Here is a 288,358-nt window from a genome sequence, read left to right as displayed (position 1 = left end):
AACTTCAGCAATGTACTGAATTCCTAAATTTCACGAATAATCTGATGTTCAAGTGTGGCTAAGGCACAGAGAAAGTAAAATTTCTCAAATTTTATGCACGTATTGTAATCTATACTCTTTAAAAACATTCAAAGAGTGAGAAAAAGATTTACATGACAAAATATAATCATTAATTAAAAATAATAAGTTCCGCTTCTATGGCTAAAGAATTCTTGATAATGTGTAATCACATTTGTTGCTTGTTCCACATAAACTTATGTTGCATAAGGAAAAATAATAACAAACACCATGAAGAAAGCAAGTGATGTAACCGAAAAAACCGGAGCATTTGAATATTATGATAGGAGAATGAGTGAGAAAATGACAAACCTATTTTAGAAAAAGTAGACCAGGTACGCAAAACATGAGACCAAAGCGATTCATTAAATATCAAGAAGAGTAGGTTTTGTTTCCTTGGCACACTTGATAACAGATTGAATCAGCTTGACAAAGCCGGTATCCTTAGGTTTTTCAAGTCCACGTAGAAGACGATTCTTCATGACTGCCACAAATTCTCTATTAGATAGCTGACCATCCACTGTGAAATAAAGAGAGGACCCAAATTAAAACAGATCAATCACAAAATACAAAAACACAATGAATTACATTAGGAATGTATTCCAATGCTATTTCATATTTCTTTAGGAACATACATAAATCTATGGTATACAATGAACGTAGGATTAAAATTGATACATACATAAAAAACTCAAACAACATTATAAAGGCTTCATGGAAAGTGATCAAAGATAATACAAAATCCTCCTGTGGAACCCTGACCCCCTCCCCGATCTTCTTTAATGGCACTCCTTGCTCTGATCCATCAATCACTGCAGATAGCTTCAATAAACAATTCTGTTACTCACCCTCAACCCTGAATTCCACAATTGATTTCAAAGTAGTCAACCCCGAACAGAGTATTTTTCTCTTCCCAAGCACGCAAACTGAAATTATTCACATTATTCACTCCTTCAAAAATAGTTGGTCAGCAGGTACTGATGGTATACCCATGCCTATAATTAAGCATGTTGCCAAAGTCATTGCTGGTCCCCTTTCTGACATATTTAATACCTCCATATGCTCTGGAGTCTTCCCAGACCTTTTCAAATATGCTTCAATTACCCCAATTCATAAGAAGGGCCCTCTAAATGACTCGGCAAACTACAGACCTATATCTGTACTGTCTGCCTTCTCAAAGATATTCGAAAAACTCTTTTACCATCGTGTAATGAGTTATCTCAAAACCTTTAAAATACTGAAAAATGCCCAACACGGTTTCTGTAAATCCAAATCCACAAGTACAGCCATCTTTCAGTTATTAAACCAACTATGCACAGCTTTTCAGGAACGCAAATTAGCAGCTGGTGTTTTCTTTGATCTAAGCAAAGCCTTTGATCGAATTAATCATGAAATTCTCCTCTCTAAACTGCAGTCAGTGGGCATCTTGGGGAAAGCTCTCTCCTGGTTGTCATCATACCTAACTGACCGTCAGCAATTTGTCAAATATACCTCCAGAACAGCAAAAAGCATTACAGTAGTTAAGTCAAATCCCCTTACTGTGAAAGCAGGAGTACCACAGGGTTCTATACTAGGGCCATTGCTATTCCTAATTTTCATTAATGACTTGCCAGACAAACCCCTCCTCCAAAATGCCATTCTATATGCAGATGACACCTCAATCATTTCAAGTGAGGTAAATAGGAGCGACCTAGTTAATACCACACAAAGCAGTATCAACAGCATGTCAGAATGGTGTCATGATAACGCCCTTCAAGTCAACATTGACAAAACAGTTTTTCTTCAGTTCCATGGCAACCGGTCTCCATGTACCTCAAGTATGATCTTAAATGTTGGTCCTCATGTGATTTCCCGGGCACATTCAACAAAATTATTAGGTGTTATCCTCACTGACAACCTTGACTGGTCATCACATATTGATTATATAATGAATAAACTATCCACTGGCATATTTATTATAAGAAAGCTGGCTGAAGTAACTACCATTGATACTCTGAAGATGATATATTATGCCAAAATATATCCTCACCTAACTTATGGCATCATCTTTTGGGGTAATGCTAGCTGCTGCCACAAAGTTTTCTCTATGCAGAAACGTGCAGTGAAAGCCATGGCCAGAGTTTCTATGCGAGCACCTGGCTTACCTCTTTACAATGATCTGAAAATACTAACATTCCCATCACTGTACATACTCAACTGTGCCTCTTTTGTTAAGAATAACCCTGAATACTTTCCAAAAAATAGTTCTCTCCATAATCACGCTACCAGAACCACCAATGACATTCACCTCAAAGACTACCATAGCACTTTCTGCCAAAAAGGACCCCTTTTCTCCCTATCAAAAATATACAACAGGCTACCGTATGATATTAAATGTCTTCCACCTACACCATTCAAGAATGCTTTGAAGAAATATTTAATAGAAAATAACTATTATAGCCTGAAGGATTTTATGTTGGGCTCGGAGTAATCTTTGCCCATCAACCACTAAAATTTTAACTTTTTTTCTTTTATCTGTAAAAATTGTAAATGTTATATCACTTCATTTATTTGTAACTATTACTTTAATTATTTACTTTATTTTGACGACTTCCAATGTCACCGGAACATGTGATCTCAAGGAACAATAAAAATTATTATTATTATTATTACATAACAAATAATTTTTATATCCTTGAAAAATTGTGCTTATAGCTTACTTAGAAACGACTATGGGAACAATAGCCACAATTCAAGATGTCAACTACTATTGTAATTAATTTACAAACTTTACCATGCTGGTAACTTAGTCTTTCATCAACTGCTTGCCTTCAATTATCTAACAAATATTTTTTCCTGTATTCAAATGATACACATTTTTAGCTTAGCTGTATAGACAAGAAAATTTTAGCTGTATGTACTGATCTAGAGGGGGAGGGTGGTATTTCTGAAAAAAGTACATACTTATATCCAAAATGAATTGCATAATTATGTGCTTTCAAGTATTACATATGTATTGCCCATGGGAGTCTCCCACAAATTGAATTCCTCAGGCCTTCATGAAAATGCAATATCACTCTATTATTGCATATGAGTGCCTTCTAGTCTAAGCATGTATGCATATGCATGTATTTTTATTTATTTCAATTACCCCCGAAAACAGCACAATGAGGCCTTTACATTGGGAGTTTTAAAAATCAACAACAGACAATCACACACCCATGTCCTGGAAGGCACAACCTATCCAGGCAGGACTTGAACCCATGACCTTCGCTATGGTAGGACAGGACTTATCCCCGTCGCCAACGAGGCTGACTATAGTTGACCCACCAAATGTCTGGATATGACCACTAACTATAATTGACTAATTTATACTCTTCCAATAATCACTTACGCCAGGTTAATTACCAAATACGATAATAACTACACCAAACACTTTACATAGATTGACCCCTCTTAATAATTAATAATTCACAGAAAAACACAGTCATTACACTGGAGTGTAAAGCCTTCTAGTGCAGAAATGTGGACACAGAGAAACGACAAGATGAGGCATAAGGTGTTGAGATGTAGGCATGTAGGTGAGAGAAAAAGGAGAAATAGACGGAAAAAAAGAAAACCAAAGACATTATATAGATATGGAAAGGGAGGAAAGAGAAGTTCAGGAGGATATTAGGAGGAGTCAGAGAGTGTGGTTGGGGAACATTCTTACGGGTGAGGTGATGCTTAAAATCATAATAAAGTGAGTTGAAAGTTGAGTGGAAAAGAGGGATGAGGAAAGAGAACAAATCTTGAGGATAGAATAAAAAAAATAGGTAGCCCTTATGTCACAAACACAAAGAAAATGCAAGGTGGGAATATGCAATGAGGACTGGAAAGAGTTACCCATAAAATGTTCCACACAAACCAACCTTGACTGGTATAATACCCATGACAGCAATAATGGTTAATTAGATGCACCAAAATTTTAAAACTTATTTCAAAATTCTATCTTTCTCCTCAAAAATTCAATATGATTCAAATGTGATTTCAACCTTTCCTTTCTACTCTTTTCTTCACAAAGTAAACCATTTCTCCTCCTCAAAATTCCACTTTTAATGCTTCCACATCAAGTGGTGCAATTTATTTTCTAAAGGGGAAGTAACTTCCTTTGTTTCCCAGTCCATTAAGACACTTACGATTTTAATTCATTCCATAGCCACAAAATTATTTGGCGTACATAAAAAAAAGGTAAAATTTTAAGTAAACAATGATAAAAATAATGAAATCGCTAACAAATTCTACTCACTGTTTTCATCAAAGATGGTGAACACTACATCAATGACATGATCACTAAGATCCACATGAGCCACAGTTTTTGCGACATGCTTCAATGTTCCTGAAATTAGAAACGAGGATAAAAAGTATAAAAATCAAGTTTCATAAAATTTTTCACTGGGAAAGTAATATCTCGGTCAGTTTGTGGACAACAATTTCCAAAAAAATATACTATGAGGTTAGTTTAGAACTCTTATTTCTGCAGATGACGACAGGGTAGGCAAATAAAAGATTATAGAAAAATTCCAATGAAGCTTACAGCTTTGGGGGAATAGGAGGAGCTATAAAAAAGGTAAAATAGGTCAATTTTTAAGCAGAAATTTTTATTCATACAATAAGCTTAGAGCTTTTCTTACTGATCACAAGCAAAATCAATTAATTTTCCTTAAAATGAAACAAACAATTCTTTAACTCCATTTTTTTCTTTCATTTTTTTTCTTTGATCGTACATGACTCTTCCAAGAAAGAAAATAATATTACATTTACCTTGATCTATTGAAGCACCAGCAATGTGGTAGAAAGTTAAGGCAGTATCCACATCATTAATATTATTGAGAAAGTGGAAAAACTTCAGGTAGTCATCTCGACTGATGCCAATGGGATTATCTTTAAACCTGAAAAAAGTCCAGAACAAATACATGGATATAGAAGTACATATACAAAAACTGAGTAGCTGCCTAAAAAGTAAAAATGTACAAGCAAGTTTACTTAACACCCAGTCAAGTTCCTTTTCTATTGGTTGAATTACCCAACATTATTTTTCCCTCCAACTCCCAGGAATATATAGCTATGAACACACAGAATCACCAATAGATACGATTCAACAGGAAAAGGAATAACTTGCCTCTACATAGAAAGGCGCAACTCAATTTCTTTTTAAAATTAAACTCCTTAACATCCAGAAACGCAGCACCTTGTTCCATGAGTATGATGAATATTTCATATATTAATGGTTTACACAGTGAACCAGAAAGCTAATGATTAATGGTAAAATCCACAGTAGATGCCAGTTTTATTTTTTTTTACTATTCCGTAACTTGTCTTTTGTGTAGTTGTTTTCAAATTATACCTGTAATCACTTTTAATATCACAAGCAACAGCACCTCAAGTAGAGAGGGAGGAAGGATAAAAAGGAAAGTTGATTGCACTAGGCTGCCATTTAAACCAAACAAGGGATCATAATTGATTCAGTAAACCACATCCACTCAAATCTTCCTCCTACCTTTTGCAATTCCCTCCCTACAAATGGTAAGTATCACACCTTTAGACTCTCAGAAGAATCATTCATTGTAATTTAGTGAGTCATAAGACTTCATTTTATCATTATTTCAGCACATTGAAAAAGTCCCATGAATGTTCAATGGACATAAGTCACTGTCACCCATGAACAAAGTAAATGATAGATAAATCATAACAGAGTTACACCTAAAGTGACTGATTATCTGATGTTTCCCTCACTTCAGTGATACTATCTTTGACCTTGAATTCCTACAATGAGAATGAACCAACTGGAGAACAACATCCCAGGTTATAACTCACTCTCATTATCTGGCAATCTTTCTTCTGCTCAAAATTAAAAAGGAAAAATGAATACATTCCCAGGCAATTGGCTACAAGAATTTTAAGGTATACTTCAACATAGAAAGCATCATTTGATTTTAAGCAGTTGATCTTATAACATCATGGCTGTACCTCAGTAAATATCATGGGATAAAATTTTATTTCGGCCATTAAGTAGAAAAACTGCCAATGAACGACAGATGATGTGAGTGCCAGAGATAACACCAGATGTTACCGTACAAAAATAAATCTTTCAGGGCCTAATGCATGCATAAAGTTAAACCCCAGTCAGTTAAAACCAATAACCATGAAAATAGTTGCCTCTGAAAATGGTAGAAACTACTTATGAGGACAAAGAATGGATAACAAGATGGGGAAATGGAGCTATTCATTCATCTAGACACAGCAGAGTGAAAGGAAGAAATAACACGCTGGGGCTAATGTCAGCATGACCTCAATGTATCAATTTTTTATGAATGACTTATATAAGCTAAATAAATTGTTGATGAATAAATTAATAAATAACATTTTTACCATGAAATTTCTTGAATGAAAGGAGTACGGGTGCAGAAAGGGAAAAATGAAGGTCATCGAAACCATGTAATTAGGGGAACATATTAGATAAAGTACACAAGGGAAACTCAAGTTCCAAACTTCTTTTCACCTCAATTAACACTCTACTCACTATGCTATTTGGTGATACTAACAATAAGTACTGTATAAATAACTCGAGTACAAACAAGGTAGCTAGATTTTAATGCCTAAAGGTTAAATGTTCATTCTCGGACAAATTATTCTATCAAAAAATAAGATGATAGGTAGTTATTAAAATCAAAGCCCTTACTGCTTCTTCACCCTCTTCAGCATTTTAGCCTTCTTTTTGGTTGGATAGCCACCATACGCAAGGAGCAACTCAGTGAAGTCTGCCTCCGAAATGTTACCTCTCTCATCTGGATCTTTTCTCAGGAACTGAGGAGAGGGCATGATAGATAAGGTAAACAACAAGCACTGATGGATATAATGACAGTAACATTTGATACAAAAAAATCAATTGGCTAGAAGGGCTAAACTGAGAGGTAATCTCGTAACTCAATAATTACAATTTTTCTTGAGTCCTTCTGCCAAAAACTACAAGCAAAAGAGAAGAAGGCCACTCATTCCACAAAAATGTCGACAGAAAAAAATCAGGCACAAGAGGAACTTTAAAAACTATCACTTTTAAAAATTTATATTAATAGATGATGCATGATGAATGGCCAAATTGTAATAATGAACTTAAACAATTAATAGTTGAGATAAAAGATGTTAAATCATAGACTCCACTGGAATAATATTTACAGCAATCATGTTTTACTATGATATTTTCATGCAGCTCACTACATGCTAGTTCTGCCACCATGTGGAAAGCACACACATATGTAGGATTTTATAAACATGCTTTAGATATTCAACAATGTCATCTTTGAATACTACATCAATTTGAAGTTAGAAGAGCTTGTAAATGTTCATAATGCATTACATTCTGAATCAATGCAATTAATACTTCAATTTAGATTCAATTTCCACACATTTACAGCAATTTCCATTAGTTTTAATACAGACCAATTAAATACTAATGAGGATGATGATAATACTGGATTAATAATCCCATCCATCTTACATAACTATGCATCATTACTCAAAACAATCACCTTAAACATCCCAGCTGACAATTACAAGATTTCCGGACCGAAGTCCAAGAAAAAAATGGTTCATGCTTTCCCACTATTGATCATCAAGTTGCATAAAGTTATACCACTGTGACAAAAAAACAGGTAACTCACCTCCAGGCTTAATATTTCTCGTTGCAGCTGCTGCTGAAATTCGAGGAACTTTTCAATTGTGAGCTTCTTTTCCAAATTTGAGCCAAAGAAGTACGTTGTTAGTGCTGAGTTTACTCCCTGAAAAACGGAATGAAAAAATTTTTAGGAGATCTCAGGCTTATTTCATTTAATTTATAATCAATACCATAAGGAAATGGGGAATGGGGATTTTGATAAAATATTGATAAGAATATGTAAAGTAGATAACTTTGATGCTACATTTGTCTGATATACAAAATACTATTCCATAAAAAATTGTGTCAATATAAGGCTAGCTTAAGTGAGTATCTCAATGATCAATAACTTTCAGGAAACAGAACAAAGATATGTGTGGAGGATTTGTACATGAAGTCACAAAATTTCTTGAGGAGTTTTTCGACAATAATTGCACAAAGTTTAAGCACCCGCGATGCAAGTTAAGACACAGACTAAGAAGAGTTGTCAACTGAGACAAAATTATTACCGTGATTCAAACATCAGTAATTTGATAATTTTCATTCCATTTTTTACAGACTCAATCCCAATAAGTCTTAAAGGAAACCTCATTTGAGGCTGTTCTCACTGCTGCAAACTCATTGCCGTCCAAATCACTTGTACATTCGTAACCCATTCATCCCACTCTTAAACTGCCCATTTTGGTGATCAGAATTTAAGATATTTTAATTTAATGCTACAGTATCACTGGTTCCTCTTACTGATGGCAGCTCACAGCAGGGATCATTGCCCAACCCTTCCTGGCCCCCCTTAAATTTCTTGATGAACTTTGTTACTCACATATAGAATGTAATATACCTCCAAAAGAATTGCTCAGGCAATTTGTAGATTCAGGTAAATTTTGAGACAACATCTGCAGAATGTTGCAGCCTATAGCTGTTCAACAAAATCTACCATTACTCATAGCCACATGGTATCCAAAAGAGGTTTCATAAATCAGCCATCCTGATTTCACTACGTACAGTGAAGAATGGCATTGAAAGCACTGCACAGCAAGGGGCCCCCCACCAATGCCAACTGATTGAAATGCACTGCAACCAGTAGGGGCTGACCAAAAATTATATTTACGGGTTGCATTAGGGATACAACATGTATTTCATATCAACAAAAAAATATTCCTCAGTTTGATACTGACTTACAAGTACAATACTTCAATTCTGATAGTTCTAAATATTTAGGTAACTTCAAAGGCTCAATGAACACAAAGAGAGAGATTCAATGATTTTCAGGAAGAGAGACGTTAAAAAAGCTTTTGAGCACTTACAAAGTAATTTTTCAATGTCCACATACACCTATAATTTTCTAAAGAGAATATTTAACAACATTGCCTGAAATCTGTAATAATGAACGATAATGGACATAATAAAAGATGATAGTGCTATTACAATTGACTAATATGTATACTAGTTATAAAGCAAGCCCAACTTAAGCAATGAGGACATAAGTAATAATTTTACTAGGCACAAAAAAATAGAAACATTGCAAAGATGAGATTAAATGAATGTTTCAAGAGGCCTACATGAATACAATTCCTCATTACACAAATATAAATTTTTTGCCTACTTAGGACAAGTATTTTTAGTGAATTATGGCAACCATAATTTACCACTAAGTTCCAAAAATAGAATTGACTTATTCCAACACTCACTTCATAATAATCCATTATGGTTTACTAACCTTAAAGGTATTTCCTGTATTTGCATGATCTCTATGCCTTACTCCAATTGATGTTTGGCTTCGAATTAATGTTGCCACTTTTTCAAATTCTTCTGAGTCCACATCCCCATCACCATTCAGGTCAAACATTCGGAATGCAATTTCAAAATGCCTCCTGGAAGCTGAAAAATAAAATTATGTCACATATTTATACTTGACAACAGCAAACAAGGAGGAAAAAATGAAAATTTTAGTGCGTCACAGTTTCAAACCCCAGTTCACTGAAATATTTAGATATCTTAATAATTAATTAACAATGGTCCCATATCGATAAAAGAACACACATAGTCATTTTCACAAAATTAATTTTACAATTGAACAATTTCTCAGATGACAGTAATAACACAAATTTTCATAAACAACCGTAAGCAATAGCCGACAGTTTAATTTCTCTGCTCTTATTTTGCATCACTATGTAGCTTTGTGCTGATGATATATTCGCAGATTATGACTCATTTGTTTTTTCTACCTGGCAGGCAGCAGTGAATATAGAACCAAATATCAGAGGAGAGAGGGGGAACAATATAAGCAAATATGCTTTAATGACCTGAGATTTATAAGCCGAGTATGGTCTTTGAATAAACGAAGATATAGAAGAGGCTGAAAATAACATTAGTTATCAAGCTTCAAAGGATTTGATAAGTTTACTTCAAAAGCAAACAAAAAAAAAATCCTTGGTGTATGAAATATATGGTCCATCATAATCATTTTAATACCATTCTCAAAATGTCATAATCACCCATATTTCGGGCATATAAAACGGCATTGGGTAAATACCCATGGAAATAGCATGGTCTAGATTACGAGGATCCGGTGCGCGGGACATCATGGCGAAGAAAGCTTCCCCTAGGGGGAGATAAAGAATATACTGGCAATGTCCACTAAACTCAAAGGCTAAATGCGGATTTGAACCAAGGTCCCTTTATCTTGTATTATGGGAGGCACGATGTGTTCGACGTTCTTAATATTAGTAAAATTGGACAATGGACAAACTCAGCAGAAATATTGCAATGCCCTATTTTACTTATAACAAGCTCCCTTTGATCAGCAGGCAAGCGTCCTACACTAGAAGGGTAAAAACACAGTAAAAAAAACACGATCAACTCCCCGATACAAGATGGAAAAATTGCTCGGCCACCATTACTATGTATCTCATAGTCCAACCGCAAAAACGAAAAGGATGAGAGTAAAACTATTATTTTAGACTGAAGCTTCCGTGGACCGTTGGTTACAAAAACACTTCTCCCTGTATTTTATCAATCTGACCGAAATGCCAGTAAAGTGGTAAAAATGAGCAGAATTTACAATAAAAAAGTATATTCTTCTGGACGTAAACCCTCAAGTCGGCAACACACCAGTCAATCTGCAAAACGGTAATGGAGAGGCCCAGTAAAAAATTCTTGGTACAATGCACTCGGCTAAAGCCTGCATCACACGATCATTTTTTCCATCCCTTCCGAGGGACAGCTCCAGCGATCGCTCCAATGATAGCGGACAAATTTACATTTACACGCTATCACTTTCCGCGATAGCTTGAGGGATGGAAACCCCATCCCTTTCTCCATCTCTCGCACGTCCCTTCATCCGTCGTTGAAACTGTCGATGGCACTGTCCTTCATCCAATCAGAATGCACGGACGCTAACAGTACGAATCTCGAGAATCCAGACATGAAATACGCTAACTATTCGGCCGAATTCAGAAGTAGAGCTCTGAGGATACCAAGGACTAACTTATGGGAATCACGTTGACAAATCATTGGGATTTTTAGGTATTTTATGATTTTTCTAATTATATTTTTGGTAATAAGCTATCATAACTTCGTAATTAATATGTTATATGCATTCATAATAATGTATAATGCCTTTCAGTCGCCATTCATTGCAAAAATTCATCATATACTGTGACAGTGGTTTGAAGGTTTATAACAATTACGGTAGCCAATGTATTATGACTTTTTTTTCTACCTTCTAATGAAAGAGTTTTTTTATCAGCGTCACGCAATTATGGCCATTAGAACGTCCTTCAGTAATCGCCGTGAGGTATCATAAGCTATTTCAGCTATATTTATTATTCCTGAATATTTTCTGCAATTTGTGGTTGCTTCTAGGTATCGAAATAACTCCTCAAAACCAAGAAAAAACTTCCTTGATATTTTAACTTTAATATTCGCAATGGCTCGACGATTCATCCTATTATGGCTATGTTATCATCACAACACTATCCTCAATGCGTTGGACATATTGGAAAATTACGTCACTGCCTTCAGCGCCGCCATCGGTGATTCGCGGCGGTTTCGCGCCGAAATTTCATCGCACGACGGTTTTAACTACAGAAAGTGACGGCACATGCGACGGAAAAAGGGACGGTGAGAATGACTGTGCGATTCAGAAAATGATGGGTCGAGCGAATACTCTTTTGGTCCCTCAAAACCTGTCATTGAAGCCTGAATCGCACGATCATTTTTTTCGTCATTTTCGAGTGATCACTCGGAAATGATCGTCGCGCGCAATTGTTTTTCGCGATCACTCCCGCAATGATGAGGATTCCCATCACTTTTTTCATCAATCGTCCGGTCACTTTTTCCGTCACTGAAACCGTCACAGAAACCCCACGTCAGCCAATAAGAACGCATGCTCGTAAGGAGCGATTGAAGCGCAACGTTTGACAATCGCGGGAACGACATTGAGCAGTATCGCAGATATGATGCGAGAAGCGACGGCGGGAGGGACCGTGTGATTCAGAAAAATGATCACTTGAGCGATAGCTTTTCCGGTTCCGAAAAGCGGTCGCTCGAGTGATCACTCGAAAGAAATGATGGTGTGATTCAGGCTGAACACGTTGCGTGTGGCAGTATTTAAATCCCTCGTACCCCTCTGTTCTGTCAGGTATTCAACCCTGAACACCTTAATATGCACTTTCCTATTTAAGGTGCTATTATTTCTAGCTTTTTCATAATTTTAAATGCATTTTTAGCACTTACTAAGGTACTATGTTAGTAACCCTAACTAGTGCGATGTGATTGCGTGAAAGTAGCAACTTCGTAAACATGACTTTATTTTAACAGAAATATATGCAGACACCCTAAGAGAGTACAACTTAAGCAATATTAAATTATTAATAATAGTTGCCCGTTACATGTGAACAACACTTTAAAAATTAAATTAAATTGGCAAAATAAAAAGAGGCAGCAGTGAAAACGAAGATTCTTGCTATCCGTCCTCAACGTAATAATAATATTATTAAAGGATTCTACCGATTAAAATAGGTTTGCATGGAGAATATTAAGAAGTACTGAGTCATTCTCCCATCCTCTAATGGCCTTCCCTCTTCGATTCACATTTAGAACTACTCACTTTAATTCTTTCCAACAATCCTATTTTCTTCCCTCCTCTCCCTCGTTTACCCAACATTCAACCCTCTAAAGGCCGTTTTACACGGTACACGGAATTGCGCAGGTTAGAGCTGCATTAATTTCTAAAATGGCGTGGAATTGCGCGAATGCATGAACGAAATTAGAACGGGCTATTTTGCCGTCTCGCATCCACGCATTCTCGCATGTGTTCAAGCAATTCACCGCTTTACACGACGCAATTTTGATTGCGCCTTCACACGTACGTCAGACTGCGCAATTCCGTGTACCGTGTAAAACGGCCTTAACATCTGCTACCCGCTTAGTACTCGCTCCATCCATAACTTCTGTCCCTTCCGTATCTTATCTAGTAACTGTCTCCCATGATGTCCAGTACTTCGTCATTATTCCTCCTTTCCGTCCACTTCACCTCCTCCATTCTTCTCCAGACCCACATCTCAAACGCATCCAGTATTTCCTTCTCCAGTATCCACGTTTCCGCACCGTAAAGCACTTCACTTCACTAACCTTTTTTCAAGTCTTATATAACGATTCCCAGATAAGCTCCTTCCTGATCATTGACGTCTTCTTTGCTAATGCAACTCTTTTCTAGATATTTCTACAACTATATCCGTTTTCCTCTATGAGTTAGCCAAGTAGCTGACTTGCTCAACCTGCTCCAGTTTTTCCCTAATAACTTTTTTACCTTTGGTCTCACACGTGAGATGGAAATGTTGAACAAGTACATAACATAAAACACTTGTTAATAGATGTTAATATGACCGTGATGCCACTGGCGTAGACATGAGGAGCGGAGGTTTCCAGGTCCACCCCCCGTCCCCTTGAGCCTTTATTACTTCATTTTTCATGAATTATATACTTTATTTTAATAAATACTCGTACAAAAATACTGTTTTTGAGTCCTATCACGTTCTCTCTTCATCATCTCTTTTCAACATCAAAAATCCCAAAATTATCCGGGGGAGGACTCCCTAATTCTTCTTTGCCCGGGGGTGTTTTCCATACACCCCGGAAGCAGTGGCGTGGCCAGTTGCAGGGACCGCGGGGGTCCCCCCCCCCAAATATGAAAACACAATCATTTTCCTTCATAAGAAAAAATAAAACGAAATATTGAAAAATCATTAATTTACATAATAATTATTTAACAAATGACGTTTTTTCGATCATTAAACGAGTTATAATTAGTTTAAATACCATTACTTAGTACCCTGTTTTTCAAACATTTTCCCCCCTGGTTATGGACCCCCTCGAACTAAAGTCTTGGCTGCGCCACTGCCCAAAGGGGTCCCGAAATCCCCGGTGACCCCCCCCCCATTTAAAAATCCTGGCAACGCTACTGCCTGATGGTTCTCCTTATTCTTATTACATTTTATGGTAATTTAATTTTATCTCCATTCTTCTCCAGAACCACATCTCAAACGCCTCCAGTCTTCCCTTAACGCATGGTTATGGAAAAAGAAGATAAACATGAGCCGTGCGCAACGTTTTAACACTTGTTGGTCCGATACCTTTTGCATTTGACTAGCCCTGGAGGGCGGCCATTTTTTTAATTTTTACGCAGAAGCTACAAGTATACCATTAAACTCACACAATTCGAGAACTAATGCATATTTGTTGCAAGAGCATACACGCGTTTTATAATGAACATATATATTTAATGCATGTGTGCTTATTTATTCTTTGCAAGAACAATAACTTGGTCAAACAGTCCAAAACAATTCCGTAGATGGAAGTGACAAATAATAATACAAAAACAGGTAAAAATACGTGACCGGACTAGGGGCGCAGCCAGGAATTAAGGGTGGGGGGTGGAGGTAAATTTGCAACTAATGCCGCGGCGTGTGGAGGTATGGAATACCCACCAGGATAAGCGGTATGTGTGAGATTAATAAATTGCGGAATTTGTACATAAATGGTTCAAAATGGTGAATTTTACGGCTTTCTGAGGGATGTTTTATTAATCCTTACACTATTCCATTGGTAATATCAATCCGATTCAGTAAAATGGATTAAACTTAAAGAGCTCTGGGGGGAGGGGGTTTATCCCCCAAACCCCCCCCCCTCGCTGCGCCACTGGACCGGACCACTACCGCTGGATGCGGAAACACGTAATTTTACGTGAACGAACCACAATGTGTTAAGACGCGGATTCCTGGCGCGGGACTTAGCAGCGAAGAAAGGGAGGGGAGAGAGAGCGTACAGTCGGTCTCATCTGAGGACAATACGTACGCGAGAGGCGGCGCGGCGGATAGGATGAGCTCAAGAGGGGGAAGGGGGAGAGAGGGGGGAAAGGAGTAGGGGAGGAGGAGGAGGAAGATGGGCGGACAGATGAGCCGAAGAGAGCCCCTCCGCCTCACAGTTGGTCGCCTCCGGTTGAGAAGAGCACGCGGGAGTTCCTCGACGGGGCGCCCGGATAAAAGCCTGCGGACGAAGAGACCGGCGTCGCCGCATCGCGGGGCCGGCTAATTGCCGAGGATATTAAGTCATCTCGGGAGAATAAAAACAAAACGGTGAGACTCCCGCCAGATGTGACAAGAACGCAGCGTGCGGCGGCGGCGCGTTCCCTGCGTCGGGGGAGTTTTCAAAAAAAGGGGGAAGTGTGAGAAAAAAATAAGACGAACGGGATGCGATACGCAACCCAGTTTTCGGCTCTGCGGGAGTCCAACGATTGACGTCCCAGGGCACGCATTGCAAGCAACTGACGCCGGACTGGAGGAGACAAGTGCTTTCGTCGGAGAAATGAATCTGGTGTTTTTAACTTGCCCAATTAATGATAAATTCCCAAAGAAGGGCCTTTAATAGCCTTGGTTCTAGTGCAGTGAGTGCCAATTATTAGTGTTTTTCTTTTAAATACAAAGGGGTGCCTTTTAAAAAGTGTTTTCGCAAAGGAGGAAGGTGAGAGTGGTTTTCCTCGTTCTTGTTCATAAAGAAATCTTCGACCTTCGAGCGACACCGGGGAAAGAAGAGGGAATATACTGAAGCACCAGCCCTACGGTCGAGGGGAGACAGAGTCACTATTACGAAGGTTTGTTTCAGTCTCTCGAAGACAGACAAGAATTGCGTCCTATTTTAAATGGTTTCCAAATAGATTCAATGTCTTGGTCTACAAAAATAATTATCAATAAATCCATCATTCCCGTGGCAAAGTTCATATTTATACATTCGTCACCATTCACTAGGAAATAGCACAATTATTTGGTCTTAATAATGTCAAAACAATCATCATTACATCTATAACTCCTGAGAAAAATAGCGCATTAACTGGGCAATTTAATTAGAAGTTATCGATTAGGAACTTCCAGCGTACGACACAAGAAATTATTTTGAGATAGATTGGAGCATTCTTACATTTAAGCTCTTCGGATTTTTCCCATTTATTCTACAAAGACACCAAATGAATTGGTGATTTGACTTTCTAGTTTCAAAACAGAAATATTGAGGTGCAGCAATATTCATTTATGTACGCGCGATTATGGTTGAAATAGCTTCACTTTTCATTTCGGCGCTTCGAACCTGATTGGTTGATCGCTGAAAAGAAAATAAGAAACTCTTGACACACATTCGCCGTGGACCTGGGCCAGTTGGGGGGGCGCGGCGAAAAACTTTCGCGGAAATATCCGCCTTCCGGCGAAAGTTTCCTCCGGGCGGTCTTGTATTTGCAGATACTCCGTAAGAAAGGTTTCGCTTTCAACAACCACTATTTTCCAAACCGATCTGCTTTTAATCAGGCATAATTCATCTTATCTCTCAAACGTAATTTGGGCCCGGTAGCAACACCAATATCAGTAAGACATTAATGCTCTTGAGGTGATAAACAATTAAATAATCAAATTAAAATTGGAAAAATAAATGGATTCAACCGTAAAAACGACGATTGTCGTGATCCTTACGCAACGTGTTAATACCCGGATTCCGGATAAACAATAAATTATAATTACTTGCCTAACTTTTCTCGAAGTTATTTACAGCTACGCAGGTATGCGATGTTTGCTATACATACTTGCACATCTACACGTTAAATTCAATTAAAACAAAAACGCTAATGTCATTTTGACTTGTAATAAAATACGCAGCGTCACGACGTAGAAATAATTATGACAGTGAATCACAGTGGACCTATCATAAATAATCCTTAATCCCAATGGAAAATAAATTTGCAATTTTCACTGAAAAATCTAACTTTACTTTAATAATCGCGATGATTCTGTGAGAGCTTGACTGAAACCGGCGAGGAAAACTAAAATTATTGTGGAAAAATGCAGTTTATTTTTTGATCGATGATATGGACTTCCACTAATTGTAAGTGACAGCCGAAATTGACAGAATGGTGTGCTTCTTTCCCTAGGAATGATTAGTGTGGCGACGACAAGTTTCGACAAATCAGTCATTTTCAAGTTAATTCTGTAAGTACCTGGTCTTCAAAAGTAACCATAAATAAATCCATCATTCCCGTAACAAAGTGCAAATGTATACATTATAATCAATAGAAAATGGCACAGCTGTCGACAAAAGTCATCATTGCATCCATAATTCCTGTTGAACATTGCTCATTCATTAGAAAATTTAATAAGGAAATATCACTTACGAACTTCCAGAATACGACGCAGGAAATTATTTTGAGATAATTCGCAGCATTTTTAGATTTAAGATCTTTGGACTTACCCCGTTTATTCAGTATAGAAAACATGCACGCGTACTTTGACTTCCTAGTTCAAAAAATATAAATATTGAGATGTAGCAATATCCATTGAAACATGCGCATTTACATCACTAGTGAGAATTCCATTTTCCCTAACCTCTCGTCTTATGAGCATTACTTTCAATTTCGAAACTAAGAGACAGCTAGCTCTTCGGGCTTCAATCACGCAGGAGCGTTTAAAAAAACATTAACAGCCATCACCGCCTCGGGTGCTGACTAAAGGAGGAAAACGTAGGAACGAATCTTCTTTCGCGGTCACTTTGAGCAAGGTCAGGGACGTTGGCGTAAAGGTCATCAGCATAGAGACAGAGACACAACAGGTTTCGTGGTAACTCACGGCCGCCACGTGGGGCCGAGGCCCGTCCAATCACTCGGAAATTGTAAATGGCGTGGGTCGAAATGCGCACCTCAAAAAGGCCATCTCACCTCACGGAAATTATAACAAGAAATAATTATAGGTATACTTTCGACAAATTTCACAAAAAAACTCACCACTTTCCAAACTGTACATATTTTTATGCATTCTAAGATTGCTATTATTAAAATATTTGGCGTTTCCTCTTCATGATTTTCGAAAATCCATAATTTTGAAAAGGCACTCTGCAACGCTTTTATAACATGAAGTCATTTTTAGGCCCACCAAATAGTATACGCTTATTAAATATTACCTAACATTAAATAATACCTTCCACTCCCTCGTTAACCTAACACTCAACCGTCTAACACCGTTTTCAACATCCCCTTCCCGCTAAGCACTCCCTCGATCCAAATCTTCAGTACGGAGGAGACAGAAGGTTTGGATGGAGGAAGTACTTAGCGGGGAGGGGATGTTGAAAACGGTGTTAGAGGGTAGAATGTTAGGTAAACGAGGGAGGGGAAGAAAGAGAATAGGAGTTTTAAATGGAATGAAAGGGAGTAGGCCTTACAGTGAATTGAAGAGGGAAGCGCATGATGGAAGGGGAGGCTCCCGAAATTCTTCTTAAGCACTCCATGGAAACCTACCTTAATAGGTAGAATACTAAAATAATTATAATAATCAAATAGTAAACATTAGTCAATATGTAGTCTCACGTTTAGTAGTTGGTACAGTTTTATAATTTAGTTCAATTTTTGAATGGAATCTATACATATGAGTCTCCATAAAAATAGTTCTCGTGCACCTAAACACAGTTTTTTTATTTTTTAAACAAAAATGACGTGAATGAGAATAAAATAGCGTTTACAAAATGTGACTGCACCTAAAGTGGAATTAAACGGCTATAAAAGTTGTTCGTTCAAATTTATATTTTGTTTGACGGCGAAGAGGAGGAGTAAGCTTCTTTGACTACGAACCACTTGGAACCAATTCCGATCAATTGACTCCTACGTCACCTGGCGATCTCTTTCAAAAGGAACGCCACCGATAGGGTGAGTGCTGCACCCAGGCCAAGCTAAGTAAACTTCGACGAACGTCAATCCCCTTACAAGACGCACGAAACGCAAAATTCACAGAGAAAGAATGATTTCAACTGACCGGATCATCTGATCACAAATGCAGAGAGGCAAAGTAAGGCACCCAAAGATACTATCATTATATCAAGCCTCAAAAAGGCCATCTCACCTCAAGGAAATTCTAACAAGAAATAATAATAAGTGCATTTTAGACAAATTTCACAAAAAAACTCGCCACTTTACTAATTGTACATATTTTTTATGTATTCTGAGATTGCTATTTAAAAATAATTTGGCTTCTCTCTTCAGGATTTTTGGAAATCCATAATTTTGAAAAGGCACTTCGCACCGATTTTATAACATGAAGTCATTTTTAGGCCCACCAAATTGTGGGGATAGGGTAACCATTAAGATAAATATTTTCAATGATACGTTTGAATTAACTATACTCAGCATTTTTCACATCCTGTTATATCTAAAGAGTACTCCACCTGTTTTAATACCAATAGCCTTAGAGAATGTTTCTCACATTTGATTGGGATGCGCCAAATGATCAAAATAGGAAAATATATAGTGAATGGACGACGAACCGACATTAAGTACGCCAATTGCAGTTGTGCTCGGGGAAATTCTCTATAAATTACTAGAATGACGGAACGTACGGAAGCGTAAGAGAAGAATAATTTGTTTACGACTCCTGCCGAACTCGTAAGTAAACCGTAATTACACACTCTTCTTCAACAAGATTTATAGTGACAATTAACGGCAACCTCGACCTATAAAGTCATTTGTGAAACCATAAATTAAAAAAAACGACATGATGCTTACACGCTGGTGTCAGCACAGATGTAGTGGAAGCATTCCCCAAGGAGCAGTTCCTCGATATCGACGCGGAGGAAGCGAGTTACGCTTCTAGAACATATCCGCAGAAACCTCTAGCCCCTACCCTCACATTTGAGCATTCGTAAATTATCAGCACTCTACTGGATCAATATAATTTAATAATTATCTCAAATGATATGATAATATAATGACTGATTCAATTGATGAAGAAGCAATACCATGATTTAAATAAACACAAGTCAAAGTTAAACGAATTTTGAAAAAGAACAATTTTTATCGATATATCCTTGTATCACGTCTACACGTATATACAGTAAAACCATAAAAATACATCTACGGTTAATTTGACACATTTCACGGCAGTTTTGTACATCTACTTCTACGACCGAGATCATGTCAACCAATGGGCTAATTTATTACGAGAATTCGCAGACATGAGTCAGGGATATCGGTCCTACGAGGCATACTTCTCGTGGAATAATTCGAAGATAGCGGATGCGTACAGATATTAACCGCAAGTGTATTCACCGCATATTTTTTTCTTCCTAAATCATTTTGAAATGTTAATTGGATGGATTTGATTATAGAATGAAATTTAGATTAATATGCACAGTCGTTGAGGTGGTTAATGAAATTTAAGGAAACAGCTCATCCTTGCCAGCAGATAGGGTTTCTAAGTAAATTTCTGGCAACCTTATGAAAAACATTCCGTCAATATTATTTTTTATGATCTCAATTATCGCTAATATCTACATTCATTTGCAACTACACCAAAAGGCATAGTCACCACCTTTGTCACTGCGCAATAGATGGATATATTACTAAATATTGTCTTTGTTTCAGGAGATGGATCATTGAAGGGATACTAGTATGAACAAAAATGCGACAAAGTATCCCACGTCAGCGCATACGTAAGTGTATATAACCATAGTGTAAGTATATACTTACTCTATGATAGAACCTAGTATGTGGGCATTTGAACCATGGCCATCACATTAAAAATAAAAATTTGTAGGTCATACTTCTTTCCTCTTTCACTTTGCAACACGTTCAGGAACGAAGTCTACGACCACGCATTGAATTACACAAATTTTGAAAGCGGCCCATGAAAGATCTATCACTTGTTGAGAGCAAACGGAAGTACAATTATCCGAGCTGGCCATAGTAGACACGCATGTTGACAGTAAGAATTAGATGGCGCCGGCATCCGGGGGTATCTTTTGAGGCGCGTGCTGGTGTCCATGCCGGTGGCCTCAATGGTGCGAAATGACCATCAACGATTAAAAACCGAGTGCCAGGGATTTTAAAGAGAAAAACTTATCCCGCAACACGTTGTTAGTGTTGTGAGTGCCTCACACAAAGGTTGGCTATAAGCTGTGTTTCAACTATTGGTCAACAGCGCCCGCAGAAGTGAGCCGTGAGCAGTTATGTCAGCAAGGCAGTATGTTGTAAGACACATTGTAATGTACGTCTTAAGAGTCAATAAATTTTACGTCATTGAAAGTCTGATATTAATTTAAAGGTTATTAGATTAAATCACAACAGTAAGTATAAGTCTTATATTAAACCAAAAAACTTTTTTCAATTATTAAGGACAAGAAACCTATTCTCAGAAGGAGTTATTGTCAGAAGGAGGAAGCCATAGGACAAACTCGTAGAAGAGTGACTCGACGAGGCAGTGTGTATGCAGTTGGGGTACTTTGATAGAAATCCCAAACACCTGCAATAAGTGCCCTTAGTGCCCTTAAGCCAAGTGCCCTTATTAGTGCCCTTAAGCCAAGACTTGTAAATTTTTACCAGATGGAAAAGAAAACCATTCTTTTTTTAAGAGGGAGTTGGTGAGCGTTTCGGACATCATCCGAACTTTTTAATCTATTTCGTACAAAAGCTTGTATTGTTTTCAATCGAACTAAAGCATCAAATAAAAGTTTAAAATGTGTTGGCCATACTCCTTTCCTCTAAACCTTTGCGACAAGTTTGAAGTATTAGACCGCGTGGTGAATTTAATAGATTTTTAACGCAGCCTATCAATCATCTGTTGAGAGCGAACGAAAGTAGAATTTACGGCGGCATTATGACGGGAGAACTTAAGATTGAATTATGAGTATACATCCTAAAAAATTATATTCTGAAAGGTTCACTCTCTTGTGTTTAGTAGACTCGGGGTTGGCCCTATGATGTGGACTAGTTTTCGGAGACAGAGGCGCCAGCCTTAACAGCAGGGTTTTATTGCGGTTCCATTGAGAAGGCCCTCAGAATCCACGAGATCCGCAAAGCTGTACTAACCCGGAAAAGTGCTCATGTGCAATTGCACACGAGGACAAAATTCGGGTTCCACCGTCCAAGTCTTTTTGCGACCACTGCTCACCAGCCGCGTCCTCACCCGCTACTTTTTCTTTCCTTCTCTTCGGATTCAGTGACGCAGTGCGCAGGAAACCCATACCTTTTTCCACGCCGGTGCAGCTTCAACGGCAAAAAATACACCGCGGGTCAAGACGGATTCTCGTCCAAAAAAGGCAATATATCAGGGGCCCAGAAGCACATGCCCGAGGCTACCTTAATAACGGGCATAAAAGACAAACTACCGTGGACCATAAAAACCTCCAATGATGGAATTGAGTTAAGGCAGATTTACGAACACGAGGATCAGCTATATACAAGGGAAGGCCCGTTTACTTACCCGGAGCTTAAAAGATATGAGCGCTCAATTTCCTAATCTTCCTTTTGAATAGTATATAATGTTAGCCACGACACTTACCCATTTAAAGTTAAACAGAGAGTGAAAGACATGCATTAATCATGCAATAAACCTGCATAATAAAATTAATAAAATTGTAGATTAGCATTAGATGGATGCAATTACGTCACAGATTTAGCAAGCGGAGAGCGATGGAAAAGGAATGTTTTTTTATGGTGCTCGGATTTATAGAAAATAAAATCTTCATTCGAATATATATGAATATTCCTAAGAATCATTCCATCAATTACTATTCATTTAGGATCTCAATCATCGTTGATACATACATTTCTAACGTCATCGAAAGCTATAATCACCACAATTGTCACAGAGCCGTAATCCGATAAAATACTAAATATTGGCATTAAATCAGGAGATGGGTTACAGAAGGGATAGAAGCTTGAACAAAAATGCGACAAAATATCAAAGTGAAGAGCATACCTAACTGTAGAGAACCTATAAACTACGTTTTACAACTATAGCCATCAAATCAAAGTTAAAAATTTGTAGGCCATACCGATGAATATACACATCTTCCAAAATAACCCAACTGAATGCACCTTAAAAATTAGGGATAGAAGAAAACGAATTGCTACTCATCTCCAGAGATGTAGAAAGAATTTTACGGCTGTCGTTATATATAAATAACCCAACTGAATGCACCTTAAAAATTAGGGATAGAGGAAAACGAATTGCTACTCATCTCCAGAGATGTAGAAAGAATTTTACGGCTGTCGTTGCAAAGAAACAACATCTAGACATGCAGGGTAATTTTTCCGCCAAACTCATGATGTTCCTTAACTGAGTCATGCCTGCTTCGAGAAGCTCTTTTGAAGTGACGTCGAGGAATGCATAAGAAAACTGCACTTGCGAGTCAGCCCGACGAGTGAGACATTGACTGCGATGGAAAGAAAAATAATAAAAGGCGAATGAAAGCTTGAAAGAAGAATTTCAGCCTTGGATATTTGGAAGACTGCCGTAGTGAGACAAAAAACAATCGCAAAGTTAATTTCTTTCGAAAATCCGATTTGAAGTTCCCAGAAAATGCACAAGGAAGGCATGGAAGTAAGGAAAAAAGCAAAGATATGACTTGAATAAACACATTGAGCTCTGTCCCCAAAGACAACTTTGAAATAACTGGGAACGGCGGGCATCACTTTAACGAGATTAATTTACCGGAGACGTAAGCTATTTTTAAAAACTCCTTTGGAATCACAACATCATTTACAATCCCACACTAAACATGAAATTATTCCTTGGAAGGGAACTACGACGGTTCATAACTAACTTGAGTACCTACTTGAAGCTCCCTTAAATGTAACGCTTTCGCAAAAAGGTAAAGTCACTTCACATATTTCATGAGAGGACCTTGCTGATAATCTCTCTCATATTTCTATGCACAAAGGGTGCCTCAGGTAGCTGGTTTCAGTTTCCAACAATGCATGCGCAAACGAGTTGCATGAATATAAACAAGGAAGCATCCAAATTATGATTTCCCTAGCGTTAATTCATGGTCAGAATTCGACAAAACAATCCAGATTACTCTAAGAAAACTATCCTCTCCTACGTGTTGTATTAGCAATGAAAACTATGCAATTATCGCACATCACATCATTTCCGGGAAACAGGAATGAGAATTCATCCCTTTATCAGATATTAATTTAAAATCCGCACGGCGTAAACTCATGTGAAAAAAATCACTCAATTACGTACTTCACAATTAAGAAAATTTATTCCGTAAAAAAAAACAACACGTTCCTCTGAGGAGACCAAAATACCGACAAATTCTTTGGGTGTCAAGAACTCAACCATTAAGTGAAAGTTAACATTTCGTATATAAGGGTATGTAATCCTTGTTTACTGTATTAATTTTACAGAATTAAAATAAATGTATTTTTAAAATAAAATTTAACCAAATTTAAAAAATAGACGTAAAAAACTGAAAATTGCTGTAAATTACAGTGAAATCATTTCGGGGGACATTTAAAATTAAATTCCCAAACGAAATAACATCTTCAGACATCTTATTCATTGAGCTAACAAAAAAGTATTTCCTAAAGGCTCATACACAATAATTCCCCTCACCTGTCGGAAGTCTTCTTCGAGGATGGACCCAGACACCTGACGGAAAAAATAAGTAATGGGTGCTGTCAACATTTGACTTTCATGTGAGTGCTGAAGGATGATTTTTTTCCTCTGAACGGAAAGCCAGGAGCCACGAAAAAAGGTCTTTGCTACTCAAACCGGACACGGCGTGCTATTAAGCGAACGAAAATACCATAAAGACTCACAACACTATTTTTCCTCTTTTACTTCTGGAATTACCTTGACACGACGACAGCCCTTTTCACTATCCGGCAATATCTCTATAAATTCAGAAATACTTCACCATTCAAAAAATTTAATATGCCCTAAAACAATGTTAAGCTACAACTCATTGATTTATATTCGTTATTTTAAATATGAACTTGCACTCTTCTCATGTTATAACAAACACCACTATAAATCGGCATCACAGCGACATCAGACCATTCGTTAAATTAAATAACTGAAACTTAAAGAGGACAAAGCCGCTATGTATTACCCAAAATAAAAATGTAAAACAAAAAATACTCATAATGATTCGAATCAACAAAAACCATTACCGTCAAACATGGCCTGTAACGACAACTCTTCACTAGCAGTTATATGCATTAGGTGCGGCAATATATCAACCGCGAGAAACACGGAAGTTCCCAAAGGGCGCCCATTCTCCAGACTTTAATTGACTAGGACAATTCACAGGTGTTGGCCAAGTTAGTTCTAAGTCTTCACTGGGCGAGGGATTGAGGATGCCGAACTCGGCCAGGATTTTGAGCAGTTTAATTCCTCGGTGGGTTGATAACGAAATTATTGAATGACCTCTAGAGACTGGCAGCCAACAGTCCGCGGCTTAACACCACTTTGAATATACGAGAATCAGCAGCAGCATGAGAAAATACAGAATCATTATTTAGAATCTACGTAATTTTTATGAATATATCATCTCTACGGCACTCATTTCATTCTTACAGATCCCATTACGCATTGCAATCATCTGGAGCGCAATGACTATGATTAATCACGGTAAATTTGAGTCTTTAGACCATTAAAACTTTTAGTTCAGGCCACAAAACGTTCATTAGGGAACATAAAATTATTTCATTGCGGCCTTTTTCAAGCAAACGCGCATCGCATAGCCTTAGAAAAATGTGATATTTATTTTTATTTAAAATGTTATTTTTATGCGCAAGATACACTAACAAATAAAACTAAAGTTTAGATATTAAGGTTCACACTAAAATGCTCAAGCATTAGTGGTTGACTTTGGGTGTGGGTATAAAATAAATACCACAGAAATAAGCTATTGGCATTAAAAACAAAATCCCACAAAAGAAATGTTACGCGTCGGTCAAACCAAATACGGCGACGGTAAATTTCTACCCACATATATGACCCAAAACGGCGGATGCAATAAATTTACTACAAGTTTTTGAGTGTATACGGAGTCATTTATGATGGCTAATTATCATAAGAACCAATACTTAAATTACACTCCTGAAAATATACAATGATGTCGTTAAATACACCCGTAATGCAATAAAACTACCAATATGGCGCGAGATAAAGATGGTGGAAATTTTTTTGGAAATTAATTGGAGCACCGAGGGCTATACTATACGCTTGTATTTGTTTTTGCGACCAATATTATCGTTTTTATGTTTTCGCACACGATAATTTTGCAAGATTTTGCATACTTGAAAAATGAGGAATCCTCTAGCACATGAAGAGAAATGCTGGATAATGGGAAAATATTATGATGAATTCATTAATGGACGCAGTATGGATGGAGGGTACAATTTAATACCTTACTAAAAAATTAATTAAAAAGTTGCCTATGAGAAACTTACAAATTTTCCATTTTAAATTACGAGTTATAGAGGAAAATAAATATGCGTATGATTACAAAATCTATTTAAATTATTAAACCACGAATATAATTACGCGTGATACGTATCTCTCGTACCTTAAACCTTGATTATAAAAACTGACAAACGCGTGGATGCAGTATTATCTGCATGATGAAGAAATTACACCTATGCCTATTACCGCGCCAAAGCGAAGTTTCCGACATATGCCACCGTCATGCGTACGCGAAGAGAACGGAAGGACGGGGCATATACAGTGGAGAAAGGGTCGTGGAGCGAGGCCAGAGTAAATCACTCACAAGAGGCCGCGAAGTTTAGATTCCAGGAACGGCGGCTGACTCTTAGTTTTCTAATCAAAGCAACCGAGTGCACTCGCTTCGAGATATCCGAGAATACCACCCGTTGGAATCTCGTACTGTAAACACAATTCAAAAGAGACATATCTTCATTCGATAACGCCTGCACTTCCTGAGAAAGAAAGCCCGAAGCAGTTTCAGGATAGAAGAGTCCCAAAAGATAACTCCCTGCACTTTCTGCGAAATATCTAAAACTGATTCACAGGACACTTCATAAACCTCGAAGCCCTGAATGCTAGCATTGAAAACTATTCAGACAACTTTCATAGAGTTGTTCACAATCTCGAGTGTGAATGAATAGGAATATAAATAATTGCTAGTAACCTAAGGTCAACTAATGCCGTTAGTGAAATGTTCTCGGGATCGCCACCGGATCAGGAACTGCATAGCTGCCGACGTTTCCTGAGGATGATGGCCGAGACGGACATCGAAACGTCGGCAGTTATGCATTTCCTGAACCGGTGGCGATCCCGAGAATATTTCACGAAGTCTATTCGTCGGGAAAACACTAAATCTTTCTTCGTCGACTAATACCATTGGCATATGACAATACCATATGGTATTGACATACATAACGAATAAAATTGTCGAATTACCATTTTGAATTGACGTTCATATATTAATTGTATAACACCAGTGTAGCGGGGAACTTGCGATTAAGGACTGAATGCGATATCACTGGGTCGTTTAGGCGGATATGCATGATAAAGGGTTGCAGTCGCTCACTTTAGGATATTCACGGGGAAGAAAACAAGTGTCTGAGAAAGGCAACGTAAGCACTTTAGGGCTACTAAATGTAAGACTGGTAGGCATAGCAAGAAACTAGAGCCACCTAAAATACGAATTTAAGTTTTTCAAAGAGTACCTAATAGTAACAGTAGGTACTTGTTACTATTTTACTGCCAAGACTAAAACTGAAAACCACATGAAATTTTTACCGTGGAAAATAAATAGTTATGTAATAGCAGGAATATTTATAATGCATTACACTTATTCACACATAAACACATACATCCCCTATGCTTGTTGATACCTAATTAATAACGAAGAGGAGAATTGACAAACAAAAAACGGATTCCCTTCATCACCGACCACAAACTTGAATGGGGCGTAATTATATAGCCGCCCATAATCACAACAATACTATTAAGTTCAAATCCAATTTGCGCTCAAAAATGTATGAAAAGGTTTTTAAGTCAACATATTCAGTAAGGTACATTATTTTTCTATAACTACCTATTAACTGGAGACTTAGGTAATCATTTCATTCTACACCCGTACCTTCTAAAGACGACGACTGATTGTTTACCGCGAACTTGAAAAATGCTCTCGAAAGAAGAGCTAGAGAATCATCTGTGAAGTCTCCCCTTTCTAAGCAAGGTGCAAAGCAGCCTTAGTAGCGATCCATGCTAAATAATGAGTCTTATCGGGTTAAACGTAAGGAAAACAAGTCGCTTACACAACGCGCAAGGCGGTGGGAAGGCCAAGGCTAGACAATGGGAGCTCAATGCGAAGTGCAGCTGCCCCCTACCCACGTCGAACTCATCCGAGAGATATTGAGGCACCTTGGAGGATAAGACGCGAGCACTGCCCGCTGTCGGATAATATCCCGGCTTTCCTGGTAAGATTCCCCGACTCACTCGTTTTCCAGGCACTTCCACACAATGCGATCGCCAACCACTACGCGTCCGGAGACTTATTGGTGACCAGCTCAGAAAGGATTCCCGGGTTGTCCACCGGGTTTTCACTCTGAGCATGGTGCAAGAAAGACTTAGTAGAGAGCCATGCTATAAAGAATGAGTCTAATCGGGATAAACGCAAGGCAAATTCATTTCATGTTGAAATTGTTGTGATTACGGCAAAGTGAAACATGCCAAAAATTTAGCAATCTCGATTAATAAGCATAGAAATAATGAGTACATATGGACAATCATGGGGAAGCTACAAGGATTTGATTAGGGTCTGGCCTTAGGCAATTTACCATGGAAGGGGTGTACGTATACCAGACCAATTTGAGAGGCGGCATTCAGGCGGCTCCCTGAGAATGAAGAGCTAGCCGTTTATCAAAACGTAGGGAGACATGGAGCCGATTACTCAATGGAAAATCCGAGAATCCTTTCTGAACTTCATACGCCTGGAAAATCTAAGATCTTATTGGCGACCAGACCTCTCCGCGAAGCGTTAATCTACAACTGCAGGCGAAGAATATCAAGGGTAGCGCAGGGTAATGCGGATTCCTTGAACTTGGAAAAATTATAACCCTTTATGAATCCGTGTATTTTTAAATTAGTTAAAAATTTAAAACGAAGAGGTAAAAGATAAATGGTAGAGCATAAGCGATATAGAGTACAGCTACTTCAAACTTTAACGAAAGGTATACAAAGTTCATTGCTGACACGGAACTATAGGAAATTGTAGCAAGAATACAGAACACCAGCCCATATCCCCCGGTTAATGATATCACTCAACCAAAGAATTTGGTACATTTACGTTAGAGTAGTCGAAATATATTATTGATTGAAAACGAGAAATCATTAATTGGCGACCATATCATTACGTTCTGTATTTATCCTCAAATATCTATAATCCAGAAGGGCATTTTCTCCGCAAAAATTCAGCCGTACAATTTGGGCAGATTATTTCTTGATATCAACCACCACGAACTGCGCCATGATATTTTAGCTATTTTTTTCAAATTTCATGATTATTTTGACATTTTTATGGTTAAGTTAAAAATCGGAAAAACTTTAGCAATCTAGATCATTACGTACCTATAGAAATAACAAGAACCTTATCATGGAGAAGCTACAAGGATTTCGGGTCTGACCCTAGACAATTCACTACGACACAAAACTATAAAAAACAGAATCTTCTGAACCTATCTCTATCAACAACTGCAAGACAAATAAATGTTTATTTCGAATATCTCTACAAAAATACCGCCTTTGTATAACATAAAGATATCAACTCATATGACAATATGAGGCAACACAATGTTACTCTGAACTTTTTAAGTGAACAAAATATTTAAGGGAAATTGCCAAGGGTCAAACCACTGAAGTTAAACAGCAGAGTTATCTGTCGAAAATACGCCACAGACCTTCGCTCGAAGTAAATAACAATACAAGAATCCCTCAAGCATTTCTCAGCTTAACATTCTCTCAAGAAATTAGCTATAAGGATTTCTCAAATGAACATCTTCGCTCATGGCATTCATTTTTTATGATCCGATAGTAGATGAATCAAGAGAAGAACACGTGACGGAACCGAATCAGTGATGCGGCTCGTAAACGACCCAATTTATAAGAGCTCGAGAAAAAAATTCATCCACATGCATGCTGAGTATGGAGGCAACCGCGGTCAACGAATCCTTTGACCCGGAAGAACCTCTTGGACTTATGGATACCCACTCAAGTACTCTTTACGTCCACGAAAAACACCGCGCCGCCTATAATAAACATTCGTCCCGGCCGAAGACACACTGGCGAGGGGGTTATGACATGACGAGAGGGGCCACTCCCGTCCGATTAAGAGCAGATCTGAACAATTGACGCGCGCGCCGGCGTGCATGATTTCAAACGAATGAAGACAATTGAAAGAAACATTCCTTGCGATGCGGGAGGGAGTGAAGGAGGGGCGGTAAGAAGTTGCCCATAGATGAAGGCAATCTCTTACGTCACCGGCTGCGAGAGGCGACGTAAAAATAACGCCAGCGGCCAGTAGTACCACCACCACCTGCGAAGGAGGAAGTCATGCTCCTTCGGGAATGAACCGACTTGACGCCGTGGGCGACTACATTCATTCGTGACGTGCTGGCCAGCTCCGTGAAGTCGTCCTTTCTCCACTGTGCTGTGACCTCAGAGTAAGAACAGGATAGAGCGATTCCTGGCTACTGCACGATGTGGCGTAGCCAGGAATTTCGTTGGGGGGCGGGTCCAAAACCAGGGGTAAAATTTTTTTAAAAACAGGGCTCTAAGTAGAGGGTTTTAAACTAATTTTAACACTTTTCATAATCGAAATAACCACTCTTGTTACAGAAAGATATTATAAATTCATGATTTTTCAATATTTTGTTTTCTTTTATGAAGGAAAATAATTGCGTTTTTATATTTCGGTGGGGATTCGGACCCTCAGCCCCTCCCTGGCTAAGTCACTGACTGCACAAGCGACCACGATTGGGATGGCAAAATCCCAGATAACGTGCTGGATTACATTGACTGACTACGACGTTAGCGTTTGCTTTAGTGCTGCTTATTTAGACTGGAAATTGTATTTCCATTACATTTAGTGCCAACGAATAAGGAGAATCATAGTAATAATAATAACACGTGACCCCCCAGACACTAAAAAATACACGAGATTTTTATATGCGGTCATCATTACGTTTGTTTAGTTTTTTGTATTACGCACCCTCATTAATTTAATTCCATATTAATAGATTAATTTTACATTAAAATAAAGAGAATATTTCGTACATTAGTTACTGTTTGTTATTTTTAATCTAAAAAGTGAGAAGACCATTTGCCTGTCAGACCCTTGTCAGATCCCCAAAAAAAAATTCTGGATCCGCCCTTGTTCCGAGGGACGGAAAAATTATAGTGTGATTCATGCTTAAACGTTTGGCAGCTTCCGAAACGCGGAGGCCAAGAGCATACTGGCAGCTTCGACGTCAGAGAAAGGGCGTGGGTGCGGTCTGGAGGATTTTCTTGACATAAGACGAGGAATGATACGGGAGGGGGGAAGAGGCTGATTCGCGGAGGAGGTGGGAGGAGGGGGAAAACGCATTTCCTGGCGATTATGAAAGACGTCACGTCGCGGACGCCGCAAAACGTGTCGTCATTCATATCGGGAAAGGGCGGCAAAAGAGCCCAGCCAATCGGCGCTGGCGGAAAATCGAAGCACGTGACCTCCTAAAGTGTAAGGCGGGGATCTTAACCGAATGCCAATGAGCGGGGCGCGTGAGCTTTAAAGACCCGAAGAGGCGCCACCGTGCGTGGAGAACATGAATGTAGGAGGGTGCGGTTAGGGGGGAGCGGTGGAAGGAAAAGGGATGTAACGGGTGTCGAAGGCTCCCGTCTGCGCGAGCGAAACTGACACCTATTTAGGCAACAAAAGCAACGCGTGTATCCCTTCCCTGACCTAAGAAATCCCTACCTATGCTGACGTAAGAAAGCATTAATCACACGATCATTTTTTCCACCTCTTCCGAGGGACAGCTTCAGCGATCGCTCCAATGATGGCGGAAAAAACGAGCGTTTCAATGTAAATCCCTTGAGCCATCGCGTAAAAAATAATTAAGTACTGATGTCAAGAGCAGAAAATACGTACCCTATGTATCAGAAAGGAAAGACAATGGCAGGTTCCACAATGCATTTAATACTGTGACCGGTTTCAATACATAGTATCATCATCGGGAACTTGTAATAGAATTATTTCCACAGGTATAGTAGGTAGTCAAGAGGGATGAAGGGGTGGAGAAGAGGTTGGAGGAATGGCTAACAGCATCAAGGATTGGGATAACCTCACCACCCCTACCACCCAATCCCTGACGTTGTTAGCCATTCCCCCCAACCTCTCCTCCGCCCATTCATCCCTCTTGACTACTATATATGTGGAAATAATTCTTTTACAAGTGCCTGAGGATGATACTATGTATTGTAACCGGTCGCAGTATTTAATAAATTGCGGAACCTGCGATTGTTTTTCCTTTCTGATATATCATGAAGGAGTTCCATCAAGTTTCGCCTGACACCATTGAATTTACGTTCCCTATCCCACATATTTTTAGGAAAAACGAGTAAAATGTTGGCATGCCCTACTGATTTTGGAATCGCTACATCATTTCCTCAACTCTGATCCTTTTAAGCACTTCATCGAAATTATATCGGAATAATCATCGAAAAACTAAGTAATGTAATTTCCTTTGTCAAGGTATAGCTATCTAGAGAAATTCGTCTCGAAACTAAGCGTTTCACACCATAACACACAATAACCTACAATCATAACATACCATCTACCGATGAAGTATTTGGTGCTTTTCCAGCGAAAGTTGCTGATGAACTCTTCTCGGGAAATCAGCCGGGACAGGATGAACATTGCTGGCAAGGTTTCGATAGCATTCTTCATTCGCCCTGATGACGATGGCAGGGAAGGCTATCGAAACGTTGGCAGCAATGACCATCCTGACCCGACTAATTTCCCGAGAAGATTTCATTATACTATTTACCGGCTAAGTCTGAATCACAAGGTTATTTTTTTCACCCCTTTCGACGGACACCTCCAGCGATCGCTCAAATGAAGGCGGATGAATACTGTCACAGTAATCAACATTATTCCAATGCTTGGAGAACGTTGATTAGTATATAGGGATATAGGTCTTAAAGACATAAAATACAAATTTTTGAAAACGTTTCGGCAAATTTATATACCTTAATCACGACTATGAATGAATATGTAAATTTGATACATAGGGGCATAAAAGGTAATCACAATGTTTTTTTACAATGATAAAATAAAAATAAAATTAATGCAGTTGTAAATTCATTTAAAGACGCTAATCAACCGTAAAGATAGAGGTCAACAAAAATAAAAAAACTCAGTTTGTGCTTAGAGAAGTACTGCCATAATAGCCTGTGCAAAAATTCGGATTTTTTAAATCAAATATCAAGGAAATATAACATGGAAAACATTATCTTTAGGAGTTGGGTCATTAAGTACACCTAGAAAATTATTACCTGAAATTTTCATGATAGTGAGATAAACTTCGCATCTCGCAACAACCTCCTTAACTCGCCATGACCTTTTTGTCCGCCGCCACCAAAGTAGGGAATTGAGCCGCATAAAGAAGAATGACAGTCGATGGTGGGAGAGATGTGATGCAAGTTGCGTTCGTCTTGGTCAGCGGCACGAGACCTCAATAGGCGGGGGCGGAAGGGGACCCGCCGAGGCACTGGGCCCAAGGCCTCCCACACCCCCGGGGGCTTCGTTTTTACGCGAGCACACTGCCAAATCTATTCTCTAACACGCGAACGAGGCAATGGAGCAAAAATAGAAGCTTCATCAAACCGAGTGAATAACAACATATTCGTCCAAAACATAAACCCCCCTCTCACGTATTTAGCAAAAGCCACCTTCACTGAGTCCACACAGATCCGTGGCAATGGCGTAGCGAGAGAAGAGGATTCGGGGGGTCTGGACCCCCCATAAATATTTAAAAAAATTATTTTGCTTCATCATAAAAGAAAACAAACTATTGAAAAATCATGAATTTACAAAAGATTTATTTACAAAATGAAGTTTTTTTTGTTGGGAAGTGTTAAAGTTAGTTTCAAACTTTCTACTAAGTACCCCGTTTTTCAGAAATTTTCCCCTGGAACCCCCAGGGAGTTTTTTCCACCCGCCTCTCCCACCCGGACGAAATTCCTGGCTCCGCCACAGGTCAGGGGGTAAATGGGCCTGAACAGCGGAGATAACCCAGGTTCGGATCCTGATCAGGGGATGTAAATCGCCATTATTCCTGAGTGAACCTTAATTTGAGAAATAAACCCTTAAACACGCGAAAGAGGCAATGAAGAAAATGTAGAAGCCTAAACAAACCGAGCTAAAAACAGTATTTTTCCTACTTCAACATAATGCCCTACAATGTAGGGCTCTCTTTAAGCAATTACAAGAACCACCTCCAATGAACCCGAAAAGTGAGAGGTTAACAAGCTCCGATAACCGAGAGGTCTCATATTTGAATCCTGCAACACGATTGACACATTGAATATACTGGATTTTACGCTATTTTAGATACGAATTCTTTGCACCCGAACACAGCATTGGATATAAATAGAAGCTTCATCAAACCGATTGAATAACAACATTTTCCTTTCCTGCACAACATTACGTCCCAACAAGGAGCCCTCTTTTACGTAATAACTGCTCTAGGTTCGTTGATGGGAGTGCGTTGAGGAGAATAACCAAGCAATGGTACTCGTGCATGAGCGACACACCTGCGCCAAGATATCTCAATCCTCCCGGAATGTTAATCAGTCAGCACCTAAATGAAAATGTCTGGTGCTACAGTACAGTCGCCGCAACCTTGAATGCCTTAAGAGGATTATCGTGATGGCGCTTAAGTTGAAATCCCTGAATTATTAACATACGATTAATACACCTTCAATATTTACAATAAAACTGTTAGGAATCGCTGTAATTAATGGTTTACACTTCACAACTAAGGGACAGCAATGGCAGCGACCTGAGGGCAAAAAGTAGTTGAAAAGTATCACAATCGAATCAAAAATATATGGATACCAAGAAACCAGGGTTGACTTTATGCTATCAATTGTAATCCAATCCAATTAGAAAATCATATAATATTCGAGAAAATCTGCGCTGCCGTTCGTGCAAGATAGGAATGAACACTTATCCTACAATGCATTGTCATGGATACTTTAATAGAGACAATTTAGCTTTTAGGTACTCGAAAAGATAGTTACGAAACAAAAAGTTGCCATGTGTTTGCCTTTACAAACACGTGGTTCCAATAAATTTTGCCACTAACGTTAAAATGAGAATGAATTTTCAAAGAGCGTCTGAAACCGCGTTTTCCCATCCTTTCTTGGAAGACAGTTTCATCAAAACAACGCCAACAAAACCTTCATCCGAGGAAACATGGACAAAGTTAATGCGAAACCTTGAATATCTTCTCCTTTTCGTTCACAGACCCGAGCTAGGGGACTCCATAGAGGTGGTCTAATTCCATCCCATTAAAGGCTGATTTCTGTTGCCACTTCGGTCGCATTTTAATCGGTTATTATCAAAAATGTCCGCGGTGCGGTGATGAGTGCAATGCGATCCACTTTTTTCCAATTTTGTACAGTATATTTTTTTTATTAGAGGAATAGCATTGAAAAGTAAGGAATATTAATAAGACCACTAATCTGCACCAAATCCCATGATTCAAACCACTCAAAGACCCATTCGAATTGCTTGAGCCCTAATAGAAACTCTTTCCCATGGCTTGAATCCCACATATGTAAAAATAGGAAAACTCAAATAGAAAGGACACTATATCTCGATTCACAGGATTTTAGTCGAATCTCCCGCAGACTTCATTCCGTGGGTCACCAAATTGACGCCGCGCCGGTTCCTTTCACCTCTGAAAATAAAAAGCCGAAGGATTTTCGATGGATTGGTTAGTCGCATTTTAACAACCCTTATTTACGAATGCAGGATTTTACTGACATTGCAGCGAATGATACTCTTTTGTAGAGCCATAATTATTTTGTGTAATTCTACGAAAGACCCTGTTCTAAAGGCCGATATGTGCAGTTTACAAGGAATAAAAAAATAAGCTTCTTTTTTTTAGACAAAATAACTATTCAAATTAAACAGGACACATTTTGGAATAATTTTCTTTCCTAAATGGAACAATGCTCCTCAGAGCAAAATGCAAACAAATTATCAACAAACGATATATTCTACATAGGGGATAAATAGTTAACTCAAATATTGGGCCTGCACCAGTCAATGTTATCTAGAGGTTCAACATTTTTCGATGAATAATTATGGTAGTTTACGGTTCGAGATTTGATACTTTCGTCACTCTAAAAGGAATAAGAACAAAAGTACTTGAGGGGAGGAGTGAAACTTTAATGCAACCTTTACAAACTATTTAAAAATTAAAGGAAATTTAAAAGTCTCTTTTGCATCAGATGGCTAACAAATGAGGATCTCACAAAACTCTTCAATTCGGGAGTCAACTGTTTTCCATCGCCTCCTCTGTCAACGTGTGGAGCAAGATTTGATGAAAATCAGGGGTAAAATTTTAGGTTTTCCCGGCGTAAACATCGCCGCACTTACACGGGACGAAAGATAAAGGCTTCCTCCAACTGAGCAATGCCTGGAATGCCATAATTAATCGCTACATCCGCACACAACAATAACGGCAACCAGGGATATGAATAAATAAATAAATACCGTAAAAAAGTACCATTAAAAGTAAACCCCTGAAGACGATGGGAGAGACAGCCATTGAAACGTTGGGAGAATTAACCCAATACCACACCCGGTGGGAATCCCGAGAAATTTTTCATCAAAATCAGAGGTGTTAAGGATTTGCGTAGAGAATCGAGCGTGGAGGAGCAAACAGTGGAAGTGACGGCACCACACGGCGACCACAGAAGAAATGGCCTCATTCACTTGTTTTCGAACACTCTGACGCCACACTCGAAGCGTCACCGCGTTCTTCGAGAAAGATACCGATCCATTGAGGAAGATCTACCACTCCTTTTCTATGAAGACCGTATATCTCATCGCCACTATTTACAATTACCATTCACGCACGCGGTCTGATAACTACTTTAAGAGGAACTCCTCCCTTTCCCTAAAAACACAATTGTTCAACTGTGTTTCGTCGCACTAATTTGCGAAACCCTCATTCTCATCAGGTAACAAACACCCAAAACGAACTTTCCCAGTAGTCAGGTGGTTAATAAGGCCCAATACCAAAGGGCCTCAGGGTATAATCCCGAGTAGTTCACGGCATTCGTGATAACTGTAGAGTCAAAGTCTTTTAAAAAAATGCATTAACTTAATGATAAACTTTTACAGCTTTCAAAACGGATTCATTATCAGAAGGAATTCAGTCAGTAACGATTATCTGATAAGTATATAACTCTTACACTAAACAATATCTGAGAATTCATTTAAGAAATTTCATCGATTTCTTTTATTTTCTAAATATTTTCAGTCGGTGAGTTTAGGGTATATAAAATAGCTTGATAGATTGACCTTAGTGTAAATCCGTGTAGGTTTAAAAAAATCAAACCTAATAACACCCAAGACAATGTCACTTCCACGTTCACGATCACGCAAAAACAAATGGAATCAACACAAAAACAGAGACTAATGATACTGAAATTCTTTGCTTCACTTTTTTTCCATGAAAAAAGCATTTTGCAAAGCAAAGAATTTTGGCTACTCCCTCTGCTTCAATTTTCAACTAATGAGAATTCCAAGTTTTCCAACCTGTAGTAGATACACCTTGAGTCAAGAAAAACTAGCTGTATTCCAGCACTCTAAGGAGAAAATATAATACGGCGTGCATGTAATGTGCTGGACACCAAGCTACTTCCTCAAATACATCCAGGTGAAATGAACTTTAAGGGGAAAAACCTAGTAGCGTTTCGGGAGCTTTGGCTACCTCACATACCCCGCGGGAGCGCCACAGAAATCGCCCCTCTTAAATAGGCACTCCACGTATGTGAGGGAGGAGGGGGTTGGGGGCGAAAAGGATTCAAGATGGGAGAGGGGGTGGGGGGAGACAGGAGGAAGGCGACTTATCCCCCCCCCCCCATCCCGGCCCGCACGCATCCTTGTCTCGCGTATTTCGAGAGAGCCACAATCAGACGCGTCGTCGTCCTCGACCGCAAGACGCCACCATCCCCAAAGCGGGCAACGCTCCAACAATGCTTCCCCGCGTGCAGATGGCGGGCGAAATTTAAATAAAAAATAATAAGCAACCGATCTCAAGAGCAGCAAATATGTTCCCTATCCGATATTCAGGGGGGATCGGGCTGGCGTGGTGGCTAGAGTGTTGGCTTACCACCCGGTGGGCTCGGGTTCAAATCCCGGCGGTGGCAGTGAATATTCAGACACTGGCCGATCCCTGCTTGAATGGTGTGAGGAGGACGCAACAAGCGCAACACTCCGTCCGTCGGATGGGTAGTTAAGCCGTTATCCTAAGGGCGCCTTTCGTTAAAAGTAGGCTAATGCCGACGACGGGTATTACACCCTTTCTACCACACCCTTCCTTCATGGAGCAAATCACCTCAGGATGTTTCAAGAGGAATCCGCAGGAAACTTCATGAGGCGGTAGGGGAGGCAATTTTAAGCCATATTTTTCCTGTACACATTAAGTCACAATTCCTTAGTTACCGAGCTATGGCAACGCATGCGTTTTTTGGATGCATTTGCTGTTACCGTAAGTACGGTTTTTTTTGTTATCCAGCCTTTTCTATGTTTATTTTAATATACTGGATTTTTTAGGACTTAAAATGAATAAGGTTGAACGTTAATGAGCGATTATAAATGTCTGAAACAATCTCAAAATGAGTGAGATTGCGCAATCACATAGATTATACTCGGTCAAAACACTCTTTTCATTAAGCTCTAAGATTAATTCTTTCAGTTAATAATAACCGCACATTTTTGTCCAACCATAATTATTTAATGCCCTTAAAATCCAGATTATTAAATATAATGTCTAAAAGGCTGGATACACAAGAAAAACCGTTTCGATGGTAACCGTAAAGTGTATACAAAAAATGTTTGCGTTGCCTTAGCTCAGAATCAGTAGCTAACGAGTTGCGACCCCATATTTAAAGCCTGAATCACACGATCATTTTTTTTCGTCGCGAAAGTGATCACTATCGCGATCACTGCGCAAAATGATCGTCGCCAGCAATTGTTTTCCGCGATCACGATCGCGATGAGGATTCCCATCGCTATTTTTCATCACTCGTCCGGTCGCTTTTTCCGTCGCTAAAACCGTCACTAAAACCCCATATCAGCCAATCGGAACGCATTCCCCTGTGGAGCGATTGCAGCGCAACGTTTGACAATTGTGGGAATGACATAAATAAACAAACACGCTATATATTTACGTGATGTGGGTCCTATGACAACGAGCTGTGATATTGGAAATGATGCGAAAAGCGACGACGGGAGTGACCGTGTGATTCAGAAAAATGATCACAAGAGCGATTGATTTTCGCGACGGGAAAAGTGATCTCGATAGTGATCACTTTCGCGACGAAAACAAATGATCGTGTGATTCAGGCTTAAGGACAAAAAATGTTTGAAATTGTCTCCCCTGTCACCTCCTAAAGTATTGAAGATTCCTCTTAAACACACTGTTAATTTATAGGACAAATAAGTAAAAATTTTGGCATGCACTACGATGGTGGAATCGTAGACTACCTCATCTTATCAATTCTGATCTTTTTTTAGCACTAGAGTATTCATCGAAAAACTAAGAAATGTCATTTCCTCTGTCAAGATATAGCTATCTAGATAAATTTATCACAAAAATTTGCGTTTTAATAACGTACAATATACCAGTGAAGTCTGAATAACGAGATTATCTCCGTCCCTTCCTAATGATAGCTCCAGCGATAGCTTAAATGATGGCAGGAAAGTGACCATGTCACCTAATCATTTTCCTCGGCGGCTCCAGGGATGGAAATCCCATCCTTTTCCATCCCTCGGCACGTCCCTTTTTCCGTCGCTGAAACCATCGCTGATACCATCTTTCAGCCAATCAGAACGCATGGCCCCAAACAGCGATTTTAACGCCTCCATTGACTTTTAAGGAGAGTAATACAACAGTACTCTGCGACAGAAAAAATTGCATACAAGCTTTATACCGAAGTGGAGAGGGATATTCAACGGGCGATTGTGGCGAGTTTTGTATTCCTAGTGAACAGCCGTGTAACTATGGGGGGGGGATGAGGGGATAGATCCCCCCCGCCAAAGCCTCGGGGAAAGAAAAAAAATATTTCAAACTATTGTCTAGTTTTGAAATTAAATAAATTCACCTGCTTAAAGCAAAATTTTTAGTGCCAAAATGATATTAAATGCAGATCCAGGCATGTCATTTTCCACAAATTTTCCCGGACCCCCGTTGCTTGGGGTGGGGTTCGCCACCCCAGGTCATCTCATCCCCCACTCCACCCCTCCAAAGCATATTCCTAGTTACGCCACTGCTAGTGAGACTACATCACCTGGTAGAGTACTGCTGGTAATAATTGCTAACTTGTCAATGTATCCATTAAAAACCTGCATGTGGCTGCCTTGGCTATTATCTCACAAAATCAAAGAAGAGTCTACTAATGACTATCGCCGAAAGCACGATTAGACCATTGGAGCTCGTAAAATACGTGCCCAGGCAGATTGACGGAATGGGAAGATCCGAGGGCCGGACAGGTCAACCATAGGTCAGAATGATTGGACGAAGGGTAGAGCAAGAGAGAGAGAGAGAGCAGAAATGGCAGAGGGAAGAAGCGTGAAAGCAACCACTGCCTCTTCCAAGGATACGCACATATAATTACCCTGGAGGAGGCATTAGTAATGCTGCCGTGTCTTTGATCGCATACTTCAAAGATGTTGGCAACATACCGCGACCCAAAATCAGTGTTTCAAGAAAATTTCCTAATCAATACTTTGGCAATTGAATTGTGCCTGAATTACGTCCACACATTTGAATCCTGTATATACGATTTTGCATTAATGTACACTACTTGACTCGACTTTCATACTAAAGTGAGAAAGAAAATACCGTCGAATATAACTACTGAGAGCCAATGAATAAGCGCCACATGTCAGCTTTTGCATGACGCATTTTCATTTATTAATCTTTTTCTTTCATTAGAAAAATCTTATTATAATGCTATACCCAGATAAACATGCGTAACTAGAACCCCCACCGAGCCAATTAAAAATACTTTCAGAACAAAAATCCAAAATTGACAATATCGTCGAAATATATGGCCAAATCATTGACGGAATACAATTTATGTAAGCAGATAAAACATTGCTTCAACTGCAAGTGATAAGTCCATTTATCACTCCGCCCACGAGAGTAATTTCCGGTGACCATACAAATACGAACATGTTCCGGAAGTTCAAGCGACTCTTAACAGACTTAATGAAAGAGAATAAACGGTAAGGCGATTTAGTGACTGCATAAGACGTTTGGCGACTGCCAACAGCGTCGTAAGGCTGCAAGCGATCCCCAATGAACGCCTCCGTAACGATTAAGTCACAATGTTGAGCGATATACTTCCGTGATGTAAAAAACCTGAACTGAAATAGCAGTCCCTGACATTTTTTCCTTAAATCTCCGTTTTCAAAGGCTGGAATAGGATTTGCCATCAAGATATATGCGATATCGATTGAGATTAACACTTACTTAGAACATAAACTAAACACAATGAATTCATGTCAGATATACCATTGAGACGAATTATTTTCCGGAGAGGACCATTCTATGACCTATTGCGACTCCAAAAAAAAATTGTGGCGCCAAAAAACTATATTCATTGGAATGATAAGTTATTTGCGATTGCGGTTTACACCGGATGTGAAATTCTTGCCAGCAGAATTAGCTGACAAAATTTATGAGCTCTTTGCACTTTGAGAAAAAATAACTTAAGACTCTCAATGCGATAGCTATTTATGCAGGCTTGTATTAGGATAATGATACTACTTCGGCAACGTATGTTCCAGTGTAAAACAAAACCTTTTGAAAAAATACGTTAAAATCTTACCCGCAAACAGTAAACCTTCCCTTGTCCCTGGAAAAGAACAAGGACAGAGGAATGAAAGGCAAGGACGCGAGTAAACCGGCGTGCGAACTTGAAGTATTCCGAGGACATGAACGCTATTTTTTTGCCAAGACAGGGATTTTTCCTAACTAAGTTTACGGAGTGATATGACTTCATCTGCAGAAGCACCTTAAAAATCACACACTAACTTCCACAATCGGCCGGCCCACGTGCTAGGTAAAACATTCACTTACTTCACCGGCTTCCTTCGTAACTGAGCAAAATAAAGTAGCCACTATCCAATTTCACACGTTCCATAATTGAAAGGCTTGGCTGAATATGAGGATATTCCTAATTAGGACTATCCTTTTTAAATCCGAGTTTCTTATAAAATAAAATATTATATGGCGCTCCCGAATTTACTCAACTCATGACTTCACTTATTAAATTCCATCATAATATCAAGTGATAAATATAATTCTCGTTTCAGTCTTAACTATACAACAAATCCGACAGGAGTTGGGATAATCAACTGTGAAAATAGTGCTAAAATTTAAAACTTCGCCAAAGCCAATCAATAGTACACTTAAATTATTACAGAGTGTAGACCCCAGTATGGAAATATATGATCCAAAAAGAGATGAATGAGACTAATATTTTCATTCTTTTACAAATTATTGGTTCATTTTCATCGTTCATCTTGGTTATTTAGCAAATATTCAACGTATTTCCCACGACATTTTAAGATTTAGCAGCATCAAGATACTCATCAGAGTGCATAAGAATTCCTGGCTGGTGACACGAATTCATAATTGACAATTGGAGGTTACATAAACGTGCACTTAATCAAAATTTAAAAAATAAAATTCCCTAATCACAACAAATAATTATCGGATATAATGAATGGTTAATAATAGAACTTGAGTCTTCCTCCGCATATCCTTGTCTAACTTCCTTGCCATGTAATTAAATAAGAGACATTATAAGCCCAAATCACAAACCGAAGTTTGAGTGCTTTCAAATACATCCAGAGCTTGATGATTCACGCAATTTCAAACTTTTTTATTTGCGAAAACGAAGGAGAGGTAGTGGTATCTAAGTCTGCCTTTGCGCTGTTCGCGCAGTATGGATATTTTTCGACGGGAACGGACTACGGAGGTAAACGTGAATCGCGAGTACGCCGAGTTTATGCGACTTGAGCAATAAACTTCCAACTCAGAAAACAGACTATAAAACCCTCCAAGAAGAGAATGCATGTTGACTAAGGTATAGACGTTTGACTGATGCAATATTAAACGTAGGATGAGCGAGCTTTCTCGACTTCAAAAGACAGAAACGTCGTATCATGACTAGCAATAAGGCAACATGAATTCCAAATGTAACTCGCAGTCGTAACTCGGGAGTGATGTACTATGCAGGGAATAAATAATATATTTACTTCTCACTCTCATGAACGGAAGAGAGCATAACTTTCTACACAGGAAGAAAATTAATTATAGCCGTTTTGAAAAAATTACACCACAGCTTTGGACTTGATACGACCTCTACGCCCTCACCGGAACGTCCACGACGGATACTGTGTCGTAATGGATCAATATGAGATATATCTAATATGATACTGGCTGACCCGGAAACTAGAAGTTCAGTTTTTCAAATCGAAAATGAAATAAAATGACTAAATTAATTAAAAGAGAGCCATAAAACTGTTTACTACCAAGGCTAGAGATAGTGCATCAGGCTATTCAATATTCCAATAGATCAAAAACGTTCCCTGTAAAAATTCACCACAAACATACAATCTTTGATCTCAGAAAGAGAGATCTACTAAATCGCCGTGAATGCATATACGCACCATACGAAAGATTAATTTAATGTTTGAAGGGAAACTTGACAACGAGAATAAAACTAGTGAGCTAGCATAAGTGTAGAAAATGAATATTGGAATGGTATTTGGAAAAGGCGACCGACAGCTAAGGCCATCTGCACCATGAGGGAACGGTAAGAAGGGAAGGCTGGTGAGAAACCCGACGTTGGCATTATCCTGTTCTTAAAGAAAGGCGCCAAGGGGACCACGGTTTAACTTCCCAATCTGACGGACGGAATTCTATAATTGAAGCGCCTCCCCCCCCCCCCCCCCCCAAAAAAAGCACCCAAGCAGGGATCAGGCAGCCTCTGAAAAATCTCTACCACCACTGGGATTTGAACCTGGTTCGACTGGGTGGAAAGCCAGCACTATAGCCACCACATCAACTCGATCCCATAAAATTAAATTACTTGCAGGAATAAACAAGACGCTTATGAAGGTAGTGAATACACGAAAGATTTTCAAACCACATAACGATATTTTTAAAATAATATACCCATGCCTTAAAGAACACGGCGCGTCTAGCCGGAAACACTTTCACCCTGCCACAGCCAAGGATAACAAGTAGAAATAACTCCCGCACTCGGGTGTTCTCATTTATGCGAGGGTTTCCAACACGCTACTCTAAAAAAAAGAGAACGCGTAAGGAAGAAGAAATGCGCGGGAAAGAAGTAGGCGAGGCGACTTCAGTACCAGAGCTTAATATCCCGGCAAGCAATTTACCGATAGCAACTGTCAACTTATTCGAAATAATTATTACAGGGGGTCAGTCCCGAAATTATTCTGAGGAAAAATAAAAATCGTTTAAAATTTAAACTTTTCCCCGTTCAGAGTAAAATAAATAAGGACCCCTCCAGATTCTTTTCTCATTGGACCGTGTAAAAGGTTTTACTTGAACACGGGCTGAATCCACCCTTAAATTAACATTGAGTGCCTTAATTGCCTTGAAACTGAATAGAACTGAGTTTCACTCTCTCGCAGTCCTTGCTAATGATGAATAAAATTCAATTGCTTTGCGTTAGTTCAAAATAGTTGATTTGCTTTCTAAAATTTATCAAATGTCAGCTTAAAATTTGAAGTGCTGAGTGTTTTCTTCGTGCTAGAAGAATTGAGTGTTTTCTTCGCCCTAGAAGAACTGAGCGTTTAACTTCGAGTCAAACCAGCCATCGCAGTCATTAGGTGTAAACTTTTCCAGAAGTTACTCCAATTATATCCATTTCGATTTTCAATGGAGATTTCTCCATAACAAGCGAAACAGACGGCAAGGCGCGTGGGATGTACTTGCAAGTCCCGAGCCTACTTGAGGGCAGTGACGAATACAGCTCACAGAGGATGAAACGAAAAGCCGTCCACGTGAAAACGGTAATGACATTCGGACCATCTCAGATCTTCTGGCGATAGTTGAGGGTGAAAGTGGGCGCGTTATGAATAAATATTTTTTCATTTCTTCTATTCCTTTTCATCAATTTACGGATCTCCACTCCTTCGCTAGAGCTTTAAGCGTTACCCTGTTGTGACACCAGGTCATATAAAAATAAAACGTAATTCCACTTTAGCACAATTATTTTAACGCGTTTCGGCTCACAGAGCCATCATCTGGTACAAGACACCGGGAACAAGATGCTTGTCCCAGATGATAGCTCAGTGAGCTGAGACGCATCATACGCACAAAATAATTGTGGAAAAGAGCGATAAAATTTTATTTTAATACGTCGAACTTCCACTACATCACGCCTATTCTAAATCATATACAAGTGATCAACATCGCGAGGGTCATGATAAAGAAATATACCAGATATGGCTTAACGCAATGGAATTTCTGATTAGCTCTACATCGATTTTCCAAATATCCTGCACTCCCGATGTAGAACTAACGACATTGGTATATTTTAACGCCGTTTACTTTAACTTCATCGCCTTTCTTTTTCTCGCGGCATTTTCAACCAGCCAATTTTAGACGCATTTACCTGAAAGAAGACATAGAAAACCTAACCCATATTGTTCCCCCATAAAGCACAGACATTGCATTTTCCAAGTCTATGATAACCTCATCACTAGGTTATCTGAGTCCTAGAAACCAATATCAGCCCTTTGATTATTATCCAAAAATAAAATATCCTTTACGATATGTCTCCAAAAACGTTCAGACAAAAATTCCAGGCCACTCGAAGTATCAAGGACCCGTTAAACTGAATGCAAAGATTTATCGAAAGAAATAGAAAATCACTGTCTGTTTCTATGGGTGATGCAATTCAAACCGTTTTATTTAGTGAACCAATATTAGCTAGTATAACATTATTTCACCTTCCCAGAGATTACGCCCTCTACGCGTAGCATCCTCCAATGACTTTTACAGATGTACTGGAGAGAGTAATTCCTAATTATACCCGCCCATAATGTAAGGGTCTAAGGGTAGGAGCCAGACGGTATATAGTCCACATGATGTAATCACGAAAAAAAACCGTGTTGGAATGGAAGTGATAAGCTAATGAACTACTCCTTTATTGATAAACACCCAGTATCATTTAGGCAAGATTAAAGCTGTTCCAAATATTTTAATAATAATAATAATTTCAATTCCTCACAATACAATCATACATGAAATGAAAATAATAAAATACTTGGAATTAAACCCCATTTGAGACTTCCGTATTACTTTAGGGTTGCCGACTCACTCATTACAAATGATCCCACATTTTAAATTTTAATTTAAAAAAGTATAATAACACTACACCACATCCCTGCATCACTCCTCGTGTGTTGGCGGTAGCTCCTATTTTCAAGAAGTGAGCAAAAACTCAACTTATATAATATTGAACAACAAATTTCTCATTACTAACCAATTATTACAAATCAACCACTGTAATTCTCGACACTGGAGCTGTATTGATAATACACCGTGTGAAAGAATAACAAGATTTCTAAAAATATGTATTAAAAGAGCGTTCTGCCACCAAATCACACTCCTCTCCGCGTGATATTACGCCGATGGGAATTTAGGCGGCTTGGTTGCAAGCGTGGCGTAGTAATGTGTAACGGCAAGTGGCACTTGGGGGAAGGAAGAGCGGGCCAGAGAGGATGTGCCGCAAGAAAGTTATTACGAACATCACTGAGGAGTTCATTGAAGTACGAGACGAGCGGGTGGGAGGGAGGAGAGGGGTGGGGAAACTTCCTACCAGATGGCCCCCGCCTCTCTTTATTTGAAGCTACAGATGCTCCCTGGGAGACGTATATTTCAACAGTGCACAAAAATATTGTCCGTACACCACGTTGCGGTGATTTTAATTCCCAGACTCTTTCATGAACCATATTTTTCACTGCGGCGGAAAAACTTTCGGGCACGTGGTCAATTTTAGCAACTGATAATTTACGTTGGAAAAACAGCAATAAATGGGCTTACTTTACTTTCGGGTGTAATCAAAACTTAGTTCTCGTAGGAGTAAAATTGGTTTTTCAATATAGTTCTCCTTTTTTAATCTAACGTTCTTCCTCGGCCAAAATATATTCAGCTTTCGAAAAGGGATGCTTCGGATTTACCGTTATACAGGAAATAAAATCTTAGCTCGAGCAAGAATTGAATTTTATTTACTAATATAAATTTACTATTGTAAAAAGAGTGAAACTGGCTAAAAACTACTACGTACGAGCAGTTAGTTCGATTGTTGATTTAACGTTCCTCCCGTGCATTAAGGCAAGGAGCATGAAAACACTTCTTAGCCTTTAAAGTCATCGATAAAATATAATGATTAATACCACGCACAGCGATAAATGAAATAAAATAACAATGGTAGGAGAGGTTAAACATATTTTTTGCTTAGAAAAATTATGACTGGTGAGCACAAGGTTAGCTCTCCAATGAAAGTAACATACGTAACCAAGATTCATTTAAAGTCTCTAAATTTAAGATGGTACCAATGAATAAAAATTTTTAGCATCAAATAATCAAGTTAAGGTGAATTTCTGTGCAATGCTCAGATGCTTAATTTTAAGATAACGAAACCCACCTAATTCGTCATACTTTTATAAGCCCTACGAATACGAAAATGTAAGCGGTAAACGTGGGCTAAAATAACAAAAAACTACTACTGCATTTTTGTATAGATAGTCCTCCATAGAAACTGAAGTAAAATAACAGAACTAGCATTTACTTTTCCCTCAAGATGCCAAAAATAATATAAAAAATTATCAGGACTTAATAGAGTCCATTTCATAGTTCCCTTCAGCCAATACAACGGATAAGGTGAATTCTAAGGAAAATTAATCTATTCCCCATCCACGATTAATAATTGCAAGAATTTCTCCTAAGATTTCGTCCTTCACTTCCCAAGCATCGATATGCTATCGTGAAAAATGCATCACTCCCACCCGACCGCCTTTTTCTTCACGTATTCCTCGTTTAAGATTGAAGTTATCACCTTGAAAATTTGGGGGTACACGGAGTGGACACTTGCTTCATTTCAAATATACAAAATTTATCTAAGTATTTTCTCCTATGTAATAATTTTATACTGGGATGCACGTATACACTGACAAGGATGCAATCTATACACCATGATCGAAATAATAGCTTAGATTTTGAACTAGTAATGCGTTATGAAAGGAAGCAGATGAGGGGGAGCGATACTTTCTTTAACTAATTCCATAGTTACTTACTTAGTTACTTTAACTAATTCATCATTGAAAGTGCAAGACAGGTAAAGGAATATTTCAAAATTTCCGCCCTCCTCACGTAGCTTATTTCACTCTAGAGATTATAAAATTGAAATATAGTCGCGAAACGTGATTTGCTATGGCTAAGAATGGAGATTTTAATTTTAATATCTTCCACGTCGCGTAGCAAACAGTGAAGGAATATGAAGCCCAAGTCTTTCGGCTTCGGAAGAGACGGCTCTCGTTTATGAAGACCTCGGTCCACACCTGTTCCAACCAATTTCCACAAGCCTCTTCCTCCTTCATGCATTTCAGAGTTTGATAAAAGCCCATAATCCGCAATTCCACGGCAGCACAGCAAGACGGACGGATGTAACTCGGGGAGAAAGCCAAGCAAAGGATCAGCCTTTGAAGCGCCTAAATTGATAAACTCAGGATAAGGGGGAAATGGCAGATGCCAGGAAGCGCAATTATTCCCTACCGGCTCTCCCAAAACCGGCAAACACCCATTGGAATGCCGAGTGACGTCACGGGATTTGGTCCAGCCCCTCGCATGGATCCACCGCATCGATGGAACGGGGGTCGGAGGGGCAGACTCCCGAATTACGCTTTTTGCGACAAAGCGAGGTCAACAAGGCCCTTCCCTCAGCGATGACCACTCTCCTTCGGGACGCAACAGGCGCTCATTTCCCCCACTACTCTCGGAATCGTCCTTCAATTTCCCAGAGTTCCGGGCAATCATTGAGGTCGGAATAAATTAATTAAACAGCGTTGACTCCGAGGTTACTTCGTAAAATGATAACTTTATTCTCTCACTCTATCTCATCTCGCTCGATCTCACTCTACGTTAGGCTGCATGGAGCTCGGTAAAATTGTCACAGCTGGTTTTATTATTTTTTTAACCGCTTACTTTTACTAGGTCGATCCATGTTTCGACAGAGTATTATATCATCAAGGTGATGGGTAACTTTAAAATTTGTGGGAACATGTGTGGTTCATTTATGCTTATTTAATTTTTTACATAAGGTTATACGCCCAATCATATCTTTCAGTGTCTGCGACTTTCATTTATTCCAGGTATGGCCTATTATTTTTGTTCAGTTGTTAAAAAGATCAATTTGAAGAAATATAAAAAATATCTTAATCTCAAAGTCGCGTAAGTGGAGTAGTGCTGATGTTAAGATCTCATAGAATTAAAGTACCATAATTCAAAGGTTCGACGATTTTTGCTGCAAATTAGAGACAACTACACAGAGTGGTGAGGGTATCAAGAAGAGACTTGCGTTAGCATAAAGAGTCCACGAATAGAAAGATGAGGGGATGTGGGGATGTAGTGGGAGTGTTAAGAGAAAGTCATAGAAGACCGACATCGAGAGAAGCCATTTACGGCGCGGAAACATGGACACTTAGGGAAGAGGACGAGAAAAAACGGAAGGCGTTCCAGAGTGGGTTTGGAGGAAAATTGAGAATGGGAGATGGATGGAGAGGAAAAGTAAAGTATTACACAAGGTAGACGACGAAGAGGAATCTTCAATAGGAAACATGATGTGAATAAAGTGAATGGAGCGAATACTAAACGGGAAAGAGATTCTGACAACCGAGTTCGAGGAAAAAGATAGGGAGAGAATAGGATTTTTAGATAGGATGAATGGGATTAGGCCTTAATCTAAATACAAGAAGAAAGTAAAAAGTAGGAGGAAAATTAGGCCAAGGCGACTCGTGAAATACTTAATGTAACTCTACCTCATCCGGAAGATTATACTTTTCATAGAAAAATATCCCTATCAAAACTTTGAAATTTGCTTTCGCCGAGACGGCACATGAGCGTAAATTTTTAAACTCTAAGACGAAAGCTCTATCTGTAGTTCGACGAGAGCTTTGCAGTAAACAGTGGCGTAGCCAGGAATTTCGTTCGGGGGGGGGGGGGGGGGAATCCAAAACCAGGGGGGAGAATTCTTTAAAAACAGGGTACTAAGTAATGGGTTTTAAACTTATTTAAACGCTTTTAATAATCGAAAAAACTTCATTTTTTTAAATATTTTGTTAATTCATGTTTTTTTTTAAATTTTGTATTCTTTTTTTAAGGAAAATAATTGTTTTTTCATATTTCGGGGGAGGGGTCCGGCCCCCCCGGCCCTCCTCCTCGCTACGCCACTGGCAGTAAACCGTAACGCTGTTCATGATTTACTCCTTTCGTGGGACGAACGGACGCACAGATCGTCTCGAATAGTCTTCAGTGAAGCATGGTCTAGTTTGAAGTACCGTGGGGAGTAAAGCGTGAGCCGCCCTACGGACACTCTCAACTGTAACCCCAGTCGAAAGTGATTTGACCCGTGCCGTCTCAATATATTCCGGAGCGCCTATGACTCACCAAGAGAATGCGAAGGAGGAGTGAGGGTGGCGAACGTTCCCTCCCATATTGTCCCCGTGCTTGAATCGGCTAATTGAGAGCTAAGACGAGCGGGAGTTGATAAGCGACAAAACCATGGGCACAAAAGAAACAAACGACAGACGGCTGACGCATCTGCGAATACAACACCGCCCTCCAAGACGAGAACATTAAGGTTATTATTCAGGCAGACTTTCACCATGAACGGAATCAATGCAAACAACCGGGTCTGACATTTTCTTCAACGACAGTTCAGTTGACAGCGGAGGCACGAAAATAATTTTCTTCGATAAAATTATAGGGTTTCAATATCGTTCCACCACAGAGCAAACGAGAAATAAGGCTATAATATTCTCTAAGAGATATTTAGTTTTAAGGGTGATATGGCAGGATCTATAAACATGAATATAGCTAGCATTAACATATTTCTATCTTCATTTAACCATTTTCAAAGCCATTATTATAAGCTCTAAATAGCATATCGCACTGTTAGACAGATTGTTCTCAACGTCAATATCAGTACCACAAAAAATGGTGAATCACGACCATCAAATTCAAATGAATACTGATAGCATTGTCAGCCTACTTCCTAAAAGTTTTACCAATTTTATTTTCGATTTCTAAGGGCAAAAAAAAATGGGATTAAAAAATTACATTATCCAGCGCTTTTAAAGTGCATTTTAATGTCTCGGCTTGCGCAACAGCCAAAAGTGATTCATTCACTCCTCTTTGTAAAACCAATTTATAAGCGATAACCAAAGCTACTTACAACCAGCATTTGGAAGCACAACAAGCGATGCAACTACGATGCAAGCTGTACAGGTGCGTAGCTTAGAAGTCACGGCTTACTACGGCATAAGAATGAGCGCACATACGAATACCTACTCTAAACACACTGCCCCAAGAATAAAATTAGGGCGTTGACCTGAGCCTTTCATTGTCCTGACTCCGAGACGAATCCAGAATGACAATGATGGGAAAATGGGAGGTCATTTAGAATGCATTATTTAGAAGAAGCTCCGCAAAAAGTGGACAGCCGTAACAGATTTATAAGTCGACTGATTTTGGAGGCCCGATGTTAGGAAATTCACTAGAAATCTCTAGTCCTCTTCCACTTTTGTGACAACCTTACAACCACCCATGCTCGATACTCCACTCGTTTGTACGGCTTCAAAGTTGAAAATCAGTACCCCAGGCACAAATCTCCGAAGGCAGGCACTAATCTCCATAGGGGTACCGTAACGCATTGTGGCCAATAAAACCTAGCTTTCTAGGAGTTTCAGTTAAAATCCCCGCGATGGAGAGAGTTTTACCACTTTATCCCGGATTTATAGTGCCAATAATATTGGGACAACTTGATAATGTGTTCCTCCATAGAATGAAACGAAAGTTTTACGACGAACTGCCCATCTAGGTTTGAGAGGGTACACAATGAGAATATTTATAGGGCGCTGTAAGAGCGTTGTAAGTAGGGCCAAAGAATAAGAATAAATAGAGATGGCTGGGAAAATAATGAACGTTACCGTAAGATATTCGTAAAAATCAATAACTAAATCGCAAATGAAATCCTTACACTCGCTGTTAAACTTAACTACTATCATATAACTGATTAATATTTTCCTCCATTTCCACATATCCATTTCAATTTCTTTTTCCTCCCTACTATTATTTTAAACCTATTATCAGTTTTTTTCCAAGTTTTACCCTTCCATTAAGTTCCCTATATAATTAAGATATCCCATCTATCTTGGCTATCCTATCCTTCTTACATAATGTCTACGGGGCCTTTCAGTACCCTTTTATCTCCATGTCTTCAGTACTGCCGATAGAAGAAAAATAAAACGCGACTCGCAAGAAATTTAGTCAAAAAGAAAATAACGGGCATTTCACCATGGGCAACCATAGCCTAAAAAAGAGCGTATAAAATCGTTTCAGGCTTGATTTTGTGGAAGTTTGCTACATCCATGACAAAAACACAAATGGTAATTTCCACACTATTTAATTCACCACTCAACGACCGACCATGGTTTCAACACATTGTGTCATTTTCTAATCCTTGAAAATGACACAAAGTGTTGAAACCACAGTTGGTAGTTGAGTGGTGAATTAAATAGTGTGGAAATTACCATTTGTGTTTTTATCGTGGATCTAAAAAAAGAAATTTTCATTTTAGACATCAGTATAGCAGTTACGAGGTATCTCCCTTTATTATTGCTTCTCAGGATATCTTGGGGCACTTTTGCATACATTTTCACACATCATATTCCTCATGTTATTTCTAAATTCCTTGCCCAGTCCAAACTAAAGCGCTTTTCTTCCGTAGACCGAGCTATCTAACGATCTGATCGTTGGATTATTCTTCCTCCTAGAATAATCCTCCAAGGTCGTTAGAATATTAATGGCTTTGCCTGGTTTCGCTGATGGTAGGACCCGCCCGCCTTTGTGACGGTGCGGGATTCCTCGTCCCTTCCCTTCCTTCCCTATCCACTCCCAGGAGGCGTCGTCGTGCTCTTATCGCTGCGGCGCCTCCTTCCTTTCTCCTTCCCGTCCTCCCTCCTTCTGGGTGCAGAGGTGAAAAGATCGCGCTTATAGACCCTGCCCCATAGAGTGTAACCTGCGAGCCCGCTCTGGAGTCTCGTTTCCACTGTAGACCGAGCTCCTTCGCGTCCTTTTTACATACAAATCTTCTCTATTGCCATCGTTTCTCACCTCGCCTGCCCAATTCATCTTCAGTATCCCTCAGAAACCATCCAAGGAAGCTTGAGGCTATTCTCCACACGAATTAAATAAGCCATCAGACCAATAAATCTCAGCGTGAAAAATAGCGAATACGGCATCCAACACGTTTTTTAAAAAAGCATTCAACGCTAACAATGTCCAACGCGGTATGGCTATCGCATAATGTAAATATCTGGACTACTTCGACGACTGTTTGACATGGTGTTCTTTTATTTCACAAAGAAAGAAAGTAAATTTTTAAATTTAAATTTAAATTTAATTTTAAATTTAAAAAGTTTATTACACAAAGAAAGTAAAAGTGGGACTATGTCGATATCACAGCAGCAGCGGCGGACAGGGCAAAGCAATGTTTAAATATAATCGATGAGTATCTAAAAACTACTAGTGCAATCATATCAGAGATCAGACGAATCATCGCTGAGAAGTATTGTAAAGCACCAAAATACTAGGGAAAATTATAAATCCATCCACCAAAAACAACGGCCCTGAACAGCTGTTTCCGCAAAGTCGGCACGGAAATTTACGTCAAATATCAAAGTAATTTCTTCTCAATTATTATACACCTATATAACTATATTTATTTCATAATTCATTAATTAAATAATTCATAATACATTTAAGTATATATCAATATACATCAATGATTTAACACGTTCCCGGCGAATAGAATGAATAAACTTCACTAGAATTTGCGTGCGGGAAAGAAAATCTAAGGCAGCCGTCGGGTTCCGTGACATTACCCATTCTCAAGGCTACTGAATTTAAAAAATCAGTAATTTAATTAAAAATTTATTCATTATGTACATCAATACCACCCCAGAAGCAAGGCTAAGTGAAACAACAACTACGCCCAAACTTTCAGTGTCCTTTCATCTCGGGCTCCTCTGGTTTACCCACGTTTCTCACTCCGCCCGCTCATTTGATCTTCGGTGTCCTTCGGGAAGCGTTATTTTTCACATTTACCCCGGGCTACACGAGATGACACTTGGCACCTCCCGACGCCGGCCGCACAACGAATTTGGGGAACTACTTTCGCCGCGAAGCAGGTGCTACGGGAAGGGAAAAAAATTGAGTGCACGCCGGAAAATATGCCCACCGTACGTCACACCACTGCCAACCAACTCCAAAGGCAAAGACGCTATAGCCGGCGCCGTCTGGCAACCCGCCCCCTCTCCACGCCCCCGACCGGCCAAACAACGACCCCTGGCACTTGCCACCCGTGAAACCAAACACTCTCCCCCTAATCTCTTCTTCTTCTTCATCTCCTCTCCTTCTCCCTTCTATTTATATAAAGGAGCCAGCCTCGACGCCGGCTCGCCAGACTCCTTCCCCCGCTAAGTCACCGCTACCGAAGGGGCATCGGTGACTATGAGCCGCCGTGGTGACTGTGTCCCGGGCGCCTCATTCACTGCAACACGTCATGGGTCCTCTTTCCGAAACGGCGGTGACATCCCGCGTAAAGATAGAAGCGGGGGTTGTGAACCTTGCCAATTTTCGATAGCAAAATGCTGAATGATTACGGATGTGCGAGTGCACGAAAATTCGAGTCGAGTCGTTGGTACTCGACTCGAATCATTCGATTAGCATTACGAATGTCGAGTCGAGTAGTTTCGGTTGCAGAGCTGTCGACGACAGCAAGTTCAGAAATCTGCCGACAGGGGGCGCTATCATGAAACTCATGTGATAATATCGTTTTTAAAGTCGCTCTAATGTCCAACCACACAAGTGTGTAGCGAAAGAAAATTTTCTCCTGGGAGTGATACTGTAACTTGGGGAGTCATAACCTGCTGCCTGAACTTGTAAACAAATTATATATATAATAACCGAATGTACGTGTGCAGGTAAATGCGTGGACAGTGTCTGCGTGTGACCTTGAAATATGATTGACGTAGCAATTTTTCTTTTGATCCTTCAATCGAAGTCATAAAATCCATTCTGAGAGATTTTTTTTTTTTTTAATTCCCAAACCACCGAATACAGCTCATGTTGGCCACTTTACATCGGGATATTCAACAAATTTAAGAATTAAACGCACACGAACAGCCATGCCCTGGACAGGGGAAACCTACCCAGGCGGGACTCGAACCCGCGACCTCTTGTTTGGCAGGCGAGAACGTTACCCCGCCGCCACCGAGGCCGGCAGGTTATTTTTTTTAAGGTTTTATGACGAAATTCACGGCTTTTTCCAGGTTCTTTCACAGCAGACAAAATTCACGGCTTATTCACGGTTTTAAGGTTTTCACGGTTTTAAGGTTTTCACGGTTGAGTGGGAACCCTGTAATAAATGATTTGGAATCTACGCATTAATATTAGGCTTTAAACGCATTTTGTAATGCAATCCAATGGCAGCAATCTTTATGGACCTTAAAAGGCTAAACATAAACGCGAGCGATTATCCGATCAAAATACGCACCAGATAATCTAAGAAATATTTGCGTTGGTTGAAAAACGGGGGCACGAAAAATATATTTTACTCAAATATGAGAGGCTATGCCAGATTATTTGAGAGCTCAAAAATTATTTAACAACGGTCTAATAAGTTTAGTTTTCTCCAATAATTTAACAGTGTGATACTAAACTCCGCAAATAATCAGTATGTTGGTTAAGCTTCTCAATTTCGACTATATGGAGTTCCTAGGTTTTCTAGGTGCTTTTGGATACATTTTCCTTGACATTTTTCAAAAACACGTATTTCTAAAATTAGTATTTTTTTAAACCGCCATCATTATAAGTAAATCAATAGGATTCGTTGATAGCATACTTTCAATCAGGAAGCATTCATATCAATGGAGGCAACATTTTTTCCTTATGTCAGGGTAATGACGCCACACCATCATACATATTATTTTATCTATAAAATCTTCATGCATGCTTCATTCCGAATTTTGCCAGTAACTTCTAAATTCAGTAATATGCAAGAACTCCACTCCACTGGATTAAGCCAAAAACAACTCCCTATAAACGCGAATAGAGTTCAAACGAGCCAAAACCATCGAGTTTTCTTAGACCTTCATTTTTTCTAGGATAAGTTAGGGGTCCTTTTCTATTCTCTGACTTTTCCTGAATATCTTTCCGATTCTATTGCAGACCGTGACATATCATTGCCAATAAGAATCGCATACATTAAAAAAATAAGTATTTTCTTATCAGCGCAAGATTGAAAAAAAATTATCTTAATAATTTGGGCTATGTCGCCGCGTCAATATTTGCGAGGCTTCGACGGTTCCCGACCGATGCTGGTCGCGTTTTCAAGGGAATCTGATTCCTTTAGGAGAGCGACCAGCATCGGTAGGGAACCATTGTGGCCAACAGAAAATTGACGCAACGACACAGTCCAAACTTTTTTATTTAACATGACGAGTACTCGCGGAAGTATTAACGACGATTCATCTTACAACAACTCTAGGTGAGGTTAATGGGTTGGTTACAAATGGGTTACCAAAATATGAGATGTTTTATCACACATTTTGACACGGTAACAACGCTAAACATTCATGCCATTGCATTGACAGCTCTAAAGCGAAGGCAATGAATTATATTACTGGTGTCGTATTACAAAATACGATTTGAAAAAATTTTATCAGTATTTTTGGCATTTTCAAAATTTACTATAGCCGCAAAATTTAATTTATAACTGTTAAACACAGGAGAACATGAGCAGTTGGAAAAAGCCTTGGGTGGAGAATGAAAAAATATATATAAAATAAATCAAGTCATGAAGGAAGTCCAGATGTGCCTCGGGAATAGAGGAAAAGCGCCGAGATAAGATACAAGAACCGCAAAAGGGAAGCATTTAAAATTATAAGCCCCACTCCTGAGCTCACCGCTGGGGAGGAGAGAACGCTTACTACTTGAAGGGCTTCCCCGATGATCTCCTCCACGCCCGTTTCTGAATACCACAAGGTCGCGTGCGAAGAGTAAGGTAGATTCCCTTCCCTACCCCCAATTCCACCCTTCTCCAACAACCCCTCCCCCCACACTCCTCGCAAATACCGCTTACGTCACACATCCATGGCAATAGGCGCCGGTCTCTTCAAGTGAGGAGAGATTCACCCGCGACTTCGCTCGCAACCGCAAATGTATACAGTCTCTAGAAGGGATCCGCATTCAATCCATCGACTGCACACTGAATTATGACGTCACGCCCCGATACGAACTCGGGAAGAGAGAGGCTTCAAAAACGGGGAACTGGGTCACGGGCCCTTGACGCACCCACACAATGACCGCGAGGTTTACAAACAAGTTCATTCCGCCAGGAGTCGTAGCACACAAGGCGAACGATCTGACGGAAGGAGTCGATAAGACTCTTTCAGTCATTCCGGAAATATAAAATCGTCACGATTCCCAAATGGATTGATTTCTAGGATGATAATACCACACATTCAGTGATACTGACATCGAATAAAAAAATTGAGATGATGACTCTGTGAGCCGAAACGCGTCGCACGAATTAAATTATTGTGCAACTAAGTACCTTTCATTTCAATGTGTCGAACTTCGACTATATCATGCCCGAATCAGTTGAACTTATTACTTCCGAAGTAAGTTCCAATGCATTTTCGGCCGTGGAGGCCTAAGATTGAATACATGATCTCCACATTTCACAAGCTACAGCATGCAAAAATTAAATACAAGTAACTAACGCAGTCACGAACGCCAGTGCAGAGTAATTTTCGCCAACACTGAAATTCGTCATGAAAAAAATCAATAAAATTTGAAGGATCAAATTTGCTGAACTTTGTTCCAGGCATGACGAAAACTTCAATTAGTACACTCCAAACTTTACATCCGAACCAAGTTCCAATTCTCCAACTATCATTTGAAAGTTCATGTACCATGAAATCAATTAACCTCATATTGATATCGCATGAAAATGGGAATCCTATGCATTTGCACATCCATACGACCATGCCCTATGAATTTATCCGAGACAAGTGTGGAATTATGGTGGATTCCAGTAAATGTATATGGGTTTAAGTGAGAAGACCATTATTATCAACCGAAAACAAGGTGACACACAAATTAAAGGTGCGTTAAAAGGCGTTCAAGCTACAGTAACTACCACACGTCTGTTTAGGGCAGTGATGCTAAAGGAGACGTAGGCGAGATAAAAAAAAAGAAAGCTAAAATTTGTCACACCGTAACTCTTCCAGCTTTAAGCATAAGAGTCCTAGAAACATTTCTCCGCCCAAAAGCCACTATCCTGTACTTTCCTGCCCTTCCTACGGCCCTTTGTAGCGTGGGAGGAATACGAGGAGCGGTGAGGATAGGTTAAGCCTCCCTAGGGGTCGGATTGCGCCTGGCGGATAGGTCGAGTCCACTCCACGTGGCTCAGGAGTCATTCATCCGGTTTCACTTCGGCCTAAATCCCTCGGCGGGATGACGGATGACTCCAAGCCAAAGGGCCCACACTTGAAGAGGAGTTACGAGACCCAGGTGATTACACAATACACGAAAGAAATCCTTAAGAAATCCCCCCGAGAGAGGAGTGAAAAAAATGAAAAGCGCCGACAAGGATTCTCTCGTGATTTACCCCACATCCTCACGTCGAGAATCGGACACACTTCATCGGAGGGTGCGCTATTTCGATTCACATATTCACTACTCCTCGTCGAAATTCTTCACAACTGTAGAGGCACACTGGTACTTCAACACATTAGAAACGCAAAAAAAAACTATTATTAAATCTAGACCGTGACACAGTGCTCAGGATATCAAAAAAACAAAGCGGAAAACTGCTATTTATTTCTTATTTGTGTCTCCTCTTAGAATAAAAAAAATCTTGAGATACTCATAATTCAACCCCAAAACGATTGTAACATAATTACAACATTACGTGGTCAGATGAAGATAATTTCACCCTATGTTCACAATGAGCAAAAAAACTAAGACTATCTAAAAAACTAAAAGTAAAACTATCAGCACTTGAAAACCCTGTTTCCCTGATGATACTAATTAACCTCGCCTTACTTAGGCAAAAGTGATATAATCCAATGTTAAAATCGACAATTCATCAGACTTGGATATAGGAGGCATATCAAATGCAATTACATAACATGATAATACACGAAAAAATACATATTTAAAATTTTAAACAGGAGTAAAAGGATTTTTCAGCGAATTAGGCTCCCTTGTACAATATAGGCCTGTTCACATCTAGCGACATGCTAAGCGAGAGCTATTGCTACAACAAGCCTTGAAATCCCCACACATATCGTATGCTACTCGGTCATACCAAATGTGAACCATATGAAACTCGCATTGATTCACATTCTCGTTGAAGTTGATTTTATGTCATCAAATATATTAAATCCCTAACAAAATATTACCATAAAATGGAGAAGAGAAGTTATCTTCGAATGTAACTGGGTAATCTAACAAACTAATACAGCTCTATATCAACCGCCAATGCCACCAGTAACTATCATAAACTCGGGTAAATTTAGTTATACGCAGAAATTTCGTAAGTTGTTTTTCCTTCTTTCCAGCGCACATTTCAGTAAGTATTCCCTCATACGATGTTTTCTATGGAATGCTTAATGTACCGAAATAGAAATGTACAAAAATGATGTAATAATGCCAATAAATTCATTACTAAAGGAATAATTCCGACATGAATTAACCAGAATGTTTATTGACGTGTGAAATTCACTTAACCTGACCAGTGGGCAATATCCTTTCCCTGATCACACCGCGCTCTCCCACTGTGGCTAAACATAATTATTATGACTAATATTATCAATGGAAAGCATGGTGGCTACTGACCAAATGGTCTCCGGTTTGAATCCCCGATGAAGTCTCCGGACAACCTTAAGAATCCTCAGAGCCAGGTGACCTCATGAAAGTAACTGACCTCCCTAGCTTGAAAGTAGGAATGGCAAATGATTTGGCACAGGATGAGCTCCCCCTAACCAACTCATGACAGCCATGGAGTGGAAGAAGTGAGTAAATTACTACAATTATTACAGGGTAATTATGGACGTTTGAATTCTATTTCAGATGGTCGACCAGCAGAGGAGTTGGACGCGGTGAGGGCCCACTAGATGGAGGGCATGCGGAACCCGGGCTCCGGTCCCTCCTTCTGGGGATCCCTTCAGAGGATGGGCCTGATTCCGGGGCGAAGGCCCGCCTCCAAGCAGAGGCCCAAAGCCCTCACCGTCCTCTTCCTCCTTGCAATCACCGCTTACTCCCTCATCCTCCTGCAGCAATACAGCCACTACGACGCGGGGGCGGCGGAAGGTCCCGGCCTGAGGGAATTCGCCCAGAACAGCTCCCGATACACCCTAGCCGCGGCGCTCATCGGCGATGCGTCGTCCATGCAAAAGGTGAGCCGAATGCCATTCCCCCCGTCACACTTCGACGACATGTCAACATCGCTGTCCTACCCGAACATCTACGGAAAATCGTAAGATTTTTTCTTCTCCATAGGAAACCCTTTCCTTTCCGTAGATACAATAAATTATGGTTTCGGTAGTTGTCAAGGAGGTTGTAAATATCTGGAGGCGCTGTTTCCGAGTTTTTAGCGTGGTCAAAGTTCCGCCATCTTGGTTTCACAATTTTTGGACTTATGTCTCCGACTGATATTTTGAGGAGGCTAAATTTTGTTCTGAAAATGAATTGCACTAAGTGAAAAATGATACCAAAACCATTAGTGGTTCCCCTGCGGTAGTCATCGGATTTTTCCCATCATTCGCGATACTTCTATTAATGTAATAACTCTGTGTCTGTTAGCCACTTTACTGGTGGGGATATCCTTCAAAATATACATTATTACTGTAATTGTTCGATTTATGTTTGCTATAATACAATTAAATAGCAGTATAAGTCCAGGTAAATGACTAGTTTACTCTCGTAAAATTTTATTTTAGGCTGAGCTGGTTGAAGAACGTAACCGTGGTGATTGATAATAATTTTTCCCTGGGAAAAGATGTTTGAGTCATAACTTCGCGAAGCCTACCAATGAAGTAAGAAAAAAAGATTTACAATGTGCGTTCCATAGGTTGGTTTAATGTATTAACGAGGTATGACCAAAAATTTCACCAAATAGAAAGCATTGACCCTTATGGGATTGTAAATGTGTTGGTCAAAGTGGGCGTGGCTTGTCCTTCCCAAGCACCCCCATTCCGGCCACACTTCGCTCCGCGCTCGAAACCAGTGGTGCCTATTCCAGATATTTACAACCTCCTTGGTAGTAGTGGCCCACGCCGCCCTAATGACGGCGATGGGATTTCCCTATCCCCTACCTTCCGAACCTACCCTCACCCCGGAGGCGTCGGCGGCCTCCCTATCGCGGCGGCACTTCTTTCCTTTTTCCTTCCCCACTAAACCCCTCCTGAGGATGACTGGACGAATAAGTTGAATAAGACTTGGTTCCCAGCCCCAGTGAATTTGCCCTTCTAAGAGCCCACCCTGGGTTCTCATCCGCTGTCCTACTCGAACCTCAGGGTAAATTTTGGCAGAGCGGTCAAGGTGGCTATACATTTCAAAATTTATTTTTTTGGAAACATTATAGATATTATTTCCATCTAAAATATAACTGAGACCTTAACAAAGGGATTGTGCCAGAAAATCTGCTTAATTTACCGCAAATTTGGCTTGCAAAATGTGAAGTGATGCCACAGGTAGACAGATATCCTTGGTGCTGAGCTGCTTCCCAATACTTGTAATTCGTGGATCGTTCTCGCGCATCGCAAACCCACGAATTTCTTAAAATTGGCATTAAATTTCGAGAAGATAACGTTTAAAAGTATAACCATCATTTGCTACCACCAATATGGCCTCAGTTGCCATGTAATTCTCTCTGTAAGGAGTTTGTCTCCTAATTCCGCCTGCACTTTAGCAAAACTTTAAACATTAGGCCTATGGTGACAGCGATTAACATAACCGATTCTGAATAAATTTTCGCATCTGAGACTTTGGCATCGGTCAAGTTTTCCATATTGGGCAAATTTGGTCCCGAAAATGGTCATTTTTCGACCCACCAGGCCGCGCAGAATTCAATTAATAGGAAAGCCTATTTCCTTCCATTCTACCTATACGATCACAATAGAAAAATTGTACATTATGACTTCATTAGCATTTGACCAATATTCAGTATGAATAAGCACTAGCAATTTTCCTCGGTTATACATTTTGTAACTACCTAGGTTTGAATGTTACACCATCGTCTTCAAGGTGAAAATGTAATAACATTGAACACGTCACCTTGAAGTTGATGATGTAACATTGAACCCAAGGTCGCAATAAATTTTATAATAGTGGAAATTGCAAGCGTCTATTTCAATATATTCAATATGGCATGAGGGAGCTGATGGAGGTAAACACCCACTCTGACAACACCACAGATGGAACGTCCATATGGCATTCTGCACACAGATAATGGTGTTCAAACATACCGACCCTAAACTCCGAGTCTACTTCTTTATTCAAGACGTAATGCGTTCTACTTCACTTCCTCAAGTTACAAAACGATGCTTGCTTCACCGAACATTCTCCCTACGACCAGAGATCTCAGCATCCCATATCCTTCGGTACACGCACCACCTGCACCCTTTGCCTACAACCTGTAGTAGGCAGACGCAAACACGGTAGATAACAGGGCGTTCTGATAAGGGCGCAAGCGTATTTATCATACACCATAAAACTTCTTCCTCAGACTCATGGGCATACTCCCTACTTCGTACACTACATCAGTATGTACTTCATTATTATGTAATAAATTTGTATGTACATTAGTTAATTATGACAGTAAAGCGTATATGCTCACAAGAAAAAAGGACTGAGGCTCAAACAACATCGCACAAAATTATGTGCACTTTGGTCTTAGCGAAATACTATCTACCAAAAATTAAGTAAGCAAAACAATAAAAAAAACAAAATAGGTAACGACGGTAAATGAGAGCAATGGAGGTAAGAATACGACAAAATAATTATTGTTCCTTCGCGTTTCTTCTTCTTTCGGTTATCCTCTTTATTAATGCTCTAAGTTACCATTCCATATTTTTGCAAATTCCTTCATTACACTTTGGTTTTCACGGTAGTCGAGGTGAGGAAACTTCCAGAGGAGATACTACCTACTAGATAAAATTATTATCATTATAGTATTCTACCGATTAAGGTAGGTTTCCATGGAGTACTTAAGAAGCAATCTGGGAGCCTCCCTTGCCTTCCAGCACTTCCCTCTTCAATTCACAATAAGGCCTACTCCCTTTCATTCTATCTGAAAATCCTATACTCTTCCTTCCTCTCCCTCGTTTACTTAACATTCTACACTCCAAAATTGAATACTTTAATAATAAAGGATGGGCGATAGTAGGGGTGATCCGCAAAAGGTAACCTTGCCTTATCCGGTATAATAAATTTAATAATAATTATGTCGATTCCTGCAGGCGGACGACGAGGGAACTGCAGCCGCGGGGAAGGTGACGATGTCTGACATGGCCCTCGAGGCAGAGCTGGCGAGGCGGCGGTCGAGGGTGTGGCAGACGTGCAAGGCGAACGGTCTGGTCACCGAAGACGGCAACTCCTTGGGCGAGCCCAACGCGTGGGAATTCTTCGTCGACGACAACCACCACCTCGTCTGGTGCAACGTCTTCAAGGCGGCCTCATCATCGTGGATGTACAACTTCAATTTGCTCGGTGAGTCTAGCAGACTAAAGGTCGGCGTAATGACACCCCGTTCTAGTTCAACTGCTAACCTAGAGGTCGCGGGTTCGAATCCCGCCTGGGTGGATTGACAACCATCCTGGGCATGGATGTTTGTGATTGTCAATCAAGTTAATTGTAAGAGAGGACAATGTTGTCCTAAATTCGCTTGAAAAATAAAGAAATCATTATTATTAAAAAGTCTTGACGTTTAGTGATGAACTAAGCTATCGTACTGCCCACTTAATTTTATTTCACATCTCTACAACATTTTTTTCGATTGGCTCGTAATAATCATCGGGTAAGTACTCATTTCAAGATTGCTAGCCAATCGAAATAACTGTTGCAGAGCTGTGAAATTAAATTAAGTGAGGAGTACGGAATCTTCCTTCATCATCTGATATGCTGTTCCACAATATCTCTCCGGAAAAAGATGACTTTAGTCTCGACGTCTCTTCATAAAATTTGTAATTACAGCCATGCATCCAGAATTATATTTAAATTATATTGCCAATCTAGAGTAAAAAAACAAAAAAAGCTTAGTTTAACTAACTACCCATCATATTCAAACCTACGAATGACATTTTACAAAATATTCCGTTTACAGCGCTAATGAAATGATTACCTGCCCAAGACTAAAAACTATAATTCTACTGCCGAATGTTTCGAATAGTAAGCAATACAACAGAATACCGTAATTTCAGTTAACACAACAGGTCCCCATTTTTCGTGACAATGACTATTCTGAAAAAATTAAAATCTAGAAAGACACACACATTTGTAGTATTTCTCCTTCAATAATAATACTATATAGGTATAACTAAAAAGGATAAAAGTATATATGTTATGTGGGGTTAAATCTTCAACGGAAAAAATTTGGATTATTTTCTTTAAGGTCAGGCCACAAGTGACTCTGGAAATTTTGCCACGAAAACAACATGGATGGCAAACTTTAAGCATTTCGGTAAGTTTGAATTTTTGCATTGTCCCGCACGCATTCCTTGGATATGGCAATTCTTTCTTCAGGGTCTGTCAAGGCATGCTCACAAAATTCTGATTTCATATTCCAAAATACCTACACTCAACATCTCCGTACAAAGAGAAAGACCCAGAACTGAAGTTTGGTGGGCATTTTTTTTTCACAAACACGGAAAAAACGGTAGCTTTATCTTAAGGTGAATCTCCGGATAAATATATAGTCTGGTTAACCTCGGAAAAAAAAAGAAAAAGAAGCCTCGGCTGCTCTGGAATTGAGTCGATGAAAGGCAGAGGTTGCAATTTGAGACGCTAACAATAGCAAAGTCTTAACGAGAAGTTTCCGCGGTGAGCGATTGGGAATATAAGTCAGGATCCCAAAGTATGGGAGGAAAGAGGAAGAATAATGAGTGACTGAATCCGTGAGGCCGATGTGAAGAAATATTACTCGTAGCATGACGGACAAAATAACGGAAAACATAAGCCGACCAAGGAACAATTACAGTAAACTAAGCACACACAATCCACAGACGCGGAACGACCCCCAATAATGACGGAAAAAATCTTAAAAACGGTTAAATTATTTGAAAACGCTGTAATCTGTAGCGTAGAGCTTACGTATCTGCAGGCAAATATTAAGTTAAAAATTTTTCTAATTCCATTCCGTAACTTTGTATCGAAATTTCAACACGCTGAAATTTATGATAAAAAATAATGGATTCATTCATTATCACAGAAGCGCGACTCAATCTAAAAATCTAACGGAGAGTAAGAGCATACTAATACGGTTTTATACTCCACCTCGAATAAGACTTTTTCATGGGATTCGGGTTCATATGCGATTTTAAAATACTAATTTTTGACAAGAATAACTAATACGTCAAATACCCGATGAATTCAAAGAAAGAAGTTCAGCTCGTGCGGATTGCATCGATATCGCTGCATACTTGCCCAGTCATTCGACTTAATTATCAACAGTGTTATTCAACGAACAATTTTCAATAATTCATATCATCCTCGAAGGAATTCTTCTCGCTTCTCTCCATTTCTTCCGGATGACTATCCATGGATAATTTGGCCGGAAACTCATCGGCCGTGCATAATTTGACCACGTGGAGAACGCGAGAAAAATCCCACGACTTTTTCGTCAGAAAAGCTACGGTATACATTCTAAATATTTTATCTATCTTCTATCTATATAAGTAGATAAAATAGCATGTACTTTGCAGGTCCTTCGCATCGTTTTCTCATTACCATTTATTACGTCACATCTTACAACTTCTGCGATTGGACATCCTACCGGGAAGGCACGCCTTCTGACGCGCTCAAACGGAAAACATAACTCAAAGGACAATACACTCCCCTATTAATCTTCTCGGCGCAAACCTTTTTGCTGGGGTATGATTTCACAAGACGTTCCTGGTCTACACACGTACTGACACACATAGCGATTAATGTTGAGGGGCGAGGTATAAGCTGATCCCATGCATTACAGAATTACACGTACATAGTTTCTTTTTCATTTTTTGCTGTCCAGCGCGCCTAAAATCCTGCTATGTGACAATGAATTCCAAGTTTCCCACCTCTCTGGATCCTATCTTTCCCGAGCAACGCCGGGTGGCCTGCTAATACCTACTAAAATGATAAATTCTGAGAATAGTCAGCCAGTGAAGCGTGTTTACAGCTCTCTCCCTTGCGCGAAATCACAAACATTTTTTTAAGCAACGTAACAGAATTAGTAAACATTTCCCTGGGGAGAGTAAATTCGGTCGACGCATTCAAATCGTAGGAGAGTATCAATTGAGAGTACACAGGAACGGCAACCAAGGGAATTTCCACTCCTGATTTAATAACAATCTCAGCGGAATTCTTTTTTCGCGCCGTGCGCGGGGGCAGCGCTCAAGCACCAGCTCCCCGCTGCGGCAAAGGCAGCAGACGTAAAGCAAACAACCACCGCGCGGAGTGAAAGACCAAACGCGAGGTGGCGCTGATTTCCTGCCTCTGGAGCTGGCGCCAGGAAACTCGCGAGTAAATACAAAAGAGAACAATAATTTGCTCCACGAGAGGGTTTACGAGATGGGACTGCATGCACACGAGCACTATCGTTTCCCGCAAAGGAAATGGAGATAATTTCAGCGCACGTGATAAATCCTAGTGTGTAAATTTGTACTATCCAAGTGAACAGGCTCACACAGACGTGCGGGGAGCATGTTTGTGCAGAGGCGAAAAACGAATTCTTCCGCGAAAACGCCTCCCGACTGGAGTAAACTCAAATTTACTCCATAAGAAAACACAGAGAGACGGAGCCCTTCGTACGTACCTCATTCGCGAGAAAACACAACAACATGATCTCAGCGCCTCTACGAAGAAGGCATGTTAATTTTAAGTTAAATTTTTTGGAGGAAACGAACATATACCCTGCGAGTGAATTCAGCTAAGGTAATTTTCAAGGCAGGGTCCATGCTCCTTTCGAAAATAAGCAAAAATTGCATGTTGTTAACCTTAAAAACCACTATGGCGCTAATGAAAGGTCACGATACTTGGTGGGGGATCTGGTGGCATTCGAGATGTGGGCAAGGAGAAAAATATAGAAGGTAACACTGACGGAGAAGATAAGAAATGAGTGGTATAAAAAATCATGATGGAGGTTTATTAAATAATAATAGTGCCTACATACAGCGAGAATTAGGCGGGAAGGGATATCAAACACGGTGTTAGATAGTAGAATGTTAGGTAAGTGAAGAGGGGGGGAATTGTACTTCGTGGCTTTAATGAAAAAGAACAGGCCTAATACTCTCTGTTAATTGTGACTAATTTATGGCATGTAAAATATGGGTGGGAGGAGAGGACGGTGTGATGTAATGTACGCATAGATAAAGATAGGGCATTTTTTACACTCTACCAGTACTGCGAAGAGCTGTAAGAACTTCATTTCTTTTTATGGTACTCATACGAGCACAAATGAGGCTAGGAAAACAGAAGCTTAGAGAAAATGAAGTTGAAATAGGTACCGTAGACACTCAACTACAAGCGCCCGATGAGTTCAAAACAAACTAGTTTGACAATTTGAACTGACATGCATTCAAAAATCATATTGTAACATAAATCGGTAAGTAAATGACGACTACCAAAGGTCAAATACATTTTCTACATAGTTGAACTGATTGCAGCCAAGCGCCAAGGTTTAGGGTAAACAACTCCTTGAGTAAATTATAGTTAACGGCAGATTACTTTAGATGAATGGATTTATTCTGAAAGCAATTTTCTAAAAATATATGGTCCAAAACACGTAATGTGGAACGAAGAGTGCGGTCCATCTTCAACTCACATAGGCGCACGAGGAAAGGCATGAAGCAAAATAATGATTCAGAGGCTGAAAAGGACTCGCGTCAAAAAACCTCCATCGGACCGACACGCCCGTCATTTCCGGAAGGGGTTCCAGACCCCCCCACCACCATTCATTCCTCCTCCACCCCGAACCGTCATCAGCTGCCGTTTCCTTTCATACCATTTCATTTTCATTGCAGGCAATCTTCCCTGTGAGATAACATTTCGACGGATCTTCTCTTATCCAGCTCCAAAAACGAAAAAAAAAATATTCCCATACGAAATGACAGCAAGTGAAAAACTACAGAAAATTGCCTTTTCGCCGTTTCGTTTCGGGGAATCACAGTTGGGAAGTCGAAATTTCCGCGATGGTATGCAAACTAAACCTTCCCCGAGCAAAAGCGATTCTTTACTTTGGGGAATTCAATTTGTCTGGAAGGGAAACATCAATATCATTTGAGTCCGATTCCCATTCAAAAATACTCCGATGGAAAATCTCTTTGGGTTGACCACTAATGCTCGTACAGCGATAAAGCCGATTACTCCGTATTGCAATTTTACCTTACAAAATACCTACAACTGATGACTAGATCTCAAACAATGGGGATGCTTTTTTTTACGGTGATTGACAGCCCCTTCATATTGTAGACATTAATAGAGAGACATGGATTTTAACACCCATCGAACTCTTCCCGCCAACATTTATATCTAGCTGTAAAAGTTTTGAAATATATCCACCATTATGAATACGATTCCATAATTTGATATCCGGCCGCATAGAGACATACCATGACAAAATTGCGTTTGCATGTACTTAGGAGAATAAATACTAGCAGCACAAGCCTCTTCCTCCTTCCCTTCATTTTTACGATCTTAAGTTAATTCTTTCCGTCATCTTTAAAAAAAATGAAGATAAGCATGCGCTTCCAATTCCAAGGAATACAAGCGATTCACGTAGCCCCCGCTGTAGCAAAAAAAAATAATTTTGAGAACCGCTCCGGATATAACCGCACTTTTTTGCCCTCGTAATTGACTGCATGACGAAGACTGGCGAACTAATTGCCACATTAGAAACTCCACTGCACTGGATTCTCAATAATAATGCAAGATTCCAAGGAAGTTTCATCGGTTAAATACAGAACCCGACGTAACAACATACAACCACATTAGCTAGGCTTCGCTTCACATCCAATCACAAAAAAAACATTCAATACCCATATCACGGAATACAATGGAAATTAAAAACAAAAAATAGCATAAAACAAAATAACAGCACAAGAAAAACCTACTTCTGTTAAAAAGTTAAAAGGGAAGAAAGAAAATCCATAATGAGCTCAGGATATCCTATCGCATTATGATTATCAGATTCGTAGTTCAACAACTAAGCGAATTTCCAGGCACACAAGGCTTTTAAAAAAGAAAGAAAATATAGGTTGAATATAATTAAAAACGAGAAGATAGACATGGTCACAGAACCGAGTGCCTGAAGAAAAAGTTTACGGAGAGAGGGGTGTTCAAATATCGTATGCACGACCTAACACGCGGCCTATCTAATCTAATATGAGATGGCTATATATGCTTGATTGGATCTTCACCCAAACAACTGCAAAATACGAGCAACTTTAAACGCTGCCACGTAGAAGGATGCAAAGACCAAGGAATGAAATTCGACATGAATAGGTATAATTATTTTACCTAACCGGTGTTCGAAACAAATACGCTATTAATTACAACGCCATATCCACTGGTCAGGTATGCCGCCAATTACCAATGTTACCACAGGATCATTCATCGTGTAAAACGGCCTTATCACAAATATCGTTGATACGCATAATTATAAATGTACTAGAAAAACAATCGGCGTTATGCCAAAAACCAAGTAAATTCTCCAGTTTTATATTATCACACTTGCCGTGAGTAAGTTTACTACTTAATAACGAAAAGCTGCATTTTTACGGTGCAATTGTTCTAAATTTAGAAGGGCTATCAGCACTCCGCTATTTTCGTGGCAACTTGTCATGCTTATTTTGAACATGAAGCGACAGATATATACCTCATATCCAATGACAATACTATCGGTAATAGAGAATGCCAATACAGGCCGGTACTATCATATTCCGAAAATGAAGAAATTCGGTACAAATATAAGCTGATATTTTTTTCCTCGTCCATACTATGATCATACAGTCTTATGGCTAATAATAAGGTACTAACCAGTAAGTTCACACCAATAAGTGCTATAGGCAAAATTTGACACCTCACATACATAAGAAACACTTCTTATAACGCGAACGCTTCACATACCACGGCCCTTGCACGGAAAATACATGTTTAAACGAGAAAATAGGGGTATGTGGGGGGAAGGAGAAATCGGGACATCAGTCACGGGACGACCCGGCAGGATAGATAAGTCGGGGAAGAGGCGGAGAATACGGCACTCAGCCATGGCACTGAAAGCAATCTCCGCGTAAAAGTGACGCCATGTCCGGCTATCGCTAGTCGGCTGTCGACTACAAGTCAGGACTTGAATACTTTGAGGAGATCGGCTTCGGAGCCAAGGAAGGGAGGGCGAAGAAAGACCAGACTGGCAACAAAAAAGCAGGGAATTTTGGAAGTAGATATAAGAAATTTCTGCTGCGGTTCATTCAGAAATACCGCAAGGGTACCCACGGAGGATATAACTGCAAGGAGTGAAATGTTGAAATTTTGTAACCAGAAAATTTATTTGTGGAGATAAAAATATAATAGTTACATAATTATTTTTTATCGAAACTAACAATAAGAAAGAACGAGAAAGAAGACCGCTATACATATTTTCCCACACATCAAGATAATAGACGAAAATAACAGTGAGCTTGCTCATAAGCTACTCATTAGAACAATTAATGGAGAAAGTTGAGGATTATTTGCAGGATATCGCCAATGAAAATACGCTTTTTACACAAAAAGTCAAGGAAGGGTTTTCGGGAAGAACGTTTGGGGATGTTAAATCATCACGTTTGGTGTGGGTGGGCGCCCCAGATTACTAAATTCCAACTTCTCGTTGGCATTGATAATAATAATATAACCATATGGATAGAGATGAAAGACGTTAAAAAGACAATATTACTAAACAGAGGAAAAAATCTTTTGAGACACTTCTCAGCCGTTTGAGCCAACTACATCACCATTTAACTAATATTGACTTTACTTACAGACTTTTATCCATTAAAAAAAAAACAGAAATTAAATTGGTAAGTTATTTAAAAGTGTAGTGGAGGTAATAGTGGTCTAACAATTTATAATTCAATTACTATGATTACTCAAATTGTAATATCAGTCGTAAAATGAAATTTGACGCAAATATTCAACCATTACGTTTTCTGATAAAGTATTCTCTAATCTAGAGAGGTAAATCAATGTCAAAACACTAAAATAATCCCTTTCATTTAAAAGATCGAAGATCTTGACTTGCAACAAGCATAAATGTAATTGCAGAAAACGGAATCGAGACAACATAGCTGGAGCGACAACAACTTGTCAGTATAAAATGACAATGGCAAAGAATGAAATTAATTATTTAAATTGAATTCGATGAAAGCACGAAAAGTATCCAACGGCAATTATGGCCAAAATCCAGCCCGTTGTCACACGCCGAACCAGTCACGCGAAGACGACACACTGGAAGAGCGATTCATTACGGGACGGGAGGGACACAAAAGTCTTTTGGGGCGAATGTGGAGGAGGCGCCGGAATCTTTGCAGGAAGCGTCCAATCTCCTCCTTTCGAAGCAGTTTCCGCCTCTCCCCAAACGAACGCCCGGCCGCCGCCTTCGGCACGCGTGCTATCAACCGACCCGAAGTACGCCACGCCCCCCACCCTCAACATCACCATTCCCTCCCCATGGTACCCAGGGCCGGCCCTAGCAGGTGCGGGGCTAGGGGCGAACCTTCAGTGCGGGGCCCTTCACTTAAAATATTATACTCTATACCCCATCTACAAACTCGAGCATTTTGAATCCCTACCACTCTCTGGCTAAGTATGTGTCCGCCTCCCAAATTCAGACTTCGTAATTACGCCGTTATGATACCATCACGCAGTTGAGTTCAAAATAGTATAATACAAATAAAATTTATAATTATATTTATTCATAAAATCATAACGTAAAATAAACATAAAAAGCGCGCTTTTTCAATAGCGTTTTCAAAACTATCGTATATTTTAATTTTTTTCACGAACGCGGGCCCCCCCAAAGCGCGGGGCCCGGGGCGGTCGCCCCGCCCTAAGGCCGGCCCTGATGGTACCCACCCAAACTGAAATATAAAATTCACGATTTTTTCCAGGTTTTCACGGTCTATAGAAAAACCATTTCAGGCAGAAATATTGATCGCGTAACGATCAACGGCAGCAGGTGAACTAAAAATTTAACAAACGCGACAGACGCCGGGAATGCAAACGCAGCAATGAAAGTGCTACCTCTCTTGACGTCGCTGGCAAAAATCAGCTCCGGCTAAAGTTTGTGAGCGGGAAAATGGAGGGACCAGGGTGCCAGGGAAATTAAGAAGTTTGACATTAAAGCCATCTTTAAACCACACGCCCAAGTACGACACCTCCTCGGAAATGCCAAGAATAGGACGCCACTTCAAATTGAAGGAGTATACGAAATCCCCTGCCGATCGTGTGAGAAGAAATACATCGGGGAAACCGGACGAACAGTCAAAACTCGGATAGAAGAACACAAGCGGGTCATTCGATTGGGTGACCCTTCAAAGTCAGCCGTAGCGGAGCACGAAGCCACCGGACATGCGATCGACTTCGAAAAATCAAGAGTCATCGCGAGGATAAAACATTTTAAAACCAGAGTCATCAGCGAGGCCATAGAAATAAAGAAAAACAAGAACAACTACAATAGAGATACCGGATTAAGAATCAGCAATACTTGGAACCCAGTCATCCGCAACATTTCGTTATCTTCCCCCTCCAGTCCTAACTCCCCACACCCTCCGCCCACCCCTCCCACCTGAAATATAAAAAGGCCGCAAAAACCCAATCCTAACACTATTCCCTTGAAAAAGTGACCAGCAGTCGGTCGCGAAACGTCGGGGCTATCTCCATCACGACACGCGGCAAACACCCGTATGCGACTTATTTTTAATTAAGAAGTGTCTGAATTTTCGCCAGGGTTAATGAACACTTTGGTTACCAGTCTTCTGGCTTTGGTACAGGCTTAAGGTCATCGTGTCGTCATGGCACACGGACCAATAATTGCGCTTCGAATATACGTGTGAAAATAAATGCGTGGGCAGTGTCTACGCATGACTGACTTTGAAACATGATCGACACATCAATTTTTCTTTTGCTCTTTCAATCGTAGTTCTAAAATCAAGTTTGAGAGATTTTTAAGGTTATGTGACGAAATTCACGGCTTTTTTCCAGGTTTTTCCAGCCTTTATATCAACTCACCAACCTGTCTGTTTGTCTGTTTGTTTGTCTGGTACAAATCTTGTAACTCAAATTTGACTCACTTCCTGTGAAGCAAAAACGCTGAAATTTTGCACACTTCTTCATTTCCGATGACAATACATGAAAATATAACTTTTTCTCTCCAACCCCCCTTTAACCACCCCCCAGTCAACCTATAGCCCCCCAAAACATGTTTTTGATCTAAGAAGTTCCAAATGGTCGATTTTCGTGTTTTGCGACCACAGTAAAAGTTATCCACTTTAGGCATATCCACATAGTAGGCATTTAAAAGCATAGGGGTGGCATTTTGAAACATAGGGGGCTTACCATTCACTGAAAATTTAATAAATATAGTGACTTTTTTAATACGTCACTTTTGGTTTTTCGGGGTCACTGAGTTTTTTTGCTTTGTGTCATATATAAACGTTGCTCATCCCCTGTAATCTAAATATAAAGGCTGGTTTAAAAAAAAAATTTTATAAGAGCTTATTTCATAATAGACTAAATTCACGGTTTATTCACGGTTTCAAGGTTTTCACGGTGAAGTGGGAACCCTGCTCCCCCCATTCTCCCCTGCCACCTCTACGCCACACAATGCTCTCCTTCACAATTTTATTTGAATCATTTTCATACGTACAAGTCAGGAAACGAAACAAAATACGACCGATCGAGCGGGAGCGATTTGTCCTCAAAACCACGAATATTAGAAAAGAGGATCATCAATAAGGCCTCATATTTCTATTTCGGATTTGGAATGAGACACCAACTGACGTCAAAAATTGTACATCTGTCAAAACCTTTAAACTAAAATATTATGATTATCTCCTATCTCAATAATGGCATATCACAAGTTATTTTACTATCACAATTTGCTCTTGTTTACATAAGAATATGTCTTTTTAGCGTTTGTAAAAAAATCCGGAAAATAGCTCAATTCGCCGTTTTATACTATATTTCATGCGATTGCTTGATCGGTTATGCCATGAAATGAAATATCATTGTAAACATTCATCATTGTAAGCTCTGTAATAATTTATGTTGACTTTAATGTAATATGCTAGCAAAATGCGATTTATTTATGTAATTTAATATTATTTTTGTTCTTACGGAATTTTTCCTGAACAATTAATATTTTTCTATCAATCTAAAAGTGTTGCCACCCGCCCGAATTTAAATGGGTTTACAAAAGTAGCCACTCGTGTCACTGACGGACAAATTGATCCGAGTTTAACGGGGAAATAAGGTATAATTAGGGGTGTTAACCGAAATTTATAATATGATGATGTGATCCATCAAATTCATAAACTTTCAATGTTATTCCTCGCAATGACAAACATTATACTGCAAAATATTAGATAAAAATGAATCGTATTGCCCTCATCACCGCGCCGCGGACATTTTTTTAAACCGATTCAAATGCGACCGAAGTGACAACAGAAATCAGCCTTCTATGGGATGGAATTGGGCCCCCTTCCCTTGCTCAAAACACTGAACTGAAAACAATGGAATGCTGATACACCCACATCTGCATCACCCACACCCGCTACTGGCCATTTTGACAAGAAACTCCAGAGTAGCGCTCCATTTTAATACAAGGGATGTATACTTCGTCTAATTGTCGGTTCCTGAAACGAACACGTAACAAAAAAATCCGGTATGCTCTTATTTATCTCTTCTTGTGTCCATATTTCTTTTTCGGTTTTTACTTTATATCATTTTAAATTACGAGGAATAGCATTGAAAAGATGTGAATTAGATGGATAAAATCATCACGAATATAAATTTCGGTTAAAGGCCCTACAGCTCATTTTCCCAGAAAATTCAGATCGCTCAGCCCATCAGCGACGGTGGTGGCGAGTATTGTAAATCGGTGGGCGACCACACATTTTAGAGGCCGACTAGAGAATGCTCTCTAGTAATATTATAGATATCATCCTTCACTATCGACCTGCATTGCTCCATTTCACGAGTTATTCTGTCTCTCCGTGCAGGTGGATACAAGGAGCACTACTTGAGGCGGTCGCGGAAGACGCCGCTGTCGCTGGCGAGGTCCCGCTTCCCTCGGCCTTCGGTGGAGCAGCTCCGCGCCGCCCTGCCGCACTCCCTGTCCTTCCTCATCGTGAGGGACCCCTTCGAGAGACTCCTCTCCGCATATCGGAACAAGATCGAGGGCTTCCGGCACAAATTCTACCGCAAGATGGCCAAAGACATCATCTCAAGGTTTAGGCTCCGCAACCCGCAAATGACGCCGGCGATGCAAAGGGTAAGTAGTGGAAATAAACAAATCTTACGAATTTCACTTTAATAATTTTAAGTTATGAAGCGATTAAAATTAAAATTAATCGATTTGAACTTTATAAAGTAAAATTCACAAGTTTTATTTCCACCATGAAAATATTTCACACGATTAGGTACCCCTGAAACCGCTGGGTTCATAAAAGGATAAGTACTTAAATACACCTGATAGGACGGGATTTTTATTCGTTGAAGTTTTTTTATCGCTGAAGGTGGGAGTACATCGAACATATTTCAAAACATCCTTGCCTGATTCCCTTCCCAAATTGAACCTCCCTCTAATAATCACTACAAGGCCGATTCCCTTTCATTCTATAAAAAACCCCACTATTTCGTCATCGATTATTCTTCCATCTAATGATTTTCAGCATCCCATCCCAGTCAGTACAGGATTCAGCCAAATCCTACGTCTAACCCGTGTAAATAAATGATAGCTTAAAGGTATACATACTTCTTGCACAAGTCCATACAGAATTCCGCATTCATCCAATCGTTATTTTCATGATGACAATGCAATATATAAGAACCGTGGTGGTCAGCGTAGAGTTTTGGGCTACTGATCGGAAGTTACGCAGTTCAAATCCGGGTGAGGCCATCGCTTACCCTATATAAAAATCCTCGAAGTGCGGGGTGGCCTAGGGATAGGAACTGACCCCCTGCCCTGAATGTGTGATATAATAGGCCAATGGATTAGTCAGAGGTGCGCTCTGATTTCGCCTATTCCTATGCTAACTCCGGGTTGAATCAACAAGTGACTAGTACAGTATTTAAGGGTGAATTTTTATATTATCAAACTATTTTAAAGAAATTCGAATTTCGTCTGTAATAATCACACAGACTTGACATGGGAAATCTCGGTTTCCTGATGCACGATCCCAAAATATTTTATCAATAATGAAGAGTATAGTAGATTAGGGTGGCTTACGATATTATCAATATATGTTTTGAACTAAATCGAATTTCGTCTTTGTCGAGTACCTACACAGCTTCTGAAATGTTTACCGATGCACGTTCCTAAAATATTTCATCCAATTATTTCTCCCTCTCTCTTTCAAGGGCCCCGCTTTCGAGAAGAGCCCAACCTTTTCCGAGTTCGTCTCGTGGGTCATCGCGTCGGCCAAAGAAGGGGCCGGCGGCAGCCAAGGAGGAAGCCAGGGGATCGCCGGATTCGACGAGCACTGGGCCCCGTACTTCCGCTTCTGCACGCCGTGCGCCGTCAACTTCACGGTGGTGGCCAAGATGGAGACCCTGACCCGCGACGAATTGTACATCATCGAGCGGGCGGGGATCGCCGGAGACCTCGGGCTCGGCGACAACAAGTCGGAGTGGGAGGACGAGTGGAGGCGGAGGGGCAAGCCGCGGGAGGCGGTGAACGCGGCCATCGGCGGCAAGACGGAGGACGTGCTGCCGAGGTACTTCAAGACGCTCACGCGGAGGCAGCTCGACGACCTGTACGACATCTACCGCGTCGACTTCCAAATGTTCGGATACGATGCCAGCAAATACTTCAAGATGGTGGCGTAATTGACGCGAGTGTACAAAACAACAAAATGTGAATAGACGAAAGCTATGTTGGCTCGCAGTTTGCCGTGGAGTTCTGGATTCGTGAATATAGCTATCATCCGAGTTTTCGCCGTTCTGGTTATCGCATATTGAAGACAGTTTCGACGGGATTCCACCAGGCGTCTCCAGGTCGAAGTAAAACACTTCGACCAGAAGTCCACTTTGACCTGAAGCAGTGGCGTAGCGACAGGGAGGGTCCGGACCTCCCATCCCCGAAATATAAAAGCACACTTACTTTGCACTACAATAGAAAACCAAATATTGAAAAACCATGAATTTACAAAACAGTTCTTTGAAAAATGAAGTTTTTCGTTAGGAAAAGTGCTAAAATTAGCTTAAAACCCTCTTCTTAGTACCCCGTTTCTCAAAAATGTCCCCCCTGGTTTTGGACTCCCTCCGAACAAAAACCCTGGCTACGCCACTGACCTGAAGGCGCCTGGTGGAATCCAGGCGAAACTGTAGACAACTTCTGACAGCCAGCTTGTTGAGAACCCAGAAGATTGAGAGATCCACAAAAAGAAAAACTATGCCCAGCATACATGATACCAAAAAGGTCCATCAAAGGCCTACCCATCAAAAAATAAGGTGTGAGTATCTGTCAACAAAACACCTTTTGGTGCTAACTTGAAAACACTTCTTTCAAATAAAGCTAGTATGTGCTTCAATATATTAAATTAAGGACAATCTGCATGAAATCTAATGTGCTGGCTGGCAAATATTCAGTTATGACACCAGCAAATACATGAAGATGGTGCTGTTACAAATGTGAGTGATACACGAGAGGGTGCACAAAACAATACATGATATTTAAGGCCAACACCATAGCCAGAAAAAAATGTTGGTAGGACGCTCATTTGGAGCAATTTTGGGGGTGGGGAGCGATCATTTGGAAGAGGTACACTTGATGACATATCTCTTCTACATTTTCGGAGGACAGAGGGGTTTTGAGGTTGCTAAACCCCCTCCTCAATTCACCATATCCTGGGCTATATCTGCAATACACCACTATGACAAGGTCTATCCATTAAAAAGAATACTGATCCAGAGTTTGCATGGTGATGAGCCAAAAATACTGAGCCAGCAAAGACAATTTTTGGCATTAAAATGAAAACAAACCCAATTCAAGTACGATGAGAATGTGAATCAAGGCATGCAGAGCCATCATGAATTCGATACTAGCAAATATTTCAAGATGGTGAAGTAATAAAAATGACTTGGTGCAAAAAATGTAAATGCCACAGTGTGTAAAAATACAGGCATTTCATAGATAACCTCCAAAATGTCCCTGTGAAATATTAACATTGTTTGCAGTATTGTGCATAATTGCTTAAGTACAAAGCCAGCAAATACAGAAGCCATTGAACAGAGTAGAAAAAAAGAGCCTCATCCATAAAAACTAGTCCATATGTATTTCAGCACCCATGTAATGGGGCACCTTGATGATGTATATGAAATGCACCTTAAATTCTTAATGCTAGGGGATGATTCTCAGCATACACTTAGAAAGTGTGCCATATTAAAAGGAGCACTGCAAAAATACAGATGGATACCGTTCTGTCTCTGGAAATTTTGGTTTTCTCAAACCTGTAGAGATAGACTGCTTGTAAAACCCACATACTATCTTTTCATGAGAAAGCCTCATATCCTTTCATAGGGCATCTACAATAAATTAATGAAATATTTAAGGATAAAAATATTCTCATTGGGTATGAGTCATAGAAATTATGAAGATACGGCACTAAGCCAAAAAAGACATGGCTTTTGGTGATAACTTGAAATCAAACTCCTTTCATAAAAGACATCTCCAAAGACAACAACAAGTAGAGTTAGCTAGAATTTTTTTTTCTTCAAACAAGTATGATAAGACTACATTGAAGACAATAAGTGAAAATTTAGTAGACATAATTTAGTGGTGTGCATTATCTAACTGTGTGTGTTTGTGAAAAATACGTTTTTAAGCACAAGCCAATAAAAAGAACAACTTCAAGCATGATCAAAAAGACAATTGTGGGGAAATTCTGCAGCTGAAGCTGGTGCGTGTAAAAATAATTGGCAAGATGAGAATCAGTTCATCCTAAGGGCATGCTACCAACTGGAAAATGCTGCCTAATTCTCAATGTATGATGGTGATAAATTAAATGCATCACAGAAATATACCTATTTAAATCCTAAAAAATAATAAATACGACTTTTAACGGACAATGCTTTTTGCCAACGACTTAAAAATTTTAACATTGTGCTAACTCCCATGTATTTTTCAACTGACTATTACCATGATTAATGAATTTACTCTCTTAACCAAAGGTTATATCAAGCTGACTATACCACTGCTGAGTAAAAGAAAGTAAGTTGAAAGAATGTCCAAGACATAATTAGATAAAAATGTGGAATGCATACCAAGAACATAATTGGTAACATTCTATATTATTTATCAGCACCGAATAGCTTCAACTAGTCCCTAAGTGCCTAATCCAAAACCCCTACTTCACTGAGGCAGACAACTAAGTGGCAATTCAAGGGTGGCTGTCCCTCAACCCCCACTTTTGGAAGTTCTGTCATGATTCATCGACCATCAGAGCAAATGTTTTCTTGAATATTTTAAAGAAATAAATTTAAGGTAAGGCACATTTAAAAAAACCTTGATTCTGCTCTAAAAATTCATTTTGGCAACTATGTGTATTCTTTAAAACCTTCAGAAATATCCTCCTGAGATTTTCACCACATTAATTCCTCATCACTGCCGTAGGTATGGTAGTAGGACCAGAAACTTCCAAACAAAGGAGAAGGGGAGGTAATGTATCCTGAACAGCTAGTATGTCTTGTATTCAATTATTAGTGTTGTGGAATCTAGTGATTGTTATTCCATTGTTTTTGTCTGCTAGTGACCAGGCTGCCATAAGCCCCTAGTGGAGGCAAAAGCATAGCCAGGATTTTGAAATGTGGGGGGTTTACCAGAGATTTTGGAGCCGTTCAGGGGTGTATGGAAAACACCCCAGGGCCAAGGTCAGTCCAGGGATTTTTGATGTTGAAAACATGATTTTCAGGACTTAAAAACAGTAACTATGTATGATTATGTATCAAAATAAAGTGTTTTTTTATTTATTGAGGCCATCTCACTCGTTTTTGGTGCCTGTTTTTAAGGCTCAAGGGGGAGTTGTAAACCGGAAACCACCCCCCTGTGGCTATTGCACTGGGTGGAGATGCTTCAGTCGTACTGCCTCGTGCTTAACACTTGACCAAGGAGTTAGTTGTATTCAAATGTTTCACGAATACACTCATCTCCAAGTAGACAATTTGCATTAAACAAAAAAATATTAAAAATTAACATTTTTATAATTATGCAATGTGAATGCAGTGAATTAGACTCCAGAGAGCAATTGGAAATTTTAAAAATTATTGAAAGTCAGGACAGCATTATGATAAACGAATCTCATTACCCATCCTTTTCCCCTATTCTGGTGTCCATTTTTAAAATTCATCTCTTCCCTCGTTAGGTGACTAGGTAAGAATAATATGATAAATACATCATAATTTATACCTGAAGATGATGATTGCTACACTACAGGCCTATTTACACCGTCCATTTACCCATACCAGTTAATATCAAAATGCATAAACTTGTAAATGAACACGAAAATACACAGTGTAACCACCAAACTTGTTTGAATGCACATACAGAAAATTGAGCTTGTTCTGATTTGGTTCATGCATTCGTACTTGTTAATGTATCATGTAAACAAGCATTAAGAACAAAAAAGAATCATGGCTGACTTCACCTAAACCAATGAGATATTTCCTCCTCTCTAAACCACTAGAAACTTGCAGATAAAACAGATGTACCGTAAATAGCATATAAAAAATTAAAATTTATATACTTAATGATATAAGCTTCAAATTAACACTACGTGAGACTAAAATCTCCAGATTTCAAAAGACTCCATAAACCCTGTATTCATGATTGCTCACCATGTACAGCAATAAGTATTTATGCAGCGGCAGTATTGAAAAAACTAATCAGATTACAAATTACATTTTTATAACAGATAAAAATATCTGACCAAAAGAGAACTTTTGATGATCAGAAAAAATAAATAAATTTAAGAGACTTCTAAAATAATAAGTATCTGACTATAACTTACGTTTCAATATAATGCAAGTAACAACTTCACACAAACCAAATAATGAAGGAAAATCATAACACTATCCACATATGTAGTATCTGGGATTTTTCAAAATGCTGCAGCAGTCTAGAAATTTTAAGTTTTATACTGCTGTGGAGAAAATCATTTTCCTTCCTAGCTTACCGCTCTTGAGATGACAAAAAATAAAAATATTGGATGGTGAATTTACATTAATGTTCATTTCATTGATGTAGCAGATATACAAATCACTCCTTGAAAGTATGATGGTAAAATGTAAAGTAACTGAAAAAAAGTACTCACTTGACAGAACGGTGAGGAGAAAGATGTAATCTGAGAAGGTGATGAGCCCAGCACTTCCAAGTTTGTAGAATATGCTGTCTTCATCCAAAGCTAATTCAAGTCTCATGTGCACATTCTGAAATGATATATAAACTCATTTAGCATGCATGATCATGGAATTCTAATCAAAAAGGGTCTACAGGAATCTAAGGTAGAGTAAAAAATATGAAGCTAATAGGAGGGGTCACCTGCCCAACAGCCAAGGATTCAGCACACAATGGGTCTAAAAATTATTTTGGTTAATTACTTAACTCTCAAACAAAATGTTAACCAAACAATTACATTGGTTTTCTAACTTCAGCCCAAAAAAACTCACTAGATAGCATTCAGCATTGTTGCCAACAAAAAAATATTGACGACAAACATTTCCAGTGCACAAAATATGGGATCTCACAAAAAACAAAAACAAACTCACCAAATAGCTTGAGGTTGTAGCACATCAAGTAGTATGGTGTCGAGGCTAAACAATCAAGCCTTAGAAAACAGCTAGCAAAATACATCAGTCACTCCAATTCTAATGTCTTTCATGAAATATTGAGGATTATTGAAAAAATAAACTACGGGGCAGAATTCATGGCAGCCATGACAGTTAACCTTCAAAGTAACTGAGCATACATTTCCAAAATGAAAAACAAAACTCTAAATCTGTCTTGATTCTCCCAGAAACAACTTAAATATTTATTAATGGTTCATAGGATGTTTTAAGTAGCCTGGAAACTAGCAACATACATTTATCCAAAAAGGGAAATTTCCTAATAATATACCAACAATTCGGCAAGAACTACTACTTGGATAACTCCGTATCTGGCCATCAGACATTCCCATGGGCCACTACCATCACTTAAGTGCTCATACATAGGTTACGTCTACAGTTAAGCTATGCTGTGCATTACCATCCCAAGCAAAGCTCATATTATACTAAATCCAAGAATAATACTGAACAAAGAAAAACCTTGACATAACTTTTCCCTAATGGGTTTATGGGTTTAGCAATAAAGCCTTAAAACCTGAGCCATTTCAAAGGTAAAACTGCCTGCATCCAAAGTAAAATTCTTTCCACCGTATGGAATAAGTGCAGGGATTGCACGAGCAAAAGGGGACATACACAAGAGGTTGAAGTGCAAGCAATAATATAAAATTATTTCAATGAATTAAAACTGGTTCAAATGAATTAAGGAACAAAAGAGACCCATTCACCAAATCAAGACCAGATTCCCAAAAGAGAGTGGGAAAATACTGCACTTCAGTTAAGGAACTCAAGATTAAAACAGCCTAGGCCTACCAACATAGCTAAAAAATTCTATCAATTCAATATTAATATTAACTACTGCCATGAATAAAAAATAAATTTCAATTTAAAATTATATAAATGAGCATGGAAGACACCCAGTCATTACTTCCAACAGATGAGCTGCCATTGCTTATGTTACAAATTGTTATTTGGAGAAGAAATTATATGAAATCTATTGCTACAGATTATTGAGCGACTGATGTTACTACGGCATGTTAATTAAAATATAAGTTTCCAAATTTACAAATGCTAATCCATTAAATAATTGTGTGCTGGTGCTTTAAGTTTCAATCCCACAGGAAAACCTCTTCAAAAATTAAAATAAAAAATAAAATGAATGAGTGTTGAAAATCACAATATATATTATGCCAAGTGATTGATGGAAAACCAAATTTCTAGTGTAATGATTAGCCACACACCTTAGTCCTACTCAATAAGCAAAATCCAAGATTAAAATAATGTACAGACTTCGTGATGTACCAAAAGAGCTCTTGAACAAGTTTTATATATGTACACATATTACAGGAGAAGCCAATGTTAGGAGATGAGTGCTATGTTAATCAAATGCGTAATCATTTACGAGTTGAGAGAAAGTGCAAATTTCATGTCTCCCTCTTCAAGATTCATTAAGACTGAATTTTCAATTTTGTACAAAGCACAATTTCATACATAAATTTACACATCATTCGCGAGTAAAAAACATAGTTACCAGGTTAAGCAGCATAAAACCACACTAAAAGAACAGAGGTGGATTAAATTACAAGGACATGAGCAGGAAAAAAACTGATTTTTCAATATTCAATTATAAGATTATTCAGTTTTACCACTAACAATTTACACTAAATGCTTAAAACTAAACTTCAGAAATCCAATAAGGTCAAAAATATCCACGTTGATGTGATAACTTACGACTAATTACTTCAAAGATTAGAATAAAAGGTACTCATACAAGACATGAAAATAACACGCAGGAAAACTGGAATACACATCTTATGCAGACCAAACCTCGTATATTCCCAGACCAAATTGACATAAAAAAATTTCTCCCACGGTGGCATTCATTTACTGTCAGTGTTTTCATAAAAACATTCAGAAAGCTAATCACTATCCTACCCAAATAGGTAAATAATGTGTAATTATATGTGAAGTAGTAAGGTGATATATCCCTTAATGCATGAAATTTTTAGTTTAAATAAACACAAAAGCTTCCATATCATCTGTGGCAATCAGTGGAAAAAACAAGGGGCAACATTACATTTAACCTAAATATCTATGCAAAATTTGAATTGAAGTACTTGGGTGACTTGGACAGCGAGGGATTCTGGCCATCATTACACTCCCAAAGATTAAGCAGCACATACATACATACACAAATATGTATCTACCACAGAGTGCTTACATTCAACTCAACCTCACTGAGCACAAAGAGAGGAGCCTCTTGAACGCTTCCGAGTCTTGATTAATGTAACTGTATCCACAGAGCAATTATTTTACACTTATCTTAATCACGCACATGGATGATTTATGAGTCACCAACAATCTAGAATACCCGCTTGGCTTCCCTTAACTTTGCCACAGCATAAATTACACCGACTATCACGAAAAAACAATTTGGAATAGCCTATAAAGAGTGCAGAATGCTTAAACTAAATGACATGATGGAAAGTCGCACCTCTTTGGCTACCACTTTTTTTTTTTTTATTCCATGATAAGATTTACGTTCTAGCCTATCTAAATATAGCAGGGCAATCAGCTACCCGCTCTCTCTTCACACACCAAATTTTTCGGGACCAAACACATTTCAGATTACAGCTACTTCATGCATGCAAGATTTTTAAATGACGATATCTATTTTTCGCGATTAAATGAAAAGTGAAAATTTTCAAGCGCGCAAAAACGTGACGAGTAACTAGGAATGATGGGAAAAAGTCCGTGTGACGCATTTCTGGTTCCCCCTCCCGCCTTGTGAGGTGACCTTGGGCGAGGCTCTGAGCGCTGATACGACGCAGGATGCTAGCGGGTAGCTGATTGCCCTGCTATATGGTAGCGCTTGGCTTAAAAAAGGTTTATTAATACCTTATCAAACGAAGAAAACTTTCCGACCTTAGCCAGTTTTAATAGGTTATTATTAAGACATGTTTCCCTGAGCTCTGTGCCTCTTGCATGCATTGGTAACCTCAGACGATGTATAACTCCTATCCTCTCGTGTAGAAACTAGGTCCCTGTGACGTCACGTGGAGTGGCATCGCATGGGCGCCAATCTGGCCTTTTTCAAATGAGGATAAAATTTAGCCCTTGCCATTCGTCTAAACCGGTATTTCTAAAACCAAAAAATTTGTGTATTATGAATACACTAATGGTGGGTAACGAATCGCAATCAATGCCTTTCGTTTTCTTCGATGAAGGAAACTACCCTATTTTACAACAAACTGATTTTATGGCATGAGACTAACCCTGAAATTTCATTTTTAATAAGGGAGACCAAGCAGTTACACTGTTTGCAGTTTCAAATACATTAAAACACTAATCATTTAATTTCCCAGTGCTCTCTCCAAATAGTTCCAGGAGACAAAAATTCCAAGAAGTAAAGTCATCAGTTGCACAAATTAACCAGATTACGTAGATTAGACACCTGGGTCAATTAGATATCTCCTGGACTTCATTTAGGGTTTAAATTTTGTTTTTGTGCTCCAGATCTCCAAAACAGTGCCCTACCACAAGGCTAACTATCCTCGAAAGCAAAGATAGACACAGTCTTTAGGAATACTTAAGCAACAATACAAACTCATGCCATACAAAGAACATGAAAATAGGTAGGTATGCTGCAAACCACTCCATCCAAAACACTACTTATGTTAAATATGGTACAACAGCATAATCAATAGATCTAGAAATTTACTATTTAACTACCACACTCCTAAAATTATACTGTTCAATCATTAGTGACCCGCATATAATTAAATCACTTTCCAAACTTCACACTTACAACAGAATGCAATGCAAAACTTGACCATTCTTCTATCACACAATCAAGCACTCCTAAACATTCCTTAACTTCTCAGTCAGAGGTGTACACAGAGATTGATGGTTGATGCAATAATTCTATCGGATTTCTTCCAGTTATTATCAAAATCGGCTACATCAGAGATGTAGCTGAAGAAATCAATTTAAATAAAACAAAAAAATGAATTCAGATGGAACTCAAGAGGATCGTAGGAACAACTTTATAAACTCATATTTTCTATTAAGTATTATTTATCCAAGCAACTCACAAATAAAAAATAGAAAAATACAATCTGGACAAATTAAAAAAAAAATTTAATTAACCCCTTGCACTCCACTGTCAATTACAGGTTGACATGAGAAAATATGCTCCATCAAGCCCCATTGAAAATTATTTTCAATATTTTTCTCAGGATTTTTTTCCTTTCTCCCATCTGCTTCTATGTCATTTTCGGCTCTACAGTTTGCCCACGCTGAATTGAGCTGACATTTAACATAGAATGGTACACATTTTGTTCCAATAAAATTGGTTTTTTAATACAACTCAGAGAAATATTTTCAAATGGAGCATACCACAGACTAGGATAAATAGAGTGCAAAGGGTTAAGTTGGCCATACACATTAAAAACTGCACAGTCACGTAATGTACAGAGTATATGCTAAATAAAGAATAAAAAAGCAACATTCCAAACAGGCTAACTACACTGTTGAGTTGAACTGACATTAGGATTACAACTTTCATCACCAAAACTTTGACTCAAGATGTGAATACCCACTTGAAGAGCTTGCATAGGATTTCACTAGACCATGATTCTCGTCAGCACACCATGATGTGTAGAACTTCAAACCTAGGAAGCATGTTAATGCCACGAGCAATGAAATGTGCCATACAAGAAGTGCTTTTCAGAGAAGAAGTTGCAAGTATAGAAAATATATGTAGAAGGGCTATAGATTCCTCAAGTTAGTCGTGATTGAATCTCAAGGAATAAATATGGAGCCAAAACCAAAGCATTTCAGCAGAATATGAGGAATAGAACAGAACGAAGAAATGCTAACTGTATCACTTGACCATAACGAACCAAGGTCAACTGTCAGAAAATTATTCTACGATGCCATTTAATAATTATGTAAAAATTATTTGTACTCAACCCCAGGAGACGTAATTATCATAATCAACCAAATCCACAGAAAACTAGCATTACTTCCCTTCAAAGGAAAATAATGTATTTGCCGGCCTCGGTGGCGGCGGGGTAACGTTCTCGCCTGCCAAACAAGAGGTCGCGAGTTCGAGTCCCGCCTGGGTAGGTTTCACCGGTCCAGGGCATGGTCGTTTGTGTACGTTTACTTGTTACATTGTTGAACACCCCGGTGTAAAATGGCCAATAAGAGCTGTATCCGGTAGTTTGAGAATAAAATAAAATAAAAAATATTCATTTCATTACAATCCAAAAATAACTCTTAAAACTAACATTTGTATGCATAAACATTAGACTCATATTATTGAGGAAATGGACAAGAAGATCCTTGCAAGCAAATTCTGGTGAACCCTCTTGTTTTTAATTATTTATTTCCCACTTCCCCGTAAACAGCTCAGAACGGCCATTACAAAGGGTGTTTCAATAGTAACAATGGAACATCAGAAACATCCATGCCCTGGATAGGGACCACCTACCCCGGCAGGATTTGAACCCGCAACCTACGGATTGGCAGGCAAGGACTTTACCCCACTGCCACCGAGGCCGGCAAATTTTGTAGCCATGACTCATAAGGCATAGCCATAAACTGAATCATACTCTCTTTCAATACAGTCACTGAATAAAAAAGAGCAAGAGTAAAAATATTATTTGATTCTTAATTTTCCTAAAGCAACAAAAATACGCATTGATACAGGATTGATGTATTTGCGTATTTAAATGTAAGTCATCCTCCTAAATCAAAGATACAAGCTCTCAGCCAGCTGACAAAGAGGTGACTACATATAATGATTGACTAGTCACATACAGTGCAACCTCGATAAAACGACACCCCCACGGTGCACCAATAAACGCTCGCTATAGCGAATTGTCACTTTACCGGAGGTAGTGCAAATAATAGCCAATATACCTCATATTACTCCTTTATTTTTATTTTCTCGCTTAGACTTGTTTGGTGTTTTTTTGGCCATGGTGTGTTCCATCAAATGCTTTCTATTCATGCAACTCATGGACGTGCGGGTATGCTGACGACTGCTTTCTGCCGCCCGAGGAACAAAAGAAGATCAAGCATTCGCGAATGCTAGTGCCACAATATTTTCACCAAAATTAACTACTTATTTATCGAAAGACAGTTTACTACATAAATTTGAGCCTGAGCACTCCATTAACTTCATTTCTAACAGATTGCTAGCAATTACAGAGATTAAGGAGTCTTGGTGTAAGTTTTTCCGGCGGTGAAACCCTCGCTATGGCGAGAGCCAACACCAAAAGGGCCTCATAAAAACGAAATTTTTTACATGCTTATTATAGGATCAATTGACGGTGCATCGGCTATATCTCGTAATATCGGGGGTCTCGCTATAGCCCGTACTCGCTTTAACGAGGTTCCACTGTACAAATTTTATCTGAACGAATGGACAAGATCACCCTCCCTTTTTCCCTCCCTCCCTCACTTTTTCCTGGATTCTCCATTTTCCCTGACTTGAAACAACCCTGTTAAATGCCATCCCAGACATAATCTTAAGAACAAGGGTGTGTATAGAGCAACATAAGGAGATTTTTACATTCAAGTATCTCATGGAAAAAAACTATTATCCTGAGCCATTCAGAAGGTCAACTTCTGGAAAGCTATTTCAAGCTATTGAATAATAATGACTCTTTAACTTCAAAACTTAATCACAAGGAAAAAAATGATTGAAGGATTGAACTTTTTCCCAACAATTTAAAAACAAGCATTCATTACAATAATTTCACTAAGATAAACAAGCATCCCTCAGCTTTTTTCCAGTCTATCATGTAACATCAACCTAACATGTAAAATAAACTCATGCAAAAAAGTCCTGACATTGTGAAATATGGTGAAGAATGGAGAAAAGTAGTCACACATTGTTACTTAGAAGTGCATTCCACCGATATAATATAAAAAATATGCCACTAAAAATATGAATAAATTAATAATAAATATTACATTCACTCTTAATGATAATAAAGATAATTCAAAATTCATATGAACCAGTCTTTTCCGTATTAAGAAAAATTATCCCATTACGATGAAGTCATCATACGGCACATAAATAATCAACTTGATTACATACTACAGTGTAATTATAGAGCAATATCATTGAAGTGAGATATAAAACTCTTACCCTTACTATGTAGTCGCAAAACTGAGATCAAAGCTTACAGTGAACTATTACCACAAAAAATATTGAATGACAGCCTAGTACTTGCTGACTATGCAAAAGTAACAATGTTCAGTGATTAAATGATGGCAAGAATATAATCAACTATATCTCTACTGTGCAGCTAAGAAAAGTTTGGTGCAAATCTATGTTCAATATGATTAAGAGCCAAACAGAAATAATAAATTTATACAGTGACAATTAATCTACCAAAACCCGGACATAAAAAGTTATGCAGAATCACAACTTGGGTACAAATAAGCAGCACTAACTGCAATATTTTCATTACAATTACAACAAAAACACAAAATGGATGCCCACATACTCTATATTTCATATTCTTCCACTTTGGATAAAATACAGCGTGAATCCACACATATGGTAAATTTCTGCCGCATTTAAGAAACAAAATTATGGTGACGTAACATTAAACACCCTGCACTGCATTAAAGCATAGTTATTACACGTACCTCTCTCTATCAACAAAACAGAGTTAAATAAACTAGGTAATTAGTAATTACATATTAAATAATATTTGTAAATAGTGCCCAGTAACGCCTCCTGATTCATAAAAAGCAGACCCCAAAAAAATTTATGTCAGATATGAGTCAATGAAATATTATCCATTCATGTGTAAATAAACAATGTTATTTTGTATTAGTTTATTTATACATGAACAAATACCTTAAATATCAAACCAAATAATTAAATATCTTAAGACAGAAACGAAGGAGATATTTATCAATTTATTACTCTATAAATATGGATCATCTTTCTTTAATTCAAAGAATGAAAAAAGTAAATTCTTATGATATCAATTTCTATTAAACTGAAATTATTTCAAGAGCCAGTAAAGAGAATATTGCAAAGACTAATGAAAAAAACAATTACCCACAGGAATATAAACATACATGTAGTAGATAATCATGTCTTCTTCAATTATTCATGTGTTTCTTTCAGAACCAAATGCGACTAATCATTAGATAGCTATGATTCCAAAGTAAATTTCCTCCATTTTTCACAGGATTTCTTCAATTTTTTCCACAAATACATACTTATTAAAATAAAGGCATAATGACATATCATTGAATGGAAAAATGATTCAAGAAAAATGATGGTGATGGTTTAAGGGAAAATTATTGGTGCACAATGAACGACAATCCACAGTAAAAGATAGAAATAATTCTAGTCAAAACCAGGTCGTTTAGGTGTTCCAGATTGGAGAAGGTGACACCCAAAACCAGTTCACTGATCTAATTAATGCACTAAAAAGTAATTCATTACAAAACATATAATACCATACTAAAGTAGATTTTTTCCTATACAACTCAATAACAGAAGAATTTAAACTTTAAAAATGTAAACTATTTTGGAATTTTGAATTTCTATAAAGAATTTTTCACTTCTTTTCATTCCAACCAAAGTGTCAATAAATTAACCTTTCGCATCACTAACCACCATTTGCACCATTTCCATGATTACCGTTGACCAATTATTTCCTTTATTACACAATCACTAACCCTAGATTAGGCATTGTGCATAATCACATGGGCGTACCCAGAGGGGGGGCAGCAGGTGGCATCTGCCCCCCCTAGAAGCACAAGTAAATTTAATTCAAAATGAAAGTTTTGAACAAATTTTCTTTAAATCCAAGAAAAGTGATATTAGTATAAAGCATTTAATTAAAATGAAAATAATTTTTTTCGAGCAAATAATTTTAAAAATTAATAAAGTGCTGTTGCAATTTTCTTGAAATTTTGGTTTTCTTAACCTTTTTTGTGTTACAACTTTAACGAACACGGCTTGCCCCCCTTTAGTTTTGATCCTGGGTACGCCCTTGCATAATCATGAGTAAAGACGTGAAAGTAAAAGCATTCAAACGACCAAGAAGTCAATTTACTGGCCAAAACTTGTGAAACCAAATAACTCTCCTAGCATTCTATGCAGAGCCAAAAACTTGAGATCCCTTTTCAAACCAAGTTCCACCTTCATCAAAGAATATAATTATCATCAGCACTGAGCACATGGGTTATTCATATCAGCCTAATTTAGTTAGCCTATAAACACAAGATGAGGTGAAGCAATTTGTTTCAAAATACCATAATGTATAAAATTAAGTAATGAAGGATGAAATTATGGATTGCCTGACCACATAGTGGCACAATGCATATCACGAATGCGTACGCAGCAATTCTACACCGAGTGCAACATCAATCCTTTAAAAAAATATGTAACGCAAATTCTGTCTTTCAAAGTAAAAATTCTTTTCGTTTTAGGCATACATTACCCACAAAAACTGCAAAAGACAAAAAATTATGATAAATGTATAATACATACTTCAAACTAATCAAGATCTTCATATAAAGTAAACTAACATAACATAACCTATCCATTTCTATAAGGATCAAACAGAACTTAAAAATTGAACCAGCCCTTCCCAAGCAAAAGTAAAAGATTGAAGCAGAAAGAATGAGTAGAATGACAAAACGGGAAGGATTGAGGGAGCTTTCATGATTAATCTTAGCAAGAGATGTTAGGTGCACTTTTCAAGCAAAGGCATAGCCTGAGAAGGGATTTATCGCATTCAGTTTTAAGCACTCTTCTAGGAAGAGAAGAATCATGCACAAAAAGAAATAGGAAATAGAAGAGATAGAAAGAATGGTGAGTTGCTGTAAATACCTCGGCGTGGTTCTGCAAACAGAGAATGAAAAGAAAAAAATAAATATGGCAGTTAGAATAACTTCTTATATTAATTTAAACAGTTGAGAGGGAGGAATGGCAAAATAAAATCAGTGAGATAGTATAGAGTTAAGATAGAAGACAGAGTGTGGGAGGGGTGGAACACCAAAATAAGTTAGCGAAATTGAAATGAAAACACTCCCAGATGCTTCATTTTATAGTCTTTTCTTTAGGTTATGATTGAATGATGAATGCACTCTTCATTTTACAATGCACAAAGGTTTAAACACTAAATTGATGATTTAAACCCAAAGAGATGAAACAAGTCATGATTTATTAAGTATTATATTAATGATTTTTACAATGATTATAATTAATAAGTGATTAAGTCATTCATTTATTTATAAAGAAATAAGTGCAATTTGTGAAGTATCTTTCTTGAGCAAAAGACTGGCTGTTAAATTGACCACAACATAATCCATAAACAATTCATATAATTAGTGCTATCATTCAGATGCTTTTAATATACACTATAAAAAGGCTGTGCGATGGGTAGATAGGTAATAAGGATGATATGTCATAAACAGAGGAATTTAAGCAACAATAAAAACTTTTCTCCCTACCTTGGGGTCGTACCGCTTAAACTGATCCAATCCAAGACCTGAAATGGAAAAAGGAAAATTGGTGTAAGGAAAGACGTCGCAACCATTTAATGCATAAAAATCCTAAATGTAAACATATATTTGGAAAAATTTCCAGCATGCAATCAAAATGGGGTGATGAATTCTAAGTTCTAAAATGCTTCGTGCCATGAGGTGGACTATATTAAACAACCATTTCATGCGCCTTTCCATAAAGAAATGTGCAACTTTCTATTTAATAGGTTAGTCAGTTATATAAAAAAGCAACAAAATGCATAAAGCAAAGCAGTGAAGGAAAAACTAAAGTCTAAGAAACGAATATTTCAGTGTTCTCTGAGCTGATTAATTGATCAATATCAGAAGTGTTCTACAGCTTAATTGTCTGGTGCAAAATGCAGTTAGTGAGCGTTCACTGGAGGCAGGTTGGGTGAAGCTTTTACCCTCTGGTTGTTTCGCACCAGGCGTCATGGATCTCAGAAAATCATCAGGGGTCATGAACACTTCATTCTCCCCATTATGATGGAACACCATCAGGGTGGCAAAGTATCTAAACACCTTGTCCGGGGTTGAATATTGTCGAATACGATTCTCGTACTCTGTTATCTATCAAAAGAAAGAAGACATGCAGTGAGGAATTCTACTCAGATGCTTTGTTCACCACACAACACAGTGGACAAGAAGAGAATGATTAGTGCTTACTTTCTACCACAGAGAAGTTATCACTCACAAAACAAACTGTCAAACACGCGCACACACACATGAAAGTTAGATGGGGAATCAGGTTCAAAAACAACTTCATTAGATGTAAAGTCACAAAAACAGCCGACAACAAAACTAAGGATGCAGAGAACATCCACCCCACAGCATCGCATGCCCTCTGAAAAATAATACATTATGTAAATAATGTGGAAGAAGAATAGTTAGTCAAGTAAAATTTATACCAGAAGTAAGCAAACTCAGGTGCAAAAACTTGGTACATGTTTACAAAAAATAGTCCACCAAATACATTAGTAACCAAATACGTAGGAGGTGCATTTTAAAAGACTCGATGAATGATGGTTCAAAATACCTTTCCTACCAAGTTCGTGCACAAGATAATGAATTGGTCTGGGATGGACATATTGCCCATGGGCAGTGTAAGTTAATGTTGATTTAAAAACTAGTGGTTAAAGAGAAAGCCACATTAAACCATATGTTTCAGAAAATTTGAAACAAGAGAAGGAACAAAAACAAGCAATTAGCAACACCATGTTTTATAAATTTTATACGTGTGCAGCTACATAACGAATTAATTCATAAAATATAAACACCAACACCTAACAATTATGACCTACTTACAACGTTCAGATGATTATGGTACCGGCTTGTGTGCATGAAGAGCAATTTCATCCATTTAAAATTAAGTTATTGATTACATTCATACAACTAATATTACACATCAATTCACTGAATCTTAACTCAAAAAATTCTTTTCCAAGACTAATTTTGAAGTATAGCAGTAGAAGACAAAACACCCAGTCCAATATTTAAAAAATAATAACATTACTTCAATCTTTTTCATTCTCCAACTACCCTACAGTTATAACTCCGTCACGCCCTATCTTCATCTCTATAATTGCAGACAAAATTGAAATGAAATATGTTACAAGAGACCCAGATGAAATGAAAGCATGTACTACATAGATCACTGCTTTAAATATTTGTGTCATTAGTTCACTTCCCATTTCCTATCATTTGCCTAGGAGATGATTTGAGATACCTCATAGGGTGAACAAAAATCACATCCTAGGGCATAGTATCACAAATTCAACCTTCTTCTTAGGATGTATCAACAATGCATGCACTAAAATATTTTACTCATATGTAACAAGAAAAATAAAAATAAAATAAGACTAAACATGAAAATGAACACTTATCATAAAAGCATCAACTCTACACAAGAAATGGAGGTCAGATGACCCCAAGGCATCCTTCTAAGAAAAATATATATAAAACCAACCTATACAATACGTTAACTTTTCATGGAAACAACATGTTTTCAACATGTATTTTCTAACAATTAAATTCATTTTAATTATCCCCATGAAGTATAACTGTTTGACATGCCAGAGAACAAGTCCTACCTCCCACATGACTGTATTTGTTCACCTTAACACTAATAGGTTTTTCTACACAGGAACTTCCACTATTACCTATATTCTAAAACATCTAATAGTCCCCAATTCCTTATTCCCATGGACAGTATGAACAACAGGACCATAAAATATCAACGGATACATTTACAAGAATCAATGCAAATCCTCAAATCCATCATCAAGATAATTTCATTTTGAAAAATCAATTGGAAAAACATCATTTATGTAATGCATTTCCTTTTCCCTTCCATTCCACCCAAATTACTGCTATTTCATCCAATGTCAAAGCATTGGATGAAATAGTAGTAATTGATTCTCTCAAGCTGTTAGCCACCCAATAATTATCGCACAAATGTTTCTCATTTTCCTTCCTACCACCAGCAACTGGCATAATAAAGTAGACAATTCCATTACTAAAGCCACTCACTGTGGAATCACAAAAGCTTTCGCAGTAGCTGAACGTAAGCCAATTCCTTTCTCTAAAGCAGTCACTTTCTGTACAACAAAAATAGCACGTTTGACCAACACAGGATAAGTGCCATGTCAATAACCTTGGGCACGAGTTGTACATTGATAGGCATCTCTTACAAAAGCATTCACTTCCTGTACAGCAACACTTAATATGTTGATTGATCAAACAGGATAAGGATGTATCACTACATACATTTTTATACAGAAACATTTGAATATAGGAACCAGCTATCTTTTAGCTTAGCTATCTTTAAGAACTGGTTAATGGATGAGGCACAATATGCAACAGAGATGAAGCACCTTATAGATGGGTAAATATTTCCAAGTCCTTTCAGAGATATTAATTCTGTATCATAATTTAACACCATAATGAATAGTGAAATAACTATAGTGAAGCCATCCTCAACTGGCCACCAAACACGTTCAAGAAAAATGGCCGCAAAAAAAACAGACAAGATGTGAGATATGCATAATAATTAAATTAGCCATTGATTCATTATCTGTTAAAAAATGGCATGATTCTTTTTTAGAGCTAGAATATTCTAATGTCATGTATAGAAGGTATAGATAAAACAACACTAGTCATAAAGGGGTAGTTGTGTTTTCATATATTTGAGATCATTAGGTTGAGGATGTTTTAGAATTGAAGAGAGAAGTTCCTAAAATATTATATGGAAGCATTTCTCAATGCTCAAAAGTATTTTGTAGAAGTAAAACTCAGGAGGTAGGTCAGTTAAGGTGGGACATTACATTTAAGTACTCTAGCGATTAAGATAGGTTTCTATGGAGTCCTCAAAAAGAATTCAGGGAGGCTCCCTTCCTTCAAGCTCTTCCCTCTTCAATTCACTATAAGGCCTGCCCACTTCCATTCTATCAAAAAATCCTATTCTCTTCCTTCATCTCCCTCATTTACCTAACATTCTACTCTCAAACACCATTTTCAACATCCTCTCCCCGCTAGGTACTCGCTCCATCGAAACCTTCTGCCTTCTCCGTATCTCATCTTAAAGCTGTCTCTTCTCGCCCACCATGTCCTGCACTTCGTCGTTCCTCTTCCTCTCTGTCCATTCTTCGCCATACCTACATCTCGAATGCCTCCAGTATTCTCTCGTCCTCCTTCCTATGTGTCCATGTTTCCACACAGTAAAGAGCTACACTCCAGATCAAACTCTTCACTAACCTTTTCCTTAAATTCCTACATGACAATCCTGTCATAAGCTCCTTCCTGTTCATGAGCATCTACGAGGCTAATACAATTCTCTTCTTGATATTCCTATTACTACATCCCTTTCACTCTAGTGTGCTGCTCAATCAGTTAAACTGCTCTACCTGCTCAAGGAGCGAATTTTGGCTGAAAAAATATGGCTGCTGGTCATCAAAGGATGTGACTGCTGACAAAGGGTAATATTAACATTACTTACACAAGAAATATATTCAGGGAGGGTGGTAGTGACTAATGGAAGTGGCCATTTAACCCTTTCGCTTCTGTGAATGTACCTGGTACGTTCACCCAGCACGCTGTTGCAAACCTATCTTTTCTTCCTCCCTGTCGTGCACTCAGCGCTTTTGCTGCATGTCACAGGTAAGTTTCCGGCGAGTGAGGAGCAGCAAAAGGGTTAATGGAAGAGGTCCTTAAGGCTGGATTTAACTGTATAAACTATGGCTTTGTTGTTGGGAGGCAAACAATTATCAGCCAACAGTTACAGAGATGAAGCTTAACTACAGGTGTTCATTTTAATTCCCTTGAGCCCCCTTTCATATTCATGAGATTTTCAAAATTTGCACCTCAAAACATGCATATGCAGTCAAAAAGAAGAAAATCATATCTTAAACATCAAATAAATCTATATTCGACTGATTCTACCAACTACGATGAACTGCTGATTTAAAACATATGGATGATGAATATGGGTGTCTAGCTGATGACCATTTGAAAATTCCCAGAGTTTTCCAGAAAGAAAAGGTTGATCTGGAGTGTAGCACTTTATGCTGCAGAAACATCCGGACACCTTTAAAGGAGGATGATAATAGACAGAAGGTGCCCCAGATGTGGGAATGGAGAAGAATTGAGAAGGTGAGGTGGATGGAAAATAGGATTGACTAAGTGCCTAACATGGTGGGTGAGGAGAGGCAGCTTCTAGATGAGATAATGAGGAGACGGTATGTTTGAATGGTGTGAGTACTGAGAAGGGAGGGGATGTGAAAAACCATGTTGAAGGGAAGAATGTAAGGTAAGCCAGGGAAAGGAATAAAGAGAATAAGATTTACAGCTAAAATGAAAGGGAGCAGGCCTTACTGTGAATTGAAGAGGAAACTCCAAATTGGGGGGGAAGACTGGCTGGGCTACTTAGCTAAATACTCTACGTAAACCTAACTTAACTGGTAAAGTACTTATTGGATAATCTAAAATTCTAGAGTTACTTTGACATTTCCCTGAAATTTCCATTGAAAATAATTTTCCCAAAAATTTACTGATCTTCCCAGTTTTCCAGAGTTCAGGAGACCCTGTGAATCCATCATCATTAAGCTATCAAATATTCTGAAAAACAACATTAAACACATGTTACTCTCTGCAGACTGGATCAGAAAATGTCTCTGCAGCACAAGCCTCCCTGTTATTTCACAAGCCTGTTAGTGCACACTCACAAAACAAATCATGATCAGGCAAAGCACAACTCATTAATCATTATTAGGGCCAACTTCAGCTGGATTACATCTGAAAAATATTAATGACTCTACGATTTCAAACTTTATCTCTTCTTTACCATCTGGCTGTTTCATTCCAGGAGTAATTGCACGGAGAAAGTCGTCTGGAGTCATGTACACCTCAGTAAATCCTTGAGCAGTCAGTATCTTCACCGTAGCAAAGTACCGGAATATCTTGTCAGGGGTTGAATAAGCACGAATGCGATTTTCATATTCAATTATCTGGAAAAGAGAAGCTGAGGACTGAAACAATGGCACAGCAAGACTGACGACAGCTAACATTTCAAGGGGACCTTTGGAAAGAAGGGACAAATCAAGTATCACTTAAGGATACTGAGACATTTGAGCCCGTGATGGAAGGTGAGTTCTGTTAAAAGTTCCTGGCACTTAAATTTGCAGAATGGCAGAGAGAAAAAGGGGAAATAACTGCAAGAGAGGATCTTTGGAGGGGAAGACATTAGAGTCACTCCACACAAGGCAACAAGGGGAAGGCAGGGTCGTTAACCCTTTTACTTAAGAGCCGATATATCGGCCCTCGCTGGTTGAGCGAGAACTGCCAGGGGCCGATTTATCGGCCCGAGTTATTTCACTTTTTTTTCGTAATTGTAGCCTTTTCAATGGCTGTAATTTATGCAAACCCCCATAATCTATCTATGGTTATAAGATATATTTACATAATCTCTATCGTAACAGGCTCAACTTTGTGGAGGTTCATTCTAATAAATAAAAGCGAACAAACTATGTATAAATCCACCAATTTATTTTTGTGGTACTACTAGTTTCGACGCAGCGGCGTCATCATCAGGTACAAAGGCTACAAAGAAACAAACATCCTTATATATCATGTGGTATCGGGAGGAAGAAGGTAGGTGGAAGGGGTGGCTGGGAAATCTGAGGTGTGTGATTGGGCGTTGTGGGAGGGTGGTGAGAGTTGGAGAGTTGGAATTCCACAACCCACCCCTCTCCAACTCTCACCACCCTCCCACAACGCCCAATCACACACCTCAGATTTCCCAGCCACCCCTTCCACCTACCTTCTTCCTCCCGATACCACATGATATATAAGGATGTTTGTTTCTTTGTAGCCTTTGTACCTGATGATGACGCCGCTGCGTCGAAACTAGTAGTACCACAAAAATAAATTGGTGGATTTATACATAGTTTGTTCGCTTTTATTTATATATTTACATCTTAAGAATTGGGAAAAAAATCTAGACGTATTAAATAAAATTAGGTAACTGAAAAATTTTTAAATCTGAAATGTTGCTAATTCTGGAAAATAGTCTTGGCAGTCTTCGTACATCCCACCTGAAATGGGCTGGCAGTAAAAGAGTTAAGGTGGCCAACCCAAAAATAAGTCATTTTAAGCTGTTGATCTAGTTGAAGGAATGCCCATCCCTTGGTAGCCGGGGCAACTATTATCAACAGAGCCACAATATAGAATGATAACTTTCACCCGTATCCCCTTCTCCCTGCAGTTTGTCAAAATGGACTCGCCAGGGGTCAAAGAATGGATATTCGTGTAGGTGTCAGAAACTTTTAACAGGGCTCTAAATAACGAATCTTTTGAAAAAATAGGCACACATATCTATAAAGAACTTATAATTACAGATCATTTATACATGATAAATGACTTTTTTAAATCAACTGATAATTTTTTTCAAATGTGTAGTGGAGCCATTCATGCACATGCACCATGTGAAAAAATTCATAGGAAGAAAAAATTAAAATTTTTCGTTCCAACCTAAAGACTATCCATCTCATTACACACATCAGATTGAATAGAGAAGACAGTAAGGAGCATATTTTAAGAACATTTTTAATTTAATATAAAGGACACATGTTCAGAAATTTCTTAATAAACTGAAACTTCCACTGCATTAACTCTCAACAATCACCCACCAAATCAAATCCGCACATCTAGATAGCCCTTACAGTAATTGATGAGCAGATTTGATTTGGTGGGCGATTGTTGAGCGTTTATGCAGTGGAGATATCGAAATGTTCACTGCAAAACAAATTCACTAAATAATGAATACCAAATGGTTTTCGAGTACATAATAGAAGAAGTTTAGGCATAGGATATACTTTGAAGACATATTTTATATTTGCACTGCTGTAAAATATTATATGAGATATAATAGATTTCTTTCAACCCCTTTGAATACTAGCACTATAAACTTACACTCACAGCTGAATGAGAACTAGCCGACTTCTAGGTAGACAAAATTTCAATGTTTATCCCCACCCACAGTGGCGGCTGGTGGTAATTTATCTAGGGTGTGCATTAGAGCAGATGTAGGATGATTTAATTATATTATGTTAATCCTAATCCATGAGCGTCATATTTCGTCGTAATAGAATACATAGCAAGCAAAACATATCACTGGTACACTCTACCCTTAAAATTGCATGAACAGAAATAATATTAGCATGTATGAAAATAATTATTCTCAACACACCTTTACAAGTGACGGTAGTTGAAATTCATTCTCTTTTCCTTACACCCTATGAGGAAGTAGTGTAGAAAACGGCTATACAGATGGCTCTGTAGACGGACTAGGATCCTGGGCGCAGGTAGTGTAGGTGGCGGCTACACCACTACACTACCTGCTAGTCAGTCACCAAAAACATGCGCGTGCGCATTCGCATGGTTTTGAGTCTGCTCCCATCGCCCCTTTGAACAGCAGATACCCCCCCGCTTACCTCATCCCGCCAGAGCTCCCTCAAGTGATCGCACAGACCGAAAATGCGCCCGGCATGATGCCACGGGATCGCACACTTGTAGAGCGGTGAATTCGAAAAGGAGATAGCTGTAGCGTTCGGAGGCTCATGTTTCTTGCATATGCAGACAGTACTTTTATCCTTCGCGTTGCAAAGGAATAGTTTTCTTTTATAATTTATTCATCTTTGGGTGTGCACTTGCTAACATGCATATACGCACGCGCCGCCACTGCCCACCCATAACGAGTCATGTGGTCAAGTTTTATCATAAACAAGGCCTTTAGTTTTGCTATCCAACTCAGCACAGAGTGCCTAATGCATATCCCAAGTCAAGGCCAAAGACAGAAAAAGGTTTTTGGGCCAGGGTGCACTTACGACCACATCTCTAATACATTTCAGAGGGTCAGGGGAAAGTTTTAACTCCATGTAACCTCCAGCTCGATTGGGCTTAGCTCCACAATTAGCTAAGATTGGAATAAGACTGTAGGGTTGTAATGACCAGTTCAATGAATAACAAAGTAATAGATGCAAAGGCTTGAAGAAATACACTGTCTCACAAATTATATCATGAAATGAGAAAAAAAATTGCCAAAACGAATTTATCTACACAATGAACATTGGCACGAAGAAAACATTTAAAATGAAGCCTTTAATGGTAACCTAGCATTACAAGAAATGACTAAAAGCAGAAATGTAAATTTCCTACTAGCAAAATACATTTCAATTTATTTCGGAACCCGACTCGTGTTCCGAAACGTCGGCAGAATGGAGGGAGACCACCCGGCTGGAAGCCCGAATAGCCTTTTTTGTACATTTCAATTGTTTACAATGGCTTATTTCTCCGGTATACCCCAAGTCAGTAGCCAGGAATTAGCTCTCGGGAAGGCTAGGATACGATAGTTTGTGTGTTGCCGGTACAGGTAATTATTTGCAGATTTGCATGCATCAAAAACAATGCATTTCATTACATATCTATTAATTTCATTTACATGACATTGAAATTTATGGTCATCTTGGTTTTTCACTGACGGAAATGTCTGCACTCATTCTACCTGCCTGGAGGGCCGATTAGTCTGTATCTTTTCTTTGCCACAAAGATAATGGTGACATCATTCTGAGTGACTTCCATTCCTCAGCTTCATGTTCTAAATCTTTCTGTGTATTTATCAATAACCTAAAGGTCTAAGTTTTGTCCTGTTGCAAATGAGAGTGAATTATGTAGTTGTTTCTTCAACATGATTCTGTGGCACACATAATGAAATGTAACATTATATCAAACTACAAGGTGTTATCATACTATACCTCCTGTTATATCAAATTATAGGCATCTCTTAGCTAGTGCTTTCCTCAATGAATGCATCCCAGGCAGTTGCCAAATGGGTAAGCTTTCAGGGAGGCAGCTTGAAGCCCCCCTCTCCCAGCTAAGTGCCTGGCTACAAGGCTATGGCAATAACATCTTTCTGCAGCCCTCATTTTTGGTCTGCTTGATTTTATGCTGGCAAGGGATTGAGGGTGCATACAAATTTTCTTTCGGCTATTCCCATCTGCTTTATTTGAATATCAAAACATGCCTTTATCTTACTCACCAATGACGGTTTGAACAGCAAATTTCAAAAGCAAAATCATGCTTCACTAAGGTGGCCCTAATGAATTCTCATTATATTAAAAATAAAACATAGATACAGGGGTTAAGTGAATGACTAGTAGTCAAAATATTTTCAAGCAAAAACATTGGTTTCTATTGTGAATAGAAAAATTGAGCGGGGATGGATTTCTCCAATGCGATAGGAGGGTATCATAAAGGTGTATGACCACACAGAATACTACCATTTACATTACACAAAAGTCAAAGAGTTCAAGCTAGCAAATTGAAGTTGGTATAAGAGGAAGGATAACATTTTCATTCACTAGAATTGGTCTTTAAACAATCCACAGGACGATAATTCACTCCAGAATGAAGATTTTACATTGAAGAGTAAAATATTTAACACTGAAAATAATATACTACATTTGGTTACACTTGACATCGTGATGAGCGGCTTACAAAGCATTATACTTCAGCAGTGACACATTTTTAAGAATTAAGAAGGCATTAAAAAGTATATTGACTATGAACAGAGTAGGAAAGGGTGAAATACCTTCCTATCTCTGAATCCAACTTTTTCTTTGGGCTTCTTTTTCCTTTTGCCGCCTTCTTCCACTTCTTTCCCCTCATGATCATGATCTTCTTTCGGGTCGCTCTCATCTATTTCATGAGGTATTCGAGAGTCGGCTTCCACAGGAGGAAACAGGTATTGATAAATCCTGAGGGAAGAAAACAATAACAAATGTGAGATCATTAGTATAACAATTTTATGTTTTCTTTCCAAGAGGAAACCTCTAAAACCATTACCCTTTCCAGTCAATAACAAGGCCGACAAGAGAGGCGCCGATGAAAGTATACCACATCTTAGTCATTTTACTGGGAGGAATCGGCTTATGTCCAAAATTCTTAAAAAACCGTTTTGATCCATTTGATGAGAAACCAGAGTAAACCAACATTCGCGTCTGCTTCTGCCCATTATAAGCTCCATATTTCAACGGATAAGTTCTAAAGCTGTTCGCTAAGTAGACACCGAACGGTCTCGCAAACAACAGGGCCTTTATAACATCTTTTCTAAACATGATGTTTTCTTATGAAGCTACGTAGCACAAACTAAACGCCAGAGAAAACTCCACTAACAAGTCAACGAGAACATCTATAACATCGCACGCGTATAATATTACATACTGTAAATGCTGAATACACCAAAACCTTCAAGTAACTTCAACCGGAGTGAAAGCTTTAAAAAAAATAGCTTTCAAAACCGAACGCGGATCACCTTCACCTAGTTACGCCCAACGGCCATGTTCAGCTATGCTACTGCGCATGGAATAACAGAAAATCGATAACATTTAAAACTTAAGCGGGAAGGTAAATTTCACTATCCGTTCATACGCGAAGTATTGACGAAGCATTGAAAGGTATGAAGGTGTCTAGTTTTCCACGTAATGAAATAAATCCTGACAAATTGAGACCATTGTCTTGCCAGCGACAAACAAAATAACGGCCAGAAATTAATGCCCATCCTTCAAAGAAGAAGTCAAGTAAGAAACTCGAACATCAAATACTCACATTAACACTCCATGTACTAAATTGGACTATAGATTTCAATACGGCCAAGGCAATCAATCAGTATAACTATGACTAATTATATTAAAAAATCTGATATTTTAATCCGCTTTTATCGACGTGATCATAGATATAATTTGATAAAGTGAGTAACTCTTGATGTAGATGCATTGATGCAGATGCACTATAAAACATCTACAATTGAACCAAATAATTAGGGAATAACCCTCTGTACTCCCAAAACAGTACACCTAGTGACAGTATGGCATCTCTGCAAAACAAAAATGAGGTAGGTAACAGAAAGATTAATATTACCTAGGTAGTGTTTCAAGCCCTGCCAAGTCACATTGGTAGATCCAGAGAGGGGCTACGGGGGCTATAGCCCTCCCCTTACGTATCCAATTTACACTAGATAAAATGGTAATTTTGTTAAGACACCCATCTCTGCTGGGAGGTTACCCCCAAGGCTTTGCACCTAGCCCCTCCCCCTTGTCCCTATCCTGGATCTTGTGCTTTTAAGACACAATAAAAAATTAACTGCCAGCGGGGAAGTATGTTATGTTTTCATTTCAAAAATGCTCTGAGAAAAATGGTTTTAAACATTTTTAGTGATCTACTGCAGTTATAGAGCACATGAGATATTTCTCCTAGCCATATAGATTTGTAATTTGTAAAGTAAATATTTAAATCATACATCTGAGTTTTACCTAAATGGCATCTTAAGTTCTCATGAGCTGCGGTTACAGACAGCTGATTGCTTTATAATGCGGCCCAATACATTGGGTCCTCTATCCTTTAGGACTCATTTCTCACTATTCTTCCCGATGGTTTTCTTTTCCCTGGCCACATGCATATTTGACGCTTACACTTCCGTAGTAAGGCACTTCCTCAAACTCCCATTATATGGCACAGAGCCTTCCCTTGGTGCACATAACTGCAAGGGAAAGAAGAACTCTAGTTGATGGTTCACAGATGTTGAACACAAAGAAGGTAGCACACAAACCCTTAAAGTGGTGCAAAAGAAGTGCTTTTCGGTAAAGCATCCATGTGCACAATGTAGAGTTTTAGCAAGATTTGCTCAAGTGAGAGCAGTATAACTGAAGAATCTACAATGTAAACATTTCTGAGAGCACTCCAGCTAGATCTCAGCCAGATCTCAGCTAGATCTCAGCCAGAGGTGTAGCCCAGAATTTCGTTTGGGGGGAGGGGGGGGGGAAACCAGGGAGGGAATTTTTTAAAAACAGGGAACTAAGTAATGGGTTTTAAACTAATTTTAACACTTTTAATAATCAAAAAAACTTCATTTGTTAAAGAAATATTTTGTAATGTTAGTGGTGGTTCTCGGCTATTGCTCTGTAGAAAACATTTTCACTCAACGTTTCACTCCTACTGGGAGCGTTATCAAGAGAATGGAAAGAATTAATTCTCGTCCCGAGCTTTTATATGTTTTTCGTTACCCATATATATGTTATATATGTTTCTTCAGACGAAAATTAAATATTTTGTAAATTCATGATTTTTCAATAATTTGTTTTCTATATTATGAAGGAAAATAATTTCATTTTTATATTTGGGGTACATATAGGTCCGGACCCCCTTGACCCCCCTTGGCTACGCCACTGCTCTCAGCTCTTTTCATACAGCTGCTCTCATGCAAGAGCAGCAGTATGATCAGAAAGACTGATAGTATCTTGCTAGACTGCTCTCGCTCTATCAAGGTGAACAGATAAAGTATCTTCTCTCGCCTGAGCAAATTAATCCTTTCAGCAAAAAAAGGATAAAATGTGGAGAAAAATTTACCTCTAACTCAATTCAAAGTTATGCGGAAGAATGATCAGGTGCCTTCCCACCATCTCAATTGAATGAATAGCTATCGGTTCTTCCACCACATGAGTTGTCTCTTCACTGTGGATATTTCAAACAATCAACTCGTTGGTTGCCATCAGTAATACTGCGAGTCACTTAGTCGAAATGTCTACAGCTATAGTAAACATGGGCGTACCCAGCGAAGGGCGGGGGGGGGGGGCAGCTGCCCCCCCCCCCCTCCACCACAAGGAAAAATTGAAAAAGTCTTTAAGCAAAAATTGAAAAAGTCTTTAAGCAAAATCAGTACCGAATTAAAAACGAAAGTATTTAACAAATTTTCTTTAAACCCACAAAAAATGATATGCATTAGTATAAGATATGTAACTGAGATAAAACTATTTTTTCAAGGAAATAATCTCATAAACTAATAAAGTGCTGTTATAATTTTCTTAAAAGGTTGGTTTCATTACCTTTTCCATGCTAAAATGTCACAACTTGGCTTGTCCCCCCCCCCCCCCCCTCTAGACCTTGGCTTGCCCCCTTTAGTTATGATCCTGAGTATGCCTTCAGTAGTACAGCAGATAGCATAGTTACTAGTATAGCAGAAACTCACTCAGTGAAAGTCCTGATAGCATTTCATTCAGTTATCCAGAATGTTGGAATATCACAAGTAAGGAATATTGGAATTGGCACAAAAAAGCAAGACCATTGAAGGAGATTGCAGAAATTTTGCAAAATGAGGAGATTTCGAGGAAGTGGCACTATGCATTAATACCATATTGAGATAAAAATAAGATGGCCTAATGACACCATGTGTAACTGTGAGTCCTCTTGAAGGCCTTATTGCCCTCCTCAAATGAGAGTCTTCTTATCTCAGTTGAAACCTTTCTGAGAAAATTGGAGTCCTGATCAGGACACAACCATATGATATTTTCATATGAATTTATATCTTCAATGAATAATTCGTGCAGCAATTTTGCATGCACATTTTTTCTTTCCTTTTTATAATCCACTGCTACCCACAATCTTCTGTCACCGTACTTTCTTTTTCTACTTACTAATACAAAAATAACTTTTGCTGCTATTGGCATCCCTCCCTCCATGAACACTCCATCATGGGCATACCCAGCGAGCGGCAGAAGGGGGCAGCTGCCCCCCCCCCCCTTGAAGCAAAAATTGCAAATGTCTTTAAGGAAAATAATATTTTTTCGAGCAAATAATTTTGAAAACTAATAAAGATCTGTTACAGTTTCCTTAAAATGTTGATTTCATTGACCATTTCCATGCTTAAATCTTACCTACAATTTGAACAACCATGGCTTGCCCCCGCTTGTTTTGATCCTGGGTATGACCTTGCACTCCACAGTTGATAATCACACTCTCGCCTCTCAATTATTGTCAATTAAATTTCGTGTCATTGTGTACAGTATCTAGGCTAAGCCTCACTAGAGCAGCCCTAAAACCCCTCGAGATATTCTTGCTAGAGTAAAATCTTTCACCAGTGTGTACAGCCTCTAGATTAAGTTTTGCTAGAGCAGAGGAACACTAGCTAGATTTTGCTCTGTAGTATACACATACATTAAGAGAAGCATTCAAAGAGGAGAATCAGTGTATTTTTCCATATTCAGTTGTTGTGGAAGACAGATATGTTGACCTCAGGAACACGAAGACTGGACAAGTATTGATAATTTTACCACAGCATAAATTAGTGATTTTTATTTTGAATGCAATTTTTTGCCATCATAATTTAAAAATTTCCTCATTTTCTTGATTTTTTTCATGGAAGACAGCAAAATGTTCAGAAAATTGACACCTTCATTCACTTCAGTGCTCCAAGGCAAGAATAACAACATATCACCTTAATAATTTCCTACCCACAGAACTATTTTCGACTGAATTGGAAAATTTTCTTAACTGCTCATGAGAAAGGAATTTAATGTTAATAGGAGATATCAATATGTGTGTTTTGAAAGATAATGATGTTGCAGTTGCCTACGAGTACAAAGCCATTATGGCAAGTCACAGATTTGAACAACTTATAAACATTACGACTAAACTTACTATGAACATTAATGAATATAAAATGTTGAATAAAAATAAAACTACCATTAGTTTTAAACAATATTAGTTTTGAAAATTATTTGCTTGCTTGCATACGGTGCAGTGGCGCCGACTCCATGGGGCCTGAGGGGGCCCGAGCCCCCTCAAAGATTCGTTTGGGGGGGCGGAGCCCCCTCAATAATTCAAGAAAATAATTAAGTTATATTATGCTTTGTGAAATCACAAAAATATATTGGTAATTTTTATTTCCCATGTTTGACAATACATAGTTACCTTTTTAAATAAATTCAACAATGTGTGTTGAAAGAAATAATTATAAGGTTAAGCAGGTTAACCCATTATAGCCCAATGTTGCTTCAAAGCAACGTCAAAAATATATAAATTTTCAGCTCTATTTAGGAAATATCTAAACTACGTATTCTTTTGGGGTGTAAATTTTGATGACGAAATATTTATCTGCCTCGACAATTATGATCGAGTGCAAAATTTTCATCTATTCAGAATAAAAAATCTTGAAATTTGATTTCTACCTTAAGCAGCTCTGGGTTATAAAGAGTTAGCCGAATGAAGTGGTGTGAATCATTGTAGTGTTTCGGTGCTGCGACACACTTTGAATTTAACCTCTTCCCGGGGCAAGACCTCCGATATGGGCCCCCCCAATGTTTTTTATAAGTCGGCGCCCCTGATACGGTGTGTACTTTCAACCACCGCATCTGAAAAAAATTAGCTTACAGATGTATTATATATTTAAATGGTGGGGGGAGGGAGTAAGGGATGGAGGGGGATCAGGGGAGGGGGTGAAGCAGACTCATCTTTGCACCCCTGACAATACTCCTAGTTCTGACCCTGCGTTAGCCGAGAGGCAAAATGTGATTCAGGAGCCCTTCCCGGAATACGGAGACACGGATGGCAGCAGGGGAGGGGGTGTGAGACATTTGAGGCTAAATATTGCAAGAGACTTTAACATTTTGCAGAGAAAAACCATCCATCATCCATCGCTTACAGCCAAAATAGCTCAACATTTCCATAATGGATATTACGTGCATAGGCAGATTTAGGGGAGGGGGCACCCTCCTAGATGCTTAAAAAATATACGATGTTTTTAATACAAATATTTTTAAAATACAAATTTTAATATAAAATTTATAAATATTTACATTTTAATAACTGAAAATGAATAATTTTCTAAAATTTTATAAAAATCTCTAATTTTATAAAAATAACTTAAATAAAATTATATTAAAATTTAGAGCATATTTAGTAGTGTAATTGTTGCATATATTTTTTAATCCCAAAGATGAGAAGACAGTATGCTTGCCAGACCCTGGTGCCCCTCCCCCAAAAAAATCCTGGATCCGCCCTTGATTACGTGTGCTAAAATTATAGGTCCATGCATATACCGTCTAATTCCACGTTTCAGATTAAAATGAAGCATATACATTTTTAATAACTTGAGAAATACAACCAACTCTGTTTTATGACAAAAATCATATTAAATGTTCGGGTATCAAAAATTTCATGGCCACGATAATGACGATTTTTAGCGCCAGGACCCAGAAAATATCAGGGATTGGTTATCAAAAGTTGAGATTTTTCGACATTGACACGTCATACTATTGAAATATCGAGGTTTCGCCGCGGAGAGTTATAAATGTAAGTGCTTTAAGCCGCGAGTGAAATGAGGTATACCATGAATTTGATTTACTATAGAGGCATTAATAATTTGATGTACAATCCTTACACTGAAAAAATCAAAATATCCGTATTCATTACATTGGTATCATCTCCAACCGTATACCACCAAAAATTCGTGATAATTTCAAAATATTTCCTTCACGAAGCATCACATGACGCTCTCCCCGCGGATAAGGCTACTCGGCTTTTCCTCAGGGTTACGACGAACTGAATTTCCATGACTGAGTCGCCCTCTTTCATGTTCCCCCATACTTCATCTCCGGAGCACTTCTTCAACTTTAGTATTAGAAGCTCTTGGTTTCTTTGTTTAAAATAAATTCTTGGAAGCAAAATCAGGGTTTTTTTATGGTTTGCAAAGTGTTGTTTTTCTTAGGAATTTTATGAAGTTGTTTCTCCGCGCGCCGCTGGAAATGAGACGGAAGGAAAACATTCATGTGAGTCATTCTGGACCAAGCTCCATGCAGCGGTAATAAGACGCAGCGAATCAATTAATCTTTGTCTTGGGAAAACCCGCTTGTATCACACTGGCGTGAAGACTTGGCGAGGACCATTGGCTGAAGGGAAAATTGGCAGCTGAGACTTGAGCTAAGAGGACTTCAATTAGGCGGATGTTTATGGTTTCTCTCACCCAACCCCATCGCGACATTATTTAACTGCATCTTAAGCAATACATACCATGAGATATCATAAATTTTCACCAATCTCCACAATTTGCTTTGCCTGAGATTCGTGATATGATCTAATACCTACACTAAATCAAGTACCATTTTATGGTAGTAAAGATCCCAGTCAGTCACTTAGCGATGACAATTATTTCCCAATGACAACCTATTCAAACTTTACCTTTGATAGGACGTGACTTCAACAATAATTATTTATAGACAAGCTATCAAATTTCAAACATTCTACACATTGCCCGAGAAATGGAAAACTTATTAATATAGGGCTAAAATTCATAGCCGAATGCAGAATATTAAAAAATAACATAATTATTACTAAATTAATACAAATATATTATGAATTAGAAGCGCTTCTAAATTATATTGCAATAAATACAGTTATGATAATTTTAACTGTGGGCGCATACACTAGCCCTATATCCACAATGCTTATTATTATGTTTCAGGTTATTTATTCCTCAGCCTGCATTAATCACCACTCGCCTGATTACTGAATTGCCTCTGTGGGAAAAAGCTAAATGGGATAAAAAGCTCACTAAGGTAGCTAAAAATTTAATTGACGTTTTTACCCTACCTACCGTTGACGCTATCAACTCCTTCGACGAATTAATTCAACCAAATAGAGATGATAAAACAGACAAACATTCATTGACAATGAGAGATTAAAAAAACACGTGGGTGTTGCGGATAGAACCCAATTTTTGTGTGGAGCGGGTTGGTGTGGTGGCTAGAGTGCTTCCTACCCAGTCGGTCCGAGTTCAGATCCCGGTGGTAGCAGAGATTTTTCAAGAGCCCCTGCCCTGAGGTTTACTGCTTGAGTGCTTTATGGAGGGCCCCTCAAGTACAGCACTCCATCCATGGAATATTAAGGCTTGGTCTCCTAGGCGCCTTTTGTTACGAGTAGGCTAAATTCGACGCCGAGTTTCTCTCCACCCTTCCTTTCCTACCACTCATGGCGCAAATGAGCTATCGGTCGCCGCCTCCAATTGCCGTACTACATTTTATCCGCGAAATTTCAGAAAAACTCAATAGGAGCTAAAAATTTACCTTTTAATACAATAGTTCGATGAGTTTCCGAGGCTCATTTGGTTATACTCCATGTTTTCAGGGAACAGATAGTTGGTAGGGTTTCCCACTTCCATTCCAACAGTGTTTTATACGTGACACCATTACGTGGACTACCTTTCGTCTGGCTCCTACCCTTCGACCTATCTGGTATGGGGGGCTCTAACCGGAATAATTTGGAATTAATCCCGCCAGTGCAGCTTCAGGGGTCATAGGCGGATTTAAGGGGGGCACGGGGGCACGTGCCCCCTTTGAAGCTTGTAAAATAGACAAAATTTTAAAAACAGTTATCATTACGTTCGTTTTTTTATGTGTATACGGAAACTCAGTCATTTAATTCAATTGCTTTCATTTTAAAATAAAGAGGATATTTCGTATAGTAGTTGTAGTATCTTTCTTTTCTTTTCTCAAATATGAGAAGATCGTTTGCCTGTCAGACCCTTGTGCCCCCCAGAAAAAATCCTGAATCCGCCCTGGCTTGGGGTCATAGGAACGCACAAGCCTTTCCACCGCGACAAAGTTGTAGCCCAAGGGAATGGGTTATATTTTATAGTTTTATAAATTATCTTTATTCGATGATTGTATTTATGGATTTCTAAATCGAACAATGCTAGTAGCTCATGCATCGCTTTTGGGGAGTCAAAGGATCTATAATAAATAATCATCCGCAGCATTACACCAAATCTGCTTTTTCGATAGGTACACTTTTACCTTCCCGTGCCATGGTAGAACCTCGCTATGAAGAAAAATTGCTTTGCTATGAAACTGGTAATGACCTTAACCAGAAACTGGGGATTCTGGGATTAAATCCTACTCTAGTCATATAATTTTGTTAAAGCATATGTGATTATGAAGGAAGATTAATTTTTTAGAGAAATTGGTAGCATTGGTAGTAAATTCTTAGTGAATTTCACCGTTATAATTTTCAGTGAGAGTATTTATGTGTTGCCAATTATGTATTATATGTATGTATTTGAGGTTAGTTTTCGAAGGATAAATAAGATCAACCATTGGTTACTGATGAAAATAGCGCGATACCAGGGGCGCTGCTGGGAATTGAGGCTGTGGGGGGGGGGGGATGGGTTAAGGTGCAACTAATACCGGGGTGTGTGGGAATTTTGAATATCCACCAGGATAAGCGGTAGGTGCGAGATTAATAAATTGCAAAATTTTAAGATCAATGGTTTAAAATTGTGAGTTTTACGGCTTTGTGAGGGATATTTTATCAATCCTTATACTATTCTATTATGTAGTAATATCAATCCAATTAAGTAAAATGGATTAAACTTATAAATTTCTCTGAGCTCTGGGGGGGGGGGGGTTAATCCCCCAAAAAATCCCCTCGCTGCGCCACTACACGGTACAAACGCCAACGCGATCTCTGTATATCAGACTGAAAATTATGAGGGAAGTGATTCGCCAATAGCGGTATGGAATCGTTGTGCATAACTTGAGAGTTTCCTTTTTCCCAAGTTTTTTTTCCCTCGTGGATTTCCTACTACACAAAACTCTACCCCCGAAGTGACTTGTTTTGGGTAGAATGAATCTTCGTGCCATTACAGACTGTTGAGTGAGTAAGTTCTCTCGAGTACCCAATTTCATTTTTAAGTAACGTGTGTTACTGGAGGCACACCTGACCAGCAATTGAGAAATTTGAGTTGGACTCAAGGCAAGGCATTTCATCTTTTTAAAGCAGATTCCATAATGAAGGAACAATTTTTTAAATTTTAACCACCACTACATCTAACCAGCGATTTGTAAATTCGACGTTGAATTCCGGGCAGCAATATAATCATCATAAGAGTACAATCGTGGGATTAGTACAGCGCAGTTCTCCGTTCCGCTCTCCTACATACTAGCCTTTCCATGGCAACACATTTATTCTCATTTACATCCTTTGTAAATCCTTCGGTAAAGTCCTGTGAAAATCTTTCGGGGACGTCTATTTCCCTTCTTCTCATCCACCCGTCCCACGGCAATAGTCTTCATCAGGCCATCATGCCACATAATGTGGCCAACTAAGATCTCTCGTCTTCTTCTGAGGACTTCGAGACACCTCTCCACCCACTCTTCATAGTACTTCCTCATTACTTACTCAGTCGATCCATTGCATCTTCATCATTATTCGGTAACGCCACATTTCTTTTTTTTATTTTCAGCTGATATTGGAGCATTTTCTTTTCCATATTTATCGAAGTCCTCTTTAAATCATTCTCAGTTTAGGCTATGATTGCTATGTCGTAAAGAAACTGTAGCATACTAATTCTTTCTCCGTGGATGCTGACACCTGGAGCCTTCCCTTTGATTTCATTGACGGATTTCTCGATGTAAACATTGAATAGGACGGGTTACAGTGCACATCCTTGTCTCACTCCTTTTCTTATTCTTGCTTCTTCGCAGCTGGGTCCAGATTTTACCATGGCTATTTAATATTTGTATAAACTATGAACAATTCTTCTATCGCTGTAGAGAACTTTATTTTATTTCAGAATTCTAAGAATTAAATTCCATTCCGCGTCGTCAAAGGCTTTCTCCAAGTCGGCAAATGCTACGAACGTTGATTTGATATTCCCCATTCTCTTCTCTATGAGAAGCTTACGAGCCAAAATTGCTTTTCTCGTCCGTTTTCCTGAATACGGATTGGTCCTCATCCAAGAATTCTTCTGCTCTTTGTTCTATTCTCTTAAAGACGATTCTCGTCAGTATTTTCGATGCATGCGCCGTTAGGCATATTGTTCATACAAATTAACTCTTCTCTGCTTTTTTTCTTTTTGGGAATAGGAATGGTGATGTTGATCTCGAGGTCACCTAGTTTATCTACTGCTGATTACATTTTGAAGATGCTTTTGTAAAGCTGAGTTTAAGTACTCCCTCCTGCCTTTCTAATTAGCTCTGCTGAAATATGATTTATTCCCAAACCCTTATTCCTTCTCATGTCTCTGATTCCTGCGTTAAATTTCTAAATTAAGATACTGGCTTTCCTGCCATCCTTGTCAACCCCACTGTCATCTTTGATAAATTTTGCGCTGATTTTGCCTCGGTGGTTTCATTTTTCCAAATATTCTTTCCATCCCTTCACTTCGTCATTTTCTCCGCCAAAATATTTCCATTTTTGTCCCTTTTGGTATCTTACATGCCGTCCCTTGAAACGGTTCTCCACAGTTCTGTAGGTAGCTTCCACTTTCCAATACACGATTTTGTTCCGTACATCTTCGCATTAGTTCATAATTCACGCCTTTCTATCTCTCTTCGCCTTGCGAAAAATCTCGTTCTTTATTCTTTTGAGTGAGTCTGTCCTTCAGTTTTCGCATTCTTATACTTTCTCCGTTCTTTTATGAGGTCTAGGACTTCATTCGTGATCTATGGCTTTTTCTTAACACTATTACTCCTCCCGAGAACTTCTCTAGCGGCCTCCTGAAGCCCACTTCAGATTATTATCCAGCTATTCTCCACTGATTTCTCCGTCAGATCTAATCCTATTCTGCTCTCCAATACTTCCTGAAATGCATGTGGATGCTGTTCCTCCTCCAGTTCTTTAATTGCCTAGAGTTTTTAACCGATTTTTTTAATTTAAATGGTATTTCATCATCACAATATTATGATTGCGGTCGACATTTGCTCCAAGTTTGCTTTTGTAGTCCATCATCTGGTACTTAAACCTCTGCTTCACTAAAATGAAGTCTAGTTAAAATCTTCTTTTGTCTCCTGGAATTTTCCATGGGTATTTTCATCGCATTTGATTCTTAAACAAAGCTTGGGGAACCACTAATTTGTATTCTGAACAGAATTCTAGGAGTGTTTCTCCAGGCCTTACCATGAAATCATTTTTCAAAGCGAATTTCATCATACTTACGTCGATGCGGTGGAGCAGTTCCTGTGCAATGTTAATTAATATATTAAATGCCAATTTGTAAGAACTATTTAATTTGGTAACCTGTTGCGATCCAATGAGTGAAAGGACAATCAGAAATATCCTTGCCTTGGATGGGTACTTACTACTCAGGTGGGACTCGAATAAAATATTGGGGAATGATAAAAGATGTGTAACTGGAAGCATCCCTCATCTCAGATTTGGAAATTTGAGTTTGAATATTGGGCAGCCAATATAAATTGTTCAGAGAATTTTATCCGCAAAAGTGTATCCAAACTTTAAGTGCGACCTTCTGCCTATTTTCTACCCGACGCGACGCCTCCGGGTCTAGCAGCGGAGGGGTCGTGCCCATTGAGGCGAGGAACCAGAGGCGGACTGGTTACTCAACGGCAGGCATCGTGATCAAAGGGGCCCAAAGAGATAAGAGTATGAAGCTGCGAAGCGCAAGGTGTTTGAGTTGCTGTAAATTTCCTTTATCTGTATTTAACATTGATTAGTGTCTTGGAGTTAATTTTAATCCATTAACCACAAAATTATTTTTCTATTTTTATTTTATTATTGTAAAAAATTAAAATAACCTTTATGCTTTTAATGTAAGTACCTTATACACCTTTTAATGCATCAAATTTATTTACTCATATTCATTCATACCCCTGATAAAAGTGTATAAATATACCAAAACTTTGGCAAAAACTTGCATTTAAATTCTTCAAGACTTACACTTGAAGATACTGATCAAAGTTCTCATTAAAGTACTCTACCCATAAAGGTAGATTTCCTTTGATTACTTAAGAAGTATTCTGGCATCCTTATTTATTCATAAACTTCCCTCCTCAATTCACAGTAAGGGCTGCTTACTTTCATTCTATCTAAAAATCCTTTATTTTTCCTTCCTCTCCTTCGAATACCCAACATTATACCCTCTAGCACTGTGTTCAAGGTCCCCTCCCCGGTAAGTACTCGTTTCATCCATAACTTTTGTCTCCTTCGTATCTCATCTGGATGCTGCTTCTCCTCACCCACCAAAATGTAAAAATTAAACCGAAAAAGTAATGGGATGGAGCCCCCATCCCCGATGTTCAATGATAATGTCAGCCTTGATGGCAGCGTGGTAAGAGTCCTCGACGGCCAAATCGAAGGTCGCGGATTCAAGTCCCGCATGGGTACGTAGCCCCTATCCAGTGCATGGATGTTTGTGAGCGTTCATTATTAATTGTCTAATACTCTTCGTCGTAAAAGGCCAAACTTTTGCTGTTTTTGGGGCAAATGTATAATAAATTAATTAATAAATTACAATATTAGAGCGTCGCCGAGGGCGAGAAGAATGACAGACGGACCTTAACCACAGCAAGGAGTCTCGCGTGTTCTTTTTTCATTTTACATTTCACGTATTTTCAGCATCCAAGGAAAATGGAGGAAACTGAAAGAGCCCAGGTTTCTCGAGGCCGTCCTAGGCCTTCAGCCACGGGGCCCCCGCAGGTCCGGGGTTTCGCGCCCGCCCTCCCGGCCTTGCCAGTCCGCCCCTGCGGGCAACAGTCATTCACACGTCTACCGCAGCCGTTTTACCGCCTCGCATCCATCCATTGAGATGCATTTCATTCCCACCCCTTCCTCCGCCGGCATCTCACCCCCCCTCCGACAGGGTCCATCCGACGCACCACCAACGCCACCACCGTCACGATTTAGAAATAGACAACAATGGGAGTGAGGGAGGAACGCAAGAGGAGTGTCCCAGGCCGCTGCCCATTAGGATCTAAACATATCCCTAAGCCATACCAAGATCCCTTCCCAGCTTTAAAACCACCACCCCACCTCCCCCACCCAGAAGAAAAAAATTCCTCCCGCTCCCCTCTCTCCCCCTATTCTTATATTCCTTTCCCCAAAGGACTCCCCTCCCCCTCTCCGATTTCCCCCACCCCATATACTCCCCCTCCTGCTCCTCCCACCAACCCTCCTCCTGCAATTTCTTTCCCACAGATATCCGGCCCCACTGCCCCGGTTTTCGCCCCCCGTCGTCATCCCGACCATCCCCACCCGAAAGTCCATCGAAGAGGCACCAGAGAACTCCTCACCACATATCCGAACGGGAAGGACCCAAGGCGGAGACCGTCCCCACGAGTGTCAACAATAAGGGTTGGTGGTGTGCCGAAGTTGCGGGGTTGCGATCTTTTTAATACACGTCCACCGCCCACTTCCTCCCCATATTGGACCGCGGGAGCAACCTCAGGCGTAGCGGAGACCTTGAAAAAGCGGCATCCACACTTGGAGTTTTCCGATCCAATCAGGGAGCAGCCATGCCGCGACCGGCTTTCTGGCGGGTGCCGAAAAATAAAGAGGATCCAGACCAGGTGAGTTCCGCCCAGGGATGGATATATCCGTGCTGCCTTGTCTTCTAGTTTAGTGTCATCTTCTTGGGAATCTTGTCTTCAGTTTCATAAAATGGTTCACGTATCTCCATCAAACGTTTCACTTGCGTCCTCGGTGTCTTCAATAATCCGAAAAATTGCCATGTCCTCCATCTTCATTGGGGCCATCTACTTGGAAATGTTATCCTCAGTTGCATAAATAGTTCACATATCTCCGCTAAGTTTCACTTGCTTCCTCGATGACTTCAATGATCCAAATACTTTCCCAATTGCGTCCGTCTTCTTAATGGTTTCATCTTCTCCGAGTCCAAAATAAGTCAATTTTATCTTTCGTCCCTCCTTTTTGAACTCGTAGAGAAGTGGGAGAAAGATTGCGTTGAATTGACTTATGCATCGCTGATTGTTCATGATGAGAGAAGTGATTCAACTTCAGCTGTGCTGGATTGCTGATTACAGCTTGAGCATCTTATCCGAGTGAATTTGCCTTACGGACAGGCAAACACAAAATCCACCATCAGGTCCACCCGTGAAGTGAAGTATTTTGGGTTCAATGAATCTTCATATCAGTAAAGACAGTCGAGTGCCAAGGAAGGGGAAAGAAATCCACCATGATCCAACTCCTTAGGTGTGTTATAGACCAACATTTGTGACCTAAATAAAGTAGCTCGTTCACACTCGGAAACAAGAGATGCGTGGACATAAACATCACATCTTATGAAAGATGAAGCTGTAAATGAGAAGAAAGATAGAGTTAGAAACTTTGAATAGAGGAAATAAACTAGACAGTGCGCGCCAGTAACTTACGGTCAAAGACGGGACGGGCAATGGATAGAGGTCAAACAAATCCTTCGGGACAGAAGAAGAAGAAGGAGAAGGAGTTGGATTAAGCGACGAAGAAATGCGATTGCACACGCTTGGGAGACGTCGAGTGCCGGCGAACAAGTGTGCCGCGGGGAAGCCGGCGTCCGGTGATTCTTTCTCCCTCATCTCCCCTCTTGCGTCTGTCACCATGCCAACGGGAGGGACGAATAGGAGCAGGACAGGAGGGGATGGGGAAAGGGGAGAAAGAAGAATAGGAGAGGAGAAAAAGGGAGGAGGAGAGGAAGGACCGAAATTGGGCGAGATCCTGTTTTTGACGACGGTGGCAGTCATCTGAAATATCGCGTTTCTCTTTTTCTTGCGGCGCCTCTGTCGCCATCTGAAGGGTTCCTTAGACATCAATTAGTTACTGATATGAGGGACGGGTAGCGATGCCTACGACCTTGAGAGTAAACTCCTGGAATCTATCTATATATATGTATATATAACAGAGGATGTCTGTTTGTACGTCCGCTCTGCATTTCCATACGGCTGCACGGATTGCAACCGAAGTTAGTACTTAGGTGCATCTAAAGCTTCCAAAGGCTTTGGTGTTACTTTTGGTTGTGTCCAATGCGTCATTTGCATCATTTTCTCATTACCATTTGTTACGTCACGTCATACAGCTTCTGCGGTTGGACATCCTGCCGGGTGGGCACACCTCTTGACACGCTCAAAGGGAAAACATAACTCAAAGGATTCGGCACTTAACTGTTAATCCTCTTGGCACAAATCTTTTTGCTGGGGTATGCGTTCGCACGACGTTTTTGGTCAACGGTAACGAAAATAGTTTTTCCATTGTTTTCTATTTCATATTTATACCACCATCATACCTACCAAGTTCCAAGTTTACCAATTCTCTGGGCGTAGGCGTACCCAGAATCAAAACTAGGAGGGGGGGGGGGAAACTAGCTGTGGTAGTTCAAGTTGTAACTTTTTTGCATGGAAAAGGATAATGAAACCAACATTTTAAGGAAATTATGACTGCAATTTATTAGTTTTTATAATTATTTGCTTGAAAAAAATAATGATTTTTATTTTAGTTCCATGTCTTATACTAATATCATTTTTCTTCAAAAGGAAAATTTTCTCATAACTATTGTTTTGGACTAAATTTATTTTCGCTTATAAGGGGGGACATTTGGCCCTCCTGCCCCCCGCTGGGTACGCCATGTCTCTGGGTACTATCCTTTCCCTAGGTTAGGTGGCCTGCTGGTAGAAGAATAAATTTTGACGGTGGTGGTAGTCATCCGAACTATAGCGTTTCTCTTTTTCATGCGTAGTCTCTGTAACCATCTGAAAGATTACTCCATCAATTAGAAAAATGAGAGACGGACCGACAACCTTGAGAGTAAACTCCAGGAATGGAAGGATTAAGAAACGGGATTGCTTGCCCTGAAACTGATACAAAATCAGTCCTAAAGCTTCAAAGAAATTATTATTTTGGCGCCTCTTTCGCCATCTGCAGGGTTCCTCCATCAATTAGAGAAATGAGGGATGGGTAGCGAAACCTCTGACCTTGAGAGTAAATTCCAGGAATGGAGGAATTAAGATTCGAAATTGTTTTCCCTGTAACTGATACGAAGTCTACCATAAAGTTAAGTAAAAATTGTAGATGATTACAACTTTTTTTTAAACTGCTGCACATCAAATCGTACTGAAATGGACAGGTTCAGGGAAAATACACTCCTATCAGTTTTATTGCAGATTTCATTACGAATTTGAGTGAGTCAGAAGCTATAAAATTGACCGAAGGACCGGAATTGGGCGAGATCCTGTTTTTTTTACAGCCTTGGGAGTCATCTGAAATATCGCATTTCTGTTTTTCTTGTGGCGCCTGTGCCGCCGTCTGTAGGGTTCCTCCATCAATTAGATAAGTAAGGGATGGGTAGCGATGTCTCCGACCATAAATACTCTACACTCTCCGACCTTGGGAGTAAACTCCAGGAATGAAGGAAGTACGAAGAGATGTAGGCTCGTAGTCATCTGTGGCGTTCTGGATTCGTGTATCTCTCCACCTTCCCGGTTTTCACGGCGAAACTGTCGTCAATCTTTGACAACCAAACGCGGTGAAAACCCGGAAGACGAAAAGATCCAAGGGTCGGAATGGCTTATCATATTCTTATTTATCATATTTTCCCTTATTTATAAAAATGCATGAAAATTATATTTCTTATGTGTGATTAATTCTACAGCTTTTGTTATGTAAATAAATTATGAAAGTATCTTTATAGTGTATACCCTAAAACTGATACGAAATCTGCCTTACAGCTTCGTAGAAAATTAAACATGTAGGTATAAAACTTTTTTAACCGTAATTTACTTTTTCAATATTTATAAATTTCCCATGGCATATTTATTTATTCATATTTACATCATATTCATATTTATCATACTTCCCGTATTTATTAAAATCCACGAAAATTACAGGTCTCATTTGTGATTACTTTCATACCTTTTGTTATGTAAATAAAGTATGAAAGTATATTTAAAACGAATCACATGACTTGTGAGACATTGGTCTTGAATTATACCTTTTAAAAAATCGGTTATTTTTCCTCTCCTCTGTAGTGAGTATGCGGTTTATTCGATATTTTTCTCTACACTCGTTCTCCAGTAACAAATGCTCGTTTATCCAATAGATCAATATATAATTAATTGTTAAACTTAGTTTTTTGGCCAAATGTATATTTATTTTTCAAGCAATAGCAGAACTTTTTGGCATGTTTCCACTAGGGAATATGCTTGAAAACGCATTGAAAAATTTTTGTTCGGGTATTATTTCATAATATCCCTTAATTAGTTGGAAAATAAATAGGATATGCAAAGAAATAAAAAAATCGGCTGGCAAGTTGTTTCGATCTTTAAAATAACGAAATTACGTACTACAGGACTTCGAAATAACACTTAACATTGACAAATGCAGATGTCTTTATGTCAGTTTTGAGTGATTCTAGTGCTCTATCATTTAGACCATGAGAACTTCATACAGTTAAGGCATGTTTATAAACGGTTTCCAGCACATTATGACGATTTTAACTCAGATCGCAGGCGGTTTCAATTCACATCATTTTGCATTGGTATTTAAAAAGGCGGTACTAGTGCGTCAGTGTAAAATCAAACCAGGTAAAATTCAGCCGATTTTAATTGCAGGCGCTCCGTCAAAGAAAAAACCCAGGTTTTTACATAAGAAATAATTTCTTACTGAGTAAATCGTGAAAAACTGGAAAATGAATTAAATTCCAATCGATCGACGCTGGAAAACAAAGAGCCGCTTCCAGTTTTTCTACCGCGGCCTTTAGCATACACTTCGGCATCACATATATTCTACCTGGTGAGAAGAATCAATTTGTTATCGCATACAACCAAGTCACCGTCTTCAGCCGCCTGAAACATCCATTTCTATTCCTGCGTTCCTTTCAACGCCACTAATTTGAAGGAAAAAAACAACGCATATGTTAGAAAAGAGGAATGCTAACAATGGAAATGGTTCCAGATAGAGAGATAGCTACACGTAACACTGGCTAAACTTCCAGATGGGTTATTATCAGGTATTTATTTATGGTATATTTTCAACTTAGGCTAGCAGAGGAAAACACATTAAGTACAGTAAAGTACTGCCGACTAAAGGAATTGTATCCATGCCTCGTAAATAGTTTGGAATAAACCCATGACTGCGCATGCTTCCATTCCAAATCCAAGCAAATAACATATTCCCCAAAATATTTCCCCCACGGTCATACCGTATCAAATGACCACAAAATAAACCAAGGGATATTATAATATATTCTACTATATTCTTACAAAATTGCAATTAGATCTGAAAAAACGATTCGCTATCAACTAATCATTTAATATTCGTAACACAAATAATTGTTGTTAAAAACAAGTGTCATTCCGTTCATCACGGCAGAAAAAATATTTTTTAAACACCAAGATCGTTTATTTTTACCAAATTTGATAACTTTGCAGTTAAAATGACTAGGAGCTCGTCGAGTTATTTCATTCTCTAAGGCATGTGAAAACCTTAGCCATGAAGTGGCTGAGTAACTTAGTGAAACGTCGTGTTCAATGCGCTAGATAGACAGGGGTCATTAGAGTTCGGAGGTATTTAGGAATTTAACTAGCAGCCATAAAAAATACGAGTAGTTCAATAGTAAGATTGAGATCAAAGCTAAAAGCGATAGGGAATATGTACTGTATACTGGAACATATTTCTGAATGGGCGGATATAGCAAATTTTGAAGAGTTTAAATTATCGAGCAAAGAAACCGTCTACTCACATTTTGGTTTGAAATTAAATCAAATGGATGTACCCAACACCAGACGAAGCAATCGTAAATAAAGATATAGTTTAAGGAAATTAATATAGATTGCGACGTTTGCGTCCTAGATGTCGATTAGAGCTTTTGCTTATATTAAAGTCGTACACAGCTTAATTAGCTGATGAATATCCAGAAATTTATGCTGCATGATAAAAAACGTCTAGTTAGTACAATAGTGAGAGTTCGTTGCGGTGAGGTGAAGTCAGGGATGCCGACTTACAAAAAATATTGGGGGGCCCAAACCGTGGATCTTGCCCCGGGAAATTTTATAACTAGAAAGTTTTAAGTTTTTTTAAGCGTTTTAGAAGAGTCATACGATCAGAATTAGAACCCTGATAACTCGAATCTCGATATCTTGGCACTCCAGGGAAAATCGACAAGCCTGACACAGTTTTTGCTCACTCACAACGAATTTTTGAGGGGGCTCGGGCCCCTACAGGCCCCATGGATTCGGCACCACTGGGCGAAGTTGAAAACAGTGTTAGAGGGTAAGCGAGGGAGAGGAAGGAAGAGAATAGGATTTTTTAGATAGAATGAAAGGGAGTAGGCCTTATAGTGAATTGAAGAGGGAAGTACATGAAGGAAGAGAAGGCTGCCAGAATGCTTCTTAAGTACTCGATGGAAACCTACCTTAATTGGTGGAATATTTAAATAATAACAATAGAAAACGTATGTATCAGTTGTAATTTTCAGCAAAGGATTCCCGCATAGTTATAAGCCTTCGAATTCCTTTCGTCTTCGGCGGTGTTTTTCGACCTAATTCCGAGTGGAAGGCAAACAACCGCGCCAGTAGCAAAGGCAACGGACAAGTCTCGCACTAGATCTCCGACTGAATAACATAGAGAGGGTGGGAGGGATTCTAGGCGATAGATGTCGCCTGCGCTTGTCAAGAATGCAATGCTGCATCAACAACCATCGCCAACAGGTCCTGTGCCCCCTACTCCTTATCACACTACCTCACCCTCGTGTGGAGATACGTAGCCAGTAGGCTTTGGGCTTTAGCCAACCTTCCAAAAATTTTCCCTTTCAGCTACTACCCGCAATACATCTTCTTAGGAGACCTCTCGCAGGTTGTCTAGCCAGTCAAAGCTGAAATATTCATGCATAATTCCAGATTTAGAAAGGAAATTTCACAGAATTCCATGTAAATCTTACGTGATTACTGCGATAGATAACGAATTTTAAAACACCCAAAATACTTCAATGTTGTTAAATATAATAATATATAATGTGTGTATTATTTTACGTTCCTAATTTAAACATTTATACTTATCATTGAAATTTTACATATAATTTATTGTTTCAATGAGCAGCTCAAGACATTTTTCTTAATTTGAAGAGTTATGTATATCAATATGTTTTCATAAAGTGTAATAAAAATTACGGCAAAAAACTTTATCCCAGAAAATGGGTGTTGAACTGACAAACTTTTGTGTAAATTGAATTTAAAAGAAAAGATTGAAATTCCATGCAGGAGCAAAAATTCATGAATAATTCATGCATTCCATGAACTAAAAATTCACTCATAATTCCCGATTCTCCCGGTTTTCTGGTCACCAGATACCTTCTCTAGCTCAGAGGTATCAATCTCCAGAAACTTTATTTCTTGGCATTTCATAATGTCTGCCAATGACGAATGTAAAAAAAATAACCTTCAGAGAATTTTCGTTGAATGTAAGTTAGCTAATGCCAGTTCAAATGAAACTTCTCGCAAATTTCAATGAAACCTCAACGTCAATTTCCTCGAAACGACATTCAGCAGCCCTGAGGATGAGCCCCGAGTCTCAGTTCGAAACGTCTGCAGAAATGAAGATTATAACCCGGTGGGAATCCCTAGAATAGTTTACCCTCATACTTTGTCGGGAAAGTATAAAATCTTTTGTCCGAAATGACGAATTTAAATTTCAGAATTATGCAAACTATTGTGAATCATATTTTAGCTTTCACTGCTACGATGTTGGTTAGTCCCAAATTTTAATTATCAATACAAGTATTTCACACTGGTCTAGGATGTTATGGATATAATTACCAATTAGGGCCTTCAGAGAGCAACGGTTATACTACATATTTCAATACTTTCGCTAAAGTTAAAGGTATACTCAAACCAATGGGGAAACTTGGCGGAAACAATGAATGAAAAGTTTTAATACAGATAAAATTTCCCAACAAAATCAATTGCGTTCATTCTTGCGGATCAGAGCTCAATGACGTTTGAAAATCAGTCTTAAAACTGTATACCCTCTTTGCCATCGCCAACCTACTGCCAGTGCTAGCGCGGCATATATAGAATGCGACTCTGCGTATAGGTTCTATATTATGTAAACGCTATAATCTTCGCTAGGTTATGCAAATTAATGTTTGCCAATGTTGATTTTAAATCACTTTTAAATTATGAATCATTTAATAAAGTATCAATGGTGTTCGACTATTGCACTATTTTTTCGACGACAACAACTGAAATACAAACTGTATAAAAAATTTTTGACCAAAATTCTTGTTATACAGTGTTTTCGGACGAACGAATTAAGCTGTAATAGATTTTCACATCATTTGTAGTACAACTACATTTCCGTCAATGTGTAGCAGTGATTAGTATTAGATAAGAGTACGAGAAGTTCTGTCATTTCCATGTTCCCCTCTTTTAAGAGCCGTATCCAGGTTACATTTTATGATTTACGTTTCATGAACACAGTTAACTTCTTTTCTTAATGTGCGTATTAGTTAAAATCAACTCCTTCGCCAGTGAGAACGGTCCGTGGTAGAAATTTTCCAGGAAGGCCGAGTTTTCAGACGAAGATATACATACTGCACCATTGAGGTGCATGAACGCCGCGCCGGAACTGGCAAAAAAACAATGAATACCTACCGCTGAAGATTTTATCGTACTTCAGGGGCATGTTTACCAACATAATAAAAAAGTTTTTACAAACGGACTCTATAAACTCGTGAGAAATTGAAAAATGTAGCTCCCGTTGAAAATGAGGATAAAATAAAATGGTTAACTTCCACACACTTTTTTATTAACAATCTACGCTACGTGTCGAAACCGGGTCGGTAGTTTGTTAATAAAAAAGTGTGTGGAAGTTAACCATTTTATTTTATTCCCATGAATATAAAACATTTCCACTATATATCGCCGGACACTGTGAATTATGTCCCGTTGAAAAGTATGTTAGGCTTTCCCAGCGTTGCAATTATATGTTGTTAGCAGGTTAGAAAATCTATTTCTGCCGACGTTTCGCACTCCGACTCGGAGCTCATCCTAAGGGCTACTGAATGTCGTTGGAATGGAAATTGGGCTTCTTATCTTGGAGTTATTTGTTTTCTGGTTGTTATGCTGTATTTTTCACATTGTTACAATTAATTTGGTACGTATCAAACTACAGAATGTTTCAGGAGATATCTGCAGGAAACTTCATTAGGTGGTAGGAGAGACAATTTTAAGTATGTTTTGTCTATAAAAAGAGGTCGGAACTCCTTAATAATGGCTACGGCAACGCTAACATGACTTTGGGTGCACTTTGAGTTACAATGAAAACTATTTTTCTTGAGAATACAGCCTTTTCGAAATTTTATTTAATACTCTGGATTTTCAACGGCATTATATAATTAAGTTCGGATGAAAATGTGCAATAATAATTGTCTGTAGCAATAGAGCTGAAAATGCATGAAATTTACCAATCGTGCTGTTGATACTCCCAAAAAGCTATCGTTTTATTAAGCTCAAAGATTGGTTGTTTAAATTCTATTTAAGGAATTTACTATAATGTATAATGTCGGCTCCTTTATGCAATCTTTTTGTACGATTATGACCTGTATCTAGAATTCGTTCCGAGGAAACTGATCAGGTCCGCTCTGAGGGGCTTGATGGTGTTGGCTCCGGATTGCCTAGTCCGAAGTCCTGAACTTTGCCTCACTTCTGCTATTTCATTCAAAAACGAGCTTCTAGATGTTGCTGATCGAGTACCCAGAATCCCGATTGAAATTTTTTTCACCAGTTTTATCTCAATAACTTTCTTCGTGAGGCAATCCCAAAAACCTTTGGCGTGGTAAAGTATTCGGTCGCATATGTGTTCCGGACATTGGATGACCGTCAATTAGGGTCGAAAAAAAATCCACTAATCCGTGCGTCTGCATTCCGCAAATGAGTACCTAGATTTTCCGAATGGGTGTGGGGGCTGTGCATGGGATATTCCTGCCAAGTGTTAGGGGTATGACACGATGAGAAGTTTATATTTTATGTTATTGCTATTCTACTGATTTAAAACTCACTGAAAATTGAAAGTGAAATTTAATTTTGGTATTTGGTTTAGTCACAACAGTTCATAGTTTTTTTTTCACAACAATTCAAGATGTTTTCTGCCTGTAGGTACCAGGTACGTAAAACCCAATGCCCACTTAAGACCCGATAGACGACCTTTTGGCATTTTAGCAATTTGCAAAGTTCGCGGTCATGATGGTGGGTTTAGGGATAATGTGCGGAGTACGGACAGCCGCGGTCTACACAGATTTGGACACTCTGCGGAAAACGGACGTTATTAACTACCGAGACAGTTAAAATATGCGGAGTACGGATGCACCGATATGTTTTAGCCACTTAACCTTCCGCCGGAGGCAATTGATCTGAAAGGCACAGCGCGAATATTTTTTCTCAGTTTTCTCGTCACTAGACGGCATGGAAACCTTGACGCTCTAAGTAGCTGTTAGTTTTCACACGCTCTGCGAAGCATTTCCGCTTTCCGCATTTATGCCGACAGATCAGAGGCAGATAATTTAGCATGATGAAGCAAAATAATAGCATAGCAAGCAAAATGACCAAGAATAATAAAAACTTTGATCTTATAGAATTCACTGGAAAAAATACATACTTAATAGCATAAAGCGCACGTTAAATCACCTTGTGCTGCATTGGACCGGGGCAGTATGTCGGCGTATAAAGAGGTCTATGCATTGCACCTAAGACATCACTGCAGGGTTAGACTACACAAATGATGGTGCTTTAAGCTTTAAAGTCGTATAGCTGACCCACGCTAATAGTTAATAATGTTTTTCGCATATGTGCCTATTAGTGTGCACCTGAACTCAGTAATTCAAATATTGCGCACGACGGAAGTTAAAATTTCGTGGTGTGGACTTGTCTAGTTCCCCTTACTCTCTGAACACACCCCGTACACCCAAGCGCGAAAGCTGTTAGCAGTAGTGGACTGGCCACGTCCGGCAGGGCCGCTTCAGAGCCGAAACGGACCCAGAGCGACGACGTAACTCCTCGCAGCATAACACTCGCCCTGCTTATAACGCCCGCTACCCCCTTCATCTATCCTTCTCCTCTTTCCCCTCCCATTTAGCGTGCCTCGCGGTCTTCTACTTTCGGAGGAGGAGGAGGAGGGAGAAACACGAAGGAGAAAGGAGGAGAGAGAGAGAGAAAGGGGAAAGAAAAAGAATAAGACATAAAGAGCGGCGCCAATGAGGTCCTGTCGAGCTAAAATTAGTGCTCAGCCGGACCCTCGAGGCAGCGGACATGACACTATGAATGCCGGGAAACCAGGGAAAAGGGCGGAGCGAGGAATCAGTGTAATGAAAGCAATGGGGAAGATAATCCAGAGGGAACGAGAGAAATATCAGAAAATGAAATAAAAGTTTTTGGAAATTTCAATTGTTCATTTAATGTCGGCGGAAATATTTCAAAAAAGGCCCAGTTGCACCAGAAATATAAAAGATTACTACTTAACATGATTTCTGTGTGTTATGTATTGATTTCATCATACTAAAATAGTGGGGTAAGGAAAGTCGAATTACGGTATTTCTTCACTATTTAAGGCAGTTGGTGTCAAAATTTTAAATAAATGTTCCGCTACTCGGATACGAATATAAAGACAGAGTACATGTCCTTAAAAATTAAGCACTTAATCAACCTCATCGACGAACTTTAATGAAATCTATTTTAATGAGTAAAATATCTTGCAATTTTTTTTACAAACAATGCTACTTTTACATACTTAAATTACACAAGAAGAAAGCAATACAAGGGAAGTAGCAAAAAGTGTTTGCGTATTTTTTAAGATAATCAAACTTTATACAATCCACTAGTTCCACTCTAAATTCAAACAACAATATGGAAACGGTTTATTGTGCTAGACCAAAAACATTATTAATCTGCTGATCAAATTGGCATAATGGATTGTAATTAGAGTTCGGACATTAGGAAGTATAACAAATCTCAGCATTTCTTGTGACATTTAAGATGATAGGGAAGTATACTATAATATTGGCCATGGCTTAAAGGAGATGTTACAACATAATCTAATGTCACATCAAGACGACGTGAATCAGATATGGAAAAAGGAAAAAGATAAATGAAAAGATTACTAACCGTATCCGCTATGGTTACATCATTGGTTATGGGATAAAAATGTGTATTTAAACAATTCATGGCATTAGTTTTGAACTTATACAGAAGTAACGTAACTTGAAACAAGACCAAACAAAGCATAAACCTTTGGTTTTAAAATGAACACAAAGTCTTCGAATACCAATCGACGATTTATTTGCGTTTTTCCCTTCAAAACGAAAACAAAAGACAGGCTAACAGAAAAAAACCCTTAATGCATGTACCATTCAATCATTGCATTTACCAGGATGCAATCATATAGCCAAGGCAATAATTTTGAATAACTGGTCAAGCAAAGGGAATTAATTTCCAAATCTAACTGAACATAAGACTTCATTAATGGAATTGTATGTAAATTACTTTTCTGTACAAACAGCTATTGGAATATAAGTTAATGCCAATTAGATATTATAAAACAAACTGCGATAGGGAAAACATTTTCATACATTCAAAAACAAGGCACAACTGAAATAATTAACCAGAGTACCTTTCTAAGAAAGCATAATTTAATCATAAAATAATAATAGACCTTTTCATAGGGGATATTATAGTTTTTATATATTCACTTGTTACAAGTTACTGAGCTTACTTTTGCACACATAGTTGATATTATTGGTTGTTATTTTAAAAGTCATCTCTTTATTAGGTCAGCTTAGTCGTCCTCAATTATACCGTATTTAGTTTTTATTAAAATTCAGCAAACTTAAAAAATTATAATTTCTCACAAATTTGCTCCACCATTTCAGTCGAAGCTGATATTTAACCCATTTGATAATAAATTATAAAATGTCGTTTACTTGCACCAATCCTACAAAATAATATAAAATCTCCCTCAGAATTACTTCCTAACTCATATGCAAGATATTTATATCTGAGACACATTATTTTAACCTCAACTCAATTCCATATACGCGATACCATTTGACTAAAAGTTCAAATACCTTTCACATTACCCAATGCTACATAGTACAAGAGTGTGGGCTGGATTACGAATTTTGGCGAGTGCCACAAATAGTTTACGTGGCTCACGCGAGGTGGATGAGAATGAAGGTGATGAATCACGATTTTAAGTAGGACGGAGACTGCCGTATGATTCAAAGAGGGGAATAACACGAGGAAGAGGAGTCCAATTCACACAAACGAATCTAAACCGCTAGCGCTTGAAATTCCTATCCCTATGGATAGGCCACCACTTACCGCAGGTATAACTTGCGTGCAGCATAATGCAAAAGGGTAAAATTTTGCTATAGGATGTCATAGGGCCTTACTCGGGTTTTCCTCTGATCTTCATATTATTCATCAAAGAACCCGCCTCCCCCTCAGCTGGAGGTCTCATTAGCGCTAATTAAAACTTAGAATATTAGCCCTGAAGATTTCAAAATAAAAGCGGATACTTTTGATCAGGACTACATAGACGAACGCTTCATTCCATCCCATAGATAGTTGAATTCTTTTTCCACTTAGATCCTTTTTCAGTCGGTTTTCAAAAACATCCGAAGTGGAGCACACAGAGTAATACTCTTATTCCTAATGTTTTGCAGTACATTAATTGCAACTGCGAGGAATAGCATAAAAATTTTTTGAATTTGACAGATCATATCATCAAAAATATGAATTTTGATGAACAGCACTGATTATAGGTTATTTCTGCGTGAAATTCGAATTGTTTTGCCTTTCAGTGATGAAAGTGACGTCTTTTTTTAAAGCCCGTTTATATGCGTGATGGGTGAAAACACGTCTAGATATGGATTTGAGGATCTCTTTTGTAATTTTCGGTCTTACCATAACGCACATGACCTTTACTTCTGAGCGATAAAAACTTTCTAAGCCATCATCAGATGCGTCGCCATAAAATGAAAGTAAAGCTTGGCTAACGCGTGTTGCATGTCAATTTTTTTTAATCATAAAAGAAGAGGAACAAAAACGTTGCTCTTTCTGTTATCATGATGATACTTGCTGTTATATTCGAGCCATTGCGGTAAATTTTAAATAAGGATTTTTTCGAGACACTGCCTCTTTTATTCATGCAAAATTTTCATGCTTTAAAGTTATATTCAATAGAAATACAGCAATATTGGAGGTGTTTATAGGTACAATACCTCAATTTGTTGGCACTAGGTACACATTTTTTATCCTCTCGTATTTTTTAATTAATGAAAATAATGTGCCTTAGTTAACACAATTTAATCATTTATAAACAATTATGAAAAAAATATTAAGCTTCCCATTCAACTTAAATCCATATTCTTGCTACTAAGTGAAAATAAAGTAAAAATTTTCAAGGCTATACCCCCATTATTGACCAAATTTTGGACTTTTCAAAATTGTCTGTTTTCCACTAGCTAGCGAGAATGGCCATTTTCTTGTAAGTGTTGTAACACACTTTTCGCAGGCGAATGCATCAATTTGAATGGAATAGTCCAGAAAAGGCATACATAAGCAAAGTAAGTACCTAGATGTAGGATGTACCACCGCTGGTTAATTACGGCCTTGCAGAGTACTATTTCAGTCACCATAAAATCGCCGCAAAAAAGAACGCTGGACTTTAAACATTTGTATGAAAATCTGCCAAAGCTCAATAGGGTCGTGTCAATTATCGTTTTACTCATTGTTTATTTACTGCAATAATAAATCATTTAACATTTTTAAACGTAAACGTTTAGCTTCTACGGACGGAAGAGCGAAGAAGAATACGCGAAAAAACTATGCGAACGGCAAAACGGTCGTCTTCTTCATCTCGTCACGGTTAAAATATTTGATTAGTGCATTTCATTGTATTTTTTAAAGAGAGAACGACATTTTTGAATTACAAATAGCTTTTTATAATTAAATTTTACCTATTCCTTGATTTTTAACGGCCGAAAAGTATGTTTCAATTTCCGAGGTATGTAAAAGTACATGAATATCGAAGTTAGGTATGCTACATGAAAAAAGTTTCTAAACTTTTGATGCAAGGAAATGTTTATATTTTTCCTCTCACTTAAAGTAAATCACAAAAACGAAAATCAACATTTTGGTAGTGTGCATTACAGCGGCCTTGCGCGCATATGCATAAAATGAAGACCTCGTTACACATATGTTAAATATTCATGTGTAACTTAAAGAGCTCGTTAAGCATTAATTTTAAAAGTTATATTTCAGAAGTATTTGCATTCATTATATCCTACTTCTTTGCAATTGGCCAAAAAAGGCTCATAGCAGGTCAAAGAAACGAGCACAATATTGGAATACCAATTTTTGAACCTGGATCCGTGAGGGATAATTAATTAGTCAAGGGTTATAAAATGGTATGGCCAAATACGTATATATTGACTATGACGCACATAAATCAATAGCACGGATATCATTGAAGGAATGAACTAAGAATGAAACACTCATAAATCATTTGTCACATTATTTTTACTGATATTTTAATATCTTATACTTTTGACAAATCAATTCTGATTATCCATTACGTCCCTGATATAATGGAACAAATTAATCAGGAAAATCAATAGACATTTATTGAGCAACGGTCACGAGAGACACGTGAAGTTATACGCAGTGACATTGATTGTCATTGTAAATAAAATAGGATACGGATAGTGTTGCTTCCAATTGCCCAATTAATTGTGGTTTTTATGCACACGTGGTCCAACTTAAGCCGTAAATTTAGATGGGAAACGGATACGCATTTAAGAAGTACTATCAGAATAGGAGAAAAATTGCGTAATTTTTTATTTTCACACGTAATTATAGTTTATAATGTCTTTCATATAAATTACAATGAAATTTATAGTGAGAAAAACAATCAGTAACTTTTGGTTTACCGGGAAACAATATTTTCCTTAGAAATCTCAAGTCCCAAAATTATCCTTAAAATTAAAGCTTGAAGTCAAGGTGCAAAGAAAAGTTCAAATTTCAACGGGATTCCAGTAAAATATTCCCTTGTTTGAAAACCAGTGATTGCGTGACTAGAATGTAATAACTCCCATGAGAAGCATCTATTTCATTGCAAAAGGTCAGTTCTGAGAACGAGCCAACTCCTGGACGTTGCGAAATAGTCTTAAATGTCTTGGACGGCGCCACCGCTCGGCATCGGTCTAACTGCGTAGCGCACCACGTTGTATGTTTGTAAACACCTTAGCGAATGCAACGACACAAACGAGCGGTGTGTGCGCAAGGCTTGCTTGCTGAAAGCAGGCCTCAGTCCAAATGCCAAATCATTATCGTCTAATTTTATCCAATTTACTATGGCTTCCAGAAGGAAATGGAAAAAATCAACTCATCGCTAATTGGAATCATAAACTTCAAGGAAGTTGAAAACAGCTGAATACTAGTAATGCTTACATTTGGTAATCTGTTCGTTGGGGAAGGTGGGTGAAGAGAAACAAAGGTTAATCCTTGTTCAAAATAACTTAATTTGACTAAGTCTGGAGTAACTATTGAGTTAATAACTTATTAGAAGCGCCTGCTGGTTCACGGCACCTTTAAATAGTGTAACTTGATGTGTGAGAGTCCAAACTCTGAAATCCAATTCCCACTTATCTAATATACATGCAAAACGCCGAGATACCTGACTTTAGAGTATTTTATTTCTGTAACTCCCCATTCGGTTGTACTGTAAAAAACTGAAAATTAAAGGAAATTTATTTCTAAGTTTCTATGTTATCAGAAACTTATCCTAGCATAAACAATTTTTATTTAAAAACCATATCTTTTTTAAAAAGTACGGCTTTTTCCCTTGCTTTTTTAAAAAAGATCGGTTTTTTACGATCGAAAAACGGAAGCTCCACGTTGAGCGCTATTTTTTAAACAACTTTACCATGAATTTACATAAAAATCAATAATCCCGAAGGAGAAGTCCCTGAAAAAAATGTTCAATATGGAGTTGCTGTACTCCAAGCATCGAAGACATTTTTTATACAAAATATAATTTAAAATATTTTGATGCGAGGACGAGTTTTGGGTGGTATTGAGGAAACTTATAAATGGATCTCCTTTCATTTCCACTTTATTTTACTATAGCCGATTGAGTAGTTACCAAGACAAAACACTTCAAACTCGGGTATATCGAAGTTTATAATGGGCAGTAAGCATTGAGGTGACATTTCCCGAATAATTAGTTAACATTTCTGATAGAGTAAATGGTCAATTCAAATAAAAATTTTCCCTTTGTTTGCCTAACGACTCTCATTATACTGAATCGTACATATAAATGATATAATATACATAAAGGATAAAAAATGAAAAATAAATGCACTAATTACGGTGCATTAAACTTTAAAGGTTAACTTACCACTGAGCCATGCTAAGAGTTAATAATATTTTTTTCAAATCTGTGCCGGTCAGGCACATTGCGCCTGAACTAAGCAATTCCAATATTGCGTTTGATGGGAGGTCAAGGCAATAAAAAGGAAGAATTAACAGCAGCCAAGCATTTCTCGATTTAACGAGGCTATATGGTCCTTTGAATAGCTTTCCACGAAGATGAAAATGTCAATTAGCAGGAAAACTGTAGTTAAACTATAAATCAATATATTTGGAGTAATTTCGGAAAGTAATTCTGTTATTGTGTAAACTAACTGCCGAAAATGCATTGTAATATTAAAAATGACGGGAATAAACACCTCTATTTCAGACGAAAAAGTGAGAGAACAGGTAAGGTGAGCTCTAAGGCGAGAAGACGAGAGGTTTTACAGGATAGCAATGATATCAAGATACGATTTGCTACAATTCTCAAATCATTCAAATCAAATATGAGGCATGAAAGAGCAATACAGAACTGAAGAAAATGGTAGGACAAAGGTTGCGATTCGTCAAGAAGTCCCAAGAGCGAGCAGAGAGCGTCCCATAGATTTTACAAAAATTAGGTTGGGAGCCGCAAGACACTCGAAGGCTATGCGCGAAAAATTCATACTTTTCATGACGTGAAGGGATTAAAGCGTCCCGAAAAGCGCAACTAAGCGGGGAATTACGACACTACCGGTTGTAATCATGCTTTGGGTATAGTGGTGATTTTTATATCAGATGCGCGACGTGCTTGGCTTACAATTACTTAACTTGATCAAATAAGAACGGTTGCCTTTCATTTAGCAGAAGACGATCATCTTAGAAGCACGTTAAATTTTACAGATCCTACAGAAATGATAAGGTTAGAGAGGCATCATGCCCAAAAGGTCTGTGGAAATTTCCCCGCGAGCAATATAAAATTTTAATAAAGACTAAATCGAAGTCAGACATTCAAATCTCTCGCAAAACTCCCATAAGAGTTTTAATATTCTCTAACGGATAAATAACACGCTGATGTCCTAACACCTGTCACCGTGCCTTTATTGAGGCAACTTGCGGAGTAGAATGTAAATTTAATAGCTAAGTGAGGTAACTACAAACGAAACGCCGTGCTATAAAACGAAGCCGTATTTCACAAGACGTAGGAAGTAAAAATCACTGCGATCATAGAGTAGCTTCAAAGCGAATAAAAAATACAGTAAGGTTCGGGCAACTCACAGTTAGACATGTCAATGAAAAAGGAGGACGAATTAATTAAAAATAAGTCGGCTGCTCTACCCTACAAAATAGAACGGTAATGCTTCGTTTTCACCTAGTTATGCCACGATAACGGATGGCAAGATACGTAGATAAATTAGCTGAGGCAATGATATGTTGAAGACTATGCCAAGAATACAACGCTTAAATGTGATGGAAAAGTCTTAAAAATGTTGTTTCAAAGATCATAAAAAACTGGCCTAAATACAGTAGTGAACGGGTCATAACGCATGAGTGAAAAGTGGAGCCGATCCTGGAAAGGGACTGCATGAAGCTCCTTCGTCAAAAAAAATATTGCTTGATGAATTGCATTAATTTCTTTTATTGTATATTATTTATTTAAAAATTTCCCCATCCATTTATCTCACACATATGTGTACAACTAATTTATATTTATATTAAAATTCCATATTTATCCAATTTCCCAAACTAAAAATCTTCCGATGATTTTCTATGGATAATACTGTTCAATATAAAGTACGTAAAAAAATCTTCAGAGGAGCGGTGAAGCCGAAAGTTCTGCAACGAAAACTGATTTTTTTTCGTGACAACTTTACTTCAATCTAAGCGGTAAGGACGTTGAGAGTCAAAAAGCTATTTACAAGAGTTAATGCATAGCGGGCCAGTGGAGTTTTTGAGTTGTAACCGATGTGATTTAAGAGGACGTAGCAAACCCGCTCAACTGATAATTTCGTGACAAATTACTTTTCACAAACACATGAGTCATTTGAAATATCGAGGGAAAAAGGATATAGCTTAGTCAAAATTTACCACTACCTAGGATACTTTTACATCAACCTACGTATCTAATTAATTTTATACCTGAGAAATTGCGGATGTCAAACCATTCAATTGGAGACTCAGAAAAATGTTTAAAAGATATATCCTACTTTCCCGGAAATTTTTAAACCTATAGCATAATTTTTTAACAAGTAATTTTTCGCGAGCAAAGATCAGTTGAGCGAGATTTGTGTGCCCTCTCAACAGGGGTGTCATGGTGCCGGAACTCCGTTCCTGCACTGGTTAAGAAAAGACTTAATAGTCAAATAACACTTTCATCAATTTTGATGCCTCAAAATTTCTAGTATTATTCTTAGCCAAAATAAAAATATTTTTCGATTTGTTAATTCTGTATTTTCTGAAATGATTGAAATACACAGAGTAGTATTTCACAAGTAAAAAAGGTAAGAAAAGTGCGTTCCGGCACTGATAATTTTGGCATGACGTCACTGATTCTCAACCAAAATGTTGCACAAAATAATTAAAAATACCATCCTCGAAGATAAAGGCTACAAATACGAGAAGTATTTAAAAAGTTGTCGCGCTAGAGACTAAACGGTCTTGCAGAAGAAATAAAAATTGCAGTACTCAAGTCACTTCCATACCTTCGCAACCGATTTTTTATTGCAAATTTTAACATAAATATTAACGTCGTCGTAAATAACTTCTTAATTCTCAGAACAATTCAAGATAACCCTTTTCCGCATCCTTCTTATCTCCCATTTCAGCGGGAAGATCTAATTGTAAGTAGCATGTGCAACAGATGATCACACAATAATGTTCAATACCTTGCACAAGCAATGTTTTTATGACACCCGTGAAGAAGAAATTTCTGTGTACAAAATTGTAATTAAATTTTCTTAGACTTTTACTTAAACCTAACCGGTTATTTTGTTGGTTAAAAACGCGTTTTGAGAGGTTTTTACAAGATATTTTCATGGCGAGCATAAAGAGTTTCATTAATAACAGCGAAAAATATTGGTGCATGACAGTGAAGTCAGAAACATGAGAGTCGAGTTAAAATTTGTGAAGACAACACGAAAAAGATCTCTCGACAAAAAGATTTTACAACAGACCACTATTTACTTGGTTGACTTCGCAACCTAGGCTTTTCGTAATCTTAAAAATTTTCATACATTCCTCGGTCGAGAATAACGGCAAAATTCTCAGAAAATTCCAATATAACCCTTTTCCGCGCTCATCTTATACCCAATGTCAGGGTGATCTATGTCGCATGCTTAACAGATGGCCACTCAATCTTGGTCTCCTCATTTTTGATCTTCTGCCGAACAGCATTCCCTCTTCCAAGCGGACGTCAAGGCCCGTCTCCCGCCCCCCCTATTGGGCACCCTACACCATCAACACCAGAAGCGAGAGCGAGAAGTCGCCGTCTGTCCGACACGTCTATCCAACGCAGAGCGCCTGGAGGTCCGACATTCCAGACTGCGTCTGAGGATCGCGTATGAATGGAAGAGCACCCGTCCCTTTTTCGCTCCAATCCTTGACTTTGGCTCGACGTTGAGGCGGAGATGCTGAGGGGAAAAATAATTCTCAAACAGAGAATGCCGCACCCATCCACTTCCTTTCTTCGTGGGTCATATGCAAGTTTCAAAGATGAAATCTAACACGGGTAGGGAAGTGGGAAATGTTTACTGGACGTGAGGTTTTTGAACATTTTCTTCACTTTTCTTAGAAAATGTTTGTCAACTTTAGGAATGTATTAAATACTATCCATTCGTATTTGTAGACGCTAGACGGAAATGTTTAGAATTTTTCAAAATTCCAGAAATAGTAAAATAAACGTCAAGTGCGACATTTTGGAAAATATTTCGATATCTTTACAAGCAAAATTTCCAATAAAAGAAGGGTAGCGGGAATTTCTAAGATGTAGACCAGCAACTCGTCATTGTAACAGAGAGAATCCCTCGCCCATCCACTCCCTTCATTTCTGGGTTATATACAAGTTTCAGAAATGAAATATATCACGGGCGAAGGAAGTCGGGAATTTTCAAGACATGTGAAGTTATCGAACGCTTTATTCACGTTAGCAAATAGTATTTGTTATCCTGTACATCCTATTGAAATATATTTATAACACTGGAAGGAAATATTTGAATCTTTTCGAAGTAAAAGAAAAGTTAAGACCGATACTTTGGAAAATATTTCGATGTCATAACACCTAACAGAGTTGAGGGAAGTCGGAAATATTTGCGAGGTTTGACGTTGTCGACCGTTCTCTTCACTTCCGCAAATAATACTTGTTGACTCATGGGTCCTATCGACATGTATTTATTTACGACACGGAATTTACATTTTTTTCAATATTAAAGGAAAAAAAGAAACGTTAAGAGCGTAATATTGGAAAATATTTCGATTCACATTTGCTGCATCTACGGAATTCTTCAACATTAAAAAATAAAAGAAAAGTTAAGAGCAAAATTTTGGAAAAATATTTCCACGTCATTACAAAGGTTTTTGCTTAAACAATTCAATAGAAATTAATCAAAATTGCTTCCAAAAAAAAAACCGAACAAGAAGATAGACCAGCTGCTCGCTATTTTGGTAACACTATTGAATACATGTGATATTAAAAATAAATAAGTGAATAACACGAAAATTTCGTCCTTACTTTTCGTAAGGACACGTAATACAAATAATGAAACGGCAAAAAATTATTCCGGAAAACAGCGCGTTAGAGGGTCGAAAGTATCCGCGAGATATATTAGCAATGATAACATACAAATTACAAAAATTATAAAACTTTAGGTTAAAAATCAGAATAAGGATTCAACATGATTAGGTGTCCCGGGGATAATTTACAACTTATTTTTAGAGAAGCGGACAGTGCTATAAATGAGGACAAACGGAAGTTAACTTTCACCTATCATTTTTCGCCACCAAAATATCAGAATTCGGTCCTCGAGAAATTATATGAAACACCAGCAAAAGAAATTACGTAAAACCTAATGCAGCGTACTCACTAGAAAACAGCTGTTATGGTATGGTATTTGGAGGAGGCGACCGACAGCTGAGGTTATTTGCGCCATGAGGGAAGGGTGTGGAAGTAATGGTGGAGAGAAAACCGGCGTCGGCAATAGCCTTCCCTTAACGAAAGGTACCACGGCTTAACGTCCCATCCGACGGACGGAGTGTTGCGCTTGAAATATCCTCCACATAACAATCAAGCAGGGATCGGGCTGAAAATTCTCTACCACCGCCGCGATTTGAACCCGCGCCCACGGGGTGGGAAGCCAACACTCTAGCCAATAAACCAACCCGATCCCCTAGAACACAGCTTATTTCCGTTAGTGTATACAGTTCTCAACTTTGCGATAAAATTGAAAGCAATCGAAGTTTTGGGCTCCGATACGTAACCCATTCTCAGGCCGACAGATGCTAGTTCGAAGTGACCGTTGAAAATCGGCGATCAGCAAGGAGGGGCGGGATTGATCAAGCACCGATTGTTGTGGTGGAGAATCGTCGACCAGCGGAGACTTGGCTCTGGATATCTGAATTCTTTCGAGAACCCTGTTCTAAGAGCTGCTAATCGAGTGATCGCTATCAGCATTGCAATTATTTCTCCCCAGCTTTTCCTCCATGGCTTCTTTTGTTAATCGGTAATTAAAGAACATAAGTTTCATTCGCCGGGAAAGCGTGAAATCATGAAGAGTCGTATTTCTCCATGAGTATGCATTATTAGAATTTGCCAGAAGGCAAAATAGAAAGAGGGCAACGGGTGTAATAAGCACAGTGGTTTCAAATTACCCAAGATTTCGGTTTAGACAAAGCAGTGATAAAGAATCGTTGAGTGAAACATATATTTTGTTTTAGCATAGGATCCATTTTCTGTCAAACATAGTTTTCCCTCCAATTTTCAAACTTGATTATTTTAACATTTTGGGTAACATCACTTTCAAAATACGATTTTTTCACCTTGAAATTGCCTGTTTTTCCCTAATAAATAAAAAAATTCTTTTAAATATCTGCCTTATCTATCCTGTTTTGAAAAATAGAATAAGGTATTTACGTGGACAGAAAAAAAATATTGTGAGCTGCAAAATAACTCGTGAGAACTGGGCTTTATCCGCCAGAAAGGACGTGAACGATCAATATCACAGAGAATAGTGTAAATACTTGTTCTCGAAGAACCCTCTTCAATGAATACTTTTAGCCATGACTTTAGACCTGAAATATTGTCATTAAATGATTTTGGGAAGTGGAAAGTTTCAGTAATTAATCAGTCATACAAAATATGTATAGAGGATAATTTCCAGATGAACTCTACTTAGATACATTCGTATATTTAATTCGTGCTCCGGAGGAAGGGGTTATGAACTAATGATTATCATAAACCCATCAAATATTCTTCTTTCAGTTTTTGACAGCAAAGATACCCTTCCACTTATGCTCCAAGATATTTCGAAACCAAAAAAACCGTTGCAATTCAACACTAAAAACCGTAGTATGCGCATTGGCTTCAAACTACGGAAGATTAGGGTAGAAAAACGACAAGGTCGACAGTTACTAAGCTATCCACAAGGATGGAGACAAAGCATGGTGAAATGCAGTTTAACTCACAAAAGTTAGCATTTATCCGCAGAAGAGACCTAAAAAACGTAGAATATTGATAATACTTGCTCTCCAATCATGACTTGTCATGAATATTTTTAGTCTGACAAACCTGCAATATGATAATTAAACAGTATCAATAAATGATTTTGGAAATTTGAAAGCTTAATGAATTACTTTGTCGTACAAAACATCTACGAAACATTAATTCCATCTAAACGCTAAATAGGTGCAGGCATTTTCGCCTATTTCATTCATGCTCCTTGAATACAGAAAAGCCGTCACCCATTCTTTTTCTACTTTTTGACAGGAGTGATATCGTTCCATCTATGCTCCAAAAATTTTGGGAAACCCAAAAAATCTCTTGCAATCCAACGCTCAATACAGCAGATCGCACATGGGCTTCACGCTACGGAAGATTAGGGGAGAAAAACGACGAAGTCGACAGTTTCCTCGTAAACGGCGCGGCCGAGACAAACGCGCGGGCAAACAAATAAACAGGCAAACACCAAATGCCGCCGCTTGCTCCTCCCGAGTCCCAGAGAGTGGATGGGGGGAAAAAGGTGGTGGGGTGGGGGAGACGTGTGGGGATTATGGAAGAGGGGACGGGAAGGTGGGGAGAGGGAGGAGAGGGGTAGCGCATGGAAGGCCGGGAGGGCCAGATGGGTTATTTCGGTCGGCGTGGGTACAATCGGATGCCCCGTCGTCTCCACAAGTCTCTTTCTCACATACACATGAGCATGCTCACACATGCCCAGCCAAGTTCTATGCTGAGAGAGATATCATGATTGAACTTGTTTCTAGATTTTGATGGATAAATAATAATCTCGTTAAAAAAGTGATAACAATTTGCGTGCTATAGGCGTAATATTACGCCATGTGAACTCCTTCAACTTTTGCCACAGGATAATATTACGCCATTCGTCTTTTGAAATATTGTTGCTTGCCATTTTTTTTAAAGTGGTACTAACCTCAAATTAAAAAAGAAGAAAAGCATAATTCATTCTTTTAAATTATACCAATCACCTATTCCTCAAAAATGGCCAGCACTGACTGGTGTACTGATTTATAGTACTAAGGTCAGCACTGTGATAATCCTGAGGCAAGTTGAGCTAAGCCCTCTGCCTCATTGAGAGAGTTTTCACCCTTCACGTAGTGAAATTACAGCATGCCAATATACGAGTCAGGCAATTTCAATAAAAAAAGGTTTCATTATTACCGTGTTTTATCATAAATAAAGAAAGGTAATGTTGAGCTTTAACCAAGCTGTTTACTGATAAAAATTAAGAATAAATTCAGGAGGGTCTTTTTTGTAATAGTGGTATGAAAATAGGAGTGTTTGCAAAAACTACACATCCTACCCCCAATTTTTGAAGTAATGCAAAGTGAAATCTTTGCTATTTTTCATAGTCTTTTACTTAAGGTTTATGCGTAACCATAAAAAAAATATAACGAATATCAAGCGTTTATTTCCAGAGATACATGCATCCAAATCTTAATCTTTGTTACCATTTTTGCGCGAAACATCATTAAAACATGGATATCATACTTTTACTTTGGCCAATAGAACAGGAAAAGTTGTACATTATAACGGTATTTCCCTAAATATTTCCCGAAATACAACGTCTCCAATTTACCAAAAATCGTCAAACGAATGACTAATATCATCAAATACTGCTACATTTTTTGTAAAATTTTGCCGCTCAATAATTGAAATTTGAATAATTAAAATTTCATTGTTTGCTGAATACGAGCAATTCTACTTAAACAAATGGCAAACTCGGATATTTCAAAGGACGAATGGCACAATATTTTTCTGTAGCAAAAATTGAAGGATTTCTCGTGGCGAAAATGGCGGTATTTAATGGCGGTCGAGAGGGGCCCTTCTCTGAAATCAGACCACTTGGTATAGAGATCCCGGAAGTGATATGCTCCTAGCAACTCTACCACCGTCCTTTTCACGAGTGAGTAGAAGGAAACATATCACTAAGGATGATAAAAACAAAAACCTAACGTTTCCGTTTAGAACTGGAATTTTACTTCTAATAAAATGAAGTCTATGACACTTCAACGGATGTAATTATGCTAAAGTATATAATTAACCAGAAATGGAGTAGACTTTCAGCTCAACAAGTGGAAGAGACGTATAATCAGCATGAATAAAACTGACAGGCATTCTGATGATGATACAAAATATATATATATTTTTACCTAAGTGAGTGATGATACTGAGTTACATTCATAAGGTATTCTAAATCAAAATAAAGCCTATTACACTACATGAAAGAAAAGGAGTTGAAAACATACCACTCCTTTTACCAACAGGTAACATATCATGTACTATCACGGATGCCAATGTCTCACATTAAGTAAACTTCTCGCATGACAAAACTATGGTAACATTTATGGAATCACAAATTCAAAGGAGCTACATTCCATACATCACATTTAGTGAAGCTAGCCGAATACTTCAATTTGGTATACTCCGATCGCTATGCCACCAGGCTATTCAGATGGCTAATGACACATGAAGTGGAAACATATTATTCACCATACCTTAGCAAGGACGGAATAAATATACCGATTCCATATTCAGCTAAAAATTCTTCTTGCAACAAAGAGCCAGAATATTTGCTGTGACAGAAATGTTAAAAACCGCGTTTGTGCCTATAAGTTACTGTAGCTGTCAATGGTGTATGGTGGGTTTAGTTCAGAAAACAAGTACTTATACTTAACTACTACAGAAAAACGCTACCATTTCGTCAGTGAAAAAGAAATAAATACATTTCAAGAGAAAAATCGCCCCATATAATACCCTCAAGTAGTCAATTCATCGAACTAACAAAAAGTATGGGTGAACAAGGAAGCATTGAAGACAAAGCAAGCAGAAAAACCATCATGCAAGCATCCAATTTTGGTTACCTAAATAAAACTATTAAACCGAATGTATAAAACTGAATACGGCGTGAAAATTAACAAGGGAAATATTATGCCACAAAAATTATGCATATAACAATATTTATAACTATATTTATAATAACTATGAATTTCCTATGAATAGAATCAGTTATGGTGACGAATTCACTATTTTTTTAAAAGATAGCATGTGAAATTACACGAAGAGAAGGCGAAGGCAGATTTGTGTGTGCCTGTAAAGATTTAAGTTAGGGAGGAAAGCTTCAAGCTTAAAAATAAATTTGATAACTCCCACAATATCACCGAAGCATCAGCCAACTGGCAGAGTTCTCCGATCAAACCCAACAGAGCGGGAATTCCGCCACTACCCGCATTCCAAGGTTCTCGACACATTCGAGAGGGCACAGTCAAGTAGGACATAGCCGTGGGCATGTCCAAAGCCTCAGTCTCCCTTCATTAACATTCACTTGGAGTCATTCTAATTTCATAAATGCCAACAATTAAACACTAAAAGATTGTTCTTACGTAAAAGGTTGTTTTGTGACCACTATTCCTCTTGAGGTATCAATAAGAGTGCAATAGCAAAGCTTTTTTTTCACTTCAGAGAGCCTTTTTAAAATTCTATCAGTGGCATGAGTATGACTTGCACGAGCATATTCTTTTAATAAATATTGTTTAATTTATTAATTAGAGTCTCATTTACGACATACGCTTTTCAAGACATATTGGTTTGCTTTGTATCTCGGAGATGATTTGACGGAGTTTTATTTGGCTTTGGTATATGTCTCCTCCCCTTCGTTTATGCCATTTTTTTCTTGGCAAAAATATTTTTAGCTTGCTCTTTTCTAACTGTGCGAGCCTGAAACGGACTTCTGCTCCAGGTTCTGCCAATGTTCAGTTGATGAGGATACTCAATGTCAGATGTTTTGGTTTCAGAAAAGAGGTACTGAGAATGAAAGTGCATACGGCAGACATTAAAGTAGGCATTTGGTTGCAATAACAATTATATTGGATGTGTAGCAAAAGGAGGGGGGAACTCAAATGGCCGTATAAAAATCTCCCAAAGCTCTTCCAATATGCAAGAAAACTTTTCACTGTGTTGGTGTGCGGGAAGGGGAGAGTTTCACCGCAGGGACCAACCTCTCATCACGAATAGCCAAATTCACACACACATTCACTCAAAACAAACAATCAAAACAAGATCCTTTGTGAGGGATGTAGGGACCTCGACTAAGGGTACTTGTTCCACAAAACGGGGATCTTCTCAGGTAAAGAAAGGTCTGCTAAGGATACCCAGTGGTTTGTAGATACACACGTACTCAATAACCAGTCACACACACATTCACTCACCCACAGATAATGTCACACTTTCGGGGAAAAAATAGCAAAGAGCGTGTTCAGAGATCGGCAAGGGGACGAGGAACAAGATGAATACGTACTTTGGCGCACAAAGTGGCCCTCTTCAGCGTGCTGAAAGAAAGAGAAAGCACTTCCAACGCAAGGCTGAAAGTCTGAAGCTGAAAGTGTGAAGTCATCTGTGGGCGAGTGAATTTTATATTCAGCCGGTGGTATATTGGTTATTGAGTACGTGTGTATCTGTTGGGTATCCTTAGGAGGCCTTTCCCTGTGAAGATTCCCGGTTTTGTGGAGCAAGAAGTCTTAGTTGAGGTCCCTACAGCCCTCACTAAGGATCTTGTTTTGATTGTTTGTTTTGAGTGAATGTGTGTGTGAATTTGGCTATTCCGGATGAGAGCCTGGGTGTTGGTCCCTGCGGTGAAACTCTCCCCTTCTCGCACACCAACACATTGAAAAGTTTTCTTGCATGGCGGAAGAGCTTTGGGAGATTTTTATACGGCCATTTGAGTTCCTCCCTCCTTTTGCTAAACGTCCAACATAATTGTTATTGCAACCAAATGCCTGCTTTTATTTCTGCCGTACACACTTTCATTCTCAGTACCTCTTTTCTAAAACTAACACATCCGACAGACAGTAATCCTCATTAGCTGAACGTCTGCGGTACCTGGGGCAGAAGTCAGTTTCATGCTCGCACAGCTATAAAAGAGCAAGCTAAAAATATTTTTGCCAGGAAAAAAATGACAGAAAAGAAGAGGAGGAGAGACATATCTCAGCCAATTAAAACAAAAGTTACACAAGCAGCATGGAAATTGATAAGTAGAAGAATAAAAGGTGGACAGAAGGATGCAGTTAACCAATTCGAATTAGTATTTATTGATTCTTCTCTAAACAATATCACTTCTTACCCTGAAATCTACTATTTATGAAAGTGAAAAATCTTGTTGCAACTGATTTCCATTGAAAGTTCCCCTCTTACTCAACAATACCACCAAACCTTTGGCATTATTCCTGTCAGAATAAGACGCCCTCGAGAGTAATATGTAATTTTACCTTCATGCACTTCCTATAGATAACACTTAATTAGCATTTTAGCCCAATCGGGGAAGTACGTACACATATATATGGGCGAAAAACAATGATAAACGGGAAGTTATACTGACCGCAAGATGCTTTTTTAGTACTTTCATAACAATAACTTTCATAACAATAAGCTTGACTGGCATCAAATTCATATTTAAATTTGACAATCATGATTTTTAGTTAATTATTTTTAAGCTCATGGGGGTCTAGTATTATTATAGTCATTTATAATATAACTCGCATTAAAAATGTGGTTTTAATCCACCGAATTTAATTTGACTATTACAGTGATGAGTGATAACGAAAAATACCTTCAATGTTCAACGGAGTTCGATGATCAACCTGTTAGAAAATAAAACGTCTTTCATTACAGGTACTTATATACTTGGGAGAACACGGAAGATATAAATCATAATTCACATTGCGAGACTAATAAGCCTTTCAAGATCATGTTTCTCATCCCATAAATTACAGACATGGGCCCGAGTTCAAGCCCAGCTGATATCATGCCAAGGAAAGCATACGCCCAGTCGTGTCATTTAATGACGCATCCAAAAATTCTTCCCTCGTTAGCTCCCCGCGGAAACTTTGCGACAGATATAATGAATGCTCCGCACACCAAAAACTAGGCTCAGTTGCGACACTAACTCAGTTCAACCTCGATCGGAGAACTTGCAGCAGTTCACTACAAGCCTTGTGCAACAGTTTTAGGTAATTCTCTCGGATGGCACGAGGGATTTCTTTCAAGTTTATGTTTTATGTGCCTCCGTCCAAATTGTATTTACAATTATTAACGTAGGCAATGCAATATTATTTGGCATGTTAGTTCGATACCTTGGTGAGGTCACAGTATTCCTTTTCGTTCGGTCATGTTTTGACTTCCTCCGTGACGTATTACTCGTTTTAACTTACGTTGATAAGTAAATCTAGAAGACCCTTTCCAACGTTTTCTTATCTCTGGTATAGGAATTTTGCATCTGAGAAAATATTTAGGAACTTATTTTTAAATTTGAAATTGTGTAAAATTTTTCGATGGGTTCTACTCTATACACCCGGAATATTTCGCGATGAGATATTGCGAGAACGTATTTAAAAAGAGGCAATACTTACCGATAAATGCCCGAAAGGGCTAAAGTGATGCTTTTTCTTAATGCCTTGTGCCATCCGAGAGTATTATCTAAAATTGCTTGTGGTGAACTATAACAAATTCTGATTACACGGCACACATTAACACTTACGTGCTAATTATGCGTAAGTGTGTGCCGTGTAACCAGACCCTGAGGTCGTAATTTTCGTATATTGGATTTTACTACTCGTTTTTGAGCTTTTTTTTGGAAATGGTTGCGTAGTGGATTTAACTATTTGGTTTTATTTATCTTTTGTGGAGTTATCCCTCATTTGTGTAACCGAAAGATTTCTTGTTCTCGACGGGGCCACGTCAGTACTTAACTTCCGGTTCGAAAACGTTACGCTACAAATTATATTCAAACATAAATTAAAGCGAAATTACTATCATCAAAACACAATTTCATACAACAAATCACTGCTTTAGTAATTGTTATTTTATCTTCATTAGTCTTCAGTTTTCACCCGTTGAAATTCAACGAATACCTGTCTGCAGTAGCTAATAATAACTTTGGCTAAAATAATTTTTTTTAATAAAAGCTTAGCTCAAATGTCTACTAGACCTTTGGAATATAAACGATAAAGAAAATCACCTTTAGTGTCGCATTAGTGCCGTATCGCAGTAATGTAATCCCAGTATAAATCCCTTTAACCGGTCTCATCAAGATGACGAGTTTGCGTTTCCGTGAATTCAAACCACGATGAGGACACGGCGAAGAAAATCGTGCCAGACTAACAGTGTACACACAGAAGAGTTTGCGATCCTGTGTGACTGGCATTGGGCCAGACTGCACGAGGTTCGAATCCCCTCGATGCTTTCCGGGAAGGCGTGCATCACGGCTGCGGCGAATGCGTTCACGCCGCCCGCCCACCGCACTTCGGACACTCGTGGCTCACCTTTATAATCCCACGATGCCCCTCCAGAGCCATTAGCCGCACGTTCATTTGTTTGCCTCCGACTCCTCCTCCCGTCCTGACACCCAGGAAAAGTGGACGAGTACCAAGTGAGCGCTGGCGTGGGCGTTCGAAACAAAATGGTTTTCGAGCAGGCGATAAGAGACGAGAAAATGACTCTGGAGAGAATGGAGAAAGACAGGTCCGAGGAGCCAGTGAATTGAAGAGAATAGGGTGGTTACCCAATATTTTTTAATCTCTAAATCGAAACATTATTACGCCTTGAGGACGCATTTCACGCTTTTAGATTTTTAAATGACGATATCTATTTTTCGCGATTTAATAAAAAGTGGAAGTTTTCAAGAGGGCGAAAACGCGACGGCTAAGTATGAATGCTGGGAAAAACCCGTGTGACGTCATTCTGGTTCCCGCTGTCGCCGTGTGAGGTGACCTTAGGGTGAGGGTATGTGCGCTGCTGCGATGCAGGCTGCTGGCAGGTCTTAAATAAGGATTAAATAAGGATCTTGGCTTAAATAAGGATTGCCAATACCTTATCAAACGAGGGAAACTTTCCAACCATAGGCAGTTTTAATAGGTGATTATTAAGACATGTTTCCCTGAGCTCTGTGCCTCGTGCATCCATTGGTAATCTCAGGCGATGTAAAACTCTTATGTACTCGAATAGAAACTAGGTCCCTGTGATGTCACGTGGAATAGCATCGCATGGGCGCCAATCTGGTCTTTTTCAAATGAGGTTAAAATTGACCATTGCCATTCGTCTAAACTGGGATTTCTAAAACCAAATAATTTTTTTATTATGAATAAACTAATGGTGGGTAACGAATCGCAATCAATACCTTTCGTTTCCTTTGATGAAGGAAATTACCCTATTAGCATTCATTGGGGCGGTTTTGTAATGTATAGTTAAGTTTTTCGGAGCAGGGAAATGCATGCTAATCACGTCTTCCACTTAAAGTATGTACTAAACTAAGCCTAATTCTGAGCTCATTTTCTTTACTCTAACTTGCACATATTTTTAAGCTACGGTTACATATTCATAATGAAAGACACTTTGTTTCTTTATTGTACTTATGGAACTGTTTAAGACACATCAATTTTCATCTATCTCCTAATTCCAGCACAATTACCATCAATGTTCCCCACTTATATTTTTTTGTACATCAGGCTAAGCATTCAGAATAGAAAAATCACAAAGGGACTGGAAAAATGAGAATATGTTGGAGCATTCATTGTTGCACAGCCTGGTCCATGTCTTACATTATTAATATGGAGCTCTTCCGCCACGCACAAGCTTCAAGTTTCGATTTAGCTACGGTTACAGCTGTACCATATTCTTGTTAACACTAACAAGACATTATAAAACTGGCTCTTAACCTACTGCAAACGTAGAAAAGAGTTGTTTTTACGTTTTTACATGTAATTACCGGAGGAAGGTGATTAGATGACGCCCAAGAGTACGACCTGATAATCACAATTTAACGGAGCTACTTCATAATAATGGGAGCACAAACTGAAATTACAACAGCATAAATGTCAAGAAAATGGAAATGTTCATTGGCTAATTATGAAAAACTCAGAAAATACGGGATCACAGGTAAGAATTCAAACATACTCTGTGGTTCGAGTTACGACTCAAATTTTATTTGCCATCAAAGCAATCCACTAAGAAGATTACTGAGGTTGCTATCCATCAGAAACAATATACTCGTAATACAATTATCTGAAGGGTTTGCCACAGCCATTACATGCACTCAAATTTTAAAAAATATTTATTAATACTGGGCGCTTAGTTGGAGAGTTCATTTTTTGAAACCTTCCATCACCCAATATTTCTACCTCATACATTAACAGATGACAAACCTATATTTCCAATATCCTAAGACCCCATTCTATCTTTATCTCGTATTACTTTGACTGACTCGTCCGGTCTCTGAACACATTACGACTAGGGATGTTCGAGTACTCGAACATTCGAGTCGAGTTGTTGGTACTCGACTCAAGTGCTTCGAGTAGCATTACGAATGTCGAGTTGAGTCGAGTAGTTTCCATTACAGAGATGTCGAGGCCAGTAAGTTCAGAAATCTGCCGACAGGAAGTAATATCATAAAACTAATGTGATAATATCGTTTTTAAAGTCGATTAGTCGTTCTACTCGATAATGCTTTAGCCTGGGAGTTTCGGCTTGCTGTACACATATTAGTCAATTACTGTAGTAGTCGACGACGTGGTCGCCGAATACCTTGTCGTCAGCGCCAGCGGCCGACCGCCTTCGGACCCGGCATCGCATTCGGAGTAATCGGAGTGGACCGCTGCATCGCTCATACTTTCTTATGCGATAATTTTATACCTCAGCCTATATTCTCTACTCACACGACGAGAGAATACGTAAAAATAGTAAAACTTTCTATGAAAAAATCTAAATTTTCGGTTTTATTAGACAATTCCAGTTTTTCCCGGTGCTTGACGCCACAAATGGTGCCATCTTTAAGCATTTTTTAATACTATGTAGGTCCATTGTTAATTTTAGCTTAATCCGCTCTTGCGTTTATTTTCCCTTTTGATCTTACAAAAAAAGAGATTCTACGTTTGATTAAACAAAATGAGAAATAAAGAAATTTAAATTCGATTAACGATTCGTTTTTCGTTGACGAAATTAATAAGTCTACAAAACTAAAGCTATACTCTACCATTCGTTCGCTTCGTCCACTTAAATTCTAAGAAGATTCAAGAATCATAATTATTGTTGATGTAATTTTTTATAAAAATTCCCAAGGTCCCAAAATGTTCCCGAGAGAAATTGGTTTCTCTGCATAAGAATTTGATCGTATCAAATATTACATGATTCATTTACGAACATAATATTTATTACAATCGTGCAAATAAACTTTACTCAGGGCTCTTTCTAGCAGTTTGGATACATATAATAATTAAATTTTCGACATATTACGAGAGGTTAATTCATTGATATTGTGCTTATGGGACTGCTTAAGACACATCAAATTTCATTTATCTCCTAATTCTGACACAATTACCATCAACGTTCCTCACTTTTATTTTCTTCTCTACATCAAGCTAAGCATTCGGAATAGAAAATTTACAAGGAGATAGGAAAAATGAGAATGTGGTATGTATAGTCTGGTTCAAAATTACCACACCCGACTCCACTTGACACTTGCGAGTAGTTTTCAACTCAAATCGAGATCATAAAGTACTACTCGCACATCCCAATTTACAACTCCAACGGGTGAGCTCACAGTTTCGTGGTCTTTGTTATCAATTTGCAATGGAGTGGAAGTGTACAAGCAATTTTTTAGCAAAAATATATTTTTCCATTCAATTTCCAAATTTGCATCTTAATAACTATTTTCGGTTTCACGACCCTATCATATTCCTATGGTATAGTTCTTGGTGCTTACTAATCGAAACTAAACTTTGGATCATTCACCCACGTTATATAAAAGTGAAAAAGGCCACTACTTCAAACTTATTTAGCTTCCTATTAGTGATTTTATTGTATTTAACACAACCAAGAGCATTTCGGTAGAGATTAGATCAACTTTGAGAACAAAATTTGGAATTGATACCGTATCCAACGGCAAACTAGGGCGGCGATGTAAAGAAATCTGGAAGAATATTTCTCTGGTTCGAAGCCGTTATGTCAACAGGTAGTGAACGCTTCGAGATCCTTTGAGCCGATGAGCCAAAACGGAAGCAGGCCACGGATATGGTGTCACGGTCTTGATTTATTGGTCGCAAAATAAAATCAAAAAAGAACCAGGAGGCGGTGACCATTGAAGAAAAAAAAACGAAGAGTGCCCGGCAAGTCAGACCGCTCTGTGTGGCGAGGGAAATCTAAATCAAGAGTATTTTTAGGAAAGAGCAGACGGACGATTGGGCAAAAAATAAATACATCCGTTCCAGACAAAGGAATGCATACTGGGCTAGGGTGCATGTGCTTTCCAATAGTATTTCGCGCATCGCATACACTACCTTGGGACGGCGGAGACGTCCCTCGACGTATGGCAGGAATATTTCTGGAGGCATTTTAACGACACGCGTCTACAGATCAGTTCGGCCAAGACTGAGCAGCCAGGAAAGAGTCGACACGAATGTGTATTAGGCATTGAAGAGGATAAACAGTCATTTCACGGAAGAATGGAGCGACTCCACAGTAATTAAAAACCACACCCTTATGATATAACTTGATCGAAAGAATGGTGCAAAATTTTCGCGCTGCATCGAATCCAAAATAATGAAATCGTTTCAGTCTTCACTTGATGAAAATGCGATATATCCATGATGAAATATAAACAAAAAATGGTAATACCCATAAATAATATATAACTCCACTACCAACCATGGTTTCGAGTTTCAAGGAAATGAATAGGTATGAATGAATGACATGAATGAACCTTGAAAATTACATAGAATGTTGAAACCATGGTTGGTAATGAAGTAATATACTAAAGTGTGGGAAAAACCATTTTTTGCTTATACTATCATGAATAAACCAAAATATTATTTTTCAAATTAGTGAATATTCAAGCACGAAAACCTCCCATATAAAAAAGGAAAACGTTCACTGATCAGGTTATGAGTAATCTATATGCAAATCAAGATGCTGACAATTTTCCAGCCAAGAATTAATTGGTTAATGGAAGGGGGTAGGCATTTCTATGATATTTTTTTTAATTTTAACTAATAGTGCACTTCAATAATCTATTCCTTTGGATACCAACACATCGTGAAATACATAAGTGAAGCATCATAAAATATTTACTTTTTATAAAAAAAAAACGATGATAATTGCATCACAACATTTTATATTCGACACATCTGGCAGCTATGGTAACTCAGGAAAACTGCTTTTTATTCCACAGACTTTTGACTAAAATTTTTTTTTGTATTAATAAAATATCAAATATGGGGCACCAAATCCATACATTGAAACATATGTTCCATATGCATACGCTTTTAGTCAAAATCTTTACCACCTTTGACCTTTTCAAGAAGAGCAGTGAGAGGTTCTGGATTCCTATCAGTGAACAGCTATTAGAGGTTCGAGAATAGCTAAGTCAACGACCGTCTCTCCATAAGATTGCACGGTAAGATATAGACTCGGAAGTACATACCCTACTGATCGAAAAAGCGTAGCCTCGAGCATCCGAGCGTTGAAAGACACGTCTAGAGGGGGCGATAAACATTCGCTTTAAAAAGAACAGAGGGAAGTCAAGAGTGGGCTCCACCAAACCAGTCAATGTAAATGGGCTATAAAAACACAAACGAAAGATCAAAGCTCAAACGTATCATTTAACTAGTTATAATGTTAATTTGGAGAAAATCATTTCATACGTTTCTTTCCGCGTGTTGGAGGCATAAAATGGAATAAACTAATTCGCTTAATTCCTTTTTTCCTGGTCATAAAAACTAGTAAAAAGTTTCAAAGCATTTTAAAATTATTCTAGTTCAAATTGTTTGTCTCTATGTTCAATTATATAAGAATCTCTGAGCTAGTAAGTGGGGCTGCTGTTGGTTCCAATATCATGAGATCGGCAGTAGACTTAGCCTAACACGATCGTGAGGCTAGTTTTAAAAGTGTTTGCCATGGAATAAGCACAAAATCGCTTTGGCGTAGAAATGTTAAATATAAAAAGTAACTAATTCAGAGCACTGAATGTAGAAAGAGTCAGGAAATTTGCATGTTACCATGTCAATCCTGCCACGTAAATAGCAATCTCGTCGTAAACACCATAACTTTCGGTCAGTTCCATAAACTATGTAGTGTACCAGAATAGCTTGCTGATTTTGAGACCAAAGGAAAATTCGAGATAAAAGGTACATGCAGGCATATCTGCGATGCTAGTCACCATAAATTGGCCTCCATATGAGGAGCGATATCAGTTTACACATAAAATTCTATTAATTGCTCAAAAACAAGTCCATTAAGTTACTTTGGTGAAAGTGAGTAAAGCGAGCATCAAGTCAAATCAATCCACAATATGCAAAAGAAAAGATAAATTATAGAAAGCATGAAATTGTCAGCCATGAGACAAACATTACAAAAATGTCTAACAACAACGTCCCATCCACAGACGGTAAGATAAATAACCATGCAATATGGGAATGAGAAACACCATTCCTAGATCAACGATAAAAAGAGTTTATTCTGAACCCATTCGTGAAGTGAACGAGTTTATTGCAAACGTAATTCGAGGAATATTAAGAGCAAAATATGGTTCACAGGTACCAAAACATCTAAGACATGCAATAAATGAAAGACGGGAAGGGCGAGGGAACTGCATTGCAGAAATCAGCGGATTTTCCTTCAGACGGACAAAAATCGTGTCACCTAGACTACATGTCTTGTACTGTGTGACGATGTTAGATGTGTCAAGTGCGGACCTTAAAAAAATTCATTGCCACGATTGAACAGAATGATCTTGGTAATGACCATGGCGACATCTTTTATTTAGGTCGTAACAAGATGTTTGTCGACTGTTCTTTATGATTCCATACAGGCATTATAGAGATAGAAGCTTCAGCAGGAACTCAGTTGTAGAATTATCCTTTTCGTTTAAATATAAATCAAAATTTCATTTAAAAAACACAGTAAAATAATCTTTAGAGGTGACTTTAAGCCTTTCGCAGTGCTTTGAGTCACAATGGTAGCTCGGGAAAAATATGGCTAGATAGAGCCTGAAAGATAAAGGCAGAGGATTCAGTTCTCTCCTTACTCGAGTAAATGAAAACATAGTAAACGGAAGAGGGTAGGACGATTGAGGGATAAGGAAATGCATTATATGCTGAGCCGGAGAGCAGTCCAAGCTATAATAGTTCGAAAATCCTCCAGGACGTGGCTCAAGTGCTTTCAAATGTGGTAGTGGGATCGTTTTGAAGGCGTTGGAGAACAAGAATGGGCTTGGCATGATTCCTGCACAAACCTAGGGCTGCAGTTCTGGAGGGAAACGGGAATGGGATGATGAAAGGATTGGAGGGGAGGTTGAGTGGTTTGGCCTAAGGAAGGGGAGGTGGATGGGGGGGGGAAGGAAGCAGAGGTGAAAACATCCTAGAGAGTAGAGGGGGGTTGGGGTCCTCAGAGGAAAAAGGGGTCATTCCGTTCAGCGATGCACCGCACCCAGGAGCTCGCGTGGGCGGTTTTGGGCCTCCCAAACGCCGACTGAAGTATGCAGTGAAGCTAATAAATTCCAAAACCATGGTAAATTTCCCTTACCTTCGGAAATAACTCAAGAAAGGTTATTATTGAAATATTCGACCAATCAAAGTAGGTTTCCATGCAGTACTTAAGAACCGCTGTGGCAGCCTACCCTTCCTTCATGCACTTTCCTCTTCAATTCACTACAAGGCCCACTACTTTTAATTCTATCTAAAAATCCAATTCTCTTCCTTCCTCTCCCTCGCTTACCAAATATTCTTCCGTCTAATGCAGTTCTCAACATCCCCTCCCCGCAAAGTATTCGCTCCATCCATACATTCTGTCTCCTTCGTATTTCATCTAGAATAATGCAAGAAAGCAATTTTGTCAAGAATTTGAAACATTTTACCAATTAAATTTTATCTAAACTATTCTAAAAAATGACATTCAACACTGGATCTACTTCGTGGAGTTAACAAATGTGAATTTATTGAGTGATAAATAAGAAGAGTCACAGTTAGCCTTTTCATAAAAAACGATAAATGGCGTGATTTTCATCAAACTCACAAAGAAGTTCCATCTTTTCAGAATTGATATCTATCTGAGCTCGGTAATGAAACTGACACCTCGAAGGAGTGAAGACAAAATCTTACCACATCTTGATAGGTGCTCTCAAGGATAAAGTAGAGGTTGATTTCAGGCCGTTTTCGAATTGAAGTGGAATAAATTGAGTGGGTCAAGCGGAGAGTCGTAGCTTGTCATCTCCAGGAGATTAGGAAACATTTCTTCCTAAGATCGGTAAAATGACAAGCATTTGGATTCTCGAAGAGACAATTTTACCCCCATCCTTCCAAGGAATTTAAGGATACACCATTTACCGATAGCAATAGAGGCAAGCCAGTATGATCAACCTGGAGTAAATTTCCCATGGATAGTAACAAATAAATCATATGGATACAACGCCGTGCCGTCCTTTCATACTTGGACTCCCAATCAGATGTGAATTTTAGCTTAGGTACAACGAAATCTATATTAAAACTGAAAAATAATATTGTCATCCAGGAGGAATCAAATCCAAAATGCATTCTAGACCGGATTGTCTAAAATAAAACAGAGTATATCGGCTTATATTTTGACGAAAGAGTAAGTGGGAGTTGTATAACTAACAACTGAAAAAGTCTTTGCTGGTCGCACGGCGATTATCACTATCACATCCTCATCAGGGTATGAAAAAGTACTTAGCTCCTTCAATATAACTTCATAGGTTCCCATGGAGATTTGAATTTTTATCTTTCCAAAACTATCACCACTGACGCTGTGGAATTAAATCGACATTGTAACGAAAAAAAGAGCGATAATTGACCGTATATTTCACTAATATCTGGAAACTTGGTATCGTAAAACAGATGCGACACACACTGAAAAGGCAGCAAGACTCTAGGATAAGCTTTTTACTATGAATCACTCTCGCTCGACCGGTTTCTTTCTGTGGGGTATTCTTTGTTGAAAACTCATTCTGTCATATTAAAATATTCAGGCTATATAAAGTACACAATTAAAAATATTAGCTTGAAATTCTGACTGGAAAAATTTACCTAAATATTTTCTGCAATGCAATGGTTGGCAACAAGACAAAAGTCAGCTTCATGCTTCCAGATGATTTTAATGTGATAGCTCAAGTTTTGAACGAGTGAAACGGGACGAAAAATGGCAGAATGTGAGGGATTAGTGTCCTCTTAAGGTTATAAGATACAAACACCTGTAGTATTTTTCCACACTATTTTATTCGATCAGCCGGTATTAACGTCTACACGTTGATAATGACGTGTCACATGACAAGAGCTGTCTCTTGGTAATGACGTCTAAACGTTGAAGCTGGATGACTGATAATATAGTGAGGAAAATCACTACGGCTGTTTGCATCTTATTAAGATGAATTTCCACAGAGTGAAATCGTCAAAAATTGATCTGTATAGTGAATATTTCTCGGGAGTTGCACCGGATAAAGTTCTTCATGACACCTTCCAACGTTTTGACAATCAATTCGCCCATCGTATTCAGGGATTCAGAAATTCAAAGACAATCAAATCATTTGGATACCTTAATACCTGAAGACGATGGGCGAGGTGCTTGTCGAAACTTTGGATTTTCAGGGTTTCAGGAACCCAAATGATTCGATTGTCTTTGGATACCTGAATCCCTGTAGGCGATTGGCGAGTCGCTAGTCGAAACGTTGGAAGGAGAAATGAAGGACCTCACCCGGTGCAAGACTCGAGAAATCTTCACTGCTGTCGCTCTCCGGGAAAGAACCAGAAATTAAACCAATAGATCTGGTCCTCTTGAGCGTCCGTCCTCCTTTTCGCGGGAGACGACACAAGGCTGTTCGCGAGTGAGGTCCACACACGCGACAACCCACCGCCGCCTCGCCACATTCTACATAATCGTCGAGAAGGAGAAAGGGAAGGAATCCTGGGGACGAATCGTCGGAGGGCTTGGCAAGACACGCTCCCCCCTTTCCCTAGCACACACGCCTCGCCACACACACTCTGCCCCCCCACCCCTTACTCCCCAACAGAACCCCTCCCCCCAATCCACCGCCCCCTCCGTGTCCCCAGGCGACGAAGAAGGAAGGCTAGAACGGCGCAACACAGGCAATAGTCTCCGCCACGGATACGAGTGTGTACTGCAGAGTTGACGGAGGAGGATAAAGGGTTTTGCTGATCGCGAAGATAAGAGAGGCGATTGGACTTGCTCGATCGAAAGGGCTTTGAGGGGAATAACTAAGAGATAGACTAAGGAGCGGAGTCGCGGTTGACGATGTCCAGCAAGGCACCCGGCGGTGGAGGAACCATGAGCAGGATGAAGACCATCAGCGTGAATATGTTGAGGGACGGGCCGAGGACCGCCTGGGGCTTCCGGGTGGTCGGAGGCGCCGACCTGGGTGCACCGCTCACCGTGCAGAGGGTGAGTCCATGGTTCTGCGTGCAGTGTGGCGTCGCGAAAGAGATATGGCAGGGGGTGACATGAGTCCTTCCCTGGGACAGAGGAGCGAGGAGTGCTTTTCCTGGATACTGTGACTCGCTTTCGTTGTAGATGTGAATTGTGTGCGGGGATAAGGAGCATTAAAACGCCTCCATTTCGTTGTGTAATGGCTCGGTAATTATCGCTAACACTCCAGGTTGGAGACTTCTATTCCCAGTGCGGATAAATACCCTTCGTGCCTATCTTAAATAAGTGATTATGAAAAAATGCGAGTTTTCTCTTCCTGCAAAGTTAATCCTATCAGTATCTGCGACAATGTTATCTTACAAGTTGAATTTAATCTCAGAAAAATGGGTGTATATTTTCTGTTTTTACTATCCTTGCGTCAGTAACGTCTCAACTTCGTCATGATGATTATCAACAGTGAAGCACCATTTACATGACCTCGCATTTACAATCTAACAACCGTTATCTATTGTGTTTACATGTGACGATGCAAACGTATCGGATGAACTTTCCTCGTTTTTTTGCCAGGGGCAGAAGAAAGGGCGGCACGTGAATGTATGACTACAACTACAAGACACGTAGTCTCGCGACGCCGCTGCACAGGTGACTCGGAAGGGCTCGATAACACCAGCTAGGAATCATGCGAGCTGATCTGGACACCCGGCTCTTTCCGCGAGCCTCCGTCTAGTGCACGTGGTACCGCACGCAAATAGCGCTGCAAGGTGCCATGCGTTGCCACGGAAACGAGCTCTCCGTGCGCCTCCTTAGTCGGTGGTGACAGTGGCAAACACATGCAACATGAGGATAGACGACCACCTCGGTTCTATAGATTCTAGCTCGTGATATCAGAAAATCCTATGTGCCTCAGAGTACTCCTTTCGTGAGAATGGAATCCCGTAGAATCAGAGAACGTATTTCGCACGAAAAGGAGGAGAAACGACAATTCAAAAGCGATGCTTCGATTGGTAGCGTAAATAGTTTAATATTAAGATCGATTTCGATTAATTTGAAATGAAGTCATTTCTATTAGCAACTTGGAAACTTATTTTTATTTTTATTATTTTAATATAAAATGGGCAGATAAGGGGTTGACACTTTACGTATCCCCAATCAGTTCTATATTTATTACGTAAATGCAAAATCTGACTAACGCATTTCGGAGTTTTTAAATCTTTCAACGCGGCACATAAGATAGCCATTTTTTCCGGCAGCAAATGATCTGTGAATGTCTGAATGAGAGTGTTAATCCGAAATTCGGTAATGAGACATAGAGCAGGCACAATATAAATAGGCCCTTGGAGTATTTCAATGATAAAATCGTATCATTATATTATCATCCTGATATCCTACTCTCTATATTTCTTACGTCGCACTGATACATTTTGATAGCCTAAAATGCGTCACTCAGACTTTGCAATAACATAATAAGTATAGAGCATCTTTGGACAACGTTAATTCGCCATCTATTCGTTTTTTTCATATCGGAGTAGAATCAATGAAAATCCCAAAGGTATCAATAATATTAAATATGAATTTAGAATATTTTAATGCCGATTTATGAGGGTGAATTATTTATTTAAATGTTTACATGGAACATTAGCAGGTAGATAGCCAAAGAAAGTCAAACATGAGCAACAAGTGGTCTTCAGTTAGGGTTAGAAAATGTAATTAGGATACTAATATACTTTGAAGGCAAAGATTGTCAAGGACCAAGCCAAATATTATTAATTCTGATGCTACCAACAATTGCGCCATATATCTAATAATTACCACGTTACATCCATAGATATTTGAAAAAAAACAGTTACATTCCAAAAACTTGACAAAGTATCTTAATTTTAAGAAATTTATTTAACTATATCACTCTCACTTCAAAACACGGTTTATAATTATAAAAATTTAGAAGGCTAAAAGCTGGCGAATCTTAAGTTTAAAGAAATGGACGATGCTAGCCATTTTCATGAAAATAAAAACTATTGGTTAATATTCTCCATGGAAGCTTCAGTCAGCCTGAGCTTGCAATAGAGGAGTTGAGGCTGCGCTTCGAGGATATTTCGATTCACCAGCCAAGGGGATCAACGGATAGACTTCGACGCGTCAAATTATCCTTCTTCCTCCTCGGCGCCAAAATAAGGGGGATTTGGAGACGATCGGGAAACTTCGGGAGACGACGGCGGAGAGCTGTTGAGGTACCGAAGGAGATCCGACCGCATCGGATTAAATGACACCCTTAGCTCCGCGAGAACCACAAAAACACGCGCCGTAACTTTGAGGTTTTTTGTGCCCTCTTTGGCAGATATTAAACCCGAGACAAAACCCCCAAATCTTTAACCTTCAATCGTTAATTAAGCTCTTAAAAAAAAAAATACTGACCCTCAAGCATGCCTCGGAGAGTTTTAGAAAGGCGTAATGGGACGAGAGAAGATTTTCGTCGTTCTTGCCACCCTCAGCTTTTACGGAGCAGCGTTAGGAAACTTTGGACACCGTCCAGACACGTACCACTTGACAAAATTTGGAACAGATAAGTGCTCAAAAACTCAGTAGCCCTTCGTTTTGAAGTGAAGGGTGATGACGCCGAATTGATAGCTAATTAAGCCTTCAAATTCCCACGTTTTTTACACACGACTCCACTCTCTACACCATTTTACTCTTAAGTTGTTACTAACCTTAATTAACTTACTTTAGAGCCGCTCTTGCGAAATTGTTAGTCTCCTTCTTGCGGTTTACCAGCTGTCACCAGAAACGTAAGGTTTTCTATAATGAGGGGAGCCATAAAATAAGAATTACTTAAGATAAAATTCAAACGCGGGCATCAGACATCTCACCACAACACTTCTTAGAAATGAGCAAATTAATGTTATGGTCAATTGTGCCAAAATACGTTACATGAGTGAGAATGGAAGTGTAGCATACGAAAATTTGAGAGTAATTATTGAATAATACGAGGAATATTCATAAAGTAAGGGCCGTTTGGTAACAGAAAAAAATATGATCATATGAAAAACATTTTCTTTGCACTTGTAGTTAGCGACAAACCTACTTCACTCGTCATCACAATCGTCATTCACTTCTAAGCGTTTTTTCGTACCGCTGTACCATCTTCTTTGACTCCTCTGCATAGAAGCTCGCCGCCTGAGAGTTGAACCAATTGACAACGCCGTGCTTGAGTTCCTCTTTGGTTTCAAAATGATGTCCACTGAGCCACTGCTTCAAGTGCAAGAAGAGGAAGAAGTCGCTAGGTGCAAGGTAGGGACTGCACGGTGGTTGGTCAAAGTGTTCCCAACGAAAATCTTGAATTTTCTCATTGGTTTTGACAGCAGCGTGAGTCTGTGGCTTAGTGCAATTGGTTCGACTCTCAGGCGGCGAGCTTCTATGCAGAGGGGTTAAAGAAGCTGGTGGAGCGGTACGAAAAATGCTTAGAAGTGAAAGGCGATTATTTAAAGAAGCAAAGTAGGTTTGTAGCCAACTTAAAGTGCCAATAAAATGTGTTTCACATGAGTATATTTTTTTCTGTGACCAAACGGCCCTTACTCTATGAGTTTGCCTCGTAATTAACTGCCAACAATTAAAGCTTTTTATCTGGTATTGCTGTTTTAACACCCCGCGACGATAACTCTTAAAATTTTAAGACCATAATAAGGTATTAAAAGCATTAGCGTAAATACTTATGGCAAAAATAAGTTCCTCCAATGAGAATGAAGTCAAATAATGACAAAAGGACAAATGGAAACTGAAAATTATTGAAAAACACCCCTATTCCAGCTAAACCTCCGATTTCCACTCTTTCGTAAGATAAAGCTAGGATTCGTCAAGCGTGTCGTGGGAAGAATTTCGTATGAGCACCGAAGAGAGAGGATATATTAAATTAAACTTGGCTGGCCACTCATTAAATATGCAGCGAGTACATGGTATATGGCGCAGAAACAATCCTTGAACTTAATAAAATACAAAGGAAAGCTGCACGATTAATAAACAAAAAACTGCTTCCGGCGAACAAAAATCGTAACACAAACGTTAACGAATTAGGCTGGGAGCCGCAGGAGACTAGGAAGCTGTGCACTAAGTTTAGGCTGCATTAGCGATGGAGAATAGACATATTTAAGAGCGACAGGTAGAGCATAATATTAGAGCCCCACTATATTTCCAGGTCCTACAGAAATTATAGATTACGAGATATATTTAGCCGCACGGATAGATATTGGAATTCGTTTTTCCCTCGAACAATGAAGGACTTAAATGAATGCTAATCATAATTTCTTAAGAGCATTTCCTTTTACGTTTGTTAGCGGTTAGTGCTCTAACACACCCTTCCACACGCCTATTGAAACGGCTTGTCAGGTAGTATGCAGATGTACAACAGAAATGATAAGAGTGATATTTCGCAGAATAGGGATGCGTATGTAAATGTAAAAAAATAATCAAGCAATCTATTTTTGCAAATAAAAATTATATGTTCACATGTCAAAGAAATATTTAATTAACAATGCATTTGAGGCGTGATGATACACTATTTGTTTTGAATCGCGACGCGACGCGTCGCAGCGAAGCTTCCATAGCTACCGTTTGTCCGGCGCGCGATGTAATGTCACACTGGAGTGATTCACAGCATCCCTGTTCACAGAAGAGGGCGGGGCCTGCAGGAGCATTGAGGAACGAAGATTGATGTTTGAGCAACAGGGACACGTGCTTCTGGTGTGACCTTGCGTAGGACGTCGAGGGGAGGAGGGGGAGGGAGATAACTTAATTGGAATTTGTGAAGGCGAACCGAGTCAATGAAGAGGCGCAAAAGCGTGTCGTAACTAATACCTGTCACGGAATTCTCAGCCGTGGGTGGTCTATCAGCGGCCAATTAGCAGGATGGATGGAAGAAGATTGATGAAATCGACTAAACGGAGATTGGAATTTTGGTGCATTCTAGATGAAAAGATAGCTCATATAATTTCTTTCGGTTGAAAAATCTGAAAGCGGTAATAGTTCCACTTGAATACAAAACATTATCCTGAGGAAAAGAACCTTCAACTTGACCTCCCACGCTTTTTTTCACAGGCCGCGGTTTCGTCAATCAATGACAAGCAATGTCAAAAGATAATGTTCTCGGAAACTATTTCAACACCAAGATGTCGACACTCAAAACCAAGGTGTTGACATAAGTTGACGACGCCATTTTCTCGGTTAAAATATAGTAGGGAAAAAATAAGATGAAGCTTCCCTCCAGCGAACAACAAGGTGAAGCTCGACTCTAAATCATTAGTGTAGTGATATATATGTAACACATATGGAATGGAAGTTATACAACCCATAGAGACTTCATTATTCGTTTATGAGGATCGCATTTGTCTGTCATGTGCAAACAAGTCTATGAAAGACTAGGATTATCTTGCTTATAAACGTAGTCGAGCCTTTCGTTGGTTTCAAAAACCTACTACAATAATTTTCTGACTAAACCAAATTATTTGCTTCATTATTCTATAATTTTATTTACTCCTCGTAAGAACACGTTTATTTTATCATCATTATTATAAGAGTACCATTATAAACTTCGGCGGAAATTAAACTAGTAATCTGGTGCACAGCCCGAGAAGAGTTCCTTAGTTATTATAAGAACAAATCCTTGTATTCATTTATCACAGTACAGGGTACCCAAGTAAGAACAGCAGTCTGTTTCTCAAACAGTTAACTTAATCATTGACACATTATATTTTAAATCAAGCACTGCCGATAATTTATTTAAATTTCATAAGACTTCCTCCAAACAGTTCCCGCTAGGTAAGATTTTTGTGGTTTAGGGTTAATCCCCACTTCTATGGTAAATGGCTCATATTGGAACATGGAGTCTATATTCATTGCCATCCGTTTACTCTTTTCACCACGACAGCTCTAGACTTCATAGTTAATTCCTTGATTCCATAAAGATTTTAGCACCAAAAATGAATCAGCCACAAAATATTAGACGACGCATTTTAATTCTGGTGTAATTTGTGCCAAAAGTGATACTTAATACAGTCAAAATCTCTACAGCATTATTTTTGAAAAATCGCAATCAGTCAACAAAGTTCCTTCATCATCACCGCATTAATATTTCTCCATCGGTTTTTTTCTTTTAGTATGAGTAGGTTTTTGAAGAGACTACGTGATATTTGAACATTTTTTCCTGGTGAAAAATTTTAGGAGATACATTGCACTTTTTAAAGATAAATTTTTAAAAGCTTAAAGCTCCTGCACCATAATCAGGAATTAGGAGTGGAGACACTAATAATTAAAAATGTGAGGCAGATCAGTAACTCTTTCCATTACCGTAGTATTTCACTTGTAAACGCATTCTCGATACCACTTATTACCTTAAGATGATGTGCAGCTGCCATTTTTGTTCTGTATGAACTTCAAAATTATTCCTTACACACAGTGGAGATATTTTCATAAAATTTGATGTAATTTATTTGGGAATCTTATAAACCAATCCAGCGATTCTCTAGATTTCTCTCATTTCTTCTGCATTTTATTCGGAAATTATCTAAAAAAAATTCTGTGGAATAAATTCCAATTCTGAATCTAACGTAACCAGAAAATTCAGCTCGTAAGTTTTCTATAGGGCGGTACATTTAAAATATTGGTCGCGCCAATATTTATTTCTCTATATTCAATTTTGGCTCATCATTTTGTATCCTGTGTTATTTTCATGATAGAAAAAAAGAAGAGTTAAAGATTGCATGAGATTTAGAGATAAAAGGCACGCTTCAACACTAACATGGACTAGAGACCAAATACAAAGATAACCCTGCAAATATTTTTACCTTTCATCTGTTTCTGCGATGGATGTGTTTGACGTATTTGGCACACATCTGTCTCGCGCATGATTTTCTCTTTCTCTTTAGAAATTTCACACCGATCCCATGGACATCCGTCCGTAATCCTTCATCAGATGATTTTCAAATCGGCCTAAAGAGAAATATTTACCGTACACGCAATAAGTGAAGAACGAGTAAACGTGTGCTGGATAGATCCTACAGCACGTTTTACCGATAATGGCAATGATCACCAGGAAATTCGAGAGACAATATTCGAACTACTACGAAATAACTCCTTTTTAATGTTTACCGTAATATAAACCGTGTTTCACCAGGTTAGAAGTTATTTCAAAAGTTTTGATCGAATGAATCATTATTTTTATTGGAATTTATTTTCCCCCTTAGTCAGGGTTGTACAAGCAAAGACTATGTTTGTTAGGAAGATTTTTCCAGACATGCAATACTACAACGGTAAACACCTACAGATAAATAGGCGTTTGAATTAGAGCACCATGAAGATAACAAGGATCCAGATATCACTTTGATAATTTAACCTCATTGGATGGAGTTGAACTAATTACAGTTTTTTTAACGGTAAATACATTTTAGTATCCACGTGAGATATTTCGTCTTACTTCAAGATAGAAGAATATTCAATTTATAGGAGAAATAAGATCCTCCCTCCACCGTCCCGGGATGTGCATCACATAAGACTTAAACAGACTCTAAACAGGGTAAATATTGTTATAATTTCAGTATACCATCAGTTCTTATGCTGACGATGGACAGAAAAAAGGCAACCCGCTTGAATAGTACGATGGTTCAGCAGGGGAGAATTGCTTTCTTTTTATTTAATGAATAAGGATCTATTATTTTCATATTAATTACGTAATTTACCCTCGTTGGTAGAATTTGGACCAATAACAGTGTTTTTTGTTTAAACGGAAAACGCATAAAAAAAGCCACTTAAGTATTCTCCTTATGCTTGCATCAAGACAGGGGAATCGTCAACTTATAGGAAGGATAAGTTCCTCCTTTCGCAGTTCCAAGATATGTATCACACAAGATTTAAATTGACGCTATACAGGGTACATATTATGTTATAATCTTACTATATCATCAACTCTTATGCTGACGATGAGCAGAAAAAAGGGTAACCAGCTGGAATAATCCAATGAGCCGGGAGGGGAGAATCGCTTTATTTGCCTAAAAATAATAGGAATTCATTATTTTCATATCACTTACCGGCTTTAATCTCATTGGATTAAGTAAAAGACTGTTCAGTTATTTTTGTTTATAAGGTAAATAAATGTAATAGCTATTTGAATTTTCTCCTTATGCTCACATCAAGACAGGGGAAGGTTCAACTTATACGAGGAATAAGATCCTCCCTTCCCAATTCCTAGATGTTTAACACACAAGACATAAATAGAGGGTATATATACTGTTACAATTTTATTATTCCATCAGCACTAATGCTAATGAAGGCGAAAATAGAAAGGCAAATGGCGCGATTTAATACGATGATTCAGAAGAGGAGAATGGCCATTATTTTTACGTAAAAAATAAGGATCCGTTGTCTTATATCACTTACGAATTTAACCTCACAGTTTTATTAATTAAACGGCAAATACATGAAAATAGCCACGTGAATTTTCTCCTTATAATCACATCAAAACAGGAGTAGCTTCAAGTTACATGACTTCCTCCGTAATCTCAGGATATATATCACACAAAACTTAAATAGAAGCTATACGGGATAGGTATTCTGTTATAATTTTATTATGCCATCAGCTCTTATGCTGGTGATGAACAAAAAAATTAAGGCTACCGGCGTGAATAATACGATGATTCAGCAGGGGAGAATCGCTTTATTTTTACGTATGCCTCAAGGTGTGCCCAAGGTCGCGGAGGCTGAGGGAGAAGAAAACAAGAGACGAGCGAAATAAGGGGGCGAGCCAAAAGAAAAGTTCAGCGAGAAGTTTCGCGAGGGAGAGGAATACCAGGAGGCGACGAAAGAAGAGAGACAGCGGAGATTTGGAGAACTAAAACAGCTCGAGAGATAACACAATGGCTGGCCCTCATAACACACTCCGCTGGAACTAGCTTTTTTTTTGGCAGCAGCGATTAGCGTCCCGTATCTGAATATCAATATCCTCAATTATGCCCGAAGGCTTTAAACTAAAGTGACGAATGACGAAAACCGCACTTTTAAGAAAATGCTTAGCAAAAAGATACGATACATACTGGCAACATGAAAAAAAGCGCAGGTCGATGAAAAGAAGATACATTATTTTGGTTATCTAATATATCTAAGCTTTCCCCGCGCCTCTTGACGCAAATTTGAACTCGTATATTTTTAGCAGCGGCAATTAACATCCCATCACTGAATATTTAGTTGTGCGCGAAAATTAGAAAGAAAAGAGATGATTGTATTCCATGAATTCCCGCCTGAATTCTCCAGCTCAAAAATTATTTTGGGATTACCGGTGAAACCCTAATTCATATAAATGACTGCTCAAGAAACCCGGAAAGCTGAAATGCATTCTCACAGAATGTCTTAATCTTATTCTTTCGCGTAGAATTCCCTTACGAAAAAAGTCAAAATTGCATCAATTCATTTCCATATTTACAATGACACTAATGACTTAAGGTAACTTTAGAAATGCTAAACGATGCTAACGAAGGGCAAAAACGAGTTCCTAGTAAAAGGACTTACATTTCGTTTACTTTATTTTCTCCGAATTAAAAAAGTTTTTGTCTTTTATATAAAAGGCAAAAGTAAAACCTTTTAATGAAATTTTTACAACTTTAAACGGCCCACTCAGGATACGGGTTGAAACAAACTAATTGAGTCAAGTGGACAAGTAATCAAATAGTGTTCATTGCACTCAAATAGAAGTTACGAGTTAAATGGTAAATTTACACATCTTTTACAAAAATTCGTTTGGCGAAGACATTTTTCAACATAATCTTAATAAAAAACAATGATTTTCACACCATGTTCTCTAGTTTAATTTTTCCAATCAAAGGAATGTGTTCATTAAAACATAATTTCATCGAACAGTGCAGAGTAAGTCTTATACTTAAGTACCCACCTATGTTGCATACGTCAATGGGGGAACACGGTGTCCCAATTCTCAAGAGAAAAAGAATGGAGAAATGATAAGATTGTAAGACCAGACAACACATGCATAAAAATAATGACAAAGATCATCTGCTGAAGAATACAACGAAGATCAGAAGAGTAAGAGGAACGATTCCGATTCAGAGAAAGTGAAGACACATGATAAGCAATATTGACTCTTAGGTTGCTCATAGATAAGTGAATGGAAAACAACAAGCTCACGTTCGTTTCGTTTGTGGACTTATTGTTAGAGAAGGAGTTATACAGCGTGCATTGTATCACAATGATGGGAATCCTAAAATAATACTGCCCTTACCAATGGCAGGAGAATCATCCACAGTTTATACAAAAGCCAAGAAGCGGTGAAAAAATCGTGGCCGAGCTGTGAATAAGCAAGAATTAGGAAAGGAATTAGACAAGACTGTGCTTCGTCTCCCGAAATTTTCAACGTTTACACCGAGAAATCTGAGACTCAAACAAAAAAAAGGCCTTAGGAGTTAATATCCTGGGAGTGCATTAGGAGTGAATATTCAACTGAAAAAAATCAGCATGCTACGACTTGATAGCTATAAGAGCGATCATAGCAGATTTGGAGAAGGATTTGAGGAATATTCTGGTTAAAATGAGTATTCTAAGTAATTCTGAGGATAGTTGACTAGGGATGATGTTGTTGGATGGTTTAGTACCGGTAAAACTAACGTGAGAATTGCCAACTCTCCAGGGTTTAGTACACGAGAAGGCGCCAGAAAGTTAGGGCGTGGGAGACGGGAAAGTTCCGAAGCGACGATGAGATCACCTTGTTGCACTTGGGACGGAACCGCGAGGAACTTATGGGTCTCAGAGAGATATTGTAGCAAACAGAGCGGGGTGACCTTTCACATGGAGGAATAGAAATCTAAGCGGATGAACTGAAAAATTCGAATATTTAAGCATGATGGAGTGGACTTTTTCCATATTGAAATAAATACTTGCAATTATCTATGATTATAAAATATAATTCTTTGAATATGATGAAGTGACATTGAAACCTATGTGGAATTTAATTTTTTAATCAGGGAAAATTGAAAGTACATTCGAATACAGAAAAAAATCACTTTTCGCAAAAATTATGCGAGATAATTATTATTTAAGAAAAAACACGACAATACAGTGAAAAACAAGGATAAGTTTTCTTTTCGCCGAGTGTATCTAATGGGTGAAGTTTCCGCTAGTTTATTAACTGAAGATTCTAACCCGGTGCTCATGTAATGAATTTTGAAGAGGAATGAGAGTGATGAGGAGGACGTAACATAATAAGTTGAACAAAATGATGTTTACTTAGGGAAATAAATGGAATATTTTTTCCTTAAAACCAATCGGAACCAAAATGCAGGTGACATTTTAGTAGTCTATTCCAATAGAAATGTTTATATAAGACAACACATTTCGTGGAAATAAGAGTAAGAGTTTGTATTTGACACGACTGGGTTATCATGCCACGTGGTTTTCTTCAAACGGCATTTAAATGAAGGATTGAATATGGAAAAATAGCAAGGGTCAAAGCAGCAGCTGCATATCTAAGACAGTTTAGCCATATAAGTCACGAAAAACTTCGTGCGGTATGTAACTATTATTTTTGTTTTCTATAGAAATTATCCTTGAAGCTTAACCGCGATGTTTTTCTAATTTATCGTCAGACCCTAGTTTATTTCATACCATCAATTAAATTTCCAAAACAGCTATAAAAACGGAGTCAATTATCTAGAAACCAATCAAATTTCCAAAAAAAAATACTCACCACCACATTTCGACGATAGCATAATCCCTCACGGATCTACGAATGGACAGAAATAACTTTGGAAAGCTGATTCATTTTAAGAATTGCATCATATCCTTGGACGAATTTCACTTAATATACAAATGAAAAAATAGTAAACATTGCAGAAAAAATTCAATTTTATTGCTGTGAGTAGCAAATGTCACTTTTAAAAATTGTAGTTTAGAGAAATTGTGCCTTATTTAGGATGAAAACTGGAAGTATTTCCCAAATGTTAAGTAATGTACTCGTTACTCATTGCAAACAACGGTGAGATTACCAACATTGCCGGGGGAGGGATAGGGTGATGAGGCGAACGGCTTGGAAGAGGCAGCACATATTTTAATACTTGCATAAAATGCTTCGAGGGATTTTTCCCACTATGAAGGGACCGCCAAATTTGCCAGTAGGTTTTAAGAGTCTCCTTATTTCCACTCACGCCTGAAAGGCTCTGATACGCTGAAGATCATTCACAGGTTTAGGTAATGCACGAAGCTCCTCGAACTTCGTGAAATGAATTCTACATTCGACGTGTGTGGAATGAACTACTAACGTATTTAGATATTCATTTGTATTGTGGTTACGCAGAATTTATTTATGTAATCAGCAATAGGGTAGTTTCCTTCATCAAAGAAAACGAAAGGCATTGATTGCGATTAGTTACCCACCATTAGTGTATTTATAATATACAAATTATTTGGTTTTAGAAATACCGATTTAGACGAATGGCAATGGTCAATTTTTATCCTCATTTGAAAAAGGCCAGATTGGCGCCCATGCGATGCCAATCCACGTGACGTCACAGGGACCTTGTTTCTATACGAGTAGATAGGAGTTTTACATCGTCTGAGATTACCAATGCATACATGAGTCACAGAGCTTAGGAAAACGTGTCTTAATAATTTCTTATTAACACTGGCTAAGGTCGGAAAGTTTTCTTCGTTTGATAAGGTATTAATAATCCTTATTTATGCCAAGCGCTACCTGCTAGAAGGGTACTCAGCTACCTGCTAGCATCCTGCGTCGTATCAGCGCTCAAAGCCTCGCCCGAAGGTCACCTCACTTGCGGCAGCGGGAACCAGAACGACGACAGACGGAGTTTTCCCGGCATTCATGCTTAGCCGTCGCGTTTTCGCGCGCTTGAAAATTTTCACTTTTAATTTAATCGCAAAAAATAGATATCGTCATTTAAAAATCTAAATGCGTGAAATACGTACTCCATGAGGATTTATCTTTCGATTTAGGCAATAAAAAAGTAATAGGAAACCACCCTATTAGGGACTGATTTTCTTGGCCCAACTCGCTGATCATTAATAGCAATGTATCTTTATTTCCTTGAATAAATGAAAAAATAAAAAGATACGTGATGGGTTGGATTCTAAAACTTGCGAACGCCTATCATTATCTCGCAGTCTACCGATGGCAGAATCACATAAGTACGCTTAAAACACTAAGTACAACGCTAGAAGATTGATTACTCAAAAGATGGCCATATGAAGGCTTAGTAAGAGATTACATATTTCATGGCACTTGCATAATTACCTAAAATTGTCAGCGATAAATATCCACTTGAGTCTCGACAGTAATATTTCTACACAATCAGGCTTAATTCCTCCAATTTAGCACCTTGAAAATGGAATTATGTCCCGAAACCAGGGTTGGTAGATGTAAAGAAGTGTTTAAATAGACACGTGATTTCATTATGTTAAATATCAAAGATTTCTACCAAGTCACGGTGGAATCTGTATCGTTAATTCCCCAAAAACCCGCCACCTATCCTCCAGTGCTCCGATTATCTCACCGGCAGACAACAGCTGTTCAAGCCGAGCCGCCAAAAGCCCAGGAGGCGGTGTAACTCGCGCGGTGCTTTCGAAGACGTATTTCCGATCCCCGCCGACTCAACACTTCCCGAGGAAGTGGTGCACCATCTGACGGTGGACGCCAAAACTACTACTGCGACCGACTGACACACCGTGGACAAAAAAAAGAGAAAAATGAAGGGATGGACAAGAGCCAGAAATAGTGAGACACACTTAGGAGTAGGGTGGCGCGTTTCTACGGAGGACCTTCAAACCAAAGGAGAAAAGGGGTAGCCAAGAGGAGAGAGTGAGGGAGGGATATGGTTTACCCATAAGGCCACGCGAGGGGATATTTTGACAGAAAACGGAGACGGCCTTTTGGTTGGTGAGGAGATGTGGACTCAGACGGAGTGGGCATACTCGGTGTTTACGAAGTCCCAGTGCTGGAAATTCCCGCGGTTCTCAAAACATCGCCACTGTGCTAAAAATAATGCGCATTCAAAGCGATGCCGCGTGCATTTCCATTCAATGAATGGTCCTGCCATACCAGGCGAGGGTGCAAGGTTTGAAATCTTTCGGGAGTATTTCGTCATTATGAAAACGGCAACCACAGTCTCCGAAATAGAAGCAAGCAAGCTATTCCAAATTTTAAACGATAAATTTCCGGTTTCTAAATAGGTGGTATTTCGGCAAAACATGCACGAAATCTGAAGTCATGAGTAAATCATGGCTTGGACACGGTACGAGTATAATCATGTTCATGGATTGAGGTATCATCTAATAATTAACGTGGGGATAAGCAGCGCTAAAGCGAATTTGTTTTACCCAGGGTAGCAGCTAGGAATTAAGATTTGGGGGGGGGGGTTTAGGTTTACCCAGGCAACTAATACCGGGGTGTGTGGGGGTATGGAATACCCACCAGGATAAAGGATAAGCGGTAGACGCAATATTAATAAGTTGCGGAATTTTAAGATAAATGGTTCAAAATGGTGAGTTTTACGGCTTTCTGAGGGATATTTTATTAATCATTACACTATTCTATTAGTAATATCAATACAATTAAGTAAAATGGATTAATTTTATTAATTTCTCTGAACTCTGGATGGGGGGGGAGGGTTTTATACCCCAAACCCCCCCCTCGCTACGCCACTGGTTTTACCCATTTCAGCCGCATGCACTTTTATTTAATGAATGGGACTGCCATTCCAAGCGGGGGTGCCTTACGATAAAACCCCATGATTATTTCGAAATGATGAGATACAACATTCTCAAAAGAAGATGTACGCCAATTGATGTACATTTTTTTATTCATAGTATTCAATTAATCTAAGTATTTTTCGATAAATCTTGTTGGAGTAATTAATTCAAGAGGTACCTTATGGGTACAAACGCGTTCACAAAGCCTAGAGTTCATAGGAAAGTTCCCCAGATATCAAGGTGCGGCAGGGCTAAAAATAATACGAATTGAATTCGTTGCCGAGTGAATTTCCATTCCACGAATGAAACTCTCGTAGCGGAAACGTATGCCAAGCTCCTGTGAAGTCTTCCGTCATAATTTAAACGCATAGTGCACCTTAATTAACGATAGCAATTTTCCATAAAGCTTTCAATACATTTTTGCCTATCGTCCGAAAATGTTTTCGGTGCCAATCACGGTCAAAATTACAGATTCTGACCATGGGCGTACCCAGTGAGGGGCAGGAGGTGGGAAACCGTCCCTCCCCCCCCCCCCCCCCAGAGCAGAAATCGCAAATGCCTTTCAGGAGAATAATATTTTTTCAAGCAAATAATTATAAAAACTAATAAAAGCTATTAAAGTTTCCTTAAAATTTTTGTTTCATTCACCTTTTCCATGCTTAAATCTTACTTAAAACTTTAACAACCATGGCTTGCCCTCCCCCTAGTTTTGATCCTGGGTACGCCCTTGACTCTGACCACAGCATATGGGATTTAATCGGTCGATCAGTGGCGTAACTATGGGGGGATGAGGGGATAGATCCCCCCCAGAGACTCAGAGAAACAAAAAACATATTTAAAACTACTATCTAGTTTTGACATATAACAACTGCATCTGCTTAAAGCTACATTTAAGTGGAAAAATGATGTGAAATGCATTTCCAAGCATGTCATTTTTCAAAAATTTTCCTGGGTCCCCGTTGCCGGGGGGGTTGGGGGTTCGCCCCCTAGGTCTCCTCGCCCTTCCCCCGAAGAATATTCCTAGTTACGTCACTGCGGTCGACAATATGTCTTGCAGGAATTAAATCTTGACCTTAAACAAGACAGTGTTCATTGGAGTGGGGGTTCCATAAGTATAACGAAATTATAAAGCAAGGTGACTGGAACACACTGATTTAGTCAACCAGATAAATGACAAATATGACAAAATATTCGCAAGTCAAGGGATAAATACTAACAATGCTTCAAAATGTAAGCATATAATACTACATTAAAAGTCGGAATAATATCTTTGAATACATATTATTATTTTGATTGAGTATCATAACCTATGCTCATTCCTCCAGTGTAAAACTATCATCACTTAACAATTATTTCTTGCATAACCCTTGGCAAATGTACTAGGTGAAGGACCTTAAAATGAATCCAGATCAAGGGCGCTTATATTAGTGTTTTCGAAACACAATATCTCAGCAGTGAGAGGAATTGTCAATCAATTTGTCAAGCAACTCTTAACACAATACCTCCACTGCACAAACCCTCAACAATCGCACACCGAATCAAATCCGCTCACTTAGTACTACTAGGGCTACTGTATAAGCGGATTTCATTCGGTGGGCGGTTGTTGAGCGTTTTTGCAGTGAAGGTATCGAATATGGACACTAACACAAGACATTCGCTTCAAAACTTTCCCTCTTAAGTAGATATCATTGGTAGTATAAACTATTAGCCATAATAATATCTTTAGTACAAAATTACTTACAATACTACTACCACCAATACAAACTTTATATATCAATGGATAATAATTACTTAGCCATAGTACGAGCATTGACTTATTATTCTTAAAATGGGTGGGTTAAAAGGTATAATAATTTCCCTCAAAATTCGAATAATTTTCTAAGGTAATAAAGATTGCTAATGCTTGCAGAAGGTGTAGATGTTCCAATGACATTTAAACAGTGGGATTACAAAAAGTACAAATAGATAGTTTGTTTAATAACCTGGATAAATTTATGGCATCATGCAGTCCCAGATACTTTTCGTTATTTTTGCATTAAAGGAATAATATATAACTACTTACAAATTAATTAAATCTTCACATTTATAACGTACTTCGTTAAAAGGAAATGCGATAAAAATATACCAGTAGGGACTAGGGAATGAGCGTGGTAAAGATGGAATTGAGAAAAAACTAAATGAGCTCCTATACTTATCATTGCATCGTAGACGCAGTTTCATAATTCTAGGAGATGGAAGATACCTAGATTTAATCAAGTTTAAAGTTATTTTTTTGAAAGACAAGTGCCGCTGAATGAGATACCGGAAAATATCAAACGATTCGCCCATAAAATTGAGAATACATATCATTAAAAGCGACACGGAGAACATCATCTTATAGCTACTATATTTCTAGGTCCGACAGGAGTGATAAATTAGATATTTTACCGAACGGATAGATATATGTACCTATTCGTTTTTCTCTCGAACCATAAATGACTTCAATAAAAGCTGGTCGTAATTTTGCAAACATTTTGCATTTTGCTTTGTATATGTAAACGGATTGTGTCTTAACACCCCCTGCCACACGAATTTTAGGCGGCTAGCGGGGTAGTATGTAGAAGTAGATGAAGATAAGGGGCTAATGTAAAATGAGTCTGTGAAGTTGGTTGCAGCGCAACTAGGATACTTTTAATTAAATCACACCTGTAAATCCTCTACTCAGGATTATTCGTCCGAAATCATCTCTCCCACATTTTTTCAGTAAAACAGAAACGATCGTCGGCAAGTATATAATACACATAAGAAAGCGGAGCTGCATTACGGCATTAAACCGATATGGTACCGTCAGGTACTTGTACATCAATGTTTCACTACTCATCCATTTTTCACCGTTGGATAAGTTAAACTAAGTTTTATTTGCTAACAAATAGTCTATGATAAATATTGATTTATGACTCCTTTTTTGGAATCTTTCAGTGAATCTCGCCTACGTTTGAAAGGAAAGTTGTTCTATTTATCTCAATTTCGTCAGTCAAGCTCAGATAATTATCGAGACAATCAAAATTGTATCCCGGGACAATGGTTTCTTGGTACAATGAAAGAAAAATGTTTCCTACTGCCAGGCATATCACGCAGTGCTTTAAAAGCAAGGCATCTAGGTCCGAGAGGCAGGGGCCTAATTGGAAACGATTTTTGATAGATATTACGTCAAAACTGGGAATAAGTCAGCAACATGCTTCACGGAGTCACCGCAGACAGTTTAAAATATAAAATTTTCCTTAACGAATAATTACTATCCTTGATTGTTTTCATAACCACCCGTATATTTTTTTATTCACATTGAATTTTACTTTTTTGTTAATGGTATTCTACCGCTAAGGCACGTTCATGCAAACGTCCTCCCAAAAAAATTGAACTTCCCCTCTTCCATACGAAATAATTGACATTCTTTTTCCTGCTACCAATTTATCCAATTCTCTTCCTATCCTTCCCCGATTGCTTAAAAATTTTCCTTACATCACGTCTTTTACATTCCATCTCCTTGACTAACAAGTTCCATTCAGACCAACTAGCCAAATCCGCATCCTCTCAATTAATTTTTCTTCCTTTTCAAACCATCTCGAAAACTTTGCTGCTCTTTCTTATCTCCATGCACAAAAAATTCCTTCGGATGCTTTAGCACCTTTCCTGAGTATTCCTGACAGAGCTGGGTAAAAGACAAATTAAGCAGCAAACACTGTACTTCATGTTAGAAAATTTATAATACGGAACGTCGAACCTGGGTTTTAAGAAAATAACTGAGAAAGTAAATTCGAGGCAAATTTAGAAAAGAGAAACATTTCTCATATCATATGATATCTGAGATCTAATGATGTTAGAAGTCAACTTTTTCCAGAGAGATAACGTGGAACGGCATATTAAATGATACGAAAATATAAATGACTGTCGACTAAATTTTAATTTCACAAAAACCACTACACACGTTTCTGTTGGTTTGCAATCATCATCATTTTCTAAAATATTTTTTCCCAAGACGTTTTAACTTGTGACAAGACGCAAGTCCGGAATTTTAGTTGCATTGGTAGGTACGATTTAATCTTAATTATGTTTCTGTACTTCTTCCCCATCTCACCTTTCCTCACTTTTCTGCCATTCTTCCTTCTGATCTTTCCCCTCCCACCAATTTTGGAAGTTATATATGTGTACCTGTCAGGAATTGAAATATCTTAGTACCTGATAATGATTGCAAGCCAATCGAAACACGTGTATTATAGTGGGCGACATTAAAATTAAGTGGACGGAACGATATTTCGGTGTATCATCTAATAACGTTAACCGAATAAAAATACAAACTTAATACTTTTCCAAATGTTACAATTGATCTCGAAGAGTTTCTGCCTCAGCGCCAAGAGTTAAAGTGCTAACGCACTGAAACCGGTCGAGGTAAATTATAATGCGTGGAAAAGTAGAATTTTATGATTTAATTCGGTTGAAAGGAACTCCCACAAAGCTGAATCCCCAGCAATTGAATTCACAAATAATTTTGTTTGTAAAACAAAAAACGCAAAATAATGGATTGAAAATTAGAGGTGTTTCGCTGTATTTTGAATAAAATACGAAGACCGTAGTTAGTTAGATTTCAACTTGAGTAAGACGCTCCACCTCGTGGAATTCTGCCACTTAAAAGAGTGGGGGGATGATTCTTCGTTGCTCAAGGTGGAATCAATCGCCAAAGGAATTTGGCAGTCGAATGGTGTCTCCTATTGGTGACCTATATCCTTTTAAAGTACTGCGTCGCCGTTCCCGAGGTGTAAGACAGGGCATGCGAAAGTCATTTTTTTCGACGAACTTCCCCCCCCCTCCCGGATATCATTCATCCGGAGATCATTTTCTTTTCAATGGCTACATATCAATCAATATTTCTGTATATTAAGATTATAGCAAATATAGGGCAATGCATGACAGTTCATGAGGTACTTACATTGATGATGTGGGCGGTAATATCTCCTGTATTCCTTCTAGCTGAATTCCATTCAATAGTGTATAGGAACGTTCCATAATGTATCGCAACTTTATTATTCGGATAATAAGATATCTCCTAACATTCCCGATCATAAATGAATTAACCAAGCCACATTACTCCACGCTCCCAAACCTTTTCTCCGAAGACTTATAATACGAAGGAGGCCAGAGATGACTAAGGTTCGGCACAACTGGCCAAGTGTATGGCGCATGGACAGATCATCAATTTACACATTTGTAATGATATTTATCTCCGCACCTTATCATTAAAATGGCATAGCCACTTAAGCCTCTATTTTTAATGGTTATTAAGATATTCTAGCGATTAATTAAGGCTGCCATGGAGTACTTAAGAAGTATTCTGGCAGCCTTTCCTTCCTTCATTTACTTCCCCCTTCAATTCACGATGAAGCCTACTTCCTTTCATTCTATCTAAATATCCTTTTCCCTTCCTATCTCTCTCGTTTACCCAAAATTCTACCCTATAGCATTGTTTTCAACATGCCCTCTCTGCTGAGTACTCGCTCCATTCATATCTTTTGTCTCCCCCGTATCTTTGGTATACGTCAAAATAGTATTTCCAAACGAATAGTCTACATGGAAACTATTGGGTCTTGCGAGACAGTTCTTCGCATATTAGGTTCTTCATCACCATCCCCATCATAATTTTCACTAAACCCACCCATAACCCACCACCTCAAACCGTTTCTCCGAAGACTTATTACACGAGTTAGACCAATGATAACAAAGGTTTGGCACAAATGACAATGTGATTGGCGCAAGGACATAAAATTAATTTACACAACTGAAACGATATTGTTCTACACACCTTATTATTAAAAGCATCGTCATTTAACCCTCTAGTTTTAACTAAATGATTAGAATAAGACAAAATTGTATCTTCATAGTTTGCTTGGCAATATCGGGTCTTGCAACTCAATTTTTCGGATAATTAGGTTCTTCATCACCATCCCAATCATAATTGTTACTTGACCCACCCATACCAACCACTTAAGCCTTTGATATTAATCGAATAATTGGAATATGACAAAATAGTATCACCAAGCTAATAGCCTGCTTGGAAACTCAGTGACTCGGATAACTAGGTTCCTTAGCATCATCTCAATCATAATTTTCACTCGACCCAACCGGAACCCACCACCCCAAACTCCCAAACGGTCTCCTCAAAGACTTATTTTACGAATGAGAACAATGATGACAACGGTTCGGCACAAACGTCCAAGTTTTTAGCGAAAGGATAGCACATCAATTTACACAACGGAAACGATATTCATCTCCACATCTTATCTTTATGAAAAGCTTCGTCACTTAAGACTCTAATTTTAATTATTTGAATGGATGAGGATTCAAACGAAAAGTGTGCTTGGCAGTGACGAAGCGAGGGGGAGGGGGTTTGGGCGATAAAACCCCCCCAGAGCTCAGAGAATTTTTTAATTTTTATCCAATTTATTTAATCGGATTGATTTTACTAATAGAATAGTGTAAGGATTAATAAAATATCCCTAAAAAGCCATAAAACTCGCAATTTTGAACCATTTATCTTAAAATTCCGCAATTTATTTATCTCGCACCAACCGCTTATACTGGTGGGTATTCCATTCACCGCACAAACCCCGGTATTAGCTGCACCTAAACCCCCCCAGCTTTAATTCCTAGCTGCGGCCCTGCTGCTTGGCAACTTTTGGCTCTTGCTACCAAACTCCTCGAATAACTAGGTGCCTCATCATCATCCCAATCATAATTTTCACTTGACCCAACCAGACCCCACCACCCCAAGCTCCCAAACCGTCTCTCCGAAGACTTATTATACGAATGAGACCAATTATGACTAGTACTCGGCACAAATGGCTAAGTGACTGGCGCAAGAATAGAAAAATATTATCAATTTATACAACTGAAACTATAATTATTTCAATACCTTATCTTTATGAAAAGTGCGACCACTTATGCCTCAAGTTTTAATAAAATGATTGGAATGACAAAAAATAGTATCTCCAAGCGAATAGTTTGCTTGGCAACTATTAGGTCTTGCGTTTCAATTCCTAGAATAATTAGGTTCATCTCATCATCACCCCATCATAATTTTCTTTTTGACACCAGCAGACCCCACCATCCCAAACCGTCTCTCCGAAGACTTATTATACGAATGAGACCATCGATCGCTAATGTTCGGCAATAACGACCGAGTGATTGGCACTAGGACAAGGGATGGAGGATATAAATAAGATGCGGGCCGCCACGGTTGGGACGTCGGGGGGGAAGGGTGCGGTGGTGGACCGACATACCACGAAGCGGGGCAAACAGAAACAGGGGGGGTTGGGGGGGACGGGGGGCAGAGACGAGGGGAGGGGGGTGAGTTACGGGAACATCTTAACCAGTCGAGCGGCAATCATCGGACAGCACGTTCAATCAGCCGTGTGAGTAGCGTAAACCACGCCGCAACAGAGATAGGCGTTCTTTTTTTTCGCCGAATCAACCCCGAGCGTACATTGTAAGGAAGCAGCACGAGGGGAATAGAAGCCGTTAAAAGATAAAGAGGTAAGGCTGATGGACGGGGATAGCTGCTAAGAGGGAATGGTGATAGTGACGACAGTGACAAGGGTTCTGAGTGGGTCGGTGAAGTGCATTTTAAGCGGCGAGGAATCAATGGGAGCGATTAGCAGGAGATATCCGACAGCATGCCTATACTCCCCCACAGTGAATCCCACCATTACTAACGCTCCCTTTGTTTTCGTCTAGTATTTGAATTAGCGGCTCGTTAATGGTGTTTATTTCCTTGTGTAAAAGTTTAGCTTGAGACTATTTTAAAATATTCAGTCCTAAAAAAGAACATATCATAATACAACTGGCGTAAACGATTACTCTAATTGCCAAAGTATCCCAGAACAGCATATAAATGTCATAAAAAAATATGCGTCACTTCCATAAGTAAATGATACGAAAGTAAGTATAATTAGTAGCACTATTTTACAATATGTTCCTGAGCTTAAAATAGAATAACAAATTATCATAAGTAGATCAATTAAAAAATTGAATTAAGATCATGAAAAATTGCCAAAGGAATTAAGAAACTTCGATAACTAAAGGTCTGTGCAGTGATTAAGAAAGCCAAAGGTTCTTAGTTCAATTCACGGTCAAGGAGAAATTTTTTCCAAACTAAGTTATATGAAACACGATTTGTATGATTATTATTAGTAGCTAAGAGAAGCCCTGGCCTTCAGGCTATTTGCGAAATGTTTGTTTTAACTTGGAAATTAGGATAATTCCGTAGGCGAGTAAAATACCTCGTAATTTTCCAAAAACTGACTGAAATTTTCAAATAAATTCTGTATCCACAATATTTTATTTCTTATATTAATTAGAAATTCAAATAAAGTCCTCAACCATAAATTTGAACGAACTCTAGCTCCAAATTTTTTACGATACTACTTTGTGGGTGTAGGTAAAGCAGTAATCTCTTCCATGTGAAGAGTTATCATTATATTTTGAGAAAAGGATTGCTTCAATACACGTAATATAAGCAGGATTTAGAAGATTCAAAAAAGGACAAAGTTTAGAATCTGTGAAAATCAGTCTAATAGCTCTGAAAATTTAAGCCAATGATCTGTGCAATGATGAAAATTTACTGTCATGTTAATGATGACGATTTATTGGCACCAAAAATGAGTCTGAGACGTTATTTCGCACGGCACAACCATTGGAATTTCACCCACTAATTCTTGTTTCTTTTCCTTCCGTCCGCAGGTGCAAGTAGGCTCTCCTGCAGAGGGTGCCCTCCGAAGAGGAGACATCATCCGAAAGATTGGCGACTACGACGCCAGGGATCTCTCACACAAGGAAGCTCAAAACTTACTCAAAACGGCGGGCAACAACGTAAATGTCGTCGTGCAGAGGTAAAGTGTTTATTCTTGGACCAAATATCCCTAACACAACCACTTCACTAGCATAAATGCATTGAGGACTGAGGGAAGCAGCACAAGAATTGCAGAGAGCATAAATATTAACGAATCACTTTTTACACGAAGGCAAATGAATAACTACAGGTACTGTTATGCTGAAAAAATAGTAAAACGTGCTTTAAATGCACATTTAATAACAATTGATAGTTTTTATTATTAATCGAAACAATAATTTAAATTACTCTGTTATCCCTCTAATGCTGTTTTTTTTTAACTTTAGTCAATCTATTTCAATTCATAAATGCCTAAAAGTCACAATAATCACTAATTGGCCGACATTTTTGGAAATTTAAACCACTTAAACAACTACATATTTCAATGGAATTCATACGCATCGCAACAGAGGTATGCCATTATATCAATTTAGCTACATTCAACAGAGATGATATGGAATAGATGAAAAATATACTATAAGATAACCATTTTTTGGTATATTCCAAAATAATAATAAATAAAGAAAATTTTACTTTACTTTAAAATAATAAATTCAAGGTGTACAATAATATAACTTTTTATAAAACACAACAATGAATTTAAAAAAAAATCAGCTAAATGTAAGTCTGATGCTCACGTTGAAGGCGATTCACATCGTCAATGGCTTTTAAAGGTATGCAAGAGGGCCCGCCACTTAATTCTTATGCTGTTTGCCGCCCACCAACCCTATCAATTCCTATCCATCCACTGTATCAGTCGTACGTCCTTAATTTTACAAACATCCTCAAATAAATTTGCAAAACCTAGAGTTCAATTGATATTGGCCTCCCAAAAGATATAATATCGATAAGATACTACATTACGGCAATCTACTGATAATTTTGCAGCTCTCTATGCCTAATGATAAACATAAATATTATTGCAGCCGTAAGATTGGAACGCTGCAGCCGTTCATTCATCTCTATCACATGTTCCTTCATTCCCGTACACTATCAATACCTAATTCAAACATCCACTCGAATATTGGCTTTGATAAGAACGAGTACCACAAACCACGGGAAATATCTTGTGGGTGTAGTTTTCACACATCTATTTGAGCGATTTTTCCTTTACTTGGGCCATTTATCTCTCCGATAATTAATTTTTAGGTGTAGTGCAAATGCTTCACCCTGGATTTGAACTCCAAAACTTTTAAAAACCATGTACTCGCACTCACTCTCTCTACTTCGCACGGAATTGTTCGATTTTGAACCTCCTTATACATTTGCAGCTAACTACTTCCTTATCATAATTTAGTTTGAAGAGAGAAAAAATAATTTTATCAGTAACCAGGTTCTACTAAATGATATGCGGTGGAGAAAGGAGGTTTGGAAGGTGCAAGTACTAAGCGGGGAGGGTAAGTCAAAAACAGAGTTAGAGGGCAGAATGTTAGGTAAGGGTAGGAGGGGAAGACAGAGAAGAGTAGAAAGAATACTTCATGAAAACCTACATTGAAAGGTATATTAATTTAATAATGTTTCATAAGCTCCTCGGAACCTTGAAAAATTGGTTGTACTAAATGTGTCAGTGCAGATATGGGTGTGGCGAAGAATGGAGAAGGTGAAGTGGACGCAAAGTAGGAGAAGCGACGAAGTGCTGGACATGGTTTGTGAAGAGAGGCAGCTTCTAGATGAGATACGAAGGAGGTGGAAGTTGTGGATGGAGGGAGTACTTAGCGGGGAGGGGATGTTGAAAACAGTGTTAGAGGGTAGAATATTGGCTGCGCGTGGTAGGGGAAAAATAATAGGACTAACAGAAAGAACACTCTATGTAAGCTTTACTTGAATGGCGTTGTAATTCAATCTGTAGTGATAAAAATTTCAATTAAAAACCGTTAAATACGTTCTCATCTGAGACAATATTCGCTTTGACTCATTTCTTTCAAACCATAATGAATGTCTATTTTATAGTGGATTTAGGTTAATTAATACTATATCTCACTGGACACATAATATCTAGGATTTTTAACATTCAAATATGACAATATCTGATAAATAAGTAGCAAAATAAGGCGTAGGATTAAATCTTACAGAAAAACGGCACATACCCTCGAGACGGCAATATATGGAAATATATGGCGGGTTGCATAACTGCCGATAGATACCGAATTCGGCTGAAGTGGCGAAATCGCAACATTAATTTTTTACCATAAACAATATTTTTTAAAGGAAAATATTTTCAATTTACCTTATTTAGCATGTTATAAGGTAAATTGGAAATAATATATTTTCAAGTATTTCATTACTTGGCCGGTAATGGGTTAAAATATTCCACCGATTAAGGTAACTTTCCATGGAGTACTTAAGAAGCAATCTGGGAGCCTCCCCTTCCTTCATATTATTCACTCTTCAATTCACAGTAAGGCATAATCCCTTTCATAACTAAAAATCCTATTCTCTTCCTTTCCCTCCCTCTTTTACCCAACATTTAAAACTCTAACACCATTTTTAACATCCCCTCTCCGCTATATACACCCCCAATTCATACATTCTGTCTCCTCCACATCTCATCTAAAAGCTGCCTCTCCTAACCCACAGTGTCCAGCAATTCGTCGTTTAGAACAGTATAATAATTTATTAATGTTGTAGTGCTCACATCACCTTAATTAGTTGTATTCAAGAGACAATGTGACAGTACATTAGATAACATATCTATCTCGCATCTATTCCCCCCACAGGAGCTCGGCGGCATCTTTCACATCCAGCTTCTCGTCCTCGATGACCTCGTCGACGACCCAACAGCAGCACACCTTTGCCCCCGCGGCGCCGATGGTGAACCCACCGGTGGCCGGGGGCGTCGCGACGCCCTTCACCGCCGCCTCCCTGCCGCGCTCCTCGTCCATGCCGCGCGCCTCCACGCCTGGCGGCGCCTCCCACGCCGCGCTCAACGTGGTGCGCAGCGGCACGCCTGGCCGCGCCGCCTCACCCATGCCAGCGTCCATGTCCGAGGCGCTCAAGAGCCCCGTGGAGAGCTTGCCGCACACGCTGTTCCCAGTGCCGCCCACGAGCATGGCGGCCGCCGCCGCCGGCGGGCCGCCACCCCGCTCCACATCGCCTTTCCCATGCTTCCAGCCACCACCCACCTCCGACCCCGAGATGGAGGCCGTCACCAACCAGGTAATCAGCACACTCAATTCTCTATGCCAAGGGTGGACACCCTTTTTCTCTCTGCGGCCCTGAGTTCAATATGGTAAATGATATGGAGGACAAACTTAATCTAAGAAACAAAACTTTACCCTCACCATTCTAGGCCTGTAGTTAATACCCTTTTTCTGCGTACGAGTTCTGTGTTCAAAATGGCACGGGTATGAAGGTCAAACTTCTTCAAATAAACAAAAATGTGCCCTCTTTTTCTCCAAGCCCAGGGTCTTAATAGGTAGGAAATTACAACGGCTGTTTGTATCATATTATTTAACCTACTTCCTTGAGCAGCACACTCGATTCTTTATGTCAAAGGTCGGTCAAATTCTCTCCCTGGGCTTCGAGTCCAAAATGGCATAGGTATGGAGGGCCCAGGGTCGATACCTTTTTTCTGGTTACGAGCTCTGTGTTCGAATTGTCTGTGGTATGACAACCAGGGACCTACTAAATAAAGCAGTAAAAAGTTTACATTAAAGGAAGTTTATAGAGATTTCTTGCATTTCTGCGAGAAACTACCTCAAATTCATACACATCAAAGGAGGAAGACATGAATAATGAGCCCCTGAATAATGAAGACACGGGACAATGAACCATTCATAATCTGACTGTTCAATCAGATCCGTTATGGTAATCATTTTTTTTTAATCGGCACATGGTAGAGATGGGAAATTTATTTAAGTATTTTACGGACAAAGGTAGGTTTAGGAGGAGCAGTTGAGGCAATTGTTTTCCAAAAAATAATAGATACACAATGAGATGAATTCATCATCATAACTGATCAACAATCCTGAGATTGTTTAGACATATCTCTCCATTCAATTCTCTTATCAGTTAATCTTTTCACACCCACGTATATCTTTCCTTTCACATCCTTCTTTCCCTTCTCCATATATTTTTTTCGAGGTTTTTCTTTTCCATTCTTGATATCCACTTGTGCCTCGACGATTGCCCTCATCAGGCTATCATGTCTCAAGATGTCGCCAACAAGGTGTGTCTTCTAATTAAGGTTTTCATGAGGCTTCTCTCCTACTCTTGTTAGAAATTCCTCATTACTAACTCGGTCGATCCATTTGTACCTCATCATTCTTCTGTAGCACCATATTTGCAAGTTCTCTATCCTTGCTTTCTCCGCTGCTGTCATTGTCCATGCCTCACTTCTATACAGGAGCATACTACAAATGTAGGTCCTTATTATTTGTTCCATTAATCCCATATTTTAGTTTCCCGCTGTTAGCAGGTCTCTCTTTTGGCGGAATGTTCTCTTCGCTTGGGCTATTCTGCTGATAATTCCTTTCTCGCTTCTCCCGTGGCTAGTGATCCTGCTTCCCAAATAACAGAATTCATCCACCTCCATCAGTGTTTACTTCCCTATTTTAATGTTAGTCTTGGCTTCTCTTCTGCGGAGCTTCTTCGCTTCTTCTTCTCTTCTGAGATGAATTCATGCGTCCAAAAAACGCTGATCGATGCAATTTTAGCTCATTCTCACTCTCTCATTTTATCAACGCAAAGGTTGAAGTGTTGGGCGGTGGAGCCTCCCATCGGGACAGTGACGGATCAGAGATAGGGACAAGGGGGAGGGTAAGTGGGGTTAAAAATTCTAGCAGTAGTGGGGATCGGAAAAAATACCATTCTATCTAGTGTAATTGGATACTCAAGGGGGGGGGGGCTATAGCCCCTTTAGATAGATAGATCCGCCACTGCTTCGGGATATTACTATGGGGGCCAACTCCTTTCCCAGAGCCACAAACGTAGTTTACAACTTTTTAAATTCGTAAAATTAACGAAGGGCAACTATTGTAGGAGTAAACGCCAATCTTTTACTCCGTACTTCCTCGGCCTCAACCATATTGCTTGAACCGAAAAAATCAGAAGGAATATTCCTCGAGTTTCCCTCCGGGTTTGATATTAACCCGAGAAATATTACGCCAAACATAACGTCGGGGAAAAGTAAAATTCTACATTTAAAAAAATCAGCTTTACCTCAGGGCCTTTTCATGATCAACAGGAGTTGTTTAAAAACCACATAAATACAGATACAGCTGATGCCCGATATTCATATTCAATGGGTATTTTCCGAAATAACCTTATTGAATTATTAATTTCCTATACCAATAGACCACCACAACGTTCTATATAATAATGTTCTGCAATATCAGATATTCCTAGGTACCCTGCCCACTTAAAAGGCACGCCATTTTATATTAGTTTTAAAGATAAATAGTCTAATTTTGGCGATAACTTTAATGTATAACCAGATTTCAACCTCAAACAATCACATTTTTTCTTCAATCAGTGTATAGTATACATTTGCATATCACTGTTTACCACTGGCAGTGGAAGGCGAGGAAATGGGAATACCTACATTACACTGACGTGAGATTGTAATAACCTCAGGATTGCAGAAATTGTTGAAACCCGGCCGTAGAATAATAAAATATCGTAGTCATTCCCATTATTACAAAAAATGCATATCCGTTTTAAAAAGATACAGTTTCCGGCGTAATTCAGTAGAAATATTTGATACCTAACATAATGAAAGCACTTGTCCATTACCACTCCTCTTTATTTCAACCGAGCCAGGTTTCGGCACATAACGCCATTTTCAAAAGGAAGATGCCATTATGTGCCGAAACGTGGGTCGGCAGAAATAAAAAAGTGGAAATAATAATAAGCGTTTATTGTCGTGGACTCTTAGTGTCCTACAGCCTTTACTGAAATAAAAAATTCACTTGCCGTTACAAATTAGAAAACAGCAAGAAATAATAATGATAATATCCACAGACCTTGATTAGATATATTAGATTCAACATAAAATAGATAGTATCTTGCACATTCAACAATGTCTTCCACTTTGGTAAATAAATAAACCCAAAAACGTATAGCTCAAAATTTTAAACTCAAAAACATAACTCACTTTGCAGCAATCACTTCCGCTCAACACATAACTAGACCTCAAACGAGACATCTGTAACTGAATGTAATTCGAGAAAAATTAACTATGGAAATTTCAAAAAATATAAATGAAAGTGACTAAAATGGAATAGACTGTTTTAAAAAGCCTTTAACTTTCCCTTAAGCCTTTAACTAAGCCTTACTCAGAATTTCTGATCGATTACCACTTGCGTGTCGAGAAAAGCGTCCGCATCCATATCCCGCACCTCACGTCTGTCCGCTATCCCATTCATTCACCTCGACTATCAATCCGAGGACTGTGCGGAAAATCCGGAAATAAAATTCAAAGCGTCCACTAATCGCTGCCAAAATCATCCTCCCCACGCGAAAATAAAACCATCCCCCCTAGTACCCTCGGCCAAAAGACCCTTTAAGTTTTCCAGAAAAATCTCATTTTCCTCCCCTCTTACCCTTCCTCTCCAGCACGCCTTCCACTAATTCGACTCATTTTCGCAACTCCAGTCCTTCTCTTTCATCTTTCATCGTCTTCACAGAATCCTCCGATTTCCAAGTGGAACCAGGAATAAAACTTGACCCTCTACACCTAATGGCATGGATTCCATTGAAAGGATTCTAGAAAACTCGGAATTATAATATTGGGTTTCATTCTGATTGAAGATTCCTTGTAGGCAGCAGGATTAATAAACTTGACCTCCATAAATGCAGTGTTAAAGAGCTAGCTCTAGCACACGAACACCAATTTCAGGCAGTAGCATACGTATAAACATGAATGAAAAGTTAAGGCATAACAGCAAGGGGGGATCCAGGATTTTTTCTGGCTGGGACACAAGGGTGTGACAGGCAAACGGTATTCTCATTTTTGAGATTAAAAACCACATGCAACAATTCCCGTACCAAATTTTCCAATATGAAAGTTATTGACATGAAATTCAATGATTGAGGCTCCCTAATTCACAAAACAAAACGAACGTAATGATAACCGTGTTAAAAATCTGTCCATTTTTTAGCGTCCGTTTTTAAGCGGGGTGGATGCACGTGCCCCCGTACCCCTCGCCTAAATCCAATAAAAATGTATATCAAGGGGATGTAATGGGCATTGAATGCATTCAAAATCAATTCAAAAGGCTCCCTGAAGTTCAAATGCTGCTCAAAATATCATCAAAGACGAAGCGATTGGTAAAAACTCCAGCGGATATTAGAACGAATAGAATAAGGCATAGCTTTGCTTTTGCTTAAGTTTACCAGTTCAATGATTGTCTAGTTCTGGGTTTCCTTCTGAAATCACCATCACTTTAGCAATGTTCATGGAGCAAAACTCATATAATGATGTGATAATTCCTGCAAAAAATCATTAATTTTAAAAATATTACAAACACTCAACAAAAAAATGACGATTTAAATTAGTACTGCGCCTTAAATTGGCTTTGATAATAGCATTTCATTGACTTCCCAAAGAAATAGCATGCGTAACATCCTATGTCACCTTGAAGCCGTGATGATCTTCGACGCACTCAGTTCAACCAAAATTGGACCTTTTCCAGGAATCGGGACGCTCTATGGTAACCATCGAAGAAACAAGGGACCAAAGCTTCCGCTAACCCGAAACAATTGTCACTCTGATCACAAGGGTTTTCCATGTTTTAAAATCAGTCCTTCGAATAATAAACGCACAAGCACCTTATACTCTTTCGAAAACTATGCAATTAAAGAAATTTATTTTAACCTAAAAAGATTCAAAATAGAATTATGGGTGTAAGTTAGGGAAAAGGGAAAAATAACTTACTAGCGGAAATTAACTCTCGAACGAAAAAGTTAACTGAATCGTTGAAAAGCAAATATTAAGCAAAATATTTAATGTGAAAGTTTATCCGAGCTAATATTTTTACCAATTGAATTCAAATCACATCTAAAGTGAACATGAATATTAGAAAAAATTCCAGTTTTACCCAAGGTAGGTCGTTCAAAATCAATTTAATTACCACAGTTTCCTGAATGAAAATTTTAGGAAAAATCTTTAAACAGCTTCAAATCTTTAAACTCAAACGAGATAACAATAATAGCAATGAAACTTTACATTAGCCAACGTAGTGCACTCGAATGGCTTATTATGGAGTTTAAATAATAAAAAATATAGTTAAGCTTGTACCTGGTTGGAAAGACAGCAACATGCTACAATGATACGAAGCGTAAAATTACTTCGCCATTTTTGTGCAAATATTTTGCTCATTTCAAGAAAAAAATGTTGCATTTGTTATATATATTTTTTAAACAACTTCTTCGTAAATAAGCTTCAAAATTCATATCTGTCTAATTGTATTTCCTTTAAGTAAGTTCTATTAACCACAGTGGGGAAATTGCAACCACGTTCATTAATAATTGGTAAAGAGGTATTTAAAATTATGTCTGTTAAGCGGTGAAATTACACATGAACGGGATAAGCTGAGACCCTCTGTAGAAGAATCACAAAGGGATAGAGCAAACCAAGGAAGGACCATTCAGGCAGTAGGGCCCATTTTAGTAGATTTGGGCACTTAGTCATAGGGGATGGATCTAGCAACAAGGTGACAAAATCCAGAGCCTCACTCCTTGCTGCCAGAGCCCGGTTCTAATATTCACCAAACAGATATTTCCCTTAAAGATGCATTGCTATAAAATAATGGCAGATTTTAAGTGAAATTCCGCGAGTGAATTTCATTCTCAGAACGGGAAAATTACTTAACCATCACGGTAAGCTATTTTTGGATCATGATTCAAGTTCACCTCGAAGCTTTTGGCTGCAAGATGAAAGCTAAGCATAAAAAGTTTATTTGCTTCAACCAAGTAAAGACTGCGCTCAAGTTAAATCTTATCAGAGAGTTATTCTTAGAGCAAGAGATTCTGTCCTTTGCCTCTCGAAGACGTAGCAACAGCTATTCAAGGAAACGTACGCGTAATGATTTCACTGAAAGAAGTGTTACGCCCGTTTCTTAATGACATTTATAACTTGAGAAGTAATCAAACAAATTCAGATGAGAAAAGAAATAAAATTTTTTGACGATTTAAGTTGTATTAGTGTGAAGACAAACGAATTATTCCGCTTTTAAATTTGCACTATGTATTCCAAACACTTAAATTTTAGTCACAACCATTTATGAGTACCAAAGGAGTCTTTTTTTTCCTTTGAATATTTTCACCGCAGGCCCAAGGTATAAAGAATTCAAATCATATCGTATACGTACACTGACAAACATTATGAGTTGACCGGTCAGGTTCACTTACCCTGGAGGAGTCAACTCAGTAATGTAACTAACGTAATGTATTCTCTAGGTTTTTTTCAATTTCAAAAACATCAGGCCGCAATTCCTTTGATACGGTGAAATTTTCACCCATACCTTCGATATCTAGGGGCTGCATTTTTTAATTGATAACTAATGGAGCATTAGTAACGGTTGATAACCATGTAACATATCTACTACGACAAATACATAACAATGGTGTCAGTTTAATTATAGCAACTTAAAACTATGGCGTGTCCAGCAGCTTTACACAAAATAATTTTAAAATAAAGCTTCAAATTCTACGTCTTCAATAACTTGTACCACAACTTCTACAAAATATGACTAAGACTTATTTTTGATTAAAATATTATATAGGTTACTATCTCAATATGGTATTTTTCGCAAGAGGCAATAGTTTTCGTATAAAAAATGGCCTTAAAAGGAGCCCCTGACTCTTGCTCATCATCAGGGACAATGGGGTTTTAGCGGACTCTCATTGCAAAAAATTTATGCAATGCAAAAAATTTATGCCACACAATTTTAACATGGTTTTCCTAACCTGGCTAGGCTTGTCTGTTTTTTCGATAGAATATTGCGTTTAATTTTTAACCCAATTACCATCATCGGATCAGCTTGAAATTTTGCACATTTAGCGATCTAAATAATTAACTAAATTTCTATATGGAAAAATATTTTTGAACTTCTTCTGTTGATGGCGATAGTCTCTTACAGAACTCTTGCCGCTGAAAGCTGTCGGAAAGATTAAATTAAAAATGTACTAAAAAGTAATAAATAAGCTTTTTATCACTCGGAGATTAAATCGTAGGTGGTGATTAGGTTTAGATATTGGCATTACGTGCCAATCTTTGCCTATCAGGCTCTTCAACATCCTAATCAGCGCCCACGCTTAATCCTCCGAGTGATGAGAAGGTTATTTTTGTTTACTTTATTCTGATTTTTATACTGTAAATGTAAAATGAGTTGCTCTAAAAGCAGTAACGAGTTACATTTGTCCGTTTTAAATCGACCCGGGTTTGCTGCAATGGTTTGCAAAGAATTTGGAAAGCAAAGCAATACATCCTCTCAACCGTGTCTGGTCCCTACAGTCTTTTTCCATCTACAACCATTGCAGCAAAAATTATTCTCAACAGTTTTAGCTTTTGTGTCTTGGTGTCTACGTGTGTGTGTGAGTGAGTAAGTACCAAGGCTTAGCGGTTGAGAGGTTGTGTTTGGTCCCTGAAGTCCTTTTCCATCTTTGCAAGCCATTGCAGCAAACCCGGGTCGGTGTAAAACGGACGAGTGTACTCGTTACAGCCTATAGAGCAACTTATTTTACATTTACCTGTCAAGGGCGTAGAGATAATTCCCTCATATTTAGATATTTTTATACTGTTTTTTTTTAAAAAGCGTGTTTTCCATAAATTTTTAAAATTTCATTTTTAATCCCCAATTTATAAGTTTCTTTGACAAGTCTAAAATTAGATTCCACCCGAAAACATCACGGAATCACGCTAAAGGTGGCATGGCGCCTATGAGTGAGTGGCGCTTCTGAAGCGGTCACTTTCACAGCGGACGGCGTCTTGTATTTGGTTGGCCGCGCCACGGCTCCCTACACCCACCCGCTAACTCGACTCTTCCTCCGTTCCACCCCTACCCCCACCCAACACTCCGCCAGTTTTCTGGGAAGACTCGGAGATGGGAGTGGACGATGCTAGGGCGATTCTATTTCGGAGATATAAGGGGTAGGGGGTGGCGAAGTCCCCCTTTCTTTCCTCACCCTTCCCACCGCGCAGGGGCGTTCCCCGAACTCCCCACCCCACCTGCCCAACCTCCCCCTCAAATCCCCTTTCTCTCGAACGCAAGCTCCTTCGTCACTCATCTGACAGGATGGAAGCTTGCATCGAATCCAAGAACCGAAGCGTCGTCCGAGAGATCCACGTCGATGGACGGGATTGTTGAAAAATGACCCACCTGCTTGGGCGATGCAACCGAGACAAAACGGGGAAAATAGTTCTTATTATAGCACGCAGGATTTTCAAAAATTCGACTTAAAACGCCGAAGCGATTGGTTGCGAGAAAAAATAATTTAAGTGCCCGCATTAAATTACAGCGGGACCTGGATAATTCGAAATATTCTTTATTTCGAATATTTCTCTTGATCCCTAGCCTTTTATATTCAAACAATGCTAAAAATCGTGGATAATTCGAATTTTTGGCGGGTCAAATTCAGGTATAATTATAATGTATATATATATTCTTTTAGTCAATAAAGTACGTATTCAATGTTTTTAATCTCTTTGGTTATTATGACTCTATTGCAGTGTATTTAGCTATGACATCTTGTCTAAACGATTACAAGTTAAGTTGGTAGGGCATAGCAGTTCAAATGTTGCTGAGGACATTTTAAGGTTAGAATAAAAATGTTGCCGTACTTAACTTCGTAGTTTGTTGAAATAAATAATCCTGTTTTAAGGTTAATTTAATCTTGTTAATAGGCGTTAATCAAAGTATTTATATTTCAAGAGTGTCAATTCAATAAAGAGTTTTGATTGGAAAAATGAATATTATTGTTTTGGACCTATCTGTTATGAACTTCTTTGATTTGAATTTTTGGATAAGTCGAAGTTTTTACTGGTCCGGTCTTTTTTATTATTCATAGTTTTAACTGGTCCCTTGATGTTCGAATTATTCAAGTTCCACTGTACTTTACATTACGAATAAAGAGGGGGTTAAGGAAAAAGTAGTTGGTCATAACTTTAACCTTCCGTCAGGCGCAATATTGGAATTGTTGAGTTCAGGCGCAGTGTTCCCGACAGGCACAGATTTGAAAAATCATTTTTAACTCTTGCAAGTAGCATGGCTTAGTGATACACCTTTAAAGTTCAAAGCAACAATGGTAGTGTAGTTGAACACTTAAGCCTGAATCACACGATCATTTTTTTCGTCGCGAAAAGTGATCGCGATCACTTTTCCCATCGCGAAAAGCGATCGCTCTAGTGATTAATTTTCTGAATCACACGGTCACTCCCGCCGTCGCTTTTCGCATCATTGTCGATATCACAGCTCGTTGTCATAGCACCCGCATCACGAAAATATAAAGCGTGCTAATTTATCTATGTCGTTCCCACAATTGTCAAACGCTGCGCTGCAATCGCTCTATAAGGACATGCGTTCCCATTGGCTGATATGGGGTTTTAGTGACGGTTTCAGCGACGGAAAAAGCGAACGGACTAGTGATGAAAAATAGCGATGGGAATCCTCATCGCGATCGTGATCGCGAAAAACAATTGCCGGCGACGATCATTTCGCCTAGTGATCGCGATAGTGATCACTTTCGCGACGAAAAAAAATGATCGTGTGATTCAGGCTTTAAATATTGTCTTACTTGCTACGCATACACCCCTTTACAAACCGTCGCACGTCCCCGGATCGATCCCGAATGATACGATTTAACGTGCTCTTTACGCTTTTAAATATCTATTACTACAAGTAATTTATGTTCACTTGTGAATTCTATAAGATTAGGGTTTTTTAATTTGCTAACTTATTTAGCCAAATAATGCTTTTATTCTGCTTTATTGTGCCAATATTTTGTTAAACTATGTTAAGTAATCCGCCTCTAATCTGGGTGAAATAATGCAAAAGGCTGCATAGAGTATGTCAAAATAAACAGCTATTATAAGTTCTAAGGGTCTATTTCACCTAGTGGCGCGGAGAAATGGAAAAACATTCGCGATGTGCCTGTCAGATCCATTGCGCCCGACGCGAAAGCTGCATGAAAAGGCTTAAAAAATAACTGGGGGAAAGCAAAACTATAGAGTTTAACTGTATTTATTTAGGGAAGTAAAAGGCTTGTGAGAATGGCGAATAGAGTGTACAGATGAATAGAGACGTGGGCCCTCAGAGAAGAAGAAGGGATTAGATGTCAGGCGTTCGATTAAGCCATAAATAATAAAATACCATGAGGTAGACTAATATTAGAGACACCAAAGAACTTCTAGGCATGGTGGGTGAGGAGGGAAAATTGCCGAAGGAGAGAAATAAGAAGCGAAGAGTGATGATGAATTGCGAGTAGATTATGATGACCTTTACTGATAGATGATTTTGAAAAAAATAATAAAAATATTTAATAACATATCCACGTAAAATGAAAAATAGAAGTTACAAGTGAATAACCAACCGTTAACCATACGATTTACGATGCTAAAATTTTATAGACCTCAGCATAATATTAATTTCAACATTGGCCAGAGAGTTCAACTAATTATAATTAGAATTAGTAGAAATAATTAGCTCTAAATACGCAGTCGATAATGCCAGCCGATGTAACCCTCTAAGCATAAGAAGTAAATCTACACAGGCTAAAATAAAAAGATAAAATTTGTATTTTTTGGTATTATTCATTGTTTGGAGAATACACCGACTTAAAGATTCATTTTTTGCTCACGTTACAACAGTTCTTCACCATTTATAAAACTAGTGAAATGCCAATTAAAATTAACAAAAAATTATACGTACTCTCGCGAAACAAGTCGTTACTCAAGCTTCTGCATTTGAACGCGTTGGAAATTCAATACGCCAAGAAAACTTTCTAGGGGTCTACAAGTTCTACCGAGATTAGAAACCTGTTTCAAAAGACAAATCAGGGTGGTTGGATATATTTCTCAGATGAAAACGAGAAGACATGTAACCATTGAGGGTGCATCTAAATGGTGGCAGCAGACGGTACGAGGTCTACATCTGCATACTACCCCGCAAGCCATCTCAACAGGCGTATGGGAGGGGGTGTTAGAACACCAGACGTTTAAAAAAAAAATGCTTAAACGAAGTTCCGCCAAGCCTTCATTAAAGTCTTCTCTTCTTCGCGGGAAGAAATAACTTTATTCCCTATTCTTCGGTAAAATTTCCCTTTCAATGTATCGTTTCTCTCGGACCTGAAAACATAGTGGGGTTTAAATATGATGTTTTCCTTCTATCTCTGAAAGATATCTATTATCAATTGTTCAAACAATCTAAACCTAGCGCGCAGCATCAGAGTCTCTGGTGGTTACCAGCCAAATTCATTTAAAACCTGCGTAACGCTTTCTGTACGCAGTTTTATTCGGGGTGCGGTTGGACATGACCGGCTGGAAACACTGTTATATCATACACTCCGACTGGTTCATTCGCCGGCACACATTTAGAAGCGCTCGCTTCCGTTCCGATTTCCCGATCATAAAACACAAAACTGAAGGACCGCTCTCCCCAATCGCCGACGCCTCTAGAAAAAAAAATTCACCCACATATCTAAAAATAAGTTGACCGGCTTGAGGGGAGGGATTTTAAAACACATTTAAGCTTCATTTTGCACCGAAGCTTCGAGGCGAGAGATAGGATTTTCACCCACTGACTCCATCGACACAAAAATTTATAGTAGTGTATGGATATTTGTAACTATTCCTTGCACACATACTGTTTTCAACAGCACCTATTGAACATAGCATGTACATATAATATACCCTTTAACAGTAAATAATTCTTGGAATATTAACACTTTAATGAATAATAAATAGTTACTTCTTCATTTGCAACTTCAACCTATCTCAAGAAGAAATATGCTGCTGAAAAGTTTGAAAATAATTATTAAGCTTAAAATTAATACTGACAATAGTAAATGCCTAAGTGTGTTCTTTGCAAGGTATTTCTATCAAATGTGAATATGTATGGAAAATACAAACCGACCATTCAAATTCCCTTTTCCCATCGATTGCAAAATATGCTTGGAAAATTTCCTACGGTTAGGAGAATTAAATATGAAAGTGATCCAATGGACCCAATAACGCCTCAGCCGGTACCAAAAAAAAAGTTTTGAAAGAGTTTTCCCTCTCCTCGAAGATCGAAGCGATCACAGATGATAAAAAACGCAAATGATCGGATCACAATACATTTTTGCTCACCATACTTCATTCTGATCGTATTTTCAGTGTGAAACTTTGCGAAGAGAATCAGTGTACTCAGTAAAAGACTCAGAGGTCTATCATGGGCTGATCGACTCTTCGAGTGGATTATATTGAATTTCATAAAACTTGGCAAGAGGAAAGTTAGTCGCATGAATCAGGAAGGAAGGAATTGTAGCTGTCAGTGAGGATTAATTCTTAAGTTTAGGATTGAGGACTCCAGTGGTGCTTTTGGAGTCGATCCAAAGGGCATCCTTTAAAATACGGAGGAACACAACGCAAGAGGTACAACAGGCGTGGGTGTGGCCAAAATTAGACCTCTGGTCTCAACTAAAAGCATAAATTCTTGAGGTGGTGATAAAAGTTGGATTGCGGAGCGAGGGATAAAATGTGCACCGCCCGTCTGATTCCAAGAAGACCCTTTGCACGAGTGTGGCATAACCCTAATCGCAATGGAGATTAGATACGGAGTTCTTCCAGTGAGTAAAAATAAATCCTTACTCCGAGAAAAATATTAAATCGTCCATTTATACGCGTTTGTTTCGAAAAATAAACGAAACGCTTTAAACTGGTAATGACTGCGAAAGATCGCACGAACATGAATGGTAATTACGGCTTATTTTATTTCAAAGTTGGTTAAATCTTACGATCTCACCGTCTCCAGTGATAACCATAATTTATCAAATATTGATAAGTCTTCACTCCGTAGTTAGTTACACTAATTAACAATTAGTTAATTAGCTACAGTAAGTTAGTTACATTACTAGTCAAAATAAGATCGTCCATTTACCCGCGAGTTCTTCCCTCAATAAACTGTATGCTTCAAACTGGTAATGATTGCGACGGATTACAGAAAAAATAACAGCCATTTTGACTTAATTTAGTTCACATTTAGTTAAACCTTACGATCTCTTCATCTCCATTCCTATAGTCATAATTTATCATTTACCCGACAAATCTTCATCCCGTCTATGAAATAGCCAAATAGGACTATAATTGATCATCGTATATATAGAGGGAAAATTTGGAAATTTTATTATGACTAAAGGTTATTCATTCTTAAATATCAGCAAGTTCTTTAAGGTCAGTGGATAGGGGAGGCAAAAATGACGAAATTGATGCACAACATTCTAAATTTATCAGCTGGAGTTTGGGAATATTATTGCTTTCATTAATTTTATGAGAATTAGGATTTTTTAAATGGGCCGCGTAGTATTTATATCCACTTGGAAGTGGTTTCTTTTTTTCATTAAAACAAAATTTTCTCAACGCGTACGAATGTCATTTTTGCCACTCTTCGAAAACTATTTTTGTTGCCCCTATAATACGTTATTTTTACTGTACATTTATGGAATATAATTTAACGACAGTATAATATGGTAAACTAGCTGACTCGGCGAACTTCGTACCGCCTAATAATCAATGAACTTACAGTTTAGTTACACAATTTATAAATCAAGAGCGGCTGTATCACTTTTAATCATATTTAATTTATTATAATAAAATAAGGACGCAAATTCAATAAAACTACGCAAATGAGTATCAAAAGTGGTTGTCAGAAAGAAATTTTAATTATTGGATCTACATAAGGTGGATCGGAGCACGTTTACGCGGATTTTTTCAATAAATTTTCTTACATTTTAGCTTAAGATATTTTGGGCATTCCGGTTTTATAAAGCAGTTAATGAAATAAAAATTTTACACTTGCAGTTGTTAGCTATTTATTTATAACCGTAAATAAATGTTTTTAGTTCCAAGTTTGTTGCGTAAATTTGGCTTGTTCACGGGGTAGGTTAACGCAACGCTAAACCGACGCTTGACTGATGCTCAAAATAGTGTAAGAAAAGTCTCTGTGAAGCAGCATTCGTATCAAATGACTTTAGGCCTCCCTGTCATAGTTTCTCTGTTTGGAAAAAATGCACTGCGTTAACGTGCTGCATGCGTAAACGCACCACGGTGTGCCCTACACATTCGGGTTCAATGTATTGCGTCAAGCACCTTCTGATTAACAACAATTTTTGTTTTGTTATCAGGCGCAACGTAAAGCGGATGAAGCTAAAAAAAATAGCGAAGCGAAGCAGTGGCGCAGCGAGGGGGGTTTTTGGGGGATAAAACCCCCCCAAGAGCTCAGAGAATTTTTTTTATAAAAACTTATGTTACTAATGTTAGGGGAACGGATGAGTAACAAACAAAACATATTTAACTATTCACACACCCGCAAAACCAACTATTTTGAACCATTTATCTTAAAAAATGACTCGGATCATTCGTTCGGATCGTTCGGATCATGGAATCTGCGGAATGAGAACTTCCTCATCTTTGAATTTTCCTTAGATTGAAGTCGCGTGAATCATATTCATTGTCAATTTTTTAATCACCAAACGCGTTCGTTGGATAGTTATGGTTGGTTTAGGTTTCGAAAGATCATGAACACAGAGCCGACATTTAGTTATAAATCGTGCCTTGGTAAGCCAGGTACGTCCAAGGGCTTAAAATATTCAGATAGATAGTTGGTGATTTCGTCTTCGTTTGTTACACAGTAAAAATATTCGAATTCATGCAGAGTACCAACTATCTGATCCTTATATGCCTCGTTTGAGTCATCCACATCTTCGTTCTAGGCCGTCAAAATTGTTCGCTCAATCAACCATTTGATTTTTGTGGTGATCAGTCATATTCTGGAACACTTTGTTGATGAGCTTACCTTCCGATTAAACTAATTTGCAAAGTTCCTCGACAGGAACACGGACATAACCGTTTGTCAACAATTGCTTGGAGATTTGTTTACAAACACGGAGGTGAAAAGTCAACTCGAGCTGGGCTTACAATTAGCTCGAATTAATTTTTTTTAATGCAATTTCAATATTTTATATATATTTAGTAATTAAAGTGTTATATTGCTACGAAGTTCAGTTAATGAATTGGTAAAAACAAAACAAATAATTTAATTTGTAGTTTTGACCGACTTATCAATTGTTGTTGCGTTACTAACTCCTAAAAACATATCACTGAGAAAGAGATGAATTTTTTTGCGGAATTATCCTTTTTTAATGTCCTATATGTTATCCGGAGCTGAGACGAATCCAAAGAGCCTAATGTCACTAAAATCGGTGCAGCCGTTCTCGAGTTATAAGTGTTCTAACTAACACGATTTTCGACTTTCTTTTATATATATAGAAGAAGATATGAATTTTCACAAAAAAAAAACAACTTATGGTTAAACAGGGTGGATCCAAATTGGGCAAGCGGCGAAAATAAAAATTTAATCGGGCGTTGCTAGTGGAAAGTCGGTTTCTCGCGTTATATATTAGCACTACTTATGTTTAGCAAAATATTAATTAACTGTAAAACCAATGACTTTTAAGCTGTAATAAATTATATTTAACAACGTCTACTAGTCTGACGATATGTACTGGTGCAATGGGAGCAATTTTTTATATATTAAGCTTAAATAAACAAATAAAATAAATAATTTTCTAGTATCACATGAATTAAAGGCCTACTAAGTAAAATTATAATAATTAGTTAACATAAATATTACGATATCCGAGAAAAATATCGCATTCAATGAAAAGGTTTGAAGACGTCAAATCTAAAAGGAATCACCAAGCAATTTAGAGAGATTTTTGCTATTAAAGGTCAAGGAGGAGTAAGGTACTCCGGTGGGGGTCACAAATTTTGGCCCATGCTCCACTTCTCACATAAAAAGCTTTGAAGTGCCAGTCCATTCAGTTATCGACTAGTTTCGTCAGTCTTGACTTCGAAACATCTCATGCACATCTGCTAGGGCTTTGGGATGCCATGCTTGATATCGCATAAGGAAAAGGCATGCGCTTTCTTTAGGTATACCATACGAGAGCTTTGATGCTCGTTCCAATGATGGGTTCAGAGAACTGACAGCTCCATGCCTTAACTCAAGTTTGTCAAACAAAATCTGAATGTTTACTTTCTGTGATTGAGAAATCTATTTCACATAGAGAACTTAATTTACCCAAACACGTTCTAAAATACTGCTTATTCGTTCAAGTTTTCACTGCCTAAGGTGAAATGAAATCTGACTCAAATTTTTAATGTCTCATTCAACTAATAAAATTTGACAGTTAACAAATATGCTCTCATTTTACATTCCTGTCCATTATAACTCCAGAAATTTCCTCTTTTATGATACTTACTATTGTTTTCACTCTTTCACATTTTTGACATCACTCAAAATGAATTGGCTACTAAACGCTGGCGGTGAAGTTCTACTTAACAAAATATTTCGCCAATAATCCTGCAATAAGTGGAGGATTAGGGATCCATTTCACACTATAAAAGAAAAAAATAATGCAGGATTTCAAAGACTAGCAAATAGGAGAATTGAGTGGAGAGCTGCGTCAAACCAATCTTCATATTTTTGACTTACGACAATGATAATATAGAAAACTGGATCAGCAGGCTTGATTGACCAAATCTGCTCAAACAGTATTCATCACTACTTGAGACTCTCTGGCTAGTGATCAAAGAGCATTTTTTTCTCAAAACTGCAGATATTATGGGTTGTGAGCGGACAATTCGTTTAAAATAAGCATTTTTTTTAAGGTAAATACAAATTAAAAGCTATAATTTGTGGCCAGGAAAAATCTACATTTGCGGAAAAGAGCCGTAATTGGTTCTTGAGTACACTGAAGGTATACGGACATGGAAAACAACGATGAGGCAGGACTAGGTCAAACGTAGGAGAGCACTTGAAGAACGAGAACTTTCGGCGAATTGTGCAACGTCAACCTATCGTCAAGACAGAACGCAGGAGAAGCCACTAGAATGGTGAATAATGACGAGGCCCTTCACAGTGAATTGACGGTATGGATTCTTCTGCCATAAAAGACATAGACGTGAAGATGAGAAATGACGCAGGAATCCGTCAGACATCGTTCAAGGACCCTAATAAACTAGACGGGGTTCTCCATCTCAACAACAGCTCGCGAAATGAGATAAAAACTGAGAATAAAAAAATTAGCAATACACTAAAGTCTATAAAATTAAATTATTCACAAATATATCGAACTGTCCACTTCATTTTAATTTCACAAACTCTAAGACACGTGAAGGAAGATCTGATGCTTTCCCGGCGATTCTTTCGAAAAAGGCTACTCGGACCTCCAGCCCGACTCGTGTTCCGAAACGTCGGTAGAATGGAAAGAGACCGTCCGGGTGGAAGCCCGAATAGCCTTTTTCTACTACACGCGTTTCAATTGGCTTGCAATCATCATCAGGTACTATCGTTTAATATGCTGTTACACGATATCTCTCCGGAAAAAATTGACTTGAAAGCTTACCTATTAGTTCCGCCATATATTTAACTAAGCAATAATCGATGAAGGAAAAGCAATCATCGATTTTATCAGCAATTTTAATTCATTTTTGTGATTGTATTAGCTGTAATGTTAGTTATCCCGACTTTAAGTTTACCTTTTCAAATTATTCGCAACTTCCCCACTCTATTTTTGATCAATTGTTACGCCAAACGATGAATTGATTGTTTATTGAAAAATAAAATAATGGATAGATTTTATGGGGCTATTGATTTTATTCACTTCTTGTAAAGACCAGAGTATAGTAGGAGAGGAAAAGGGTAGGAATGAGAGAAGAAAGAAGATACACAGGTGTAGAATGACATTAGTGTAACAAGGAATTTTGGTCATGCAATATCGGGTGTCAATCACTGATGGAAAAACAGAAATGGAGAACTCGCCACTCTCGCGAAGCCTGTATTACCCATATGCTATATTTATTTCGAGAAGAAAGGAGGGGTAAATTGCATGTAGGCGGTTTCCTCAAGGGATGGCAAGCGAAGGGAAAAACAGGGGACGACTGAACTGTGTTGACAGGCAGAGGAATTACTCATTCACCGCTTGAAATATGCATAAAGCGCCCAAGTAATTTCAAAGCTTCGTACTCTTCCAAGGAGAAATTTCAATGAGCACTTAAAAATAGATTAGGAAAGTTGCGAATACGGGGAAAAGGTCAACTTAAAGTTCGTAATCTAACATCACTTGTAATAAAATTCAGAAAATGAAGTAAAACCATACTAAAGCTACATATAAAGATACTAAATATTTGGCATGTATTACACTCTCCTTTCTTAATTTAAACATGGTTTTCAGCCTAGAAGTGTCTTAAAATTTATTATATTATTATTTTCAGTGGTTTTAACAGTAAAATGAAATATATAAAGGCCATTTCGTGTGCTTTGTCCTACATGGATAAATACATCAGTTTTAAAAATCATCTGTGCTCTCTAACTGCAAGCATATGAAAATTTACATCAAAAGACACGTTGGTCATGACACAGCTCCAACAAGTTTCCGTAAGACCGGAAGACGAAGTGGAAAAGTTTTCCACAGAAATTAATACTTCTTACTCCTTCCCGTGGCCAACTCAGTCAATAATATCATGGTATTTAGAGAAGGCCACCAACAGATAAAATCGTTTGCACCATAGAGTAGGGTAGGAAAGGATGAGTAGAGGGAAAACCGGTGTCGGAATTAGTCCTCTAAACGAAAGGTACCGCGACTTAACGGCGCATCCGACGGACGAAGAGGTGCAGAGGTGCCCTCCACAAATCAGGGATAGCGCAGTCTCAGAAAAATCTTCGACACCGACAGGATTTGAACTCGGACTCACCAGATAGGAAGCCAATACTCTAGCCACCGCATCAACTTGATCTACTGTAATCAATTTGTTTAATATGATGTACGGACGCAGATGATTGCCGAATAGCTCGGAAAACCCTGTGCTTACAATGAAATTGCTAGAGAGTAACGGAAAAGTTGATGCCTCCTTTCGACCCATCTCAGAATAAAATTCGGTGGAATAGAGAAGGAAATGTGTGGAGGGGAAAAAAGAGTATTTATTACAGACCCGATCGCAAGAGAAATAATCGACTTGTCGTCAAGTCGAAGGGAGGAGGTGGAGGAGACGTTAAAGGGAGGGAGGGGGGGGGGAAAACCCGGAGGGGAGGGTCTTGATCGTTCCCAGAAGACTCCGTGAAGCGCTCTTTGGCGTGCGGAAGATGAGATTAGTTTTGCTATTTTTCCAAGTGAATGCGAAGAGCAGAGAGGAGCAGAAGAGGATTGCTTCAACTCAGAGAAGGGCAGGATCACACTACGAATTGGGTGTTTCGCTCTCGATTCCAACTTTCTCTCGAGCTAGTAACTCCATGTGCATTAGCTTAAAGCTACTGTTTACAATCTCAATACAATGAGTGTGTCAACTCCAGTGTCCGAAGGAGGGAAAATGATTTTTGCGTATCGATCATACATTCGGAAAGCAATTTGCTCCACACTTCTAAATTTATCATTCATTAAGCTACGCTTTAGAGTAGATAAATCACTTTAAAATGCTATTGATGGGCAGCAAAAGGAAATATAATGGACTTTGAGGGCAATCAAAAGGACGATAAAAGGATGCATGAATGGCATAGTGAGGTTTATATAAGAATACTTATTTACATTATACATCTCTTGAATTTAAAATATGGTCCCCCTTCATATGAAGAAGTTGATTGAAAATATTTGACTTCCATTTAAATTTCGAAGTTTTAACGTAACAGTCGTCAGCGGGGAGGGGACGTTGAAAATGGTGTTAGAGGGTAGAATGTTAGGGAAGCGAGGGAGGGGAAGGAAAAGAATAGGATTTTTAGATAGATTGAAAGGGAGTAGGCCTTACAGTAAATTGAAGAAGGCAGCGCTGGAAGGAAAGGGAGGCTCCCAAATCACTTCTTTAGTACTCCATGGAAACCTACCATAATCGGTAGAATACTATAATAACAATAACGTAATAATCGCAGGATATTTAGCTAAAGCGAGCCAGTGTGGAATATTTCCAGCCGATCCGAGCATGGGAAGAGGGTTTAAAATCGGTTACAAGATCCCATCAATGAAACAAAAACAGACGAAGCAAGTTCAGAAAAATCACGTAAAAATGAGCTCGCATTGGACGCCGTACGGAGCTGGAGGCTCCAGACGGAGGGGAAAGAGCTGGGGGAATGGACGGTGGGTGGAGGTGCGGAGACGAAAGATTTCGCGTGGGCCGTTGGAGAGACCACAGAGGAAGGGGGGGGGGCGTGTCCAGGGTACGGGGGAAAGGGGTGAACGGGGAAGTAACGGGCCCATCGGGAAGGTGGGACGAAGGAAAGAGGGAAAGAGGAGGAGGTGGAGGGACTGTATTGGGCGTAGGGGGGGGGGAAACACACGTCCTTCCCGAAGGGTCCTTCCAGAACCAGTCTACGCAGAGCAGGAGGCGAAGAAAGAACCGATCAGGTGGACCAGAGAGCCATTGCGATTATCCAGGTTTTTTCAAAAAGTTCGACAGTTCCAGGGGAGGAGAAGGTTACAAAATATCAGAAAAGTGGAAAAAAATTTAAGTGAACGCCAGAGGAAAAAACACTACCATCTATCTCTTAGCGTTGGTGCGGTATTTCTCTCAGAGAGCAAAAAAAAGTTTTCTCCGAGCTGAGACGAGTGTCCCACGATGTCAACGATGGCTATGAAGCCGAGGTGTCCGATTGTTTCTCGCGGCCACGAGGATTTGGACGAGACCACGTTGCTATGGGTGAGGATGAAGACCACAGCTGTTGTGCGCGTCGCTGCGCTGCTTGTTGTCAACAGTTTGGTGACCTGCCCCAAGGGAACCTCTCTGTAGTATTGCTTAACACGCTTTGGCACGATCTTGTATGCTTCTTTAACACAATGCATCGAGAAAAATATAATGAGTGAAAAGGAGCTTAAAAATACATAAACGCAGGTGCTGGCGCTGATAATCCAACTCATAAAATAACAGTAACTACGGAATGTTTTACTACTACTTTTTTTATTCCCATAAGAACTAAAATACGAAACTTTTAATCATAAATAGTGAAATTATGAAATAACTCATTCAACTAAAACGCCAAATGGGCACTCCACAATACCTTTATGAAATGTCAATAATTTCGCACTTAGAATATGGGAGAAGAAATATCTAGGATAACGAGAAGTATAATTTGCTGTTAAGTACAGGTACGAAACCAAAACATTTTAACTACAAAAGAATCAAATGTTTTTTTCCACAAAAATAGGCTATATCATGAATGTCCTTTTATTGAATGGTCTGAAGCCATGCATTTAAAGAAAAGTTGATTTCGTTTACGTCAATTAATACCTAATATCCTTCCCTACATAAATATAACATGATCCATAAAAATTAATATATATTAATTAAAAATGACTGCTTCAGAGATTATTACGCATAACACTGGGTTGTTCCACGACTACTAGCAACTGATGATCACTTGCTAAGAAATATTTAACTCAATGTATGCTCTAAATATAAGCGTATGACGATTAAAATGCGTAGCTTCTTTCATATAGGAGTAATTATACGGTAGGGTTTCTATGAAAAATAAAACTGACTGAAAGACGAATACTCTATTTTTCATTTTGTCCAGCTTCCTACTTCTTTCCAAATGAATGGATTATTTTTACACTCTAATCAGCTTGGACGAGAAGGGAGCATACGAGGACCAATACAGTGCCAACACAGAACAAAAAGCAGCTTTTATATCCAAGATTATATTTTAAAGAGTCAGTTAGCTACCACATCATTCACGATCAGGACCATTTGAACCCGATGGATGAATAAAAATTTTATAATACCTTAGCGAACAGAAAGTTATCTCGTCCCATAGCAGGACTGAAAAAGAGATGGAATATGTACATCTGAGGAAATATATTATATATCTATCTTTCATTTTTTGATGAATCAGATCAGCTCTTACTTTAAACATGATTAAAAATAATTAATACGCTCCACTACATTAACTCCTAACAACTGGTTGAATGTCAATAGCAAAATTTTCACGATCAAACAGATAATCGGTTTTTTTCTCTATCTTTCGAAGATTCTCCACTCTTCACATTCACTCTAACTCTGTAACACTGAGTCAATCAATCATTCCCGAAGACTCAAAATTTGAAGCAGAAAAAATATTTCCGGAAAACCCTGTACCTTTACCCGATTCACGTGCAAGAATGCAGATACTGGAGAATATAGGGTTTATCCAAGACAGCGATGGTAATGACTTTGCTGCGACTAAATATGTTTACATACAATAGGTTTCTCCAGTCATATTTTTTAAATTTAAACTAATCTAATCATGATCACAATTTTCACGCATAACATTTACCACGCATACGCATTCGGGAGTTTAAACTAAAACGATTCAAACAAACAGGCGTGTAGAGGAGAAAATTATTCGTTCGTATGCAAGTAACCTACATTAACACGTGACCTATTTACCTTACCTAAGGACTAAAGTCCACTTTCTTTAAGCGTGATACCCCTTAATTTATCTGTAATTTACACGATTCCAAACACGTGCATTAGGGTGAGCCGAAAAATTACTTTTTTTCGGGATTAAATTTGCCCTATACGTTAAAGTTGCGAACTTCTATGAGGGTCTTAGATCCGATTTTTTTTTCAAAATCGGATAATATTAGCCACAGCCACCCGTGCCCTAAAGTTTAAAATTCTGCAAAAATTCAGACTAATTTTGGAGACAAAAACCAATTGAGAAGAAATTATTGCAACTAAGCCCATTTCATGTATAACTAATGATGATTATAACTTATAGAATAATATATACATTGTGTCCATTCAGCATTATATATAATGTGCACAATTCACATATGTATCATTAATATACAATCTGCGGAGCTGTTTTAGGTGTACGATACACGTAGTGATATATAACCTAGATATACAGCCAGTGATATATAGCCGGTGATATACATGTCTAAAACAGCTCCGCAGGGCACGATTGGTACGAGATTACCAACAGTTTACGACGCACGGAATTACAGAGGGGATGGTCAAGAGATAACTTTGGAGAGCGGTAGGCTTCGACGGGTGCAGTGTTTATTGGAAGGCATTCCTCCATAGCCCTTTGAACTTCGGCCGGCTTCGGAATTCACATTTTACGGGAAGCGAGTACGCAGGCACGGGTTCCTTGAAGCCTCCTTGACTGGGTGGGAGAATGAGAGAGAGAGGGTAGCGGACGTTGAAAACCCCAGCGATCTCCGCTTAGCGGTCCAGCCCCTCCCAGCACCCTAGATTGGCATCAGGACAGAGTGGCGCAACGCATGCAGAGAGACGGGAAAGTAGACTGGCGGGCATTATTTAAGGTTTAGCTAGTTTTCAGCCAGGGAAAAATATATATACGGATAGAAATGGGAGCGTCGGAGAGGAAAATAGAACGCCGACACATTTCGTGTCACGATGCAGCAATCGCGCCTCGCTTGATGGAGCTGAAACGTCCCATTTTCTAACTTCCCACGGCGAGGAGAAGAATATTACCAACCACGAAGCCGAAATGTCTCTAGTAAATATTCGTGTGAATAGGGTCTTTCCAAGCGTAATATTCCCTCAGCGCGAGGGCACACCACCTTCTGATCTGAACCACCTTCATTACGATGCCAAGAAAAAAATGTGCAGAAACGTCTCTAATGAATGTTTGTTTGAAGGAAACCTTTCATAATTGGATTCCCAACGAAAAGGTAGAATATACACTATTATTTTTATTAACTTTCGTTCAATGTCTTTTTCCTACCTCTGAGGAAGGTGGTAGGTGCCACCGAAAATTTATTTGATTTTTTGAGTCTTTTTATTTTTGATTGTGTCTTTTACGGTATGTGCCCAACCTGGGATATTTTCTTATTATTTCTATTAAAGTATTCTAACGATTTAGGTATTTTTGCATGGAGCATTTACGAATTATTTTCTCAGTGTCCCTTTCCATCATGGACATTCCTCTTCAATTCACAATAAGGTCGAATCATTTTCATTCTATCTAAAAATAATATTCTCTTTCTTCCTCTCCCTCGTTTACCCGACATTCAACCCTCCGACACAGTTCTCAATATCCCCTCCCCATAAAATACATGCATCCCCAAAAAGTCACTGGCAGTTATACCTATGAACAGAATTTTTCACAACGGGTACATCGCTCACAATGTGCACCCAATGTTTATACTTTATACCAGAACAGAGGATAAAAAAGCTAAAAAAATAACGCCTTTACGGAATAGGTTTTCAAAGAAAATCATTCCCGACGGGTTTTCTTACTCAACGATTGAGAGTAAACAACTATGACAACACCTATGGAAATCAGGCCATACAATAGATGACCAACTTTGTGAGGTCTCAGTAGTGCATTACTGAAGAAAATGAGAAGTTTTATGGAGTTGATACACTCAATTTTTTAAATATTTCACATGGTGCAATATTTGCTAGCTAACCCTGAAACTGTGTAGTAAACACTCATTATTTTTCTCAATTAGTCTCTCAATGAAATGTGAGAGTGTGAAGCACCATTTTCATTAAAATACCTAGAAAAACGCACAGACACTCCTACAGTAACTAAATAGGTGGAGAATTCACAACGAATGAACGTCATGTATGCAGTGCCATTCGCCATGATAACTACGCGTCAAAGAGACATTATAAAGCATGAAACATCAAGAAATATTATTTAGCCATAATTTTGAACGGGACTAATTCTACGATAGAACCTCAGTTTTAAAAGCATCGATACGAAATCCATTAAGCGCAGGGGTATCTGACATGCATGTCTTCTCCCTCGGCACTTCAGACTGTCTTTTTGATTTTGAGAGAAAAAATATTTGCGTATGCATCAAACGTATGGCATTGTTTATGCCAAAATGACAGACACAGACTCTCTGAGTTGAACATCACTGGCCTAGATCATCCAAAAACCCTTCAGAACTGCCAGTGCCTGGAAGATCACACTGTTAAAGTGAAGACTATCAGGCTCCACAAGGGGATGTAGGTTAAATTAAGGATTACAATTTTAAAAGAAATCTCGTGTCCACCACATACTTTGATGAACCTATTTGCTACATATTTACGAAGTGACGACAGTTGGAAATCCATTGCATAGCACGAACTCATGCAGTAAATAACGAATTGTGAATAAATTTTTATAGTATTCAGTGACTCACATGTACGTACAATTCAAAGGTAACTAAGAAAGTTATCCAACTCTCATCTCAGTGTAACCACTTCATCTATGACCTAAATAAAGTACAAGTATGATCTCTTCAAAACTGCTACGAAGAAACAGGGAGCGTGACGGCTTTCAAAAGGACAACGCTTCGAACCACTATAGAATCAGAAGCGTGCCAGGCTTATTAACTTGAACAATGAATAACTCCTTCAGAATGAAACAGAGGATATCATTTCAGAACCCCACCATTTATCTAGATTCGATGGAAGATATAAAATATGACATATCCTGTGCGGAACGGTTATCTGTGAGAAATCCTTTTTCCTACTGGTAATGAAAGATGCTTATAAATATTAGGCCATAACATAAAAACCAAAGGTCACCCCTTAATTTTTATCTTAGGTTCTCGGCTGGTGCCATAAAACCTCCAACACATGACTATAGTGGCGGCTTGCGTGGTAGTATGCAGATATAGACGAAAATATAAACATTACTAAGAGAAATCACCATCAGCTATAGGATATTACGCGAGTTGTAGAAATAGAGTAGATAATAGGAATAGAACAAGAATTTACCATTCGCTGGTCTTTGCAATGATTGTTATTTTCTTCAGTAGACGGTCATATAATTTATCGAAGGCGAAGTCGAAACAAGTGTTATCAATCAACGGTGTGATTTAGCGGCGATATATTTCAAGATGCCACCATGAAATAACTCCTAAAATCAATACATATTCCTATTCACAATATTCCCGTATTTAAATATTAAAAAAACTAAAAACACGGCCAGCAGTTCATCACTATTATTAGAGGAGCTAATTGTCACTCACAGAAAGGTTATTTCCAGCATAAGTCGATGTTTTGTTTTGACTCTGAGAATTGTGTAAAGTTTCTTCGAAACTCCTAAATATTTTCATCCTCAACATGTCGGAGTGATTTACGATAAACAAAGTGAGTACTGCATTCCTAACCATGAGACGAGAGTTTCTAAATTCATCTCAGTGGCATAACATTATTTAAGTATTCCAAAAAGGCAGTTGGCCGCTTCTAAGAATCGTATTTCAAAGCTGTAACATCATCCAACAGAACTCCAACTATGTGAATGACAGCATTGCCGCCATAAATAACGTATTTTTCCAGACGTTACGCCATTGAGTAATGGCGCGCCAGGTTTTATTGAGAGATGGTTAACATACTCCTATATCGAATAACTTTAAGTAAAGAAACTATCATATTTGTTGAGTCGACTGGCAGGTCGCTTCCGAGTGCAAAAATTAGAATAGAGTTAAAACTGTCATGAGGATCAGCCTGAACTCATTGTAATGCAGAACTAACTTCTCTTTAGTTTCTATGAAGGTAGTTATTACATTCCGGAAAATAATTGTAACAAATTAAATCGATTGAAAATGATGATTCCATGAATTTAAAAAAATTGACCTCACTTTATATATATCCTTCAAATAGATGGAACAAAAAAAAGTTATACAGTTACCCTGACCAAAACAATTAAAGTCAAAGATCCTTTCCGAAGATTTCTTACTACATACTACGCCATGGTTGCAAACGAATTACAGTAAGATACCAAAAACTAGCTACGATACAGGGTCGTTCTTTCTTTGGTCCAAAGTCATGGCAAGTGATCAAATAAGTTTCGCTCTTTAGGATAGGTATTAGTTCAGAAGCCTCAGCTTGCGATAGTAGAACAACAAAAAAGATTAACATGATCACTATGATGATTAAACCTTGACATACCTCAAGTTATGATAACAAACATTACCAAGGAAAGGGAAATAACGACAAAATTGCTATTATCATTTGAGGAATAAATTTAGTAAATTATTAACAGAAAACAATTGCAATTATGGTAGCTTTAAATATAATTAATCGGGAATAATTTTTTATTTTCTCCCATTTTAAAAATCAGCTGGAAAAAGTTTCATCTTTATAAATCTTACATTTCTTCCATCATATTATCACACCACCACGTAAAATAAGCCATTATCACGGAAGAGCTCAAGAGCTGATTACATAAAAGAAGATTGTCAAAAGATTGAACAAAAATTTTAATCATTCAGATAAAATCAAATATGATGACGAACCTGATGCACTTAAGGTATTAAATACCTACGCAAACAGAAGAGTACTCATTCGCATAACACTGCACGTGACTTCAGAGCAGCTATCCATGTAGTGGGCACGTAAATATAAACATATTTATCATAATTTCGACTGGAGTGCAATAAATCAAGGTGAGAAGTTGGATAGAGGCAATAAAATGGGTCGATAAAATACTGAAAAGGAACTCAATGACTTAACTATGACTAACAGATTGATTTAAAATAGTTAACTCCACGAAGAAAATAAAACTTAACGGCTCACTAAAATCGTTCAATTGACAATTGGGAACTGTATGGAAATGGATCATAAAATAGTTCTCTTATCAGGGATTCTACGATGAAAAATCGTAATTTCGACAGATAGGGCAAATGCTAGCAATAAAAAAGTGTTAAATGAGGAATAATTATACATTCTTCACCAAACATGCGACTTTCAACAACAGCTTAACCTGTGGACACCCAAAGAACTCGTTTACTCTCAACTACTATCATAAACGATATGGATTAGCTCAATTTGAATTCAGGACCCCATGGGCAATAACTTGCATAATTAATTATAGCATTGGAAAACAAAGGGCGACACGATGGTCCAGAAATCTGCTTTCCTCAACATCCAAAAAAAATTACTCTCGTTTGTTGTGGAACACCAAGTGATACCATACTATAGAATCACTATGGAGTATACCTAATTCTCAATATTATTTGCAATATACTCTGGAGGTTTTAAGAGTCGCACCATTTGAAAAACTACTTTGGCAACCATATTTATCTAAAACGGAAAACTTGAGGAAACACAAATTGAACATGAGCTCATATAGGAAAATAAGGGGCGACATCAATTTTATTAACTAATTTCTATTACAACTTCACAGATGACCAAAATCTTGAATTAGCCTAACGTAAAATTAAGGCAAGAGATAAACTCGTCTTGTGCATCCTCCAATTTTTCCCTACCAATGACTAATACCGTGGCCTTGATGCAGAGAACGCGAGAAGACATACCCTTCAATAAGTGTCGCAATGACACAGTACTAGAGCAAATAACTGCTTCAGATTCTCACCGCTCAATCGCAACTACATCAGAAGTGCATCTAGAAGAAACGTCTAGATGCAGCTCTGATGTAGTTGCGATTGATACAGATGAGAGCAGGTGCAAAAAGGTCTGTCAAAGATTGCAAATATCAGGAGGTAAGGTGCCCTAAATTGATGATAAACGGGATAATAAAGAGGAATACGTCGTCAGCTGGATGAGAGAAAAGATTGAAATGAAATGGTCATTTAGAGAGATTTCCGGTCGGGGTATAATAAAATAGTATTTTCGATGCATGCAAGTGAAAACTTCGCTATCCCACATAAATACCAAAGTTTTTGCCTTCATTTATCAAACATGTTTAAAAAATTCAACCAAATCTCGCCGACCACAATTGATTTTGATCAATGAATTATCTATTATTCAAATCACATCGATCCGTGATTAAAATCGTAGAAAAGGTCTGATTAAAAAGCACTTGAAGGAAGGCCCATACAGCAGCATCCGATTCCTTGAAACCTGTATCGATAAACTAAGAGCGAACATGCCAGAATGTGTGCCATGTGAAAATGAGATTAGGTGTTCAAGAAATATCATGGTTTAGGTGTGCAGAAAATAGATAAGGAAATTGGAAATAGAGGAAAATAAGAGCTCTTTATTTTGAAGTCGTAGTTAGGAAGTGCACCCCGGGAAAATGAATTAAACAGAATGCACTTGTATTTACAATTAAAATATCTTGGTGAACTCAAGAAGAACAAACATACTTAACAATAACGCCAAAATATAATCTCATATAATGGTCACATTAAATCTTGATATTTAAACCCATCCGGGGAAGATCAAATTATTAGGTAAAAAGTTTTCCAATCAAAATAAACCAGTACTTGCGAGACCAAAAACAAATAAAAGATTCGCGAAGACAAAAATGTATTCATTATTTTTATTTTCATAAAACAAATTAATTCGTACGTTTTCACGCCCACAGGTGTAAGGATGCAGAAATTTTCTTAATATCATTACAATCAAACTTACATGAAAATGGCAGAAAATCTTGCATTTCAATATCCTCATCCCAAAACGAATGATAAAATTAAAAAATCCAACTGTATGTTTATAATCCCTATTAAACAGCATGAAATAAGCGCATCGGGATTGGGATTCTGCACCCATTACCGAATACAAGGAGATCTGTTGAGAAAGAGCCGTGTACCCTCCGTAACCACCATCGCCCCGTGCTGAGATTAGCAAACAGGCCTAGATTGCTTCAGATTTTCTAACTGCCTTCCCACCGGCTGTTGCCCCCATAACCTCCTTTCTCACCTAGGAGTTCTGACACCGGCTATCTTCAATACCAGTCGAAAAATACTTTATATTTGAAATTCTAGAGCGTTTTAAAATTAAAAAAAATAAGTGAATAACTAGCTAACCATTTCAACTTGATTCTAAAGCAATTTCACCCAAGAAAATTTGGAATTTGACCAAAGAAAATTTCAGTTGAGAAAATGGAAAACGTAGGTACATAACAAGTTCTTCAAGAAATCGTGTCTAAAGACCGCATTGGTCAAGAGCAAAAATCAATAAAAAGGCAATAATGAGTTGTACACAATTGCTGAAGTAACTCAATAACAGCAAAGAGGGAGGGTAGCAAACAGTATAGGGAGAGCAGTAAGTACCTATTCGATGTATTTACATACATTTAGGACTTAGAGGAACTACTTCAAGCAGGCACTCAATAAAACAAATTTGAACTCATTGAAATAAATTCTCGTTAGTTGGTATCCGCACATTTGTTTTAATTACATGAGTATAATCAATACTACTCTGAGAATAAGTCAACTACACTCTTGACAGTGACTATGACGATGTCATTTAACAAGTGCACTTTCTATAAAATTTCTTCTTTAACAAACAAGAAACTAGTGGCCATGAATCCCTTCGGAGGGTAAAAGAATTCAAAACAGCGAAAATGGGTTCATTCATTTTTTTAATGCTATTCGACGCTTGGTTTGCATTATTTTTCCAACGCATATTTAGTTTCCACCTTTCTGCCTCAATATCTCATAGAGGAATTTTTCATAGCTGTAAAAATTTCTCAAATATTTCAACGAGATGCATTGATCGAAATATCTAAAAACGTGATTCTAAAAAATTATGATTCTATAATAGCTAAGTTAAATATCTCTTACCAAAATAAGTCATAAATTTATAAATTCTTTGGGAAATTCATGCACCAATCATGATAACAGCAGTTGTTGCCTTTACGAATTGAATCCTATTTATTTAAGTGCAAAATATTGCCGTAAATAGACTCCGTCATTACACCAAATGGATACGAATTCGTTTATCCATAAACAGTGATTTGCTAATCTACTAAATTCCAACTTAATTCACCATAAGTTGCACTTCATTCACCGTCCCCACCGAGTTGACTTTCATGAAAGCTTCAATAGCAAATATACCAAATAATGACGCGACGATAAAGAAATTAGTCCATGCAAATAAGAGAGAGTTGGCTCAAAAGTAAAATATTACCCAAAATTAGTTTTAGCAATAAAATTGCAAAACACTGATATAAGTATCCGTATAGCAAGGTATCTTTGTCAATATTATCACTATTGTTCTTTTTTATTTAATTATTATTATGCCATTACCAAATTGATTTGCCGAAAGAAACATGAAAAGGAAAATAATGAGAACTTCTACCTATTAATGAATTTTTGTGTCATTTTTATCGATAGACATAGTTTAGAGGCAAGGAATATTGAGAGCCGACACGCAAAGAGACAATCCAAAGATTTGCACATAATGATTACATTACGGCATTTTGTCCTTCTCGGCCCAAAAACACAATTCGCTACACTGAGCATAACTGTAAAAGCTTCACGACTCTCCAAGATATGCGAATAATAAAAATATAGCATGAATATTGACAACAATGTACAAAATATACTTCAATACATCTCCCAACAAATTCTATTATTAAACGAGTGCAATATGATTAGATTTGAGTTCACCTTGTAATTTATATATTAATGAAGAATATACCGTCAGGGGAAAATAGTATCCCAGCAAAAGTTGCACCACCACTATCGCTATTCCAGAAAATAGGTTTCCTTTCTGACGGTGTCCATCCTCATAAACTAGGCTAGGGAAATTCAAATACGGCCTTTTCCTAGTAGCCAAGGTCGTGGGGGAATATCACCCACTCAACTGCTCCAAGAGGAAATCAGACTCATCCCTAGTATGATGGCGGTGCATTCGATATTCTTTGAAATATACATTGTATTTACCTCTCTCGACTTCTTTCTCACTCATTACTTTTCTGCTTTATCCCTCCCACCCTGCTCTCCTTTGAAGCTTCGCACTTAACACGTGCAATTGATCATCAAGCTCATTCCCACTCCTTCGCTTTCTTGTCCCTGAAAATTTGAGGACGGTATATTTTCCCCGTGGTACGTTAAAGGAACAAGGTAGAGGACAATTTCATCGAAAATCATGAGGATATAAGTACCATAATAGTTATACATTATCATATAGAGCTGAGTATATTTTATAATGAAGGTTAAGATTCACGAAGAGCTTACATGGAGTAAAGAGCAAATCGTTCAGAAATTTAGACCTAAATGGGGATGGATCAGAACAAACTTTGTGTATCTGATATTTAGTTCAGTAAGATAACGAAGAAGTGCTTAATAGGGAGGAAAATGAACAAGAGCAAGAGAGTGCAAGAAATGACACAATTAAGGTGAAAAAAATGGAGTTCCATCTCTTATTTTTAGCATTTACATTTGATTTTCAATAAAAATCTGCTTGATTTTAATGGGACCGTATTAAATTCGTTAAGTCGTCTCACGATGTCCTACGGAATAAATCGTTCTGTATTTCCAGTGTTTCAGCGTTCATCGTCATCATGGTGAATGTATTATTTGGAGTGAAAATAAAACCGCGAGTCCACAAAAACCGTTTTTCATTCACTCAAATTAATTCATTCACCCTGATGACGATGTGCGAGTCGTCTGTTGAAACGTCAGTGATACACAACAACTTTAATTTGTGGAAATTCAGGGAACTCCACGAAAATAATTCCACGCGAAAGAATTGTATCATATTTAGGACCGTATTTGGTTTTCTTCTGGGATTACATCCATTAGATAGTGAGGGCAATTGAGGAAAGAAGAACAACACATTTAGGACCGTATTAGAATATTTTCTGTGATCAATTGTCAAGTTAGGGCGATTCTATGCATTCATTGCTTCTCGCATGGGTCACCTAGTTTCATCCACTAGTAGTATTTTCGTTCTTTGAACTAGTCTATTTGGGCACCCTAGGCAAATTAAGCTTTGTTTTCCTCTATGGACGCCGTCAAAGACTCCATTCTTGCCTAGCGCTGGTCGGAGAGGGGACAGGTGTGACGTCTTCTGTTTTTTTATTCCATTTCTCCCCTAAAACACGTGAGAGAGGGGCGTCCGAGATCACTTTCCCTCCGACCAACCATCGCTCAGCATCCTTGGTCCACCTCCGCCGACCGTTCACCCCTTCGCAAAACATTTCAACACACACACACAAGCACACGGACTTCGCTTCGCCGATCCGATATGTGAGACTCTTCCCAAGCGGGAGGAGAAGCCAGCGAGAGCGGGCCGTATGTACGCCCCCTCGCCAAAAAAAAAATAACTCCGCATGATGTGTGCCAATGTAACACTAGATCCTCCCTACCACCCGCTGTTCCTTCTATGGGAGACGTGACGTCATGGGATCGTGGTGGGGGGATGCTAGGGAAAGGCGCGGCACAGTGGAAAGGGAAGAGAGGGGAAAGGTCTGTTTTTGAGGGAGTGGAGGGGGGGAAGAGAGGGCTTCGCGTCTATTCTGGGGACGTACTTCCCCTCCTCCCCCCTACCCGCCCCCACTAACCCCCTCCTCCCGCTCCTAAAAAGAGAATCTGCCGGGGAAGTCATTCGTAAGACTACTCCCCGACCACCACCACCCATTGGGAGAAAGGAGATTATGGTTACAACCCATTTACACTCGTACTCGCGAATATTCACGCATGTACCCGTCAGATCATTGATGCTGTCATGTCGACTTCCTCTATACTCTAATAAAGGCCTGTTCACACGATACATTAACACGAACGACAACGTTTGATTGCACGAACGATATTGGTGGACCGGAACGGAACATGTAATACTGCATGAATCAAATTAGAACTTATATTTTCCCAGCGTATTACTCTATATGTCAACATAATAACACGTTCCAGATCATAATATGCTGAGAAATAATAGATGATACCATGAAATTAGAATAAAAATATTTAGAAAATATCTATCATCATTAAAATTTATTAAACACTGGAGCCGATACATTTATTTTGGCGGAGGATAAAATTGTTCCCAAGGCACAGGAATTACCCAAAAATACCCAAAATTTTGTGAATCCTATCAGTTGGAAACATTTGATATAAGGAGTTGGATGACAATATTTTCAGTATATATTCTATATATATTCTATACAGTAGCTGAGAGCAAAAATGACGAAAACCATTAACAAGGCATATATTCTAGCTCTAATTTCATTCACAAAACACAATAAAAGTAATTAATATATAGAGAAACAAATAAGGTAACTCCATCAATTGTCCACGCGCAATGTTTTCCAAGTTTTAATCGCGGTTACCCTGGTACAGCTTTTGACAAAAGCAGTTACAGACCGTTTAGAACTCTCGCAACGAACCTACATGGCTTGCCAGAAAAGTTGACCAACGATGGTGTCACAACACGAAGCCACCGCCAAAACAGCCACCGCCCAAATCGTTGAGAAAGTAATCCTCAGAGAAACGAAAGAGATACAGCAACAATAGGGTAAAATTTATAAGCAATTACAAATACATACGTATTATTTCTGTCAATCGCACGTAAAATTCAGATGCAAAGGAAATAATGAACCAATAAAGCTAATTCTGTGAAATAAATGATACAGAAGAAAATGTTATTGATGAGGAGGAGAAGTAAATCATAAATGACAACACTTAAATATGAGAAATAGCTCTTCATTTTCTTGGATATACTGGATACCTCAGTAACTAATAGAAATACTTCTGTCAACATATGCTCGAATCTTATGTGTTTTATCCGAAATAACATGAGTGACATATAGTACATTGTTAGGTACAAATACAGCATGAAATTACACTCCTGCTTCAACCCACACACCAAAATGCGGTTCCGAGAAAAAAAATCGAAAATGTACATGGGATAAAACATCAAGAGGATGAAACTGACGAGGTTAGACCATGAGAAAGGAATAAGGTAACTGACCCTGCATATGCACTTCCAAACCTAACTTGGATAAAAATGAAAACTGAAACAGGAGTAGACAAAAAATTAAATGTTCTGGGTTACTTGTGCAAATATTTTGTGTTCGAAAAGTTAACAAAGGAACTAAATGCATTCCAGAGCAATTATTCACGTAGATTCATTATAAAACAGGCGTAGAACATTCAGCAAATATTTTACGATGGTGTATTCATGCCTATAGTCTCAATTTCCCCGAAGTGATTAAAAAACTGGACTTCATCAGGAAAAGTATCAAAAATGCCTTTTCCAAGATATTTCCACACCGGAAGAGGTCATAAAGCCACCTTAAATTAATAAAAATATCGTTGAAGATAGTTAACCAACAGCTGCAAGATCTAAAGAATAACCTAGATTTAAAACATGCAATATTATACGAGTATTGATGTCGATAGACATGTTTGGAACACAACACCGATGCAAATCATATATAAAGTAATTTCGATGCATAGCATGAAGGTGCTCACAAGTTAAAATTTACTACGTGAATCATAACTATTTTGGAAATCTGGCCGCTGAATTTCAAAAATGCAATTTGAAAACACTTCCTAATTCTTTCATGAAACTGTGACAAAAAAACAACAGCCAGGCTGAATAAAGGATGACCAGAACAATCGTAAAAGGTTAAATTAGAAGGCAATATTTTTTTTAAATGCACCTAATATTAAATCTTTGACTAAGGATTTTCACTTCTCCAGTTTTTCAAACAAGAAAAATTATTCTAACATCTATGGGATGAAGAATATTGATAATGACTAATTCCCGTGAAAAATTCCTTGCAATGGGAAACCGCCTTCACTAAAAGCCATTCGTGCTGCGTTTACACTCCTCCGGCGTTTATATTCTTCCGCTGCGAGGCAATAATTAAAATTCGAATGCCAAGCAGGAATACATTCAGAAAAATCTGTATTTCTTCTGCTTTACCGAATTTTACAGAGCATGCATTTCCACTAGAAAGCATCGCCCTCGCTTTGAGCTATTTTTGCTGCAACTGGCGTACACTTTTCCTCAACGCTAGCTTAAGACTCTTCCATGCCTAATCCTTCTCACAAGCACCATTATCTAAAATAGACGGCATACTGCGCACTACTCGTGCCATGAGACGAGCCACCATATTTAATTGCGCCAAGTATTTCGCCACTAGTTCTATAGAGGAAAGTTCTCACCCGTGTAACCTTCTTATTTAACACACTGCTCGACGCTCTTGAAGCTATAATTTGACCCTTTAACGACAGTAAATGGAGTTAGTTTTGGACGCCTTAACCAAAGCTTCACGGGAAAAGCAGAAGGAAAACATGTCAAGGAAATGTCATTTGCTTTTAATGAACAGACTCAAATCACTTCTCTCACTTAGTGCATAAAATTCATTACACGTAAACGTTATCCATTTCTAGGGCATTGTCATAAATACCAACAAATAAATACCAACCTACCTTTACATGACACAAAGGCAAATTCATATCAATAGGATCGCCAATATCTGAAATTGTATTAAAATTATATCCATTTTGCAATGCTAAACGAATTAAATACCACAGGACGTACCTCTTTTTTCTAATTATGTAAGCATTGGAGGAATAATTATAAAAGATCGGCAGGTATAATATCCCACAGAAGCGTGAAGAGATTCGTTCAAATCCAAGTTATTCCCTCGGCAGAAGTCTGAAAGTAATCTATTTCGTTCAGTGCTCACAACCGTGGCAGAGAATTAGTATGAATTAATTCTAAAGACATTTATAAATAGCCAACATTTTAAATTATCTGCACGAAAAAAATCTGGAAAAAAGGAGGTAAGCATTAATATATGTTTTTATAAAGTAACAAAATATTTTTACAACTACCCCTATAATATCAAATTCCTCACTTTCGGTTGCTAGCAAGTCGGTTGCTGTGTTGAAGATAACATTTTTGCTGGTACTACTGCCGTTCGTGCCAGAGATACGGTTGTCTTCGCCAAAGCGACCGGCAATGAAGAATTTCATCGCACACCGCTGAAATATCCGTTCTCATACCCCAAAAATATCACTAATAAACGAATGTCGTAACAAATCCCTATTATATCAGTTATTTGTGTATGCCATACCGACTATTTAACAAGGCTTTAGGGAGGAATTCCCCATTAAACCCGGTGCTATTGAATTGAAACAACGCCGATTCGACCTGGAGCGTCCAGTATCACCTGTCTGCTCATTTAACTCCGAACGGAACGACCAACTGTGACATGGCATCGAGCCACGACTCCCTGCCACCTGCGATATGTTTTCCGGATCTGCGATGATATGGGGAGCTCAGGGTGCGATGAATCCGAAGCTTATTTACGTGTTTCGCTCGCATCTTCCCACGCAAGGAACGAAAGTCCACCCACGCACTTGGGGAAGCAAGAGGGAAGCTAATTCTCCAGTGAATCGCGGAGCATTAACGCTGGAAAGGGAACCAGGAAAATGTAGATGAAACGGACCATATGGTGGAGTACTGAAATTAGACAACGTACCTGAAAAAGAACGGGAATGGATACAACGGAATAACCAAAGCAATATCCGGCACATGACTATTAAATTTGGATGAAATTAGCACAGGCTTTCAAAAGAAATGACACTTGGACGGCCTCTCCCTTCTATCATTATGATCATTTGCACTCAGCAGTCAATTAAATGTCCCCGAGCAGTGTATCATCACTTACATCGTTTAGTAACAAAAATGCATAATGTTTAGAAGACATAAATCACATCAAAGTTCTCAGTGTCACATTCTTGAAGCACGAGGAATTGGATTTTGGCTAAAACTGTATATCACACTCCCACTTTCACCAACTGCCAACACAATATAGTGAATTGACTTTTTACTTGGTTCGGGAACCAAATTCTTATGCAGATGAAGAGGTACTGATTCAGCTCCACTCGGATTTACTTCTTTTGCTCCGTCGGTTGTAATGGGCCATAGAAATATCTGATTGCTGTTTTCTTGTCTCAAATATATTGTCCTTTCAACAAAGAAGCGGCCAATTTGCAATGAAAACCGTTTTGGTTTGGGGAAAGCATTACGCTCTATGCATAATTATCATTCCTTGCGATTGTGCTTCCAAGGCGAGTAAATCCCCTTCGCTGTTTCCTTGTTCCAAATTATTGGCCCAAAACCATCCATAGTTCTATCTCACCAATAGCACTTTACACCTAGTCAAAGAAATTTTTCGATATCGTCCTCTTAAAACCTCATACGATCAAAAATTAATCAATACACACGGTCTTCAAGTTTTTTGTCACAAAGTTCACCATTTCAGGATTTATCGTGATATTCTTCACCGAAATTCATGCCGTTTCATTGAAAAACCACGACTCAAGCATCCTCCTCTACAGCCAGGATAAAACAATCCAAAATCCAAGCGTCATTTCCTTACTATTTTTTTTATCTCAGAACATCATCCTCCATTATAAAAAGCAAAATGCATCGTGCGTTTCAATCGTTAAAACGCAATGATTGCAGATCCAGATATTGTTTTGGGGCTCTCCGTTGTGAGGATGATCCCTACCTTTGCAGAGGCTCTTCTTCTTCTTGGTAGGCAGTCCACCGATGAGACCCTACCTGAAAAGTACATTAGAGAAACAATTGAAATAATAGGTATAGTAACTTTGTGGAATGAAATTCTAAAAAACTATAATGAATACTATAGTTCCCGCAAATGAACAAATATGGCGCTCGATTCGAAGGTGTGCAATTGTCCTCAAGAAAAGAAAATATTGTCCGCAGTTATTTTAAGCCACAAAACAATGGAAGATGTGGGGTAAAACGCCTGAGTAGGTTTACCATGGAGATTCGCGCGTACACTATAATCCACTGTGACAAAGAAATAAACATGAAACAGTAATTAGTGGCTGAAGATCTGTAACTATCTTTCTCATTTCAAGGCCTTCAAGAGCCTTAAATTTATGTAAATTACCGTTATGTTATGAAATTAAAAAAATAAAATCACGTTTACTATTATATTAAAATTACATAAGAATTATAAAACTAACGCATTTATATCATAGCCGTTCAAAAGGCCCTAAACATTACTCATCCTAAAATCAAAATTTCTTTGCATTTCTCTAACATATAGCATACACTCAGTGTGATATCATTTCAGATGTATAATGGCAATCTTTAGACATCAAGCTCGGGAATGTTATTATTCTTCATGAGAATACGGTACTGTTCATTCCATCCCACGTTACGTATATAAAAAAAAACTTTGCTTCCAACCAAAATAATTCGAAAAATCTATGCAACTTAAAGATAAATATTAAAATTTTCTTTTCGTTGAAATTGTTCTGTAGTCTAACAACTTTTAAATTGGCTGCATTAATCATTGTCTAATAATCGTAATCTAATAATTGACGTAAAGATGTGAAATGCCTTTTTTTATATAATCCAGAAAATCAAAAAAGTGAGGCTGCCTATGTCACCATTTCATCTCTGCACGACAAAAAAAAAACAAAAATAAACACCTTCCCTTAAAGGATTAGAACTATTACTAACGCAATTTAACCATTATAAATTATAAAAAATAACCTATTGTCGGAGGAATTGTTGGCCGTAAGAGATCTTTAATCATGAGAATAATTCATCTAGCGGTCAAGCCGCCCGCCTACCTCCACTAAAATGAATTTCTTCAAAAATAAGAACTCGCAAGGGACAACGTAGTACAACCACTATGATTGCCCATATTAAAATCAGGAGAGAGGAAGCAAGTTCATGATATCAATGCTCTAAAGCATTTTTTTACATTTGAGACTGAAGTTAACGATTATCCACGAAGTTAAGAATGATACACTTGTATACTGTTATATATATATCTGGCTATATATCTTAGATATATAGCCAGGGAAAACTTTAATAACATAAATGGCATAACTTACCTTTAATTAAGGATTATCCACCTTATTTGTGGCGCAGCTACGTTCAACGTTTCCTCTTCGCTTGAACATCACTTAAACACAGGTACTCACTAACACCAAATAACACTTTTCTCTAACATAAACTATTGGAACAAATAACACTTTTGGAACCAAATGAAAATATAACACACACTATACGACACAATGCATGCCAGCACACAAGCATTATCACAAAGCACAGATCAGTAACTTGTCCAACAGCCGAAGCAGATAAACACAAACAAAATAAAACTGCACAGACAAAAAACATACACACATACCAAACTCAAGCAATTAAGTGTAAAACTTGCAGAAGAATAACGGAAAAATCACCCCTTCATGTCAATGACTAGTCTCTGCTACCCCAAGAAGTTTAATGGATACGATGAAAATTGATGCCGTCGAACTGCAGCTCAGCATTGTCGAACGTGACTCAAGGAATATGCCTCAAGTTTACAGCTCCAATCTCGCAGAGGAAGCTGGAAAAAGTAGAAGAATCAGAATAGAATATCTAAACCCTTCCGAACAATCTAATCGATTTTAAAATACAACTGAAGAAAAAACTGGAAAGAGACGAATATTCTATGGATTTGTATCCTTAAAATAAACTTAATTGAATATAAATAATTCAAATTAAGGTATTAGCTGTCAGTATAAGAGAAGAAGTCATGGCTAACATTAAAATAGGGAAACAAAATCCGGAATGGGTGAAATGAATTTTGAAGGCAGAATAACTACCGATGGAAGAAGCAAGAAAGTAATTATCATCAGGATAGCCCAGGCGAAGAGAACATTCCACAAAAAAATCGGAGAGAGATATCAAAGATGGAGGCATTCAAAATGTGGTGCTACAGAAAAATTATGAGGATCAAATGGGTAAGCAATGAGGAAGAGTGATGATGATAATGACGGAATAAGTAATGAGGAAGTTCTATGTAGAGTAGGAGGGAAGGAAAGCCACGTGAAAACCTCGATAAGAAGACAGAACAACATAATCGGACATAAGCGTAAATTTGAAACAATTAGTTGACAGGAAAATTGATTGGAGCGATGCGCCAACCATATCTTAGGATTGTTGAACAGCGATGATAATATTAAATAATTCCTGGTCAGACATTCATTAACCAATAAGTTATTCACTTCATAACAAGAGCATAGATATTATGCCTACCACCCCTTCCGCTGTAATCTTACTGACATCTTTTTCAAGCAGTTCCTTCAACCTTATGAAACGATCAGCGAGGACATTGACTTGTAAGTTTGTGTGTTCACTTCGGCCTCTTTTTCGATTCTGATCCTCCGCCAAAAAACCTTTCGCGATCATAATCAAAAGTGAACGCATCGGGAAGGAATGTAAACAAACTCCAGCCACACAGAATTTATCTCCCATTCAACTGAATTCGCTTCACATGGCAACGACCGCTGTGCGACAGGGTTTCAAACCAACCCGACGATCCTAACACAAAATAGTACATTTCCAATCACCAGAGCTTGAGTGAAAAAATTCAAGACTTCTAATAAATAAAAGCGAACAAACTATGTATAAATCCACCAATTTATTTTTGTGGTACTACTAGTTTCGACGCAGCGGCGTCATCATCAGGTACAAAGGCTATAAAGAAACAAACATCCTTATATATCATGTGGTATCGGGAGGAAGAAGGTAGGTGGAAGGGGTGGCTGGGAAATCTGAGGTGTGTGATTGGGCGTTGTGGGAGGGTGGTGAGAGTTGGAGAGGGGTGGTGTGTGGAAGACCGTTGGTCGGGAGTAACGGAAGGTTTTTGGTGACTAAGGTAATGACGGGGGTGTCCGTGGGAGTGGGGGAAGGGGAAGGATTATGGGTTGTTGGTTTTTCCGTGAGGTTCAGGGAGGCTATTAGGAGGGGGGAAAGGTTCTCAAAAAGGATATCATTAAGAAGGGGACGTTTCTTGATGAGTCTTCTAATCTCCAACTCTTCTAGCTTGTTCATTCTTCTGCCTTTTTCCTCCCTGTGCAGAATTTTTGGCATGAAATCACTGTTGTGGTTCTCCTCCCACAAGTGCTTAGCAAAGTGGGATTGGGAGAGGTTACACGTCCGAAAACTCCTCTTGTGTTCCTCCGCTCTCTTTCGGAAAGTGCGGCCCGTTTGTCCGATATACGCTGCAGTGCAATCATTACATTCCAATAAATAAATGCCACTATTGTCCAATGGGTCACTCCTTTCCTTAGTGTTATTAAATAATCTTTTCAGGTTGTTGTTGTTATAAAAAGCAATCTTGTACAGGTTTTTAGGGAAAAGGTTGCTCACTTTTTGTGATAAAACACCGTAGAAAGGTAGCTTTCTCCACTTAAATTTTTCCTCCTTTGAGTCCCTTTGCCTGAATAACATTTCTTGTGCTCTTAGGGAGCGTTTTTTTACGAGTATTTTATCCACAAGAGATCTGTTATAACCATTCGTTGTTGCTATTGCTTTGATCGTTTCCAATTCCTTATTGAAGTTCTCTTCCGATAGGGGGATATTAAGAAGTCTATTTATCAAGAAGTGAAACGTCGACAACTTTTGGGAAATGTGATGGCGGGAGTCACTGGGGATTACATGATCAGTGGTGGTGGTTTTTCTAAAAATAGCAAATTCAAAACACTTAGCACTTTTGGAAACAGTCACATCAAGGAAATTCAACTTACCACTCGCTTCTTTTTCACATGTGAATTTAATTCTGTCACACTGGTTGTTTAAACTTGTTAAAAAAATGTCTAATTGTCTTTCGGTGCCCGTCCAAATTCACATGTGAAAAAGAAGCGAGTGGTAAGTTGAATTTCCTTGATGTGACTGTTTCCAAAAGTGCTAAGTGTTTTGAATTTGCTATTTTTAGAAAAACCACCACCACTGATCATGTAATCCCCAGTGACTCCCGCCATCACATTTCCCAAAAGTTGTCGACGTTTCACTTCTTGATAAATAGACTTCTTAATATCCCCCTATCGGAAGAGAACTTCAATAAGGAATTGGAAACGATCAAAGCAATAGCAACAACGAATGGTTATAACAGATCTCTTGTGGATAAAATACTCGTAAAAAAACGCTCCCTAAGAGCACAAGAAATGTTATTCAGGCAAAGGGACTCAAAGGAGGAAAAATTTAAGTGGAGAAAGCTACCTTTCTACGGTGTTTTATCACAAAAAGTGAGCAACCTTTTCCCTAAAAACCTGTACAAGATTGCTTTTTATAACAACAACAACCTGAAAAGATTATTTAATAACACTAAGGAAAGGAGTGACCCATTGGACAATAGTGGCATTTATTTATTGGAATGTAATGATTGCACTGCAGCGTATATCGGACAAACGGGCCGCACTTTCCGAAAGAGAGCGGAGGAACACAAGAGGAGTTTTCGGACGTGTAACCTCTCCCAATCCCACTTTGCTAAGCACTTGTGGGAGGAGAACCACAACAGTGATTTCATGCCAAAAATTCTGCACAGGGAGGAAAAAGGCAGAAGAATGAACAAGCTAGAAGAGTTGGAGATTAGAAGACTCATCAAGAAACGTCCCCTTCTTAATGATATCCTTTTTGAGAACCTTTCCCCCCTCCTAATAGCCTCCCTGAACCTCACGGAAAAACCAACAACCCATAATCCTTCCCCTTCCCCCACTCCCACGGACACCCCCGTCATTACCTTAGTCACCAAAAACCTTCCGTTACTCCCGACCAACGGTCTTCCACACACCACCCCTCTCCAGCTCTCACCACCCTCCCACAACGCCCAATCACACACCTCAGATTTCCCAGCCACCCCTTCCACCTACCTTCTTCCTCCCGATACCACATGATATATAAGGATGTTTGTTTCTTTATAGCCTTTGTACCTGATGATGACGCCGCTGCGTCGAAACTAGTAGTACCACAAAAATAAATTGGTGGATTTATACATAGTTTGTTCGCTTTTATTTATTAGAATGAACCTCCACAAAGTTGAGCCTGTTACGATAGAGATTTTCAAGACTTCTATCATCCTACAAAGAAGAATCGACTGAAAGCAGTAATAGCGAGCATAACAGCGTGAAGTAATTTAAAATTTTTGGAATCAATGCATAATTTTCATTTGCAGGATATCCACGGAATTTGAATTTTATAGAACCACCAACAGAAACTTTCAAATCATGATATGATTTCTTATTTTTATGCACAGGTACTTAATATCACGGTAAGATTTCCTCAGGCTGAGTTAAAGTTACAACACTTTAGTGTGAGGTACAGAATAAATCTCCTAAGCCTGAGAATATGTGATTCAATCCAATAATTACTTAATTATGAAATTACTGTATCATATCGTATATTCTACATTCATGAAAGAGACTCCAGCAATTTTGCAATTAGGAAGCACTGCTTCAAACGCTTATTAATGCTCGCACATCATTGCCAGTTCTCCTAACGGCACTAGATTATATAAGGTAACAATATTTTACTCTACGCATAAATACAATTTTAGTAGTACATAAGTTCTAACAACATGTATCTCAAAAATAGCAACTTTTCAGGAGGGCAAAAAAGCTGTTAATTTTTTATTGTATGTACCTAATTTTAATTGAAATTAAAAACCAAAAATGCATCAAACTGAAAAATAAGCATACAATTGCAAACAAGAGTTGTTATTTGCTTGAATTTTATTTTTTATTGACAGTATTAGCAATATTAAATCAGACCGGCCAAATGTTGAGATACGTGTTGTTAGAACTTAGCCATCGATATATAGTATTTGGAACATACGTACCGCAGTGAAAATAAGATTCCGTTTTGGGGTTACCGACTCGTTTCATCTTTGGATGCTTGGGATGTGCATCACACGTTCAAATACAGATATAACAAAGGAGTCTCAATGCCTGCAGTTACAAAAGAAATTCAAGAGTTGTACAAACAAATTTTATTTTTCAAATTAATTTAATACATAAAAGCGCTAAACTAAGACGCTGACATTCTTTACATTATTTAATCAAACTAGATACATCATCAATGGTAAATAACCAATTTATTACACCTTTTCCATAATTATATTAATTCCTTGCATTAGTTATTCATTAATACAACGCACAATATATGTTGGGTCCCAAGAAATGGAGACTTTGCTTGAAAATTTCTATTCTAGGAATTGATGCATCTAAAATGTGTTAATATTTTATACTCATTTCGCTAATTTGTTTTAATAATACTTTTGACAGTTATACTTTTGCTAATTAAGTTTTGAGCGGTATTTTTATCACCCTATTATTGACCAAGCGGTTTCATCATTTCTTAGCCGAAAGGACAATTTTGATGTAAATTGGTAAAAAAATTTCCCAAAAAACGTAGAGGAGCGAGAATCACTGTCTTTAAAAATTTTGCTCCTGGAGAAGTTTTTGCGGCCCATATGAACCTATGAATAAATAATGCCTACGTTTCAATAGCTTTGCTTGAGGATTTTCGTAATTTTAATATGCCTTCTCAGTGCTTTTCGCACTTTTATTGTTTCCACAGCCTTACTGACATTGTTTTTCTTTTCCCTTTCAGCCATATCGCACGACACCCCTGGTACTGCCTGGCGCCAAGACGAAGAAGGATCTCGCACCGACAACGTCTTCATACTTGCGACACCACCCGAACCCCATGTTCCGAGCTCCACCATCACACTTCGATCATGACGCTATGATGAGGCAGAAGGTGAGCCATGATTGCAAAAAAAACAATGCTTAAAAAAGCTCATTTTAAGCAATACACTACTAAACATTTCAATCCATTGTTCAGTAAAAATCAGATCTAAAATCAGTCAAGTCAAATATGGAACAGATAATTAGCTGGTTTATTTCATCTGGAACAGTACAAGGGCCTAGAGCCACATTGACCCACAGGTTCTCGCAGGTGAACCAAAGTTCGGCAATTTTGGGCCAGGACTGAGGTTGGATAGGTGTCCATACATTAGCGTACTACTCCAATAGTGTTTCCTTTATATTCATAACCGTAGCGTTCTCGTACGCAGTTTGCAAGTGACTTGGTTGGTATACATGGGGTTGACACAATGTGCCAAAAGGGTAGGTCGCATGACGGACGGAAACCCCGTACCATGCAATCTTATCTGATATAACTGCTGTTTCCTCACCGTTTCCATCTCATATCGACTAATTTCAGATCTGAAACTTATTTTTGATAGGAATAATTGGCGTTGACCCTATCATAACCCCCATACAACCGAATAATATTCTCAGCCCAATCTCTTTATGGACGCTTCACACGGGGCACGGAAATACACAATTTACAAACTTCAACACGTTTAACTCGATCGGGCGTCCAATCGTTTTAGAATTAGAGCCAGGGGCTTCTTTTCCACTTTGAACTCATGTCTTTGCGCATGCGTTTACGCAATCCAAGTCTTTTTACGATGCATTTTGAAATGCAATCTCTTAACTTCGTTCAATAACGCCATTTAAAACGGTCTAGAGAGCCGTTTTAAGCGCGGCAGTTCTTTACGTTCACTATGATGCATGCAGAAATTCGCGACGTCTGGCATGTATGAAATCTAGAGTGCTGTTTTCCCGCCTCAAGTTTATGAATTTGTTGTGCATTCGTATTTGCACAAGGTAATTTTCACTATGTCTCAAGACGAACTTGCAGAATGATCACAAATATTAGGACTAGAGATTCGTGAATATGAAAACTGGAACTACTAACAATATAAAGCGTAATTATATCCATAAATACGAACTAAATGGTCATCAAAACGCTTTCTCAGCCTCGAACCCTCACACTAAACGTTATAATTAGCATCTAAACTTGGCATAGTTATTGGAAATATGTTAGGTAACTAGCGTTCGTGAATGAGATCATATCAGAGCAATTTTTATCTCCTTAAGTTCAGCCTATATTTATCATATGATTCTCTTCAACCACCAATCTAGAGTCAAGAGAATTTTTGAGAGGTGATAAACTGCCTCTTGCACGCTCTGTCATCTCAAGTCATTCTATTTCCGTCTTCTCAATTAAGCTTTTCGCTTCGTTATATACGACTACGTCTAACTTTTGAAGAAATAGTTACGGAGGCATCCAATCGATGACAGCATCTACCATGGAGGGGACCGTTTACTGATGAAACGAGAACGAATGCTCTCCCTAATTTTACCGGTATCGGAAACCAGCCTCCTTGAGGCAGTTCCAATGGTAATTCAAGGGCAAAAGCGATAACTCAAACACAGGCGTCGTTTGAGCTATTCTCGAATCTCCTCGTCACAGACGTCTGGATGCAAATGGTGCTTCCAGATAGGAGCATGGAAGATAGCTCTCAAATAGCTGGCTTTAACGGTTGTAAAAATTTTGCGAAAAACCAATAGAGTTCCTGAATTTGCCCTTTAAAACACGGTATTATATTGACTTACATTCGAAACTTAGTACCAGAAACTTACCATAAACATAAGGCAATTAAATAAAGTAAAATTGGAGTATCAACTTTAAATGCCAAAATTCCCTATCATTCCAAGTATTAGAGTTAATCCGAGCTATATATTAAAAAATACCATTTCTCGGGAATGCAGGACGCCAATGCTATCGAAAGAGAATTATACAATAAAGTTTAACGATGTTACTTTAATTCATGTTTTCAAACGCCATGATTGGGTTATCCCACCAATAAATAGTATACTAAGTAGAGCACATTAACTACAAATCTTCAGGCCACTACCATCGCCATTTGGCCATCAAAGCTGAGTCAAATGAAACTAAATTTTATCGCGAGCAACAAATATCTTTTACCTCTAAAATGCGTAAAAGAAAACTCCTATCATGGATTTCAAAATTTACGTCCAAAGGGAAGTTTTATCTCATGATAATTTTGTGCTTTTCGTTAAGTGACTTTCTACCAACAATGACTCTTAAAGAAAAGTCATCGGCATCTTTTTCCCTTTTAGGCCAGAATAACTCAAAACACCGACGTTTTGATGTCATATTTCCTTTTATCGCGCCAAATCAGCCTGGAAGCGAATATTTAGATTCAATTACAAAAACGTGAAGGTCCTCGTGTTGTTTAGAATCCTCTCAGGCTGACATTAAATTGATTAGATACTCACAACATATACCGCGTCGAACAATTATGGAACGTGGCAACTTTGTCGTGAAATACCTGTATGCCTTGCATGCAGTATGAATTGTGACGTCATTTCCCATAATTCCCCGTTCTTACCGTCTTCATACTCGCTTTAAATCTTCTACTTTTTTAAATAATTTTTTCACCTGAAGCAATATTATATTGGAGCAAATAAGTAGTTCCTATAATGACAAAAAGAACTTCTTTGTTTTCTTTATTTAAATTTGTTCACAAGCCCGTTGTTGACACAGTAGACACACTAGATATCTCTCGATGAACCGTTGAAATTCGAATAGATCACTAACCGGAAGAAAAGATTCAAGATTTTAACATGCACGAAAAGCTCAAAATTTGCGAGTCAAGGAACTCCTTCGCCAGACCAGTGTGGCTCCATGAATTTTGACGGCATAATATTCGGAGTTTATAAAGGAGGGCGTGGGAGAAGATGAAAGGGATGAGGAAGGAGGGAGGCGGAGGAAATTTGGACGGGCCGAAGCGGTGGCGGAGAGGAAGAGGGGGAATGGGAGGTTGCACACATGCGGAAAGGGGGTGTATTTCTCGCTTGCTATTTCTAGGGTACGCGGGTGGCAGGGGGAAGGGAGGGGAGGGATGGAGAAAACGGCGAAGACGAACCACGAAAGAGAGAGAATTCAGCGGGGGAGGAACTGCAGGAACGAAATGCTTTTAGTCCAGAACCTACAGAGATTTTTTTAATTAAATTATTCTAGCGATTAAGGTAGGTTTTTATGGAGTATATAAGGGTGCATCCGATAATTTCGTGAGGCGTTTAGAGGGGGTCAAGCCAATTCTCATCCAATCTCACGTAAGGGAGAGGAGGGGTCCTAGCAAGTATCACGTAATTTTTTTCCGCAAGAATACAGTGTAAAAATGTGTCTATCATCTCAGTAATATTAAATGCTTGTCGTAACTAATATTAAACAAAAATAATTAAACAAATTGGTTTTTTAATAAATCCAATGTAATGAAAGATAGATTTACAATGTATTTACAGGGAAGAAACATAATTTAAACAATCTCACGTGAGATTAGCGGGAGGGGAAGGAGGTGCAGCAGGGGCGGAATCGGAATTCTTTTCTGGAGGGGGGCATAAGGGTCTTACAGGCCATCTCATATTTGAGATTAAAAACAAAATACAGCAGTTACTGTGTAAAATATTCTCTTTATTTTGAGATGAAAGTTGTTAATATTAAATTAAACGAATGAGGCTCCGTAATACACAAAATAAAACGAACTTAATGATAACCGCATTAAAAATGTAGTCTATTTTTTAAGTGTCTGGTAAGGCAAGTACAAGGCAAGTTCCCCTCCTAAACCCGCCTATGTCGTGGAGCTATATCTCACGATATATCACTATGGGGGGAAGGGTGTCCAAAAACCGTAAAAATCACCTCGCGTAATTAATGGATCCTAGGAGGCATGGTATTTGTGAGAGGCGATCAACAGCTGAGGTCATTTGTATCATGAGAGAAGGGTAGGTAAGGAAGGGTGGAGAGATACCCGGCGTCGGCATTGTCCAGCTCTTAACGAAAGGCGCCAAGGGGGCCACGGCTAAACGTCCCATCCGACGGACGGAGTATTGCGCTTCAAATATCCTCCACCCAATATTCAAGCAGGGATCGGCCAGTCTCTGAAAATTATCTGCCACCGCCAGGATAGGAAGCCAACACTCCAGTCACCACACCAACCCAATCCCCTTAAGGGCCCCCGCGCACTGGCAACTTTTATAAATCAACCATTTAGTTGCTTTGAGGAAGTCCCAATGAAACACACGGCAGTTGAGGCAACTAAAAAATCGCCCGTGCGCGGGGCCACAGTCAATTCCGTGTGTTTCATTGGGACTTCCACAAAGCAACTACATAGTTGCTTTGTTTAAGTTGCCACTGCGCGTGGGCCGTAAGAGGTACTCTGGCTGTCCCCCCACCTCCCTCTATGGACATGACTCTTCAATTCACAATAAGATCTATTCCCTTTCATTATGCCTAAAAATCCTATTCTCTTCCACACCACTCATTAATCGTTCAAATATTTCTGTAATTTTATAAAAGCAAATGGCCGGAATTCAAGGGGAATAATGCTACGCTCAGCCATAAAGGAAGGAAAATATGTGAATTATCCACATACTATGCACCTTAATTTTGTTTTTCAACATCAATCATCGTTAATTAAAGCATATGTTGACTATATGCTACAATATATAATATGAAGTTTTTGTCATCCATTCCACAATTGCTAATGGTCCTCAATAACCCCGTTTCACAAGGTGCTAGATCATACAAAAGATTGAAGAAAATCGCTAGTATGACATCTTTCAACGTTTCAAAAACTTTATACAAAGAGTTTAATGAGGAACGAACAGAATTCATAACGTTTCGCAATGATTTCCTCAGTAGAAGTTTCTGCGTAACGCACAGCAGGAAATACAAGGTAAATCGCCTTTTTGCGTAACTAATAAGTACAATCTCAGCACATACATTCGCGTAGCAAATCGAGTGATGCAAAATTATAAGGGTCCATTTTTCCGTCTCGCATTCATACCTTTGCGCAATGGAGAACTGTCAGATTTTTTAAAAGGATAGACAAAGGACTTGTAGCACAGCGAAGCAATCACAGCCCAAGATAGAAGTGATGCCTAATTTGTAGGATAGAAATAGCCAAATAGTCGAAATTTGAATGCCGCTAAAAAAAGGCAAAAACAAAAGGGGAGTGACATCATCTATAGTTATCTTCGTTGGAAGATGGCAGCTGTCTGGAAAATCCAGCTGCATTCCTGTAGAACGATGAAAGCAGAGTTTAAAAACAGAATAAAGCCAAATATAGTAATTTTCGATTTTGGAAAACCGCGCGAAATATTATAGGAGCTACCAATGCGATATCTTGCTCCTCATCACCACATTCCTCTTGCATATATTTCCTCATAATTAGTATTTAAATTTTTTTCAATGCTGCATTATATATGGGTTTGTCGACCAAGAAGGGTACAAATTCAAATTCGGTCGAGTATCAGCACACTTTCGTCAAAAGGAATTCTCGTACTTAGTTCATTTCCAGAAGCATAGAATCATTGTAAGGGGGTGTTGTGTTTTCGGGTATTATTTATTTGAGCCAAAACAGGAAATAAAACACAGTTTAAGGGAGGCCATGGAAATAAAAATGAAAACGCAATATTCCTCGGCGGTATTAGGGAACGTAATTGTTTATCCTTACGCAATAAAATATTGATAATCTTGAATTAAAAAGTAGACAACCCAACTTCGTAGAATTTAAACGAGAGCGTATGATTAAAATTTTTAATATTTCACAAGACATTTATCGATGCTTGTCCGGTTTTAACGCAGGTACGCGATTGTTTAAGGCCTCGCACAATCTCCTTTTTTTAGCAGCGAATATTGCCATGACGAGCCAGCGTTGAAACCGGTCGGGAATGATTAACTGTTATGAGGATATATTTCCGTTTCATTTTTAAATAAAATCATTTGATTGGAGGGCAAATTATTCCGATATAAAACTACAGACTTTTAATTAAAGTGAAATCCCCCACGCAGCAGTATCGTCTTCCTTCAACGCTTGCAACAGATGGACGAAATATTGATTAGGAATATTATAAATATTGGAAAATGGTACAAAGAGTAGCGCTCCGGACTAGGGGTGGGACGGAAAGGGATGGTAATAAGTGCGAGAAGAGCAGAGAGATGAGGGAAGGGTTGGCCTCTATATATTGGGCGAGAAGGGAAGGGAAAAGTGTTATTAGAGGCGCTTGGACTGCCAAAGAGATCAACGAACTCCACGAAGCCCAGATCGGATTTATTATTTTTTCACCCTGATACACATGGATATAAATAGCTTCTTGGCTTAATGTAGTAAGTGATTTTGAGAAGGACGAGGGATGACATAATACTCTCCCAATGTTCAGCGCGGAGGAAAAATTACGATCAACAAAAATCGGCGTAAAAACAATGTTAGATGTTACAATAAAAATGGAAAAGGTACAATCTAAACATCACCTACACATCAAAACGAGCGATAAATTTCGCTAATGTGAAAATTCTCGCTTTTGAGCTATTTACTTCTTATCGGATTCGAACCCATTTTCACAGCGTCATATTCGGTGTCTTTACCATTGTAGAAATGAAATAAATTAATAAACTGCGTTTTTAAACGAAAGTATCCATTTAAAACGACAAAAAATTAATAAAAAATTAATACGGCTGTAAGTTTTTGAGAAAAACTTTTTTTTGTTCAGTACACATCAGGTATTAACCAAATCTAGAATTTGATGAAGAAATCGAAGCCATTTTTTAACATCGATTTCCAATACCTTTTTTCCACAAAATTCAAACCCTCCTTATACTTATTAAATTACCGACAATCGCTCGCACACCGTATTACTTTTAAATGATAATTCATTCCACATGGACTCTCGTTCATTACCTTTGATAAAGAAAATAGAGTCTAAATCTGAATTAAAAATTTTCCACCACTACTACCTAAAGAAATCCACACAATTGGTATCTGCATTTATATTAAAAAAAGCTTTAAATATTTTACATTTGATTGAATTTTGATTCTATTAATTAAACTGCATTTTAACAAGTCGTTAAATCTATGTCCCGTTTTTACTACAGCTTAATAATCGTAACAAACCTCAAGTGTATATAATGTCTCCGGTGACAGCACTCAAGATTAGAGCCATCTAATTCCATAAAGTAGTTGGAGAAAAAGTGAGGTTCTACCCACAGTGCTATCAAAAAAAATCTAAAGGATGAGTCGATAAAAGTCAATGTTCGAATGGAACTGGTAAAATGAAGTTCATTCTCGCCAGACTAAATAGAAATCTTCCCAGAATATCCGACAGGCATGGATGCAGTAAGGCAAAAGAACTCGCGCTTATAAATTGGTCTTTTCATTTCTAATAATTCGTTAAGGAATTGATTCCATTAGCTAGCCAGAAGAGTATGCTTTGGTGGAGCAAATGATGTCCAGACAATATGAGCACAATCAAATACTAAATCTTAATTCAGTGAAACTGTGGCTTGACCTTTGGAGTAAGCTTACTCCAGCTGTTTTCTAGCTAGCATTTTGCCAAATATGAGGATAACTTACTTAATTATTCTGTGCAGATTCAGGATTTCTTTTGGGGAGAGTACAAGGGTCTGACAATCAAACGGTCTTATCATATTTGAGATTAAAAACAACATACTACAATTACTGTATGAAATATTATCTTTATTTTTAATATGAAATTTATTAATATTATAATACATTATTGAGGCCTCGTAATGCACAAAACAAAATTACATAATGATAACCATATTAAAAATCTAGTCTGTTTTTAAGCCCCTGGGGGGGGGGGTCTGGGGCACATGCCCCAGTGCACCCCCATAAATCCACCTATACCTGCCACTAGCCTTCTCTTTGTAAAATTGCTCTGCCACACTGCTCACAGCAAAATGCTCCTCACTAGCTGGTTCTTTCTAAATTTACAAGAAGATACTCGAATCAGCTAGCTCTTCCTTATTCATGAATGCATCTTTTCCTGATCTCTTCCATACCTCACATATTCACTCCTATGTGCCTGTTTTCCTCTAATTTGCAGCTGAAATTCTATTTTTTTTTCTACATAACTGAGTTTGTAAGATCTATTAATTAGTTTAGCCTCAAATTCCTTACTTTTGACAATAAAATACATCAAAAGGTCAAAAATTAGAGAAATTCAGCTAGACCATTGGCTCATTAAACCAAGTCTATGTGATGCTTGATCAAGGGGGCTGCAAAGGGCAAATATCGCCCCCTGAAAATTCAAGGGGAGTGGATTTTTGCTGACGCAAATAATTGATCTTTGAAACTGATCATGACCTATGGGTGATGTGGCAAATCACAGATGTGCAGACAACATGGGAAAACAAACAAATTTGGTAACCTAGATAACCTACAACTCTTCATTAAGCACCTACTGCAAAGCAGATATTTCATTGATTATATATTTTAAAAATTCACTTAAGACTATAGTAGACACCTCCTAAAATACTAATTTTTAGATGTAGTCGGTACTTCAAAGAAAATAAATACCTCACAGGTAGCGAGGGGAATCAATTCATGAGTTAACTTATTAATTGATGACATATTTTGATTTTTCCAACAGGTGGCTGGTACTGTTATTGATAGGGTAGCTGGTCAAGACATGAATGGCCCTAAGGTAAGAAAAATGATTCCACAGTTCTTAATAGCAACCAGAAAGGCCATCACTCTATAACCATCCTTAAATATTAATATTAGAATTTCAAAATAATAAGGCAGACTCATTCAGGAGGAAAAAAAGAAAACATCTTACATGCCAAGGCAAGACAGAGAGAGCCAAATATTTCATTCACAATATAGATGCAAATATGATAAATTAAATTAAGCTTTGTGGATTTTAAGGCCTAGCCATTGCCACACCAGCTCCCATAACATCACTGAAGTTAAACCTTGTTGGGTCCAGATTATGGTTGGATTTTTGACAATTCTGATCTTTACTGTGTAGCTCTGCCATGAGTTCTGCTAAAAAAATTGCTTGGGGGTGCATTCAGTGCCCTGGGACAATATATTGACAGGTGTGGCAACAAATATTTTTTGAAACAGTATTAGTTTTATTTTAAAGGACTTATGTTTAGTGGGTCTCCTTATTAACTTTGTACTTCACTAAAAAAACTGGTCCTAGTCAAATCACAGAAGTAGCCAGTACAATCATTGCCCAAAACTTTCATAACCCATAGGGGTGTAATTGCTAATCTGTATGGGTTTCAAGAAAATATCAAGCAAAAATATACGAGGAATGTTAAGCATCCATGAAATTCCTGGTACTCGTTGGAAAATAGTTTTATTCTTAATCTAATCTGCTAAGAAAAGTACTTCTTTACCCATACAGATTGTCCACAAGCAGTTTAATTCACCCATTGGCCTGTACTCTGATCAAAATATTGCTGAAACTATCCAACAGCAGACTGGAGCAACACCGTAAGTTATTATTGTTGTAGGAAAGCTTATATTTTACAACTTATGATAAACATTAGAAATAGTATTTAGCAGAGGCCAATTACCAACATTAAAAAAGTGGTATGCAGTAAGTGGTAAGTTTCTACATAATATACGTACTTAATTCCTTGATCAATTGGTTCCAGAAATACCAAAAAATTATGATGTTAAACACAGTAATACCATTTCAAGATAATGGATATTTCTTACACTGTTACACCACTACTAGCCACAACATGAACTTTCATTGTTTCACTTAGTTTGCCCAAACGGTGTTTGTTTTAGCTATATACATTTTTGAGAAACAGACAATTGATTACGTGCATTAAATTTTGCAAGACATGATGGAGAAGTCTTAACAGGGCAGATATTCTCTATCGGGCGACTTTATTTGGGATATTTTATAGGGAAGAGGAAAAAAGAAGCCCATCTAATGAAATGTAAACATTCTCACATGGGTGGATCAAGACATTTGACGAAGGAGGAGCATAAGCTCTTGAAGGGAAATGGAGCACCAGCTGGTACGTTTGAAAGCAAGTTGAAGGTTGGGAGACTTTGGAATACTATCCTAACAGAAGCTTACATCTTACAGGAGCAAAAGGTAGGGATGGTGAAATGTGTAGGCGGGATAATGGCAAGGAACAGAGGGGAAATGGAACGCAGATTGGCCAATATAGACCCTGAGTGTAGCCAAGAAATTCGGGTCAATCAACAAGTCAACGTATTATTGAACATTGAGCATATATCCAACTTTTCCAGGATTTTGCTAATTTAATTAAAGCAACACGAGACGTACACCTACATATTTATATAAAAGAGGATGTCTCTTTGTCTGTCCGCTATGAGTTTCCATATGGCTGCATGGATTGCAACCAAAGATAGTACAAAGATGCATCTCGTACTCCTAAACCCTATAGCACCACTTTCAGTTGCATTCAATGGGTCCTTTGGATCATTTTCCCATTACCATTTGTTATGTCACATCATTCAAATTCTGTGGTCGGACATCCTGTCGGGTAGGTACACCTCTTCACACTATCAAAGGGAGAACATAACTCAATGGACACTTACCTATTCATCTTGTCTGTGCAAACTTTTTATAGGGTATGAGTTCAGTTTGTGAAACTGCACAATTTTACTTTAAACAAGTTAATTACCTACACTATGCAAAGACAAAATGAATGGTGCTACCGAAAGAATGATGAAGATAAAAAGGATTGACCGCGTGAGTAACGAGGAAGTGCTAAGAAGAGTGGGAGAGAAGAGAAACCTCCTAAAAACCTTATGCAGAAGAAGGGACAACTTAGTTGGCCACATTTTGAGGCACGATGGTCTGATGAAGACAATCGTTGAAGGACAAGTGGAAGGGAAAAAGGGCCCCGAATGAGTTATATAGGACAGGTTATAAAGGATGTAAAAGAGAAGAAATATGTAGCTATGAAAAGATTAGCGGATAGGAGAGAGAAATGGAGAGCTACGTCAAACCAATCTTAGGATTGTTGAATTATGATGATGATGATGAGTTCACAAGACGTTTTTGGTCAACGCACGTATGGGCACACACAGCAATCAATGTTGTGGAGAGAAGTATTAACCAATCCCGTGCACGTTACACAGAAATCGTATCTTCCATTGTTTGGTGTTCAGCGTGCCTAAAAACCCTGGTATGTAAACATGAATTCAAAATTTAAAATTTCCCACTTCTGTGGGTACTATCTTTCCCAAGCATTGCCATGTGGTCTGCTAGTAGGGTACATATACATTTCATTCATTAGCAAAACTGGGAGTGTTTGAAAATAAAAATGAAACTGCACAATTTTACTTTAAACAAGTTAATTACACTATGCAAAGACAAAATGAATCAGGTTTAAAACTACATAGATTAACATTTCCAACAAAACTCTTCTCCAGTGACCTTACTCGAATTCCATCAACTTTGGAGCACCAGCCACAGTGAATAGCAAGAGGTATTTAAATTCATTGATCGCAAACAGAAAATTTGATATTTGGCAAAAAAATAAAAACTGTTATTAAAACAAAATATGTAGCTGAGTTAATGAAATTAATGGTTTTCCGATGTTTGCAAATTGCAAGATAAACAAAATATTGCAAATAATAGTGTAGGCTACCTGCTTACCAACAAAGCACCCCTGAATAATTTTCTGACTAGAAGCCTGTTCAGGTCTGATGCCATGATATTTCATGGCCACTAATCAATTCCATAAAACTCAACCGTAATATATCATCCCAGTTATCAGAACCACTATGCTTGGCATAAAAGGGCTTTTAATCCAGGATTATGCTACATACTGGAGAAAATATATAAGATATATGTCCAATACACATGGCAAGCATTAGTTTGAAATATCATATTTGATTATGAGATAAGAATATATGCAGTAGAAATATGTTCAGTTGGAGAAAATAGTCATGTCTTTGCGTCCTAGGAGAATAAATGGTTAGCAATGGAATAGTACAATTGTCAAGGCTATTTCATATACATATTCATTTAGATACCCACCATGCAAGGCTATCAAGCTACAATGAATATACTTTCAATGCAAATGTTTACACTAAGTACCTAATTGTAATTATTCAAAGCCACACTCCACGCAAATAATAATGACTAACAATGGCACCTATGTGACAGAATAGCATATGCTATCAATAAATCACTTTGTTCACAGAGTTCCAATTGCCATTTTAAAGTCTGTAGTAAATCACCTTTACCAACAAGGAATGAATAACTTCAAAAACTACATGATTCCAACAATATTTTTGAATTTTGACCTATCAAGTTTTTGAAACATAATACTGGATTACCTAATTTCATTTATTGAATGTAGTTATACTTTGTTAGGATTAAATACAGCAATGGCACCTGAAAAAAGTTGTTTTATTCTGCATTAGATAGAAAAGTATTTAATGTGAACAGCTTTTCTTCTGTAATGTAATTGTCAATGAGAACTGTTCACATTGACTTCCAAGAATAGTAAAATAAATATCAATGATTAATGCGCTCTGCAGGAAAATGGCAAGAGGATCACATCAGCCGCTATCTCCACCAACAAAGATGAGGCAAGTGGTGACAAATGATTGTCTAGGCATGAAAAAATTTGCCTGTGGGAAACATTAATAAGCTAACAGCAATTAAATTAACAGCTCCATTATTTCATTATGTTCATTTTCTATGTATTTATCTTTATTTTATTTTCTATTTATCTGAGGGTAACATTTGTATTTTGTTTATTTTTTTCTTCTGATGCATTCCTTTTGAAAACTTTCCATATTAATGCTTTAAGTAGGATGGATTTCAAAACTGTCGCTGACTAACTAACAATCTGTGAAGCTTATCCGCCAAACACATTCATTTATTACTTTCATATGCTATCTGAAGATATATTCTCAGGGTACTAATTAGCAACTATCAATTATGCTATCTGACTCTTCCATTTTCGAGCTGTCAACAAACCTAAAAAGTATACGTTACAATTAACAAACTCCTGAATTAAGTAAATAAAATCATGTTTCATATAAAGTCAACTTTAATTATTTTTACGCTTTGGTTAAAATACATTCTCTCTCAAAATTTTTAAGCCCAATATCTCTCTCATACTAAATATGATGAAATGGGCAAATATAATCAATTAAAGATCAATAATGATATCATTCAAATCAAAAAAGGCCTAATTTCAGTAATATGATACAGTATTTTGAAAACAATATTATTTATGGGTTTCACTCTCCAGAAGGGAGCAAGGTCTGGTTGGCTGGCTTTTTGTAACACTTAAAAACAGCTTTCAACAATGAGAATTAATTCAGAATTTAATTTATGAACTTTCGTTAATGAGAAATTGCACCTAATTGTAGGTTCCATCAAAAATGACCCATCAGGGACTTTTTCAGTGACAACCAGAGAAAAATATTTTCAAAGCTCCAGTATTAAATAAAGGTCAAAAGCTGTGAATGAAGAAGAACAGGCCATATAGCCATGACTTTCATTTGTATTCAAATAAACTGTATTGAAGTCCATGGCAACCTATTCTTAACTAAGTAGTTTCCTCAGTCATGCAAGTGAAGAGGGGATACTGAGAATTCCAGTCTTTGTGAAACAGTCAACAGTGGAACAAAAGCAGGGAAGAGAATTTGTCATTACCCTCTCCTTGATTATTTTTAGCTTCAGAGTATCTCAAAGGAAGCACTGAGCATGTGAAGCAAGTTGAAAGCTGCTGCCTATTAAAAAAATTACAAGCCCATAAGTGCACTGACTAGTGACAGTTATCAGTGTAATACTAATACCTAAAACTTACTCCATTTGCTGCAATAGGCCTTTTAGCTGGCGATGCCACCATGGACTAATTATTTAAAAAATTGCCACAGCTTAGCATTTACATCACAACTTTGCAATAATAATATCTCTATATTTTACCATAAATAACGCTGGGTGAGTCCCAAGAACCTCATTAACCCAGGGAAAGCAGACGGACACTTAAAGGGTGGTAAATTAATGATGCACTATGGATGCAATAATTATAGCTATTTTGTTAGGTAAGCAGAAGATTAATATCATCCTCAACTGTCAAAAAAGACTATATTTATGACTAGAATCCAGGTTTGAGCCTAGAAATGTCATTAAGTCACATTAGGAAGGTCATATCATCTTGCAACTATTTACCATAAGCGGTGTTCCATTAATGAGAAGAAGGCATTAAAACTTACGACCAATTGGGCAAATGTTAAAGTAACAAAATGTGAATAAATGCTCAAAAATGACTGAATTGTCATGGTGGTTTCCCAAAATATAGACCTCAGTCATTTCAAAGTGAATGCATGTCCTTTTCTATGAGTGGTTCAAAGGTCCTGTAGGTATGGTGTTATCATCTTAATCAATGATTTGTATTTAAAACAACAAGACTTAAGTTAATTATCAAAAGAGTATCTTTTTAACAATCAGTTAATGACTATTTCTCACTATGTATACATGTTTTCATAAAGTTTGTGTTTTCCTTAAAACTATGTTTTAAGCTACATATTCTCAGTAGAAAATTTGGTAGACGCCTGTTTTAGTAGCCTATGCTGCACATTAAAAACCTTGTATCTAATGGATATTAGAGTAACAATGCTGTATGAAAACCTCTTACAGTCCTCTCTAATGTCTAAATATCAAGTAGATAATTCCTTGTATTACTATGCTCAATTAATCTTTTCATAAGTACAAAACATACTTCGCCAAGTCACCATGAAATATACAATTCATACTTGCTAATTGGATTGTTTTAAGCAGTAGGTAGATTTTTAAGCTTATTTTAATTTCATTATCTTTTGAATATGAAACCTTCTTATTTGCTTCAATCTTTATAATGTTTTCATTCCTTGAAACACCCTACCAAAGTTCTCCCTTCGATGGTGTAGAGCATATCTTGACCACTAGTGGTCTATCACCTCGAAGTGATAACTTTTGTAGGGGACATTTTCTGCACAACTAATTTAGCATATTCATTGATCTCTCTTTTCTCAAACAAAAAATCGACGTACAAAAACAACAAACACAATCTCCCAAACCTGGTCCATCATACACACGCCACTTCTAATTACCAAAATTGTTGTTTGTGCCCTTGAAAAAATTCACAAACTACCATGATCGTATCCCAATAAAAACCATTGCTCTGAGATTAACATGAATTCACTCTAACCTACTGCCCCATATATTTCACCTGTGCTTGGAATTTTCTGCACGAAATGTGATACAATTTCAATGGAATGTTAACCCTGAGTTACATCATGTGAATTATTGTAAAATAAAATTCCATGCTGGTACAAATTGGTTACCCAAACCATTGCATAATATCTACCAACTGAATCTGTACATGCTGTCATGTGCCTCCTATCTTCGCTGCCAATGACATCCAAACATACCAACTAATTCACGAGGTTTACTTCTCCCTTCACCATGATTTTCTTTTTTTTTATAAATAAACCCGTATCGATGATAATTATTTTTTACTTGTTTTATACATTCTCATATAATTACCTACTACTTCTGAGTGAACTGATTCAAACTTCATTTCCCCACCATTTCTCAACATATTCAAATATCACCTTACATGCTTTTTTTTACTTCTCACTAAACATTATTGTAATACTGCTTAAATTGATAATAATTAATTTTTAATGCTTAAATACTAATAAAAATTAAAATGATACGCTACTGATGTATCTTTTTTTCACACATGAATTTAATGAATGCAAAATGAAAACCTGGGAATGAAAAAAATGTGATAAAAATGCTTATTTCATAAAATCTAATTCTCTACGGCATGTCATGCATTCAATCATAAATAAAAAATTGATTTTTTAAAAAATTCATCATGCATGAGAATACGAACACAAACAAAAACGAATACCGTCTCTTTTTCTGTTGCTCTCAAACAACCACCTCTCTCCGCCACCAACCCCTGTGGAACCCTGAAAAAAAAATGGGAATATACCTTGTGGCCTACCTCTGAAAATGTGCAGCCCCAAGCCACCTCCAGTATTTGACCCTCTCAAGTCAGAGGCATACAAAGCACTGAAGGAGGAAGAGCTGGGCATCACTGAGCCATCAGGTCCAGCGGCCGAAGTGAGCCCCGTTCAGCCCAAGGTGTTCCAACCGGGAGCGGTCCCACCTCCAAAGGCAAGGCCCCAGCCACCAGCGCCACAAGCTCACAGTCAACCCCAGCCTCACAAGGTGGTACCGAATGCTAAGGTGAGAAATGAAAATTGGTTACAATCTACGGTATTGAGGTTGATTTTCAGTAGTAACAGCATGGGCGTACACAGTGGGGGGTGGAGGGGGGCAGCTGTCCTCCCCCCCCTAGTAGCAAATTCAGAACTGGATGGAAACAAAAGTTTTCAACAAACTTTCTCTAAATCCACGAAAAGCGATAATAGCATAAAGAATGCAGCTAAAATAAAGATAATTTTTTCAAGCAAATCATTTTAAAAACAAATGATCACTGTAATAATTTTCTTAGAAGTTGGTTTCATTAACATTTTCTGTGCTAACATTTTACAACTTGAACAACCATGGATTGCCCCCCTCCCCCCCACCCTAGTTTTGATGCTGGTTACGCCCTTGAGTAACAGGGAAAAAGTAGGAGAGATGTAATTAATTTTCAGAATACATAGCTTAAATCACAATTTAACATTTAGAAAATATCAATATAACATGCAGTGCTTGATTTCGCCTGTAATTCACCAGAATGTTATTCAGGCACCTCTCTGGGAAAATCAACTTTCTAGCTGACCAATGTGACGATCATTACTCATAAAATTCAAATCTTTTCATAGATTGCCAATTTTCTATTTGCACCCAAAATTTTTGGGCAGCTTAACAGGCCATCTGAAATTTTGGTCAAAGTTGAGGTTTCTCAGAAAAAAAATTATTTGCTGGTACAAGACAGCTTTCGCTCACAGCTCATTATAGAATTTTCCAATGGTAAGCAAATGAAGGAGAAACAGGGATTTCAAAAATAAAAAAATTTTTACTCATCAAGGTATTCAAGATACTTTTCAAAGATTAAAAATATTTATTTTTTATCTATAGTAGGGTGAAAAAATTGCCAATATCAGTTTCCTCTTAGTAAATGTCTTTTCTCTATTGAACTCCATCTGGAGGAATACAATAGGGTCGTTTCCTTCATCAAAGAAAATGAAAGGCATTGATTTCGATTCGTTACCCACCATTGGTGTATTCATTGCATTAAAATTATTTGGTTTTAGACATTCCAGTTTAGAAAAATGTTAATGGTCAACATTAACCACATTTGAAAAAGGCCAGTTTGGCGGCCATGCGATGCCACTCCACCTGACGTCACAGGGACCTAGATGCTATAAGAGTAGATAGGAGTTTTACATCGTCTGAGATTACCAATGCATGCATGAGGCACAGAGCTCAGGGAAACATGCCTTAGTAATCACCTATTAAAATTGCCTAAGGTCGAAAAGTTTCCTTCATTTGATAGGGTATTAGGTAATAATGCTTATTTAAGCCAAGCACTACTTGCTACCTGGGTACTCTGCTACCTGCTAGCAGCCTGCATTGTAGCTGTGCTCAAAGCCTTGCCCCAAGGTCACCTCACACGGTGGCAGCGAGAACCAGAAATATGTACTTCACATGGGCTTTTCCCAGCATTAATACTTAGCAGTCGCATTTTTGCACACTTGAAAATTTTCACTTTCCATTTAATCTCGAAAAATAGATATCGTCATTTAAAAGTCTAAAAGCATGAAATACATACTCCAGGAGTAATAATCTTTCGATTTAGGCAATAAAAAAATAATAGGAAACCACCCTATTGGCATCAATTATTAGCTCCTTTATTTGCAACTGCCACTCAGAGGATGACTTAGTTTTAGCAGGAGCAAATGCATTAAACTTTCAGCATGCTCATCAGGAGCTCACAATTTGATTGGGCAAAACTCACAAGAGTAAGGATTTGGCATAATGATTGCATAAGTAATATTGGACATTGCAATATTTCCACTGAGTTTTATTTTTGGCACTACACGTTTCATTGCTACAAACAACATTATCAAGTACTGTTGTAATGTCCAATTTTACTTCTGTTAAGAACTTCCACCACATCGTGCCTAACATTATCCATGATATTGAAAATAATTGTTAAAATATTTGTTAAAATAAGTATGTATTTGGATCAGTAATCTCATGCCTACGTTATCAATCAAAGAAGGAAAATGATACTTATGATGGTACCAACAAATGTGGTCGAGGGGAATGCTGAATTTAATACAAACAAGTAAGCTAAATTACCTTCCTTTGCTACTATTACCCCCAATGAACACACTGTATTTATCTTTCAGGTGAACTCAATTGGTTCAGAAGAAAAAATAGCGCAGAGCTACAGCTTCAGGCGCATAATGGCTGAGGTTTTGGGAGAAAGTGAGTTCTGATTTCAAAAATTCAAAACTATGGTTGTTTCCAGCAATGGAAAGAACTTATAAGTACCAAGAAAGAATTTCAAAGTAACTGACGCTATCCTGGGATGTCCAAAGAGAGCAAGAGAGTAAGAGGAAGAATAAATGACTCCTAATAAGAAAATGACTGCAAATATGGTATTTTTGTATAAAGCATGCATAATGAGTTGTGAATTATATTAGATGCATGATGTACCTATGAGAAGCATATGCTAACACAGGATAGAAGCATATCATAACTCAAACAGATGAGTTTTAAAAAATATTTATGTGCAACGGGCTTCGTTACTGACACAGAAGCGACACAATTTTGCCCATGTAATAAGCCATATTTAACAACAGTTAATTTATTATGAACAAAGCTGTAATAATAGGAAAAATATCAATGAGGTTTCTCAACAAGTATCTCTTGTAGGAGAGAAGAATGAATGTCACATATATCATTTCATGGGTTATAATGATATTTAAATTTATATTTTGGAGACTGTGGAAGACTTCCCCTTTTCAAATTATATATCATGGATGGCATTTCTCAAACAAGCCACTCATCAGCAATGGTTTATCATGGATACTACTTCCAAGTTCCTAAATTTATCAGAAGTCCGCACATGATAAATGCCATTGTACTTAAATAGTGTGTTCTTTCTAGTCATCATAAATTAAAAAATAAGAGCACAGGCTAACATGTGTTCAATAAAAATTAGTAGATACATTTGAATTCAAAAGTATCTAAATAACAGCCTCTTTGCTTGTTTATTTATTCTTATTTCATATATGTTTAAATCCATAATTATTTCTGAAATTTTGAATGCATTATCAATAATTTTTAAGCTAGGGACTTACATATTTGAAAATTGCACTATGATTTTCTTTCCACATATTTTTGCTATGATTTGTTGTCGCATTGAATTGAATCACAAACTATTTTCAATGGTTATGTAAATATTCATATACATATAAATAATCACATGCCTAGCAATAAACCTAAATGATGTACCACACTGGATGTAGTAGGACTGTTTCGCAATTCAACACCTAATCTGCCTTGCAATGTACATTCAGCTGTTAATGTTGTGTGAATAAAGTCAATTGTTTACTTAATGTCTTTATGTTAATTACCTTCAAATGATGCCAAAGAAAATCACCGCAAATGTATTTGAAATTCAATTTAGCTATCACAATCCCTCTCAAAAAGTAATAAATCTCATAATTTTGGATCTTCTGATTTTATATTGAGTGGCATTGTTGATTAAACTTTGTGTGTGCTGTAGCAGACTGCAGTCTTCAGAGATCCAAACTATTTCAAAGAAAAATCCAGAAAAACGATAAAATAAGATGGTCATACATTAAGGTAAATTGTTCTTGAATAAAGATTATCAAATGAGTCCATGAACTTCATTAAAGCTCTCCCTAAACTTACTGGTTTTCTAACAGAAATACCTACACCTAAGTGATTCCAGCCTGGAAGAGTAAAGCTAGATAAGCCATTTGTGAACAAAACTAATGAATGCTGTTAAGATATTAAAAATATTTCTATACTCAAAATTCATTTCTTCTTCATATGTAACAACACTATTAACTCTTCAGCTACAGTAGTTAGATTGCACGTCTTGTATTCTGTGCAAGACATTTTGCCAAGGAGGCCTTAGCCTATTTTCTGTTGGGAGGAGTAGAAAAGGTTAAAAAAAAACCTTGTAATCCCCTCCTGACCCTTTCCAGAGAGTCCGTGGGGAGGAATACATCCACTACGAGGCAGAATTTTTGAATTTCGGATAATTTGGTATAATTTTTTCATCAGCCAAAATCTACAAAACAAAAAAATATGTAATCCATTTCTGTTTAACTTGATACGAAACACGAAGGAAATATGACAATATACATTCATAATGGTTAAAACTCTTCCTCGCACCTAATACCTTGTATCCAGTCTTCAGAGCACAGTCAGAAGATAATGGAAGTACAGTCGTGCACTGCAAGGGAATTGAATGCAACCACTTAAAAATGAGGGATGGACTAGTTTGGGCAAGAAGGGAGGGTTGTCATGTGTCCCATTCTTAAAAGTAAGAGTTTTGGTCATAAAGATAACAAAGAAGACCTGAGGGAGCTGGGAGAAGAGATGGTCAAGCATTCTTTTTCGTCATAGTCACCTGTACAATTGTACTAACGTTTTCTGCAGCTGAAGCATTAAAACTTCAATAAATGTAAGCTACAGGATTTCCTATGCTAAGTTAAACGCTGCGTATCTTCTCATGTGACATTGCCAATGTCTCAGGCAGTGGCATAGCCAGGAATTTCATTCTGGTGGGGGAGTCCAAAACCAGAGGAGAAAATTTAGGAAAAATGGAGTACTAAGTAGAGGGTTTTAAACTAATTTTAACAATTTTAATAATCAAAAAAACTTCACCTTTCAAAGAAATCTTTTGCAAATTCTTTATTTTTCAATATCTTGTTTCCTTTTATGAAGCAAAGTACATAACTGTGTTTTTATATATTAGAGGGGATAAAAACCCCCTGGACCTGCCCTCGCTATGCCACTGGTTTCAGGGCCCCAAAAGCAACAATATAAATTGTAGAACTTTGTCTGGAACATGAGAAAAAGATGTGAACTGCTCCTCAACACGGACGCGACCTAGATACCAAATCTCGTGAAGAAGAAAATGCAGCTCTTAATACAGAAAGATTTTTAAAAATTCACAAGGAGAATTACTGACTTCACTAAATATGTAGTACAGTGTAATCAGTATCTAGTCTTCATAGTAAGAATGTAAATTTAGCTAACTCAAATTAATGGGTAAATCACCAATAGGTATTTGAACAACTCATAATGCAAGAATGGATGTTAAAACACATTCACTATATTACTCAAAATCATATAATTCTTCGTATTTTATGCTTGAATTTTAAGAAGGCAATTACCAGTATATTTTCCCATATTTTTAAATTCATTGTTTTATCAAAATAATGTTCACATTATTAACATATCACGATGCCTGTGAGTAGTGCAAGTAAAGAAAGGATATGGTAGAATAAATGATGGGTTTTTGTGCAGTATCATCACCAGACAGGGGTGCAGCTGAGAATTAAGGCTAGGGGGGTTTTAGGCGCAACCAATACCTAGGAGTGTGGGGTATTGCATACCCGCCAGGGTAGTGGGAGTTGCGGGGGCCCTCCTCCAGAAAAATTTTAAGATTAATGGTTCAAAATGGTGAGTTTCACAGCTTTCTGAGGGGAATTTGATTAATCCTAACATATTCTATGAGTAATACTAATCCAGTAAAGTAAAATGGATTGAACTTAAAAAATTCTATAAGCTCTGGGAGGGGTTAATCCCCCAAAACCTGTCCCTCACTGCGCCACTGTCCCCAGATACCTATAATAGTGCAGCTGTAGCCACATTTTTTCCAAGATACATACAGCCATACACACAGATATACAGCCATCAAAATGACGCGATTGTGAGCCAAGTGAACTAAGCATACAGGCAAGGATTCGGATGTCTGGCTAGGGAGGAGGATAATCATGTCTTGTCCTTAGGTCATCTCCCTACCCTTGCATGAGAATTCACATTATAAATAATTTATTAAATATTCATAATAATCTCATTTAAAAGGAATTGGAATACCTTTCGCATGGATCCAAGACAAATGGTATTGGGAAATGAAACAGCAGACGCTGCCATGAAAGTGGCTTTACCCTTGGTGGAATATCACCATGACTTAGGTACCAAATGATGATTTGTGAGTGACTATAAACATTGGGATGATGGTTTAATTAATATGTTTAACAAAAATTACTGCATATTTCAGGGTATAAGACAGCTTTATACCCAGGAAAATCTTCTAAAAAGTTTGGGGTCATCTTATACACAGTGTCTGGTAACTTAGTGCCACTTTTAAAACTAGCCCTAGCAAAGAGTATCAGAGAACTAGCTCAGCAGAGGAAGAAATTAAGGACTCCAACTAACAATATTAAGACTGCATTACTATGACTGAATGAGCACTTCATTTACATGGAGAGCACATTAGAGGAAAAAAATACAGTAGTAAAGATATTGAAGAAAATTGGGGTAGTAAAGGAGGCATTCATGAATATGAAAGAGCTGATGAGAGAATCACTATTTATGAGTTCAAATAAATGGCTACTGAAGAGTCTTATGAGAGAGCAGTGCCTGAAAGTATGAAACATGGACACTTAAAGGAAATGATGAGAAAAGAATACAGAAATCAATTTTGTGTGTGTCCGTTAATGAAGGAGGACAAGAGAAGACTAAAGACGTTTGAGATGTGGGTGTGGAGAAGAATGGAGAAGGTGAAGTGGATGGAGAGGAGGAGGAACAAAGATGTGCTGGACATGGTAGTTGAGGAGAGGCAACCTCTAGGTGAGATACATAGGAGAAGAAGGTATGGATGGAGCGAGTACTTAGCGGGGAGGGGACGTTGAAAACAATGTTAGAGGGTAGTATGTTGAGTAAATGGAGGGGAGGAGGGAAGGGAATAGGATTTTTTGTTAGAACGAATGGAATTAGGCCTTATTAATTGCAATTACAATTAGGCCTTATTAATTACAATTACAATTAGGTCTTATTAATTACAATTAGGCCTTGTTAATTACAATTACAATTTTGAATTGAAGAGGGACGTACATGAAGGGGAGGCTGCAAGAATGCTTCTTAAATACTCCATCAGTGGTGGAACCAGTGGGGTGCTGTGGGATACAAATGGGGGGCCCAATCCCCCCACTCTTGCGGGGCCTCCTCCATTGCCAACATTACAGATCCACAATTGCAACATTTTTTTAATCATAGAATGGCATTGTCTGGTATATGCGTATTATTAGTTTAATTAAAACTTTCTTAAACTTTGCAGTAACTTGATTATTTTTCATTACGATAAAAGTGTAGGTAGCTAAAAATATCCTTTGCACCCCCCCCCCCCTTGAGTGTTTTCTGTATCCGCTACTGGTGGGGTGTAACCTCACAGCAGAAGTGGAGGTCAGAACAAAATTACCATTCTATCTAGTGTAAATTGGATACCCAAGGGGGGGGCTCTAGCCCCACTAGGCCCCTCTTTGGATCTGCCACTGGATTGTAACATACCAAGAGGGTGTAAAATAGTGCATAAGTTTAGAGCTAATTTGTACTTCAGTTTGTTAGTGTAGGTAAATATATATTGGAAAATATAACTAAATACTCTTGTACAAAGTCATTGGCATACACAGCTAGGGGGGCAGGAGGGGACAACTGCCGCCCTAGAAGCGAAAATAATATTGGTTCAACACAAAAATTATGTACATATTTTCCTTTTGAAGAAAAAGGATATTAGTATAAGGAATGTATGGAACTAAATAATAATATATGGAACTAAAATAAAAATCAATATTATTTCAAGCAAATAATTATAAAAACTACTAAATTGCTGACATCATTTCCTTAAAATTTTTCTTTCATTAACCTTTTCTGTTCAAAAGAGTTACAAATTGAACGACCACGGTTTTGCCCTCCCCTAGTTTTGATTCTGGGTACATCCATGTATGTAACAAAGTGGTAACCTCCAAAAATTTCGATTTTATCTAGTGCGTTTCGATCCAATGGTGGGGGAGAGCTATTGTCCCCTCAGTCCCCCTCCCATAGATTCGCCACTGTATTCCTTGGAAATCAACCTTAATCGGTAGAATTCATACATGCCTTCATAATATTAGAAGATACAAAAGGGCATTAAAATAATCAGGTGTGACTTTTGATGAGGAAATTGGCATTGCAATATCAGAAGTATAAATTTGATGTTTGATTTGAAAAACAAATGTCAGGAAAGACTGCAGAGCCATCCACAGGGAGAGAATTTTGAGGGGAAAATAAATAATCTGGGGTTTAATACTGGCAGGAAGAGCCAATGTGGCAACAGCCAGGCAAGTAGCCAGAAAATTCCTTCAGGGGGAGCTTCTGTGGTATGTGGGTTGACTATACTGATGTATTGCTACCAATTATCACACATATCAGAAAACCACGATTTTAATTAAGAAAGCTATACTTATATTTCATTTGCTTAACGCTGACAGTTCAATTCGCATTCCGAGTTATTTGGAGACATTATAAAATGTAACTACATCGAAAAACGGAGTGCTAGAGGGTAAGTGCCGCCCTCTAGAGGTCTCCTCATCAATGTACTGTGGGTAGTCGCCCTAAAGGAAAAAAAAATTTCCTGATGAAAGGCTGAATACCCCAAAGCCTGGATATGTGCCCGCCTTCATTATTGTAGGTGACGGGTACCAGTGGCGCAGCGAGGGGGGGTTTTGGGGGGTAAACCACACCCCCCATAGCTCAGACAATTTTTAAATTTAATGCATTTCACTTAATTGGATTAATATTACTTAGAGAAAAGTGTAAACTTTGATAAAATATTCCTCAGAAGGCCGTAAAACTCACCATTTTCAACCATTTATCCGAAAAATTTTCGAGGGGAGGGCCCCCGCACCTCCCGCTTACCCTGGCGGGTATTCCACACCCTCAGACACCACAGTGTTTTGCGCTCAAAACCCCCCTAGCCTTAATTCCTAGCTGCGCCCTTGATGGGTACCCCTGCTTATTGCATATGCTAAATGCCAAAAATGAAATTTTAGACTAAATAAATGGCCACGGTAATTCGCAACTCTACTTAAATCTATCCTAAATAGCCAAAGCCAAGGTAAATAATGGGCAGCAGTTGCTATCAATGGCCTTTACCTCTAAAGGAGTGAACTATGCATCCACTATAAGTGGCATAAGAGGCTTACTACGTTAAGTTTCAACACAATATCTTCAGATTGGAGAGGAGGAAATTAAGCATGTAACTGCTGACTTACCAACAACAGAGGAAGCGGCATCTTGACGGAAAATTATGAGGAGTCAGTATTCACAGCTCAAGCATATGACCCTCGGGCAATCAATCGCTACCAGGTAACAAGTCAGGTAAGACTGTTTTCAATGAATCCGTTCGCTTGACAAATTTTACGACACAACACATATGCAGAACCTACGAAAAGAAACTCGTTCACAGGAATGAAAGCTCAGGTCAATTAATCACGATTGAATACGCTGACGATTATAATCTGGTAACTTCGAGCTCCGCAAAGAATACAAATTTGATATTCATTTGTTTCACAGACTTTCAGTCCCATTCAGTCCTTTCAGTATCGATAGATTGCAGCAATAATTGGATAGTTGCTATTGCCGCAAATCATTAGCGTTATTATTACGTTCATAACTGTATCTATAAAAAATCTTCAACTGTTATTATTCCTAAATTTATAAAAATACCTAAAATATAGGTAACTATGTAATTAAGGTAATAAATATTAACGGTGCCTTGATATAGCGATATATATCGATTCATATCAAATGAGTTGACTTATTCGTAGGGTTTTTCAAGTAAAATATCCAATTTAATCATTCCACCTTATTAGAAATATCTGTAAAAATACTAATCAACTTGACCAGTCTGTATTTTCCTTTCAGAGGCAATGACATGAGACATATTAACTCCCATCTTCTGTGGACAGAAAACGGCGCGTCGTTCGTAATAGCCATCACAGTTAGTGAAGAGTTCTCGGGATCGCCACCGGGTCAGGAACTGCATAACTGCCGACGTTTCGATGCCCGACTCGGCCATCATCCTCAGGGCTGTGAGACTCACTTTACCGTAAAAATATCAACTGAAGTTAATCAATTAATCACCAATTTATTTAAGTAGGAACAATACATGTTCATTTATCCATAAATATTTGATCTAAATTTTAACAGGTTGAGATGAGAGAACCTACAATGGATTTTCATGGAAACTTACGCGAAGAATGACACTTTAACACTTTTTTTCGGCAAATATTTAATCTCGAGGTATTGTATGTCATTCTATGCTACGATATCTGGCAGTTCAAGATTATCTATAATACCTCTGGAGGGAGATTGACATAATCTTCATTAGAAAGAGGACATCCCACGTTATTTACAGAAATTTTGTCTTTAACTTTATTACTAGAGGCGAAAAAGTCGAAGGCTTGGCAAAATTAAGATACATATGTACCCCAAACCGTTTGTTGCAAAACAGAATTATCTATTAATTTCTGAACCATCACCTTGAGTCACCAATCCGAAGACTGGTTATAGGATGTGGTGACCACAAAGATGACTAGTGTAGATAGCCAATACTGGCTATCTACACTACTACTCTATTAATACTGCACTACAGGTGAGAAAAGTCAAAACTTTCCATAATAATGAAGAGACCCCTCCTCTATTAGCTAAGGTCGTTTAGAGACATATAAAGGCCATGAAATGGAGTCAGAGGTAACATACAGTGCGTCAGAGCAACCTGAAAGAGAAATGGAAAAGGGGCCTAAGTGCAACAGATCGATACCGGTTAAATAAATTGATTTTTTATGAAATGATCTGAAGACAGGTTAGTCCGTAATATTTTGGCTAGTTTATCCCCACAATTTATTGGATATAATTCCTTTATTACTCACAGAGGCAGCGCGGGACAGAGAGATAAAGAATTCTGGCTCTGAATGAGATATAAAAATGAGAAAAGATATTTATCAACTGACTGGGGCCTTTTATTATCCAAGATTGGCTCCGTAGTAACGTTCTCGGAATATGTCGGAATATTTATATATCTCTAACATATATACTCGGAACTTACATAAAATCACGCTGAGAAAAGATATTTTCTAACTTCACCTAAAAAGCAATGAAAATCTCTGAGATATAATTTTCAATGGTCTGCACCAAAAGCGCCTTGCTGATATCAGGTAGTTTCCTTGCCCGGGAAAAATGGCGTAAAACTATTAAATTAGAATTTATTATGAAACTTTATAGGAAGGAGATAGTCATCAAGAAATATGTCATCGTCACGGAATTATTGCATGTGATTCACTGCAAGAGTTTCAATACTAGATATGCATACTAATAAAGATAAAAAAAGAGATTATCAGGTATACAAATCATCGAAGTTTATGCCATAAGTTAATTCCACAACGACCGTCACGTCTAGCGTTTGAAGAGCTAAGAGACCACATTGAATGGTAAATTTTATGTTGCAATAAATTTATACACAGAATTGAAGAATGCGCCAGTATGTGGTCTCTTGCCCGCAAATGACTAAATTTTATTCCAATTCTTCCCTAAAAGTTTCAAAAGAGTGCAATGTAAGTCATTGGTCTGATTTTTTTCATCGAAGCATTGATAACAGAAGTGATATTTGAAATAATTACTCATAAATAAATTTGCTAACTTGCAAAAATACGACCATAAAAACGAATTGAATAGGTACCTTAACAAAAATTAGTAAAATCTGGTTGATCAATGATAGTTTCATCATATTTCTGAAAATTATTCAACAAATGAAATGAGAAATCGATGGTTTGCATGTCAAGAATAAATACTGGAGGAGGATTATTTCAATATAACATGAAATCTTTTTCACCTACCATAAACTGAAAAGAAAAAAATATATTCTATTTTTTTCACATTTAAACGTTTTTACTCAAAGCTGTACATAGAGTTCCTCTTTAAATAGCATGCCATGAGAGTTCCCACTATTAAACGGGATTATTTCAAATTACCGTGACTTGAAACCTGTGCTTCAAGCATATTCACAATCATAATGGGCACCGATTCATTATAACAAGTATCCTTGTCAATCTCCTCGCTTATTTTCCTTGAGTTTATTATTGCCATACATTTTATAAGCGTGGGACTTCAAACTGCTTTCTCCGATGATTTATGATCAAGGAAATAAAAACTGGAGCAAGTATAACCAAATAGATATAAAATGCGGTAAAGTGGACGTAAATATGAATTGGGGACATATTTAACCTCAATAACATTAAAGAACACGCAGGAAAATAAAGAAATCGAATATGGCTTTGTTTAAGGTCTGAAATTAGAATAAAAATATAGAAGACCTAAGCAAGATCAGTTCATCTTCTGACTAAATAAAGGTGTCTTCTCGGATAAAATTTCAAATACAAGCATGGAATATAGATGCTTACAGTTTAGAAACCGATTAATCAATAAACTACGCCTATGTTAAGTCTTATTTGGACAATAAGCTTACACGTGAAGGGACAAGCAAATCTGATATTTTTTCGGTAGAGAGAGGGGTACGAAAAATGGTATTCAAAAGTCCCTTTCAGCACTCCTGTCCTCATTTCATCCATCTACAATACCCTAATTGACGAGAAGAATATCAATCTGTACATTGATCTTTACATCTACTGCGGCACACAGTGGTCCCGAATCGAAAAAAGCTGGCGGAAAAAAGTCATTTTTTTACTTTTTTCAAGGAATTTTTTAACCTTGTATTAGAATTCTACAGGATATGTCTACATAATATACAACTAAGTTGGTAATTTTGTTCATCAGAGCGGCTGCAGGGATCCTTCAAACGTGGAGCGTTCACCGTAAAAATGACAGTTGCGTGAAATCGGTCGATTTCGAAGAAGTTCATCGTCATGGAGGACAAACTTTACGCGATACATTGATCGCCAAAAAACATATTTACCTAAAGATACCTATTTTCCGCGGTGGTTAGGGTAGAGGGACTGCCAGTACACCTCGACCGTTTTTATAGCTGAGGGAATGGAAGGGGATATATGAAGATTAGTTAATTAATTAGAGCACTATAAGTGGCGAAGCGGGAGGTAGGCCAGGGTGGGCCCGGGCCCACCCAAATATTTTAGGCCTATCCTCTGGCCAACCCAAATAAGACAGACAAATTTCAGAATCTTAGTCCAAAGCTCAAATTTATTTTATAAAATTGAAATAAATCGCATACAGTCATTGTACTTTCCATATTAACTCCGTGAAATACAAAAAAAAAAAACACTCGAAGTTGATTTTATGACGACTAAGTTAACATCGACCTATCCATTGATCCAGGCGCGCCTAGGCGTGGCATGTTAGGAAAGGGATGCCATTAGTATAGGTAAGGTCAATAAATAAATGTTATAAACAATATTTCTTCCTTCGTATTAATCCACGTTAAGTCGAGGTTAGACCAGTGACGTCATTGCAAAATTAGCAGTGCCGGAACGCACTTTCCTTAGCTCTTATTAGAAGTGAAATGTTACTCAGTTTGTTTTTTTATATAAGTTCTTATTTACATTTTATTTCAATTTTTTGTTAATAATGCATATATATTAGAAATTTTGTGGAAAATAATTGATTTAAGTGTTCTTTGACTATTATGCATTTTGTTAACCAGTGCCGAAACGGCGTTCCGGCATCATGACACCACTGGGTTAGGCCCACTCATTTTATAATCTGGCCCACCTATGTCACGCATTCTAGAGCCGCTGCTAAGCACAATGGAACGAAATTTCAAATGCATGATTATTGGATATTGTATTGTCATCAGAAGCGAACAAGTGCGCAAAATTTCAAGCTGATTCGACAATGGAAAATTTATTAAAAATCAATGACAAAGTTCCATAAATAAAACAGACAGATTGATGAAGCAAGTTGAGAAAAAGCGTGTAAAAAGACCCCGTGTAGGTCTCCGTTCGAGAGGAAGCGATGCATATCCCCTTAACCTGGAAAAGCCTTGCAGTTCAAATCTCGGCTATTGGTAGTAAACATCCACTTGGGAGCAGTGGCGCAGCGAGAGGGGTTTGGGGGATAAACCCCCCTCAGCTCAGAGCTCAGAGAAATTTTTAAATGTTAATCCATTTTACTTGATTGGACTAATATTAATTATAGAGTAATGTAAGGTACCCAGAGCTCAGAGAAATTTTTAAGTTTAATCCATTTTACCGAATTGGATTGATATTACTAATAGAATAGTGTAAGGATTAATAAAATATCCCTCAAAAAACCGTAAAACTCACCATCTTGAACCGTTTATCTTAAAATTCCGCAATTTATTAATCTCGCACCTACCTGGTGGGTATTCCATACCCCCACACATCCCGGTATTTGTTGCACCTTTAGACCATATAAGCTACGTAGCTAAGCTAAGTAGCTTATATAATCTAAGGTTGCACCTAAACCCCCAGCCTTAATTCCTAGCTGCGCCCCTGCTTGGGAGAATATATGGAAGGAGAGGTAAAGGGTGAAAATATGGTGGGCCCAAGGTTTTAAATTAGCTTAAAATGGAGTCCACATCAATAGCATCAGAGGTGCCTACCACGCGGACAACGTTGAAATGAGAGAGTTATGGTTCTCCTTCCCTCTCGAATCCGTGTGACGCCACAATATCACCTCTGCCTTAACATCACCGCCTGCTGAGAAGGCGGCACGTGAGTGATATATTTTTATCCGCGTTTAATTGAATCGGAGCAGCCCAGTCAGTGAAAATTTCAAGCAACTCACACCTAGCATTATTTTGGCCATTTCAGAGAAATAAGGAAAAATGATAGAGGTGAACGAATTTCAGGAATTAAAATATAACTATAAATTATATTAATATCGACAGTAGCACACAAGGTAATGTCACAGATTGCAATAAAAATATTTCGTTGATCAAAAACGACTGCTTCAGGAACTCATGTCCTTCATTATTTTTTGGACGCTATTACGCTTATCAATATTTTGTGATTCACCTAGGTAAATAAAAACCTGGAAATTCTATAAATTATTTAACATAACCACGAGGCATACCATCCAGTCTCATTTCTGTAATATCTACAAGTAAAAACTTATGACGATAATGAATTAATACATACCGATTTGACAATAGAATAATTTCCGATAGCTACAAATTTGTTGACGATAACGCATTAATTTCAATGCCTCAAATATTCTTTGAAGGAAACAAATCCTGACAGAATACATTAAAAAACGGCTTTGCGGGATTCATCATTGATCGTCAAAAGGATTCACCAATTACCGTCAAAGCTCTACAAAGAAGCGTGTTTATTATAAAATGGAAAATGTACTACTGAAAAAAATGAATTTTACTAGGAATTTTGAACGATGTACTCATTTTGTTGGGGGCAATTTTGGATCTACCAGTTATTGTCCTCAATTCCTCATTATCAAATTCTCAATAGCAATTGAAAAACATATTTACTTAAAAAGCAGGTTTTACGAAGTTGTCCAAAGACATTTCTATTGGGTTTTTAAGATTCTTCACTGTCAATAAGAAATTTAAGTGAGCCATACGGCTGGATATATTCCTTTGGAATGAGAGCCACCACGTCCTAGACGTAAAACATATGTAAGTGACAGGAAGGACTCACCCAAATGAGAAGAAGCCATTATATTCAGATTCATTTAACTTGGTAGAAATCCGGTTCCAAATCTCTTAGCTCAAAAAGCTCTCTTTAGTTGAAACCGTTTATACGGCTTTCAGCATTTGTTCTGCGGTCTATTTAGTTGACCCAAAACCGGCCAATTCCTATGAACTCCAGAAATAATTTGCATCTCAAGTTTGCTCAACATTTTGGCGAAAAGATATGACGCAACTAAAACGACACGAAGCCCAATGTTTAGGATGGCATGAGTGTGATTCAACGTAATGAAGAGGGAGAGATGGAACTGGACCAATACGACCACATTCCTCATGAGACTCATGGCACCCTTCAGTGTGCAAGGTACGCAATTTCCCTAACACGAGGTGAAAATACGCAAGGGGAATGAAAACTTGATTTAGGAATGTCAAAACCTACGTTTGATAAATTTCCGGTCAGATCCAGCACATGCCAGATCTACCGATTTTCCTACATAAGCCTGCCATGCGGTGTTGGGGTTACCTGTACACCTCCAGGCCATCCAAAAGATACCAAAGCAAAACAAATCTGCGATCAAAATATCATATAATATATCCAATGGGATCGTTCATCAATTTCATTTCACTGTCTCCTTTGACAAAGTTTGAAAAGTAAACAGACAGGTATTTTTTCCAAGTGTGAGAAATTCCACAAATGTAAAATCATTCGCCTCGGCTGGGATTCGAACCTCGATCCCTCGATTTCCTGTTTTATTCCACAAATTTCTAAAGAGGAGGCTGGTGCTTTGGCAGCTAATCTGCCTAATGCATCCGGCCGGAAATCGAGGAATCTGGGCTCGAATCCCGATCAAGGCGAATTACTTTTTCTCTGTAGAATTTCACACATTTATGCATTGCGGGTGACTCCGTAAAGTTATCACCATAGCTAGTAGAATGAACGAATTTTTCCGTTATTCCACTCGATGCCTGCTTATCGAGCTATCCGCCACGAAAAATCGACTGATTTAACCCTTACGCAGATATGTTGATGACGTAAGCAAACGAAGCCTGACGTTACACCGGTTCTCAGCAACTCCTCGGTCTTGTGCATTGGCCAAATGTGGTTCATTGTAGCTTACACTTTTTCCAGGGATTCCTTCTCTCAGTGAAATGTTCTTCCTCATCGAGTAAATGAACCAAAACTCTGATGACGCCACCAATTCTTGTGAAGTTCATTGGAAATTAGGCATTTTTTTCTGTTAAACTTGTGGCAAAATGGCTGAATGAGAAGAATTGTTTTTTCGCCGTGAATTATCTTCCCAATCCATCAACCAAATTCTTTTCCAGAGTTGCATCGTCGGGTTTGGGCGACCGACCCCATTTTGAATAATCGGTGGAAGCAAAAAAATGCCTGGCCCTTTCTTCGATGTTGTTTTTCATTTTGCAAGCTCTGACCCCTGATGATGACTCATATATTTGAAGGAATGCCCGATTGTTTAAAATTTTACAATTACTGCTAATGGGATGCAATAAAGTTAACGTCTTAACAGGTCTCAAAGATAAGCTAAAAATCATGGCTCAAAAATAACTTGAGCTGAAGTATCAGCAATTATAATGTTCAAGGTCCTTTTGCCAAAAATGTGAAAAAATTGAAATTCACAAAAATCGCACCATTTCTTCTCTGTATTTACTTCGAAGAGAATGTCAGCCCCTCCCATATTTTTTATCAAATCAAGTCTCTTAAAATAATTTCTCGTCGATTTGAGATGGAATGACCAATAGAATGCAGTTACATTCAGTTTTTATGACCTGTAATATCGGCCAGTCCATCTCCCCACCTTGAATTTTCGTCTCCCGTCTGGAATTCTGCTTAGCATTTTTCATTCTATACATCATCCTTATTTCCTTCTATCTTATTCCCCACTTACCTAACAATCTTCATTTCATCACACTTTTCAGCATCCCCTTTATCGCAAGAGCTCGTCCTAACCACACCCTTTACCTCCTCATTTCCTCTTAAAGGTTAAGTTTCTGCCTCACAATTCCTAGAACTTCCTTATTTTACATCTTCCCTTTCCTCAGCGTCCACATTTCCATCCTTACACCATTACTCTCCTTGTCAGATTCTTCTCCAGAATTCTCTATACACTTCATACTTTCACAAAACAAGAGAAAAAAGCTAAGGATCTCCACCCAAAGTTCATCAAAATATTATCAATACAAGAATTTCAAGGATAAAAAAATCATTAGTCAAGTACTAGACTCACCAGCATGGGGCATAGTGGTTCGACCAGTGAACGTACCAGGACCCTGATTCAATGAACTGAATTAAATGAAGAATGGCACCACATTGACTTCAAGAGAGAAACAAGGAATTTTTTTATAGAATATGACTCATAATTTAAAACCGCGTGCCTTTTTTAAACCCTTCGCATCCACTGTTAAACATCTTTAATAAGTGAAGTCGAACACTAGAGGGAAGCCGGTATGAGTTAATGGGAAGACATAGCTATTTTTTCATATGAAAAATTCACACTTAACGGGCACTTGCGGGAAACACAGTGTAGTTTCACTCTACTTCATGGCTGCTTACTGAAACACATACGTATTTTTAGGCGAGCATCCCTTCGCCCGGAAATTAATGATTAAGTACACTAGCATAGAATTAAGAGAAAAACATTTGGAAACTAAGATATAGAAGGAAGATGATTCTAAAGAAGATAAATGATGAGTCTAAAGGTACCCATAAAAGTGATGAATTCTTCTCCAACTGCCACTGAGAAAGACTCTACCTAACAAAGAGGAAAGTACATGAAGGAAAGGGAGAGGCTGCCAAAATACTTCTAAAGTACCCCATGGATACCTATCTTTATCAATAGAATACTTTAATAATAACCACAAAAATCTAGAATGACCAACTCAGTTTACTGTTGAAAGAGGAGAAAACTTAAATCCAGCGCGTTGAGTCCCAACAGCCTGTTTGAAATCGAGATCATTTTATCAATCTCTTATGTGGCTCAAAAGGCGGAAAACAGGACCGCGCCTCTCGGGGCTATTCACAACATTCGCATCTTGATAAAAGGTTGAACACCTTTGGAACCGAAGAACCGTTTTCTAAAACGTCGGTCTTAATCACCCGTGTCCTCCAAAATTTAAACGCGGTCCTAATTTGGATCGCTGGGGCCCTTCCACCTCTCCCGCGGCCAATCGGAGCGGGCGAAGGGATTCCTGTCGCGCGCCGCGGAGGAGGCAGCGGGGTGAGGGCCCGTAAATTTTGCGGCCCCCGGTGTGGAGGGAGGCGACGACAGCAGCGACCGGGCGATCACCTGCACGGTCACCGGGAACTGGCGGTTGGCGTCTGGCGGGCGCTGCCGATGTTGCGTCATACGGCACGAGCCAAAACACTTCCTCGGACATTAGCATAGACAAACTGCTGCAAACCAGTCCATTTCGGGAGAGCCTACCACCCCAATTGACTACCTCACCTACATAGTTCGTGCCTATTAATTTCAACTATCAATAGGCACAGTATGCTGTTCCTTCAAACCAAACAGTTCATTTCATCTATGCTTAAGTATTATTATAACATCATCGGGGATGGGAGGAGTGCTTAGCGGGGAGGGGATGTTGAAAATGGTGCTAGAGGGCAGAATGTTTGGGAAACGAGGGAGGGGAGGGAAAAGAATAGGATTTTAGATGGATTGAAAGGGAGTAGGCCTCACAGTGAATTGAAGAAGACAGTGCTGGAAGGAAAGGGAAGCTCCCAAATCACTTCTTTAGTACTCCATGGAAACCTGCCTTAATTATTATAATATTCTACCAATTAAGGCAGGTTTTTTCAAGGAGTACTTAAGTGGCATTCTGTGAGCCTCCCTTGCCTTCAAGCACTTCCCTCTGCAATGCACTTTAAGGCCTACTCCCTTTCATTCTATCTAAGAATCCTTTCTCTTCCTTCCTCTTCCTCGTTTACCTAACAATCAGCCTTCTAACGCAGTTTTCAACATCCCCTCCCCGCTAAGTACTCGCTCCATCCATACTTACTGTCTCCTTCGTATCTAACCCAAAGGCTGCCTCTCCTCACAGCTTTCTTCTTTTTCCTCTGCGAAAACGCGACAAGGTTGTACCCAAGGCACTGTATATATCTACAAAAGAGGATGTATGTTTGTCTGTCCGCTACGCATTTCCATTAGGCTGCACGGATTACGACCAAAGTTAGAACAAGGTGCAACTCATGCACCCAAACCCCGTAGCGCTACCTTTAGTAGCGTCCTTGGCGTCGTTTTCCCATTTCAATTAATTACGTCACGTTATACAACTTCTGCGACTGGGCATCCTGCCGGGTAGGCACAACTCTTGACACAATCAAAGAGAGAACAAAAAATCCTATTTTATCATGAAATCCAACTTCCAAGTTTCCCTCTTCTCTGGGTACTATCCTTCCCGGGTAGCGCCGGGTGGCCTGCTAGTATAGAATAACCTTGTATCAGGGGTTTTTATTTTGACTACTAATTTATTATAATTATTTTACGAAGAAAATTAGGCTTTCCCCGCGAATTGATAGTATAAAGAGTTCTCAGGTTTCCCACGGTTCAAGGGTTGATTTCTTCTGATGTATATATTATATATAAATAGCGTAATAAACAGCCAACTCATCTATTTCACAAATGAACGGTAGCCTCTATGCGATTAAATCATGAACGATATTTTTATATTTTAGCACACCAAATATCCACTGGGGAATACAACCAAAATTTCCTTGGAGCACCTCGAAAAGGCTGGATGAATCTACCTTACACGACCTAAATGAATGTACCTACACATTTGGCAAATCTACCTTGCACCACAAAATCCTGCTCCTAATTCCATGTAGTCCACGGTTATCTTATACGGTGTTATCAGAAAAGAGTGGTGCGGTTTTGAACATGGTTTAAATGAAAACAAAATTACTTATTTTTTCTAAATGTATCGCCTCATTGATTAATGGATTGCTAAAGATTGAACAAAAGATTTCCAATGCCTCCACAACAAATATTAACGTGCATAAAAATGAATTTGTCAACATTACCTGGTGAACTTAATAGGCACTAGTTATTGGCAAAATTACCATGAGTCTTAAGTTCTAAATACTCTTGCCAGTAAAGAACTACTAAATATTTGTTCAAGGTCAATACAACAAATAAGGAGATTTTATTAAAAATTCGGAAGAGAATATACTTTAAAAATGTAAAAAGGGATAGTGGTCTCATTTTATTTTAATTCTTCATTTATGATATTGGGTATGTATTCACGAATGGAATGGTTGTTAGTTTCCATACGAACGTCCTGCTTCCATGTAACAGTAAATAATGAATATGTTTTTACAATATTTTATATTGAAAACTAGGAATGCCATAAACTTAACCTTCAAAGATACTCAAATGTCCAATAAACAATGTATACTAATAAATTTACAGTACTCCCTCTATAATCCGGCACTTCACTTATCCGATCCCACCAGTAAATCAGCGTTTTAATAAATGAAGTTAACACGTATATAGCTCGCTAATTTCGAATGCTCTACTTCGCAGGCGAGCCTAGTCCAACTAAGAAAATAAAGTAAGTAGTGCTTACTGAGACGAAAGCCCTCCACTTCAATGGAATAATGTTGACTATGATACGACACATTACAGTACTGTAATGTATTTTAAATTCTCTTTATTGTAGTTTTACTTTACGTTAACACTTCAATTGCGTGCACACACTAGTGTAGTGTATGACACAATATATTTCATACGTGTATGTATGCAATTAAACCTAGCTTCTGCCGTTTAATTGTATCATTATTTGTGATATCCTTTAAAGTGGCGTTTTCTTTAATCCGGTAGTATTCTGGTCCGAGAACTGCCGAATCACCGAGCTGTATCACCATTACACCTATCAATACATATACCTAATCAGTACTCAGGAGCATTCCATTCACCAATTTGCATCGGGTAACGGATGTTAAAAAATTGGGAAATAGCGTTTTATTTCATGGGAATGAAGTGATAAGATATTGGGGCTGTTTCTTCGTCACGTTGGGGGGCATAATTCCGTTTCATTAGATGACAGATGGTAAAGACACAATAAATGACGGGGGAATATCCACAGATCGAATTCCAAAAGTGCTCAATACAGAGGCATTCTTTACGGGCGTTGGACTTGATTGCTCGACTCGACACTGGAACTTAGTATTTTTCTGTGCCCTAGAGCAAAACACAAGGCTAACGCCGGCGCCAGACATTTCTCCGCCTCCCGTCGCCCCACCTTGCCCCAATTACCCATTTATCCGAAATGGCGTAAATGACTTCAGAGCTTACTTTCAATTATTTTCCACTTGGCATCGCCTCAATGAGACGCCAGAGGTCTTGGACATAAAATGAGCAAATTGGTAAGACTGAGAAGTACTGAAGACGCCCTTGCCATATCCATAAATAAAATGTCATTTATTTTAAATAGAATAGCTCTCATTTCAAACTTCTCCAATTAATATGAGATCATGATCGTTAAAAAGCTACAAGAGTTAATCGATGCAATGTAACAACCACTAGCAATTGTTTTGAAAGTACGAACAGATGATTCTGACTATAGGTTACATGAAATCTTTCGCATAATCAGGGACAATTTCAGCATTTTCCACGATTCTGTTATGATTTAAATTTGTCATTGTATTCCAAAACGTACCGCCCAAATCCACTTAAGTTGACTGTTATGATTGCTATATTTTATAAGCCAGAATGCAGGCAAACTATCGATAAGAGCAAGTTGGATGTGATGAAGACGGTCTCTTTAACCAATTACATTACAGCGGCAGGAAGAGGTAACTTCCACGCGTATAACTTTTCCAGCATTGAGCTAAATGAGAGGAAACGCTTATACTTTTCAGGAATTATTCTCTTAATTATACACGAGTATCCTTCAATCCTCCCGTCCCTTTTCTCCATATCACAAGTGTACTCCTAACTTTCTCAGGCATTTTTCCATTCACACCCGAAATACTTAACATTTTCTGCTCCTCTATCTTAAAGTTCTCATTCTATCACAAATCCACACATCATTTTTGATACCTACTGCCTCATTTTTTTCCGAAATCCAGTTTTCTAGTGTAGTTGCGGAGAGAATTGATGCAAACCTCATTGACGTCTGAATGTGGCAGCTCAGGAAATAATTGAAGACGCCTTTCAAAAATATGTCAGTGTAATGCTCTCATACGAAATTGCATCCCTGAATTGCAACCCCTTGCATCGGGGAAATATGCGGCGCAGCCTAACGATGCGTTCAAAGCCCAACTACAGCCGACATGTTGGGCATAGAAACTGCTTCCAGTGGTGTAGTGGATTAAGTTTCAAGCTAAGGTTCAGATGTTCAACCGATCAAATCTTGGTGACGGATGGTGGTGGAATTCCGTTGCAGTTGGGACCGTTATTAAGATCACAGACAAATTGCAGAACAAAATACGAAGTGCAGCAAATGATGAATAGCCATGGAAATCTTAAGCCCTCATATATTTGTTGAAATTCGACATAACCAAGTATAAACATCGGAGCAGCTGGCAGTAGAAAGAAATTTGACAACCTTTACCGCATCGACCAGCTCCGCTTAAGTGCCCTTAGCCATTATCTACATGCGTGACGTATCACCATGCTCTCAACGTTATCTTCCTCCATCATTTAACGGGTAAATTCTTCCAGGTTCGGCAGAGCAGAGTCAAGGCAAAAATTGAAACCACCTATTTATACCAACCAGCCTCGGAGCATTCGGGTTTCTGTTCCCAATGAAGTATTTCAGAGCTCTGCTCAATACTCATTTCCATATAGTAAGTTTTTCCCTGTAGGTTACATTACAATCACTTAATATAATGCATTAATAACGAAACTCTATTCAGAAATGACTTAGTTTAAGGAGAATATTGATTTTTTGACTGATCTCCAAGGTGATGAATAGATTTTCCGCAAAAATGAAGTGTAATGTTGCCTTTTTTTTGTCCGAAGCGTTTCCTGCATAGTATTGGTTGTCAATAGTTCCCATCTTTTGAAACTTTATCGCGGCTCTTCTTTTGTTAGGTAGCTCTGGTAAGTCAAAAAAGAAGAGAAAAAAATTGGAATGAAGGTTAATTGATTCGTCCAATCTTAACAATAAAATCTCTTCACTGATAAGAAAATGTAATTGGCTGCTTGTTTTTTATTACAACATTTTGTATAAAATCGTTTCAGACTTAATTTTTTGGAAGTTTGCTATATTCATGATAAAAACACACATGATAATTTCCACACCATTTAACACTCAACGACCGACTATGTTTTTAACACTTTGTGTCATTTTTAAGGTAAAAATTCCTTGAAAATGACACTAAGTGTTGACGCCATGGTCGGTCGTTGAGTTTTAAATTAAATAGTGTGGAAATTACCATTTGTGTTTTTATCATGGATACAACATTTTGGTTGGTCATTTAGTCTTTTGAACATTAACGATGCAAAATCATGTAGTTCAACAAGAATTTATGAAAAAACCATGGTTATGAGTTATCCTCATCATGAACGTGAAATTTTCACGCATAAAATAAAGCAATTTTCACAGAAAACGTCTACGGTGAAATATTTCAAAGCCTTGGACATAATATGAGTTCCTTGATAATAGGAGCATATATGCAAAATTATTATGTGTAATTCACATTTTGTCGGCAAATTTTTGCACAAACATAAAATTCTATTCACTCGATTATTTTTTCAATTTACCGGTGGAATAAATGCAAGCGCGCCCAGAATTTGAAGATCAAAAAAGTCAATGGTCAGGCGGCGCCATACTTTGCTTTCACACAGCTCTACCGAAACTCGGGGGCTTTGCCCTTAAAATGAGGAAGGAAGAGAGCTGGGATGCATCGGAACAATAATTCTCTGAAGCAGCTTCATGCCCAACATCTCGGCAGCAATCACAGATATTACAACCAGAGTGAAACTTATCCTAGGTGAGACGTGGTCGAAAGCATAATTTGGAAAAAAATATGGAAAAATATAGTGCTTGGGTCTTTTCTGCGTCGTCATACTGAAACGCACATGATTAAATTACCCCAGTATATGTGATATTTTGTTCGAAACTTACCGGTTATGTGAGAATATTCGGTCGGCAAAATTTTGGAAGACGGATACCTTCAAGAAATTCCTGATCTGGCCGCATTCAGACGCCAATGAACTTTGCATTCATCATAAATCCATCAAACGATATGCCCACTTTAGAATCTCGCGCGAGAATTTCCTTGGCATAAATATCAATCAACGGCTCTTTCACGGAGCTAATTCCTCAACAAATATACATGGAATTACAACAATTAAAGAATTATTACAAACCACTGTGATGATTCATTTTCTTGACTTACTCCAAAAGTTTTCAAATATGGACAGCACTAAAGTTGATGCGTAGTTTGCTAGGATTCTACGACAGCACAACATCGTAACAAGATTCACTTGTGTCACCAAGACTGGCGATGTGCTACCGGGTCCAAAAGACGTTTTGCCGCACGACATTCAAGAAGGTGTCTATAAGGTGCCATGTTCATGCGGCAAAGACTACATAGGAGAGACGTGTATATCAATGAAAGTGCGCATCCAGGAACACAGAAGAGCCACAAGAAATAAGCAATTTCAGCTCTCCGCCATTGCGGAGCAAGCATGGAGCGAACCCGGACACCAGATACTGTTTGACGAAGCAACAGTTGTTGCAAAAGAAAATAGATATTATCCCAGGCTATTAAAGGAGGCTATCGAAATATTCAAGACACCGGAAAACATGAATAGAGAAGACGGCTACCCCCTCCACAGCTCGTGGAAGAGGGTCATACGAGAGAAAAGAAGGTGGACCAATCAGCATCCAGCATGAAAAATTGGCGCCAAAAGTGAACTATGTAAGTCACCAAAAATTGAATCCCGACATCGACCTGAAGACGCCGGTTGGAATACCGGAGAAACTGTCGTCACAAAGAAAAATCCACGCGGTGAAGCTCAGAAACATGGAGACATCATGGACAGCACTATAAATAGATCAAATCCAGGGATAAATGATCACTGATTATAAAGTTACAAACTAGATTCAATGGCTCTCTATCACTTTTAATTCATTTTAGAAATTCTCAACATACCATATAATAACACATACCTTAGCACCATTCAATTAATGCATTTGGCGGTCAGAAATAGGTGGCAGTTTGTGTTAAACAATGTCTTATCTTATTTCAAGTTTATTCTGGAAACGTGCTAAAAAATAAAGAATGGCTATTATTTATTCTGAGAAAGCGAACTCTTTATTTTCGTAGGAAGTTACGTAAATATCTGAGAATTGATTGTTGCACCTTTCCCACCAAACATTTCTTTTGGGTGAATCTGTTAAAATTTACCAATGGTTACCCCGCGGTACCGACCTAAAAAAAACGAATTCTACAAATATAATTTCTACATCATCAACAAGGGATGATTTTAACTTCATATATGAATAATTTAAACGATTCATAATGTGGAGCAAGGTTTCAAAAAACTTTTGAGTAGTTTTCAATCGGCGTAGAAAAACCAGTATCCAAAAACGAGTGAAGAAGATGAAGTCAGTAGACCCGCGTTAGTAGCGCTAAATGACGAAAATATAATGTTTAACTCCTAGTTTAACCTTTATGGAAAAGATATTTCACTTAATAATGCATCACCTTGTTTTTACTTCTTGAAAAAAATCACATGTTATAGATTGGATGGTGCAATACTGACTATTTAGCCGAATTTCATTGCATGACAACAACGCATCGAGTGGCTTATTGAAAGTATCATGGGACACTAATTCTCCATAGAAAACCGTTATGTTAACTAAATCTGGAAACTCACTCGGCCATGCATTCTTACCGTGCACCACCATTGCATCAGTTTGTTTTTGACATAAGTCGCTCCGTTTCCATTCACGCTTCACATGAGCTACTGATTATTTTTTCTCATGGTAAACCCGACTCTCGGTAATCCGGCAGGTATCGGACCAGAACACTGCCTGATAACCGAAAACGCCGAGTTACTGAAAATCACTAATAATGACACAATTAACCGGTATAAGCTATGTTTCATTATATAGTGTATACATACACGTATATAACACATTGCCTTGTACACTCCATTAGTACATACAAGCAATTGAAGTTTTAACGTAAAATACAACTAAAACAAAGAAAAATCAAACTTATAATACAGGACTGTATTGTTTCGTATCAATAGTCCACATTATTCCATTGAATTGGAAGGTTCCCCTCTAAATAAGCACTTCATTCTCTATTTTATGAGTTGGACTAGGCTCACCAACGAAGTAGACTACTCGAAATTACCGAACTCCCCCCTTGGTAGCTGCATGTATACAAACGCCGGAATACTGGCTGGGCCAGAGAAGTGAAGTGTCGGAATATAGAGGGAGTACTGTGCTTCTAGCTAAACGATACGGACAATCCTTTCTATCCGAATTTTTCCCTAATGCTTCCAAACCTACCAGGTGCACGGCGGTCTAAAAGCTTCGGACCCCGCTTTCAGACATTTTCAGATACTTAGCACACACTACACTGAAAGAATACTTATCTGCGGCACAGTCCGTAGTCGCGTGCCTTCACGGGAAAATCTTTCGTAACGGTAGCATATCTTTCAGCCGTTTTCGAACGCTCGCCTGCCGTTTAGAAATGAGGAGAAAGAGAGAGAAAAAAAGAACATTAGCGTGTTTCACATTATCACTGACCCAACATTTAATGCCACATCAGGACGTGCCAAGTTTCGAAAAGAAGTCCCCGGCACATAATTTCTCGTCTCTCGATAGGTTAGAAGCATTCAGAAATAGAAAGTCAAATCGCGTTTGCAGAGATATCGTGGCCCAATGACATTGATCATCGGAATGTCTTGCGCAAATATGCAAGGATAAGTGTATTTCCTCGCCAATGCGATACGGACAGCGGCAATGGATTTTACGATTTTCGCTCAGAATTCGAGTGAAATGCCGACTGAAAATCACAGTGAGTAAGATAAGTGGATAATAATCATTAGTAGGTACATAGTAGCCCCGGAGCTTAAAGCTCAACGTTGTGATTTCCTTGTCCAAGAATCGTGACTCGAAGCTGCGACGGTAAATAATCAGACCGGGAAGCTGAAGTGGGTCACATTCTGGGCTCTTTTTCGCAAAACGTCCGAAAATAGCCTGGTGATTGCATAAATCGGTATTCAGGACAGGACTCATAGCATAGGCCTCTAACCACATTAACACGGCGCCAGTGAGTGGCACTGAATGGCTTCCCAGTTTAATTGGTCGCGGGACATATATTCCTTCGTCCGTCATCGCTATAATTCTCGTCCAAGCTTCTGTCGAAAGGAAAATACCCCGAATACACGTTTCGCATCAGGGGCGCAGCTAGGAATTGAGGCTAGAGGGTTTTTAGGCACAACAAATACTGGGCAATTAGGGGGTCCAGAATACCCACCAAGGGAAGCGGGAAGTGCGGGGACCCTTCCCCAGAAAAAAATTAAGATAAATGGTTCAAAATGGTAAGTTTTACGGCCTTCTGAGGGATATTTTTATAATCCTTACATCATTCTATAATTAATATTAGTCTAATCAAGTAAAATGGATTAACATTTAAAAATTCTCTGAGCTCTGGGGGGTGTTTTATCCCCCAACCCCGCCCCCTCGCTGCGCCACTGTTTTGCACTACTGCAATATTCCCCACCAAAGCCACAAAAATATTATGCCATAAATGTAAGTTCATTCCTTAAATACCCTTGAATTTGGAGGAGAGAAAGTGAGAAAAAAGTAGGAGGTAGGGAAGAGACATCACTGTAGGAGAGCGCCGTCATGTTCGGCCGGGAAGGTCGAGGAAGGGGTGGGAAAAACGAACGCGAACTCAAGGACGAAGGACATGACAGCTATGACGTCATTACAAAAAACAATATGCGAATAAATTTGGCAGCCATAGAAATTTCATCTGGGGAGAATGGCCATCACATAAAATATAATTCACTGGGTTGCAAGTCCACGTCAATCCATGCTCTAATACACCGCCGACTAGGACTAAATTCTCGGAGGCATGGCCAAATCACTGCCTCCACTGAAGAGAAGCAAGCCCTTCAGTGTGATGAGTGTAGGTGCCCTTCAAGTATCCGACACATCCTGACAGTATGTGACAAATGCCGTGACGCGCGGATGCGGTTCAACATAAGGGAGGACCTTGAATCCCTCCTAGGAGACCACCCTAGTAATTTAAATAGTATAATTTTGTTTCTCAAGTTAATAGACCTGTTCCTTAAAATTTAAAATTTCCTGTCTATTTTATGTAATTAAATTGTACAATAACCATAATTTAAGATACTGCTTGAATAAAATGACTGATAGTGAGTAGTGGTGCAAAATGACCTAGCCGTCAACGCACCCTAACGCTAAATTCTAATTTAAGACATGGCCAAATTCTCCTAAAATGAAAATATACCGTAAAACAAGACACAAACCTCTCTCTGATCATGTATTGGACTATGATTCCGAGGATAATAATATTGATTAAGGAAACTGAAGTTATATGGACCATGGACTCGTAAAATACAGGAAGAAAAAGAGATGTAGTTCTTGGTATTGTTTCCCACTTCGCAGAACAGGTAGAGATTCAAACAAAACTCAACCAGTTTCCAAGTTACTATAAATGTAAAGAGATGGTCATCGCATAAATTATGCGATGGGTCGTTTGGCACAAAAAATACTTTTCTGGTGTTTAACGAGAGGTAAATTCACGTCTCGGCACACAACAGTATACATAAGGTTTCCTCCCACTCATTTAAAACTCTCCGTTTTATCTACTATTTATTTATACTCGAAATAACGTCGACTAAAATGCGCTCCTTATGCAAGCAATGCAGATGTCATGAGGTTTACACGTCATCAGCATGGCGTCGCCCGAGAAATACGTTTTTGGCGCGGAATTCAAGTTGAAACTTCAAACTGCTCTAGAGGCGAAATTATTCAGCGCTCAACTGTAAAATTTTGTGAGAGCCTTTCTTACACCCATTGCATTATAAATCAAACGTAATATTTGGTAGTGTAATCCCCTCTATTTAATGGGCTAGGTGGTTCCTCAAAGTAAAGCTACAAACGTTATCGTGAAATGTTCTCAAGAGACTCAAAGCCCTGACGACGATGGCTGAATCGGACATCGAAATGTCGGCAGTTATGCAGTTCCTGACCCGGTGGCGATCCCGAGAAAATTTCACGAAGTCTATTCGCCGGGGAAGCACTACATCTTTCTTCTGGAAACGTTTATCGGTGCTAAAGGGTCATGTCCTAAAGATGCGTAGGGTGGGAGAGGTGAAACGTGTGGGAGGGGTAAAAAAATGGACGGAAAGAAAGTAAGCACATGAAACATGGCTGGTAGAATGTCTAACATAGCGTCTCAACATTTAAATGGTATTCATAGCCGTACTGAAGAAGTCAACTCGCCGTGGACCATGGAGCACGCTGACGACCCACCCGAAGGAAGGGACAAGGGGCGAGTAGCTGGAATCAAGCATCGGAAAAGAGCCCGGTTATATTCATTTACATTAAATAGGATCGGAAACGCCAGCGCCCAAAATGTCTCTATAGGCAGTGACGGATCTATGGGGGTGAGGGGTAAGGGAACTATAGACCCCCCATGGATATCCAATTTACACTAGGTAGAATGGTAATTTTGTTCAGACCCCTACTACCGCTGGGAGGTTACCCCCCTTTTCCGTATCCTGGATCCGCCACTGTCTATAGGTACCATGTTTTGACAAATACCCTCCACCACCTAAAGGTCATAATTAAGCCACCTATAGTGCCTGGGTACCGCCAGGGAAAACCAGGCCGGGTACGTTCATATTCTATCTGATTAACTAACTTTTTTAAACTATCTTTTTTTAATTATAAAAACAAAGAGTCACAAACTTTATCCTAGGAGCGCATATTTTGCACTAACATCTACCATAATGGACACGAGTTACCTTTCCATACCCATGGTGATACCCCAAGTAGAATTTTCATACGAGTCCGCCTTGCATTATTTAGCTCGTAGAACAGAAAGATGGGCCTTGGGTAACTACCCACGTTAACTAATGTGCTAATACTCCGCAGACAAAGACTGTTTTCCTGCTCATATAAACCGCTAACTCTAGAAAGGTATCATATCCAATGTGGCCAACTTCACAGGAGAGATAGAAAACCTAGTAAACCCATGTACACCACATATATAATTTTTTAAATATTTTTTTATTACTGCGCATTTGGTACTTGTTCATACTAATTATGTAAGTAAAATAATTTTAAGAGACCTAGCTAGAGATATTTGGCGCTAAGGACATGTTTCTTTTCTGCCGTAAACAAGAATGTTTTAGGGAATATCATGGAGAACAATCATTTAAAAAATTTCTTTGTTAACATTTATATGAATGGAGAAAAGCATTGTTTTGCTACATTATTTCAGTTTTTAAATTCTTTGGATGCTGTTAACGTTTGCCATGACAAATTCAGATTCCAAAAGTTCAATTTTTATTCTGTTGTGAATACCTTTATTTTATTGAAATATTCCATTTTTTTATATCAATTGGAAGTACCGTTCAGTAGGCTTTTTTTGTAGGAGCCCGAATCGAATATTATGCGTTCCTCCATAAAATCCTAATAACAATAAAGTCTAAAATAATCCATTGCCAAACCGGCGAAGTTAATGTTACACTACACCGTGTGGTGCTTCTTGGATGAAAAAATTATTGCTCTGTATTTTGATACGGAAAAGTTCCTTTTTTGGTTTTTTGTTTTTATTTTAATCTTTGTCAATTTTGTTTTCTTATGGACCACTTCAACATTGTACACACTTTGTGAGTCCCCTTACCGCCATCACCTTCATGATAGATAAAAGTTGGACATTCCTTCGTTGAATGATTACGCACACCTAAGACATTAAGAGTGAGCCTTCTGAGGTACTATATAGGTGTCTTGAACAGGAATACAAGGGATCAGGTGAACTGGATGTTAGTTCACGCGTCTGGCACGGCTAGCGGGCAGCTGTTTACCGCAGAAAGGGAACTAGCCCTGGACTACACAATATTGAAGGCGTTGTCATGCTAATAAAAAAGCGCGGACATGTTTCCTTTTTGTTGCAAACGTTGAGTCTTGTACCTAGCAACAACTCCAACTTGGACATGATGCCTTTCTGCAGTTAGCGAGTTATACGGCCAAATTCCCGGGAAAATGAGTACATTGCCAACTGTACATAAAACACGAGCAACATTTATTTGACCCTAATCGTTTGCACAAAAACTACCAAAATGGTCAACATTCCTCAATGAACTTGATGTCGAATGGCTACGGCGATTTCTTAAACTACTCTGACGGCGTCTTTCCGAATTTGTAAGGCACAAGCAGGAAAACTTTTTTCCCCAAGGATTTCCCATGTTTTTTTCCAATTTATAAAACTACACTACGAGCGGAAATAGTCTCAGGCACTTAACAGAGGACTACGAAATATCCTATATACTTGGATTCGAATTAATTCTTAGACTCTTAATCCTTTGAGCCCTAAGTGTCGCGATCGTGAGGATGACACTTGAATACTTTCCAATTTATCTCTCAAAAGTAGATGACACAGCATTTTCATTTTGGGAGGGCCGGAAATTGGCTTATAAAATTCGCCGTAACCGGAAAAATTGTCTCCTGCCATCTGGGTCACAGATAAGATTTTTTTTTTCAAAATTGAATACTACCATATTGACCACTACCGCCGGAGCCTTAGAATTTAAAATTTTGCGAAAATTCAGGTTGCATTATTATTCAACTATGACAAAGTGATTTCTGGGTTAAGCGTAATCGAAATCGATATCGATAGTAAGGGGAAACGATCCGATGCCTAATTTTCATACGAAAATCCTCTAAATTTTCGAAGTATGTTCTGTAAAGGTAATCGCGCTACCGAAGGGCTACTAATTATCTGGGTTACTATTTATCAAAGAGAGCTGTCAATAGATTCAAAAGAATGTTCAAGTGAAGTCCTTAATATTTTATTCTAAACATTATTCGTTCTATTATTTTTGTTTTCGGCTATCATTTCAGGAAAACAATGACTAAAAGGCGGTCGATACCAATAGTAGTACCTACGCTAAATTTCCAAATATTTTGAGATACAAGGTATAAATGCCATTTTTTCTTCTAGATTATAAATCCTGAGTAGTAAATCTATAATCTGAGCCACATTCCGTAGTCGCGTGCCTCCACGGGAAAATCTTTCGTAACGGTAGCATATCTTGCAGCCGTTTTCGAACGCTTGCATGTCGTTTAGAAATGAGGAGAAAGAGAGAAAAAAAGAAAATTAGCGTGTTTCACATTACCACCGACCGCATAAACAAACTGTATATCCCGAATATTGGAAGAAAATGGCTTTTTTTTACAAAGCTGCCATCTTCAAAATTTCACTTCCGGTCCATTTAAGCTGGGCATCCGAAATTCTCGTTTTCAGGGGGTCGAAATAGGAGGATAAGCACGGATGTCCAAATATTATTCGAAATGCCTCTCAAAGTGTAAATTTCTATAAAATTAGCCTAGACTATAATACAAAGGCTTTTCGGATTTAATCCTGTAAATACCATTAGTTTACACCTTAAAATACTATCGTATTGTATTCTGTAATCACAACTTGTGAATTTACAGAAGAAAAAGCACCCGTATTGTGCTTGTAATTCTGCCCCTGAGTATTCAACAACCGTATTTTGCAAACGTTGTTTTTTGTGAAGTTAATACACTATGGAAAAGAAAATGCGAGGAAGTTATATACACGGTCGGAGAGAGAGAAAGCTACGATAAAAGATACAAGTAAGCCTAAGGGAATGAATGCTCTGAACACTGATGAAGGATAGAGAATGATAACCGTGATAAGAGAAGGAGGCTGGGAAAGGAAGGAAGGAGTTGGAAGATAACAGGATAATCAATTATTTACTGCATACAGTCGTTTAATGAAAGGGGTTTTAAGAGCTAAACCTACAATACCTGGTCACAGAGTCGGGATATAGGTGGAGGATTTGGCACATCAAGGATACTGGGTACCGCATGGCTATGCAATCGGATTTTGAAAAAAAAACCGGAACATGATTCCTTCAAAGTGGATACTACAAATCCAGCAGTTATTATGTAAATAACTTACAGTATTGTTTTTTAAATCCGAGCGGTGGCATCGAATTACCCATTCCTTGGACCTGCGCCAACATTGCAAATTCTTATAAAAAGATTTCGACATTTTCATTTCACATGCAAAAAAATACTCCAATAGAAATTTAATTCCTTTAATCAGCAATATAACTCAGAAAAAATATGAAATTACTTATATCAAAGGGTATTTTGGGAAACTGAAGAAACTCAGCTTTTCTTCCGTCATGCCCGCATTGTTTTTGCAGTTCATGGCTGAACAACAAGCAAAACCGCTTCTTCTCGTCTTATTTTCCATATCCTTCATTTTCCACGTTTCCTTAAAACACTAGCACACTACGTGAAAGCATTGAAGAGTGGAAGAATACAAATTGTTTCTGCAACAACACTCTACGCCAAGCTCGAATGATAGTAGCTCAAGCCATGTCTCGCTTATTTAGAATATGGTGGAATGCGCAATCAGCTGATTACCACCTTCAGCCGTTTTCTCCTCTCTGTATATTCCTATTCCGTGGCCTCGTGCTAGTAGTGGACACTGAATATGAACGAAAACGGATTGGGTGAGTAACGAGGACGTGTACCGAAGAACGAGAGAAGAAAGGGAACTGAGTAGCATCATACGCCAGAGACCCTGTGAAGAGATCATATCATCAAGACACAGTAATTACTTAATAAATATAATGGAGGGAAATATCGAAGGAACATGAGGGAGATGAACCAATAAGTACGTAGAGAAAAAGAACGAAAGGTGGAAGAACATTATGGAACTGAAGGAATTAGCGCAGTGTGAGGAAGTGAGAAATGGAAGACTGCAGGATACCAATCTCAGGATTGCATCCTATGAATGAATACTCGCTTTCGCTCGCTTGGTGTGTTTGCCTGTCATTCTACCAGTTCTTACCATTTTTTTCCGTCGTTTGTTCCTTTCGTTCTATTCGGTGATATCCAGCATAATGTAATTGAATCCTAAGAATACCAAACTGTCATTGGTTTACAGGCTTTCTGACTGTTCCCAGATGTGGAGTTAAGCGGCTACAATGGCCTTGGTGTCTTCAATTGTTTTCGTCTCAACTTATTGGAAGCTGAAGTTCACAAATGACAAAACGACTTCGTTTTTTTTCACGGATTTATTTTCTTGGTACAACATGTTTCAACCTCAACAGTTCATTTTCAAGTACATGACCTCTTGAGGTTGAAACATGTTGTACAGAAAATAAATCCGTGAAAGAAAACGAAGTCGTCTTGTCATATGTGGCTTTGGTGCCATTAACAACCTATTCCGCGAATTTCAAATTCCTCACTACCATTAAGTTTTTGTGTCCCAAATTTCCCCAAAAAGGTAGAGTCATAGAGGCAGCTGGGAATATAGTAATAGATATCAGATTTACTGTTTCGACAGTTTTTCTTAGGTTTTCAAACAATTTTGGCGGGGGTCGGTGTTATGACTTTTTTGTCGTATCTCGTCGCGCACACCCCAAAAATTTGTTTGAACCAATCAGGGATAGTTGAAGACCTACGGTGGGTCTTTAGAAGGGCACAACGCACGAGGATTGGAAACCAAGTATCAAAACGCATACGCCCAGAAATCCTCGGGAGGATGGAAAAAAGGATGGAGCACCACCGCGATGTGAGCCCGACGACGCCTCCAGGGTAAGGATAGGGAACGGAAGGAGTGGGATGGGAGAATCCCTCGCCTTCATTAAGGCGACAAAGCCCACCATTAGTGTAATCATAATAGGGTGGTTTCCTATTATTAATTTTTATTGCTTAAATCGAAAGATTATTACTCCTGGATTACGCGTTTCATGCTTTTTTATTTATAAATGACGATATCTATTTTTCGCGATTAAATGAAAAGTGAACATTTTCAAGCGCGCGAAAACGCGACGGCTAAGTATGAATGCTGGGAAAAGCCCATGTGAAGTCATTCTGGTACCGTGTCACTGTGTGAGGTGACCTTGGGGCGAGGATATGTGCGCCGCTGCGATGCAGGCTGCTAGCAGGTAGCGCTTGGCTTTAATAAGGATTATTAATACCTTATCAAACGAAGGATACTTTCCGACCATAGGCAATTTTAATAGGTGAATATTAAGAGATGCTTCCCTGAGCTCTGTGCCTCATTTATTCATTGGTAATCTTAGACGATGTAAAACTCCTATCTACTCGTATAGAAAAGAGGCCCCTGTGGAGTGACGTGGAGTGGCATCGCATGGGCGCCAATCTGGCCTTTTCGAAATGCGGTTAAAATTGACCAATGCCATTCGTCTAAACTGGGATTTCAAAAACATAATAATTTGTATATTATGAATACAGTAATGGTGGGAAACGAATCGCAATCAATGCCTTTCGTTTTCTTTGATGAAGATAACTACCCTATTTGATGTAACCTCAGAAGGGGCAGATTTTTTCGATGGAAAAGGAAAATCTCCCAATTCTTCAGTAGAAAATCAGTCAGTTAATGGTCAAAAGTAGGTTTTATAGTTTTGATATGAGTGAATTCGATTCCGCGAAAGAGATGGCAAACTAACTCATGTTCTCTCCTCGCTGGGTGTCATATAAAAGCTCTTAAGCTCCTCGCCTCAGCTTGAGCGCTCTTACCGTCGGAGTAAAAGTGAGGACTGACAAGAACGCGGAACGAAGGCCTCCCCGACTAGATTAGTCCCATGACCGTGCACCTGTCCTGGCTTGGATGGCCGGCGACGCCCACGGTTCGCTTCTTATTCCGCGCTGCAATCCACCCACACCTGAGAAGCCCGGAAGCCTTCTGGAGGCGGGACGGCGATAAACGACCGCTTAGCACGTGCTTCCGCACCAAATGGTCGGCAGACCGCTCCCTTCCCGCACGATCCGGTCCATTTAACCACAAGAAAATCCCTCCTTGAAGAACAAACAGGCGAGCGATAACTCTTCAGGTAATCCTTCGGCCACAAAGTCACGTACGCTTGGGCGGATTTGCGACGCAGGCCTGAGCAGAAGATTGGAGTTGGCTTGACAGCTTTGCCTACCATCAGGAGGAAGCATAACTCCCGCTCAACGTGTCTTTATCCGTGACGCATTGCAAGCCAGAAATGTTCACAACCATACTGAATTGTTCAGGGCTTTTACCAATGCGGTTTATAGAAGAAGGCTGCAGATGGCAGATACAGTGAGGTTAAAATGAAGGTACGAAGAAACTGAAGAGGACTTGACTTGACTTTGCTGTTTATTTTACCAGACAGAGGTGAGGCCACAATCCGGCCCCCTCTTCCCAAGGGCCTGGGCTCTTTTACATGGTACTTGTTTTGGTATTGAACTAAAATACAGGAATTGGTACTTATACATTCTTTCGTCTAGTTGTCCATCGAGATTTGATAGAATTTCTCCTTCCTGACATCTTGTTGAGCCGGTCAAGTCTTTAAGGGGCCTCCTGTAGCTGTCACCGCTCAGGAAAGTATGATACATGGTAGGAATAAATTATAGATTAAATTTAAGCCATTAGAAGTTAACCCAAACCAGGTTAAAAGGCATGATAAAACAATGAATAAAAATATGTGAGGTTTGAAGAAATTAAAAACTGATAACTGAACAAATTTGTATAAAATATCAATACAGATGCAGATGGCAGATACATGGAGGTTAAAATAAAGGTATGAAGAAACTAAAGAGGAGGCCTTAGACATGAGGAAGAGGAGGATAAAACTTTGTTGTTTGGGACCTGCCAATGGGCAGAGAACCAGATGATGATGATGAGACTCTTACGAGAATTTTCCATTGGATCTCACAAGAAAATTTAGCCAAATATCTTCTCCTTTTTTATTAAATACAGAGAATTTCTGAAAAGGGTCGACTCATAATCCTTAAAATTTGAAGGTAATAGCGTAACTTTTAAGCAAGAAAACTTTATGGAGTGCGAAAAATTAGGCCAGGTTGGTTTAGATATTTCTAATCTGATTAAAGGCAAACAAGCTTCACAGGTGGATTCTAGACTTCAGACCATCCTATCATACTTAGCATGGAATAATTTAGGAAAACACGACGGTAAGCAGTTTAACTCTTTATGTATGGAGCTTTTCATCTAGTATTAGGAACACGAAAAGACACTCGAGATTGAATTGGGAGTAAAAAACATCGCTCATAAATATAATCGCATTAAAAAGTTTCTAAAGATACCCTTGCTTTTAGATGGAGCACATTAGTGCGTGTGATAACTCAGAAAGTAATGTATAGAGGTGTAAACATTTTCTTTTACTATTTTTATTATGACTTTCATGTAATAACTTATTTCATATCAAAACTAAATATGCAATCTAATATATACTTTTGTAAAAACTAAATATATACCCTATAATTTATACTCGAATATATAATATATCTTTTACTGGTATTTTATTTATGAATAATTTTATGTAACCGTCAGAGGTCCCAGTATATTTCGTATATTCGATGGTATTCCAAAATATCATAGGTAATTCAGAAAGACCTATTTCATGTAATTGCCTTCGGTCTACTGCCCTAATTAAGAATATATTATTCAATTCGTTCATCGTTAGAACCTTTTTAATGAGATTATATTTATAAGCGATGTTTTTACGTTTTTTACTTCCAATTCAATAATTCACCATTAATAAACTTTAGTGCGTATTTCTTTCACGAAAAAAATGAATTCGCATTATTAGGCGAGAAATCAGGCCATGTTTACTTTATAGAGTTGCTCATTTCCCACGTGGCAGGGTTCATCGGGCTAAATAGATTCCACCTTTCCACCCAGCATAATTCTCTTGTATCACCATCAAAATATAATTTCAATAAGCAATAAAATTTTCTCCTTTTAAGTTATCATATGTATGTTATTTATCCTCTGAAACTTAAAAAATACACGACTATTATGAGGAGAGCTGCTGCCGATCAGCCAAAACGCTGTTAACCTGTTGAAGATGAGAGCCATCTCGTGGAGGATTATTTAAAAACATGGAAATGAGAGTCATTATTTCTCAGCGAATCATGATTTCTTATTGTTACAGCTATCCCAAAAGATTGCATCAGCAAAGCCTAAAATTATTCCAATTGAAAACATTCCCAGGGGCAAAAGTTGAACGATAGTGATGAAAGTCATATGTAAAGTATGACATATTTCTGGAAATGATCCATAAATTAAACCAAAATGAAGGGCTTATTTTATCGGAGGACTGGATAAATGAAGTTTCTATTTAAAACAATTATCTTTTATGTTTCACATTTTTTTACATCTTGATTTTGTCCGAATAATCTCAAAATTTCCTCCGAAATAAAGAATATCCGGCTTCTTAGAAAAAATGAGTTAAAATAAAAAAAAGTGATCTTAACTTTGATTTATTTCAAAGTGTAATGAAATTCCCATCTGAATGTGCTTTAGGATTTGTGTTTTTACTGTTATACCACAGTAGAGAAATATATAAACTAGCAGGACTACTTCCACCGGTTCTTGCAAGTCACTTATAATTTTATTAGGAGGTCACAACTTTCGAACACCGGTTTGCGTCAAAGGGAAACTTAGTTTCAAATATCAAAATAGTACGTTATGGATAGCGAAAAAGAATTGATCTTTCACCTTCAATTAATTCTCATTAATTCACCGTAATAGCTTCTCATGTTTGTGACCCTTCCTCATAATCTGAATAAACGTGTTAGTTCCCAAACGATAAAGAAAAGCTTTCACGCCGCACATACATAATCTATTAGGTGATGGATAAAGGTCTAATCTCAATCTCGCGTAATCACATGATCGCCGCATGTTTATCACGACCCGGAGGATGCAAAAATGTCCCCTATCCCAACTCACAAATCCTCGCTTAAGTTATGTCCACGTTTTAAGCCAGCCACACATGAGCAAATGTATGTATGTGCTTTGATAGAGCCGCTCCACATCAGATCGCCTTCTTTTCTTGCTCTGTCGTCATATTTTTTTTCCTTTTACAGCGTTTCCGCGATAATTACGGGAGAGACACGGTCGTGGTCGCGCTACACAAGTCGCCTCTAATTTTTCGACGTCCGAAGCGATAGACATAGGATGAGGAACGCATATGAAATCGCACAATTTAATGAGAGAGCGCAAAGGGAAGGAGCTTGCGACCGAAGCGTGGACGGGGAAAAAAGAACGTTCCCCTCCCACATCCCTATGCTACAGCCTCTTTCCCCCCACCCCATTTCATACCCGACCACCGGTTTGCAACCCGGGATTCATGCCCTCGTTGACTTCCTGGGCAAGCCCGACATGCAACGCGCCAAAGACAGTTTCATTCGCTTCTTTCTACACAGACGGAGCAAAAGCAAGGAATGGAAGAGGATAAAAAAAAAGAGGAACGGCATCGTATTTTCTTTATTTTAACTTCGTATAATCCAATCTAAAACGCTCGATTCCCACGCGTCCGTGGAAAAAATCGATTATCAATTCGAAACCAGTTCGAAAGTAAAAAAGAAGCGGTTGAGTAACGAGACGAAGAAGAAGAAAAGTTGGAGGAAACTTGAGGGAATGCTCGGTAGATGCATACTAATGAGACGCGCGCCTCATGCAAAACGTCAAATTACCGATTGCTGTTGATCGTTACACGCACGCTGGCAGACCGGCCGTTGACACGTCTGATCGTTTCGATAGAAAAAAACTGCAATTGTGGTTAAAATCCGTCTATATCGGGGGCAAGTAGGGTTTCTGAGGTAGACACTCTTGAAAAATGAATACCAATACTTTACATCCACATTACACCCTGTGAGCCACCTCTAGGGTGTTTGGCAGGGAGTGATCAATCACCAGCATGCAGCATGCAATTGGACTCCCACATGCACACCACACAGTCCAAAAAACGTCACGCATGCTAAAAAATTTTGAAATTCTTTTAGAAATAGCAATGAAATTAAGAAACATGCATTAAGTTTTACATAGGTTAGAAGGCTACCCTACAAGTCATCTAATTATAATCTATTTATGAGTTCTATCGCTGCCCTTATAATCTCTTATTGATCGTGGGAAAAAATACATTCTGAATCTCTCTGTTCTACAGTCTATCTCTCTTATTTTTTTAATGATCTGATCTTCCGTAGTATGTTGGCGTCCGTAAGATATGGCTTACTTCGTCGGAAAAGACACTGCTCTTGAATTTATCTAAACATTTTAGTCTTTATCACGAAGTTGCGGGTTTGATTCAGCAATAATTCAGAGTTAAGGTTATCTTGAAGACCTACGTAACGATATTCAAGAGTTTTCCCTCACCTGAAGCCATAGTGAGCATAAATTCTCTGAGCGCATTAAGATCA

General features: G+C 38.3%; 4 protein-coding genes across 12 annotated transcripts in view; 2 read left to right on the top strand and 2 right to left on the bottom strand.

Annotated features, from left to right (window-relative positions):
• Positions 1 to 105,617, bottom strand: part of LOC124161128 (calcium uptake protein 1 homolog, mitochondrial) — a 107,610-nt gene extending 1,993 nt beyond the window's left edge. Inside the window, exons 1-12 of one of the 5 annotated variants that reach the window (XM_046537357.1) lie at positions 105,437 to 105,617; positions 103,717 to 103,882; positions 98,914 to 99,076; positions 93,525 to 93,562; positions 92,902 to 92,913; positions 82,514 to 82,628; positions 9,447 to 9,607; positions 7,737 to 7,853; positions 6,758 to 6,882; positions 4,840 to 4,967; positions 4,325 to 4,414; positions 1 to 577 (exon numbers count right to left, since the gene is read on the bottom strand). The exon at positions 1 to 577 is cut by the window's left edge and continues 1,993 nt beyond it. In XM_046537357.1, coding sequence (XP_046393313.1) covers positions 423 to 577; positions 4,325 to 4,414; positions 4,840 to 4,967; positions 6,758 to 6,882; positions 7,737 to 7,853; positions 9,447 to 9,607; positions 82,514 to 82,628; positions 92,902 to 92,913; positions 93,525 to 93,562; positions 98,914 to 99,076; positions 103,717 to 103,882; positions 105,437 to 105,447 — 1,281 coding nt within the window. In that variant the 5' untranslated portion in view covers positions 105,448 to 105,617 and the 3' untranslated portion in view covers positions 1 to 422. Of the gene's footprint in view, positions 578 to 4,324; positions 4,415 to 4,839; positions 4,968 to 6,757; positions 6,883 to 7,736; positions 7,854 to 9,446; positions 9,608 to 82,513; positions 82,629 to 92,901; positions 92,914 to 93,524; positions 93,563 to 93,982; positions 94,146 to 98,913; positions 99,077 to 103,716; positions 103,883 to 103,970; positions 104,488 to 105,436 lie in introns of those variants that run through there. The other 4 variants (XM_046537354.1, XM_046537353.1, XM_046537356.1 and 1 more) reach the window with 4 other exon arrangements.
• LOC124161129 (carbohydrate sulfotransferase 11-like) lies at positions 15,208 to 78,281 on the top strand. Of its 2 annotated transcripts, XM_046537358.1 has the most exons (6): positions 15,208 to 15,881; positions 60,825 to 61,150; positions 64,214 to 64,463; positions 65,365 to 65,433; positions 76,205 to 76,476; positions 77,565 to 78,281. In XM_046537358.1, the coding sequence occupies exons 2-6, from the start codon at positions 60,869 to 60,871 to the stop codon at positions 78,030 to 78,032; spliced, it is 1,341 nt and encodes a 446-aa protein (XP_046393314.1). In that variant the 5' UTR covers positions 15,208 to 15,881; positions 60,825 to 60,868; the 3' UTR covers positions 78,033 to 78,281. The 2 variants fall into 2 exon arrangements, with proteins under 2 accessions (XP_046393314.1, XP_046393315.1); XM_046537359.1 differs by lacking the exon at positions 65,365 to 65,433.
• Positions 105,618 to 117,917: 12,300 nt separating the features above from the next.
• Positions 117,918 to 250,808, top strand: LOC124161125 (proteoglycan 4). 4 transcript variants are annotated; one of them, XM_046537349.1, is made up of 9 exons: positions 117,918 to 118,255; positions 182,727 to 182,875; positions 185,592 to 186,030; positions 231,140 to 231,289; positions 239,860 to 239,913; positions 240,625 to 240,713; positions 243,759 to 243,809; positions 247,248 to 247,476; positions 249,594 to 250,808. In XM_046537349.1, exons 1-9 carry the CDS (start codon positions 118,202 to 118,204, stop codon positions 249,681 to 249,683), a joined length of 1,305 nt encoding a protein of 434 aa, XP_046393305.1. In that variant the 5' UTR covers positions 117,918 to 118,201; the 3' UTR covers positions 249,684 to 250,808. The 4 variants fall into 4 exon arrangements, with proteins under 4 accessions (XP_046393305.1, XP_046393306.1, XP_046393303.1 ...); XM_046537347.1 differs by lacking the exon at positions 117,918 to 118,255 and adding an exon at positions 158,893 to 159,230; XM_046537348.1 differs by lacking the exons at positions 117,918 to 118,255; positions 243,759 to 243,809 and adding an exon at positions 158,895 to 159,230.
• On the bottom strand, positions 118,265 to 119,540 carry LOC124161126. Its single transcript, XM_046537351.1, has 2 exons — positions 119,078 to 119,540; positions 118,265 to 119,000 (listed from the first exon to the last, which is right to left on the bottom strand). Exons 1-2 carry the CDS (start codon positions 119,489 to 119,491, stop codon positions 118,986 to 118,988), a joined length of 429 nt encoding a protein of 142 aa, XP_046393307.1. The 5' UTR covers positions 119,492 to 119,540; the 3' UTR covers positions 118,265 to 118,985.
• Positions 250,809 to 288,358: the final 37,550 nt, after the last annotated feature.

The sequence above is a fragment of the Ischnura elegans genome, chromosome 6 (assembly GCF_921293095.1).
Source record: "Ischnura elegans chromosome 6, ioIscEleg1.1, whole genome shotgun sequence".
NCBI classification, from domain to species: Eukaryota; Metazoa; Arthropoda; class Insecta; order Odonata; family Coenagrionidae; genus Ischnura; species Ischnura elegans.
This window is presented reverse-complemented; position numbering and strand designations above follow the sequence as displayed.

What these genes read in the sequence shown, in the direction of transcription:
- LOC124161129 (XM_046537358.1), top strand. Translation starts at nt 60,869, where the DNA reads ATGGAGGGCATGCGGAACCCGGGCTCCGGTCCCTCCTTCTGGGGATCC. An exon ending in ATGCGTCGTCCATGCAAAAG is followed by an intron (nt 61,151 to 64,213) that starts GTGAGCCGAATG and finishes CGATTCCTGCAG; the next exon opens with GCGGACGACGAGGGAACTGC. An exon ending in TGACGCCGGCGATGCAAAGG is followed by an intron (nt 76,477 to 77,564) that starts GTAAGTAGTGGA and finishes CTCTCTTTCAAG; the next exon opens with GGCCCCGCTTTCGAGAAGAG.
- LOC124161126 (XM_046537351.1), bottom strand. Translation starts at nt 119,491, where the DNA reads ATGTCTAAGGAACCCTTCAGATGGCGACAGAGGCGCCGCAAGAAAAAG.
- LOC124161125 (XM_046537347.1), top strand. Translation starts at nt 159,084, where the DNA reads ATGTCCAGCAAGGCACCCGGCGGTGGAGGAACCATGAGCAGGATGAAG. An exon ending in TGGAGGCCGTCACCAACCAG is followed by an intron (nt 186,031 to 231,139) that starts GTAATCAGCACA and finishes TTTCCCTTTCAG; the next exon opens with CCATATCGCACGACACCCCT. An exon ending in AAGACATGAATGGCCCTAAG is followed by an intron (nt 239,914 to 240,624) that starts GTAAGAAAAATG and finishes TTACCCATACAG; the next exon opens with ATTGTCCACAAGCAGTTTAA.